This window comes from Schistocerca serialis, chromosome 1, assembly GCF_023864345.2.
Source record: "Schistocerca serialis cubense isolate TAMUIC-IGC-003099 chromosome 1, iqSchSeri2.2, whole genome shotgun sequence".
Classification (NCBI taxonomy): Eukaryota; Metazoa; Arthropoda; class Insecta; order Orthoptera; family Acrididae; genus Schistocerca; species Schistocerca serialis.
The window spans coordinates 874,468,576-874,756,933 of record NC_064638.1 but is presented as its reverse complement, the minus strand read 5'-3'; the positions used below and the strand labels follow the sequence as shown (position 1 = coordinate 874,756,933).

At 40.9% G+C, this 288,358-nt stretch overlaps 1 protein-coding gene, 1 long non-coding RNA gene and 1 pseudogene across 4 annotated transcripts; 2 read left to right on the top strand and 1 right to left on the bottom strand.

The window, feature by feature from the left end:
• The first annotated feature begins 8,986 nt into the window (after positions 1–8,986).
• Positions 8,987–9,106, top strand: LOC126427843 (5S ribosomal RNA; annotated as a pseudogene).
• Positions 9,107–141,202: 132,096 nt separating this feature from the next.
• LOC126486343 (72 kDa type IV collagenase-like) lies at positions 141,203–288,034 on the top strand. Its single transcript, XM_050108942.1, has 11 exons — positions 141,203–141,556; positions 180,564–180,716; positions 181,112–181,224; positions 202,682–202,843; positions 216,111–216,244; positions 217,202–217,360; positions 225,739–226,124; positions 227,592–227,739; positions 238,601–238,742; positions 267,135–267,256; positions 285,307–288,034. The coding sequence occupies exons 1-11, from the start codon at positions 141,434–141,436 to the stop codon at positions 285,420–285,422; spliced, it is 1,758 nt and encodes a 585-aa protein (XP_049964899.1). The 5' UTR covers positions 141,203–141,433; the 3' UTR covers positions 285,423–288,034.
• On the bottom strand, positions 217,272–250,286 carry LOC126486359 (uncharacterized). 3 transcript variants are annotated; one of them, XR_007588090.1, is made up of 3 exons: positions 250,021–250,286; positions 228,771–228,915; positions 217,272–217,353 (listed from the first exon to the last, which is right to left on the bottom strand). It is a non-coding gene; the product is annotated as an uncharacterized LOC126486359 (long non-coding RNA). The 3 variants fall into 3 exon arrangements; XR_007588089.1 differs by having other exon boundaries at positions 228,771–228,903; XR_007588091.1 differs by lacking the exon at positions 217,272–217,353 and adding an exon at positions 228,268–228,499 and having other exon boundaries at positions 228,771–228,903.
• Positions 288,035–288,358: the final 324 nt, after the last annotated feature.

Sequence of the window (288,358 nt, the reverse complement as noted above, 5' to 3'; positions counted from 1 at the left end):
CGTCATTGACATAACTTTCAAAAATACTTCTGTCGTTGAAGTAAAAAAAAAACTTTCCTGAGAAAGAAGGAAGAAAGAAATGAAATCTATCGAAAGAAACAAAGCAACGCCACTCAGTTTTTAAACACAAAGCGAAATCAGTAAACTCACATATCGAAGCACAACAAATTTGCTGTTAGTTTGTTTTCTTGAAGGTAAGACTGCTGCACTTAATTCTGTCATTGACGTAAAGTTCCGAACATATATCTGTCATTTAAAGAAACTAACAGTGTCGTCTATTGGTTCTTTGGTGTACTGTACCATGATGATTGAATATTCGAAGAACTAAGCTGAGTAGAAGTTTTTAGACAACATTTCAAAATAGGATTTTTTTTCCATGATCCGATTTTGACGAAACAAAGCCTATACGTTGCCCCAAGCTGTGCTCAAGATACCTACGGAAACCCCACGAAAATTCATCTAGTAGTCTGAGAGATTAGTGTGTTCAAACAGACATACAGACAAACACACGGGTTTTACGATTTTATGATTAGTATAGATGTGACTGTATGGAGCGATATTCCTCTGTAGTTGCCAGGATCTCTTTTGCTATTTTGCTTATTAACCTGACACGTTCCACATCATTACGAAGTGTCGAATTCATGATCTATGGAACAAGTATTAATCTAATCTAATCTTCCTTTTTTGTTAACTCGGTGGATAACAGCAGAGGTCCAGTGGTCTTGGAATTTCTCGCTTGCCTATTTGTCCAGTATTACTGTGTAAATGTGTCTGTGTGTTTTCTCCAACTAATTTCAACATTTCTGCCACTATTACATTTTCCCCAGAGGCTTTATCGTTGTTTAGGAGATTTATGATCTCTTTGAATCCCTCATATGTGGTTGGAGGAATATTCTTGGAGTTCGGAGTAACGAGTTCTCTAACTGGGAGCCGTTGAGTACGTTCTACATCTACATCTATACTCCGCGAGCCACCTTACGGTGTGTGGCGGAGGGTACTTATTGTACCACTATCTGATCCCCCCTTCCCTGTTCCATTCACGAATTGTGCGTGGGAAGAACGACTGCTTGTAAGTCTCCGTATTTGCTCTAATTTCTCGGATCTTTTCGTTGTGATCATTACGCGAGATATATGTGGGCGGTAGTAATATGTTGCCCATCTCTTCCCGGAATGTGCTCTCTCGTAATTTCGATAATAAACCTCTCCGTATTGCGTAACGCCTTTCTTGAAGTGTCCGCCACTGGAGCTTGTTCAGCATCTCCGTAACGCTCTCGCGCTGACTAAATGTCCCCATGACGAATCGCGCTGCTTTTCGCTGGATCATGTCTATCTCTTCTATTAATCCAACCTGGTAAGGGTCCCATACTGATGAGCAATACTCAAGAATCGGACGAACAAGCGTTTTGTAAGCTACTTCTTTCGTCGATGAGTCACATTTTCTTAGAATTCTTCCTATGAATCTCAACCTGGCGCCTGCTTTTCCCACTATTTGTTTTATGTGATCATTCCACTTCAGATCGCTCCGGATAGTAACTCCTAAGTATTTTATGGTCGTTACCGCTTCCAATGATTTACCACCTATGGCATAATCGTACTGGAATGGATTTCTGCCCCTATGTATGCGCATTATATTACATTTACCTACGTTTAGGGAAAGCTGCCAGCTGTCGCACCATGCATTAATCCTCTGCAGGTCCTCCTGGAGTACGTACGAGTCTTCTGATGTTGCTACTTTCTTGTAGACAACCGTGTCATCTGCAAATAGCCTCACGGAGCTACCGATGTTGTCAACTAAGTCATTTATGTATATTGTAAACAATAAAGGTCCTATCACGCTTCCCTGCGGTACTCCCGAAATTACCTCTACATCTGCAGATTTTGAACCGTTAAGAATGACATGTTGTGTTCTTTCTTCTAGGAAATCCTGAATCCAATCACAAACCTGGTCCGATATTCCGTAAGCTCGTATTTTTTTCACTAAACGTAAATGCGGAACCGTATCAAATGCCTTCCTGAAGTCCAGGAATACGGCATCAATCTGCTCGCCAGTGTCTACGGCACTGTGAATTTCTTGGGCAAATAGGGCGAGCTGAGTTTCACATGATCTCTGTTTGCGGAATCCATGTTGGTTATGATGAAGGAGATTTGTATTATCTAAGAACGTCATAATACGAGAACACAAAACATGTTCCATTATTCTACAACAGATTGACGTAAGCGAAATAGGCCTATAATTATTCGCATCTGATTTATGACCCTTCTTGAAAATGGGAACGACCTGCGCTTTCTTCCAGTCGCTAGGTACTTTACGTTCTTCCAGCGATCTACGATAAATTGCTGATAGAAAGGGGGCAAGTTCTTTAGCATAATCACTGTAGAATCTTAAGGGTATCTCGTCTGGTCCGGATGCTTTTCCGCTACTAAGTGATAGCAGTTGTTTTTCAATTCCGATATCGTTTATTTCAATATTTTCCATTTTGGCGTCCGTGCGACGGCTGAAGTCAGGGACCGTGTTACGATTTTCCGCAGTGAAACAGTTTCGGAACACTGAATTCAGTATTTCTGCCTTTCTTCGGTCGTCCTCTGTTTCGGTTCCATCGTGGTCAACGAGTGACTGAATAGGGGATTTAGATCCGCTTACCGATTTTACATATGACCAAAACTTTTTAGGGTTCTTGTTTAGATTGTTTGCCAATGTTTTATGTTCGAATTCGTTGAATGCTTCTCTCATTGCTCTCTTTACGCTCTTTTTCGCTTCGTTCAGCTTTTCCTTATCAGCTATGATTCGACTACTCTTAAACCTATGATGAAGCTTTCTTTGTTTCCGTAGTACCTTTCGTACATGATTGTTATACCACGGTGGATCTTTCCCCTCGCTTTGGACATTAGTCGGTACGAACTTATCTAAGGCGTACTGGACGATGTTTCTGAATTTTTTCCATTTTTGTTCCACATCCTCTTCCTCAGAAATGAACGTTTGATGGTGGTCACTCAGATATTCTGCGATTTGTGCCCTATCACTCTTGTTAAGCAAATATATTTTCCTTCCTTTCTTGGCATTTCTTATTACACTTGTAGTCATTGATGCAACCACTGACTTATGATCACTGATACCCTCTTCTACATTCACGGAGTCGAAAAGTTCCGGTCTATTTGTTGCTATGAGGTCTAAAACGTTAGCTTCACGAGTTGGTTCTCTAACTATCTGCTCGAAGTAATTCTCGGACAAGGCAGTCAGGATAATGTCACAAGAGTCTCTGTCCCTGGCTCCAGTTCTGATTGTGTGACTATCCCATTCTATACCTGGTAGATTGAAGTCTCCCCCTATTACAATAGTATGATCACGAAACTTCTTCACGACGTTCTGCAGGTTCTCTCTGAGGCGCTCAACTACTACGGTTGCTGATGCAGGTGGTCTATAGAAGCATCCGACTATCATATCTGACCCACCTTTGATACTTAACTTAACCCAGATTATTTCACATTCGCATTCGCTAATAACTTCACTGGATATTATTGAATTCTTTACTGCTATAAATACTCCTCCACCATTGGCGTTTATCCTATCCTTGCGGTATATATTCCATTCTGTGTCTAGGATTTCGTTACTGTTCACTTCCGGTTTTAACCAACTTTCCGTTCCTAATACTATATGCGCACTATTTCCTTCAATAAGAGATACTAATTCAGGAACCTTGCCCTGGATACTCCTGCAGTTTACCAATATTACGTTAACTTTTCCTGTTTTTGGTCTCTGAGGACGGACATTCTTTATCAACGATGATAATGTCCTCTCTGGTAAGCCGTCAGGTATTTTATCGTTTCGCCCAAGGGGGGGTCCCTCTAACCTAAAAACCCCCGTGTGCATGCCACACGTACTCTGCTACCCTAGTAGCTGCTTCCGGTGTGTAGTGCACGCCTGACCTGTCTAGGGGGGCCCTACAGTTCTCCACCCAATAACGGAGGTCGATGAATTTGCAACCATTATAGTCGCAGAGTCGTCTGAGCCTCTGGTTTAGACCCTCCACACGGCTCCAAACCAGAGGACCGCGATCGACTCTGGGCACTATGCTGCAGATATTAAGCTCAGCTTGCACTCCGCGTGCGATGCTGGTTGTCTTCACCAAATCAGCCAGCCGCCGGAAGGAACCAAGGATGGCCTCAGAACCCAAGCGGCAGGCGTCATTCGTTCCGACATGTGCTACTATCTGCAGCCGGTCACACCCAGTGCGTTCAATAGCTGCCGGAAGGGCCTCCTCCACATTACGGACGAGACCCCCCGGCAAGCACACCGAGTGCACACTGGCATTCTTCCCCGACCTACCCGCTATTTTCCTGAGGGGCTCCATAACCCGCCTAACGTTGGAGCTCCCTATAACTAATAGGCCCGCCCTCTGTGACTGTCGGGACCTTGCCGGAGAATCGGCCACTGGCCCAACAGGCGAGGCACCCTGTGGTGGCTCGGAAACGATGTCATCACTACTAGGAAGCACCCCGTACCTGTTGGAAAGGGGTAAGGCAGCTGCCACGCGGCCAGATCCCACCTTCGCCTTTCGGCCAGGCACGCGCGAGCCCACCACTGTCCGCCATTCACCCTGGAGTGATGGCTGACCGGTAAGATGCTCACTGCCGGAAGACGCAGCGACATCAGGGGTTCCATGTGATTCCAAGGCCACCGAAGTAGGCATAGGTCTCACCACAGTTGCCCCAACGCCACTACGAGCCGACGCCTGCGCCTCGAGCTCGATGAGCCTAACAGACAAAGCCTCCACCTGCCCCCGAAGAGTGGCCAATTCTCCTTGCGTCCGCTCACAACAACCACAGCCCCTACACATGACTATGTTTACCCTACTCTATACGGTGACAAATTCCCAAGATAATCTTCTGATGAGCTACTCTGATAATCAAGAAACACTCACTGAAATACGAGACCCGAAAACTACGCTAGGTTTTCCCAGAAAAACTATTTAAAAGCTAAGCGCAGCAAATAAGTACAAAAACGCTTTATACAAACAGTACTCGCTGCTGCTGGTGCTGTCGCTCTGGCTGTCACGTTCTTTCGCATTTGGAAGCTTCTGGAAATGATCGGCTAGAGTTTTAGTGCATTCGCTGTCACTGAGGCACACTGATCCATCTACTCGTCGGAAATGTACAGCAGGAGGCGTGAGCCGGGATGTCCGTTGTTTTAGATCTTTGTATTGGTCTCTTGAGTTGTTTTGTTTGATGCCTTTTTGTAGGTCTCTAGAGTTTTTCTTTTTAAAGTTCTCCTTTGTCTGCTGAATGAGATGTTTGTTGTACTTCCTCTTCATCACTCTTATGGGACTGCATGTGATCTTCTTTTGTTTGAAAAAGGTTTGTAGGTTGTCATTAGTGTTGCGCTGGTTCCATTTGATTCTAGTCAGTCAGCTGACCTCTAGAGCACCATCCAAATCGCTGGACCACTGAAGTTCCTCACTCCCCTTAGCTCTACTGGTGATTGTTCCCTGAGCTGTTGCTACAATAGCATCCCTAAGTTGATTTCAGTTTCTAGAGATGATCATTCTTCTGGTATGCTAGCTCCGTTGTTAGCTAGTACTACCGTTTTTAAGTTTCTTGATATTAGATCTAGGTAGGTTCTCATTCTTCACTGGCAATAGTATTGGCCCTTTTTAGTGGCTTTAGATTCATCTTGATCAGTGAAGGTAGTGAATGGAAACTATGTTAGCTCCTCTAAGCATCCTGACATTCATAATGTTGCAGTGATTCCGCCTGTGTATTGCTACGTGGTCGATCTGGAGCTCACCGAGCACGCTCTTCAGGCTGCACTGCGCCTTGACCTTCCTCGGTAGGTGTTTAAATATCGTGGGCAGCAGCAGTAGTCCATATTTGGTTGTTGATTGACCGTTCGCGGTTCTTGTTGGTTCTCTTATGAGCGGGATGAATTCCAACAGTCTTATTTATGAATGTGTTATCACAGTTTAGATTCCTTTTACCTGTTTGTAATCTAGAATTCCTGCAGGACTCGTTGCCTCTAGTGTCACTTGTTCCTCTTTGACGCACGTACGCGAGCTCGCACACCAAGCTACTGACGACGCTAGTACCTTCTCTTTCAAATTTTTATCCGTAAACGATATGCACTGTACAACGAAATTTGTTTCACTCTGACTTACTTTTACACCAGAAAAAAACGGAGATAACACTTTCATGTTGTCAGATTGTCACTTCACACTCTTCAGGAACTGTATTCTCGATAGGAAGCCCGTGGGAACAACACCAAAGAGTGTGGTTTTCCGCCACGTCACTAGTGGTCACTCCAAGGTCAAATCTGATTCGTAGTCACGTAGTTCCCAAGTGCCTGTAACGTAGCATGGCAGCCGGCTATTAGTTGATTCATCAAGTCACAATGATTGGTAAAACAAAATGAGTACCTTGTAGCTGTAAGGACCACCTATGGCGAAATACACTGATGGCTAGTCTCCTCGAAGAAGCAGAAACGACCGTTCACCTCTGCGAGCTACCGCAGTCAATTCTGCCCTACCATTGAAGATATTAAGTGATTGGCGGCGAAATATCCAGTAATTATTTCTACGTTCTACCTCGTTTATATCTCATATATAAACAATTGTAAGCGAAAAATTTCAGACCCACAGGTAAATGAAAATAACTGACTTGTGGCAGTATACAGAAAAAAAATGTTGTGTCCACTTTAGGTATGTATAGATCGTTTTTATTCTGTTTTTAGACAGAAATGATCCCTTGTCGATATGCAGCTTCCAATATTTCCACTCCCATCTTATCTCAGAATCCAGATATTGATTGTATGATCCGGTCAGGTTCTCTCTAATTTCACGAATAAGGGAGAACCCTATTTTTGTGAAAATTCGTAAAAATCTAAACAGCTAACTAGCAGTGCGTCTGTCAATTCGTGAGATGTCTTCTGTCATTCTCGTTTAATAAGGACCCCGTAAGCTGGAGCGATACTCTAAAACTCGTTGTTACAGCGTCCAGTAACCGATTTTTCTTTATAGATGTATCGCACTTTCCCAAAATCATTCAACAAATTTAAGACTGCCATTTATTTTTGTTACTAACTGTTTTACATACTTGTCCCATTTCACATCGGGTCATAGCCTTACCCCTAGATCATTAAACGGGGTAACGGATTCCAGATAATATGAGAATATTAGCTGTCCTGTACGTACCCTTGGAATACACCAGCCGTTACTTTCGCATCTGTTGAATCTTTTCCGACCAATATAACCTACTTAATGGTATTAGTCAAAGGTTCTCCAAACCAATCATATATCTGTGAAGATAGTGTGTGCGATCAATGCTTGGTTATCAGTCTACAATGTTGTATAGTGTCGATCTACTTTCACAACTCTTAGAGGATCGAATGTAACTGTACAGTTGTATCTAGTATTTACATGATATCTTATTTGAAAACTCCTATCTGTGTTATTTCGAAGTGCTTTCAGGCTTTTCATACAAATATCCAAAAAATGCGTTGCATGCGGAAAAGAAATAAACTGATCCCCGTAATTTTTTTTATGCAAAAGGTAAGTATATCCCGCCCCCCCCCCCCCCCCCACACACACACATTTTGCAAAGAAAAGAACGTAACATGAACCACAACCGAGGTCCCTTCGTTGATGGGTGTACTGTCTCGTAACCTTCGGAGAAGAAAGAACAATCATAATTTTCTTTTCTTTTTGTAATATCTTATCTGTCTAGTGTCAGTTCAAACAAGATTGCAATTTCTCCTCCATTAACGAAAGTTGCTCTCCGTGCACCAGATGTTTCATCGTAATCCCTGTCGCTGTGAATAACAAGATATTTAGCTCTCAGCCATATTCGTCTACTTGCAACGTTTGTCGTGAAGTGCTGAGGTGGCACGACAACGTACCAGCACTCCCCTTTCTATGACGTGCACTCTCCATCTTTGAATAAGGACGCCTTCATATCGCTCATAAGGTCTGGTACGGTACATCAATGAACACCACTTTGCATATATTTGCATCTACACCCATACTCTCTAAACTGCTGTTAAGTGCATGGTACAGGATATGCCCTATTGTACCAGTCATTGGGGCTTTCCGCGTTCTGTTCATGTATGGAGCTTGGGAAGAATGACTAAATTTCTCTGTGCATGCTGTAATTAATCTAATCTTTGTTTAAATTCCTCTGTGCGTGCTATAATTAATGTAATCTTTGTTTCAGTTCCTCTGTGCGTGTTGCAATTTATGTAATCTTTCCCTCGCTATAGCGACAGGAACAATATATAGGCGGTCGTAGTATATTCCTACAGTCATCATTTAAAGCCGATTCTTGATAATTTATAAGTAGGCTTTCTCAGGATAGAATTTGCAAGTTCAGTCGTTTAGCACCTCGGTGACACTCTCCTGCGGACCAAACAAATCTGTGACCATTCGTGCTGCCCTTCTCTGTATACGTTCAATATTCCCTGTTAGTACTATATGGGTCGAGTCCCACACACTTGAGCAGTGTTGTAGGATTGGTCGCACGAGTGGTTTATAAGCAATCTCCTTTGTGCACTGATTGCACTTCCTCAGTATTCTAACCATAAAATGAAGTCTGCTACCTGCTCTACCCACAACTGAGCCTATGTGAACGTTCCATTTCATAATCCTACTGTTATTCCCAGATATTTGTATGAGTTCACCGATTCCAATTGTGACTCACTGATATTACAGTAACAGGATGCAACTTTTTTTTTTCATTGTGTGAAGTGTACAGTTTTGCATTTCTGAGTTTCCAGTCTTTGGACGACTTAGAAATATTATCAAGATCTGACTCAATATTTGCGCAACTTCTTTCAGACTGTACTTCATTAGAGGCAATTGCATCATTTGCGAAAAGTCTCAGGTTACAATTAATATTGCCCGCAAGCTCATTAATATGCTATATGAACAGCAAGGGACCCAACACACTTCGCTGGGACAACCCCAAAATTACTTCTTTATCTGTTGATGACTCTCCAACCAGACCCAACGGCCTTGCCACGTTGGTAGTACCGGTTCCCGTCCTATCACCGAAGTTAAGCAACATGAGGACTGGCTAGTACTTGGATGGGTGACCTTCTGGTGGAAACCGGGTGCCGTTGGGTTTAAGGGCTCGCAAGCTGCCGAAGTGGCGTTCAGTTTAAAAGACTTGCACCAGGACGTGGGGCCACGCGGCGCTCCATCCAAAACAACTTGCTGCGTCCTCCCTATCAAATAATACTAAATCCAAACACAATTTTCGCTTGATACCCCTTATCGTCGTACATTTCATAATAATCGTGGGTGTGGCACTGAATTAAATGTTTTTCGGAAATCGAGAAAGACTCCATCTACCTGACTGCCACGACCCATGGTTTTCAGTATGTCCTGTGAGAAAAATGCGAGTTGGATTTCGCATCATCGATGTTTTCGGAGTCTTTGCTGGTTGGCGTGGAGGAGATCATTCTTTCAAAGATAGCCCATTACGTTTGAGCTCAGAATACCTTCTAGGACTCTTCAACAAGTGCATGTTAGGGATATTGAAAGTAGTTTTGTGGATCACTTCCGCTACCCTTCTTGTAGATGGATGCGATGTTTGCTTTCTTCCAACTACTGCGCACGGCTTTTTGTTCGAGGGATCTTTAGCAGATAACAGTTAACAAAGGGCTAACTCAGTCCCAAATCCAGTATAGGATCTAATAAGGATTCCATCTGGCACTGTGGCTTGTGATTTTAACGATTTCAGCTGTTTCTCAATGCTACTGCCACTAATGTCTATTGCACTCACCTTTTCAGTGATACGAGGTTTAAATTAGGGCAGTACTCCTAGGTTTTCCTTAGTAAATCAACACTGTAAAACAGAGTTACGCATTTATGCTTTTGCTTTGCTACCCTTAATTTCATTCGCTAGGAACAGGACACTAAGTTTGGTGTCACTAACAGCATTTTACGAGAATTTCATTGGGTTTTGTGAAAGATCTTTCAACAATACTCTCCTGTGGTTGTCATTGAAGACTTCACGCATTGCTCTCTTGACACCCAAACTTGTTTCATTCAGCTTTTCTCTACCTATAGCCCTATACTTCCTTTCATGCCTACCATGCAGTAGTCTCTGTTTTATTCGAAGTTTCTGTAGAGCGATTGTATACAGTGGAGGATCTCTGCCATTATGAACTGTCTTGCTGGGTGCATATCTATCCAGTGGATGATCAACTATTCCTTTAAAGATGAGTCATAGTTCCTCTACATGCTCCTGTCCTCTGCTAAATGTTTCAGGTTCCTCACTGACATCAAACCCTACTGTTTTTTTTCTACTTTTCTACTTGTATTAGTTACCCTTTGTAGTTTGGCATTCATTGTTGCTATTACTGCCTCATGGTCACTGATATCAGTTTCGATGTGAACACCCGCAAAGAGATCAATTCGTTGTTAGTATATCTACTACATAAGACATTTAGCAATGTTTCATATGTGGTCTTGTCACGCCCATCACTAGCAAAATGTAATTAATCGAACTCTTCTCCAAAATTTTCAGTGTTATTAAGGAACTTACGTACAAGAAAACTGAGGTTTCTCTAAAATTTTCGGTTACACCAGAAATCGAGTCTGGTGGTCCATACAAGGATCCAATTATAGTCTTATACTCACCCTTGATACTGAACCTTGTCCAAACAATATCGCATGTAGCTTCAATTTCTGTCTTACCAGATTTGAGTTTCTTGTCCACTGCAACAAATATACTACCTCTATTTCCCACTAACCTATCTTTTCGGTGTACGATTAAATTTTCATTAAAAATTTCACCGCTGCTAACTTCAGGTTTTAGCCACCTTTCGCCGGCCGCGGTGGCCGAGCGGTTCTAGTCGCGTTAGTCCGGAACCGCGCGACTGCTACGGCCGCAGGTTCGAATCCTGCCTCGGGCATGGATGTGTGTGATGTCCTTAGGTTAATTAGATTTAAGTAATTCTAAGTTCTAGGGGACTGATGACCTCCGATGTTAAGTCCCATAGTGCTCAGAGCCATTTGAACCATTTTTTTTTTAGCCATCTTTCTGTACCTAGTATTATGTGAGTTTCACTAATTTTATGGAGGGCTTCAAACTCTGGCGCTGTGCTGCGAATGCTTCGGTACTTAACTACGAGAACTTTAATCCTCTCACCGGTGGGGAACTTTCGTTGGATCTTATACTGATGCTTCAGGGTCTGATAAAGCTGTTGTTATCTGGAATGGATGGAGAGTTGCCTACTCTAAAAAAACATTGTGTATATCCCACACAGGCAGCTACCTAGGTATCAGCCTCTTGTGTGTAGTGCATACCTGACCAATGTAGGGGGAGCGTACACTTGTCAACCCTATGACGCAAGTCAAGGAAATCCAGCCTATAGCTTATCACAAGACACTTGCAGTCTCTGGTTTTGCCTCCTACTCTACTCAGAATCAAGGAGTACGATTTGTTCTAGGGAAAATGGTGCAGATCATGAGCAAGGCTGGTATTCTCAACTTCCTCTACCAGTCGGTGGAATAATCCAAATATGACTTCGGAGCCCAGACGACAGGCATCGTTTGCGCCACAATCTGTAGTTGGTTGAACCCTGTTCCCTCAACGGCTGCCGCTATAGCCTCTTCAACATGTGTAATGAGAACTCCTGTCATACACGCTGAGTGCACGTGATGTTCCTTCCCGTCCCCTTCTGCCACTTCTCTGAAGGTTGCTAATGTTCGCAATACGTTTGTGCAGCCTATGTTTAACTGACGCCTACCCATTTGTATTTGCCTCTTCTTGACATAGTACACGGCTTGTTCCCCAACGGGTGAAGTGAGTCTCACTGGCCCGGTTTCAGTTCCAGTGGAACTTGTTAGTTAGTGGAACGGGTGTCCTCCCCAGTCCCTGTCTCCCCTGTAAAAGGTGCTTAGACGTCTCATAGATATGCCTTTCACAGTAAAGGGGACGAGTAGTAAGGATCCTGTATTTCCTGTAGAACAGACAGTATACACAGAAGAGGATGGTATATGTGCAGGAGGACGGTACTCGACGTACCTTTGGTATCTTTAGTACGTGACTCTTGGTAGCCCTCCGAACAAACACAATCACTTGATAGCACTCTGGGAGATTTACAGCTGCTTAACTAAACGTCCGGTTCCTGAAGGGACAACAGTCGGTATGACTGCCTGATATGACCTTTTAACGTCAGCCAATATGGCCTTACTGGTGCTCTGAACAGCTCAAAGTAAGGATAAACTACAGCTGTAATTTTTCCAATGCCATGCAGGTCTACTGTACGGTAAAACGGTGATGACATTCTCTTGGGTAAAGTATTCTGAGGGTAAACTAGTCCCCCATTTGGATATCTGGGCAGGAACTACTCAGGAGGGCCGGACGGGGTGACCGAGCGGTTCTAGGCGCTATAGTTTGGAATCGCGCGACCGCTACGGTCGCAGGTTCGAATCCTGCCTCGGACATGGATGTGTGTGATGTCCTTAGGTTAGTTAGTTCTAAGTTCTAGGGGACTGATGACCTCAGAAGTTGAGTCCCATAGTGCTCAGAGCCATTTGAGCCATTTTACTCAGAAGGACGTCGTCATCAGGAGAAACAAAACTGGCATTCTACAGGTCAGAGCGTGGTATGTTAGACCCATTAATCGAACAGGCGAGTTCGAAAATTTGAAAAGGAAAATGAATAAGATGAAGTTAGGTGCATTTGGAATTAGAGAAGTGCGGTGGCAGGGCGAATAGGACTTGTGGTCGGGCGAGTACAGAGTTATAAACCAAACCAAATAAGGGTAACGCTGGAGTAGATCTGATAATGAATAAGAAAATAGAAATGCGGGTAAGCTACTATGAACAGCCTACTGAGTGCATTATAGTAGCCAAGACGGAAACAAACCTAACACTCACCACAGGAATGCAAGTTTCCACAGCAGTGCAAGCTTCACAGATGATGAACAGATTGAAGAAATGTATGGCGAGAAAGAAAAAATTCAGATTGTTATGGAGACGAAAATTGATTTGTGATGGGCGACTAGAATACGACAGTAGGAAAACGAAGAGAAAGAAAAAACAGAAGGTTAATATTGACTTGTGGGAAGGAATGAAAGAGAAAGCCGACTGGTATAAATAGGGTAGCAGGAAGAGAATGGGAATAGCAAAGTCAACCCTTTCCAGTTTCATATTACAGCTGATGCAGTAGCACATATCACATTAAGCGTCACTCCTGTAACAACTAAAACGGCTTTTGACACCAAATGTAACAGTTGTGTTACTAAATGTGACACTTCTGTCACTCAATGTAACTGGGTTTTCTCTTTTGATGCTGTCAATTGTCAGGATGAGCATTCTAAAGCATTCTGTCAGGGTGAAAATATTAAATAAATTAACTTTTCTCTCTTAACAACATGTGGGCAGGGTGAGTTCTTCCTTGGCTCGGGTATGAGGTCGAATGAAACATCATTTTTACATAAGATAACTTTTATTGATGATTTGTACAACTGTATCTTACGGGATGTTCTGGTTCGGAGAGCGGCAGCTGTGTCGTTTGTGAAGTCTTCTGCTGCGGCAGCGGCGGCGGCGGCGGCTGCGGCGTGTGATTACGCGTAGCGGTGTGTATCTCGTGTCGCCGTCTCGCCCAGTTGACTGGAGACGCGCAGCGCGAGGTGGCCCGTTTAATTATTGCGAGCGAAGTCGTGCATCGGATGGTGATACCTTGGATGTGGCGTCCCAGTGTTTCTCTTCTCTAAGCGGCCGCGTGTGTTGTGCATCGACCAGCGGAGTGGCGCGGCGGGGCAAGGCCAGTGTCCCGAACTCGAACCACGGACTCCCGCTTGCCTGTCTTCAGCTGTCAGGTCTTCATCCCAGCTCACAGGTGACTGCTGAGGTGAGGCCGTCTCCTTCCCGTCCTCACGAGTCACCCGGGTACGTAAAAATCAGACTTCAAATACATTTTAACTTCTGTCTTCTGGCGCCGCGGCTGCTGCTTGCTATTCCATTACAGCGGCGGACTTGGTGCGTCTGTGCATGATGCAGTCTCTTCTTGCATGACGGTCTTCAGCACCGAAACTGACTGAAAACTACTGCTACTCTTCTTTACTTCCTTCGTCTCTTGTCTTCGTCTCCGTCCCCGTCTCCGTCTTCGTCTTCGTCCCCGTCTTCATCTGTCTTCATCTGTCGGGCCCACCGCATCTCGCGTATTTATTCACTTCAGTTCAATGGAGGTGAACGACTTCACGGCCATTGCCTCTTCTGTCACGTTGAAAAGCTTCTCGAAGAATCTTCTTAGCGTCAGTCATTGGCTCTTGGAATGTAGGCGGGGGCCTCTGATCGCATGTGACGACTGAGAAACACGTGAGCCGGTCATTGCCTCTTCTGTCACGTTGAAAAGCTTCTCGAAGAGTCTTCTTAACGTCGGTCATTGGCTCTTGGGATGTAGGCGAGGGCCTTTGCTCGCATGCGACAACTGAGAAACACGTGAGCCGGTCGGGCGATGCCCTGACGGCTGAATCGACAGCGCCCGCTTATGTGGAACTTGCTGACTTCACGGTCATTGTCTCTTCTGTTCTGCTGTTCTGCCCGCTGAATGCGAGTATGTAACTCTCTAAACTAAACCAAGTTTTCCATTTATATTCTAATTTCTAGTTCACTTTAATTTCACTAAATTATTTACTTAAGTACCACTCAACACTCCCTCCCCTCCCCTCCCCTCCCCTCCCGTCCCCTGCCTTCTTCCTGTTGCTCTCTGCAAATAGGAGTCATTCGATGTCTGTACACAGTAGTGAAAGTACATCACGAAGTGCTATCAGCAGACATTGACCAAAACGCAGAAGAAGATTAAAATATGTATTTATCCATCAGTTAATAATAATATTATTGATATTATTATTATCAATACATTAAACTATAATTATTTTTTCGAGCAGTGAAACAGGCCCTAGCTGAAATGCAGCACACACCCACAGATGGCCACCAGATCTATTGGACCTGCAGTCGTTCGACTGTCCTGTTCACCCACTGGAACTTCCTCAACTCTTTGAGTATCAGTTAAGCCCAACAAGATTACTGCTATTCGCCAACACATATAATTTGATTGCTAGTGGCTCTAAACGCATGAATGCAAGCTAGTACCGACCAGTGATTTGAAGTGTGACTGATGTAGAAGACGTTCAGCGTGTTGGTGCTAAAGTGCAATATTCATGGTATGATTGGGATTATCTGTGCAGCATGAGGAAGTACATAGAGAAAAACATGATGACAGATTACAATCCATCTCATGTACCAATTGTCGTTCAGATGTTTGGAAGGAAGATTTCAATGCTGCATATGTTCGAAGAAGCTGTACTTGAATTAACGTCAGCAGGTACATGCATTTACAGAAATTATTTGCTTGTTGTGAGTTTGAATGATATATAATGTGCGTTAATGATTGCTACAGACAGACTGACAAGCTGTCGTGTGTATGTAAGAGGCACATACCACGATTTTGTAAACTGAGAACAGCACAATGATGAAATAATTACATCAGTGCTTAAATGCATATACACTCCTGGAAATTGAAATAAGAACACCGTGAATTCATTGTCCCAGGAAGGGGAAACTTTATTGACACATTCCTGGGGTCAGATACATCACATGATCACACTGACAGAACCACAGGCACATAGACACAGGCAACAGAGCATGCACAATGTCGGCACTAGTACAGTGTATATCCACCTTTCGCAGCAATGCAGGCTGCTATTCTCCCATGGAGACGATCGTAGAGATGCTGGATGTAGTCCTGTGGAACGGCTTGCCATTCCATTTCCACCTGGCGCCTCAGTTGGACCAGCGTTCGTGCTGGACGTGCAGACCGCGTGAGACGACGCTTCATCCAGTCCCAAACATGCTCAATGGGGGACAGATCCGGAGATCTTGCTGGCCAGGGTAGTTGACTTACACCTTCTAGAGCACGTTGGGTGGCACGGGATACATGCGGACGTGCATTGTCCTGTTGGAACAGCAAGTTTCCTTGCCGGTCTAGGAATGGTAGAACGATGGGTTCGATGACGGTTTGGATGTACCGTGCACTATTCAGTGTCCCCTCGACGATCACCAGTGGTGTACGGCCAGTGTAGGAGATCGCTCCCCACACCATGATGCCGGGTGTTGGCCCTGTGTGCCTCGGTCGTATGCAGTCCTGATTGTGGCGCTCACCTGCACGGCGCCAAACACGCATACGACCATCATTGGCACCAAGGCAGAAGCGACTCTCATCGCTGAAGACGACACGTCTCCATTCGTCCCTCCATTCACGCCTGTCGCGACACCACTGGAGGCGGGCTGCACGATGTTGGGGCGTGAGCGGAAGACGGCCTAACGGTGTGCGGGACCGTAGCCCAGCTTCATGGAGACGGTTGCGAATGGTCCTCGCCGATACCCCAGGAGCAACAGTGTCCCTAATTTGCTGGGAAGTAGCGGTGCGGTCCCCTACGGCACTGCGTAGGATCCTACGGTCTTGGCGTGCATCCGTGCCTCGCTGCGGTCCGGTCCCAGGTCGACGGGCACGGGCACCTTCCGCCGACCACTGGCGACAACATCGATGTACTGTGGAGACCTCACGCCCCACGTGTTGAGCAACTCGGCGGTACGTCCACCCGGCCTCCCGCATGCCCACTATACGCCCTCGCTCAAAGTCCGTCAACTGCACATAAGGTTCACGTCCACGCTGTCGCGGCATGCTACCAGTGTTAAAGACTGCGATGGAGCTCCGTATGCCACGGCAAACTGGCTGACACTGACGGCGGCGGTGCACAAATGCTGCGCAGCTAGCGCCATTCGACGGCCAACACCGCGGTTCCTGGTGTGTCCGCTGTGCCGTGCATGTGATCATTGCTTGTACAGCCCTCTCGCAGTGTCCGCAGCAAGTATGGTGGGTCTGACACACCGGTGTCAATGTGTTCTTTTTTCCATTTCCAGGAGTGTATGATGGTGTTCCTATTGTAGGCTGCGGGGTGATTGATGGGGCCAAAGTCTTAAGTGGATCACTTTTGACAGTTAAGAACGACTTTTATTGGCTTCAATACGTAATTTTATGAGGCAACCAAGCCCCTCTCTGTTGTCTCTGTTCGACGCTGGCGTATGGGCGGCGGCTTCTGCCTTGGCTGCTCAGCAGGCGCCTTGCGATGCAGGCGATAGACCTACAGAAGACTGGGTGTTGGCGTCACTGGAATGCTACTTTCCTAAGTATTGTGTGGCGTGCACGACCCCTTAGTCCATTTGCATTGCTGCAGTGACACATGGAGATGACTGTGTGCAGGGTTTGTCTTGCTGCCCTTTGGCAGGTGTCAGACAGCAGCTAGCGCTGTGGCACCAAGTTCCACTAGGAATCCAGTGTTGGCGGCAGCATGTTCAGACAGCAAGCCGGACTGAAGGACTTCGGACTGGCAGCAGTCGCAGTACAGTCTCATACCCATGGCTGCTGCTGGCAGTGTCTGGTCGTCTTGCTGTCTGGTGTAACTCTGACAATGTAATGGTGCTGGCAGATTCTGGCGAGAAGAATTGATTCCTGTCTCAAAATCCAGACTTATTTATAAGCCTGTGGAGTGCATTTTTGTTTTACAAAAAACCAGCAACTAGTCACGTCGTCCATAACAAGAGACTTGCCTTGGTGTGTGATGTCACCTTACTGTCTACATGGTTATTGTTATGCGGTATAGTTTACTTCTGCACTCAGATATCCTGGCATCACAATCCACTTATGGATCAGTTATTGTGACCTACATGTCACCACACTGGAAGCTACTGACTTTCAGCTATTAGCACTATGCTCCACAGTGGCCTCCACACTACAGTTCATTACTTTTGCTAAAGACTTGTAATTCTTATTGAAAGACAAGGTAACGGCACTACACTGCCCCCCTCCACATAGAAGACCAGTCGTTCAGTTCTTGCCCGTCCTGGTTCTCTATTGAAATCACTTCTACCCTTTAATCTGTAAAACAAAATCATAATGCTAAATCGGTACTCTTAACTACTACACAAATTACCACATTAATCTCTGATTCTGTAAATCTATCTTTCATCCCTCGTTTGAGGGATCCAGTCTATTGGAATTTTAATTGCCCTTGAATCAGATTCTCACACAGCTTGTTGTTTCGGATACATAAGAGTTAGGCAGAGCAAATTCACCATGGCGCTAGGAATTGTGACACTGAGTCACATTTATCTAACGTCTTCTATCCCAGTACTATTCCACATGCTGCGGCAATTACTCTGCAGTGTTCCACCCCTCCTGTGTTGCTATCATCCGACTTCATGAACAATCCAGGTTCGGTTCCTTGGTGTCATTATGGAAGGTAAGGTTTTGTTTGGGCAACATTTCTGGAAGTTCATCCGGCCAAACAGCTATGGCTGTGTTAAATTCAACAGAGTAACTCCTACTACAGTAGCTGATAAATGTAATGTGGGTCCTGTAATTTTAGATATTGTCCTGTTGATTAACAGTCCACTACGTCACAATTCTAAATGCCTGCCGCCATGAGTGCCCTTGCTCTTAGCAACTATCAACCACCACCACATTGTACATTGAAAATATCTAGTGAAAACCCACTCTCTAAAAGTATGGCTCTGGTTTGACCTCATCCTCCTGGCAAAGTTGTCCCTACTTTTTATCCCTCAAGAGCTGCATGACGCATGTGCTCACATTTGCCGCAATCTCACTAGTAGGGCATATGGTGACTACCCTACTCTGACATTGCTGGAGCTCATCCTTGGTCAACACCATGTGTCGATCCCCGTCTTACGCTAATACGCTAATAGTAGCATCCCTTTCTCTCTCATTTGCACAAATTTCTCAAATTCCCTGGATAAGTGTGCACTGTGGAACATCTAAACGCAGCATGCTTGTCCGTCACCGGTAACTTCACCATTACATATAACCGTTTACCACCCATCGTTACACTTGCCGTAGCTCCATGGTAGTAGAATGACAAATTCTGGCTGCTTGGCTCCACTACTAGCTGCAATACCAACCGTAGTTCTTCTTGCACCTTCCTCAAACCTTTCAGGTACTGCTCAGGTGACGACTAGACTTAACTTCCAATGTAGCACCTGATGCCTACCTGCAAATTCGTTAATTCCACTCATGTGTCCCAGATACCATTCCCTAGTGACCGCAGTAGTCTTGCATCTAGTACTTACACATCTGCTTTTACCATTTGCAAAAACCAGTCCAGAGTGGTAGCTGAGGCCCTGGCATAATCCATGACTTCCTTAGTGAGCTGTTGAAGGATGCATGTGTCGTTTAACATGACACTGTACAAGTTCACAGTCTGTGTGTAATGCCAGTCTATAGTTACTTTATTTGTCCATGCCATTTCACTCACTTAGTTTTCGTCGCTTCCATCTGCTGTCCCAAATATGGTTTTCAGTATTCTACCCTCAGCGTCTGTTCACTAATTTTCCACTCTGTTGGATTCGTACGGCACCACTGTGATCACTTCCTGCGTCCAGTCCTTCAGTCGTGCATATGCCCGAAAAATTTCCTGTGCTCCTTTGATAGCTCTCTCAGCCTCCTGCTACTAACAGCTAACTGTTATATCCATGAAAACGCTTTTTACAGTCTCCTAATTTCGTTCCGCAACACCCACACATTAAACACTGAACGTAATGACCATCTGTGACTGGATAATACCATGTCTGATTGCCTGGAAAATGAAACTCCTCGGTCTAGGTGACGACCATGCAGCGTCTCCACTCCACCTCTAAGAGATACAGCACTATCAAAACTAGCATTCTCCTTTTCCGGTGGTTCTTCCACACAGCAACCTGGGGACAGAGATCAATATCACCTTCCCTCCTCTCAGAACACACTAATGATAAAACCTACCCTAAAACAAACACATAATCTTATCTAAAAACATGTTAATGTCCTATAATATACACAAAAGAAAAATATTCGAATATTACACCAATACACATCAATTACTTCATTGGCCTCAATGCGTACCTAGTATGAAGTACTTGTATTTCTCTCTCCTGTTGATCATTCTTTCGCTTCCTCCTCTTGGCTCTTACCTCACCCTCTCTCTCTTTCATGGAACTGCCTCTGTCACACCCTTAAATAATCGTATACGTCCAACATGAACAGTCGTTGTCCTTGTCAGCAGCTGCAGCTTCATATTTGCTGATTATGTAGTTTCAGTAACTAGGTATGGACCCTGGTACCATGGTACAAATGTATATGGGCTCGAAAACATCACCCACTGACCTACTCTTTACTGAGGTAATGTTCCTAGTCTCTTCACTGCCTTCTCCTGTTTCTCTGGTGCCTTAGTATTTGCCCATTGGACCTTTCTCCACACTTCCCTCAGCATTCCTGCAAACTCCTGGACTGCCTCTCCATTCCTTCCTCCTTTCTGGCTAATAATGTCGAATCGCAACAGCATTTTTTTCCGCAAACCACCTCAAATGGCAACAATTCTGTGTTCTTTGGAGCTGTAAGCACTCACTACGAAGGATAGACACGTGCCCCAGTCTGAATAGTGTGAATTCCCGTAATAATTAAACATCTTTCCAATTGTGCAATAAACTCATTTTGTTCCTTCGTTATCATGTGAATCAAATGGACTAGTTTCCAGTTTCCTTGCTTCCAGCAACCGACACAACTCTTTCATCAGGTCTGACATGAAATTCCCTATTAAGTAATGCCTGCGCGACTGTTATTGCCTGCTGGCCTGGTAGCTGCCGGCCGGTGTGGCCGTGCGGTTCTAGGCGCTTCAGTCTGGAACCGCGTGACCGCTACGGTCGCAGGTTCGAATCCTGCCCCGGGCATGGATGTGTGTGATGTCCTTAGATTAGTTAGGTTTAAGTAGTTCTAAGTTCTAGGGGACTGATGACCACAGATGTGAAGTCCCATAGTGCTCAGAGCCATTTGAATCATTTGAACCTGTAGCGGCATCGTCTCTATGTTATGATAAAAATGGTCTACTGTGATCAGCACAAAAGGATTACCTCATGATGTTTGGTTAAATGGGCCAAAAATGTTCATCCCAAATGAAACTGACCTCTTCTGTTGGTTCTGTAAATCTCTGTGACAGTACCTACTTCCCATTTAAAACTGCCAGCTGTGGAACAGTCCACACTATTTCTGACGTTCTGGCCAACTCACTTTTCCTTTCGTTCCACGAGTACTTCTTCCACCAGTACTTCTCCACCACTCTCCCATTCGTCGCCCTGTATCCCCCATGGCCACATAAGATGTGATCATGCATTTAACATAATTTTTCTAGCTTCAGCTCGGTTGGTACCACCACCCGTGGTCCTAATTTTGTTTCTCTACATAATAACCCGTCATGCATGCTAAACCGATGTTGTCTACACTCCTCATTGACGCCCTGTGGTGTTTGCCATTCCTCAAGGTCCTGACCTAGTGTTTGTCTGTGCAAAGTGACATTTTTCCGTGCTGTGTCAAACGAGCTGTTCATATTTTCTTGAACACCCCCTCAGACGTTGTCTGTGATCTTGTATATCCCTTGAAGAGACGATTATGTCATCGAGGTACATTAGATGTTGACGCACTTTCAATCCTTACAGCATTCTCTTCAACAGCATTTAGAATGTGCCGGTGCACTGTTCAACCCAAAAGCCACCTTACTGTGTTGGTAGTATCCCCAGGGTGCAGGAAACGCTGTTTTTGGTCTAGCCTCTGGAGCCACTTCCAACTGATGGTAAACATTCCTTAAGTCCATTGTCGAGAAGTACTGGTACTGCTCTAAGTTATGTATCATCTCTGTGATCTTTGGACTGGGTAAGCATCTGTTACAGTCTTTGTTATTCAAGAGGCGGCAGCCGCAACAAAAGCGATACTTCTTTGAGCTATCCGTGGACTTTCTGGGCATGATCGTAGTTGCCGCCCTCCAGAGGCTACTGCTCTTTGCTATTATTCCATCAGCCAATTGTTGATTTTTAAAGCCAAAACTGTTTGTAGCGATCGTGGTATTCTGTGCTGCCTTTGATACACCAATGCTCCATTCCCTGTTAGAATCCTGTGTTGCATTACTGGCATAGCAGGCAACGGCCTAAGCGGAAAAAACAGATCCTGAAATCAGCAACAAGTCCTCCATCTGTGCTTGTCCGCATCCTTGAAATGATTCAATTTCTCACGAAATGCAGTCCTAGCAACACACTATGACCTCTTACAGCGACACCGTCCGTGTGGGAATCCTCCTCATCCGGAGTCTCTAGTGCAGCTAATAACGTTCCCTTCAACAAATTATCCACATTGATGGTTACTATTTTGCCTCTGTCCCTTTCTTGTACATGCACAATACAACGCTTCACCAAAACAACTTGCTGTATCCCATACTTCATTCTCTTCCATCTGTTCTACCACAAATAATGTATCAACTTGTAAGTCAGGGTCCACATTCACTCATAAGATTTTCCGGTGCCTCCCGACACACAGTCGTGCGAATCAAGCCTTAACGTCACTGCTCGCGATTTAACTGGATTATCCTTTGCAGTAGGTCAACATTGACAATAGTTTTCCCTAGGCAGACTGTCTTCCCACTACATGTCGACGAAGGTCAGTTATGGCATGATGTTGATGCAGAAAGTCTAGCCCTAGGATCATGCTGTAGCCCTCGCTTACGTGAGACACCACCTCCATTCATTGCTTAAACTTGTTTGTCTACAATGAATTACTACTGGCCGCAGTGGCAATATATCACCATTGCTTACCTCACCCAAATTATAATACTGCCTCCCTTGAGGCCGCCGACACATGCTTGCCAGTGTCAAGCAAAACTTTATATTCCCTACCATTTATCACTCCCACTATGACATAATCCGCCCCTGTATTCGTTTTTACTGCATCCACTTTTACTGAGAACTGCTAGGATTCCCTCATAGAGGGGTACTCCTTATCACCCAGACTACCTCTCTCATTACCCCTATATCCCTGCCGCTGGTCCATATCAGCCCTATTATCATTTCCATTAAATAGTTTGGAGTCCACGCCATCTCTATCACCCCTTTGTGACTCGTAATATTGTCTTTGCATGTGTCCTCCTCGATCGCAATTGAAACATCATACATTCGACGCAAACATGCTTCATTGATTGATCACTACACCCGTGGAAACATCACTCCCGTCATACTCCAATAGCAACCTAACCACTGCATAGAGATCTTTCGGCGCCCCAGTGCGAACCCTCCTAGATATCTCCGGTGCCAAACCTCTCAGGAAAGCGTCAAGCTCACGGTGGTCAGCTTCTTGTAACGATACTTTTGTCATCTCGTCACTCTGCATTAACTCATAAGTATGTACGTTCAGTTTCTTGATCCTATCCGCAAAATCCTCGACCGTTTCGTTATGTCTCTTGGAAACCGGACTCATCTACTTACGGAAAAACCGTGCACTGTTCTGCTTCTTGTATCTTAATTGTAGCTCCTGACTTAGTTCGTGAAAAGCCTGCGCATTGCGTAGCGCCTCTGTACACGGCACAAAGAACTTCGCTTCCACTGTTAAACGTAACTTTGCTATCTGTAACTAGTGTTAATCAGACCAACACCTTATGTTATCGGTGACCTGAGATCATTCACAAACACCAAGACATCCTCAGACGCCCTACCAGAGAAGGGAGAAACATGTTTAGCAACCACCTGATCCACTCCGGATCCTTCTCCACCAGTTTATTGCCTGCGACCACTTTATCTGACCTTAAATGAGCCATGTGATTCACCAACGACTGAATAACCTCCTCACTGGTGACATCTTATGTGTCCGATTTAGCCATTACCACCGCCTTACTCATCTTTATGACTCAAAAATAATATCTCAGAACAACACAAAACAATAATCTACAAACAGAATGAACAGGTAGTTGTAGAGCATTCTACTACTTCTTATGCCTAATCATGAGCCATCTGGACTCTCTACATTGCCTGCCATGCACCTAAAATGATTACACATAAAGCAAACAACTGCTACAGACTCGGCACAAAAGGCAGATTGCCCAAGCAAACTGCACTGTGTTCAATGCACAATACTAACCACTTACCTCTACAAATCACCTTAAACTGCCATAGGTCACCTGGTCCCTCTGGTTCATAAAGTTAACCCTCATATAGTCACACTGCCTAAACTTCGGTCCCATGATTATCACTACACAAGAACAAGATCAGTCTCACTCATACCTAAATGAATACTATGTAGGCTGTGGCTCGGACGTGACGCTGCTGATTATGGTGACGTTGACACCCCTGGCACCACTTCGTAGGGTGTGGGGTGAACGGTAGGACAACGCCCCTTTTGGAAACATTGTTAAAAGTTAAAATTACTTTTTTGACATAATAAGGCAACTACACTTCTCTCTGTTGTCCCTGGCCGATGCTGATGCATAGACAGCGGCCTCCACCCTGGCTGCTTAGCTGGCACTCTGTGATGCTGACGAAAGGCCCAGGGCAAGCCGATAACCCTTAGCCATTGACATCGGCATTGCACAACTTTCCTCAGTATCGCATCACTGCAGTATTGTTTGGAGGCGGTTATGTGTGGCGTTCAACTCGCTACTCTCTGGCAAAAGTCAGACGATAGTTGGCCCTGCGGTGCTAAGTCCCACTAGGAACTAAGTGCCAGCAGCAGCAGACTCAGACGGCAGGTTGGCAGGGCTGTGGCACCATGCCCTGTGAAGGACTTGGTGCTGACAACAATTACAGCCCAGTCTCAAACTCACGGCTGCTGCTTGTGGTACCTTGTCGTCTTGCTGTCTGGCTTTGCTCTGGCATTACGGCGATACTGCTGCTTTCTGACGACGAGAACTGATCCCTGTCTCAAAATATAAAATTAACTATGTGCCACTGGCGCGCATTATAGTCACTAAAACCTACCACCTAATCACATCACCCATAACGAGAGTCCTACCCTTTAATGGTCGCACAACCCCGTTGGTTACACAGTTACTGCTCTGCGGTACAGTTTACTGCTGCACAAGACTATCCATGCTTCGAAATCATCCACTTGTGTGTCTATTATTGTGACCCACCAGTCACCACACTGTTGGTCACTGACTTTTGGCTGCTAACCCAATGCGCCATGGAGGCTTCCGTACTACTTCTCATTACTTACTCTTAAGACTTATAATTATTACTCAGACACTAGGTAATGGCACTATACTATATATGTTGTAGCGTACATTGCACAGAATTCCTTTATAGGCTGAATTTCAGGATTGCAGAAAGCAATTGGTTGGAAAATATTGCCCGAGTGCCAAATGTATATATGTAAAAGAATTAAAAAAGTATATTTATTGCCGCAGCACATCTCTGTCCTTATCAGTCAAATGAGAAGTCAGGGCCTACTCGCAGGTCTCACTGTTGCGGTGCAAGTAGCCACTGTGCGAAGTCAGTTGAGTAACACAAAAGACTCAGCGCCACAGCACTGCTGTCACGGGCCCCTACCTCCCGCAACTCACAGCTGGTCCCTATCCACCTGCCAGCCGGTCATCATGTAGCAATGGCTGGTGACACTTTGCCCCCACACCCCCCACCCCGCCCCTCCTCGCTCCAGCTTCGACAGCTGAGAATATAAGTGAGAGACGAAACAGTGGCAGTGGGGTACAGTGCAAATCAATGTGAGAAAAAGAAGACAGCTGGAGAGAGACATATACAAGATGCATCACCTAAAACTTGCACTGCAGATAACGCAGAAATGAAAAGTGCTATTGATGTACGGTTTTCAAGAATGGTTTGGTAGTCAGGGTTTCGTATTGTTAGCCAATAAACAGATTGTAATAATACTTGGAAAGGGTATTTTTTGTACAAACACACACTTTGTTAAATAACACGATGTCTATTGACACTAACGAACTACAAGTAGGTAAATTAGAATGTCAATAGTGTTTGTTGCAAGCCTCTAGTGCGAGTAATTTACGAGAAATCGTATTTTGAAAAGTTACCACACCGACACTTGAACATTAAACATGGTAGAACATACTAAATAACTAAGAACAACACAAGTGTATACCCTATTTATGTGGATTCTGACCAATAACGAGACAAATCACCATCGCAGGTTGTGTTCGAAATGACCACCGGCAACGAAAATACAAGCTTCCAGTCTGGCGTGAAACGACTGCTGCAAACATACTAGCATTTTGTCGGAGATTGTTGCGAAACAATGCGAGCGAGTGTGCCAGTTCACTGCTAACAGCGCCACGTCATCACAACGTGTCTGTGCGTAGCACACAAATACTGCACCATAATTTAAGAATGGAATTAAAAGTTAAAGTTGCTTTTCCAAACTTTGTTAGCATGTGCTTTAGTATATTAATTTGTAAACTGTCAAATCTCAGAATGATCAGGTCAATATTTTTCCAGATTCGTTTTAAGAAAAAAATAAGTGGCGCTAAATAATAAAGCTAGAAACCCAAATATTGGTCATAATGTTCAGATGGATGTCAAAATTAACTGATACAAGTCTCAATGTGATTAAACAAATATTTTAGTCAGAATCCGCGTTTTTAAGAAAAATTGAAAGCACCAAATAATAGACTTAGAAATTGAAAATCTGTATGAACCTTCAGTTCAATGTAAAAACATTAATTACGTAACTCCACTGAACTACCTCTAATAGTGTTCGAGTAATGTGAAGAAAACTAAAATTGGAACTAAAACATCCTTATTTGTAGTAGATTAAGTATTTGCATTATTAATGCTAGGAACTTTTGGTTACAGCACATGATGAAACGTATTAAATAATAGAGCTATAACAAGTTTCAAGGCCTGGATGTAAATAATAACAAATACAAGGTCTGTTAAAGTTGGAGTCCAGAGGTCAGGTTCTACTGTCAGTTCCGTTCTGAAAATTCTAGACGGAAAAGTTTACGTGCAGGCGAGCTAAAACTTTTTCTGTGATTTTAACCACCTTAACCACATGCGTACAAAAATTACGGAGATTCTAAATTAATACACAGCAGTGTTATAAAATATTATGTGTCGTTGAAAGCGGGCGTTTAGAGGCTGCTACCGTGGGCATGGAGTGGATGACAGAAGGTGTTCCCTTGGCCGTCCGCTGCGCCACATATATAAATACAGCCGAAGAGGCAAGACTAGGCTTCACTTCACACCCACCCACTGTACGATCCGCGTCAGTCAAACGCCAGAGTGCACGCTGCCTCGGATGGCCTCAGAAACAGGCTGTTACTAAATGCATATTTTCAGTAACAATAGAAAGTGAACTCACGAGGACTGTACACCGACCTGGATCACTTATTTTGCAGAAGTAACTGTTAGTGTGCTGCCCATAATGTTAACAAATCTGCGTGGCAAGTGATGACAATTATTTTCCACTTTTGTGGCGAGCAATTATTTTGATTATCAGAAGTCAGGGCGAAAGACAATTTAGTAGGAACTTACTGTAGAGTTGCTCTGAACTGCCCATGCTGCTGTTGAGGATAGAGAGATTTATTGTCAGTATTAACACAATAAATATTACAATGTAGAGTGTGTGAAACTTTACCAAATATATCTATTAATCAGACATCAAAATCTTCATTTATAGTCATAGTCCTGATCCTGCTGATCAAATAGAGAATAGAAACATTTCTTTCAGTGGGCTGGAGAAGAATGCCGACTCGCAGGCTGGGAACTAGAGTCAGTATGTTCTCCATCGCTCTCTGGCTTGCCACAGAAATAGTTTCCAGGCTCTCGTACAAGATGGCGAACAAAATTCCAATATTTACAGCAATTCAGCAATATTCGAATGTTTAGAATATTTTCTCCTATTACGTGTGACTTATGAATTATTAATCATTGTTACTATTAACCCGCTGCCCCACAAGATGTCCGAGTAGGCTGCAGTAATGTGTCTTACGATATCACTGGGTGTAGCTGATATGCTCATGTAGATAGCTTCTTTCAGCTTTCCCCACAGAAAAATGTCTACAGGCGTCAAATATCGGAAATGGGCCAGCCAAGGTACAGTTACTCTGCGTACAATCTAATGATTTGGAAACAATCCACGAAGACATGCTGTAGCACTTCGGGCACTATGTGCTGTACAGTCATCATGTTGGTACCACAGGTTCCTCTTAATCTGCAGAGGAACGTCTTCTAGCATCCATAGAAGACAAGTCTGTTAGGAAGCTGCGATACTTGTACATGTTCAGTGTTTTATCCATGAAGCACAGACCTATGAGCTGATAGTTCACTATTCCACATCACAGGTTTGCATGGACGCCGCTGTTCCACTTGACAAAGCCAACGGTGTCAGCAGACCAATAGCGCATCTTGCAGCAGTTCACATGCCATGATTGGTAAATGTGGCTGCATCACTGAACAAGATACATAATCTATCTGGAGTAGCCTCTCTTAATGCCCACGTGCATAAGGTAACACTTTTCTCACAATCGCTTCCATGCAACTCTTAATGGAAAGAGATGCGATATGTCAATGAAGAATGCGCAGGACACTTGCATGACTAATGCCACTTCCTCGTGCGATTGGGCGAGAATTAACGTGCGGATCAACTGCAACAGCAGCAAGAACAATAATTTACCCTCTTGTGTTGTCATTTGTTCCCTTCTGTTACGTAGTCCAGGTGTTACACTACCACTTTCACGTCAGTTGGTTGATAAATAATTGCCGATACTGTTGTATCTATTGGGATATCTTGCTCCGTACACTACACAAGAACGAACTGCATTCTTCGTACACTCTTCATACACCATGATCGTGTCGGCTTTTTCTGCGTTGGTAAATCCCATCGCCCACTCACGACCTACTGCTAGGACTGTCTCACACTAACCAACTAGCAAGTTGCAGTGCACTCAACGAACACACAAGCAAACTGCAAGCAAACATAACAACATCATACCTCGAACTGCACAGGTTGAATGGTACAAACAAGTGTTAGCATGCGAACTTTCCAGAATATGAAATCTCGTAAATGACTCTCACTTGATACTCTAACAAACACCATGACATTCCAATTTACCCTACTTTTAGTTTGTTGATGTCAGTAGGCGTTGTTCCATGTTTATTTCCTAACAATACGAGCCCCTGACTACCAATTCATTCTGTGAAAACCGCACATCAATAGTACTTTCCATTTCCATAATATTTGGGGTGTAAGTTTTATATGATTCACCCTTTATCGAACGTGGCAACGAAAAGAAGTTGCAGAGTATGGAGGCTTAACCACAAAGAGAAATTGGGCAAAAGCGTTTAGAATGTTCTACACTAAGAGATCACCAGTATGTATGCATGACAATGTTTTTGGTGAGGAAGGCAGAATTAGGAGTAATGTACTCGTAGTTGGTTCCCCACTCTTCCTGTCAGAGGTTTTTTTTAAAGAGGAACGTATTCGCCTTTTTTCGTGCTCCAACAGCGACATTTTTCCACTGGTGTATATTCTCTTGAAAACTCTCTCAGCAAGTTTCTGAAAAGATGTATGGAGGAATCTTAATGAACATAGGAAGTAGAGCATTATTCTTGACGTGATTCACTTCAAGAATGAAATGTAGTCTTTTACATTATCAGGTATGACATTAGCCCTATCATTTTTCAACCTGAAATCGTCAAAATACTTCACAAGAAAGTGAGCATCATACCCTCTAAAATTATGGATGAAGACAGGTACGTGCCATGGCAGTCAGTATTTCAAGTTCCATGCATTAGAGCTGCACCGCGGAACTTCCTCATTAGATGATAATGATCTCTGAGTGGAGTTCCACTTTCCCGTCCAACGGCAGCCCATGAATGTAACAGTCAACTGCCTGCTTGTATAAGGCCTCTCTGCGATTTATTCATAGGGATTTTGTTGCTATTAAGAGCATAAAGTTTTTCGATCTCAGAGAGCAACTTGCAGGGTTATCCCTGACGTATGCTTCGAAATAACAGAAAAGCATACAACTTCATATGCTTCCTCATATGGTAAGTTCTGCTGTGTGAAAGTGGTGTGAGAGGCTGTGGGATCATCTTTACAATGCACCACAGGTACTAGTAAGCACTCAGAGTCAGCAGATACAATGAAGGGATGGCATTTCTGGTGATGGGCGTTCACCGGTTCCTGGCTTGAGCAGTCAGTCAGATGCCTTTCTAAAAACACACTCTTAGTGAAAGAGTTGACACATCTTCGGTAAAAACGCCATACCCTGTCTTTTTTATGACTTGGTGGAAAATAAGTGGAGCATGTTTTAGATGCACACATAGTGATGCTTCTCACCCTTGGAGAATAGCAGCAAATTTATGTGTTTGGGACGCTGACCACTTACCTTGGAAAAATAAATGGGCCCAACTATTTTATGCTTTAGTTCTTTCTGAACAGTGTACTCTTCGTCAACTTCCGGATTTCTTTCTTATCTTCCTACATACCATACATATAAACTGAGTTGTCAGGGTTCAGCCTCCCGAATTTTGGTAGGTCTTGAGTTCTGGTGGGGAATGAGATGCCTTCTAAGTTATAATGCCTTCATAAATCACCTATTTGGTATATATCTGTATGATGTGTATTTTTTGGGTAATTTCCATTGCAAGCCAGAAGCGACCATGTAGAGCAATACTTATCCCCCTCAGCAGTATTCTGGACATTAATACATACTTACTTCTTGACAATATCCTCTGGAAGAGGGATGAAGCTGGACCCCTCACCCCCTTCCCATTAAGTGGATCAAAAATATGCGAGCACACATCGAGGTCGAGTAAACGGCTAAGCCCTTTACCAGACCCTCTTTCCTGTACATCAGAAAATGGATTAGCGTCATACCCTGTGCAAGAGTTCCATACCACCCTGCAGTTGACTTGACTCACAACATCACGCCAACTGCACCCCCAAACTGTGAGAACGCTTTTCTTCACGCCATTACTACTTTCTTTAGTTGGGAGAAGGAGAGGGGGGGGGGGGGGGGAGTTGTAAGCTCACTGTGCAGAATTGCTTTGCTCCTAACAGCGGGATACTGAAGGTCATAGACAGTGAATCATTTTTCTGTTTAATGATAAGAGATCCTGATTGGTGTAATGTTTAATGCACCATGTCTTGGCTCTGTGAGCTATACATTAATATGCACATAAAGTTAAACAAACGAGCACTCTGACTAAATTCTTGACATAATTGTGTGTTATGTGTTATTGATTGTGTCTGTACTGAATCATGACGTGAAAGACTAAGAGAATATTTAACCTCTGCCAAATGTCATCAACAGAGATATACTTAAAAGAGAAATGAATTCTACAGTGACTTTATAACTTTATGTGTATAACGATTGTGTGGATATTTTAATTTAATGAAATTAGATGGATGAAACAAGTAGGGATAAGTGTTGTACCAAAGTACACTTTTCAGACTTTCGCCCCTGATAGAAGCTTAATATATTTTCTTATTGCATTTTTAAATGGTGCCAGGGACTGTGGTCATTACCTTGTAACTTGACCATTACTGTCCCCGAAAGGTAATAGTGGTTATATTGCAAACTGATCATCGTCGACCCCAAAGGGTAACGATGATCACCTTGTAAATTGACCATCATTTTTTGCCCCTAGAGTAATAGTCACTTTGTAGTTTTAAATTGACCTTCATTGCCCCTGGGGTAACGGTGATCACCTGTTAATTTACCATCATTGCTGACCAGCCCTCCAGTATAATGGTAGTCTTTCTGTAGATTGACCAGCATTGTCACACTGGCACACAATGTACGAAGTTATTTTGTTACACTACTGCTATACCATGCCGATGGATTGGGCAGTTTGTTACAATTTTGCTTGAACAAGGGGCGATTTGTTACACTTCTTCTGTGGTATGGAAGGTAATTTTTTACTGATTTACCACAACATGGGCAAATGTATTGCATTGTTCCTGTAATATGGCGATGTATGGGGTAAAGTGCCACGTTGTCTCCATGGTGTGACAGCAGAAGATGACAAATAGGCTTTTATGTGATGACTATAATGTTTGGCTGGCTTTGATACTGGTTTTAGCCAAATTAAATTTTCTAGTGTGGTTAGGAGCAATAACGCAGTTTCTAAGGAGCTTAATCCTGCCTCCAACTACTGATCCTCTAATAGAAGCTGAAGTCTTTCTTAGAGACCTAAAGTGAATAGAGAAAAGATAACTTGCTCCATGGGATCAGATTTTTGTTGAGTTGTCAACTGAACCAAGACTGACTATGAGCCAGCCGAGGTGGCAGAGCGGTTCTAGGCGCTACAGTCTGGAACCGCGCGACCGTTGCGGTCGCAGGTTCGAATCCTGCCTCGGGCGTGGACGTGTGTGATGTCCTTAGGTTAGTTAGGTTTAAGTAGTTCTAAGTTCTATGGGACTGGTGACCTCAGCAGCTAAGTCCCATAGTGCTCAGAGCCATTTTTGAACTGGCTATGATAATAATGACACAATAGCAACCTTGGCCGCCAACATTTCCAGCTTAAGATGCTGTCAATGCCAATGTCAGGAAAATAGCGTTGTTTACTTAGGTAATTCTCGTTGGCAAGTATGCTTTAGGCTGGAGTTAGAACAGCAGTATTGTGTTTTGTAATGTTACACAACAAAATTTTATGTATTTTCACAAATTTAATTTCTTAGTACAAAGACAAAATTAAACTCACTGACTAACATATAACTAATTCAGTAGCGCCAATAAGTATACTTTGTATATTTTGATACGTAATGCAGATAACTTAGATAGGGAAATATTTAATTTGAGGTCCATTGTGCTTGCAAAGTGTCATATGAGTATCGAACTCTGGTAGTAAACAAGTGTTGCTTAACCTGTAAGACAGTAGAGCCAGTATGTAAGACATGTGTATTTTTTGGAACGCCACATAACAATTAAGTTACGACATTAGTGCAATGTGCGTTTTCCACTTCAAATGTTACACTTTTTGTGAAATAGTTTTAGTTTAGTGTAGAGCTCAAATTTTTGTTGACGATCATAGTTCTGTAATTTTGTAATTTGACTAGTGCATTACGATAAGCAACCTCTCTCTGTCTCTCTCCGTCTTTTTTTTGTACGCGCGCGTGCGCGCGCGCCTGTGTGTGTGTGTGTGTGTGTGTGTGTGTGTGTGTGTGTGTGTGTGTACACTTGTACCTGAAATCCTTACTTACTTTGATTACATTTTTGACATATCAACCAATCCTGTCCTACCATCGTCTTTAGTCGTCTTCTTTCATTCTGTCTTGTTCCACTATTATTTATGACCATGATGTACATTGATGTCCAAAAGCCGGCCGCGGTGGTCTAGCGGTTCTAGGCGCTCAGTCCGGAACCACGCGACTGCTACGGTCGCAGGTTCGAATCCTGCCTCGGGCATGGATGTGTGTGATGTCCTTAGGTTAGTTAGGTTTAAGTAGTTCTAAGTTCTAGGGGTCTGATGACCACATATGTTAAGTCCCATAGTGCTCAGAGTCATTTTTGATGTCCAAAATTAAAACAACAAGCGGAAATTTTGCAAGGTTGCGTTTATTTTGCCACAAGACAGTGTAAACAGGTTATAGTAAAGTGGAAACAATATAAAGAACGCAGAAGGTAAACAACTGCAACAAGCATTACAGTAGACAAAAATGTTCTTCGTTTTTTCCTACTTAACGGATCTGCACACACATTCCGACAATTGGTTAATGCGCTTACCATGGGCCATTACCAACTCTGGCAGCAATACAGGCCTGACAAAGATAACACCAACCTTCCTGCAGAGCTGCTCGCAAGTCTTGAGAGTGGTTGGTGGATGCTGACGTGATGCAACCTGTCTCCCTAGCGCATCCCAGACATACTCTATGGAATTCAAATCGGGAGAGCGAGCACTCTACACCATACTTGCAGTATCCTGCGTTTCCAAGAAAACATCAACCATCCGTACTCTATGAGGTCGAGCATTATCGTCCATCAGTACAATGTCTTGGCCCACACCATCTCGCAACAACCGCACATGAAGTCTCAAGATCTCGTCGCGATACTGACAACAGAAAACCTTGCCGGTTCACCTTTTTAACAATAAGAAAGAGTAATGAACTAGAAACAGCCAAATATTATAAAAACTACTGTGCTACATTAAGAAAGGTTCTTAAAAAGTCCAGAAGCATGTGCATGATGTCTGAGATTAATATCTCTGACAACAAAAAAGAATTTGGAATATTATTACAAAGGAAACAGGGCAATCAAGAGTACAGGTTGACGGCATTGCCATCAAAGCGAAAGGTAACTTTACTAACAACAAGCCGTAAGTCGAAAACGTTTTGAATAATCATTTTCTAAATGTTGTAGAGAAAATAAGATCTAAATTTTCATTAGAAGAAGCAAGGCAGTTAATGGAAGAGGCCTTACCCACACAATTTGTTACAAGTGAAATTCCACCTACCTCTCCTTCTGAAATTAGGAAGATAATAAACTCTCTCAAGAATAAAAGCTCACATGGAATTGATGGCATTTCCAGCAGGGTGACAAAAGCTTGTTCCCAAGAGATAAGTGGGATTCTTAGCCACATACGTAATAGCTCTATGAAGCAGGGTATTTTCCCAGATACACTGAAGTATGCCATTGTTAAACCACTGCATAAAACAGGGGATATATCTAATGTCAACAACTACCGCCCAACCTCTCTTCTGACTGCCTTATCCAAAATTCTTGAAAAAGCAATGTATTGTAGAGTAGCTTCACACCTTTGCAAAAATAAAGTTTTAACAAAATGTCAGTTTGGTTTCCAGGAAGGTTTTTCAACGGAAAATGCTATATATACTTTCACTAATGAAATATTAAATGCTCTGAGTAGCCGGAAGTCACCGCGATTTTTTGTGATCTCTAAAAGGCTTTTGATTCTGTAAATCATGGAATACTTCTAGATAAGCTCAAGTACTGCGATATGAATGGGACAGCGCTCAAATGGTTTAAATCACACCTAACTGGAAGAGTGCAGAAAGTTGAAATAAACAGTTTACATAATATGTAAAAACCTGGTGGTTTCTCAAACTGGGGAACAATCAAGAAGGGAGTGCTGCAAGGTTCAGTCTTGGGTCCTCTGCTGTTCTTAATATATAGTAATGACTTGTCATTCTATATTCAAGAAGACGGAAAGCTGGTACTCTTTGCCGATGATACAGGTATAGCTATCACACCCAAAAGACAAGAATTAAGTGATGAAATTGTAAACAATGTTTTTCAGAAAATCATTAAGTGGTTCTCTGTAAATGGGCTCTCATGAAGCTTTGACAAAACACAGTATATGCAGTAAATGGGATGATACCGTTAATAAATATATACTTCGATCATAAATCGGTAGCTAAGGTAGAATATTCAAATTTCTAGGTGTATGCATTGATGAGGTGTTGAACTGGAAAAACACACTGAAGATCTGCAGAAACTTTTGAGTTCAGCTACTTATGATATTAGAGTCATTGCAAATTTTGGCGATATACATCTTAGTAAATTAGCTTACCACGCCTATTTTCATTCTCTGCTTTCGTATGGCAGGGGACTGATGACCATAGCTGTTAAGTCCCATAGCGCTCAGAGCCATTTGAACCATTTTTTTTTTTTTCGTATGGCATCATATTCTGGGGTAACTACTCATCATAGTAAAAGAGCGTTCATTGCACAAAAGCGTGTAATCAGAATAATTGCTGGAGCTCATCCAAGATCATCCTGCAGACACATATTTAAAGAGCTAGGGATCTTGACTGCAGCCTCACAATAGATATATTCACTTACTAAATTTGTTATTAACAATCCGAACGAATTCAAAAGTAATAGCAATGTACATAGCTGCAACACTAGGAGAAAGGATGATCTTCACTATTGAAGGTTAAATCTAACTCTGACTCGGAAGGGGGTAAATTATGCTGCCACAAAAGTCTCTGGTCACTTACCTAATAGCATCAAAAGTCTGACAGATAGCCATACAGCATTTAAAAGGAAATTAAAAGAATTTCTGAATGGCAACTCATTCTACTCATTAGAGGAATTTTTGGATATAGTAAGTGGGTAATTTCCCCACCCCCACCCAAAAAAAGAAAAAATTGTCATGTAATATTTTGTGTAATGTAATATCTTGTATAGACACCTTTTATTAACCTGACACGTTCCACATCATTACGAAGTGTCGTATTCATGATCTGTGGAACAAGTACTAATCTAATCTAATCTGTATAATTTCACGAAGAGGTGTTCGAGTGGTCAACATACTCGTAATCCCTGCCCATAACATTAAGCATCTTCCTAGATATCCGTCTCATTCCACAATGTTTGGATTCCGAAATCGTATTCCACGTTTCCACCAGATGCGACTGCGTTGAGAATCACTCTCCAGACCAAATCGGAACTCGTCTGCAAAAATAACATCGGCCCACTGTTCGACCGTCTATGTGGCATGTTGATGACTCCACTCTAGACGTTCTCTTCTGTCAAGACGTATCAGAGGTACACATAGAGAAGGTCTCCAACAATAAAGGCTACTCTGCCGAAGCCTCGTGTACACAGTTTGTCTCGATACAATACGTCCAGTGGATGCTGCGAGGTCAGATGCCAGTTGCTGTTCAGTACTAAGACGGTACCGTCGTGCCCTTAGGCCAAATAGTGGTCGTCTCCTTTTGATATAACACGTGGTCGGCCCTGCCCTGGTCTTCCGGACACTGTTTCAGTCTCTATAAATTGTCGCCACACCCGATAAACAAGAGAACGATTCACATTAGGCCTTCGGACGAAGTCAGTTTGTGACTGTTCTGCTTCCGTTCTTTTTATTCCTCTCCACTACAGAGAGTCTGGCAGGTGCCTTCTTTGTGCCATGCTGCACCGTCTGTGACTGTGTACACAGTTTGTGTACAAAACACAACTCTGTTTGATAGGTGCACTGACGTCACCGTTGACATGGTTGTCCATTGAGCAGAATGCCATCTTCCGTGCAGAACGCAATTGTACAGACGTCTGTTGACATTTTGTATGATTAGATCATGAATTAGACACAACGCGGGAAAATAGGGGTTTGTGCTTAAATTTTGGGCACCAGTGAACGCAAAGATTTCTTACTCCATGAAGTATAAGCTCTATGTGTTGTAACCTCCCCACCGTAATTTATAATGTATGACAATATTATTTAAGGAATGCCAATGGACATTGCGCTAAGTGTAACCTCTCCACTGAAATTTTAAGACAGAAATAATAAATGAATGGGAGCCAAACGTAACCTCCCTGCAACTAAATTTAATGACAATAAAAGTGAGAATCGCAATCTGACTAAGGTATAAGTTCTTCATAAAAAATTAAAGTCCATTCAGTGATAAGAAAATCTCAGTGATAATAATGATTCAATTAAACCGAAATATCGGTCTTTGGCCCTGTGCAAAAATCAAAATTAAATTCTTACCTCATTGCAACACCTAGTCAAATTTCTGCTCTTGTTGTTGCGCACCGTTTGGAGGAACTGCATTGCAAGTAATAATATTCCCCTTTTTTTTTTGTAATCTAATTGAAAACTGAAACTTTTGTTTAAGGGAAGTGGAACGAAATAGTTACTTCAATCAAATGAAAATTTTATGTAAAATTGCTTTTGAAATCAAAGTTATTATTGGGGGCACTTGTTGAAAATTAGTTACAATAGTTAAACTTTACATTATCCGATGATTATCTTAATTGACAGTATACCTCATTCAGCATCTTGACCAGTGTTGTCGCCAGACCACATCACGCAACCCCACTGGGCTGCTACCACTGACCGACCGCTCTGCATGACGACTACTGGCGTACTGCACGCCACTGAACAGAGCTACTGCTCGCGACGACTACTGACAGAGTACTGCCCTCAACTAGACAGAGCTACAGACTCGCAACGACTACTGACAGACTGAGAACCGCTCGCAACACTCGCGCGGTCAAGCGCATACTCTCTGGTCACAGATGCTACAATGCCTCGCCATCGCTGCTATGTTACATACGTATTTCATAACCCTCCACTGGGGGGGCAAAAATTTGGCAGCGATGGTGAGTCATTTGGACTTGCCAAGCGCGGCAAAATTTTTCTTTAATTAACAAAATTCTACAACTTACAGAATATTTAAATGTTGTGCACACGCACTAAGTACAAAATATATCAGACAAAGACAAAATGTGAGTACAAAACATAGTAGCAAATCAGAAAAATGTATATACAAATTATTTGACAGATAACAAAGTGCACAGGCACTGAAAAAAAATTCTTTAGCATATTCAGAACAAATAAACAGACTGGCAAAATATTATGTTGACAAGTGACATGAGTGCACATGCACTGCAGTTGAGAACGTATCAGTAATTGATAAAATGTATGTACAATTAGTAACAAATGACGTAAGTGCATACGCATTAAAGTATTGAATATACAGAGTAGTAGAAATCATATTGAAAAATGAGAAAAGTGTACAGGCACTGAAGTTCAGTAGAAAACATATTAACACCTAACAGAAGTGCTCATGCACTGTAGTTCAGAAAATAAAAAATGTATATACAATATAAAAAACTAAAGTGCACATATACTGTACTTCAGAACAAATCAAAAAAAAATGTCTTTAGCATTTTGGCAATAAATAACATAATAGCAAAAAAAAATCATGTCGACCAGTGACATAAGTGTACTCGCACTGGAGTTTAGCGAATTGAAAAAATGTATAGCCATGAACATAAATAATGTTAGCAAAAATGATTTTCACTATGTGACAAGAATTAGGATAGGAAAGGGAAGGATTGCATCATGGTTGTAGCACTTTAGATTGCACACAGCTGTTTTGAAAGTCCATATCTTTCCACAGAAGTACAACACCAAGTGACACAACTTGAAGTTCTTTTCCCCTCAGAATTTATCAGCGTAGCCAAGACACTGAACTGTCGTAGTAATATTCCATTTTTTTTTTTATTTTGGCAGTATATTAGGTACACCAAACAGTGGGACCATAATAACGTCTTCATCGCTCACGGTGGTGGACAGCATGTCGTGTCAACACCACGCTCTTACACGGCACATCAACGTAGAATTAGTGCAAAACCAAATATAGTGCTCCATGATCACTAGGATAAACAGGACAAATGGACATTGCAGTAATTCAGGGTAGTTAGCTCATGAGGTGAAGGACATTAAGTCACATAATATTGTCAATTACAGTAGTAGTTTGCGGCATTCATAGCCCAGTTATTGAACATTTCTGTACCATGTATGTAGTATTACAGAAAAATGTTCATTAATTGTTTTACATAGAATCAGTAATCTTCTTTTCCTAGTTACAAAGCATTATTAAATAACCGCATTCTTTTCCAGTTACAAAGTATGGCATAGTTAATTAATCATTTGTCATTTCAATATAGTATTAATCATTAACCTTCTCCTAATTACAAAGCATTATTAAACAGTCACATTCATTTCCAATTATAAAGCATAGTTAATTAATCATTTGTCATTTCAATATAATATTAATTATTAACCTTCTCCTAATTACAAAGCATCATGAAACAATCGCATTCTTTTCCAGTTACAAAGTATGGCATAGTTAATTAATCATTTGTCATTTCAATAGTAATAATCATTAGCTTTTTCCTAATTACAAAGCATTATTAAACAGTCACATTCTTTCCCAATTATAAAGCATAGCATAATTAATTAATCATTTGTCATTCCAATAGTAATAATCATTAGCTTTATCCTAATTACAAAGCATTATTAAACAATAATTAAACAGTCGCATTCTTTTCCAATTATAAAGCATAGCATAATTAATTAATCATTTGTCTTCCAATAGTAATAATCATTAGCTTTTTCCTAACCACAAAGCATTATGAAACAATAGCATAGTTAATTAATTATGTGTCATTCCAATCTAGTAAGAATCATTAGCCTTCTTCTAATTACAAAGCATTATTAAACAGTCACATTCATTTCCAATTACAAAGTATGAACATTGAAAACAAGAGCTAATTAATGGCATAATTAATAACAATTCATTAAGTGACACTAATTATTGGCACTCAGTGGCCATCAGGTATCGAATAGTATAAAGCATTGTTCCTCATTCAGTATTATTCAGATCATTACGAAGTCATTATTAAAAATCAGTTAATTATAGTCATAGCATTAATAATCATGGGGATTATAAGTAGTCTCATTACAATAACAGTGGCAATTACTAGCCAGTTACTAAGCATTATTTTATATATATGTGTATTTTTGTTGTCTCATTAAGAAGTCATTACTCAAGTGACATACTATTCAGAGCTAATCAGTATTATTCAGAATTTTCTCAAACTGGTATCACTATTTGGGACTGTTAATACATTTTTTTGTTAGCAATGCATTGCGTTGGGATCGATAATTAATTGCTGAGGCATAACACTTTTTGCCTTTGACCTATTGCTGCAAATGAGGATAGGTAACGTCATTCGTCATGAGTCAGCTGTAGCAAGGTTATGTAACAAGGCAGTATATGTGATTACATTTATAAATGATAGACACAAATGGGTAAAAAAAAAATGCAAGTACTAGAACAGGTATAATAAGTAACAGTTTTAGTAAGTAGCATGACAAGCATCTCCTGGAAAAAATACAAAATGGATTATTGACCTGAAAGAAGAAACGCACACTATACTGAAAAGTAGTGAACTTCGAATTAACAAGTAGTGAAATGTGTATAAAATGTGTTCCATAGCTGTCCTTTCCAAAACTTTCCGTCATCCTACTATGCAATATAACACCTGCTGTCAAAACAAACTGCAACAAATACTTAAATAACTACATAGCATAAATATAAAACTCCAACATTATCCTCATCTGTAAAGAAAAAAACTTCATTATCAATCACTTCATTATCCATATTATCATAACTTCATTATTATCATCACCTGTAAAGAAAAACTTCATTATTCATAATACCATATCCTTCATCATTATTCATCAGTATTCATTATCATCTGCAAAAAATCACTTCATTACTCATTATACAACTATTCCTTATCTCTAGCATATTTCATCACTAAAACTAAGATGTGTAGTTCAGTCTAACAGCCTGCATCAATCACCTTGTATTCTGAAAGAAATAATTAGTTAAGACTGCTATTCTACGATGAGTATAGTATATTCTTGTTAATGCTTGTTAATCCTGATCCATTTACTCTTCCTCATAAAGTTATTGCATCTTCTTTCGGTTATTCCGTAGGTGAAATTCCCATTTCTGTTGAATTTATTTCTTATACGCACCATTTCTTACTGAAATTGATGAACAAAGATTAATGTCCTGCATTTAAATCATATACCCACTAAATAATGACTGGTTTATGGTAACATAATTAACCATACAGCATAACATGACAGAAAACGTAATATGTCAAAGACATTGACAGTGTTCAGATGCAAAATGTACAGATAATATCACAATGCAGCAGCAAAAATGTAAAACAGTCACGATGTTGAGATGTCATAAGGCAAAAAAAAATGTCAAAGTCAACTGGTGTGTGTTATATCTTAACTATTTCACAGTGCATATAAACAAAACTGGAATACAATCATATACACAAAAAAAAGTGGAAAATGTGCACGGTCTGATGTGTAACGACAAGAAAAGCGACCTGCTAACCTTACCTTGCCGGGCACTTGCCAAGAAAAAATGCGATAATCATCAGTAATTAGTCAAGTGAAATAATTGCATTAATAAATGACATCATAGTGTGTTGAATCATAAAGTGTCTTCATTCAATAAACGGTTTAATGTTTGAGATATGGTGGTTGCCTTTCGATTTTCTAGTTCTCAAAGTTTCGACGTGTACAACATTGGGGTGAGGGATGCTGCGAATCCGATATGGACCTGCGTATAGAAGTTCAAATTTACTGCACTTACCTTTTAATTTACTGGATAAATAGTGTGTATGCACTAATATTTTCTGTCCAATGTGAAAGTCTCGGCGTCTACAAACCTGTTTTTACTGTCTTCTCCGGCGCTCTGCGGCACGTTTGATGTTGTTCAGCGCAATGTCAATTATTTCGTGGTGTCTTAGTCGACGACATTTAGGGAAGTTTACTAATTCTTTAATTTTGTTTGGTGGTTCAACGTTTTTCAGTATAATAGACGGAGATAGCATAGTGGATTCATTTGGAATGGAATTAATTACGTCTTGGAATGAGAGTATGTGTGTATCCCAATCAATATGTCTTCTGTGGCAGTATACTCTACACAGTTTACCAATTTCTTTCATTAATCTTTCACAGGGGTTCGAAGAAGCGTGGTACTTGCATATATAAATCGGAGAAATGTTTCTGGCTCGTAACATGCGTGTCCATACGCTACTACGAAATTGAGATCCATTGTCAGAAATTACTTTCATCACATGCCCTACATGAAATAGAAAATGTTTTACAAATGCTTTCGAAACAGTTTTAGCAGTAGCTTTGCGTAATGGAGTGAAAGTAACAAATTTTGAAGTGAGCTCAACAGCGACAAAGATGTAGCATAAACCTCTGTTAGTTATCGGAATCGGACCAAAAATATCTACTGCGGCCATGTGTCTTAATTTAACAGGTATAATGGGATATAATGGAGGAATATGTGAAGTGGTGTCTGATTTAGCTTTCTGGCAAATTTTACAAGACGCTAAAACTCGTCGTATACGTTTCTCCATGTTAGTAAAATAAGAGTTCTGTCTCAGTATAAGAAAACATTTTCGTGCTCCGTAATGTGCGTAACTTAAATGAGTGTACCAGATTAATTTGTTAACCAGTTCGTCAGGAATGCATAATAACCAATTGTTGCTGTCAGGACGAGAGCGGCGAAACAGAATGTCATTGCGTACAGTGTAGTGGTTCCTAATCGTAACATTTTTCCTATCTTGCCAAAGGTGTTTAATTTCTTTCCACACATTGTCCTTATTTTGCTCTTGCGCTATGTCCTGTAGTGACGATGAAATAAAGTTTTCAAATGCGACTTGCTGAATGTACATGACACTGAAATTTGTTTTGCAGAAGTTGGTTGCTACGTCTTGCTGATTGTTGCCGAGAGAACGCGATAGTGCGTCTGCTATAACATTTTGTGTGCCGGGAATGTGAACAATCGTAAAATTAAATTCTTGCAAATAAAGTTTCCATCTGCTTAATCTGTCGTGAGTAAATTTAGCTGAAAGTAAAAATTGTATTGCTCTGTGGTCTGTGTAGACGGTGGTATGTCTGCCGTAAAGAAAATGCCGAAATCTCGTAAAAGCCCATACAACACATAATGTTTCAAGTTCCGTGACGGAATAATTTCGTTCAGCAGGTGACAGAATGCGACTTGCAAATGCGATGTTTTTAATTACTGTAGAACCATCTTCTTCAATTTCCTGGAAAATGTGTACGCCTAAAGCGGTGTTGGAACTGTCAGTGGCAATGGAAAAATTTCTAGTAAGATCTGGGTACGATAAAAGTGGTGCATTCAACAAAGCATGTTTCAAATAACATTCTCGTGAACAAAATTCTGCGTGTCAAAAGTAATGTTTACGTTACTGTAATATGCAATCTGTGCTGTATCTGGTTAAATTCTATCGTATGTGTTATTATTTACGGGAGAATGTTGTGGCATATCCACTATATGAACTGTTCTGTTATTTCTTACTGACGTGTTACGCTATGGATGACACCTATTGTCTGTTTCATTCATGATTATTTGTTGTTGCTGATGTTGCTGCTCATAAGATCGACTGTTATTAAATGTACGCCGAGAATTGTGCTCATTATTTTTACGTCTGTCATGATAGTCATTCCTATACGGTGTATTGCGATACGAGTTGAAATAGAGTGTTGTCTGTACGTAGTTATTTCTTTGCTGCCATGCGTTACCATTTGTTGGAGCTGGGACTATACGTGCACGCGGCGTAACATTAAAGCCTGGTTGACCTTGTAGACTGCATTGTTGGTTAGGTATACTAAGCGGTTGACTTTCATGCTATTGTGGTGAAAAACGTCTATTGTTACAAAAAATGCGTTTGCTGTTAATTTTACACATACTGATGATTACGATTTTATCTGTTATTAAAGTTCTCGTGATTCTGGAGTGCCTAATGAAAATTGTCACAGTCGGTAAAAGTTTGTCACATCGGGTTTTCTTTACAACGTTTCTTAATCCTAGATAGAGCAATAGTTAAAGAGCTATTTTGATAGATATAAAGGATAGTAGAAGAAAAGGCAGCAGTGCAGAAAACTAATGATGAAATAGCACTACTACAGCTCTGGGCCCTATGCTCGCTACGGTACATATTCATTAAAGCGTAATGAATCCCCTGAGGTCAATTACGCACTGCAAATACATTTTAGCTTTTGTGTTATACGCAATGGCGCTACAAATTCAGAAATAAATTGCTGTCTGCATGCTAATTCTAGTTTCTTCATTATAGGCAATGCTGTTGTAAATACAAAAATAAATTGTCGCATCTGGTTCAAAGCTAGCTTCTGCATTACAGGCAATAGCGGTGAATGTACAAAGATAAATTGTCGTATACAGTGCAAATCGTGTACCTGTACGCTGTCATTATTAAATTCCTTACATTTTCTTACAAATGCAAATTGCTCGAAATCTACGTTCTCGTCACTCAGTTTGATAACACGTTCAGGTTTGTGTGTGAATCTGTTCGTCTGTGTCATTTCGGATTTCAAGTTGCTTAGCTTTTCAGATTTTAAGTCGCGTGGCTTTTCGGATTTTAAGTCGCGTAGTCTCTGTAAATTGTTCACATTATACACGCTGCGTGACTCTGACAAATGCTCGCAACGTGGCGTCTGCTGTATGTTATTAACCGAAGTGTTTTTCATCTCTGTTACTTCTTGTTGTAAATTTGACAACTTCCTACGTAACGTGTTGTTAGATGAATCGATCTCATTAATTGTCTGCTGTAAATTTTGAAATTCAGGTGTTTGGATAAATGAAACCGGTGCAGTATCGTCTGATTTATTGTCATTAGTATTTTCGATAACATCAATACGACTGGCCAATTCATCACATTTTTCAGTCAGTATTTTAACCTGATCATCGGTTCTAGAATCAGACGCATTAATCTGTTTTTGCAACTTGCGCGTAGTTTCGCTCAGTTTTTTAACATCAGCTTTGATGACATCGCAATCCTGTGTTAGATCTAATTGTTCGAATCTGTCTGTCACTGTTTGAATATTTACTGTGTGTGTATCCGTTTTTGATTTAAGATCAGAAATTTCATCCTGTAATTCCGCGTTCAACTGTTCTATGGTATTAATTTTGTCGGACACTGTAGTAATATTATTGTCTACATACGTTTTTGCCTTCGCAAACATTTTACGTTTGTCTTCCTGTCTCTGTGCTGTGATTGTTTCCATTACTTGTCGTTTTACTTTGTTTTGATCCTGAATAAATTTACGGAAACGCGTATCACTGTTCTGTATGTGCTGATTAAAGCGCTCGTTAATCTGAGTGTTTTGCTGTTCGAATTTCGCGTCTATCTTTGCGTCCATAGTGCGCGAAAGTTCTACCGTCATTGCTTTAAACTCGTCCCGTAATTGTGTAGCTTTTTCAGAGCATTGTTTAGCGACTCCGCTAATTTCGTCTCTGAGTGTTTCTGTGGCGGCTGTTTGCAATTCCCTTAATTCCTGAGCAACAGACTTAATTTCTTCGCTACCTTTTTTTGAACAAGCTTCAATTTCCGAGCGCAACTGTTCCTTAGTGTCATGACACTGCGCGGCAACAGCTTTAATTTGTTCACTAAGCTGCCTCGAATTGTCGTCAAATTTTTCATTTTGTTGTCTGACCTGTTCACTAAGTTGCTTGAGGTTTTCATTCTGTTGTTTGTTATCTTCCCTAAGTTGTCTGAAATCTTCACTCTGTTGTTTGACCTGCTCATTAATTTGTTTGAGATTTTCGTCATTATTGTCAAGTTTCTCATTAATTTTATTAAATTTTTTGTCCTGTTCACTAAGTTGTTTGGAATTGTTATCAAATCTTTCATTAAACTGCTTAGTCATTTGTATCAACAATGCCATAATTGGATTCGACTCAAAGTCAGCATTTCTATTCTCAGTGCTGTTTAATGGTGGATCTGGAATTGTTTCACTTTCTGTAACCATTTGGTCATTTTGAGATTTACAAAAAGGTTTGTCAGTCAAATGTATACTATCAGTCATTGTTTCGGAATTAAATAAATCTGTCCTACTTTGTGTGATCTGTTCATTTTCATTAGACAAATTTGTCTGCTCGTCACGTGAATTTAGTAAATCGGTTGTGTTAAGCAGGGCAGCGCTCATTACAATAGTGTGCCCCGCGTCATCAATTGTCGTCAAATCAACACAAGACACAATCGAGTTCGTTTGTTCATCATTAAGGTCTACATCATTACTAATTGTTAGAACGCACTGATTGTCAGTGAACGCAGGATTGTCATCATTACACTGCGTGTCACAATTACTATCGGTCACGCTGTTTAAGTCGGTAATTTCATTCAAAATACCTCGCGATACACTATTCACAGTCTTTCGCGGCATTTTTACAATAGTCACAATTTTTCACAAAATAAATAAGCACAATGCAAAAGCAACACACAAATACAACAGAGCAACGAGTTGCCGTTGACCTGTAGAAAGAAAGTCACAAGTTAATAAAAGCGTAGCGCCAAATCCTAATTATATCTAAGCAAATAAGAGCAGATATCTGACTGTTGCTCAAAAGACTCTCAACGAAATACGATCCTGGACTGGGTGTCGCCAAGTGTAACCTCCCCACCGTAATTTATAATGTATGACAATATTATTTAAGGAATGCCAATGGACATTGCGCTAAGTGTAACCTCTCCACTGAAATTTTAAGACAGAAATAATAAATGAATGGGAGCCAAACGTAACCTCCCTGCAACTAAATTTAATGACAATAAAAGTGAGAATCGCAATCTGACTAAGGTATAAGTTCTTCATAAAAAATTAAAGTCCATTCAGTGATAAGAAAATCTCAGTGATAATAATGATTCAATTAAACCGAAATATCGGTCTTTGGCCCTGTGCAAAAATCAAAATTAAATTCTTACCTCATTGCAACACCTAGTCAAATTTCTGCTCTTGTTGTTGCGCACCGTTTGGAGGAACTGCATTGCAAATAATAATATTCCCCTTTTTTTTTTGTAATCTAATTGAAAACTGAAACTTTTGTTTAAGGGAAGTGGAACGAAATAGTTACTTCAATCAAATGAAAATTTTATGTAAAATTGCTTTTGAAATCAAAGTTATTATTGGGGGCACTTGTTGAAAATTAGTTACAATAGTTAAACTTTACATTATCCGATGATTATCTTAATTGACAGTATACCTCATTCAGCATCTTGACCAGTGTTGTCGCCAGACCACATCACGCAACCCCACTGGGCTGCTACCACTGACCGACCGCTCTGCATGACGACTACTGGCGTACTGCACGCCACTGAACAGAGCTACTGCTCGCGACGACTACTGACAGAGTACTGCCCTCAACTAGACAGAGCTACAGACTCGCAACGACTACTGACAGACTGAGAACCGCTCGCAACACTCGCGCGGTCAAGCGCATACTCTCTGGTCACAGATGCTACAATGCCTCGCCATCGCTGCTATGTTACATACGTATTTCAGTGTGTATTACAAAACAGTGTGTCTGGGTGATACATTACAAAAAAGATCTCGCCAAAACATCTTCTTCCCGTCCTAAAATGGAACAAGATTATCTGTGGCTACGTTGTGCATTTTTACATCACGTATTTTGGAGAATTATGATTAGATTTTGGTATTGTTTCGTATTATGTAAAACGGTTAAGGTAGACTTGCCCCCATAGTTCCAATTGCTAAATGTTGCAGCCTTCCTCAGAAGTTTGTATTTGTACAATGAGAGGTAGAAAGATTGCCCTGTCCGAATAATTTAGGGTCTAAGAACAGAGCATTGCGCCGTGCTAAATTTAAAAAGTGCCAGTGTTCACAGCTCTAGCTGTCTATGGAGCTTCAACTTGGTGTTTGCATCGTCGAACAGAAACAATATAATAATTAGGATCCAGTATATGTGGGGATTCACTGCACTTTAACCCATCGTATCATTTCTTTTGAAAATCATTATTGGAGCACATAGAAACGGTTGAAATATAAGAGCTCCACATCGACAGAATTACTACAACGACGAGTGTTTCATGTGTATAGGAATGGCTCAGTGGCCGCCGGACGTACTCGGTCAGAGGACTGGCTGTCCTCTGTAATAAAAAAAGCGAATGAGAGGACCAACGATGAACTTGAACGGGTGTCATGCGACGCCTACTCCTACCAAACACAACGAACAGTAGCGAACAAAATGGAAAAAAGTGGATAGGCTGACGGCTTACGAAGGTAAAGGATGAGCGTTCCAATCTAACTGGTGACGGTGCGTTTCTTTTTTTTTTTTTTTAATTTAGACCTGTGTAAGTAATATGAGTACTTTAAACCTTAATTCGCTGCAAACTGTGCAATTGTAGTCTTTTCTAGGTTCCACATTCTTTCAAAACATTCCATTTTATAATAGTCTAATCTTCAAACAAACAGACAAATGGTCATAGTAAAAATATTGAAAATGGATGTATTTATTTTTAATTACTTCGACCGCCACCACCACCAGTTCAACTAAGAGAAACTTATCAGCTGATTGATATATTTTACAAAGTCTTTACTCTAGGTTTATACCAGCGAGTGGATGTGTCTTCCAGTGTCTGTTGTTTCCAGTTTAATATTCGTTCTTCAACTACGGTAGGCTCATTCGAACATTACACTAAGAAGAAGAAATCGATAGCTCCTTCGTAGCGCGTCAGCCTACTGTACTCATATCGTTAGCTGTAGTATACGTCTGACTGAATTCCACTGCAGCCATCTTTTTTTTTATCGCGCCAAAAATGTTTCATGCTTTATTTACTTTTAGTTATTAAATTCTATTTTCTTTTTTTACTTTTTTCAATATTTCCTTCAGTAAATAACCAATTATGGTTTGTGGATTTGATGTCTAAACATAATCTTCCGTGGAAGATAATATTTATCTGACCTCCCATAACGATAAAAATAGTCATCCTTGGAAGGTGATATTCATCTGACCTCCCATAAAAAAACAAATAATATAGTAGCAAGTAGATTTGTATTTTCCAATCATTATTGTTGGCCTAACAGCTATGTAGGCCTTTTGCAGAAAAATGAAATAAAATAAAATGAAGAGTAGGCTACGTATAGTTTCAGTATTTCACCCACATGTCATTGGCATCAAGAATAGTTTGGATCTTTTGAGGAATAGAATTGAAAAGTCTATGGAAACCCATGAACCATGGTCCTTGCCGTCGGTGGGGTGGCTTGCACGCCTCAGCGATACAGATAGCCGTACCGAAGGCAGAACCACAACGGAGGTGTATATGTTGAGAGGCCAGAGAAACGTGTGTTTCCTGACAAGCCTTTTCAGCAGTTGTAGGGCAGCAGTCTGAGTGATTGACCAAACCGGCCTTGCTGCAAACGGCTAAAATCAAGAAGAAACTACAGCCATAATTTTTCCCGAGGACATGCAGAGCTACTATTATGATGGCGTCCTCTTAGGTAAAATATTCCTGAGTCAAAACAGTTCCTCCCTCATTCGGATCTTCGGGCGGGGACTACTCAAGAGGATGTCATCAGGAGAAACAAAACTCGCATTCTATGGATCAGAGCGTGGAATGTTAGATCCCTTAATCGGGTGGGTAGGTTAGAAAATTAAAAAGGAAAATGGACAGGTTCAAGTTAGAAATAATCGGAATTAGTGAAGTGCTGTGGCAGGAGGAACAGGACTTCCGGTCAGGTGAGTACAAGGTTATAAATACAACATCAAATAGGGGTAATGAAGGAGTGTGTTTGGTAATGAATAAGAAAACAGGATGCAGCTAAGCTACTGTCAACAGCGTAGTGAACACATTATCGTTGCCGAGATAGACATGAATCCCACGCCTACCACAGTGGTATAAGTTTCCAGATCAACTAACTCCGCAGACGATGAAGAGATTGAGGAAATGTATGATAAAATAAAATAAATTATTCAGATAATTAAAGGAGACGAAAATTTAATCGTGTTGGGGGACTGGAATTCGATAATAGGAAAAGGAAGAAAAGGAAAAATAGTAGGTGAATCTGGACTGGCGGAAAGGAATGAAAGAGGAAGCCACCTGGAAGAATTTTACACGGAATATAATTTTATCATCGCCAATAATTAGTTTACGAATCATAAAAGAACGTTGTATACCGAAAGAAACATGGAGACACCGGAAGATTTCAGACTGAATATATAATGGTTAGACAGAAATTTAGGAACCAAATTTTAAATTGTATTGTGTTTCCTGGAGCATATGTGGACTCTGACACAGTTTATTGGTTATGAACAGTAGATTAAAATTGAAGAACTCAGAAAAGGGTAGGAAATTACGGAGATGATACCTGGATAAGTTGAAAGAACCAGAGGCTGTTGGGAGCATCAGAGGGAGCATTAGGCAACAATTGACTAGAACAGCGGAAAGGAATATAGTAGAAGACGAATGGATAGCTTTAAGAGATGAAACAGTAAAGGCAGCGGAGGATGAAAGATGTAAACGGACAAGGCCTGGTAGGAATCCTTGGATAACATAAGAACATTGAATTTAACTGATGAAAGGAAAAATTTAAGAATACAGTAAATGAACCAGGCGAAAGGGAATAAACCGTCTTAAAAATGAGATTGACAAGAAGTGAAAAATCGCTAAGCAGGAATCGCTAGAGAACAAATATAGAGAGTTAGAAGCATATTTCACTCCTACAGAAAAACTAGAGGCCTTCGGGGAAAGGAGAAGCAGCTGAATGAATACCAAGAGCTCAGATGGAAAGAAGATGAGATGGGAGATATGATGCTGCAAGAAGAGTTTGACAAAGCTCTGAAAGATCCAAGTCGAAAAAAGGCCCCGGCAGTTGATGATATTCCGTCAGAACTACTGATGGCCTTGGAAGAAAGTCTTCCAAATGATGCGCAAGCTTTAAGGGACAGGCAACATTCCCTCAGACTTCAAGAAGAATGTAGTAATTCCAAAGCAAGCAGATGCTGTCAGGTGTGAAAACTACCGAACAATCAGTTTAATAATTCACGGCTTCAAAACACGAATTCTTTACAGAAGAGTGGAAAAACTGGTAGAAGCCGACCTCAGGAAAGATCAGTTTGGATTCCGGAGAAATATAGGAACTCGTGAGGCAATACTGACCCTACGACTTATCTTAGGAGACAGGTTAAGGAAGGGAAACCCTACATTTATAGCATTTGTGAACTTAGAAAAAGCTTTTGACAATGTTGAGTGGAATACTCTCTTTGAAATTTTGAAGGTAGCAGGGGTAAAGTACAGAGAGTGAAACGCTATTTGCAACTTGTACAGAAACCAGACGGCAATTATAAGAGTCGAGGGGCATGAAAGGGAAGCGGTGGTTGAGAAGGTGGTGAGACAGGGTTGCAGCCCATCCTCGATGTTATTCAATATGTACATTGAACAAGCAGTAAAGGAAACCAAAGAATAATTTGGAGTGGGAATAAAAATTCAGGGAGAAAAATAAAAACTTTAAGGTTTGCCGATGACACTGTAATTGTGTCAGAGACAGCAAACAACTTAGAAGAGCAGTTGAACGGAATAGACATTTTCTTGAAAGGAGGAAATAAGATGAACAGAAAGAAAAGCTAAACAAATGTAATAGTATGTACTTGAATTAAATCAGGTGATGCCAAGGGAATAAGATTAGGAAACGAGACACTTAAAGTAGTAGATGAGTTCTGTTATTTGGGCGCCAAAATAACTGATGATGGCCGAAGTGGAGAGGATATAAGAGGTAGACTGGCAATGACAAAAAGAACATTTCTGAAGAAGAGAAATTTGTTTACATCGAATACAGACTTAAGTGTTAGGAAGTTTTTTTGGTGAAGATATTTCTCTGGAGTGTAGACATGTACGGAAGTGAAACATGGGCGATAAAGAGTTTAGATAAAAAGAGAATAGAAGCCTTTGAAATGTGGTCTACAGAAGAATTCTGAAGATTATATGGGTCGATCACGTAACTAATGAGGAGGGACTGAATAGAATTGGGGAGACAGTGAGTTTGTGGCAAAATCTGATCAAACGAAGGGATCGGTTGATAGGACACATTCTGAGACATCAAAGGATCATCACTTTAATATTTAGATCATAGAGGGAGACCAAGAGATGAATACAGTAAGCAAATTTAGAAAGATGTAGGTTACGGTAGTTATTCGGAGATGAAGAGGCTTGCACAAGTTAGAGTAGCATGGACAGTTGCATCAATCAGTCTCTGGAATGAAGAAAATAGCATCAACAACATGGAAAAAGTCCTCGTCCATGGCAGTTCTCCCCCATGAAGAATTAACCAAGTTCTATAGGGCGTTGACAGTTCCTCGAGGAGAGTCTGGCCAAGTGGCTCTATGCGATTGAGATCATGTGACCTTGGAGACCGCGGAAGACACTGAATAATATTCCCCCTCCTTTGAAACCAGCTCTGAATCCTAATGCTAGTGTGTGATGGATGATTATCATGTTGCTAAGTGAGACGTTCTTCGCGGTACTAAAGTCGAACTCCAGGGATGATTACACTTTCAAGGAAATGGTCATAGTATGCTGAACTGAACTTGTCTTTGATACGTTCTAAAGTGTCCGCACCCTTGTAAGACAACCAGCCCCAACGTTTCACACTTATGCATCCTCTCCCTACGCGAGTGACGAACAAAGCAGTTCTCGACGAGCCCAATAAATGTGAAGCTCTCCTTAGTTCCCGGATGAGTCACAAAGGAGTATTCTGGGCCGCCCTTACAAATTCTTCATCTTGTCTCCCTGCAGAAACTCGTGGTCTTCCAAGTACTGGACGTTTCGCTACCTCACCATTATCTCTAACTCATCTAATCCATCTTCTTGCCGTGGAAGCACCAAAACCACAACGAGTTGTCTTGTGACAGCCAGAGCGAGAGCACCAGCAGCAGCGAGTACTGTTTGTATAAAGCGTTTATTTTGCATTTTGTTTACGACCTTCCACTAAGGAAGGGATTCTATTTGTGTTTATCTGCTCTGCATAGTAACTAACAGTTCTTGATAAAACTTTACGTAGTTTTCGTGTTAGATTTCTTAGTGTTTTCTTGATCGTTTAGAACAGAAAGCGCCCTAAAACCGTCTTTTGTTTGTTTCGCGGCCGTTAGCCACTAGTCACTTGAATCAGCAGTTGTCTTGTGACAGCCAGAGCGAGAGCACCAGCAGCAGCGAGTACTGTTTGTATAAAGCGTCTATTTTGCATTTTGTTTACGACCTTCCACTAAGGAAGGGATTCTATTGTGTTTATCGGCTCTGCATAGTAACTAACAGTTCTTGATAAAACTTTACGTAGTTTTCGTGTTAGATTTCTTAGTGTTTTCCTGATCGTTTAGAACAGAAAGCGCCCTAAAACCGTCTTTTGTTTGTTTCGCGGCCGTTAGCCACTAGTCACTTGAATCAGCAGTTGTCTTGTGACAGCCAGAGCGAGAGCACCAGCAGCAGCGAGTACTGTTTGTATTAAGCGTTTATTTTGCATTTTGTTTACGACCTTCCACTAAGGAAGGGATTCTATTTGTGTTTATCTGCTCTGCATAGTAACTAACAGTTCTTGATAAAACTTTACGTAGTTTTCGTGTTAGATTTCTTAGTGTTTTCTTGATCGTTTAGAACAGAAAGCGCCCTAAAACCGTCTTTTGTTTGTTTCGCGGCCGTTAGCCACTAGTCACTTGAATCAGCAGTTGTCTTGTGACAGCCAGAGCGAGAGCACCAGCAGCAGCGAGTACTGTTTGTATAAAGCGTTTTTGTACTTATTTGCTGCGCTTAGCTTTTAAATAGTTTTTCTGGGAAAACCTAGCGTAGTTTTCGCGTCTCGTATTTCAGTGAGTGTTTCTTGATTATTAGAGTAGCTCATCAGAAGATTATATTGGGAATTTGTCACCGTATAGACTAGGGTAAACATAGTCATGTGTAGGGACTGTGGTTGTTGTGAGCGGACGCAAGGAGAATTGGCCACTCTTCGGGGGCAGGTGGAGGCTTTGTCTGTTAGGCTCATCGAGCTCGAGGCGCAGGCGTCGGCTCGTAGTGGCGTTGGGGCAACTGTGGTGAGACCTATGCCTACTTCGGTGGCCTTGGAATCACATGGAACCCCTGATGTCGCTGCGTCTTCCGGCAGTGAGCATCTTACCGGTCAGCCATCACTCCAGGGTGAATGGCGGACAGTGGTGGGCTCGCGCGTGCCTGGCCGAAAGGCGAAGGTGGGATCTGGCCGCGTGGCAGCTGCCTTACCCCTTTCCAACAGGTACGGGGTGCTTCCTAGTGGTGATGACATCGTTTCCGAGCCACCACAGGATGCCTCGCCTGTTGGGCCAGTGGCCGATTCTCCGGCAAGGTCCCGACAGTCACAGAGGGCGGGCCTATTAGTTATAGGGAGCTCCAACGTTAGGCGGGTTATGGAGCCCCTCAGGAAAATAGCGGGTAGGTCGGGGAAGAATGCCAGTGTGCACTCGGTGTGCTTGCCGGGGGGTCTCGTCCGTAATGTGGAGGAGGCCCTTCCGGCAGCTATTGAACGCACTGGGTGTGACCGGCTGCAGATAGTAGCACATGTCGGAACGAATGACGCCTGCCGCTTGGGTTCTGAGGCCATCCTTGGTTCCTTCCGGCGGCTGGCTGATTTGGTGAAGACAACCAGCATCGCACGCGGAGTGCAAGCTGAGCTTAATATCTGCAGCATAGTGCCCAGAGTCGATCGCGGTCCTCTGGTTTGGAGCCGTGTGGAGGGCCTAAACCAGAGGCTCAGACGACTCTGCGACTATAATGGTTGCAAATTCATCGACCTCCGTTATTGGGTGGAGAACTGTAGGGCCCCCCTAGACAGGTCAGGCGTGCACTACACACCGGAAGCAGCTACTAGGGTAGCAGAGTACGTGTGGCGTGCACACAGGGGTTTTTTAGGTTAGAGGGACCCCCCCTTGGGCGAAACGATAAAATACCTGACGGCTTACCAGAGAGGACATTATCATCGTTGATAAGGAACGTCCGTCCTCAGAGACCAAAAACAGGAAAAGTTAACGTAATATTGGTAAACTGCAGGAGTGTCCAGGGCAAGGTTCCTGAATTAGTATCTCTTATTGAAGGAAATAGTGCGCATGTAGTATTAGGAACGGAAAGTTGGTTAAAACCGGAAGTGAACAGTAACGAAATCCTAGACACAGAATGGAATATATACCGCAAGGATAGGATAAACGCCAATGGTGGAGGAGTATTTATAGCAGTAAAGAATTCAATAATATCCAGTGAAATTATTAGCGAATGCGAATGTGAAATAATCTGGGTTAAGTTAAGTATCAAAGGTGGGTCAGATATGATAGTCGGATGCTTCTATAGACCACCTGCATCAGCAACCGTAGTAGTTGAGCGCCTCAGAGAGAACCTGCAGAACGTCGTGAAGAAGTTTCGTGATCATACTATTGTAATAGGGGGAGACTTCAATCTACCAGGTATAGAATGGGATAGTCACACAATCAGAACTGGAGCCAGGGACAGAGACTCTTGTGACATTATCCTGACTGCCTTGTCCGAGAATTACTTCGAGCAGATAGTTAGAGAACCAACTCGTGAAGCTAACGTTTTAGACCTCATAGCAACAAATAGACCGGAACTTTTCGACTCCGTGAATGTAGAAGAGGGTATCAGTGATCATAAGTCAGTGGTTGCATCAATGACTACAAGTGTAATAAGAAATGCCAAGAAAGGAAGGAAAATATATTTGCTTAACAAGAGTGATAGGGCACAAATCGCAGAATATCTGAGTGACCACCATCAAACGTTCATTTCTGAGGAAGAGGATGTGGAACAAAAATGGAAAAAATTCAGAAACATCGTCCAGTACGCCTTAGATAAGTTCGTACCGACTAAGGTCCAAAGCGAGGGGAAAGATCCACCGTGGTATAACAATCATGTACGAAAGGTACTACGGAAACAAAGAAAGCTTCATCATAGGTTTAAGAGTAGTCGAATCATAGCTGATAAGGAAAAGCTGAACGAAGCGAAAAAGAGCGTAAAGAGAGCAATGAGAGAAGCATTCAACGAATTCGAACATAAAACATTGGCAAACAATCTAAACAAGAACCCTAAAAAGTTTTGGTCATATGTAAAATCGGTAAGCGGATCTAAATCCCCTATTCAGTCACTCGTTGACCACGATGGCACCGAAACAGAGGACGACCGAAGAAAGGCAGAAATACTGAATTCAGTGTTCCGAAACTGTTTCACTGCGGAAAATCGTAACACGGTCCCTGACTTCAGCCGTCGCACGGACGCCAAAATGGAAAATATTGAAATAAACGATATCGGAATTGAAAAACAACTGCTATCACTTAGTAGCGGAAAAGCATCCGGACCAGACGAGATACCCTTAAGATTCTACAGTGATTATGCTAAAGAACTTGCCCCCTTTCTATCAGCAATTTATCGTAGATCGCTGGAAGAACGTAAAGTACCTAGCGACTGGAAGAAAGCGCAGGTCGTTCCCATTTTCAAGAAGGGTCATAAATCAGATGCGAACAATTATAGGCCTATTTCGCTTACGTCAATCTGTTGTAGAATAATGGAACATGTTTTGTGTTCTCGTATTATGACGTTCTTAGATAATACAAATCTCCTTCATCATAACCAACATGGATTCCGCAAACAGAGATCATGTGAAACTCAGCTCGCCCTATTTGCCCAAGAAATTCACAGTGCCGTAGACACTGGCGAGCAGATTGATGCCGTATTCCTGGACTTCAGGAAGGCATTTGATACGGTTCCGCACTTACGTTTAGTGAAAAAAATACGAGCTTACGGAATATCGGACCAGGTTTGTGATTGGATTCAGGATTTCCTAGAAGAAAGAACACAACATGTCATTCTTAACGGTTCAAAATCTGCAGATGTAGAGGTAATTTCGGGAGTACCGCAGGGAAGCGTGATAGGACCTTTATTGTTTACAATATACATAAATGACTTAGTTGACAACATCGGTAGCTCCGTGAGGCTATTTGCAGATGACACGGTTGTCTACAAGAAAGTAGCAACATCAGAAGACTCGTACGTACTCCAGGAGGACCTGCAGAGGATTAATGCATGGTGCGACAGCTGGCAGCTTTCCCTAAACGTAGATAAATGTAATATAATGCGCATACATAGGGGCAGAAATCCATTCCAGTACGATTATGCCATAGGTGGTAAATCATTGGAAGCGGTAACGACCGTAAAATACTTAGGAGTTACTATCCGGAGCGATCTGAAGTGGAATGATCACATAAAACAAATAGTGGGAAAAGCAGGTGCCAGGTTGAGATTCATAGGAAGAATTCTAAGAAAATGTGACTCATCGACGAAAGAAGTAGCTTACAAAACGCTTGTTCGTCCGATTCTTGAGTATTGCTCATCAGTATGGGACCCTTACCAGGTTGGATTAATAGAAGAGATAGACATGATCCAGCGAAGAGCAGCGCGATTCGTCATGGGGACATTTAGTCAGCGCGAGAGCGTTACGGAGATGCTGAACAAGCTCCAGTGGCGGACACTTCAAGAAAGGCGTTACGCAATACGGAGAGGTTTATTATCGAAATTACGAGAGAGCACATTCCGGGAAGAGATGGGCAACATATTACTACCGCCCACATATATCTCGCGTAATGATCACAACGAAAAGATCCGAGAAATTAGAGCAAATACGGAGACTTACAAGCAGTCGTTCTTCCCACGCACAATTCGTGAATGGAACAGGGAAGGGGGGATCAGATAGTGGTACAATAAGTACCCTCCGCCACACACCGTAAGGTGGCTCGCGGAGTATAGATGTAGTAGATGTAGATGTAGACGTCCTGCCTCAGATTCACAAACACTGTTTTCAAAGAGAACAATTATTCACTCGCGAATACTCACGTCAGCCAATCTGAAGCAGACCTATAATGTATGACAATCAGCTGATACGTTTTTATTAGCTGAGAACTATACAGACACTAGGTGACGGTCGAAGTAATTACAAATAAATAGATCCATTATCAATATTTTTACTATGACCATTTGTCTGTTTGTTTAAAGATTAGACTATTATAAAACGGAATCTTTTGAAAGAATGTGGAACCTAGAAAAGCCTACAACTACAAAATTTGTAGCCATTTGAGGTTCAAAATATTACCTGCACAGGTCTAAATAATAAAAAAAGAAAAGTCCAGTAACATTGAAACGCTCGTCCTTTACGTTCGTAAACCATCAGCCTATTCACTCAGCCATTGACACTCTACCGACAGCGAATTCTTAAATTTCAATCGTTTCTTCACGCTCGAATAATGATTTTCAAAAGAAATGATACGATGAGTTAAACTGCAGCGAGTTTCGACATAAACTGTATCCTAACTATTTCGTTGCTTCTATTTGACGATGTAAACACCAAGCTGAAGCTCCACAGGCCGCTAGAGTTGTGAATACTGGCACTTCTGAACTTGGGCAAGCGCAATGCTCTGTTCTTGGAATCATTATTCGGGCCGGGCAAAGTTTTTCCTTCTCATTGTACATTCTTTCAATTATGTCTAGTTCAGATGTAATAAAAAGTAATAACAACCTGTCGATACCATCGGTTAATTTTTCTAGTGTAGAACCTGAGGCAAAATACTAGGCTCTGATTGGAGGAGTTATTAGGCGAAGGAGAGAGGTAGGGGAGATGGATGTGAGGGGGCATGTTTACGTATTGTGGTCAACGTTACTGCCCCTGCCCCTAATTTTTACGAAGTGATAATTTTTTTGACTAGCTGCACCGGAGTCGCCATAGATATGCTGCTCATATTATTGTTAGCTGAAATAAGTATTGCCCAGGCACGTGCCTACGCAGGTCCAGATTGTCTATGATACGAATGATACAACTCGATTCAGCATCAACAAAACGATACCAAGATACGATGGGCGACAACAAAATCTACGTGGCTTTAGTCACAATACCAGCATTCGCATGCAGCCTACATATTCGACGGTTCGGACGATTACTCGTCGGATTACGACCAAGGGAAATATTGACTCAGATATGAGGTGATGGATACAGCAACTCCAATGGAGGAGTATCTGCAACATGATTACGTGTCTAGAGTGCCCATGTTGCGCTATGAATTTAAATTCGATTGTGCATGCATGGAGGACCTTGATCTGGATATTAGCATCCAAACAATTTAGCCACTGCTCACCGTTGACTTTCAGCCGTTGGTTGCTCAATAATGGAAGACAATATCGCAAGCCACGGTGGATTTTCTGGTCCACAACATAGTGAATCGTTATGCATTCTGTGTTGGCATATCAGGCACGCCATTCTGTGGGGAGGTACAGCACACTCTAAGTGCCGTTCATGGACTATTAATAACGTTTAACTTCCATACACATTGCTGCGACACGTGTCACAGTGTTATCTAAAGAGTCTATTGGAGAACACATTGTCTCGTGGCTCCCGTTATTTCGTAGACTCGGAGATCCTCTACCTGCGGACATTATCGTAAGTAGCTACTAATCTAACATTCCCAGAGTGGTGGAAATGGCCAAAAACTCATATGTTTATTGGCTGGTGCGGTAAATCAACGTTCGTTAATACGAAGCGCAGATTCTATTTGAGAGTGGCAACACATTCTCACAATCTAGTGCTCCACGCACTGTACCAAGCTGATTTTTTTATTACTTTACAAAAATTTTATGTTCGTTGGTACTGTCATCGTATTTGCGCACAGCCAACGTGGGCTTCACGAGGATGCAGAAAAATCGTCATTGGATTATCTTGTAACTGTGCTTTAGGTAAACCATGGGACAGGAACAGGATACTGACGTAACAGCTTCCGAAAATAGACACAGCACTTTGCTAGCGTGTCACTGCTTCTATATCTTATCAAGTTCGATGGACGCTACTTCGCATCTTCCTTCTCTGAAGATGACGCTCAAGAGACTTATTGATGTGACTTGTGTAACAAGCAAACTAAAAAGATAAAAATGTTCCGAGAACTTTGAAGCATTTACTGAGCGGAAACGGTATGGAATTCCTACCTGACACTTCAGAAAGCTTTCCATTTTGAAGAGGAATATCTATATTTGGATAACAGTAAGTCCTTTTGAAATGTAACACGATAGACGTCACCGTTATCGGATAAGAAGAGATCAATACGAATTTGTGAGTAAGTGTCGTGCACCATCTATAGCAAACTGATAAACATTCTCATCTCGTTCACGAGTAGTGTTACAGCGATATACAGTAAGTATTGGTTCTAAAAAAAATTAATGACATTAAATAAGGGGGGGGGGGAGTAAGAGAGAAAAGAAACGAGAATGTGAGGCTCCGTTGCAGTGATTTGTAAAGTAGATAACTAATACAGATATACATATATAATAATAATGAATGGCATATTCACGTCTAAGAGTCCGTAGTTGTTAAACTTAGATATCCTCTTCTCCTCTCCTAGTTTCAGAGCTTACGAAGAAAAAAACATGGAATTAAATGTTTCGTTGACATCGAGGTTAACAGAGAGACCTAGCTTAATTGGAGGAGTCTGGGACAAAGGAATGGCTACGACGAAAGGAACTGACGCGTTTGAAGTGATTTAGGTGACCACAGAAAACTTAAAACAGCACACTCATAAACGAATTTAAACTCCACTCCCTCCGAAATAGATAAGATTGTGATGCAGAGTAATACTTCCGTTGACAGTAGATGAAAGAAATGCCGATGTTGTCAGCTCAGTGTCCGTTAATGTGCCACCTGCACACTGTGGAAGTACAGTACGTTTGTCTCAATAGAGCGGCTGGCACATCTGCGACTGACACACAGTACATACACCATGAGTTACTGGTAACCTGATATTTAACAACAGATGTCATACGAAAGTAAATCAGCGTGAGCTGGACCAGTGACACTGATACCGGCAGACCCTACGTCAGAAGAGAAATGTCGTTTGCACCGCTAACCAAGGGACCAAGTAGAGTGAAAGTTAGAACAAATTAAGGTACACTGCAACATGCGTCCAGCGCGTCACCGATTTTGCACTCTTATTGTCACAGGCAAAATGGATTACATTCTTTTCTATGGAAGATGTTATTAATTTTCCTCCCAAAGCTGTAGTTTGTTTTCAGCCAAAACTTAAGGTTTCATAATTTTCGACGTATCGTTGAAAGTGGGGTACTGGATTCTTACCTGAAAAATCTTGAATTTGAAGCACTTTCTTTCGCAGGAACACCTACTTTATTCTGTTTTAACTTATAGGAAGACCAGTTCAAAACATAAAACATCATTTTAAAGCTGCACTCTTCTGGCCACTATGATCTGTAACAAATAGTAAATAAAGTCGCTGTTGTATACACAAAACAATTCAAAGTTTTCTCACATTTGCTATTTTTAATAGACTGCTCGACAGTTCAGCACTGTAAAAACAGAAGAAAATATGAATGAACGCTATGCAATGTTCAAAAACATTCTATGCAGCCAAAATTTGCCGTCTACGTGCGTAAACTTGCTCACGATAGGCTCGTCTAATGCCCCACCAATAATCAGCCAGAATATGCTTGTCCTGTAGTCTTTGGTAACGCTGTATCATAATACATCTACATAAATAGCCAGCAATTCACACTTAAGCGCGTGCCAGAGGGCTCATCGAATAACTTTCTCACTATTTCTCTACAGTTCCACTCTGGAACAGCGTGCGGGAAAAACGAACAGTTAAATCTTTCCGTGGGAGCTCCGATTTCTCTTAAATTATTACAATGATCATTTCTCCCAACGTAGATGGGTGTCAACAAAATAGTTTAACATTCAGAGGAGACTGTTGGAAACTAAAATTTCGTGAAACGATCTTGCCGCAACGAAAAACTCTTTTATTTTAATAATTGAAACCCCATCTCTAGTGTCATATCCGTCACACTCTCCCCAATTTCGCGCTAATACAAAACGAGATGATCTTCTTTAAACTTTATAGATGTCCTCCCATGTCGTAAGGATCCCACACTGCACAGCATTGTTGTAGCAGAGGACGGACAAGCGTAGTGCAGGCAGTCTGTTTAGTAGATCTGTTCCAGCTTCTAAGTGTTCTGCCAGTTAAACGCAGTCTGTGGTTTGCCTTCCCCACAAGATTATCTACGTGATCTTTCCAAGTTAAGTCGTCCGTAACTGTAATTCCTAGATATTTAGTTGAATTGACAGTCTTTAGATTTGTGTAATTTATCATGTAACACAAATCTAATGGATCCGTTTTGGTACTCATGTGGATGACCTCACACTTTTCATTATTTGCGGTCGATTGCTACCATACAGATAGAAATACGCAACTGTTGATGGAATGGCTTTTCTACTGCATCACTAACAGGCCCAAAGTCCTCAGAGAACTAATACAGTACTCTTGGTTGTAGAGAAAATACATATTCATACTCATACAGCAAGACTGTGGAAAGGCAACAACGTCCTTCCTGTCGGATCCGCGTAGTTGCCGGCCTTTTTGTCACTTATAAAGTTTTTCGTAATTTCCTAAAAAAAGGTCACATTGCCTACACACTGTTATTCATCTTCTTGATGCATCCTTCGTCACGTACAAGGACACGAATGTCGTTTCCACTAAATACTTCTACTTTGATCATCTGACAAAGGACGAGATAGGCGGCGAAGGAAGGGGAGGGGGGAGGGGATGGAGAGCCGCGGAACATCTATCAAAAATAATCGCTAGCATAATTCAGTTCTCTGACGAACAGCGTCGTTAGAGAAATCTTTCGGTGGAAACATTGATCCTGTCGCTGCTAACGAGTGGATTGTTAGCTGTGAGTGATATGCTTGCTTCAAGACGGTCCACTCTGCAATATTCAGTGCTTCTCTCGAGCTATGCTATCCATATTCACAAGTAACAGCGATATCCGGAAAGACTCTTTTTTTGCAAAGCAGGAATTTGTCCAATTTCAGAACCACATAACTGATCCAGTTATGCTTGTGAAATTTACACAAATCAATATTTAATTTTGTTGTAATATTATTCTCTCAAATTCACCGCGTGACCATCTGGAACCAATTTATAAGCTTTCTTATTGTGCAAGACAACATAATTGTAATACCGATTGGAAGTAAAGAGAAACACACACCATTCATTTACACTATAATAAGCTATCCCTAGGTAGATAAGGATACCTTGAATGTCACTGCAGTACAGAAAATACTTCTTTTTGGAAGAAGTCTATGATGGCTGCAAAGTCTTTCGCGAAGTAATTCTTGGATAAAAGGTTCTCGGTTAACTTGTAGTGCCGTATTCGGTTAACATTCATGATTACCTTCATCATCATCGTTCGTCAGGAGCCAATCATCGCAAGCTTGGGGTTTTATCCGAACTTGACGCCGCAAGTCGACCGAGAACTTTTTATCCAAGTTTGAGATATATTGCCATTTCCTAAAACATGAAACTTTAGCAGAGTTATGGGGTAAATGTTTTAGTTTTGTAAAACTGGCTCAAAGGGCTCTGAGCACTATGGGAATTAACTTCTGAGGTGATCAGTCCCCTAGAACTTAGAACTACTTAAACCTAACTAACCTAGGGACAACACACACATCCATGCCCGAGGCAGGATTCGAACCTACGGACCGTAGCGGTCGCGCGGTTCCAGACTGTAGTGCCTAGAACCGCTCGGCCACCCCGGCCGGCTTAGTTTTGTAGCCTCGAGGCTAATGTCTGAGGGGCTTGTGAATGAACGATGTCAAACTGTCGTCTTTAACCAAAGAAACCATTAAAATTTGGAAAGTGGTTCATCATGGATCTTACTCCACAAGGAATTCTGTGGTCAAACATGGGATTGCGATTTTTCCCGTCGACACGTATCAGTAAAGAGCAGGGCCAGTTTTAAGCTGCGCAGTGCACGTAGAACTTTGTTCAGCTAGACGTAATCGTATTTTTAAGCTTATTATCACTTACTGATGGTCATCCGTCTCGAGCTGACTGCAATTTAACTAAAGAGAATTGCACCAGACGCGTTTCATTTTATTTATAAATCATCTTCCGTGGTTATTTTGCATATTGGATACATATTTTTGTACATTTTTGATTTTTGTAGGTTAAAAACGACATTTTGTTTACAATGCTGGTGTGCAAGTTACTTACCGTGTTTCTTTACATATTCTGCTTCTTCCCTCCTTGCTAGCAGCGGTTAACATCGAAAGACTTCGATTCAAATATGCACTTGGCAGTTTTTCCCATTCTGCACTATTTCTTGCGCTGTATTATTTACAATTCGCTTTTGTAAACTGTTCCTCATTCTGCACAATAACACTGTTTGTCTGTTTATTTGTTTTCGTTCACTTTGTGTTTCCAACCTGTGAAACTACTTTTGTGTGTGTCTGTGAGTTAGTCTATATTAGTCACATTGTCTTGTATGTTAGAGATGTGAGAGGAGATGGGAGGGGAGGGTTGATTGCAATTTTTTTGGGGGGCGGTGATGGGCTGGGATGGTGATTATAGGACAGAATTTGGGAGGAAATGGTAATGGTAAATGGAGCCTGTACGTGAATATTTAATGATATACTAAGTGGTCAGTCAGTCTAAAAATGTGTGGTTTGCCAAACTGTTCGGATCATTTATGAGTTGTTTCTTTTCTGTTACGGTTTTTTGTTGTTTATCCTTATGATTTCCATGTCTGTGTCTCTGGTTGTAATTTTATGTCGATGTTGGTGTAAGTGTTCTGCAAAAGTTGAATGATTTGTCTTATACTTCCATGTTCTTTGTATCTGGTCTAAAATGTCCTCTTGGTTTGACCTATGTATCATCCAACACACGTATTGCATTTCAGTTGGTATATTACTGATTTCTGATACAGACCAGTTTTTCCTATTGTTTTTGGGAAATGTTTCTGAATTGAGTGGTTGGTTTGGTGGGCTATTTTTGTCTTGTTTTTTGAAATTATTGGATATTCTGTGTGTGTATTTGTGGTTGTATGTCATTGTGTACCATCTTTTATTTGTTTATTTCACACTTTGTGTTGCTTCTGTTCTTGTGTTTTGTGTGTTTTGTTTCTGTGTGATTTTGCCCTTGTTTTGGTAACAGTTGGGTGTTTGTTCTTTTCTGTTTCTTGATTTTCTTGTTCAGCTTTTTAACTAAGTCCTCTTTGTAGCCATTGTTTGCGACAGTCTGTCTTATGGTATTCATTTCTTTTTTGTGATTGTCTGTATCTAATGGTACTATGTTTAATCTGTGGAACATGTATCTGAGTGGTTCAAATGGCTCTGAGCACTATGCGACTTAACTTCTGAGGTCATAAGTCACCGAGAACTTAGAACTAATTAAACCTAACTAACCTAAGGACAGCACACACATCCATGCCCGAAGCAGGATTGGAACCTGCGACCGTAGCGGTCGCTCGGTTCCAGACCGGAGCGCCTAGAACCGCACGGCCACTCAGGCCGGCTGTATCTGAGTGCTGTCTGTTTTTGAGAACTTGGGTGTTGCAGTGTCTCATGTATAATTTTGTTGTCGTTGTAGGTTTTTGGTATATGTCAAATGTGTGTTGGTTGTTTTGTATCTATATGGTGATGTCCAAGAAATTAAATGTCTATTTTGCTCGTTCTCTGTTGTAAAATGTATCTTCTTTCGCATCTCTATCCAACATAAAAGACAATTTCACTAATATACTCTAACTCACACATACACAAAAATGTAGTTTCACAGGTTGGAAACACTCATAATTATAAACACAACGTGAACGAAAACAAACAAACAGGCATACATGGTATTATTGTGCAGAATGACAAATAGTTTACAAAAGTGAATTGTAAATAATGCAGCGCAAGAAATACTGCAGAATGGCAAAAACTGCCAAGTGCATATTTGAATCGAAGGCTTTCGACGTCAACCGTTTGGTAGGAAGGAGGGAAAGAAGCAGAATATGTAAAGAAACACCGCAAGTTACATGCACACCAACTTTATAAACAAAACGTTATTTTTAACCTAAAACAACCAAAAATATACAAACTTATGTATCCAATTTGCAAAATAACCACGGAAGATGCTTTATAATTAAAAGTAAAACGCATCTGGTGTAATTCTCTTTGATTAAATTGCAATCAGGTCAAGACGGATAACCAATAGCAACTGATTTAACAGCTACAGCGGAAGATGGCGATGCAAACAAACGTATTAAGCGTACTACATTACTTTCATGTAAATGTGAACATTGCACCTATTACAATGTCATTTCACTAACCTAAGCTTTAGTTAAAGCTGTGTACCTCGTTTTTGAACAATTATCTCACCAACGTATTTAATTACTCAAGACGCTGAAGGTAACTGTCACGTTTAATTTTTAATTAGTAGCTTTCACGTAACAGGGTAAAACCATTTTTTGGCGATGTAAATGCTTAAATGTCATCCCGTGTTTTGTGTCTCACCCCCCCCCCCCCCCTCTCCTCCTGTGTCGTGACATTTCAAGACAGATCGAGGAAGCGAGTATTGTCTCTGTTCGACTCTATGTCAGTTCTGCTCATCTGCTCTGTTGTGTTTCCAGGCGGTTGCCCTCACCCAGGTAGACAATGGTGTGCTGAGTAACTGGTTTCACCTCAGAACCGCTTTATATAAGTAGGAAGAATACGATAACAAGCTAATACGCAGAGGGATTTCGATACTCTATAACCGTTGTAGATTTAACCGTTAGTTATCTCTTTGATATAAAACACGTGCAGAAGGATATTAATACAAAAAACTCCATCGTTTTAATAATATTGCCAATATTAAGATTTTCATTTACGGTGTACAACATGTTGTTGTAAATACCGAAGAAAACTACAATTTTCAACCACTATCGCTGTCAGAAGTCTAAAAAGTTTATTCAGCTCGTCAGGTTGCCTCCCACAAAAAAGTAACAACTTGAGCTGTAAACAGTGAAGGTGAGTAAGTGGCCAGGATGCTCTTATTCCTGTTTTCCGCCAGAGTAAGGTAACCACCGTCCCGCTTCTTTAACCACCGCACGAATCATCGACAAGTGAAACTGACAGTTCCCCCCTCCCCTTTATGACTGTTGGCTTTTGTGTCGAAACTTGTTATAAGTTATTCAAGATTATTTTTTAAGAAATAAAATGCGTCGTATTACGAGCTTATCAAGTTAAATCCTCTGCATATAACAAATTACACGAGAAACTCCTTAAGACTGTTCTATGCCAAGCAGTAAATGGTAGGGAAGCCTGATCTAAACTGCGCTTAACAGCAGAAGCTAGAAACCTAACACTTCGATAATCGGCTGGAGGGGATGGGTATCTGAAGTGGTTAAACGTTAAACTATGCATGACAACTTCACAGTAACGCATTGGCACATGATAGAACATTATGTAAAAGCATTCTGTTAATGATATTAAAATTACTGGAAGGGACATAAGACATAACGATAAAAGCAGCGCCATCTGAGCTGCAGAAGCACTAACATTAAATCTGAACGATAGTTGTCGGTCTTCCTCTGGTTGTCAGTTAGCCTATGTAGTTTGGTGTGAGGGTATATCAACAATTTAATTACTTTTAGGTTAGTATTAGGAACAAAGTAAAGCAAATAGATGCTGTCTGCAATTTTCTGTTACAAGTTTGTAATAATGCACAGCAGACCAGTGTAGAACAGAACATGTGACAAAACTGTTATATCAATTTTTAATGTGTCAAATGTGGTTAACATAAGAGGATAGTGAGGAATATATTCCTCAAATCTTCCTCAATTCCCTCAATTTTTATGTAAGTGCTCTACATTGTTTGACAAAAAAGTAAAGCACCCAGAATGAGAGGAGGAAACAAAATGAAACTTCACCGGTTGAGAGGGTACATGATGCTATTTCAGTGATTACGAACCAGAGTCAAATTCAGACAACAAAGAACTTGGCTATAAGATTCCACCTATTACTATAAAGTTGCAACCCATCTGGCCTAGATGCATGAACTGATTCGGTTGGGCAGGACATTATAAAGCCACTATATACTCTCCTGATGCAAGCTGGCCCACACTGTCGTAACTGGTTCTTGATATTCTGGATATTGGCACTGGTAATGAGCTGGCGTCCGCGTTGGTCCCACACATATTCTATTGGGGACAAATCTCCGGGTCTTGCAGGCCATAATAATACTTCAACATGAATCAGACAGTTCATAGAGACACGTGCCATGTGTGGATGAGCATTTTCCTGTTGAAAAATGACATCACTATAATGTCCAAGAGAGGTAACACATGAGGAGCAGAATGTCTTAGAAGTACCGTTGCGCCGTCAGAGTTGCCTCAGCCACTGCCAGCAGTGCTCTAATGACTCACCACCCATGACGCCAGGAATAACACTGCTGCATCCCTCAAAAACATTGGAAGAATGAGACCTCTCCCCAGGTCACCGTCATGCTCACCGACGATGGGCATCCAGAGTAGTGGAATCCGCGATTCACCACTGAAAGGAATGCGATGACATTGATCAGGTTCACGCATCCTCGTCACCGTTCCACTCCCAGCGCAGCCGTTTGTTTTGTGGGGTCATTGGCAGCCAACGCATGGTGTGGTAATTCCCTAACCTGGCTGCTGCTAGTCTCCGATCAGTGGAGCGGCGTGACACAGGATGTTCCAGGAAACCTATCACTTGTCCTCGGATGGCAGGTGCAGGTGTGAACGAGTTAGAAATGTGCCTGGTGCGCAATATCGCGATCCTCCCTTGTGGTGATCGAGTGGTCGACCAGGACCTTCACGACGAATACGCCTTCCTTCGCGACCCCATGCAGTGCAACATTGGGCCACTGTGACATCCGAATACCCCACAAGTCTGGATGTCCCATGATTCGCTCAACCAGCCAAATGAAGAGAAAAAATGAGATCCATTTCAAACTCCGTGAAATGCTGAGAATGCAGCACTAGAAAATATCCCGAAAAAAGGCCGCGTTGGCGAATAAATATGCACAAGATGGAAACAGTGTTAATTGACATTAGGCATCCCTAATAAGAGTGGTCAAGATGTATGAAACAGACGAAATACCATCAGACTTCAAGAAGAATATAATAATTCCAATCCCAAAGAAAGCAGGTGTTGACAGATGTGAAAATTACCGAACTATCAGTTTAATAAGTCTCAGCTGCAAAATAGTAACACGAATTCTTTACAGACGAATGGAAAAACTAGTAGAAGCCAACCTCGGGGAACATCAGTTTGGATTCCGTAGAAACAATGGAACACGTGACGCAACACTGACCTTACGACTTATCTTAGAAGAAAGATTAAGGAAAGGCAAACCTACGTTTCTAGCATTTGTAGACTTGGAGAAAGCTTTTGACAATGTTGACTGGAATACTCTCTTTCAAATTCTAAAGGTGGCAGGGGTAAAATACAGGGAGCGAAAGGCTATTTACAATTTGTACAGAAACCAGATGGCAGTTATAAGAGTCGAGGGACATGAAGGGGAAGCAGTGGTTGGGAAGGGAGTAAGACAGGGTTGTAGCCTCTCCCCGATGTTGTTCAATCTGTATATTGAGCAAGCAGTAAAGGAAACAAAAGAAAAATTCGGAGTAGGTATTAAAGTCCATGGAGAAGAAATAAAAACGTTGAAGTTCGCCGATGACATTGTAATTCTGTCAGAGACAGCAAAAGACTTGGAAGAGCAGTTGAACGGAATGGACAGTGTCTTGAAAGGAGGGTATAAGATGAACATCAACAAAAGCAAAACGAAGATAATGGAATGTAGTCGAATTAAGTCGGCTGATGCTGAGGGAATTAGATTAGGAAATGAGACACTTAAAGTAGTAAAGGAGTTTTGCTATTTGGGAAGCAAAATAACTGATGATGGTCGAAGTAGAGGGGATATAAAATGTAGACTGGCAATGGCAAGGAAAGCGTTTCTGAAGAAGAGAAATTTGTTAACATCGAGTATAGATTTAAGTGTCAGGAAGTCATTTCTGAAAGTATTTGTATGGAGTGTAGCCCTGTATGGAAGTGAAACATGGACGATAAATAGTTTGGACAAGAAGAGAATAGAAGCTTTCGAAATGTGGTGCTACAGAAGAATGCTGAAGATTAGATGGGTAGATCACATAACTAATGAGGAACTATTGAATAGGATTGGGTGAAAGAGAAGTTTGTGGCACAACTTGACCTGAAGAAGGGATCGGTTGGTAGGACATGTTCTGAGGCATCAAGGGATCACCAATTTAGTATTGGAGGGCAGCGTGGAGGGTAAAAATCGTAGAGGGAGACCAAGAGATGAATACACTAAGCAGATTCAGAAGGATGTTGGTTGCAGTAGGTACTGGGAGATGAAGAAGCTTGCACAGGATAGAGTAGCATGGAGAGCTGCATCAAACCAGTCTCAGGACTGAAGACCACAACAACAGCAATAAGAGTTAAATGAGTTAGCCATGGTTTCTGGATTCTGATAAATTTTTTAAGAAGAAAATACTACAAAATTTTAGAGATATTTTCAGTTTTTCGCTTATAGCTCGATAACGATGCATCCTACAGTAAATTTCGAAACATATAAATTAAGTAGCATACAATTTCACGTAGCATGACCTACTTAAAACCTCAACTCTGTCAAGCCGTTTAGCCTGAATCGATCGTCAAAGATTGCCAGTTTTTACCAACCTGGCGGAAAAGTGAGTCATGTACATGTTCCAACGCCTGTAACTTGAAAATGGCTACTCCAAATGAAAAATGGCACGGAATAAAGTTGCAGAGCATTAGTTCTGGGTAAAAAGAGTTCCTTAAGTTTAAAATCCACTCGTACGAGAACGTGAAAGTATTCCTGATCAAACTTTTTCGTGAAGTCAAATTACGGTTTAACGCCAATTCATCCACATTCGTATAAATATTCAAATTAGTTAAGTACCTACCTACCTAGATAGTTAGCTCTATGTATTAATATTAGCCGGCCGAAGTGGCCGTGCGGTTCTGGCGCTGCAGTCTGGAACCGCGAGACCGCTACGGTAGCAGGTTCGAATCCTGCCTCGGGCATGGATGTGTGTGATGTCCTTAGATTAGTTAGGTTTAACTAGTTCTAAGTTCTAGGGGACTAATGACCTCAGCAGTTGAGTCCCATAGTGCTCAGAGCCATTTGCACCATTTTATTAATATTAATTAATTACTGTGCCAGTCCAAGATGATAACAAACACGCCTAAAAATAAAAAAAACCATATCAAATGAAAGGTTTTATTAAGGATACAGAGTACTTTTTCGGCTCAATATTATGTAAAAATCAACACCTATTTCTTTCAGGCACTGTTTATAATGTATATGTTTTACAGATTTTTTGTTGATATCAGGTAATGCAGCACACTCTCTAAACAAATTAGATGTATTTAAATATTTTTGAACTGGCTTAGGGTTATTAAAAAAAATTACAAAAAATTGATGCAATTTTTTTCCAAAATGATTCCTCAAATTGAGGTACCATTTAATTCAATGTTATACATTTGGAGAAGACCAAATTTTTACCAGATATGCATGACATGATGGCTGAGGTACTAGACCTATTTAATTCCACCTATTATATATATTACGAGGACAAAAAATATCGCATCTTACATTTTAATTTTTATAGTTTTTTTCCTAACAAAAATGTTTTTTCTATAACTTAGATGACTCGGCAATAAAGTTTAGGTCTACTACATAAGTATGGACTATTGTCAGTTACAGAAAAAAATTAGAGCAATGCTTTATAAACTATAGAAAATATTTGTACTTGAATTCTGAAAAATACAACTTGTGGGAAATTGCGAATGAAGATGTGATTCCAATTAAACTGTGCCTCAGAACATTCCTGAAGCATAGTCTTCATCCTGCAGCATTTCTTCATCTTCAAGCTTCCTCTTGGCATTCCTTTAAGCACCTCTTGCTTCTTTGGTAACTTGAAGAACGAATCTTTCAGCTTCATGCACCCGTTGTCTATCACACGTAAGCAATTGATCTTCCATATTAGAGCCACATTTTATACCTAAATTTCTCAAGACTTCCAACCTTCCTATCATTCCATCATTGAAACATATCACTGTATCAATTACACCAACTTTTAATGTATTTGGTCCTACAAAAACATTCTTGGGCAATCTTTCCCACATGCAACGGTTGAAACTTTCATTAGTATTCTGAGTGCCCCCATGAAGACATTTACTAAGCAAAACAGGGTCAGTCAGGTCTCTCAAAATTGGTTTTATTTCATTCATAACAGGCTCAGGAAGAGAATGCTTATGATGGTATATTTGACCACTTTCTTTTGCTTTTTGGTAACCACACCAAGAGTCTGCTCCTTTAGGGAAAAGTCCGTGAACACGGTAGACATCTGTGGACAACCTATGAAAGTAAGTGGCCCATGCAGCGTTTCTCATTGCTGTAACATCATTCAGAGGTGCAGTTCGTCTAATGGTCAGTTCATAATAACTCTGAAGAAGGTCTATTTCAGTTTCTGTTAATTGCCTCTGCCAGACAGAGCTTTTCCCTCAGATAGAAACTTTCCTTTCATTTCTCTTCGTAGCTTCCTCAATCTAGCACCCATCCTCTTTTTCACATGTACACAACACTCCAATTTTGTTACCAAGGTATCACTAGAAACGTTGTACTCATTAATTTTATTGAAAGCTTTAGTGTTCCCATCGCGTAGGTCCTTCATATGTCTAACGTTATAAATGGGCACCGACTTCTGAAATATTTTTAGAGCTCCATCACACTCCATACCTCCACTGTAGCCATCATAATTCTTAGAACACTGATGTTCAATATGTCCTTCAGTGTTACCATGGCAGGTGTGCCAATACTTAAATAAGCGCTCAACATCAACAGCTTTTCCATTCTCCAGAGAAGTAGCACTTATAACACCATTCAAGGACCAATGTCCTCGACGTTGTTATGTCCCATCAAGTGCAACAGCAATGTCCCTAATATATACAGTTTCGTCTACTGCATGTTTCATAGATGCTTTAGATACAATCGTCAAGGCACCTAAACGTATTTTTATGTACTTGCTAAATCTACTAGGAGGAGGAGGACTGTCCATAAAACCACAAAACGTTTCAGCAGCCTTTTTACATTTTCCTATTGCACGCATTGCGTGCACTAACTTCAAATTCACATCATATGCATTATGCTCGATATTCGAAGTCATTTTCGAGGTAGATTTATTGCAGGATGTACACAGAACAACTAATTTTGACACTAAACCCTTCCTGTTGTTCAGTTATTTCCAGACATCCTACACCATCACATTGTTTACATTTCGCCACTTCTTTTCTCAAGGAAGATAAGATGCCCACATCAACAACAACAAATCCACTACAAACAGCGTCATCGTTAACACAAAAATTTGAATCACCAAGAGGCATGCCATGTGGGAGTTTCTTCCCTGAAGAACTGATATATAGGTTACTTTCAACAGTGTGGCTAACTTTGTTTGTGAATTGGTTACCACGGAATTTCCTTTTATTGAATTTCTTGATGCATGGAATAGTTCGTATTTATTGCACACTAAAGTATATGTACTTCCACAAATATATGTAGCACTTGGGCTACAAACATTCAGAAACACATGAACAAACTGCTTCAGCGAAACAAAAGTAAATGCTAGCAAAGATAATCATTTACAGACACTAGAAACCTGCGCTGTTACCAGCATATACAATGAATCATACGTATAATCGCTGGAAACAGAAAGTTTGCAGTTCTTTTCGAAATAATATTGGTTTCTGTAACAGAAATAAAGGGGGCATGGCGGCACACATGACTGTAACTTTAAAATTTGATATATAACGGTCATTTTTCATTTGAAATCCTATAATGTATATATCGATATAATCAGGAAAGACTATAGAATTTAATAATATCATAAAAAGTTCCAGTTTTCCACGATTTATAAATACCCTGTATCCTTAAGGGAAAAATACTTCAGTTACAACTGATGAGAAATAATAAATTTTACAAAAACATTATTTAAGCAGTTGTCGTTTTGTGTTTACATTCATTTACAATTTATTGTTTTATGTTCTTTTTGCGTTTCGGAGAAGATGGTCCCGTGAAGCAGATGTCATCGTCCAAATCTTCGTCTTCTTCTGGTAGGGGATCTAAATCGATTATCTCATCGTCGATTTGCGTCGTATTAAGGAAGTTGTTCTTTTCTGCTAGAGAATTAAGGCATGAAAGGCCCCCCAATCGCTGCATAGACGAGGACTTTATAGACACTTTTCCTGTAAGAACAAGCTGCTTGGTATTCCATCTTGTACGTGTAGGATACTGTGCGGAGCAGTTCCTTGGGCACTAGCGATTGGTTGGTTGTAAGGGGAACAGACCGTTTTTTGTAGTCTTCTACCCACGTTTCAGGGAAGCCAGCTGATTCTTCCTTCAGATCCGAACCTGCAATTAGACTCTGAGGAAGCGGCGGTTCGGTGGGAGGAAAACAGGCCAAAGTGAAGTTATCATTTATCGATGAAGTCTCTGGAACAACTGCAGACGAATTACATTCAAAGGTCTGGAGATGACACCCGTGTAAAAACACACGATGAACTCAACTTCTGCCTCAGCAACATTAACAGAAGTGGCATTGTTATCCATGAAGTCTGAGGCGACGTGTTGGAGGTTTGCGTTCTTTTGAAATATGTTTATAAATTTGATTTTGCCTTGACGAAAAATGTAGAGGTGGTGTCACAGCCACAGATGGCATGAAGAAATACTAGATGTTTTTTGACTTCTTCAGAGAACTTAGAACTGTTGGGGATGAAAATGAATGCGTCTTTGTTGCCTTTTCCAGGTTTCATAAGGAGGATACTGGTGACGGTTTGTCCTGCCCACTATTGTCAATTATGTGGTAGGTCAACGAGTCGGTATCTTTCCCTACATTGAAGACGTTTCCTCCCTGTTTCGACTTTTCTACAGCTGTGCCAACAATCAAGAGGTCTGCGTCCTCAATGGCCTGCTTAAGGTGATACCATTCCCCAAATAATATGTCTGTCAACGCTGAGATAGTTCATTTCTTATTAAAATCGTTTAGCGAGAAACATACTTTTAGCATAGTTGGTGACACTGTCTCATTAAATAAAACAGAAGCGGATGACATAGCGCTGTATTTTCAGGTACATTAGTAGGCTTTATCTTACTTCTGCTCCTTTCTCAGGATATCCATCAAACGCTATGGTGCGCTTAGACCCAAAGTGTTATTTGACTTAGTCCACGTGCTTCGAAGGATGGAGAAAAATACTTAACAAGTATTCCATACAACTCCGTGTAAGAAAATCCCACCATCAAGGATGAAGTCTGTGTTGCTTGTGATTCTAACACTGACTGGATTGAGCAGTTTAAAGAGGTCCGATTTTCTTGTCTTGCGCATTATTCCGTCGGCATCAAAAATAGATAATGGATATTGGGCTAACTCAAAGGCGTAGTATGACTCGAACTGTTATAGCGACTTCGTATGGAGGCGGATTTTGTTGTACCGTGACTGGCAGGGACAGGTTCACCATTCATCTTGACCGTATACTTCACGGCTCCTTGTAGGAGCGCTGCTGGGTTCTTCCTCAGGGACTGCCCTTCCTTAAAGTTCTCTTGTTGAATATTTTCCGTCTGTTTTCCCTTTTGTTAGGTACTCCTTGTATCGTTACCATAAACACAAGTAATTAACACAGAACACTTTCGATTACCTACTTGAAAAATTAAATTACGATATAGAGCTAACTGCCTAACTCAGTTGCCCCTAAATTTGAATATTTGGACGAATGTGGATGATTTGACGATCAAAAGTAATTTAATTTCACAAAAAAGTCGTAGTAGGAATATAGCGCTACGAATACTGCTCCGTTTTGATTTGCGTGTTTGCAAATGAGTGAGTTAGTTTTGAACTTTAGGAGCTCTTTTACCTCAGGATTTGATGTCCTACAACTTTCATCCATATCATGTTTCATTTGGAGTACTCATTTTTGAGGTACAGGCGTTGGAACATGCGTATAACTCACTTTTCCGCCAAGTTGGTAAAAACTGCCAACCTTTGACGGTCCTTGAGGGTGTCTTCGCTTTGTCGTTGCAACTACAAAAATATGTGTTCTTTTTTTTTTTTTTTTTCGCCAGACGGGTTTCGCTTTATTGAGGTAAAGAATTATCAACTACAGACAAAATGGCCACACAAATGAAGAATTTAATGTCGTCTTTGACTATCGATAGTTGCTAAACGCCTTGACCGATTTTAGCTTTTAAGCACATCATTCTACGCGAAATTGTATACTATTTAATTTGGGTCTTTTTTAAATTTTTGTAAATTTTCTGCAGAATATATCGTTTTCGGGCTATAAGCGGAAAACTGAAAAAATTCCTTAAATTTCTTAGTTTTTCGGTTCTCGAAAACTTAGCAGAAGGAAGAATCCGTCGCAAACTCATTTAACTCTTATTTGGGATGCCTAACGTCGATTAACGTTATTTCTACCTTGTGATACTTTTTGGCCAGCAGAAGTCTATTCTGCCTACACTAACGCTGTTTCACCCAAGTACGCGGCCTCTCCGTGTCCTTGACAGTGTTCACTCAATATCTGACACTGCTCACGCCCTTTATATACTCTACCAAGCCAGGTAACAGCTCTAACACTAAGCACAAACGTCACAAATGCACTCACCACCATCGCGAGATGTGTAACTCTAGTCATTCAAATACATGCCGTTGCTATGTACATGTACGAAATGACATTGGCATCGGACCACATCTTCTCGGTCCTTCACGCTCTCGGTCAGCAGTGTATTATAAAATGGTGCATAGTCACGACCACAGAAGCCTAAACAGTATTATTATTTTCTGTTCAAAACTGCACGTTTAGTTTTACCCCGGAAAGCTGCGCAGTCCAGTGCGACACCCCTGACAGCACGTGACTTGTAGCATGTGCTACACGTACTTCATTATTAAACAACTTCTGCTAAACAGCTTCAGGTAACAGGTCAAAAATAAGTCTCATACTGACCAAAGATTCTCTTCAAACAATGGAAACTGTAAAATATCTACGCTCAGTGTTCCTTTTGTCCAGTCGTGAAACTTTTCTTTACAGTTACTAAACACATTATGTAGAGCCACTTTATTGTCATATCAGCTAGAGGAAATTTAAAAAAAAATTATTGTCACACTTCATAAATTGTGCTGCATTTCCCTTTCTGACGTACTATATATCAGCCAAGCATACAACCTAAAAAACGGACTTATTTATTGTAATTTATGCGTGAAGAAGTAATAATCCTAACTGGGGGGAAAACAGAAAAGAGGTGTTTGCTTTAATCTTTTTCTACATTGCGCTTCCAAACCAAATTAGTGAAGGAAAATGGAAAATGACATATGACGACAAACAAAGGATGTAGCTCCTAATTTTTTTTCTGGTGCGGCTTTTCCATCTTTACTCTTCACTGGTGTTCAGCCAAATGCTAGAGCCTGGCTGGCTCAATACTTTGGTGACCTACCTCGTTGTCATTACCAGGTGTTCCTTATACACTGAAGAACTAAAGACACTGGTACACCTGCCTAATGTCGTGTGGATACCCCGCGACCATGCAGAAGTGCCACAACACTACGTGGCATGGACTCGACTAACGTCTCAAGTAATGCTGGAGGGAATTGACACTATGAATCCTGCTGCAGGGCTGTCAATAAATCCGTAAGAGTACGAGGGCGTGGAGAACTCTTCTCAACAGCACGTTGTAAGGCATGCCAGATATGCTCAATAATGTTCATGTCTGGGAAGTTTGGTGGCCACCGAAAGTGTGACCCTGGAGCCAGTCTGTAGCAATTCTGGACGTGTGGGGTGTCGCATTGTCCTGTTAGAATTGCCCAAGTCCGTCGAAATGCACAATGGACATGAGTGGATGCAGATGACCAGACAGGATGCTTAAGTATGTGTCGCCTGTCAGAGTCGTATGTAGACGTATCAGGGGTCCCATATCACTCTAACTGCACACGTCCCACACCATTTCAGTCTCCGCCAGCTTGAACAGTCCCCTGCTGACATACACGGTCCATGGTTTCATGATGTCTCGATACTTGTACATCCGCTCAATACAATTTGAAACGAGACTCGTCCGACCAGGCAAAATGTTTCCAGTCATCAACAGTCCAACGTCGGCGTTGACGGGCCCAGGCGAGGCGTAAAGCTTTGTGCAGTGCAGTCATCAAGGGTACATATAGTTGATGTTCCGTTGAATGGTTCGCACACTGACACTTTTTGATGGCTCAGCATTGAAATCTGCAGCAGTTTGCGGAAGGATTGCACCTCTGTCACATTGAACGATTCTCTTCAGCTGTCGTTGGTCCCATTCTTGCAGGATCTTTTTCCGGCCGCGGCGATATCGGAGATTTGATGTTTTACCGGATTCCTCATATTCACGATATACTCGTGAAATGGTCGTACGGGAAAATCCCCACTTCATCGCTATCTCGAAGATGCTGTGTCCCATCGCTCGTGCGCCGACTATAACACCACGTTCAAACTCACTTAAATGTTGATAACCTGTCATTGTAGCAACAGTGACCGATCTAACAACTGCGCCAGACACGTGTTGTCTTACATAGGCGTTGTCGACCGCACCGCCGTATTCTGCATGTTGTCATATCTCTGTATTTGAATATGCATGCCCATACCAGGGCGTTTAGGTATATAACACTGACAAGGGAACTTCCCCATCGCACCCCCCTCAGATTTAGTTATAAGTTGGCACAGTGGACAGGCCTTGAAAAACTGAACACAGATCAATCGAGAAAACTGGAAGAAGTTGTGTGAACTATGAAAAAATAAGCAAAATATACAAACTGAGTAGTCCATGTGCAAGATAAGCAACATCAAGGATAATGTAAACCGAGGAGCGCCGTGGTCCCGTGGTTGGCGTGAGTAGTTGCGGAACGGGGGGTCCTTGGTTCAAGTCTTCCAATTGTCAAAATTCAGCACTCACACATAATCAACTTCGCTCTCCAAAATTTCAGGACATGTTCAGATTTGCTTGGACATTGCAGGATTTGACGGTCTACACGCGGAAAAATTTGAAAACGTTAAAAACATATGTTTTGACAGAGCACAGGGAAAACTGTGCGACTGTGAAACTGTTGCATTCATTTGTTGCAGTTTATGTGACAAACTCTTATGTTTTCATCACTTTTTTGGGAGTGATTATCACATCCACAAGAAAACCTAAATCGGGCAAGATAGAAGAATTTTTTTACCCATTCGCCAAGTGTACAAGTTAGGTGGGTCGACAACACAGTCCTGTCATGTGGCGCACATGCCGTCACCAGTGTCGTATAGAATATATCAGACGTGTATTCCTGTGGAGGAATCGGTTGACCTATGACCTTGCGATCAAATGTTTTCGGTTCCCATTGGAGAGGCACGTCCTTTGGTCTACTAATCGCACGGTTTTACGGTGCGGTTGCAAAACACAGACACTAAACTTATTACAGTGAACAGAGACGTCAATGAACGAACGGACAGATCATAACTTTGCGAAAATAAAGAAAGTAAACTTTTCACTCGACGGACGACTTGAACTAGGGACCACACGTTTCGCACCTGCTCACGCTAACCACTGGACCACGGCGTTCCTGAGCTCAGACTTTCCTTAATGTTGCCTATGTTGGGCATGGACTACTCAGTTTGTATACGTTGCTAATTTTTTTCATAGTTCCATACAACTTCCTCCTGTTTTCTCGACTGATCTGAGTTCAGTATTTCAAGGCCTATCCACTGTGCCAACTTATAACTAAACCTGAGGGGGGTGCGATGAGGAGGTTCCCTTGAGAGGTATTCATCAGCCAGACACTACAACCTTGCCGAATTGTAAGTAGGCTGTTTATGTTTTCTTATTGGCAACGTTACGTAGCGCTCTGTATGGAAATCACTGGCTGTGCTGTGTGCAGTCTGTGGCTAGTTTGCATTGTTGTCTGCCATTGTAGTGTTGGGCAGCGGCAGCTGGATGTGAACAGCGCGTAGCGTTGCGTAGTTGGAGGTGAGCCGCCAGCAGAGAATGGGGAGAGAAATGGCGGAGTTTGGAAATTTTTAAGACTGGATGTCATGACCTCCTATATATATTATGACTATTAAGGTAAATACATTGTTTGTTCTCTATTAAAATCTTTCATTTGCTAACTATGCCTATCAGTAGTTAGTGTCTTCAGTAGTTTGAATCTTTTATTTAGCTGACAGTAGTGGCGCTCGCTGTATTGCAGTAGCTTGAATAACAAAGATTTTTGTGAGGTAAGTGATTTGTGAAAGGTATAGGTTAATGTTAGTCAGGGCCATACTTTAGTAGGGATTTTTGAAAGTCAGATTGCGTTGCGCTAAAAATATTGTGTGTCAGTTTAAGCACAGGCTTGTATAATTGTTCTAAAGTGGACGTTTCAGAATGTCTGAGATTACAGTCAGTTTGAAGGTGAATGACATAAGTATTATGCAGCAGAGCGAATGCAAAATAACGTGGCATACGTGCAGAAATGCAAAGCGCTGGACGAGTGCATCTATATATTCTGAAGGGGCAGCCACTCAATCTGACTGCCGCCTGCCTGCGTGCACACTTCGAGCGTTCTCGATTACTGCGGAGCGTGGCATTGCAGTCTCGGCGCTCCTTAAGTGTGTGGAGAGTTCTTCACAATCAGGCATGTGTTATTATATGCAATGCCATTAAATTTACGTCGGAAAAGACAAACGGTAAACAAAAAAACTCATTAAAAAGCGTGATTCAGAGACTTGCAGGAATCGCTGGCTATTCCACTTGTAGAATAAAAAATATTAAAGCAAGAGAAAGGAAACATAGCTACAAGTACTTGCCAAGCCGTCTGTAATCCAGGAAAGACAAGAAAAAAAGGAGAAGGAAATGCTGTATTAGAGTAATATAGAAAAACAGGTGATCAGGGGACTGATACATAATTTCCATGTGACGCACACCGAGGTGACAAAAGTCATGGACAACCTCATAATATCGTGTAGGGCCTCCTTTTACCTGGTGTAGTGCGGCAACTCGACATGGCGTGGACTCAACAAGCTGTTGGAAGTCCCCTGCGGAAACTATTGACTCATGCTGGCTCTATAGCCGCCCGTAACGGCGGAAATATTGGGCGTATAGAGTTTTGTGCATGAAGTGACCTCTCGATCATATCCCTTAAAGATTCGATGGGATTCATGTCAGACGATCTAGGTAGCAAAATCATTCGCTCGAATTGTCAAGAATATTTTTCAAACCAACCGTGAACAATTAAGGCCCAATGACATGGCGCATTGTCATCAATAAAAATTCTGTAGTTGTTTGAGAACCTGAAGTCCATGAATGGCTGCAAGTCGTTTCCAAGTAGCCGAACACAGCTATTTCCAGAGAATGATCGGTTCAGTTGGACCAGAGAACCCAGTCTATCCCATGTAAGCCCACACCATGATGGAGCCACCACCAGTTTGCAGAGTGCCTTGTAGACAACTTGGGTTCCTTGGCTTCGTGGGGTTTGCGTTACACTGGGACCGTACATCAGCTCTTATCAACTGAAATCGGGACTCATCTGACCACGGTTTCTTCCAGTTGTCTAGAGTACAAAAATGGTTCTGAGCACTATGGGACTTAACATCTGAGGTCATCAGTCCCCTAGAATTTAGAACTATTTAAACCTAACTAACCTAAGGACATCACACACATCCATGCCCGAGGCAGGATTCGAACCTGCGACCGTAGCAGTCGCGCGGATCCAGACTGAAGAGCCTAGAACTGCTCGGTCACGCCGGCCGGCTGTCTAGGGTCCAACCAGTATGGTCACGAGCACAGGAGAAGAGCTGCAGGCGATATTATGCTGTTAACAACGGCACTCGCGTCGGTCGTCTGCTGCCATCGCTATCCCATGACTTCTGTCACCTCAGAGTATGTTCTTCATTTTACAGTGTCGATGTCGTAGTAAACGATTTATCCGCAACATTTTTTACTCCTTTTTGTTCTATGGGATTTCCTTCTGGCTGCATATGATGGGTACGTTTATTAGGGTCATTGCAAATTTTGGCGATATACATCTGAGTAAATTAGCTTACCATGCCTATTTTCATTCTCTGCTTTCGTTGTTGTTGTTGTTGTTGTGGTCTTCAGTCCTGAGACTGGTTTGATGCAGCTCTCCATGCTACTCTATCCTGTGCAAGCTTTTTCATCTCCCAGTACCTACTGCAACCTACATCCTTCTGAATCTGCTTAGTGTATTCATCTCTTGGTCTCCCTCTACGATTTTTACCCTCCACGCTGCCCTCCAATACTAAATTGGTGATCCCTTGATGCTCGTATGGCATCATATTATGGGGTAACTCATCATTGAGTAAAAAGAGTGTTCATTCCACAAAAGCGTGTAATTAGAATAATTGCTGGAGCTCATCCAAGATCCTCCTGCAGACACTTATTTAAAGAGCTAGAGATCTTCACTGTAGCCTCACAATATATGTATTCACTTATGAAATTTGTTATTAACAATCCGAACGAATTCAAAAGTAATAGCAGTGTACATGGCTACAACACTAGGAGAAAGGATGATCTTCACTATTCAAGGTTAAATCTAACTTTGGCCCAGAAGGGGGTAAATTATGCTGCCACGAAAGTCTATGGCCACTTACTTAAAAGCATCAAACGTCTGACAGATAGCCATATAACACTTAAAAGGAAATTAAAAGAATTTCTTAATGGCAACTCCTTCTACTCATTAGATGAATTTTTGGATATAGTAAGTGGGTAATTTCCCCACCTCCCACCCAAAAAAAAAAAATTGTCATGTAATATTTTGTGTAATGTAATATCTTGTATAGACACCTTTTATTAACCTGACACATTCCACATCATTCCGAAGTGTCGTATACATGATCTATGGAACAAGTACTAATCTAACCTCTCTAATCTAATCTAATCTATTTCTTTTTCAGTACTCTAGTGAGAAGCTATTGACTCTGAATAAAAATGGCTCTAAGCAGTATGGTTCAAATGGCTCAGAGCACTACGGGACTTAACTTCTAAGGTCATCAGTCCCCTAGAACTTAGAACTACTTAAACCTAACTAACCTAAGGACATCACACACATTCATGCCCGAGGCAGGATTCGAACCTGCAACCATCGCGGTCGCGCGGTTCCAGACTGTAGCTCCTAGAACCGCTTGGCCACCCCAGCCGGCTAAGCAGTATGGGACTTAACATCTGAGGTCATCAGTCCCCTAGATTTAGCATTACTTAAACCTAACTAACCCAAGGACATCACACACATCTATGCCCAAAGCAGGATTCAAACCTGCGACCGTAGCAGCAGTGTGGTTCCGGAGTGAAGCGCCTAGAGCCGCTTGACCACAGGACTTTGAATATCTACAGGGTGACTCAGGAGGAAAGGTACATGCGTTGAGGGGTGATAACATTGTGATTTTGAGCAAACAGCTTCAGATGAACATATGCGCTTTTGTTAACCGTATCCGATGTACAACTATTTGAAAATCATGGGCGGCAATCTTAATGAAGTACGATATCTTGATTTCCTTCAAAATGTGTTAGCAGAATATTTTGAGGATATTCCATTGACAACACGACGTCGTATGTACTTTCAGCACGACGGAGCTCTGCACATTTCATACAGCCAGTACCTCAGTGAAACGCATAGGTATAAATTTTTTGGCCACCGAGGTCACACGATCTTACTCCATTAGATTACTATTTGTGGGATTGGCTTCAGAGGAAAGTCTACAAGCGAAAAATGTGGACGCAAAGAAGGAGCTTAAGGCTCGTATTTTACCTGCATGTGCTCAAGTAAAAGACTGTTCGAATCAGCTCAGATGAGCAATATAGCAGTTGCGTACAAGAGTTTCAAAATGCATTGCAGTTAACACTGGACTGTTTGAACTTCTTTTGTGAGGAAATTAAACAATTAAACAGGATGTTAGATCACAATGTTTCACTTACTATCATCTGCATTCGTCCTGTTCCCCACTGCTTTCATTAGTTTCCTCGAAAACTGTTACGAACGAGACATACGTTCAGATGACGTTTTTTGTTCAGAATCTCTACTACCACCGGCAAAGCATATACAGGCTCGCTAACTGTAGCTTACAAGTAGCTTACAAGTTATATAAGATGTACAGGTGTTAACTGCAGCTGCCGAATTGCACCGCACAGCAGCTGTCTGTTCACGGGGGACCCCCACCCCCCCCCCCTCCCCCCACCCACAACTAACATGACCACTCCCCTACTACGGTGTCTTTTAGCTAGCAGGCCAAGTTATAATGTGCATATTTCTTTTTCTGGTTAATATGGCTAACTCTTTGTACCACTGCGTTATGTGTTAAAGAATTAAAACAAATAACAGCGTGCCTTCTAGAACAATAAACTTTGTGTAGGTACACTTTGTGTAGATACATGATGAAAGACCCCCAGGATATCGTAAAGTTAAAATTGGGTGACAACGATCGAGCATAATCTTGGCAAAGACGTTAATTATGAATGTGCGGTAAGGTGCAGACAAGTGAAAAAACCATCATTCATTTTTTTGTGCATGATTTTGTTTCTGACTCTCTTGTATGTAGAATGTCTGTTACGAAGTGCAGTTCGGAGGACGACGGGCTACGAGTGTTTTGTATCATATATGTTTCGAAATAATAAAAAATTTGATACCAGTATTAAGTATTTTTTTATTCAAGTGAAGTGAAACCAAGTAAGGAGGACGACAGAAATCGGTGCAGTACCCACACAGTGCAACTAACTGAAATTACTCCAGGTAATGAATTACGTCAAACTACGCCGAGGGAAAACACCAACTGGTCGTAGTTAAACCCCAGGCTACTGACTTCGTCTCAGGGGCTATGGGCATGCTTGCTCCAGATGCGAGAAGAAGAAGGTAAAGAAGTACCGAAGGTCATCAGATTCGCACGTTATCAGAAGCAGAAAGATCTTACTCTGTGTCGGAATTCGAAAGTTTAGCGGTAGTATGGGCATTTAAAACGTTTGAACATTTTTTGTGGGGTAAGAATACCAAAGTTTACTGTGACCATAGTCACTGTCATTTCTTTTAACATCTAAACTATTGCATCGTAGATTATCTAGGTGGTGTTTATATTTACAAGAATTCAATTTCAAGATCATCTACATCTACATCTACATCCATACTCCGCAAGCCACCTGACGGTGTGTGGCGGAGGGTACTCTGAGTACCTCTATCGGTTCTCCCTTCTATTCCAGCCTCGTATTGTTCGTGGAAAGAAGGATTGCGGTATGCTTCTATGTGGGCTCTGATCTCTCTGATTTTACCCTCATGGTCTCGTCGCAAGATATACGTAGGAGGGAGCAATATACTGCTTGACTCCTCGGTGAAGGTATGTTCTCGAAACTTTTAACAAAAGCCCGTACCGAGCTACTGAGCGTCTCTCCTGCAGAGTCTTCCACAGGAGTTTATCTATCATCTCCTTAACGCTTTCACGATTACTAAATGATCCTGTAACGAAGCGCGCTGCTCTCCGTTGGATCTTCTCTATCTCTTCTATCAACCCTATGTGGTACGGATCCCATACTGCTGAGCAGTATTCAAGCAGTGGGCGAACAAGCGTACTGTAACCTACTTCCTTTGTTTTCGGATTGCATTTCCTTAGGATTCTTCCAATGAATCTCAATCTGGCATCTGCTTTACCGACGATCAACTTTATATGATCATTCCATTTTAAATCACTCCTAATGCGTACTCCCAGATAATTTATGGAATTAACTGTTTCCAGTTGCTGACCTGCTATTTTGTAGCTAAATGATAAGGAATCTATTTTTCTATGTATTCGCAGCACATTACACTTGTCTACATTGAGATTCAATTGCCATTCCCTGCACCATGCGTCAATTCGCTGCAGATCCTCCTGCATTTCAGTACAATTTTCCATTGTTACAACCTCTCGATACACCACAGCATCATCTGCAAAAAGCCTCAGTGAACTTACGATGTCATCCACAAGGTCATTTATGTATATGGTGAATAGCAACGGTCCTATGACACTCCCCCGCGGCACACCTGAAATCACTCTTACTTCGGAAGACTTCTCTCCATTGAGAATGACATGCTGCGTTCTGTTATCTAGGAACTCTTCAATCCAATCACACAATTGCTCTGATAGTCCATATGCTCTTATTTTGTTCATTAAACGACTGTGGGGAACAGTATCGAACGCCTTACGGAAGTCAAGAAACACGGCATCTACCTGTGAACCCGTGTCTATGGCCCTCTGAGTCTCGTGGACGAATAGCGCGCGCTAAGTTTCACACGACCGTCTTTTTCGAAACCCATGCTGATTCCTACAGAGTAGATTTCTAGTCTCCAGAAAAGTCATTATACTCGAACATAATACGTGTTCCAAAATTCTACAACTGATAGACGTTAGAGATATAGGTCTATAGTTCTGCACATCTGTTCGACGTCCCTTCTTGAAAACGGGGATGACCTGTGCCCTTTTCCAATCCTTTGGAACGCTACGCTCTTCTAGAGGCCTACGGTACACCGCTGCAAGAAGGGGGGCAAGTTCCTTCGCGTACTTGTGTAAAATCGAACTGGTATCCCATCAGGTCCAGGGGCCTTTCCTCTTTTGAGCGATTTTAATTGCTTCTCTATCCCTCTGTCGTCTATTTCGATATCTACCATTTTGTCATATGTGCGACAATCTAGAGAAGGAACTACAGTGCAGTCTTCTTCTCTGAAACAGCGTTAGAAAAAGACATTTAGTATTTCGGCCTTTAGTCTGTCATCCTCTGTTTCAGTACCATTTTGGTCACAGAGTGTCTGGACATTTTGTTTTGATCCACCTACCGCTTTGACATAAGACCAAAATTTCTTAGGATTTTCTGCCAAGTCAGTACATAGAACTTTACTTTCGAATTCATTGAACGCCTCTCGCATAGCCCTCCTCACAGTAGATTTCGCTTCGCGTAATTTTTGTTTGTCTGCAAGGCTTTGGCTATGTTTATGTTTGCTGTGAAGTTCCCTTTGCTTCCGCAGCAGTTTTCTAACTCGGTTGTTGTACCATGGTGGCTCTTTTCCATCTCTTACGATCTTGCTTGGCACATACTCATCTAACGCATATTGTACGATGGTTTTGAACTTCGTCCACTGATCCTCAGCACTATCTGTACTTGAGACAAGATTTTTGTGTTGAGCCGTCAGGTACTCTATAATCTGCTTTTTTTCACTTTCGCTAAACAGAAAAATCTTCCTACCTTTTTTACTATTTCTATTTACGGCTGAAATCATCGATGCAGTAACCACTTTATGAGCGCTGATTCCCTGTTCTGCGTTAACTGTTTCAAATAGTTCGGGTCTGTTTGTCACCAGAAGGTCTAATATGTTATCGCCACGAGTCGGTTCTCTGTTTAACTGCTCAAGGTAGTTTTCAGATAAAGCACTTAAAAAAAATTCACTGGATTCTTTGTCCCTACCACCCGTTATGAACGTTTGAGTCTCCCAGTCTATATCCGGCAAATTAAAATCTCCACCCAGAACTATAACATGGTGGGGAAATCTACTCGAAATATTTTCCAAATTATCCTTCAGGTGCTCAGCCACAACAGCTGCAGAGCCAGGAGGCCTATAGAGATATCCAGTTACCATGTTTGAGCCTGCTTTAACCGTGACCTTCACCCAAATTATTTCACATTTCGGATCTCCGTCAATTTCCTTCGATAATATTGCACTTCTTATCGCTATAAACACGCCTCCCCCTTCACTGTCCAGCCTGTCTCTGCGGTATACATTCCAATCTGAGTTTAGGATTTAATTACTGTTTAAGTCTGGTTTCAGCCAACTTTCTGTCCCTAGTACTATATGGGCGTTGAGACCGTTTATTAAAGTAAAGGAAGCCAGAAAGTTATTGCAGATGTCTTGTCTAGGTTACCACAAGGCTTAGAGGAATTTGGTGAATTAACAGAGCAAGATGCAGAAATCAAAACGTTATTAATGCAAGGTAGAACACAACAGTCTGATTTCCATAAGTTTTGGACGCAAATGAAAATTATGCGACAGCAAGATCGCAGATGGAGTAAAGTCCTGCAAAACCTTAAGCAGGATGAAGGTGGGAAGGTATGTAAATGGTATCAGGAGTACAAAGGCGTATTGTTTCATAGGAAACATGAAAAATCTGATCAGTGGCGTGTATCTATTCCTGAAGATTATGTCGACGAATTTATAAGACACACACATGAAGTATGGAGACATTATGGAGTATGCAAATGTACTGAAAATTTGCAACACTTTGTTGTTTTCCAAATTTAAACAGTCCAGTCCTACAAGTATTAAGAAAATGTGCAATATGTCAAAAATCAAAACTGTCCACTGTATCAAAATATGCTGAGCTACACCTAATACAAAAAAACCTCTAGATATAGTATCCCTGGACATAGCTGGTCCATATCCAAGAAGTAAAGGGTAAGATACACAGTAGCACTATACAATCTTTTCTCGAAACATATCGAAATGTATGCCATTAAAAATGCAACAACCACGAATATCACAAAACGAATTGAGGGAGACTATTTGAGAAGAGTAGGTAAACCAAAGGTACTACTAACTGATAATGCTTCATATTCCGTTGGGAAAAAGTGGAAACAATTTATAACCTCACAGGGCATAAAGCGCTTACTAATAACCTCTTTTCACCCAGCAGCAAGCCCAGTAGAACGAGTCTTTAAAGAATTTAACCGTCTTGTCAGGACATAGACCCCTCACAAATACACTCCTTTCATACAAATTGTCAATAACCTTCCACATTCTTCAACAGGTTTCACACCTAACGAACTGATGTTCCGGACAAAACAAACGAATGAGTGGGAGTCGCCCATACCAAAGGTACCCACTATAGAAATGACACTACAAGACAAAATGAAACAAGCCATGGTTACACTAGAAAACAGGGCTGAGTATAGAAAGAAATTTTATAAAAAGAAACTGAAACGTGTTACACAATTTTTGAAGGACAACGAGTTCTCTGTCTGCATCCGTTGTTTGAAGTAATATAACTTCCAAGTGCTGAACATGTTCCAAAATCTGATCTTCAGTTATAATTTTTATTCATATTGATCGTTAGCAGACAAAATTTAAACCCTGAAGAACTAAGAAGTTGCAAAGAGTGTAGTAGGTAAACAAAAGGTGAGTGACATTGTGTCATAAACAAGCTAAAAAGAAGGGAAACTAAGTGCAATAGAATGTCAGAGACAAAGAAAAAGTACGTTAAGCCCCGAGCGGGCCCGTCTATTTACAAAATGTGCCAACCACAATTAATATTGTCTTCTACCGTTCCATTGTAATTTTACAAATGTGAGCCCATACCTATTCATTATTTCAACAGATAAGACAGTAATAAGTTGTGTTGTCATATATCCAAGTGGGCAGCAATAAATAAAATAAACAGCAAGCTAAGCGAGATAAATTTAAGATCTGTGTGAGAAAATGACCAGATTACGAGCTAGCAGCGTGATCCAATAATGAGGCATTCGTCTGCAAAATATTTAATAATTGAATAAGTGGTTAGCTAAAATCTTAAGCAACTGTCTTCTAACACTTCAATGCGCAAAAGGATGACAAAATAAACTTCCATTTTATTATTGTTTAATTAAACAGTGCTTTAGCTCATGTAATGTAAGTTAATTTTATCATTGTTGAATTAAGCTAACATTAAACTGCAATTTTGCGCATACACGTTTACCTTGGTAATATAAAGGCAGCTACTCTTTAAATTCATAGATAGGTCACGGCATGCCTGTTCTTGTTATGAAAAACAGCACCCCCACATGAGGGTTAAACAGAAGAGAAATAAAAACCAGACAAGCGCAAGTAGGACTCACTCTGAGGGCTCTGTACAAACTTCATTATGTATATAGACAGTTCATCTATAGGTTTTGATTAGCAAGTTTGATTCTATTGACTTAGAAACTAAAATTTTTTACAACACCAAGGGATCATAAACCTCAGTATTTGATATAAATTTCAACTTGATTCCTCTACCCACTCCTCAGAAAGAGAAGAATTAACAGATAGATGAACATACAGACAGACAACACAGTGATCATATAAGGATTCAGTTTCCATAGACAAAATTTAGCAAACTGAATAAGAAGTGGCAATTACTCTGTTCGGGGCAATATATAAGTTCCAAAATAAAATACCCTGGGATGTACAGGTTAGTCTATGAGAAAACAGGGGGAGATAAGGGTCTCCAACCTCGCTTTCTATCACAAGATACTTGTGCAAGGTGTACATAACTCTAAGTGTAATTTTTCTTCTGGAATGTATTTTAAGATAAATTAATGTATATATGCATAAGTAATTCTTTTGACTTGTACACGTATGCAAAAAATTAACAGTAGTGGGAAGTAATACGCCGCTTAATGCGAAGCGAAGGTATAAAAAAAAATTAGCTTATGGCTCAGCTGTTCACGCTCAACAATACGTGCTGACGTCAGTGGTAGGAGAGGAACCATTGACTTGTGCACATGCTCAACAGACTGGCAAAAGCGCATCCAAACAGGTAGGCAATAGGTACAAGTACCTACCTTAAATACAAAGTAAGCGGAAATACTACGCCAATACATCTACTGTCTAAGAACTAAGGAACCTATTGATTAGGTACACAGAGATTTAATTAAATACTAAGCTGTATAGAACATATTTGCATGCAAAAGGAAGCATTATGAAAAAATATACGAGACGTGTAAGCTAAGGAGCAACGAGAAAATACCGTAAGAGATGTCAAATAATTTTCTTTGCATAGTAAATGACTATAATGGGTAACGGAATAAACGAATGTCTATTAATTTAAACAAAGTATCGAAATATCTGTGGATGTATGCAATGACTAAATGTATCAGTGGCCACCGAGCTACATAATGCAATTAGTTTTAAGTTAGTGTTAAGTTCTTTTTTTCTTCCAGCGAGCAGTGCATCGTCACGGCGCAGAAGAAGAGAATTACGTCGAGAGTAGCAGGTACCAAATGAAGAAACGGGCCGCACTCGAGTAAACAATTTCGTTATAAGGATATTTATACAAAGGTCATAAGGCAAATTAAAAACGAAATATGCATCGTCGCAGTGTATCTCCGTGACAATTATCAGTACCTATTCGCTGCAGAGTCCACATAAACATTTAAGCATGAGATTTTGCAATAACCAATTAATGTTTATTGTGTCACATGAAAGCTTGAATAATGACATTTCCGGGTACTCGAGAAAGATAAATCTACGATGGTTAAAACGTCATATTTCACACTAAACTACATGTGAATTGAAGTAAACAGCAGTAGCACATGAGGAAACAACATTATACTACGTGAATGATTAGTCAGTACAAAGTATTTCCATGAAACAAAAGTTCCTTGGCAGCTAGTCCATGACTGTACGAGTAACTTTTCCTCATAAATCCTTGAAACAGTAGATGAGTATTTCCTTTCTTCACTCTCAAACAAAGGAGGTGTGGCCAAGCGTAGATAGGCCAGCAATGTGTAATGTTTTAGTCCTCTTTCTAATGTTTTTGTCCCTCCTCTACCTAAGGAATAAATGCGCTCCCACAAGTGATAAAACCCTATCTATAAAATGAAGTATAAATGTATCATATGCTTGTATTGTATCACGATAATGTCTATGTAATTAATTTGTATATGTGATGTGAACGAAGAAAAGTTCAAGCTAAGAAACAAACGGTAGTAACAGAACCCAGTTAACGAAAATTTTATGGCTTTTAAAACTTAAGAAATCTATGTTCGTGGTATAAGCGATGGATGGAATGTCAGCCATAGATATAAGCTATCATGTATTTTGTTGTAACTCAAAAATTGTATGAATTTTCATTGGAAACCAAACTCCATATGAAGAAATGAACAGTAAAGACAAGCAATTTATACTATGTTTTGGACTGATATATGTGTCTTTCAACAAGTGGATGGTCAAGTGGGGTGACATGAATTTGCGTGTGCAACGAAATAATTTCTAAGTATCGTGTCTCACAACGCTAGACACATTAATAAGTGAACTATAGTTGTTCGAGCCGGTACTTACCTCATAGACGGATGCTGTTGATCGGGGTCCTCTCCGCTGAAAATGCGAGTACGAAGGGTAATAACGACACCCGGGCCGTAAAAATGGAGAGCTTTTGCTACAGCGTCGGATTTTGAACAATAAGCATACACCCTTTACAGCCAGAACGAAGACAAACGCCACGGAAATTCTTCAATATGTGGTACTCAGGTGAAAGTGTGACACTCAATGTGAAATCATTACTAAGAAAACGAGTGCACGCACGTGCGACGGTAGCAGCTGACATGTTGATCATTAGCGTCTAGTTATTTGCCGTCTAATCTGCCAGTGCGCAAGCGCGAAACCCGGCAGCGAGAATGAAGCAAACAACATTACATGTTAGCGCGCTAGATTCAAATATGTAATGGGCTATCATATTGTATTATGTACATAATCTTTTAATTTCTTGTATAACTCTAAGATACATAGGATAAGCTGACATATTCATTCCATTAAATAAAAGACAAGTCGACAAATAAAGGGCATCTACCCCTACCGGCAAATGTAAACATGTACAAGCAAAAAAACACTGTCCGTCTCCATACCATGTCAACGTACAGTGCGCGGGCAATTGTGTATATACATGATGAAAGACCCCCAGTATATCGTAAAGTTAAAATTTATTAAAAACAAAAATGAAACACCGATCGAGCATAAGGGTTGGCAAAGACTATAATTATGAATGCGCGGTAAGGCGCAGACAAATGAAAAAATTCATCATTCGTTTTTTTGTATATGATTTTGTTTCTGTATCCGCCCCGATATCTGAGTGGTCTGTCACGCCAAGGGGCCCGGGTTCGATTCCCGGTTGGGTCGGAGATTTTCTCCGCTCAGGGACTGGGTGATTTGTTGTCCTCCTTATTTCATCATCATAAGTGGAAGGCAACGAGAAACTCCCACTGGAATCACTTCCCTAGACGCTCATGCGGTGGACCTCCCTGATGAGCTTGTATGTAGAAGTTCTGTTAAGAAGCGCCATTCGGAGAATGACGGGCTACGAATGTTTTGTATCATGTTTCGGAATAAGAAAAAACTTGACACCAGTATTAAGTATTTTTTTATTCAAGTGAAGTGAAACCAAGTAAGGAGGATTTTCTTACTTATGACACGCACTGGTGTACTTGAAGTCCGCTGCCTGCATCTACAATTGAAATGTGGGAGTCCAATAGCCTAAAAATTCGTACAAGCACAGAGCATTTCCAATAACGCAATTGTATTATCCCTTTAAATGTTTTTCATATGAATAATTGAATATTTGATATTGAATATTGAATAATTTATTTTTTATTTTTTTATTACAAAACAACTAACAGATATTTGGGAGAATGATGATGATACTGTAGAAACAGGCCCGTGCAGAGCCAAAGTAGGCGATAAAGAAGCTCTCGTCGAAGCTTCTCACTTTACTATAGGAAGTATTCGTACCTTTCATAGTTTTCTGGAGGCCTGTAAGTCAGTAAGACGTAACAATTTAGACAACAGAATGTTTTATATAATTGATCAAAAGCAGTTTAGATCACAACGATTATTTTATTTCGGTCTAGTCTTAGGCCATCTTCAGAGCGGCACTGTGAAGGATATAAATCGTGCTAGTTACATAAAGAAGTCAGTGACTTATAATAAAATAATTTATACTTACTAAAATCGAAGAGTCGTTACGAATCAGCTGAAGATAACGGTGTTCAGAACAGTCAGTAGCCTCAGTCACTGAACTGCAGCTGTTGGCTAGGCAGCATTGCGTTACGGTATATAGATACAATACTGGCGTGTTGGTGCCGTATGACGTGAACGTCAGTCAATGAGGAAAGATTTACATAAATTACGCATCATTTGAAAATACAGTTTAGCTAAAAGTGAATAATTATAAAGAAGTAGTGCCTAAAGGACAGAACAGATCGATAAAAATAGTGAGTAACTGGAATAAGATTATTTAAAAATTATTTCACTTGTTTCTTCTAGTACTATCTGGCGGAAACTATTTATTTCAAAATGGTTCAAATGGCTCTGAGCACTATGGGACTTAACATCTGAGGTCATCTGCCCCTAGAACTTAGAACTACCTAAACCTAACTAACCTAAGGACATCACACATCCATGCCCGTGGCAGGATTCGAACCTGCGACCGTAGCGGTCGCACGGTTGCAGACTGAAGCGCCTAGAACCGCTCGGTTACAGCGGCCGGCTAACAATTTATTTAACTAGTATAATACATCCATAGCATCGGCAATTTAATCAATAGAATTTGTGTGAAGAATAAGCAAACGGGATTATGTAAAATAATGTCATCTACGACAATTATACAGTAATTACACTGTGTTCTGAATAATACGAAATGTAGTAGAACATTGGCGCACTAGCTTGTTTATTCTATACATAAATTCTATTGATAAAACAGCCGATGCTGTGGATGTGTTATACTGGTTAAAGAAATTATTTCCGGTAGATAGTACTACAAGAAATAAGAGAAATAATTTTTAAATAATCTTATTCCAGTTACTCACTTTTTTTAACAATCTGTTCTGTCCTATAGACACTACTTTTTTATAATTCTTCACTTTTAGATAAACTGTACTTTCAAATGATAGGTAATTTATGTAAATCTTTCCTCATTGGCAGACGGTGACGTCATACATCAAAAACACACCCTCACCAGATCTATGTAACGCAATGGTGCATAACCAGGCAGCAGCAGTTTCAGCGACCGATGTCTACTGACTGCTGGATTTAGTTAACTTCAGTTGATGGGTTATGACTCTTCGATTTTAATAAGCATAAATTACTTTAAGTCACTGACTTCTTTATGTAACTAGCACGATTTGTATCTGCCCAGTGCTTTTCCGAAGATGGACTAAGACTAAGCCGAAACCGGTCGTTTTAAATAAAGTAATCATTGTGATCTAGACTGTTTTTGATTACTTTTATATAGCGTACAATATACCAAAAATTTTTATCAGAATGTTTTATTACAAAATACAGCATTTGAGCATAATAATATGTGCACAGAAAACAACTATCACATCACACGAATGATGATGTAGGGCCTACACTACATTAGATATTGTGATTCAGAAATATAAAAATGTTCATATGTTTTAATACATAAAATACTATTCTACAGTGCTTTAAAATAAGGTAACAGTCGTAAACATAACAGACCATTATAGCTCTCCTTTTTTTAATTTTATTTGGTTACCCCTACTGCCACGATACACCTTATTGCCAACTAGTCGATAATATATCGAAGAAGACAATGAAGATAGTCGGCATGGCACAAACAGCAACTTTTTCCACTGCTCCGCGGTACCGAATCGAGCTCAGTTGCATGAAAGAAGAACGGTTCACAAACGAAAGAAACCCCCGTTCCACATTATAGTGTCGCACTATCCTTTCTCGGTACTTTCTAACAGAGCGTATATCTCAAGATAAATTAAAATTTCTGTAAATTAAACTAGCCTTTCTTATAGTCACAGTTCATAAAAATGTTTAATAATTGCGTCAAATGGGTCCCTAACTTGAAGAGCGGATCCCTTGAAAAAGTCCAGGCCCCGTAGGATAGCCCCATGTCCCTCCCGCCAAGCTGGGCTTGTTCGCAGGTCAGCAAGAAACAGTTACTGGCCACGATAGAGCGTTTTCTACGGCAACCGAGAGATTACAGTTGCACCATAATCACACTTTGTAGTGAAAACCGCTTAGACATTTGAAAGAGGCACTTGACAAGTTTTATGGCGTTAGTTCACTTTTGTACCTTTGCTAACTTATTGCACTAGGGCCTTAGGTAACAGTACCACGGTTCGAATTATGTTACTTGGCTTTAGGAAGGTGTTTAATATAATTCCAGAATGTATCTTCGTAATACGAGCTAAAGAGTATAGAACCAGTTATGTGGGTGGATTCAGAACTTCTTAGCAGAATTGGAATTATTATATTCTTCTTGAAGTCTGAGGGTATTTCACCTGTCTCATACATCTTGCTCACAAGATGGTAGAATTTTGTCAGGACTGGCTCTCCCAAGGCTGTCAGTAGTTCAAATAGAATGTTGTCTACTCCCGGGGCCTTGTTTCGACTCAGGTCTTTCAGTGCTCTGTCAAACTCTTTATTGCGGTATGCTGATAATTTTCGGCAGTCTTGGGTAAAATATTCCGGAGGTAAAATAGTCCACCATTCGGATCTCCAGGCGGGGACTACTCAAGAGACGTCGTTATCAGAAGAAAGAAAACTGGCGTTCTACGGATCGGAGCGTGGAATTTCAGATCCCTTAATCGGGCGGGTAGGTTAGAAAATTTAAAAACGGAAATGGATAGGTTAAAGTTAAATATAGTGGGAATTAGTGAAGTTCGGTAGCAGGAGGAACACGACTTTTGGTCAGGTGAATACAGGGTTATAAATACAAAATCAAATAGGGGTAATGCAGGAGTAGGTTTAATAATGAATAAAAAATAAGAGTACGGGTGAGCTACTACAAACAGCATAGTGAACGCATCATTGTGGCCAAGATAGACACGAAGCCTACGCCTACTACAGTAGTACAAGTCTATATGCCAACTAGCTCTGCAGATGACGAAGAAATTGATGAAATGTATGATGAGATAAAAGAAATTATTCAGGTAGTGAAGGGAGACGAAAATTTAATTGTCATGGGTGACTGGAATTCGAGAGTAGGAAAAGGGAGAAAAGGAAACGTAACAGGTGAATATGGATTGGGGCTAAGAAATGAAAGAGGAAGCCGTCTGGTAGAATTTTGTGAAGAGCATAACTTAATCATAGCTAACACTTGGTTCAAGAATCATGAAAGAAGGTTGTATACATGGAGAAACCCTGGAGATACTAAAAGGTATCAGATAGATTATATAATGGTAAAACAGAGATTTAGGAACCAGGTTTTAAATTGTAAGACATTTTCAGGGGCAGATGTGAACTCTGACCACAATCTATTGGTTATGAACTGTAGATTAAAACTGAAGAAACTGCAAAAAGGTGGGAATTTAAGGAGATGGGACCTGGATAAACTGAAAGAACCAGAGGTTGTACAGAGTTTCAGGGACAGCATCAGGGAACAATTGACAGGAATGGGGGAAGGAAATACAGTAGAAGAAGAATGGGTAGCTCTGAGGTATGAAATAGTGAAGGCAGCAGAGGATGAAATACGTAAAAAACAAGGGCTAGTATAAACCCTTGGGTAACAGAAGAAATATTGAATTTAATTGATGAAAGGAGAAAATATAAAAATACAGTTAATGAAGCAGGCAAAAAGGAATACAAACGTCTCAAAACTGAGATCGACAGGAAGTGAAAAATGGCTAAGCATGGGTGGCTAGAAGACAAATGTAAGGATGTAGAGGCTTATCTCACTAGGGGTAAGATAGATCCTGCCTACAGGAAAATTAAAGAGACCTTTGGAGAAAGGAGAACCACTTGCATGAATATCAAGAGCTTTGATGGAAACCCAGTTCTAAGCGAAAAAGGGAAAGCAGAAAGGTGGAAGGAGTATATAGAGGGTCTATACAAGGGCGATGTAGTTGAGGACAATATTATGGAAATGGAAGAGGATGTAGATGAAGATGAAATGGAGATATGATGCTGCGTGAAGAGTTTGACAGAGCACTGAAAGACCTGAGTCAAAACAAGGCACCCGGAGTAGACAACATTCCATTAGAACTACTGACAGCCTTGGGAGAGCCAGTCCTGACAAAATTCTACCATCTGGTGAGCAAGATGTATGAGATAGGCGAAATACCCTCAGACTTCAAGAAGAATATAATAATTCCAATCCCAAGGACAGCCGGTGTTGACAGATGTGAAAATTACCGAACTATCAGTTTAATAAGTCTCAGCTGCAAAATACTAACGCGAATTCTTTACAGACGAATGGAAAAACTGATAGAAGCCGACCTCGGGGAAGATCAGTTTGGATTCCGTAAAATTTTGGAACACGTGAGGCAATACTGACCCTACGATTTATCTTAGAAGCTAGATTAAGGAAAGGCAAATCTACGTTTCTAGCATTTGTAGACTTAGAAAAAGCTTTTGACAATGTTGATTGGAATACTCTCTTTCAAATTCTAAAGGTGACAGGGGTAAAATACAGGAAGCGAAAGGCTATTTACAATTTGTACAGAAACCAGATGTCAGTTATAAGAGTCGAGGGACATGAAAGGGAAGCAGTGGTTGGGAAGGGAGTGAGACAGGGTTGCAGCCTCTCCCCAATGTTATTCAATCTGTATATTGAGCAAGCAGTGAAGGAAACAAAAGAAAAATTTGGAGTAGGAATTAAAATCCATGGAGAAGAAATAAAAAACTTTGAGGTTCGCCGATGACACTGTAATTCTGTCAGATACAGCAAAGGACCTGGTAGAGCAGTTGAACGGAATGGACAGTGTCTTGAAAGGAGGGTATAGGATGAACATCAACAAAAGCAAAACGAGGATAATGGAATGTAGTCGAATTAAGTCGGGTGATGCTGAGGGAATTAGATTAGAGACACTTAAAGTGGTAAAGGGGTTTTGCTATTTGGGGAGCAAAATAACTGATGATGGTCAAAGTAGAGAAGATATAAAATGTAGACTGGCAATGGCAAGGAAAGTGTTTCTGAAGAAGAAAATTTTGTTAACATTGAGTATAGATTTAAATGTCCGGAAGTCGTTTCTGAAAGAATTTGTATGGAATGTAGCCATGTGTGGAAGTGAAACGTGGACGATAAACAGTTTAGACAAGAAGAGAATAGAAGCTTTCGAAATGTGGTGCTACAGAAGAATGCTGAAGATTAGATGGGTAGATCACGTAACTAATGAGGAGGTATTGAATAGAATTGGGGAGAAGAGGAGCTTGTGGCACAACTTGACGAGAAGAAGGGATCGGTTGGTAGGACATGTTCTAAGACATCGAGGGATCACCAATTTAGTATTGGAGGGCAGCGTGGAGCGTAAAAATCGTAGAGGGAGACCAAGAGATGAATACATTAAGCATATTCAGAAGGATGTAGGCTGCAGTAAGTACTGGGAGATGAAGAAGCTTGCACAGGTAGAGTAGCACGGAGAGCTGCATCAAACCAGTCTCAGGACTGAAGACCACAACAACAACAACAATTACAACTGAATGAAACACAATTTTTGTGCCATACACGTTTCGCTTTTATTCTTAGCAGGGCATCTTCAGTGACGTGGACTATGTACATTTTTTGTTTAGACGATGCAGTTTACATCTGGAACATTGTATATATAATCTCTGTTGGTCCATCACGGCCAGGAGACATCGGCTGGTAAGTACTTTTCAGAGTCAATAAACGTCACCATCAGCCGTATACTATATTTTATTTTATTCTGAAAGCAACTAGGTTCGACAATTTATTTTGCCGTCTTCAGTGCCATAAAACACTGGATATCGTGCATTCCAATCGTTATACGACTGACTTGCTGTCACCTCTTCGAATGAAGCATTTGTATAACGATTGGAATTCACGATATCCAGTGTTTTATGACACTATACGATAAGTTCGCTTATTTGGATAAAAGCGTATGGTGCCTGAAGATGGCAAAATGAATTGCCGAAACTGGTTGTTCTCAGAATAAAATAAAATATCTTAAAGTATACCACTGTTAGTCAAGTTTATTGACATTGAAAAGTTGTATATATAGGTTATAATCAGTTCTGGCAACTTGCTTTTGTATGCTATAGTAATAATTTAAAATTCTACGTACAGGTTCGTGGATGTTGTACTACATTTTGTGTTTTTGTTCGATTGTTAGCATTGTAATTCTTGTTATAACTACCATTTGAAACCTTGTTTTCAGACTTCACGGCGCTAGGAACTGAACACTTGTTTTAATGTTATGTTTTGGCTGGTGTTGCCAACTGTCAAATTGTATTGCTAACGGTCGAATGTTATTGCCAACTATTTTATGTGTTTCTGTGATATCTGTAATATGATTGTGTGTTTATGTATGTGTATGTGTGTGTATGTGTGGGCGTGGGTGTGAATATATGTGTGCGCATGAAATGTTACTTGTTTTGGTATGATTAAAATGTATCACAGTTTACCAATCTACCATTCATGTAAATATGACGTTATTAAAAACATAACGTAATACTGAATGTCTTGTACTATCACACAGTGCTGGTGCCTGAGAAAATGTAACCTGTTGACTATTAATGTCGTATGGCTTAACGGCCTGATGCAAGTCTTCTTGGATACCACTTCAGCGACTTGTGTACCCCTGAGCTACCAGTCCCCTGTGTTCCCAGGGAGTCACCCAGTATAGTACTAACCGGGTGCCACGTTGCACAGCTTCGGTGATGCGGCGAGAACAGCTGTACCCAACGTGGCAAGACCCGGCCACTTGCCAGAGTTGACATTAAACAACTGGAAACTCAAGGATAACGCACACCGATCACTCGGTCAACCGTCTTCAGTTGAAGGTTTGGGTGGGTACGTTGTACACGAATGAGAAGAAAAAAAAAAAAAAAACAGTAACACAGCAACGCCGTGGTCCACCTCTGGCCCTTATACAAGCAGTTATTCGGCTTAGCATTAATCGGTAAGAGTTGCTGGATGTCCTCCAGAGGGGTGTCGTGCCAAATTCTAACTGGCGAGCTGGATCGTCAAAAATGGGTCTAAGCACATCTGAGGTCATCAGCCCCCTAGACTTAGAACTACTTGAACCTAACTAACCTAAGAACATCACACACATCCATCCCCGAGGCAGGATTCGAACTTGTGACCGTAGCAGCAGCGCGGTTCCGGACGGAAGCGCCTAGAACCGCTGAGTCACAGTGGCCGGCTGGATCGTCAAAATCCGAGTTTGCTGGAGCGCCCTGCCCATGACGCTAAAAAAGTTCTCAATTAGGGAGATATCCGGCGTCCTTGCTTGCCAAGGAAGGGTTTGGCAAGCACCAAGACATGAAGTAGAAACTCTTGCCACGTGTGGGCGGGCGTTCTCTTGCTAAAATAGAAGCCCAGGATGGCATGGCATGAAGGGCAACAAAACGGGGCGCAGAATATCGTCGACGTACCGCTATGATGTAAGAGTGCTGCTGGTGACAACTGTGGTGTCACCGCCAGACACCACGCTTGCTAGGTGGTAGCCTTTAAATCGGCCGCGGTCCATTAGTATACGTCGGACCCGCGTGTCGCCACTGTCAGTGATTGCAGACCGAGCGCCGCCACACGGCAGGTCTAGAGACTTCCTAGCACTCGACCCAGTTGTACAACCGACTTTGCTAGCGATGGTTCACTGACAAAATGTCTGCCCCGGTAGCTGAGTGGTCAGCGTGACAGACTGTCAATCCTAAGGGTCCGGGTTCGATTCCCGGCTGGGTCGGAAATTTTCTCTGCTCAGGGACTGGGTGTTGTGTTGTCCTAATTATCATCATTTCATCCCCATCGACACGCAGGTCGCCGAAGTGGCGTCAAATCGAAAGACCTGCACCAAGCGAACGGTCTAACCGACGGGAGGCCCTAGCCACACGACATTTCCATTTCCAACTAACAAAATACGCTCTCATTTGCCGAGACGATAGTTAGTCATTTGCTACGAACTAGCAAGGCGCCAGTACCAGTTACTATTGATACTGTAATAATGTACCGTAAAAGAGCGACGTTCACCATTAATGGATTAAAGTTAAGTATTCCACCAGCTACGTCCGTTTTTTCTAAATTCTAATTTCCTTGTCCTGTTCCAGACCTCACGCCAGCCTGCGTGAGCTAAAACGCGTGCCTTTCGGCTTCCTCTTGTAACCCGGTGTTGGCTCTCCTGCCAACCCACAACAACAACAACAAAAAGTCCTGCTATTAAAAGAACCAGCACCACAGACCATCACTGGTGCTTGTCGTGCCGTACGCCGAGAGACAGTCAGGTTGGTATCCCACTGTTGTCCGGGGCGTTTCCAGAAACATCTTCGCTTGTCATCGGGCCTCATCACTGAAGACAATTCCACTCCAGTAAATGGGATTCTAGGCCGCTTCATTCGACTAATTCCTTCTTTCTCGTTCCTTTCCTTTTTTTCTTATGCTCTATATGATGAATATTAATAAGCAGAATACTAACGTTTAAAAGCACTACAGCGCTGTACTTCGCGTGTCCATATTACAGATATGAAAATGTGATTGCAGTTACTGCTATGCTAGCTTTTCTACCTTCCCTTCGTTGGTGCGGTCGATTAACAATTTTATTATTAGGAACAGACACAAAATACAGTGAGATATTTAACAGTTTACATCTACATCTACATCTACATTCATACTCCGCAAGCCACCCAAAGGTGTGTGGCGGAGGGCATTTTACGTGCCACTGTCATTACCTCCCTTTCCTGTTCCAGTCGCGTATGGTTCGCGGGAAGAACGACTGTCTGAAAGCCTCCGTGCGCGCTCTAATCTCTCTAATTTTACATTCGTGATCTCCTCGGGAGGTATAAGTAGGGGGAAGCAATATATTAGATACCTCATCCAGAAACGCACCCTCTCGAAACCTGGCGAGCAATCTACACCGCGATGCAGAGCGCCTCTCTTGCAGAGTCTGCCACTTGAGCTTATTAAACATCTCCGTAACGCTATCACGGTTACCAGATAACCCTGTGACGAAACGCGCCGCTCTTCTTTGGATCTTCTCTATCTCCTCCGTCAAACCGATCTGGTACGGATCCCACACTGATGAGCAATACCCAAGTATAGGTCGAACGAGAGTTTTGTAAGCCACCTCCTTTGTTGATGGACTACATTTTCTAAGCACTCTCCCAATGAATCTCAACCTGGTACCTGCCTTACCAACAATTAATTTTATATGATCATTCCACTTCAAATCGTTCCGCACGCATATTCCCAGATATTTTACAGAAGTAACTGCTACCAGTGTTTGTTCCGCTATCATATAATCATACAATAAAGGATCCTTCTTTCTATGTATTCGCAATACATTACATTTGTCTATGTTAAGGGACAGTTGCCACTCCCTGCACCAAGTGCCTATCCGCTGCAGATCTTCCTGCATTTCGCTACAATTTTCTAATGCTGCAACTTCTCTGTATACTACAGCATCATCCGCGAAAAGCCGCATGGAACTTCCGACACTATCTACTAGGTCATTTATATATATTGTGAAAAGCAATGGTCCCATAACACTCCCCTGTGGCACGCCAGAGGTTACTTTAACGTCTGTAGACGTCTCTCCATTGATAACAACACGCTGTGTTCTGTTTGCTAAAAACTCTTCAATCCAGCCACACAGCTGGTCTGTTATTCCGTAGGCTCTTACTTTGTTTATCAGGCGACAGTGCGGAACTGTATCGAACGCCTTCCGGAAGTCAAGAAAAATAGCATCTACCTGGGAGCCTGTATCTAATATTTTCTGGGTCTCATGAACAAATAAAGCGAGTTGGGTCTCACACGATCGCTGTTTCCGGAATCCATGTTGATTCCTACATAGTAGATTCTGGGTTTCCAGAAACGACATGATACTCGAGCAAAAAACATGTTCTAAAATTCTACAACAGATCGACGTCAGAGATATAGGTCTATAGTTTTGCGCAACTGCTCGACGACCCTTCTTGAAGACTGGGACTACCTGTGCTCTTTTCCAATCATTTGGAACCCTCCGTTCCTCTAGAGACTTGCGGTACACGGCTGTTAGAAGGGGGGCAAGTTCTTTCGCGTACTCTGTGTAGAATCGAATTGGTATCCCGTCAGGTCCAGTGGACTTTCCTCTATTGAGTGATTCCAGTTGCTTTTCTATTCCTTGGACACTTATTTCGATGTCAGCCATTTTTTCGTTTGTGCGAGGATTTAGAGAAGGAATTGCAGTGCGGTCTTCCTCTGTGAAACAGCTTTGGAAAAAGGTGTTTAGTATTTCAGCTTTACGCGTGTCATCCTCTGTTTCAATGCCATCATCATCCCGGAGTGTCTGGATATGCTGTTTCGAGCCACTTACTGATTTAACGTAAGACCAGAACTTCCTAGGATTTTCTGTCAAGTCGGTACATAGAATTTTACTTTCGAATTCACTGAACGCTTCACGCATAGCCCTCCTTACGCTAACTTTGACATCGTTTAGCTTCTGTTTGTCTGAGATGTTTTGGCTGCGTTTAAACTTGAAGATAAGCTCTCTTTGCTTTCGCAGTAGTTTCCTAACTTTGTTGTTGTACCACGGTGGGTTTTTCCCGTCCCTCACAGTTTTACTCGGCACGTACCTGTCTAAAACGCATTTTACGATTGCCTTGAACTTTTTCCATAAACACTCAACATTGTCAGTGTCGGAACAGAAATTTTCGTTTTGATCTGTTAGGTAGTCTGAAATCTGCCTTCTATTACTCTTGCTAAACAGATAAACCTTCCTCCCTTTTTTTATATTCCTGTTAACTTCCATATTCAGGGATGCTGCAACGGCCTTATGATCACTGATTCCCTGTTCTGCACTTAAAGAGTCGAAAAGTTCGGGTCTGTTTGTTATCAGTAGGTCCAAGATGTTATCTCCACGAGTCGGTTCTCTGTTAAATTGCTGGAGGTAATTTTCGGATAGTGCACTCAGTATAATGTCACTCGATGCTCTGTCCCTACCACCCATCCTAAACATCTGAGTGTCCCAGTCTATATCTGGTAAAATGAAATCTCCACCTAAGACTATAACATGCTGAGAAAATTTATGTGAAATGTATTCCAAATTTTCTCTCAGTTTTCTGCCACTAATGCTGCTGAGTCGGGAGGGCGGTAAAAGGAGCCAATTATTAACCTCGCTCGGTTGTTGAGTGTAGCCTCCACCCATAATAATTCACAGGAACTATCCACTTCTACTTCACTACAGGATAAACTACTACTAACAGCGACGAACACTCCACCACCGTTTGCATGCAATCTATCCTTTCTAAACACCGTCTGTACCTTTGTAAAAAGGTCTAAGCAGTACTTATTCTTACTATGTGAATAGAGCTAATAAAAACGACTGTGACAGGTAGTTTCGGTATCTTCACTGATGTTAATTATCCTGCTCAATAACTGAAAAATCAAATCGTGTATCATCCGTTAGTGCATAAATTTGCGAAATACGTTACATTCACATATTATACGAATGTAAAATATTGAAAATTTGAGAGGTGGCTTGAGCCCCCTCTCATATTTCTATCTTACTGTGAGTAATTCGATTTTCCTCTCTAATTGAATGCGGTGAAAAGTTGCTATTCCTTCACACGCGGACTTCCCACACAGCGTCTCTCGTCACCGGGTGGTCCTGTGACAGGCGAGTTCAGCTGAGCTTGAAAGGGTTAAGTTGACGGGTGTGAGGGGGTCGAGTGGATGCTTTCCAGACGCCGATATTGTCATAAGAGCGGGAGCGACACGCCCAGATGGGCCGCAAGGGGCGGCTGGGCTAGAGATTCCGTTACTTCGCAGAAACTTAGTGAAAACCGTTTCTGGCGGACTACCAGCGAGGAGTGGGAATGACTTGTGTTTCCAGGCAGTCTTGGCGGGCAAATTCCCGCGTGTTCTGCAAAATCGTAACTGTGATTGGCTTGCTCAGGGCATAGCTCCGTGACGTAGCAAAATTGGCGCAGAAATTGGCGCCAAGAATCTCCATTGGTGGAATGGTAGTGCTTCGGCAATAGAGTGGAATTTTCCGTCGTTTTTCGAGTTGCTGATTGGAACGTTTAACCACGGCCACTGTCGTGGGGGAGAATGTTCTGTGTCCGGTTTGTACGTGTGCTCTTGAAGGGGTCGGCTCTCGCCTGTCGGTCGGAGTAGGTTACAAGACTGAGCTCTCGCTGCTCTGGACATCTTGCCTTCCGTTGACTGTCTAATATACTTTTATTTAATTGTAACTTTTTGACGAAGTTGCTTAAGTTTCGATTTCAACATAACTTTCCGAGTACAGTTGGCAGTTGAGCGTTCTGCGTACAAGCGGCTTATGTTGTCTCTCTTGAGCAGTTTTGGCTAAAGTTGACTATATCAGAGTTACTATGTCACTTCGCTTGTTAAAATCAATCACTGTACCGTCAGTGATTGTGTGGCAAGCCTTCTTCGTCTCCCTCAGAGGCGCATTTGTATTGTTAGGAAGTCTTTAGTCTGGAAGAACCAGACCAGGATAATTTGTTTCGGGCTATACTCACGACATTATCACCACCACGACGGGACGTCGAAGCTACCTGCCATCGCCTCCGGTACGCCAGATCGTGTTCTTGCAGTTAAGAAGACAGCTTGGTAATATATGTCCGCAGCACTGGCAGATTAGGGATTTTCCTAGGTGATAATCAGAGCTCAGCAGAGCGCGCCTGTTCGTCTTTTTCTAACTTTGTTCTGTCTTGGGTGTTCATTGTCTGAGTTCTTACTACTGCAGCAGCAATTAATGTTGGGTCGGCTGTGTGTTTCTCTTAAGATTTGAGTTGCAAGGAATTGGCTCCACATCCCACTTCGTCATAAATGTCACAATCTAGTTTAGGGACAACTTCACTTTCACATCATTTATTTGAGTATACAATTTGAGCCAATTTGATTTATTGTAAATGTTTCATGTGTTTTGTTTATTATTTTGAGTTTAGTCATAATAAATCATATTGTTATTTTGGACAGAACTTTCATTCTGTTAATCCGTAGAGCAACCCTTTCATTTCTGACTCTTTTCTACTCCACTTGCAGGGTCGATTTCAGTCAGTTCGCGTTTCTTTTTAATCCATGTGCAACAGCAAAAGTCAGAGTTAGAATAGGGGGGGGGGGGTTAGAGCACAATTTATATATGAAGATTCTAGAAGAATTTAGTGTTAAATACACTGCTAGCGCCGGCACCTCGCAAATTAATACCTGTTGAACAACGACTCCCCAGTTCTTTGGTGTCAAGGGCTCCGTGCAGCCTTAAACCAACCCTCACGTAGAGCATTTCAAACTACAACTTCTTGCGAAAACTTCGAGAAAGTGCACAACATGGCAGTCGATGTTCACGATTATAGGTGCAGGAAATAGGTGACGACATAAAAATACCGTAATAAAGAGTATAAACAAAACTATTTTGAAGATCAAGTTGGCACCTGATATACAGTACGTATCTGACAAAGTGTACCATCCCAAAACATTTGTTATTATTAACAATGAAAAAGCTTGCGTTGTATGCTGACAAAAGCCAGTGCGAAAATAAATGGTTCAAAAATGGTTCAAATGGCTCTGAGCACTATGGGACTCAACTGCTGATATCATTAGTCCCCTAGAACATAGAACTAGTTAAACGTAACTAACCTAGGGACATCACACACATCATTGCCCGAGGCAGGATTCGAACCTGCGACCGTAGCGGTCTCGCGGTTCCAGACTGCAGCGCCAGAACCGCGCGGCCACTTCGGCCGGCGAAAATACAAATCTACATCGTTTTAGGAGAAAGGTAGCTGAAATTGTAGAACGAAAAACGGGGACATCTGAAAGACTTCGACGAAATTACGTTCACCGCTGTAACTTGCAGACTGAATTTGACTATCAACACTCTGAAAAGCTTTTGTGAACTTACGTTGTTGCCATAAGGTGTAAGTTCTTTATGTCAATAAAAATCTAAATATTCGTTCGTCGGCAGTCACCGGAATTCGTCACAATCGTGTGTCTTCGAGTAACTGTCAGGAGTCATCTAAGGTGAATTACTACAAAATTCTAGCTATTAGTCAGGCAGTTGCAAGAGTGAGCGTTGTAGGGAGAATCGTAGGGAAGTGTGATTCACCCATGAAGGAAAGAGCACAGGAACTGCCGCATTCCAATCCATTCGCAATTTAGGGACTTCACTGTTGTGAATACAAATTTCGGCTTGCTGTCGGTCGTTCGGTCAGTGAATGCCGCGATATTTCGACTGAGCACCTGCTGGTCATTCTCATGTGAGCAATCGTACACTGACAAAGACGCACTGTCCAACTGGTAGCCGTTATCACGGTTCATCAGATTTTTCGTCCGGGGTATTCGCAAGGATTCTTTAATAGTGGAGTTCCAAAAAGATGTTGCTCTGGTCAGCGTCATTGTTTTATCGTACGGTACTATATTGAATGTCCAGTGGAAATACGATGTTCGGCAATAGGGGACTTGCTTGATTGCAAAGATCGAGTGCAATGTTCTTTCATAGTGTGTGTGGTCTGACCTACGTAAGCCCTACCACAGTGGCAAGGTATTTTGTAAATTCCGGCCTTCCGCAACAACAAATCGTACATTCACTTACAACAGAAGGTCTGCAATCTTAGATGATGGACGAAAAACCACTTTCACCTGGAATTTACGAAGGATTCTTGCTGTCTTAAACGAAACGTTGCCCACAAAAGAAAGAAAAACTAAAGATTTTGCCGGCGTGTTTTTCTTTTTATCCATTTCATAGTTCTTGGTTTTAATTGGTAGTGCCCTGTTAATCAGCCGGATAGAATATCCATTTTTCCTGAACACTGTCTTTAGGTGGTTGAGCTCTTTAGACAAACTATATAGAACTAAGACTGTGTGAGCACTATGTACCAGTGTTTTAACCATGCTTATAGTTGCGCTGGGTGATAACACATCGACGCTTGTAAATATAAATCAACATGAGTAGTCTTACGATAAAATGACTGCCCCAGAGGGTTATCACTATTCAGTCTAACCTGGTCATCCATGAAAGGCAGGCAACCACCCTTTTCTAATTTCAAAGTGAATTGAATGTTGTTACGAATGGAGTAGGACTGATGAGGGACCTCCGTTAATTTATTTTCTCCGTGAAGCCACAATATGAAAGTATCGTCCACGTGTCTTCAAAATACATTTGGTTAAAGGGCAAGTGATTCAAGTGCTGTTTTCTCGAAATTCTTCAGAAACAGGTTCGCCACCAAGGGAAGCAGCGGGCTGCCCATGACGACATCGTCAGTCGGTTCAAAATGTTCTTGCTTGAATATAAAATAGGTTGAGGAAAGAGAATTGCTGAAACAATGTAGTTATATCCACCTGAAACTTATTCCCAATTAGAGCCAAGGAATGTGCGATAGGGATCTTTGTAAAAAGAGATACCACATTAAAGTTAACTATACGGGCCGAACTGGTTAGACGGAGAGACCCCAGTCTATTGTTAAAGTCAGCGGTTACTTGTCTGATGTGAAGCATTTGCCCACCAATGGTATTAGCAAAGATGCTTCCTGCACCAGTAGTTCGACATGCAAGGATGGCAAGTTTTCCTGCAAATTTCCTTGATCGTTAGTGACTTTTCACACAGATATGTGAAAAGTATTTACTGCCGCAGTAGGAGTGTTCACGTGAGCTCACCTTCTTGGTGTTGCAACGCACATTGTAGCGGCAGACTTCTAAGGTGTGCCGGTAAATTGTGAATTAATGCGTGTTACAACACACCGTCTGGCAAACGCTCTGGCCTCCCACACGAGCTCATTTGCATTCTGTGCAAGCTTATCCTTTGTCGCTGATCTGTAAGCTAATGACGAGCCCCTTGAGTGCGAGGTCGCAAAAGACCAACGATGTTTATGGCATTCGACGCCCCCATATTGTCTACCATGCAATTACAATACTGGCTGTTAATGACCACAGAGGGCGAGACTGGAGGTATACAATGGCGAGCACAACATAAGGCTGCGTAGCGTAGTTGAACTGCTCGGTCGATGAGTAACTCACAACAGTGCCACAGAGCCAGTGGTGTTGATACGAAACAGAGCAATGCCAACGATAAACAAAGTAAGTATCGCGTTATATCAACAACAGACGTTGCCGACGTTGATATTTGGTCGGAAAGGAACACAAGGAACTTCTCAGAGTGAGAAAGAAGTGGCAGAAAAAATATTAACGTTTCTGTAAGATGAGTCACTGGAATATGTGATGTCGTATACGCTCGACTGTGCGGAGAATGTACATGAGGAGTACAATGATGACGATACATGCTTAATAAGTGAAACTGATGTTGAAATAGATGTCAAGCCATGAAGTTCATCATCCTTGTCGGACATGGAATAATAAGTTCCATCTCCAGTGAAACGTAGTAAAGGAACAAGTATTAAACAAAATGCTGCACAGTAAAAAACTTTTATGGGCACATTTCGAATAAATCCGCAGCAATAAGACAGTGTCGAACATAAGAAAGATTACGGATATTCGAGGGAGGACAAGAAGTACTTGTTACAAAAACTGATGTTTGCACGTTTCGAGACTCTCGAGACAATTTACAGGCTGTGCACGAGTGACCTGCTACATTATGGCTATCAAATTGCGCGCGATATACACTATGTGATCAAAAGTATCAGGACACCCCCAAAAGCATACGTTTTTCATATTAGGTGCATTTTGCTCTCACCTACTGCCAGGTACTCCATATCAGCGACCTCAGTAATCATTAGACATCGTGAGAGAGCAGAATGGCGCGCTCCGCGGAGCGGAACTCACGAACTTGGAACGTGATCAGGTAAATAAATGTCGTGTGGCTAGGGCCTCCCGTCGGGTAGACCGTTCGCCGGGTGCAAGTATTTCGATTTGACGCCACTTCGGCGAATTGCGCGTCGAAACGTGGTCAGGTGATTGGATGTCACTTGTGACATACGTCTGTACGCGAGATTACCACACTCCTAAACATCCCTAGGTCCACTGTTTCCGATGTGATAGTGAAGCGGAAACTTGAAGGGACGTGTACAGCACAAAAGCGTACAGGCCGACCTCGTCTGTTGACTGACAGAGACCGCCAACAGCTGAAGAGTGTCGTAATGTGTAATAGGCAGACATTTATCCAGACCATCACACAGGAATTCCAAACTGCATCAGGATCCACTGCAAGTACTATGACAGTTAGGCGGGAGGTGAGAAAACTTGGATTTCATAGTCGAGCGGCTGCTCGTAAGCCGCACATCACGCCGGTAAATGCCAAACGGCACCTCGCTTGGTGTAACGAGCGAAAACATTGCACGATTGAACAGTGGGAAAACGTTGTGTGGAGTGACGAATCACGGTACACAATGTGGCGATCAGATGGCAGGATATGGGTATGGCAAATGCCCGGTGAAAGTCATCTGCCAGCGTGTGTAGTGCCAACAGTAAAATTCGGAGGTGGTGGTATTATGGTGTGGTCGTGTTTTTCATGGAGGGGGCTTGCACCCCTTGTTGTTTTGCGTGGCACTATAACAGCACAGGCCTACACTGATATTTTAAGCACTTTCTTGCTTCCCACTATTGAAGAGAAATTCGGGGATGGCGATTGCATCTTTCAACACGATCGAGCACCTGTTCATAATGCACGGTCTGTGGCGGAGTGGTTACACGACAATAACACCCCTGTAATGGACTGGCCTGCACAGAGTCCTGACCTGAATCCAATAGAACACCTTTAGGATGTTTTGAAATGCCGACTTCGTGCCAGGCCTCACCGACCGACATCGATACCTCTCTTCAGTGCAGCACTCCGTGAAGAATGGGCTGCCATTACCTAAGAAACCATTCCCTAAGAAACATGATTGAACCTATGCCAGCGAGAGTGGAAGCTTCATCAAGGCTAAGGGTGGGCCAATATCATACAGAATTCCAGAACTACCGATGGAGGGCACCACGAATTTTGTAATTCATTTTCAGCCAGGTGTCCGGATACTTTTGATCACATAGTGTAGATATGGTGATTTTAAACGAAGCAGTGGATGGTTGCATAACTTGAGACATTGTTACAGAATTGGAAGACGTAAGCTAACGAAATTTCAATCAAACCATCATTTTATCGATTCACAGCAAACTACGAAATCGGCCAGAAAATTTGTAGATGAGGTAAACAAACTTATGCCGTTGTTCAATAAGGATTTTTTTTTTCAGTTACTACCGATCGGGATTTGAAGAAGAAATTCACACGAAAGGAAACCTGCAAATTAGAGGTACCAAAACAATTGTATCAAGATCAAATAACATCAATGTCTTAACGCATTCGTATACAATTATGCCGACTGTTAATTTGGCTGGTAAACTGGCTATGAAGTTATTTCTTGTGCAGCGAGAAGTTGGAAATGCTCTGCCCCCTACGATTTTTTCTCGTCTGCATGATCTTGCAAGGGCAGTAGGGAACATTAACGTCACAACAAGCAAGAGTGGTAAAATGGGCGTAAGAGAACTACAATTCTGATACGAGCACTGTTTTTGGCTAATAAGTGGTCAAAATAACTTGGTTTTGCTTGATTCCTGGTCTGTGTATAAAAATCATCCGCCTCTAGAACAAACTATCCCTCCTGAAAAGTGTTCATACCACCTGGAATCACTGAATAAATTCAGCCTCTGAATATTTGTTTTTTTTTCGTGTCTTAAAACGTATTGTCACACTATCTGCAGCTACGCCAGAGAATAGACATTTTCACGATAATCTCCACGACAGATTGTTTCGCATTCGGTTGGGTACATCCCATAAAAGGTTGATTTCTGCACCTCCCGGACAGTCATTTTCTGTGGACCCCTTCTGATGCACATGATGAGTCAGCAGCAGCTAATTTTTTTCTGTCATAGATATTAACACAACACTTTCAAATGAGCGTTACTAAAGATTGAACTTGCGACGTCGCGCTCAAGGTGTTCCTTGTAAGAAGTGCGTCATCTCTTCTAATGGTCAGTGTTACGCAGATTCTCTAGTCTGTTCAGAGTAGTACTCAGGTTATGAACGGTTACCAGCACATAATTTGTATTGCAAATTGTTTTATTGCTGGACCACAGGAATGATGTCTGTTTAGTATTTATGTTAGATGAAAAAATTCTCAGAATGTTAAGATTCTAAGATTCATACATTTCATAAGAGTCACACTAGCTTCTTGAGGAACTTTTGCTGCAACTAATGCAAGTTAGTAGTCTTTGACGGCCAGTGTCAATTAGAAAAAACTCATCTGAGGCATTACGGCGCGTAGTTATGAGATTTAAACATAAAATGCCGATACTTCGAACGACTTTGCAGCGATCTTCTTCGGGGCGTCTAACTGCTGGATTCTGAAAACCATCTTCCCCTACATAGTCCATTTCGGTTATCAGGTGGCTACTGACGCCACGTTCTAGGGTACCAAATGTGTGTGAAATCTTATGGGACTTAACTGCTAAGGTCATCAATCCCTAAGCTTACACACTACTTACCCTAAATTATCCTAAGGACAAACACACACACCCATGCCCGAGGGAGGACTCGAACCTCCGCCGGGATCAGCCGCACAGTCCATGGCTGCAGCGCCTAAGACCGCTCGGCTAATCCAAGGGAGAAGCTAGAGGTAGCTATGGGGTGGTGGCTTTACAGTAGGTTACTGCCTGCACTACCTTGGCAGGCGATTGTTAAGCAGTAGCAAATCGGCATCTCCTATACAGGGATAGCGTTTTCCTGCAACAAGATGTTTCCACACGGCAATTCACTGATGAGTTCTAGCTTATTGTGTTAAGACCGGGCCAGTCAGAGTGGCCGAGCGGTTCTAGGCGCTTCAGTCTGGAACCGAGCGACCGCTACGGTCGCAGGTTCGAATCCTGTCTCGGGCATGGATGTGTGTGATGTCCTTAGGTTAGTTAGGTTTAAGTAGTTCTAATTCTAGGGGACTGATGACCTCAGATGTTAAGTCCCATAGTGCTCAGAGCCATTTGAACCATTTTCGTTTAAACCGGGTCATATAGACCTGTTGACGCGAACACACGCGGCCCGATGAACTAACATCGTTTGCAGTCAGGTCAGCGGTAATTCGTAGCCATACTCCCCGTCGATTGCTGTTAGGGCGTTTAATTACTTCAATAGCCGTGGTCTTTCTTATTTTTCGCTGTTGCACCCACGGCTGCCGATCAAGCACACGAGCTTCTTGAAGATTAATGGGCCTGCCACAGTGCTGGTAGTGTTCAAATATAGCTAATTTGCAGTGATGACCTAGATGTACATAGCGTTTATACTACGACTGGCGAGTCCTAATCAGACCCGCTGTTTCACCAACGCAGACTTCGTCGCCGCCACATCGAAGTTCGTAGACGCCTTGCAGTGTAGACAGCATCTACAGAGTCTTTCGTGGGCGTGAAGAGATCTCGAACATTCCGGCCACTTTGGAGTATTGGTTTAGTTTCTCCACGGCGCAACACCTTGTCTACATCGCTATTGATTCCTCTCGCGTAAGATAAGCAATAACAACAACAAGAGGTTCTTCTGTTCCTTTGTCTGTTCTACCTTCACTATGTCTCATAGTTCGTTGTACCTTCTTGTTGCTATATCCATTCGCACGAAATGTGCGGACCTCTTTCAATCCCATGGGCTCGGGCTGTCATCGTATGTAGTGCAGCGTCCTTTTGTGCTGGATTCTACTGCGACTCCACATCCAGATATCTGTTGGTGCGCGTCTTTTTCCTGTACACTTTACGTTCTACTTTTCCGCTAAATATGTTGCACATAAAAGGAATCGTTCCGTTATTCTCTATTTCTAACGTGAACTGTATTTTTTTATGCAAGCTGTTGAAGTTGTGATGAAATCTACGTAGTTCTGCTTCCCCATGTGGTTGTGTGATGAACGTGACCTTTATGTACCTTAGCTAACAAAGTCGGCACAGCGGCGCGCATCTTAATGCTCTCCGTTGGATATAGGAACAAGAACACACAACGGGCTATGACGTACAGTGAAGGTACAACAGACAAAGGAACAGCAGAATCTTTTCCTGTTGTTCACTTACCTTCCGTGAGAGCCGTCAGTGACGGTGTAAGCAAACTACTGCACAGTGCTGGCATTAAACAGGTACTACATAGCGTCTCCGAGATCTGTTGACGGCCACGAAAGATTCCGTACACGCTGTCCGTACTGCGGGCGCCAACGAACTTCGATGTGGTGGCGCCGAAGGCTACGTTAATGAAACCAAAAGACCGATCAGCACTCGTGTGTCAGAGCAACACACCAGATCGTCTATAAATGAACACCAACAGGACTGTGGTGCACCTATTAATTTTCAAAAACCTCGCTTCTTTTGCGGCTCCTATGGTTGCAGTAGCGAAAAATAATAGAGGTTATTGAACTAATTAAAACAAGGAGGATTGCTACAGTTTATCATCGGCCCGGTTGCCAGGAATCCCAGTACATCGGACCGCGTGTGTTCGCCAGCCAGAAACTCCGCACGAACTGGGTTCAATAGCAAAAGCAAGGGGCCACTAGAGAACTGCTGTACTGCATCAACGTCTCGTAGCAGGAAAACCCGTAGAAATCTTCACTTCGCATTGTTCAATAGCATTCCAGAATGTGACATGGGTAGCTATCTGACAACCAAAATTGGCAGTATGTAGAGGAAGACCATCTCCAGAATCCAGCAGTTTGTCGACCTGAAGAGAATAGTTGCAAAGTCGTTTGAAACATCGGTATTTTAGTTGATTATGCTTCACAATGACGCAGCTTAACACACAAAGCGATTTATTCTTTTGCTCTTATTGTTTTCAACATTTCTTTCAAACCATAGGTATCATTATAGTTGCAGCGTTTCAAAATATTAGTCAGCCAGAAAAAATCTTTGTTGCTAATAATGGATTGCTACAGGATTCTCAACCCAAGTTGTGAGTCCAGGAATTTGAATCTATTTAATATCTATTTATTTATTTATTTGTGAGCGCGTGGCTAGGGCCTCCCGTCAGGTAGACCAGTCATCTGCTACTAGTTTTTTTAGTTGGCTCCACTTCGGTGCCTTGTATGTCGATGAGGAGGAAATGATCATGAAAACAGCACAACGTCCAATACGAATCCGGGCTGTTTCTTTTTAATTGTTTCCATTCTTTCTTTTGTTGTTTCGGCATTTCTTGTTCCTCTGTTTGCTTCCTACCCACAGCTAATAAATCATCTTTTATTTCCTTCTATCAACCACTGAAGAGCCAAAGAAACTGGTACACCTGTCTAATATCGTGTACGGCCCCCGCGAGCACGCAGAAGTGCTGCAACACGACGTGACATGGATGCGGCTAATGTCTGAAGTAGTGCTGGAGGGAACTGACACCATGAATCCTGCAGGGCTGTCCATAAATCCGTAAGACGGTGGAGATCTCATCTGAACAGCACATTGGAAGGCATCACAGATACGCTCAATAATGTTCATGTCTGGGGAGTTTGGTGGCCAGCGGAAGTGTTTAAACTCAGAAGAGTGTTCCTGGAGCCACTCTATAGCAATTCTGCATCTGTGGGGTGTCGCATTGTTCTGCTGGAATTTCCTAAGTCCGCCAGAAAGCACAATCGACACGAATGGATGCAGATCATCAGACAAGATGTTTACGTACGTGTCATCTGTCAGAGTCGTATCGCCGGCCGGGGTGGCCGGGCGGTTCTAGGCGACACAGTCTGGAACCGCGCAACCGCTACGGTTGCAGGTTCGAATCCTGCCTCGGGCATGGATGTGTGTAATGTTCTTAGGTTAGTTAGGTTTAAGTAGTTCTAAGTTCTGGGGGATTGATGATCTCAGAAGTTAAGTCCCATAGTGCTCAGAGCCATTTGAACCAAGAGTCGTATCTGGACGTATCAGGAGTCCCATATCACTCCAACTGCACACGCCCCACACCATTACAGACCCTACACCAGCTTGAACAGTCCCCTGCTGAAATGCAGGGTCTATGTATTAGTGAGGTTGTCTCCACACCCGTACACGTCGATCCGCTCGGTACAATTTGCAACGAGACTCGTCCGATTGGACAACATGTTCCAGTCATCAACAGTCCAATGTCGGCTTTGACGGGCCAAGGCTAGGTGTAAAGCTGTGTGACGTGCAGTCATCAAGGGTACACGAGTTGGCCTTCGGCTCCGAGAGCCCATGTCGATGATGTTTTTGAATGGATCACACGCCGACACTTGTCGACGGCCCAGCACTGAAATCTGCCTCAATTTGCGGAAGGTTGCACTTCTGTCAAGTTGAACGATTCTCTTCAATCGTCGTTGGTCCCGTTCTTGCAGATCCTTTTCCGGCCGCAGCAATGTCGGAGATTTGATGTTTTACCGGATTCCTGATATTCCCGGTGCACTCGTGAAATGGTCGGACGGGAAAACCCCTACTTCATCGCTACCTCTGAGATGCTGTGTCCCATCGCTCGTGCGCCGACTATAGCACCACGTTCAAACTCACTTAAATCTTGTTAACCTGCCATTGTAGCAGCAGTAAGCGATCTAACAACTGCACCAGACACTCGCCTTATATAGGCGTTGCCTGTTTACATATGTCTGTATTTGAATAGGCATGCCTATACCAGTTCCTTTGGCGCTTCGGTGTGTATCTTCTTTACTACGCAATCATTTGTCTGTCACATCCCCTGCTTCATTACATCGTATCTTCGTTTCCTGCTTATCTGTATCTTTTGTTCTCGACGCGCCAACTCAGACGGAGTGAGGCGGCGCATTAGTTGAAGATGGACTCGCAGTCTGAAATGGGCGCAAATCTACCGTCCTGTTTGAGAGTTCTGTGGTTTCCCGAAACTGTTCAAATCGAATTCCGGGGCGGTTTCTTTGGAAATCGCGTGGCTGATATCCTACTCCGTCCTTATCCGATACAATTTTGCACTCTGTCGGTACTTACCTTATCTTCGATAGGAATTTAAAGATTCTTTCTTTCTGCCACGCGTTGGTTCGCCGAGTCCATTAGAGTTGGTTGTCCCAGAACAATCCGAAACAAAGTCAGTGTGTCTCGCAGGAAGGAACTGGCTGTCACTGAAAATTTCATTTCAAAGAATTTCTGGATGGTGATTTAGGAATATTCGTCAGCCCTCGGCATCCTATGGACCAGCCTCTAAAGAATCTGTGTAAACAAAAGCAGACCAACGACAGCACGCATAGAAGCGTAATCATTCTTATTTATCTCAATCCGCTCACGAATGGAAGGGGAGAAACCTGTAGTACACAGCACAAAAAGTACCTCCCGTTGTGCAGTAATACGCAGACTTAGATGTAAACGAAGATAATGAACTTCTTCCAGACTACGAACGTATTATAACAAACTACGCGGTCACTGCCGACAGTCACAACGCGTCAATGAAGCCAGAGCCGCCAGCCACCACTTCACCACACTTCAGCTGTTCTCATTTTACTTACCGAGCGATGTGACGGTATTAATACTCTGACCTCACGTTCTGGAGATCTCCAGTTGAAATTCTTGTCCGGTCGTCCTGATTCAGGTTTTCCCAGGCTTCCCTGAATCACTTAAGACAAATTCCAGGACTGTTCCGTTGAAAAATACAGGCCTGATTTTTCTCCTCATCGTCCCGCAATCACAATCAGAACCTGCGGTCCGTCTCAATGACTTCGTTGTCGACGCAATATTAAATCACAGTCTTCTACTCTTTTACCCTTTTTACCTTGCAGTATCGAAGGTTTTAATTTCCATAGACGTGCTTTCCACAGTGACGTGATTGCCTCGCCAGCGTGGCGAAAGGAAATATTCGCGTGGGTGCAACCAGTGAAAATCGTGGCAGCCCACATCAGAGCGAGAGAACATGCTGTAAATTCCATGATCTTTGCAGCCCTTGGGGCTTTTCTTGTAAATAGCAGCACTCGCCTTTTGAGGATAACAGCATATCAAGTATTGCTCATTAGTCACAGTACCTGCGACTGTTCCCGTACCCTATCTACGAGTGACCTTCCAAAAGATTGCAAGAATGATCGTATAAAGTACATTCGTCATTCTAGCTCGCAGTTAACGAAATTATATAGATGACAGAAACAAAGGTGTCTGCAATAATTCAACTTGTAAAAAGTTGTATCTGCCACGCATGGCAGTATCCATATTGCCACTGGCATTAGGCTACCACCTCTTTTAGGTCAAATTCAGTTTCAGTCTCTCATTGGAAAAGGATTATGCTTCTTGGTCTCACCTGCTATCAGCTTCGTCTTGTGCGTGCCACTTCCTATAAACTACACTACTGGCCATTAAAATTGCTACACCACGAAGATGACGTGCTACAGACGCGAAATTTAACCGACAGGAAGAAGATGCTGTGATATGCAAATGATTAGCTTTTCAGAGCATTCACACAAGGTTGGCGCCGGTGGCGGCACCTAAAACGTGCTGACATGAGGAAAGTTTCCAACCGATTTCTCATACACAAACGGCAGTTGACCGTCGTTGCCTGGTGAAACGTTGTTGTCATGCCTCGTGTAAGGAGGAGAAATGCGTACCATCACGTTTCCGACTTTGATAAAGGTCGGATTGTAGCCTATCGCGATTGCGGTTTATCGTATCGCAACATTGCTAACATGACTGTTAGCAGAATATGGTATCGGTGGCTTCAGGAGGGTAATACGGAACGCCGTGCTGGATCCCAACGGCCTCGTATCACTAGCAGTCGAGATGACAGGCATCTTATCCGCATGACGTAACGGATCGTGCAGCCACGTCTCGATCCCTGAGTCAACAGATGGGGACATTTACAAGACCACAACCATCTGCACGAACAGTTCGACGACGTTTGCAGCAGCAAGGACTATCAGCTCGGAGACCATGGCTACGGTTACCCTTGACGCTGCATCACAGACAGGAGCGCCTGCGATGGTGCACTCAACGACGAACCTGAGTGCACGAATGGCAAAACGTCATTTTTTCGGATGAATCCGGGTTCTGTTTACAGCATCATGATGGTCGCATCCGTATTTGGCGACATCGCGGTGAACGCACATTGGAAGCGTGTATTGCCGGCCATGGTGACCGATCGGTTCTAGGCGCTACAGTCTGGAACCGCGCGACCGCTACGGTCACAGGTTCGAATCCTGCCTCGGGCATGGATGTGTGTGATGTCCTTAGGTTGGTTAGCTTTAAGTAGTTCTAAGTTCTAGGGAACTGGTGACCTCAGAAGTTAAGTCCCATAGTGCTGAGGGCCATTTGAACCATTTGAAGCGCGTATTCGTCATCGCCATACTTGCGTATCACTCGGCGTGATGGTATGAGGTGCCATTGGTTGCACGTCTCGGTCACCTCTTGTTCGCATTGACGGGACTTTGAACAGTGGGCACAACATTTCAGACGTGTTACGGCCCGTGGCGCTACCCATCATTCGATCCCTGCGAAACCCTACATTTCAGCAGGATAATGCACGACCGCATGTTTCACGTCCTGTACGGGCCTGTCTGGATACAGAAAATGTTTGACTGCTGCACTGGTCAGCACATTCTCCAGATCTCTCACCAATTGAAAACGTCTGGTCAATGGTGGCCGAGCAACTGGCTCGTCACAATACGCCAGTCACTACTCTTGATGAACTGTGGTATCGTGTTGAAGCTGCAGGGGCTGTACCTGTACACGCCATCGAAGCTCAGTTTGACTCAATGCCCACGCGTATCAAGGCCGTTATTACGGTCAAAGGTGGTTGTTCTGGGTACTGATTTCTCAGGATCTATGCACCCAAATTGCGTGAAATTGTAATCACATGTCAGTTCTAGTATAATATATTTGTCCAATGAACACCTGTTTATCATCTGCATTTCTTCTTGGTGTAGCAATTTTAAAGGCCTGTAGTGTATAATGTTTGCTGTCACTAAGGGATATGGCCTCTAACACGTATTTCTACTGTAGATTGTGCCGGGAGCATACGCTTAGAGCATGGGGATTTCCCTGAACTGACATTCTTTTCTTATAACCAAACTCGCCCTGGGCGATGGCTTCTGACAAGCGGGTTGAAATATCCGTGTGTGGTGTAGCAATGTAAAAAGGGATCTTGTTAACCCTTTAACACTGGTTCCGTTATTACGATCTTGCATTGGATATTCAATGGAAATATACGAATAACGTATCTGTCATCCATAAAAATATCATCTTTGTTGGAACACGAAGTTCATGAACGGCTGCAAATGGTCTCAAGGTAGACGAACATAACCATTTCCAGTATCAGTGATCGGTTCAGATGGACCCAGTCCATACCATGTAAGTACAGCCCACGCCATTATGGACCGACCACTAGCTTGCACAGTAGTTTGTTGACAACGTGGCTTCGTGGGATCTGCGCCACACTCGAACCCTACTATCAGCTCTTATCAATTGAAATCGGGACCCATCTGACCAGACCATGGTTTTCCAGTCATCTGGGGTCCAACTGATACGGTCACGAGCCCAGAAGAGGCGCTGCAGACGATGTCGTGCTGTTAGCAAGGGCACTCGCGTCGGTCGTCTGCTACCAGATCCCATTAACGTCAAATTTCGCCACTCTGTCCTAACGGATACGTACGTCGTACGTCCCGCATTAATTTCTTCTGTATTTCATGCAATGTTGCTTATCTATTAGCTGTCGGTCGTTAATTGAAGGCCTTCGGCCACTGCGTCGCCCGTGATGAAAGGTAACACATGAAGTTTGGTATTCTCTACACACTACTGGCGCTGTGGATCGTGGAATATTGAATTTCCTAACGATTTCCGAAATGTAATGTCCCACGCTTCTAGCTCCAACTACTGATCCGCGTTAAAAGTCTGTTAATTCCCGTCTTGCGGCCATAATCACGTCGGAAAACTTTTCACATGAGTCGCCTCAGTACAAATGATAGCCCCGCCAATGTACTGTTCGTTTATACGCTGTGTACGCGATACTACCGCCATCTGTATGTGTGCTTATTGCTATCGCATGACTTTTGTCGCTTCAGTTTCTATCGCAAAAAACATTTTTTGCTGATTCCTTCGTTTTCGTACAAAGGTTTGCATTGTTTCTTTATGTATTAACACTTTCACATGTATGGGAAAACCACAGTAAGGTAGGAAGACAATGTTACATATGTAAATTATCTTAATTATGTAGAGCTGCCTCTAGAAACAGAGGTAGCTACTGTAAAAACGCTAGTTATTATACGCATGTTTAAACTATGTAATAAGAACAGATAAATTTGCTGCACGCAAATACGGATGATATACTGATTTTGAAAAAAATGAGATGAGGTCCTATAGCTCTGACTACTCCACTTATTTAAGGCTTTCGTATTTCTGAAGTTTTAGGCAGTTTCCCAAACACATGTTATCAACCACAAATTATAGACAGAAAATTTTTGTTCATGAACACGAAGACGACAAAATTAGTCAAATTTGATACGTTCCATTCAACCTAGAAACACTGATATCTCTGTCAAACACATCATTTTTATTCACGAACGAAAGTTTCCTGAAATAATTCAGTTTCGAAGCGAGTTCAGTTTATGGTTTAATTGCAAAAGTTACTTGCTGGTTATTATAAACGTTGTTATGTCTGTAAAATATGTGATTATTACTAGGTGTTAACCATCTCACAATTCCCATTATGCTATATGTCTTTAATGCGTTTTTTTTTTCAGAACGTATTTAGACTAAGCGAATTGCTCACGATAACTGATCAGCAGAGAAAACGATATCTAGCAAAGAACATGCATGACCTGTTGCTAAAGTATCCAGTACCTACTAACTGTGCAGGTAAGCCTCACGGCTACCTTTGCAAGTAACTTTGGAACAGTAATACCATGAACTGAAGTATTTGGTAAAACAAAATACCCCATTTATGAAGAAACAATATAAAAGTCAGATATTTTGTATTGCTGGTTAATAACGTGCTACCGCATCTGCTTGCAGGATGGTAGGCGCTAGCAGGCTAACAAAAGCAGTATGGAGGTATCAAGGTACGGAATGATGAAGACGGATTAAATGTGTTGCAGTGCGTGGTGCTTGTTTTGTGCAGTAGCGAGGAACCGTCCCGAGTGTAGACGGAGCTGCCGGCGGCCACCGACCCGGCGGCACGGCTGCCCCCGCCGAGTTCCCGCGAAGCAGCGCTAGCCGCGGTGCGTCACTCAGCGCGCCGGTTTACCTTGCGAAAGCCCGGCGTCCCCCCCCCCCCCCCCCCCCCCCCCACTCCATCACTCGGGAGTGCCGGAGATGACTGGCAGTTCGAATTCCGGGTTCCGGCGCCATAGCCTGCGGAAAACACACATCCTACCGACAGCTCAGCTAGCGGTGTCTGCTGCTCAGCTGTTGTTAAACAGATGATCCTCTCGGTTCTGTCAATCCTGGCCCAGATAATGGCTCGAAATGGACGCCTCTGAAGCAATAGCAATTGTTCAACGGTCATAAAGGTCACAGTCCGTATTAAACGGAAAGTCATCGAGTGAAACAGAAGTGACATCTGGCGTTCCCCTAGGAAGCGTTTTAGGCCTTCTTGTGTTCCGGATCTATATAAACAACTAGCGGAGAAACCCGGCGTCATCCAGGCATTTATTTATAGCTATGCGTCCACACCCGTATCACGCATTGTCTGATCTTGTGCTTAATGTTTATGACGTCACATCGTCTGATCTGTGTATCATACGAGAAGTAATGTTGTACATTGTGCGATATAGGTGGTTCAAAAAAAAAAATGGTTCAAATGGCTCTGAGCACTATGGGACTTAACAACATCTATGGTCATCAGTCCCCTAGAACTTAGAACTACTTAAACCTAACTAACCTAAGCCGGCCGCGGTGGTCTCGCGGTTAAGGCGCTCAGTCCGGAACCGCGCGACTGCTACGGTCGCAGGTTCGAATCCTGCCTCGGGCATGGATGTGTGTGCTGTCCTTAGGTTAGTTAGGTTTAAGTAGTTCTAAGTTCTAGGGGACTGATGACCACAGAAGTTAAGTCCCATAGTGCTCAGAGCCATTTGAACCATTTGAACTAACCTAAGGACATCACACAACACCCAGTCATCACGAGGCAGACAACATCCCTGACCCCTAGGTGGATACTGTACGAATTTTATTGCAAATGAAATTGGTAGCAATGAAGTAATAAATTTAAACGTTATGCATGATGCGGCAGTTGCTCACGCATCCCATTGTTTATGACGTAATATCTTCTGAACTATGTGTCGTACAATGATATAATTTTGCACTTACATTCAATGGTCTATGTGAATCTGTCTGCAAAATCAGTCGGGATTGCCGACCAGAGTGGCCGTGCGGTTCTAGGCGCTACAGTCTGGAGCCGAGCGACCGCTACGGTCGCAGGTTCGAATCCTGCCTAGGGCATGGATGTGTGTGATGTCCTTAGGTTAGTTAGGTTTAATTAGTTCTAAGTTCTAGGCGACTGATGACCTCAGAAGTTAAGTCGCATAGTGCTCAGTGCCATTTGAACCATTTTTTTCAGTCGGGATTACAATAAAAACTAAAGATGTACTAAATTATAACGTCATGCCTCATATGGGAATTCTACTGCATGAACAGCGGGAAAGTTATTTAAAGAGCTTGAGATCTTCACTGTAGCCTCTCAATATATATATTCACTTATGAAATTTGTTATTAACAATCCGAACGAATTCAAAAGTAATAGCAGTGTACATGGCTACAACACTAGGAGAAAGGATCATCTTCACTGCTCAAGGTTAAATATAACTTTGGCTCAGAAGGGGGTAAATTATGCTGCCACAAAAGTCTTTGGTCACTTAAATAAAAGTATCAAAAGTCTGACAGATAGTCATATAACGTTTAAAAGGAAATTAAAAGAATTTATTAATGGCAATTCCTTCTACTCATTAGATAAATTTTTGGATATAGTAAGTGGGTAATTTCCCCAATCTCCACAAAAAAATTAAAAATATTAAGTGTCATGTAATATTTTGTGTAATGAAATATCTTATATAGACACCTTTTACTAACCTGAAACGTTCCAGATCATTACGAAGTGTCGTATTCATGATCTATGGAACAAGTACTAATCTAATCTAATCTCATAAGTGATAACCATTTTTCATCATTTTGTAGAGGTTGCTAACGAGAAAAAATTTCTTAAGGGTTTGAAATCATGCGTATTGTTCGTTGCAAGTCGCTAAGTGTTCTCATTCTCAAATAGAGGATCAATAAAGCCCTCCCCCCCCTCCCGCCCTCCACACACACACACACACACACACACACACACACACACATCCATTTTTATAAAATTTATGGGTTTAGGAGGCGATATGAGCAGCCTTCTTACATTGTTTTCAAATGATACTGTCATTTACCGCTTAGTAAAGTAATCATAAGATCAAAATCAATTGCAAAATTACGTAGGTAATAAATCTGTGTAGTGAGAAAAGTGGCAGTTGACTCTAAATAACGAAAAATGTGGAGTCACCCGCATAGTACTAAAAAGAATCCGTTAAATTTCGGTTACACGATGAAGTTGTCAGTTCAACTAAATACTTACGGATTACAGTTACTAATAATTAAAACTGGAACAATCACATAGGTAACGTTGTGGGAAAAGTGAACCGAAGACCACGTTTTATTGGCAGAACACTTAGAAGATGCAAAGTAGCAGGCACTTAAGAGTGAACTGCGGAGTAGATATGTAAATGTAGTTAAATAAATTTTTATTCGTTTATTATACCATGTATAAACGGATTACGTATGCAAAATTTTAGAGCGTGTAGAAGAGATAAACTGAAACACTTTTTTATGGAGCAAAAATGTCGCAAGTGCTCCAAGGGGTCCATGAAAGTTCTGGCGCCAGTGATGTTCAGAGACTGTTCAAACTGCCGTGTAATGAATATTGTTTTAGACATGTTGTCTCATTCTTACGGATTTCTTTTTTGTGAAGAGAGGAACTGTTTGGGGTACGAGACACCGAGAGACACTCCACAAGAGCTGGTTGCGGATTTGGCTGAAGCTACAGCCATTATTCGTTTTGATCGTGTAAGGCAGTCATTCACAGGTAGATGCCAGTTATGAATTAATGTCAGCTGACAATATTTTCAGAATCATCTCTAAAACAACTTTCACCACACCGCGGTTTGAGCACTGCCATTGAACATCACTAACGTCAAAACTTTGCTGGACCCATAGTGGGTAAACGGTACACCTGTGACATTTCTGTCACATAAAAAGGTGTTTCTTTTAGAGTCTCCAAATACTCTAAAATTTCGAAAACGTAGGTTTTTTAGACTCTATATTGGTTGAACATCGTTTTGGGTTCAATCGTAGCGGCATATAACTATGGCCAAAAATGTCAGTACTTGCATGGCCTACTCTAGCAGCAGTGCAGTATTCGTGTTGCTTAAAATGCTCATCAGTTGTTGCTGGTAATACAAACAAGACGAAAAGCAGTTATAACATATTCTACTCATGATCAACGGGTGTTCTGTTACTTCAAAAGCAACACGCTTTTAATTTGTGGGACAATCATCCAAATGCACAAAAATATTGGAGTTCTATTATTGCACAAACGGTAATTCTAATCTACAGAAAGTCCGGTCTGCTTTATTGCATAGGTTGGACACAGTTCGTATGAAGAATCTGTAGTCTTTTTTTAATTTTGTTTCAGCGCCCAACTAGGGTCGTGGCTGGTAGAGGACATAACCGCTCTTCAGCCAAAGATTCCGCTTGTGTAAGAAAAGTTTTGAATTTGTGAAAAACATGAAGTAAACGCTGTTTTCAAAAATATACATTTTTACAATTTTTAAATGTTTTAAATTATTAAACACAACAGTTAAAATGTAATCAGATGCTGATGATAATGTCGCTACGACATAATGGCGCTCCATGATAATGATCCATGTTCATGATGGAGATAAAATGATGAGTACTACAGTGGACCATGCGCGACTGCGTGAGTTATCGAGGGGAGAGGAAATCGGAGGATAGGGTGAGGTAGGACGTTGTTGACTAGGTGTGAAAAGTAGGGAGTACCTGAGGACGAATTTGATTTTTCGGTAGTGGCGGTTTACATTCCACCAATTCGTTGAGGCATGAAGGTGCATACTACGTGGGTGTGGATGATGTCGTGCGGCAGGGTTCCTGGATTGGCGAGTAATGGTAGGACATTGGATGTTAACACAGGTTTTCCGATTAATGTATTGGGTTCGAAAGTGCTCCAGGAAAATAAAGAGATTTAGGAAATGTATGGTGTAGGATGTGAGATGGGGGAGGTAGGTGAATGTAGAAAGAGAGGCAGAACGCATGTTTTCTTACGATTTCAAGAAATTTGTAGACTTTAGTGAAGGCAAAAAAAAATTAGTAAAGTTAGGATGCGGCGGATGAGGAATTAGAAGGTGAGGATTAGGGTGCGGCAGGTTACTGCTCTTGGTAGTTTTAGTCAATTTCGGGCTTTGTGCCGGATGGTAAAGGCGTGTGCATTCCATATTAATCCGATGTAGTTGCGTAGCTAGGTTGCTTAGAACACAGCCTAATATGTATTCGCTGCCGTTTCAAATGAACGCTATCACAACCCATAGCTCAGTTCCAGCCCGGCGTAACTTACAGGAGTCACAGTAACGGCTAAATAGGTTCAAAAATGGTTCAAATGGCTCTGAGCGCTATGGGACTTAACATCTGAGGTCATCAGTCCCCTAGAACTATTTAAACCTAACTAATCTAAGGACATCACAGACGTCCATGTCCGTGGCAGGATTCGAACCTGCGACCGTAGTGGGTCGCGCGGTTCCAGACTGAAGTGCCTAGAACCGCTCGGCCACAACGGCCGGCGCTGAATAGGTAATCAGGATATTGAATGAAGTGGTGTACAGAACTGCGCCTCGGGTATCAGCTGTTACGTTAATTCGAGCCATGAAGTCGTGCAGGATAGCCAGGTGACATTTTGTGAGACCGTTGGGCTATAAATAAAATACTGGAAATGTTAAAAAAAATTGAAATATTACATTTACTACTTTTCTGCACAACCACCATTCGGATTTAAGCATTGTTCATATCTCTTAAAAAACTGACAAATTCCCGCTGCACATATCCTGCCGCCCGAGATGTCGCTGATAGACTAGCCGCTGTTGATCACATATTTTGCGATCGACAGCCAGCTAGGCACACTGCACATATCGAGCAAGACATCGACTGCATCTCCACATTTATACAAACACTAGGCCTCAATATTTTGTCTGGAATATTCTGTCTCACTATTAAACAAAGTCCCGAAACTCTCCCACGCCCCTCCCCTACCGCAGTTCTGACCGAAGTTTTCGGGAGGTTTCCCAACGTTATAAGGCAAATACCGGAATTTGAAATCCCTTTCCAAACATTCAGAACTGGGACTTCCTCTGCCCACCAGCTCACCTGGTATTTCGTTGGAAAGATCGTGACTCAACAGTGGGTCAGAGCTCAATCAGATTACCCTGCTTCTTACTCCAGTCAACGAAGGAAAATTCGTGTTGCAATTTTTCGTACAATGATAGGAGAGATTGTCGTGAACAACATACTAAAAATCCTCACTGGTTGGGTGTTAGCATGGGCGTGGAGGGAGTTTAAAGGCCACATTTTTGTTTTTCTTGAATAACTTGAAAATCACGGCTTCTAAAAATGTTTCCCACTACAAAATTAAACTTCATTCAATTTCATACCAAAGAGGTCATATTCATTTTTCTGTAAGATTAATAGTGTCCGCATTGCAGGGAATGGAAAAACCAGAAATTCTTAAAAATTATGTTTTAATGGCGTAAAATTAATATTTATTATTAGATAATATGGGTTAAGAACAGATATTTACTAGTAAATGTGTATTAGAGTCATATTAAGAGGTACATTGTGTTTGCAGGCTGTGATGGGTGGGCAGTCGATGGAGAAGGCTAGAAGGGTGTTTCACAAACCTACTCCGACCCACCACAGTGTGCCTTATGAGTCACGGGCGACTTAATGCGCAGCCTTGCACGTGCGGTATCTATTTTCCACAAAGTGCGCTTACGCTCCATGGAATACAGATATACTCTAAGTTATTAATAATACTAATGCAAGAAACGCATATAGACGGGATCTTCATAAATCTCTGCACAATGTTCTACACTGCTAAAAGGGGAAATTGATTCTTAGTCATTCTGTATGGCAGCTATAGCATTCTTCCGAGGAAGGCAACTTCTCCCATCATGAATAGTGTTCACTATACCTCCCCAGCATTTCCTGTCTTGATCTCTTATGTGAACATGGAAAATAACTTCAGTTAGTTCGTGCTTATATAGTGGAATTATTTTCAGTTTAATAAATGAGTATTTATTTGCAGTTGTTAAATGAGCTACTATTTAAAAATATTCAACAGTTGGAGCTGTCAGATGTCTGTCTCACTGAAGAGCCTGCCCCGAGTGTAACATGGTGTCAGTATGTATTCTACAATGTCGATTTCATTGTTTCCTTTATCAGTGGTTGGAATACTTTTCACAGCGTGAGGGGCACCAAATACAACACCTACAGCCTCAGCATTCCCAATATCTCAAGAGACCCAGAGGCTTAAATTGTCTCCCTCTGCAACAGAAGTATGTCACCTAGGTGTTATTGAACTTCAGATATTTCAACATAATTCATACAACGCATTACAGAAGATAACTATTCTAAACTTCAACATGACCTCTCCAATTCCATCAGACATATTCACACTCCCCTTGGAAGATATACCGTGGATGTGCAGTAAGTTCCTCCACTCAGTGCAACCCATTCTGTAAGTTCCAGCTGTTCCCGAATGGAAGAGATTTGTGCAGTCTGCCAGGAACACAATTAATGGTGAAATAAATTCATTAACTTTCTAGTCATTCATTAATTCATCACTAAATGACTGCAATATAAATACACAGCTTGACAATGCGCTATCAACGATGGACAGCAGCAAGGTGCGAAATTTACCAATCCAATCCCCTTCCCATTAGCACTGACAACACCACACGTACAAATCATTCACTTCTCAGCTACTGTTTATAGGCACGTATTTTACATGAAAGATCACTTAACAACTGCAACTAAGTACTCATTTAGTAAACTGAAAATAGCTCCACTGTATAAACACGAGCTCAGCGAAATTTTTTATCTGCTCACGTAAGAAAACAGAACAGGAAATACTAGGGAAGCATAGTCTCTGTCAACAAAATGAAAAGCAAAAGCGAGCAACACTCGCGGTAGGGAAGTTGTCTTTCCCAGAAGAACGCTACAACTGCCGTACAGGATGACTAAGAATCAATTTCCTCTCTAACAGCATAGAACAGTGGGGAGAGATTTATGTAGAATCTGTCCATATACGCTTCTTGCGTTGTTATTATTAGTAACTCATATCTGTATTCCATGTGGTGTTAGTGCAATTTTGTGAAAAATAAACGATCTCTACTCATGTCTGCGTATGTACGGTGTCACTAGTGATTCACAAGACGAATTGTGGAGCGTCGATGTACCTTTGTTGAACACCCTGTTGTTGCTTCTTGTGACGTAGTGGGATAGAAAGAAAGGGGAACCCCCTGCTCGCTCTTCAGTTTGCAGACCTATGAAGAAGGGACGTGTATGGCCACAATCCAGCGACCTAGCTTCCCTTACACTTCTAGCTTACACCCCTCTCCTTCCACCCTCTTACACACAAATCCAGAACACAGTTTATTTCTTAATACGATACATGGTACACAAATTTAATACTTGTTCTTAGCCCACTTCATTTAAAGATAAACATTTATACCATTACAGCACTATTTTTAATAATCTGCCATTTTTCCATCCCCTCCATTGCGGAAACTATTAGTGTCAGAGAAAATAAACAGGATCTTTTTGTAGGGAATTTCATATAATTCAATTTTGTACTGGAAAACAATTTCGCTAGAAGCCGCAGTTTTCTAGTTATTCAAAAGTAACATTAAAAAGTGATCTTTAAACGCCCAGCCTCTCCCCCACCCCATTCACATGCTCACACCTCACCTGTGGGGACCTTTCAGCTGCACATTTTTGTGCCCTGTTCGACCTTTTTTGGTCTAGTTGATAGGGCTATTTAGTTCGCACAGCTCGCCTCGTCCCCCGGCTTCTGTGGACGCTGAGCCTGTTTCTGGTACCTAGGGTACTTATCCAGTCTGTAGATGCCGAGTCGATCTTTCTATAATCCTTGTAAATGGGATGTAGTCTGGAGATTGCTTTGCTGCCCAAAAGGCGAGAGCTCTTTCCAGATGGCTCATGTTCTCCAGCACCTGTCAGAAATAGACTCTCGAAAGCCCTCGCAGGAAGCATCTCTTTTCTGAATAGTATTATTAGTGGGAGGAAGAAATGACCAAGAAATGATTTGAGATTCGGAAACTGATAGGCAGAAAGGACTCAGTCTTAAAACAATTTCCTGGAGAGGTTTGAAGCTCCCGAATGGCCGACAGTCTTCGTGAGGTGTAGGAGGTAAGTCAAATGCCTTCTGGAACGGAGGTGGTTTTCCGGAAGTGTACCGTCCAAGTTGGTAGTCAGTGGTCCTTCAAGATCAAACAAGTTATTTTTTCAAATGTGAAAATCCTCCGAGAATTCAAAAGTGCATTCCCATGTGCGCCCAAGAAATCTTGATTGAAACATTTCCGGTTTTCTGAGAGCGAGACGTGCGTAGTAGGCAGACGCCACGTATCTGATTGTGAAGCATGTCACTAGCTGGCGATAGTGTTAGAAAAAAGTGACTGACTTGACGAGGTTTGATTAAAACCAATAAATTGCGCATGATTCTGAGCAAACTTAAAATGTGGTTAACCCGTTAAGTTTGAAAATCTTGTTTGGTATTTGTGGCGATTATTGGGAGCAGTGTCTCTAGTGATCAAATATGAATCTCCCTTTTGTTTATGGTGGTGAAATCGACGCCAAGGAGTATGCAGATAATGTTGTGAAAGATCACCTTAAGCAGTGAAACCCACAGATTTCGATTGACGGGAGGCTTAATGCTTGCCAGTATCTGACAAAAATGGCAAACCCTGTTATCATGAACAGGGTTCGAAACTGCATGTTCCAGCAGGATAATGCAAGATCCCATGGCGCAATTCACAGCACAAACGTCTTGAGGAATTTATAGATCCTTCACCTGTCTGCCCAGCCCACTGATTTGTCACAAATAGAGCATGTTTTGAATGTGGTGGAAAGACATAAACTTCCACACAAGCCACCAGCCAACAATCTTCATGAAATGACACTGCATGTGTTTCAGGCATGGCACGAAATTCGTCAAGATGGTAGTCGGAGGCTGTCTGCTTCGTTGCCATAACGAATACAAGAGCATAATACCTCATACTGATGTTGATAGACATCAGTTTCGAATGGAATGGAAGTTCAGTATGCACTGAGGTGCTTATCTTTTAATATCGTGTCGGACCTTCTTTTGCCCGGCATAATGCAGCAACTCTACGTGGCATGGACTCAACAAGTCGTTGGAAGCTCCTGCAGAAATACTGAGCCATGCTGCCTTTATAGTCGTCCATAATTGCGAGAGTGTTGCCAGTGCAAGATTTTGTGCACCAGCTGACCTCTCGATTAAGTCCTATAAATGTTCCATGGGATTCATGTCGGACAATCAGGGTGACCAAATCGTTCGCTCGAACTGCACAGAATGTTCTTCAAACCATTCGCGAACGATAGTGGCCTGGTGACATGGCTCATTGTCATCCACAAAAATTCCATCGTTGTTTAGGAACATGAGGTTCCTGAATGGCTGGAAGTGGTCCCCTAGTAGCCGAACATAACCATATCCAGTCAATGATCGGTTCAGTTGGACCAGAGGACCAAGTCCATTCCATGTAAACACAGCCCTCACCATCAGGACTCATCTGACAAGGCCACGGTTTTCCAGTAGCCTAGGGTGCAACCGATATGGTCACGAGCCCAGAAGAGGAGCTTCAGGCGATGTCGTGGTGTTGGATGCGTCTGCTGTCATAGCCCATTAACGCCAAATTTCGCCGCGCTATCCTAACGGATACGTACGACTACGTCCCACATTGATTTCTGCGGTTGTTTCAAACAATGTTGATTGTCTGTTAGCAATGACTACGCAAACGCCACTTTTCTCGGTCATTAAGTGAAGGCCGTCGGACACACCGTTTCCCATGGTGAGAGATAATACCTGAAATTTAGCATTCTCAGCACACGTTTGACACTGCGGATCTCGGAATATTGAATTCCCTAACGATTTCCGAAATGAAATGTCCCATGCGTCTAGCTCCAATCACCATTCTGCGTTCAAAGTCTGTGTTGCGGCCTTAATCACGTCGGAAACCTTTTCCGTGGATCAGCTGAGTACAAATGACAGCTCCACCAATGCACTGCCCTTTTACACCTTATGTAAGCGATACTGCCGCCGTTTGTAGAAGTGCATAATGCTATCCCCTGACTTTTCTCTCCTCAGTGTAAATGACTGCAGCCAACTCGGGCTAGCATATTGAGGTTCTTTGTCGGAGTCAAAGCGTTGGGAGCCGATTTGTTCTTGTGAAAATCACTTGGAGTTAGGCTGCAGAACGAGTATCCGAAATCGTCCCAGTTAAACTGGCATAGCCATTCCTGTGCATTGGGGACAGAGTGCGACCGAACACGGTAGTACAAAAACGCGGCACCTGTAAGCGAGCAATGGCGTCATTTATTTTGAGTGGCTGTTCTCAGGTTTTAGTGTCTGTCATTAGCACAGTAGATTTCAGAATGGTTTGCCCTTCCACGCTGCATAAAATTCAAAGTCAAGATTTTCCTAACGTACCACAAAAAATGGTACTGTAGCTATAATCTTTCTTGAAGACAGAGTTCGCTTGCTGGATGAGGAAGTATTGTCCCATAGCACTGACTGCTATTTTGTGTCTCACGTTAGCATAGTAAACTTACCTCTCGTCACTGGTTACGATTCTCTTCGGTATGCCTTCTCCTCCTCAACCTGAGTTTCGTGGGTCTCAGGAAGGAAGTTCTGCAACTCTAAGAGTGCAGAACATGTCGTGCCCTAACTGTTTAGGCGTAACCCTATGCCAAACACTCCGGAGAGGTCGTCCCACAGGTCAGACAGCGTGAAAAGTAGTTTTTCACGAACTGTTTCGTCGATTTTCCGTATCAATTCGTTACTGACTACAGCCTGCCTGTCAACTTTTGTCATCGTTATGAACAACCGCCCTTCCGCTCTAAAACGAGTGACACTATGGACGTACAACACCTTAACTCGTTAATTTCGATCCATAAACAGCACACATTTCGCAATGAATGCCAACAGCTTTGAGACTTCTTGCCACTAGAAACAACCTTACCGGGCGGATTACACATTCGACGGGTTTTCTGTTGCTAAGTTCCTTTTGAGTGGCTACTGCAGGCGAACGAAAAGCGGTGTGACTGTCGCAGTTGCAGTTCCATTGTAAGCACATTAACCTACTGCATGAGTCACCGCAGCGACTGTTCCGTTCCCGCCGCTACTTCCTGTTATCCATGAAAAAGGAGTTTACTTTACGGATAGCCTTCTTAGTCGGCACCTTGTCCCGTGTTTGCCGCCAGACGCCTCGCCTCCTTCCCAGGTAGATAATAAGAACTCACGCTGGTTTACCGTCACTGGATTAGGAGGACGCTATACAAATGCACAGAGTGTTCCGGAAGGCCCATCCGATTTCACAAGACTGTATCTTCTACATGAGTGAAAATACACTACCTGACTATAAAGCAAAGAACCCAGAAGGGGAGGGGAAAATATAGTGGAACCGCAGACCTACAGAGGGGATATGGTGTTATTTCAGTGATAACAATTTCGAGTCAGATTCAGAAAGAACAGTATGTCCCCATTTATCAGCACGATGTTGAAGCCCCCTCTGGCCTATATGCATGCACTGACTCGATTGGGAAGGATGTTATAAATTCGTTGTACTTTCTCCTGCGACAAGCTGGCGCAATGTTGTCCGAGCTGGTCTCAGACTTGTTCTATTGGCGGGCAGTCCGCCTGCTCAGCTGGGTGGTAACGTGTTTGCCACTCATGCACTGGACCCGGATTCGATTCCTGGACGCTTTGGAGATTTTCTTCGCTCGTGGACTGGATGTTGTGTTATCCTCATCATCATTTCATCCTCATCACCGGCCGCAAGTTGCCCAATGTGGAACCAACTGAAATATGACTTGGACTTGGCGGCCAAAGCCGAATGGGATCATTTAATTTTTATTGGCCACAGATGTGAGAATCTTGGTGGCCATGGGAGTATCTCAACATCACGCAGACAGTTCACAGCGATACACACCATGTGTGGAAGAACACTGTCCTCCTTAAAATTGGCACCACTGTGCTGTCGTAGGAGAATAACGTTAGCCTACGGATGGGACGGTAATCCCTTAGCCAGGCTGCTGCTGGTCTCCGACCAATGGTGCGAGATAATACAAAATGTTGCAGGGAGCCCATTAGTCTTTCTCGGATGGCAGGCGCAGATGTGAAGGGGTTACAACACGTCGACCCTCCCTTGTGGGACGTAGGCTTGGTGGAGTGTAACCTTGACGCTGAGTATGCTGCCTTCACGTCCCAGTGCTGTCCAACTACAGGTTACTTACACAACCGAATATATATTATAATTGTTTATTATTTTTCACTGTTCCATTTAAGAGGGCGACTGAACTTCCCAAATTCTCTTCATATGCTAATTGTGTTCTCTCTTGTGTTCTTCCGGCTATGTATTTCCTATGTTTGTTTTTGTAAGTGTTCCTTTAAGATGTTTCTGCATTGTTCTCGAATGTTTATGATGCCTTGTGTGATTCCCAGTTCTTTAATATCTACTTCTGTTCCAGTGATCAATTTTGTCTGCCATCTCAAAGATTTGCCTTGTGAGTCTGTTCTTTTTCCTCCTGCTGATATGTCCATAAAATTTCATCCTCCTCTTTCTAAAGGTGTCCGTTATCCTTTCTATCTGGTTGTAAACATCTCTTGAAGACCTATTTGTCCAAATTTCTTAACGGCGTTTCCTTTCCTGCTTTTCACTTTTTCAAAGTGTGACCATGAATCGCTGTAGTTTCTGTAGAGTAGAATGCTTCTGGTAGAACTGGGTGCTGTATTGCCTCAGTTTTGCGTTCACAAGAATAGATTCTTATGGTAGTGATTCCAAGAGAGATTACATGCTTTTTGTAATTTGGAGATTCTTTCTCGATTGGCTGTTACGTCCAGTGCTGATGATAGGATGATCTCTCCTACATATTTTAAGTGCGTAACTTGTGCCACTTTCCAGTACCGAGTTGTTATGGGTAGATTATCTACAGAATTGCTTTTCATTTATTGAGTTTCTCGTAGGAAATTTGTATGTCAGTTTTCTGTGAGATTACGTGAGGCGTATCCAGTGCAAGTTTGCCTTCTTCTCAATTGCTGGTCAGAATGGAAAATCGTCCGCGAAAGCCAGACACTTCACATTGATTCTCAGCTTTTTTTAAATCCCGAACTGAATTGCATTTATTTCCTTTTCCCGTACACTTACAATTTCTTCCAGAATCATGTTAAATACCTAACGAAATGTGTCGCACGGCCCTTAAATAGTCGAAGAGACCCGTCAGTATACAACTATGTTATTGGTGATAAACCACGGGACACGGTGTCAGTCGAATGGTACGTAGAGTAGCTGTCTGGGCCGGCCGGATGACCGAGCTGTTCTAGGCGCTACAGTCTGGAACCGCGCGACCGCTGCGGTCGCAGGTTCGAATCCTGCTCGGGCATGGATGTGTGTGATGTCCTCAAGTTAGTTAGGTTTAAGTAGTTCTAAGTTCTAGGGGACTGATGACTTCAGATGTTAAGTCCCTTAGTGCTCAGAACCATTTGAACCATTCTTTTTTTTTTTTTTTAGTTGACTGTCTGTTATATTTCTGGACGATATAAATATTTAAATAGTATTCATTACATATAGTATTACAATTTATCGATTTTTTTCCTTATTTTATAGCACTTGATGATGGGATGATGTAGCCCCAAAACATTTTTGGTAAATATCGGGTGCTTGTAATTAAAATGCAGCTACTCACAGAGGTCCAGCCTAGGCCGTAATTATCGTATGGCAGCGAAACTCGCTAAATATTCTAATATGTTAATGTGTCTGACTATAAAGCAAAGAACCCAGAAGGGGAGGGGAAAATATAGTGGAACCGCAGACCTACAGAGGGGATATGGTGCCGATTTACACTGAAAAAAAGTTGGTTCCAATTTTGGCCATCGGTGCAAATCTAGCGCTGCGAGTGGAAGTGTTCTCATATGTAAAAGGGTAGGAACGTGACCTTGGCAGAAAATTTCAAATTGATTTTATTATTAACAGGCGCTTATACAGTGTGTTCAATATGAACACTAGAGATGTTGACGCGATACTGTACAGTGCCGGATTTGCACCAGGTGGCCAAAATTGGAACTAATTTTTTTCTCCAGCTTGAATCGGTTCGGCGTTAACGCATCAGCAGATCTATGAAGTTTCCCTGCCATATGATGATTTCAGCCCACACTGGAACCGAGAGAAGCTGCATTTTGATTATAACCACCCAGTGATATCAATCGTTTGAAAACTAGCGCATAACATTCTCTGTACTGACGTGTGATTGTAGGTTCAGGCATCAGAACGCGTTAACTACGTCCCTATGTGCTTCTCTAACGCTACGTTTTTCAAGCTGCGGAAATTTATCGCAGCGTGCTCGGGGTACGCTTCCGTCTTCCGCTGTCGGATTCAGGCCGTAGGACGATGCGTGAAACATTTCCCTAGGCGCGGGGCTGTGCGCGTCAGAACGTAAAAAAAGGGAAGTGGTGTTTCTTGTAACTTGACAATTGTGCCTGACAGACTGAGATGAGGAGTGCCCTCTGACGCCCTTTTTTAATTCAATGAAAAGTTTGTGCTACTCAAATAGAGAAATATTTAAACTTTTAAGAAAAGTTGATTTTTCGCGCTACTCAGTATTTACCGCGCCATATGTGTTGTACACCAACATAATCTTATAGTTTCCTTCAGCAGTATATGTCGATAACATCCGCAAACTTTCTGGCCAACAGAATCAGTAAACGTGAAGTTAGAACCTCGCTACTGACGCGGAATTTTTACCAGACCAACATCAGAAACGTAGTAAGTGACAAACTTGTTCCCTTTACGTTTTTTGTGGCGGTTGAAAGCGAGAGGAAAGGTTTGAATTTATTTTTACAGTTTACTGCATGTCTGTGGGCGCTACAGTTTCTCGTAGACGAGAGCAGTACTGTGTGATTCATTGGCGCGACGTGAGGAACATTTTGCTGTTACAGGCGCGCTGCAGTGTCGCGTGCCAGCTGTAGCGGAGGCAGCGAAGGCCAAATATGCAGAGAAGCGCTCGGTCTAAAAATCTGTTAATTTTGGCACTCCGAAAAGTATATGGAAGTTAGGGAGCAGGAGGAAGAATATATATTATTGGGAAGAGTACTCAGGAAGCGGTAAGTAGTCAGATAAATGTTCTTACATCGTGAAGAAGAAGCAGAGTATTACATTCTAGGCGCTTGAGTCCGGAACCACGCTGCTGCTACGGTCGCAGGTTCGAATCCTGCCTCGGGCATGGATGTGTGTGATGTCCTTAGGTTAGGTTTTAGCAGTTCTAAGTCTAGGGGACTGATGATCTCAGATGTTAAGTCCCTTAGTGCCTAGCGTCTTTTGAACATTTCAGTAACAACACATTTGCTCGACGGTACGGAGGTATGCCAGTTCCCACTGCTTCACAACGCAGATTTATCAGTAATTAACAAACTGCCCAAGGAACACGCTTGATAAGAGTCTGCTGCTACGCCAAAGCCGAGGGATTCGTTGTGAAGGGTGGATTCACTGATTACTTCAACGGGGCGACTTTCAATCGTCGTTCGCAGTACTGATCACAATAACACCATCCAACTCATTGTAAGTTTGGTTAACGGCTCGGTAAAAATATAGTTACAGATGTATTACTTTCGAGTGACAGGACGATTAAAACTGTGCGCCGGACCGAGACTCGAACTCGGGACCTTTGCCTTTCGCGGTCAAGTGCTCTACCAACTTTTTTTTTTTTTTGGGTCGTTGAATTCGTTCGTGGCGGACGTCCGATGACACTCGTTCAGGTTGTTCGTTCATCCATTTACTCAGTTTTTTATTACAGAGGGGGTAGCTAAACCCTCTGACCGAACACGCTGAGCTACCGTGCCGGCTATGACTGAGCTACCCAAGTACGACGTCTTGCGACGTCCGCAACAACCAAACACAACGATCAAAAAAAAAAAAAAAAAAAAAAAAAAGGTTGGAAGAGCAAAGGTCCTGAGTTCTCTAATCTTGGTCCGGCACACAGTTTTAATCTGCCAGGAAGTTTCATATCAGCGCACACTCCGCTGCAGAGTGAAAATCTCATTCTGAAAGTCATTTCTTCTTACTTGTTTCATTAATTTTTCTTCCGATTTTTGTCCAAAATAACCCATTTTCATTTGGTTTCTCAACTCGGCGCCAGCGATGTTCCACAAAATACGCTGTTCGGATACCAGCTCGATAAGCCGCTCGTCCTCTGAGGCACTGAAGCGCTCTGCTGACAGTTCTTAGGCTCGCAAGGGATTCCCGCAGCTAGAGCCCGAAGTGGCACTGCGTTGTCCGCGCCATAGGAAAACGGTGTGGCATGTTTGCACTGTGCACGCGTTTTACGCAGCACGTTGCAAGAAATTCTAGCAGCTAGGAAAACGTGGCTTTACATACTAACACGAATTCTTTACAGACGAATGGAAAAACTGGTAGAAGCCGACCTTGGAGAAGATCAGTTCGGATTTCGTACAAGTGTTGGAACACGTGAGGCAATACTGACGCTACGACTTATCTTAGAAAATAGATTAAGGATAGGCAAACCTACGTTTCTAGCATTTGTAGACTTAGAGAAAGCTTTTGACAACGTTAACTGGAATACTCTCTTTCAGATTCTGAAAGTGGCAAGGGTAAAATAAAGAAACAAGATGGCAGTTATAAGAGTCGAGGGACATGAAAAGGTTCAAATGGTTCAAATGGCTCTGAGCACTATGCGACTTAACTTCGCCGGCCGAAGTGGCCGTGCGGTTAAAGGCGCTGCAGTCTGGAACCGCAAGACCGCTAAGGTCGCAGGTTCGAATCCTGCCTCGGGCATGGATGTTTGTGATGTCCTTAGGTTAGTTAGGTTTAACTAGTTCTAAGTTCTAGGGGACTAATGACCTCAGCAGTTGAGTCCCATAGTGCTCAGAGCCATTTGAACCATTTCTGAACTTAACTTCAGAGGTCATCAGTCGCCTAGAACTTAGAACTAATTAAACCTAACTAACCTAAGGACATCACACACATCCATGCCCGAGGCAGGATTCGAACCTGCGACTGTAGCGGTCGCTCGGTTCCAGACTGTAGCACCTAGAACCGCACGGCCACTCCGGCCGGCGACATGAAAGGGAAGCAGTGGTTGGGAAGGGAGTGAGACGGGGTTGTAGCCTCTCCCCGATGTTATTCAATCTGTATATTGATCAAGCAATAAAGGAAAGAAAAGAAAAATTCGGAGTAGGTATTAAAATCCATGGAGAAGAAATAAAAACTTCGAGGTTCGCCGATGACGTGGTAATTCTGTCAGAGGTAGCAAAGGACCTGGACGAGCAGTTGAACGGAATGGACAATGCTTGAAAGGAGGATATAAGATGAACATCAACAAAAGCAAAACGAGGATAATGGAATGTAGTAGAATTAAGTCGGGTGATGCTGAGGGATTTAGATTAGGAAATGAGACACTTAAAGTAGTAAAGCAGTTTTGCTATTTGGGGAGCAAAATAACTGATGATGGTAGAAGTAGAGAGGATATAAAATATAGACTGGCAACGGCAAGGAACGCTTTTCTGAAGAAGAGAAACTTGTTAACATCGAGTATAGATTTATGTGTCAGGAAGTCGTTTCTGAAAGTGGCTCTGAGCACTATGGGACTCAACTTCTGAGGTCATTAGTCCCCTAGAACTTAGAACTAATTAAACCTAACTAACCTAAGGACATCACAAACATCCATGTCCGAGGCAGGATTCGAACCTGCGACCGTAGCGGTCTTGCGGTTCCAGACTGCAGCGCCTTTAACCGCACGGCGTTTCTGAAAGTATTTGTATTGAGTGTGACCATAAGTGGAAGTGAAACGTGGACGATAAATGGTTTGGACAAGAAGAGAATAGAAGCTTTCGAAATGTGGTGCTACAGAAGACTGCTGAAGATCAGATGGGTAGATCACATAACTAATGAAGAGGTATTGAATAGAATTGGGGAGAAGAGGAGCTTGTGGTACAACTTGACTAGAAGAAGGGATCGGTTGTTAGGACATGTTCTGAGACATCGAGGGATCAGCAATTTAGTATTGGAGGGCAGCGTGAGGGTAAAAATCGTAGAGGGAGACCAAGAGATGAATACACTAAGCAGATTTAGAAGGATGTTGGTTGCAGTAGGTACTGGGAGATGAAGAAGCTTGCACAGGATAGAGTAGCACGGAGAGCTGCATCAAACCAGTCTCAGGACTGAAGACCGCAACAACAACAACAAACGTCGACGAATATCAGTGCTGCCCAGTTGACCGAGTCTGTCTGCGCTGCAAAGTGTTTTAAGTGGTGAGGCGGCCCGCGGTACACCGGTGGCGGGAGGCGGTGCGGCGCGGCCTCGTGAACGCGAGTGAGTGGCGGGGTCCGGCCGGCGCGGGGGGCCAAGTACCGCCGATTGGCGGCCGTGAGCGCCAGTTGCCGTCGCGCCGCCGCGCTCGCCCCAGCTGGTCCCGTGCCTCCTGTGCCGCTGACTCACGCCGTCTGCTCCGCGTCTCCTCCTACTCCTCCTGCAGCTCGCCCCCTCCCACGCACCCTTCCGCCGCGGTCCCGGGGAATTTCTTTGTGGCGTCTGCAGCTGTGCACGGTCGCGTATATAAGGCCACGGGGCGATCTTTTTGCCAGCCAAGGCCGCGGCCCGTGCAGTGAACGCTGGGACCTCGCCATGTGGAGGAGCGCACCCTTGACCGCGCCGGCGCTGCTGCTGCTGCTGGCCGCCGGATGGCCGCAGTCGCTGGCCGCCCCGGTCGCTGCCGACGACGTCGACGCAGTGCCGCCCGCGTTCGCGGTGAGTCCAAACACCACACGACACCAAAATATCGGAAGTGGAAGGCTCGAGGCCAATGTTAAGGCCCCTGCTAAACGAGCAAACTTGTTTTTCAAACGGGTCCTTGTCTAGGCGCGGATTTCTCAAACAAGCCCGTACAGGTACAAACCACTTCGAAATTACATGTGGTGTCCCACAAGGATCCATCTTAGGGCCATTGCTTTTTCTTGTGTACGTTAATGATCTCTCATCAGTTAGACTGCCAGAAGCAGAGTTCGTTTTATTTGCAGATGACACAAGTATTGCAATACATAGTATGTCGAGTGTAGTTCTAGAAAGATCTGCTAATGATATTTTCATGGATATTAATAAATGGTTTAAAGCCAACTCACTGACATTAAACTTCGAAAAGACTCACTATATGCAATTCTGAACCTGTAAGAGGTTTCCACCCAGCTGCCCCCCCCCCTCCCCCCCTCCAGAAGATATTTGAACTCGTTCACGCAATCCGGGAGTAATTTTTTCGTCTTCAGCACGTTACTGTTGGCAAATCCTAGAAGATTATTACTGAATTAAAAAGTTGTATTTTTAAACAAGTGCATTCTTATATTTAAAATGTTTATTGAAAGCAGTTTTTCACTAGTTTACTGTTTTATTTAATAATAAGTGCTGTATGTTGTCTCGAGTCCTTGTTTACTGAGACTAGTATGACCTGCCCCCCCCCCCCCCCCCCCCCTCCTGTTCAGATCCTGGGTACGCCCTTGATTGACAGTCTCAATTTCCTGGGATTACAACTTGATAATAAATTCAGTTGGGAGGAGCACGCCACAGAACTGTAGAAACGCTGTAACAAATCTGTATTTGCAATTCGAGTGTTAGCTGACATAGGCGACATGAAAATGAAAAAGCTTGCATACTTTGCCTACTTTCATTCCATAATGTTATATGGCATAATATTTTGTGTTAACTCTTCAAGTCAAACAAAAGTTTTCAGAGTCCAAAAGCGTGTAATACGTATTATCCGTGGAGTAAATTCACGGACGTCCTGTAGAAACCTCTTCAAAGAACTGGGTATTCTAACTACTGCCTCTCAGTGTATTTACTCCTTAATGAGATTTGTCCTAAATAATATATCTCTGTTTCCAACAAACAGCTCAGTTCATTCATACAATATCAGGAACAAAAATGATCTGCACAAGGACTTAAAAGCACTTACTTTAGTTCAAAAAGGAGTCCACACTCATCTTCAATAATTTGCCAGCAAACATAAAATACTTAGTTACAAATAAAGATCAGTTTAAAAGGAGCCTGAAAGACTTACTAGTGGCCAACTCCTTCTACCCCATTGACGATTTTTTTAATAGAAACAAATGATGTATTGTATATACTCATACTATTAGTATTGTTATTTCAGCTTTAAAAAATTTAAAAAATTGACATGTTCCACATCCACGAGGATCTCCTCAGCAGGGATCTATGGAACGAAAAACCAAAAAAAAAACCAAGTTTGTCAATTTATCCTCACTTTGGAGTAATGTTTTGAGAGCAGTGAGAATGGCCACAAATGCAGACGAAGCAGTCCTCACACTGACTTTGGCACTGTGTTCAGCCCTCGAGTGGACCCGCCATTTTTATATAACACAAGGGGCGCATGGCATTTGATTACTAATTGTCTCATAGATAACACCCTCGTTATGAGAGTGCACTGTTTGTTTGGCATCTGGGTTATTTTTTACACCGATTTCTTCTTACCTAGCCTGCTGTCTATTTTGCATTACTGCAGCTCACTTGGACGTATGTTAACCACGCGCCGACTACATGGGTGTACCGAGGCTCTAGCACCCACATACATAATCTCGTGGGTGTTCTGCATGCACGAAATTTTTAGTTTGACAAAAACAAAATAAAATAAATATTTCTCACTCGCCTTTATCAAAAAGTAAAAAACTATTGGAACACTGAGATGGGAGTTAAAATTTCTGACCTCTAAAACGTATCCGTTTGTTTCCGATGTCTTTGTGCAAAGACAACCAAGCAACACACTCCCAAGTCAAAGGCACTCCCCAGAATAACAGTCGCACTATACTGAGAAAGAAATACCGTATTCTTGTCATACTTTCCTGTTTTTTTTACAAGTGACACCCTACAATACGCCCACTCCATTCGTCAACAATTGTTTGAAAATAATCCGAGTACAAGGAAGCCAGTTCCTACAGACGACCTCAATAGTTATTTTTTTAACGTAGCAGCGGTATGTTTTAAGATTTCAGTCAAATTGTTTTCACGTAATCTGGGGATTGTTATCGTTTTCTTTGTTGAGATAACGGCTTTCAAGGACGCGCGAGCTTATATTGTAGACTGAAGGGGTGTTACCGCATTAATAGCTGGTATAAAGAAGAGGGTCTACTGACGGGATGCGAGGAGCAAAAGCTCTTCCGCGGGCAAAGATTTCGCGCAGTTTTCAAACGTCGCGTACGTTAGACCTATGGGTCATTTGGTTAGGAAAAAAAAAATGGATCAAAGGGCTCTGTGCGCTGTGGGACTTAACATCTGAGGTCATCAGTCCCCTAGAACGTAGAACTACTTAAACCTAAGTACATCACACACATCCATGCCCGAGGCAGGATTCGAAGCTGCGACCGTAGCAGCAGCGTGGTTCCGGACTGAAGCGCCTAGAACCGCTCAGCCACAACGGCCGGTTCATTGGGTTTGTCCAAATACATGTTAACCCGAGTTTGGTCTGTTTTCTGTTGCTTTTAAGTCAGCTGTATTCCCGACTGAGCTGTGGCAGTGTCAACCTACGCTTATAGTACCGGTATATTTTACTTTATCACTGCACAGATCTTTATGACACAGGGAGCGTTCATAAAATATTACAGGTAGTCATTTAAAAAAAATTGTCAAGCGTCTCCAGAAAACATGTTTTATTCCTCCACTGATGTGAACCAACAGAAATATCGAAAGGTCGGCGCCCTTGATGTCAACACAACTTATTACTGTGTTAGCTGAATCAATAATGAAGGAATAGGTACGGGCTCGCAATCCGTAAACAACAATGGACTGGTGTAAAACCATGTTATTTGGGATTGGCACACTTTAAACACAAGCACGCCCACTCGAGGGTTAAAGGAGGAGAAGAAAAGAAGACGCTGGTCTATAGAATGCCTTAAAATTAGAGATTTGCCCTTGAAAAACTGCTAAAGGAAATATTACTCGCAGTACCCAATGATTGCTTCAACTTTCTTCGAGTGGACAATGAAACTTCCAAAAACTTCTTAAGGCCCTCGTACATGTACGTACCAAGGAAGTTTGTGAATTTAATCTTACTTCTGAAGCAGACACTTTTCGTGTAAGATTTATTTTGGCACTATTTTGGAATGGCTAAAATGCAGATAAAGCATTTCTAAGGTTGACTCTGGCACTGTATTTAAGGAAGAACAGGAAGAATAATATACTATGCTTGGCCAGGGTATTGTTCAAAAAGAGAAATATACACATAAAAATCGTTTAATGGAAATGTTACACTCAGAACCTTAAGATTACATCAACCTTCTGCAGACGGACAACGGAACGTATGGTAACATGTTTAGAGTCACTTCGCCCTCACATTGAAAAGAAGAAACAAGTATGCGAAAATTTATTCGCTTCTCCTTGACAGTTCATTCAACGTAATTAGTCACCATCGTCTGTAGAAGAACCGCAGAATTTCGATTTCTTTTTATTTCATTGCACTCCTGCATGTTTGTTGTAGCCTCATCTTTCGTAATATATGGCTGGGAAAGATGTGGTACCTCTACCATTTTGGTAATTCCCAGCGCTATTTCGTTTTTATTATTGATCGTAGTTTCCGTAGTTGTAGAAACTTGCTAACTAAGTTGCCTTCTGACGGAAACAGGAAGTACACCGACACTGGATTTCACCCTCTCCTCTCTCATTTGTATTGCCAGTAATGGAAATACAGATGCCTCTGAATGCCTTGTCATCTGGAGTTTTTTGAAAATTTTGAAATAATTTTCTTTATATTGCATCCCACAGACGCGAAGAATTTGTTGAAAATTTAAATCATGATTACGCTGGGACTGTAAAATTTTCCTCAAAGTGAAATTTGGCGTTTAAGCTATTGCTAATTGATACTTATGTATGTTTCTGTCAACAACATTTCTGTACTGACAACATTTTTTTCATTTTTTATCTTATTTAGGCAGACATATGCATCAATGAACACGTTACCACATGTAGATTATCTTAGTCGAGATGTTCGTAGAGAAGCAGTTACCTCAATGACAGTCTAAACTTCGACAACAGTATACGCTGTGAACGAGCTGACTTGCGATCGGTATCCATCAATACAAGTTTTGACCCGACACTTGACCTCTCTATTGCGCAGTTCATATGTTAACTCGTTCATAATTCATACCATTGACGAAGTCAGTGTAGAAATCGTCCCTTGACGCAAACTTCCGCTAATAAACATAGTGAATGTGTTTCGGTTCGCCAACTTGAAAGAGTGACTCTGTCCATAAATGTCGTTGACGCACATGCAAAAATCACTTGTCAGTGGCCTTAAGTGAATGTCAATGACTTTTTTATTTTAACGAAAAGTCTACAGCTACAGTAGAATCATGTTTTTAACATTCAATAAATAGTGAAAGTCTTCTAGTCGACGCTGAACGAATTTTTGAAATCTTTAATCCATTAATGTTATATAGTATTGATTGATGCAAAAGGCGCAATCGCGCTTGCAGTGACCAAATAGATTGCATATGATTTCAGGACGAAAGTGCTGCATTGGTTACGAAATTTATATTTCTTCTGTATTACACCTGTATATGAATGATTGCACCTTATCTCCATTTTTCAAGTGTCGACTGAAGATACAACGCCACCATCTCATCTAGTAAATCTGGGTGCTCCAGAGGTGACTGATAAAAACCTGATACTGATCGCACCAACATCGACCAAGTTCACCAGAATTGCACCCCTGGACAACTTGCGTTGTTCGTGAAACGCTTACCTCGAGACGATCGGTGATTTCCCAGGCACGAGGAAATAAAATATCGGAAATAAACATCTAAAATCTCGAGAGGCAGAAAAAATTCAATACTTTAAGTGCTGTTCGACTTTAACTCCCTACAGTGATGTCATTTATACAAACGCATGAACGAACTTTCTGTTTTCTTTTCTTTTTTTTGCGCGCGATTCTTTTAGTCGCATATGCATCTCTGACGTCCAAATTCGTTGTAATGGAAGACAGTGCATTTCTGCCTGCAGCTTCCTTCTGTGAGTTCTGAGAAACGGAGCGTATCTAGCACGTCACTGCGCTCGCGATATGGAGTTCTTTCGCCAATCAGTCAGTTCTGTCTTTTCTTTCCTTCAGCTGACAACTCTTGCTTCAGTAACAACGACTCTCATACGAGGACAGAACTCACTTACTGAGAAATTATCTTTTTTTTCAGAACTGAGTTTTGTGAATACTACTGTAGTTGCCGGATAGTTTATTGTTAGTGGGAAATGTGAGCTGCTATTACAAACCGAACCTGGGGCCCTATTCTGTATCGTTCATATCGATCGGTGTAGTTGGTTCGTTTCGATAGTTACGTCATTTTCGGTTCTTTATCGAAATATCCTATTCAGTAAGCTTCTGATACCTGTTACTGAACGGTCCTCCCACCGAATTTACGACAATTGTACCGAGAGGTTTTGGATTTCGGTCTGACCCTGTCGATCGGTGAGCTGTGGTTTATGTACACCTATAATTTGTTATTTTAAACATATTTAGCGGTTTTAGCTTTGGATTTAGTGATTGTGTTACTAAAGAATCACCCGAGGACGCATCCGGTTGGAAAGTGAGTCCATAATAGACTATTTTCTTTTGTTAGAAATATGTTTAGGTTAGGTTGTTACTGTTAATGATTACATCCAAACAGAAACGTTTTCGGTCAATATTCCCTCAAAATACGTGTTATTTTAATGCAAATAAGAGTTTAAGTTTCGTTAATTAGCAAGACATAGGCTCTGCTTACGTATATTACATGAGTGTGAACTGACGTTACTAGTGCCTTTGTGTACGTTTTCCCACAAATGGTTTAGTTAGTAATTATCGAAACATGTTTACAACTTTCAAGTAACAATGGAAAGCAATTATGTGAAGCCTGATATTAGAAATCTTCCAAACTATTACGCATTTCTGACTTACGCAGCATCGTTTGGCAACGAAGTCAGCCTACGTTCCTCCGCAATAGTATAAGAATGCAGCCACGCGTAGTTGCTGTTTAGCGTGGCCAAAATAACAAGGCAGTGAAGGATTTTGCGATGTCGCTGTTCGGGCCTACTCTTCTGTCCACGTAATTTACCCTGGAAGGAACACACATCAAGGATTTACTGAATGATTAATTTGGGTCTGGGAAATGATGATGAGGAACCTCAGGCTGCAGAAGAAGAAAATGTTCATGCTGAACTGCCACCAGTTGAAGGTGACAGTGAAGGTGCAGAATTGTGCTACTGCTAAAGACTGAATATGATTCCTCATTCTTTGAATGCTGTAATTTATGACTGCAATTATCTGTCACCTTATTTATGTCATTTAATTGTAGCCATTTTTGTTATTGTTTTTGTGGAATAAAAAAAGTGGTTAAAAAATTGTGTTCGTGGTGCTGCAGTGCAAATGTGCGGATGAGCGGCCGCTTGCTTTTGATTGGCTTGTGTGACGCGAACCGACAACAGCGCTTCAGTTCTCTAGATCCGAACGGTATCGCTAGCGAAATTCATACTGAATAATGATGGGTCTCTAATTCGAGTGCTCTTGAATACCGAAACGATCGGCGCAATGGCGGAAAGATACAGAATAGGGCCCCTGGCAGGTGCTAGTCATGTAGAACGGTCTGCCAGTCAAGTTCATCTTTCTTTGGCCTCTGTGGTAACACCACATCAAGGAGGGGAGTGAAATGCAAACACAGAAATTAGTAAGCAAATAATACAGATAAGTAAAAGGCCGTTAATGAGCTGCGAAAGTCAAAAACATTTAGATAAATTCTACCTCTTCGGTAGGCATGCATTAGATACTGACGTGTAACTTTACAAGGTGAAGTGTAGCAAGCTGATATTACAGATTAAAATCGTTTTTCCAGATACCAGTCAGCCACGCTGACCACTCAACAACGAAGTCGAGCCCTATCGGTGAAGTCAATATGTAATTTGCAGTCTTAACCAAGCTTCAGCGCAGATTTCTTTATCTTAAGATCCTTGACACTTACTGGAACAGAAACAAATTTATCCATCTACCATGACATTTAGAGTTGATCTACAACTGTGCCCACAAACCACTAATATCCGTCTGACCCAGACCACTGATATCGGTCTCTTTCTCACCCATACGTACTCCAAATCACCACTCGCATGCTATCAGTAACGTGGGCTGTGTGTAGCTAATGTCCTGGAAGCCCTTGACCCAGCGGCACATCAGCCGATACCCGAAACTGAACAAAGCTCCAGGGCCCAATGGAATCCCTGTCAGATTCTATACTGAATTTGCGACTGGGTTACCCTCTCTTCTAATTATAATCTATCGTAGATCCCTCGAACAAAACACCATGCCCAGTTCCTGGAAAAAGGCACGGTTCACACCCATCTACGAGAAGGGTAGTAGAAGTGATCCACAAAACTGCTGTCCAATGTCCTTGACATCGATTTGTTGTAGAATTCTAGAACATATTCTGAGCTCAAACATAATGAGATAACACGAACAGAATGACGTCATCAATGCCCACCAGAATGGATTTTGAAAACATCGATCATGAGAAACCCAAGTCGCACTTTTCTCACATGACGTACTCAAGCTTTGGATCAAGGCAATCAGGTAGATGCAGCATTTCTTGATTTCCAAAAAGCATTTGACTCAGTAACAAACAAACGCTTATTGTCAAAAGTATGATCATATGGGGCATCAAGTGCAATTTGTGACTGGATGGAGGACTTTTTGGTAGGGAAGACACTGCATGTTATCTTGAATGGAGAGACATCGTCAGAAATAGAAGTAACTTCGAGTCTGCCCCAGAAAAGAGTGTTGGGACCCTTGCTGTTCATGTCGTATAGTAACGATCTTGCAGACGATATTAATAGTAAAATCAAGCTTTTTGCAGATGAAGTAGTTATCTATAATGAAGTACAGACTGAAAGAAGCTGATAAATATTTAGTCAGATCTTGATAAGATTTTAAAATGATGCAAAGATTGGCAGCTTGCCGTTAATGTTTAGAAATGTAACATTGTGCACGCCACAAACCGAAAGGAACGTAGTATCCTGTAACTATAATATCAATGAGTCACTGTTGGAATCGGCCAGCTCATACAAATACCTGGGGTGTAACACTTTGTGGGGATAGGGAATGGAACGATCACGGAAGTTAAGTTGTGGGAAAGCAGGTAGTAGTTTAGGTTTATTGGCAGAAAACTGAGGTGGTGCAACCAATCTACACATGAGATTGCTTACAAGTCACTCGTGCGACCGGTTCTAGAATATTGCTCAAGTGTGTTGGACCCTTACCAGATAGGATTAACAGAGGATATTGGACTTATACAGAGATGGGCAGCATGAATGGTCACAGGTTTGTTTAAGCCGTGGGAAAGTGTCACAGAGATGAGAAGCAACTGAACTGGAAGACGTGGGACGTATCGATTGGCATGCACCTCACGGTGGTTTGCAGAGTATTGATGTAGATGATGTAGATATAGATACAGAACGTGTATTCACGCGATCCTGGCTTGTGCAGCACTAAACATTGGGTGTATCAACGAAAATGCTTTGTTCCTAATGTCTCGTATCAAAGCAGTGTGAACCATTCGTCTAAACAGAAGACTTTGAGGCAAAACACGGAAGACGGTAACTTACAGTTTAAGCGCAACAAAATCGGGTGTGAATAACATATTTCCTCTTCTTTGAGGACAAATACAAATAATTCATTTTCCTACAAAATTTTAAACATACAAGGAGAAGTTTCTAAATGAACATCATCTTCATTGGTAGACATTTCTTGTCGTCAACTGGAAATCATGGATGTAGACCCACAGAGTGTACGAGTTAATAGGAGATGACCAGCGTACTACCTAACGAATTCTCTCCACAATTGATTTGAATAAGTACTTTTGGGTTGTGAGGAAGAACCATCAACTAACAGCTCTGTTGTTCGTGACACATGTGTCTCGTAATTTTAAGAAAAATCTGAGACGCCATTACCATTAATTCATTATCATTAACTTTACTGACCCAAGGGCTTTTTACGACTGGAGAAGGTGTGTAACAGTGATGACCAAATAATGTGTCGGCCAATTCTGTAAACTATCCTATACCGCATGGAAAAACAGATAACGCCCATACTGAAAGGATCCTTTAACAGCGCGTCTTACATAAAGTTACAGTTAGAAACCAGTATAGGAAGGAAAAGGAGAACATTTTATTTACAGTTTTAATCGGCGCGGTGATGGCTAATTGATTTTGGAATGGCTTCTAACAAATTTCTCAGCCTAGGCCTATTTGTGCATAAAACATATATATTCCCAAGAATAATTCGGGAATGTGTTCACTGCGAGGGCAGTTTCTACCATTAGGCAAGACTGGGCGGCCTCTTATGGCGCAAAATTTTAGGAGCGGCAAAGGCGGAAAAAATTAATTTCAAGTGAAACAGCGAAAAAACTGAGCAAATGAGGAGAAAAACTGAAAAAGAGGAAAAATTACTGAAATTTCATTGTGATTTTGTACCAGAAACAGACTTAAGCTAAAAATTTACTGTGCGGAAGAAGGTAAATTCCGAGTCCAGTAACTTTGCTTAAAGAAACAGTTTAAAAAATGTACTACACAAAAACCCTTTTTTTACTTATTGTTTAACGACCACTTTGAGCAACTCAGTGAATTATAAGCAGTCTCGTCCCCAGTTTTGGGCCGCTCACTCCAGAGAAGGGAAAGAGCCAGTGTCTTTAGACAAGCACAACATCCATGCTTCACTGGGAATCGAACCTAGATCCATATCGAACGAATGATAAGAAGCCATTCAATGGATCACTGCGCCACTGGGCAGCTAATAAAAGTTATAGGACTCCCAATAGAAAACGCAAACAAGGCGACACTTATCTATTAATTCGCAAGAAAGTGGATGCTGAAAAAGATCAGATTTATTCCTTGGTGTAAAAATATTTCTAGTACAACAGAAACGAAATAACCACGATTATCCAGACGACGTAGTCTGATGCTTCGGTATGTCTCCCATCAGTACAGAATGATTTCTAAATTCAAGGAAAAATTCATTCACACTGGAAAATAGTTACACGCCTTTATTATTCAATTTTCCTGAAATAAAATAAAATAAGTAAGCGATGCACTGCTGTATTCTGTTGAGTTCTATAAAATGTTCGCCGCACGGGGTAGCCGCGCGCTCTAAGGCGCCTTGCCAAGGTCCGTGCGGCTCCCCACGTCAGAGGTTCGAGTCCTCCGACCCTCGGGCATGGGTGTGTGTGTCTCGTCCTTAGCGTAAGTTAGTTTAAGTTAGATTAAGTAGTGTGTAGGCTTAGTGACCGATGACCTCAGCAGCTTGGTCCCATAAGACCTTACCACAAATTTTCAAATATAAAATGTTCAGGACATTCTTCCTATTTCAATCAGTCTGGGAAATTTCAAAAATTGAGAAAAAAGTAGGAAACTGAGGACATTTATTGTCCTCAATCAATTTTAAAAGAATTGAGAACACAACATGAAGACTGAGGACTGTCCACAGAAAATGAGGACATCCGGTCACCTTAGTTCAATGATTAAAGGTATAATAGGAGATTTGCATTGTTGTGCCGTTAGATGGTGGTGGTGGTAGAGTGGAGGGGGGGCAGTGTTACTGAGAGACCAATGTTAGTGGCAAAGGTGAGGGGGGGGGGGGAGGAGGGGTCATTTTTTATTTCTCGCCTAGGGCGCCAAAACACCTAGAATGGCTTTGTTCCCTGCCTTACAAATATGTAGGTGAAGAACATGAAAAATTAAGAGAAATTCTTGCGATGAAGATGGCTGAAAAGGAAATCTGAAACTAAAGATAGAGCGTTTGGTGCATTTATTTATTTGTTATGCATTTATTCAGTGCTGTTTTTTCTGGGGGAACGCTGGGGGATGCGTATCCCTAAACTTTTTCGTCGACAAAGTAATTTTTGTACGGTGTTGAGAACTTGGAAAAAGGCCAGAGATTTATTTCACGGACATAATTTTTTTATTTCACTTTTTCGTGTTGGTAATTGCAATACGAATGATACTAGTTCAGTTTTTGGTGGGAAAACCGATGTCATTGACTGTTTCAAGCATTTCGAAGCTGCGGCAACCGTTCTCGACAATTGAATCGCTGGCAGCCAGTTCGACAAGCGTGAGTGCCCTCGCCCGCTAATAGTGGGCGATGGTAGTGCTACACGGATATGCGTACGCTCAAATCGCATGCTTCGTTTGAGGTGATGTAAACTGAAATGTTCGATACCACATTCTCTTGTATGTTTGTGTGTTTCTCGGTATCGCCTGCTTCATTTGAGCAAAGTCAACTGAAGAGTCCGATACTTTTTTTTTTTAGCTAGACATATTGATGGCGTCATGGCTAAAAGCTGACTGGTGGTATCCCATGCTTCAGTTATAACTAATTTTCGCTGCATTATATCCCATGTCGGAATACCCTCACACTTTTTTTAGAAAAAAAACCACTGCATTTATTTATCCTGATAAGACCTCTTTTGCACATAATAGGCATCCTTAAAGTTTCTCTGTAATGTTGAAATTGTAAAACGCATAGCAGATAAGCTACACTTAATGATGATAGTAGTAATAATGAAAATACAAGTTAATGTCAGTCCATTTAACACTGTGGTAAGACCGCTACGGTCGCAGGTTCGAATCCTGCCTCGGGCATGGCTGTTTGTGATGTCCTTAGGTTAGTTAGGTTTAACTAGTTCTAAGTTCTAGGGGACTAATGACCTCAGCAGTTGAGTCCCATAGCGCTCAGAGCCATTTGAACACTGTGGTAAGTACAATACTCACAACAGAACGTCCCTATCAAATCGTAGTAAGGAACAGCTACAAACGGAAAGGCATGGCAGCCGTGCTGAAAGAATTAAATCAACAGAAGAAATTAATTTTTACGGGAAAGAGCGAGAAATAACAGAGGAAAATAGAATAGTTAATTAAAAAATCAATAGATATTGAAGAAAAGCAGAGGCAGAAAGAGATATGGATGTCGAAAAAAATCAATAGAGATTGAAGAAAAGCAGAAGCAGAAATACACTCCTGGAAATTGAAATAAGAACACCGTGAATTCATTGTCCCAGGAAGGGGAAACTTTATTGACACATTCCTGGGGTCAGATACATCACATGATCACACTGACAGAACCACAGGCACATAGACACAGGCAACAGAGCATGCACAATGTCGGCACTAGTACAGTGTATATCCACCTTTCGCAGCAATGCAGGCTGCTATTCTCCCATGGAGACGATCGTAGAGATGCTGGATGTAGTCCTGTGGAACGGCTTGCCATGCCATTTCCACCTGGCGCCTCAGTTGGACCAGCGTTCGTGCTGGACGTGCAGACCGCGTGAGACGACGCTTCATCCAGTCCCAAACATGCTCAATGGGGGACAGATCCGGAGATCTTGCTGGCCACGGTAGTTGACTTACACCTTCTAGAGCACGTTGGGTGGCACGGGATACATGCGGACGTGCATTGTCCTGTTGGAACAGCAAGTTCCCTTGCCGGTCTAGGAATGGTAGAACGATGGGTTCGATGACGGTTTGGATGTACCGTGCACTATTCAGTGTCCCCTCGACGATCACCAGTGGTGTACGGCCAGTGTAGGAGATCGCTCCCCACACCATGATGCCGGGTGTTGGCCCTGTGTGCCTCGGTCGTATGCAGTCCTGATTGTGGCGCTCACCTGCACGGCGCCAAACACGCATACGACCATCATTGGCACCAAGGCAGAAGCGACTCTCATCGCTGAAGACGACACGTCTCCATTCGTCCCTCCATTCACGCCTGTCGCGACACCACTGGAGGCGGGCTGCACGATGTTGGGGCGTGAGCGGAAGACGGCCTAACGGTGTGCGGGACCGTAGCCCAGCTTCATGGAGACGGTTGCGAATGGTCCTCGCCGATACCCCAGGAGCAACAGTGTCCCTAATTTGCTGGGAAGTGGCGGTGCAGTCCCCTACGGCACTGCGTAGGATCCTACGGTCTTGGCGTGCATCCGTGCGTCGCTGCGGTCCGGTCCCAGGTCGACGGACACGTGCACCTTCCGCCGACCACTGGCGACAACATCGATGTACTGTGGAGACCTCACGCCCCACGTGTTGAGCAATTCGGCGGTACGTCCACCCGGCCTCCCGCATGCCCACTATACGCCCTCGCTCAAAGTCCGTCAACTGCACATACGGTTCACGTCCACGCTGTCGCGGCATGCTACCAGTGTTAAAGACTGCGATGGAGCTCCGTATGCCACGGCAAACTGGCTGACACTGACGGTGGCGGTGCACAAATGCTGCGCAGCTAGCGCCATTCGACGGCCAACACCGCGGTTCGTGGTGTGTCCGCTGTGCCGTGCGTTTGATCATTGCTTGTACTGCCCTCTCGCAGTGTCCGGAGCAAGTATGGTGGGTCTGACACACCGGTGTCAATGTGTTCTTTTTTCCATTTCCAGGAGTGTAGATATGGATGTCGAGAGGTGAGAGTGTTGACAGTGGGGCAGAAGTATGGAATACAGTATCATTGAATCATTTTCATGTTACTGGGACACAAAAAAATTGCTGAAATGAAGGAGGTGAAGACAGATTTAAAATAATACAGAGACACAAACAAATTGCTAGACATTAAGGGTGCTTATACGATAGTTTGTAGGGGAAGGATGGGGGAGACTAGATCTGGAGGTATGGAGTATTTTTAATATTTTGGAAGATGAATTGCGACTTTTAAGTAGTCATAAAAGAGCTCGAGTTCTAAACCTATTAAAAACCTGCTAACACGAACCTCTAAATCATTTCCTTGAAAGAAGAAAAACCACCTGACCACACCATATTTTTGCCTTTTCCTGAGAACTGTGGGGAGGGGGGAGGGGAGGGGCTAGCGTCCCTTGGCCCCGGGTATGGGCGCTTTTGCTGTACTGTATCTGCTGATAGGTGACTGGTATGCGAAGAAATGAATTGAGGAGTCAGGTCATTAACAAATCGATGAAGAGCATACAGCGCGTGAATGTCACATTTTCTATCTCCGAATGAACATAATAATGATATGCTCAAAGAACCGAATGGTTCACACTTATAATCCTCAAGCATAAATAACAGGCTCAAGTCGTCTGGAGTTTCGCCATCTGTGCCAAACTGCCCAGCCTTACAATAGTTATCCTGCATGTGCATAAGGAAAAGTTCAAAGACAAGGATATCGTTAGGAGTGCCCCAGGGTAGTGTGACAGGACAGCTCTCATCCTCTATATTCATAAATGATATGGCTGACAAGTTCGTCGCCGGCCACTGTGACCGAGCCGTTCTAGGCGCTTCAGTCTGAAACCGCGGTGCTGCTGCAGTTGCAGGTTCGAATCCTGCCTCTGGCATGGATGTTTGTGATGTCCTTAGGTTAGTTAGGTTTATGTAGTTCTAAGTCTAGGGGACTGATGACCTCAGATGTTAAGTCCCATAGTGCTTAGAGCCATTTGAACCATTTGAACAAGTTTAGCAGTAATCTGCGATTGTACGCTAATGATGCTACGGTGTACGGTAAGGTGTCGAATTTGAGTGACTGTAGGAGGATGCAAGTGACTTAAGACCAAAATTGTAGTTGGTGTGATGAATGGCAGCTAACCCTAAATGTAGCAAAATATAAGATAATGCAGATGAGTAAGAAAAACAAACACGTAATGTTCAGATACATTGTTAGCAGTGTTCTACTTGTACGTCGCTTAAATATTTGGGCATAACGTTGCAAAGCGATATGAAATGCAACAAGAGTGTGAGGACTATGGCAGTGATGACGAATGGCCAACTTCGGCTAATTGGGAGAATTTTAGGAAAGCGTGGTTCATGTAAAGGAGACCAAATAAAGGACGCTAGTGCGACGTATTCTCGAGTATTGCTCGAGTGTTTGGGACCCGTACCAGGTCGGGTTAAAGGTGGACATCGAAGCAATTCAGAGGTGGACTGTTAGATTTGGTACCTGTAGGTTCGAACAACACTCAACTGTTATGGAGAACTAAAATGGGAATCCCTGAGGGAAAAAGACGTTCTTTTCGAGGAACACTATCGAGAAAATTTAGAGAAAGGCATTTGAAGCTGACTGCAGAACGATTCTACTACCACCAACATACATTGCGCGTAAGGAGCACGAAGATAAGATTAGAGAAATTAGGGCTCATACGGAGGCGTATAGACAGTCGTTTTTCTCTCGCTCCATTTGCGAGTGGAACAGGAAAGGCAATGACCGGTAGTGACACAGGATACCCTCCGGCAAACGCCGTAACGTGGCTTATGGAGTATCTATGTAGATCTAGATGCAGAATGGTGTAGCAATCGCAACCGTGTAAAACGGCGTTAAAAAAGTGTTCGCAAAAATATCCTCACTGAGAAGGAGCTGGAGACGTGCATCCCATGTCAACGACAATATGTTTCAAGTGTGACAGGATTTGTTGTGGCGGCGAATGCAGGTCCATTTGTACCAGTTTCCGAGCGAAAACTGCAAAGGGAAATGCATCCAATGGACATCTGAAATCAGGTACCTCACAAACGGCCGTTGCTCAAGACAGCAAATAAAGCTGTCTTCAAGGTTTATAATTTATATAAAAAACAGCTACCAGCCACATGTATGGTTTAAAAAGGTTTATTCTCTTCAGACCATGACCGGTTTCGGATTTTTCTTTACAAATCCATCTTCAGATGGCAGATTACAAGCATTCTTGGTTGGACCTAGTTTTGTTTGTGTTATTCGTTTGCTGCAGAGCTGTGTAGTTCTGTCTGACGAAATATTCGTGCGTTTATGTTTTCGATCGCCAACTTAATACATTTTTCAATATGCACTATGTAAGTGCTATTCCAGTCAATGGATGTCACTTTAAACCTCATCATCTTAATTACACACGCAGCACACACGAATAACGTTTACAAAACGTGGCCCAGCTTCACATTACAAACGAAAACAATATGTTTTCGTTTGTAATGTGAAGCTGGGCCACGTTTTGTAAACGTTATTCGTGTGTGCTGCGTGTGTAATTAAGATGATGAGGTTCAAAGTGACATCCATTGACTGGAATAGCACTTACATAGTGCATATTGAAAGATGTATTAAGCTGGCGATCGAAAACATAAACGCACGAATATTTCGTCAGACATAACTACACAGCTCTGCAGCAAACGAATAACACAAACAAAACTAGGTCCAACCAAGAATGCTTGTAATCTGCCATCTGAAGATGGATTTGTAAAGAAAAATCCGAAACCGGTCATGGTCTGAAGAGAATAAACCTTTTTAAACCATACATGTGGCTGGTAGCTGTTTTTTATATAAATTATAAACCTTAAGTACAACAGCCACGTTTCTCAACATGTCGACTTTCGACAAAATAGCGTAAAGCTGTCTTCGATGGGCCAAATCACGGAAACAGGGCAGTAACTGACTGTATGTCTGTAGTATGGTTCGACGAGTCGTTATTTTGCTATTTTCAGGTGATGGAAGGCATTGGAGAGCGCCGATAGCCGCAAGAGGCTTTTAACTTATAGTGTGTCGAGAGTTTAATTCAGGCCCGAAATGGGTCTATGATGTTTTAGGGGTGTTTTTGCGCCATAACTGGGACCCACTTTTTTCAGGTTACAGTGAGCATTATCCAGGACGAGTATTTCAACATTTTCGGTGACCAAGCATTGACCTTTTTTCTACATCTTCATGATGAGTATGCTGTGGACATTCCTGCCTTCCATGATGGTAACATCCGTATTCACAGGGCTGCACGCGCGTGTTTCTGGTTTGTCGAACAGACAGACACTCGATCGTATCTCGACTGGCCCGCTTATCGCACAAAATAGTTTGGGACTATTTGGATCAGCAGGGTGAAACTTAACATTCAACAACCCCTCAATCTGGTGTTTCTACGGTTCTAATCGTCAATCAGTTGCTTCAGCTGCAGATGACGTAGATGATACTAGTCGGCTCTCTGCCTTGCCGAACAGAGGCCGTTATCAATTTTAAGGCCGGTTTAGCACTGATTAAAGTCATGCCTCCCGAAGGTGAACAATTTTTCGTCCACCATGCTTAGCTCATATAAACAAACAGTTCAAGTTACTGAATTACGTTTTAGGTGTTGTTTGTTTTTACAAGTAATCTGGAGTGATTAGAATTGGTTGAAGCCTCTAGTAGCTGTACATAAATGTATTGCCAGTATAACTGTAAGATAAGTGATTGTGTAAGTGTTGAAACTTCACAGTGTTCTATGCTAACTGTGGCTAAAATATCTAATATTCCGGAGGATTCCGGGGCCTCCTGGGAAGTGCAGATAAATGTTAACACCTGGGACGGTGCGTCGTTCACTGCTGTCGCAGTGGGCGTCAGTCCTACTCTGTGCGCAATGCGAGGCCACCACGCCTGTCTATTAACGAGGCGTCGTGCCCGTGTGAATCACCGCGAGAGGTGGGGAGTCTCTACAAGCGGTCAACATACACTCCTGGAAATGGAAAAAAGAACACATTGACACCGGTGTGTCAGACCCACCATACTTGCTCCGGACACTGCGAGAGGGCTGTACAAGGAATGATCACACGCACGGCACAGCGGACACACCAGGAACCGCAGTGTTGGCCGTCGAATGGCGCTAGCTGCGCAGCATTTGTGCACCGCCGCCGTCAGTGTCAGCCAGTTTGCCGTGGCATACGGAGCTCCATCGCAGTCTTTAACACTGGTAGCATGCCGCGACAGCGTGGACGTGAACCGTATGTGCAGTTGACGGACTTTGAGCGAGGGCGTATAGTGGGCATGCGGGAGGCCGGGTGGACGTACTGCTGAATTGCTCAACACGTGGGACTTGAGGTCTCCACAGTACATCGATGTTGTCGCCAGTGGTCGGCGGAAGGTGCACGTGCCCGTCGACCTGAGACCGGACCGCAGCGACGCACGGATGCACGCCAAGACCGTAGGATCCTACGCAGTGCCGTAGGGGACCGCACCGCCACTTCCCAGCAAATTAGGGACACTGTTGCTCCTGGGGTATCGGCGAGGACCATTCGCAACCATGAAGCTGGGCTACGGTCCCGCACACCGTTAGGCCGTCTTCCGCTCACGCCCCAACATCGTGCAGCCCGCCTCCAGTGGTGTCGCGACAGGCATGAATGGAGAGACGAATGGAGACGTGTCGTCTTCAGCGATGAGAGTCGCTTCTGCCTTGGTGCCAATGATGGTCGTATGCGTGTTTGGCGCCGTGCAGGTGAGCGCCACAATCAGGACTGCATACGACCGAGGCACACAGGGCCAACACCCGGCATCATGGTGTGGGGAGCGATCTCCTACACTGGCCGTACACCACTGGTGATCGTCGAGGGGACACTGAATAGTGCACGGTACATCCAAACCATCATCGAACCCATCGTTCTACCATTCCTAGACCGGCAAGGGAACTTGCTGTTCCAACAGGACAATGCACGTCCGCATGTATCCCGTGCCACCCAACGTGCTCTAGAAGGTTTAAGTCAACTACCCTGGCCAGCAAGATCTCTGGATCTGTCCCCCATTGAGCATGTTTGGGACTGGATGAAGCGTCGTCTCATGCGGTCTGCACGTCCAGCACGAACGCTGGTCCAACTGAGGCGCCAGGTGGAAATGGCATGGCAAGCCGTTCCACAGGACTACATTCAGCTTCTCTACGATCGTCTCCATGGGAGAATAGCAGCCTGCATTGCTGCGAAAGGTGGATATACACTGTACTAGTGCCGACATTGTGCATGCTCTGTTGCCTGTGTCTATGTGCGTGTGGTTCTGTCAGTGTGATCATGTGATGTATCTGACCCCAGGAATGTGTCAATAAAGTTTCCCCTTCGTGGGACAATGAATTCACGGTGTTCTTATTTCAATTTCCAGGAGTGTATCTTTCCTCATTTATCGAATCGCACACGCACAGACATGCGCAACTTGGATTCCCTCCTGGCGCCACTGTGCTTGCATTCCACATGTTTTCTCGCCACGTATGAGCGAGGCGCGGTGCGTGTTGTTTCTATTGATACAGTGTAGGTCATCTGTTTTTTTTTTTAGACCAAAAGGGTTTTTCGGGTACTATGCTGGCATTAGACAGCTGATGCAGATGCCTATGAGGGGGAGAAACAACTGAAATAATTTATGCCGGGGAGAGAAATAATAGTGAATTCCAGGTATTCAGATCCACTAATCATGCAAACAGCTGTTCTTCTTAAATGCCCTACTATGTCTGTATTTTAGCACCTCAGTGGGTACTTGCATAGAGTTCTGTGAAAGTAAACATCTGTAAGTACCTAATAATTATTCTAACTAAATTGGACCTAAAAACATGTTTTCTGTTGTGACCATCATTTTCAAGCATGTTGGGTTCTGTAGAACAGTCTTTACATTATTGTACACCGGTAACTTAACGTCTGCGACTAAACGACTTTATTGTGATAATCCATACACATTATAAAAATGCGTGTACCGGTACGTATGTACACTATGTGATCAAAAGTATCCAGACACCTGGCTGAAAATGACTTACAAGTTCGGGGTGCCCTCCATCGGTAATGCTGGAATCCAATATGGTGTTGGCCCATCCTTAGCCTTGAGGACACCTTCCACTCTCGCAGGCATACGTTCAGTCAGGTGCTGGAAGGATCCTTGGGGAATGGCACTCCAGTCTTCACGGAGTGCTGTACTGAGGAGAGGTATCGATGTTGGTCGGTGAAGCCTGGCACGAAGTTGGCATTCCAAAACATCCCAAAGGTGTTCTATAGGAATCAGGTCAGGACTCTGTGCAGGCTAGTCCATTACAGGGATGTTACTGTCGTGTAACCACTATGCCACAGGCCGCGCATTATGAACAGGTGCTCGATCGTGTTGAAAGATGCAATCGCCATCCCCGAATTGTTCTTCAATAGTGGGAAGCAAGAAGGTGCTTAAGACATCAATGTAAATCTGTGCTGTGATAGTGCCACGCAAAACAACAAGGGGTGCAAGCCCCCTCCATGAAAAACACAACCACACCATAACACCACCGTCTCCGAATTTTACTGTTGGCACTACACACGCTGGACATTCACCGGGAATTCGCCATACCCACACAGTGCCATCGGATCGCCACATTGTGTCCGTGATTTGTTTTCCCATACACCGTTCACCACACAACGTTTTTCAACAGTTCAATCGTCCAATGTTTACGTTCCTTACACCTAGCGAGGCATCGTTTGGCATTTACCAGCGTGATGTGTGGCTTATGAGCAGCTGCTCGACCATGAAATCCAAGTTTTCTCACTTGCCTCCTAACTCTCATAGTACTTGCAGTGTATCCTGATACAGTCCGGAATTCCTATGTTATGGTCTGGATAGATGTCTGCCTATTACACATTATGAGCCTCTTCAACTGTTGGCGGTCACCGTCTGTCAATAGTCAGACGAGGTCGGCCTGTACACTGGGTGTGTCCCCTCACGTTTCCATTTCACTATAACATCGGAAACGTGGACCTAGGGATGTTTAGGAGTGTGGAAATCCCGCGTACACATGTATGATACAAGTGACACTCAACCACCTGATCACGTTCGAAGTCTGTGAGTTCGGCGGAGCGCCCCATCTGCTCTCTCACCATGTCTAATGACTACTGTGGTTGGTGGTATGGAGTACCTGACAGTAGGTGACAGCACAATACACCTAATTTGAAAAACGCATGTTTTTGGGGATGTCCGGATACTTTTCGCCACATAGTGTATGTTTCACATCTCCTCCTAAACCAGAGGATAATGTCGTCCTGGATAATGCTCACTGTAACCTGAAAACGTGGGTCCAAGTTATGGTGTAAAAAACACCCCTAAAACATCATAGACCCATTCCAGGCCTGAACTACACTATCCACACATTATAAGCTAAAAGCCTCTTGCGGCTATCGACGCTGTCTAATGCCTTCCATCATCTGAAAATAGCAAAATCGCGACTCATCAAACCATACTACAAACGTACAGTCATTTACTGCCCTGTTTCCATGATCTGGCCCGTCGAAAGCAGCTTTATTTGCCGTCTTGAGCAACGGCCGTTTGCGAGGTACCTGATTTCAAATGTCCATTGGATGCATTTTCCTGTGCAGTTTTCGCTCGGAAACTGGTACAAATGTACCTACATTCTCTTGCCACAACAAATCCTGTCAGACGTGAAACCTACTGTCGGTGACATGGGATGCACTAGTCTTCAGTTCCTTGTCAGTTAGGATATTTTTGCAAACACTTTTAAACCGCCATTTTACACGGTTGCGATTGCTACACCATTCTACATCTACATCTACATAGATACTCCATAAGCCACGGTACTGCGTTTGGCGGAGGGTATCCTGTGTCACTACTGGTCATTTCCTTTCCCGATCCAATCGCAAATGGAGTGAGAGAAAAACGACTGTCTATATGCCTTCGCATGAGCCCAAATTTCTCTGATCTTATCTTCGTGGTCCTTACACCCAATGTATGTTGGTGGTAGTAGAATCGTTCCACACTCAGCTTCAAATGCCGTTCTCTAAATTTTCTCAGTAGTGTTCCTCGAAAAGAATGTCTTCTTCCCTCAGAGATTCCCATTTTAGTTCTTCATAACTACCGATACCAAATCTAAGAGTCCACCTCTGAATTGCTTCGACGTCCCTCTGTAACCCGACCTGGTACGGGTCTCAAACACTCGAAAAGTACTCGGGAATACGTCACACTAGCGTCCTTTATTTGGCCTCCTTTACACATGAATCACGCTTTCCTAAAATTCTCCCAATGAGACGAAGTTGGCCATTCACTACCATAGTCCTCACATTCTTGTTGCATTTCATATCACTTTGCTATGTTATGCCCAAATATTTAAGCAACATACAAGCAGGACACTGCTAACAATGTATCTGAACATTACGTGTTTGATTTTCTTACTCATCCACATTATTTTACATTTTTCTACATTTAGGGTACCGGTACTAAGTAACTTCAATCCTTACATTAAGTTTCTCGTTGTTTTCGTTTCTTCTATTTCTCATTAGCCTCATCTTTCTTTGATTTACTCCCAGCCCATATTATGTACTCATTAGACTGTTCATTCCATTCAGCATATTATGTAATCCTTCTTCACTTTCACTCAGGATAGCAATGTCATCAAGAATTCGTATCTTTGATATCTTTCCACATTGAATTTTAATCTCACTTCTGAATATTTCTTTTATTTCAAGCATTGCTTTTTTAATTCACAGACTGAACAGTAAGGCTGAAAGATGGCTTCCCTGTCTTACACCTTTTTTAATCCAATCGCTTTGTTCTTGGTCATCCGCTCTTATTATTCCTACTTGGCTCATGTACATGTTGTGTATTATCCGTGTCTCCCTATAGCTCACCCCTATTTCGCTCAGAATTTCAAACAACTTGCGACACTTTACATCGTTGAATGCTTTTTCCGGGTCAACAAATCCTATGAACATGTCTTGGTTGTCCTTAGTCGTGCTTCCATTATCAACCTCAACATCAGAATTGCTTCTGTGGTGCCTTTACCTTTCCTAAAACCAAACTGATCATCATCTAACACATCCTCAATTCGTCTCTGGACTTCTCACCACCAGTGCCAAACTGCCCAGCGTTACAGTAGCTGTCCAGTGTGTCTCTAACGAAAGGTTCAGAGATAAGGCTATCATCAGGAGTGTGACAGGACCACTCTTATTCTCTATATTCATATTCATGAATGGTATGGCTGATAAGTTTGGCAGCAATCTGCAATTGTTTGCTAATGATGCTACGGTGTACGGAAAGGTGTCGAATTTGAGTGACTGTAGGAGGATGCAAGATAATGCAGACCAAAGTTGTAGTTGATGTGGTGAATGGCAGCTCTTCTGTATGTAATTCATGTTAACAACTTGGATGCATGAGCTGTTAAGCTGATTGTGTGGTAAGTCTGACACTTGTCAGCTCTTGCATCTTCAGAATTTTTCCAAAAGTCAGACTCATACATTCTTTACGCCAGTGTGAATGGTTTTTTGTCACCACTTTTCCAATGATTTTAAAAATTCTGGTGGAATGTTATCTATCCCTTCTGCCTTATTTGAACTTAAGTCCTCCAGAGCTCTTTTAAATTATGATTCTAATAGTGTATCTCCTATCTCTTCTAAATTGACTCATGTTTCTTCTTCTATTACATCAGACAAATCTTCCCCCTTATAATAGCCTTCAGTGTTCTCTTTCCACCTATCTGCTCTCTCCTTTGCATTTATCAATGGAATTCTCATTGCACTTGAATCTTTCCCACCCTTGCTTTTAAAGTCACCGAAGGTTGTTTTGACTTTCCTATATGCTGAGTCAGTCCTTCCAACAATCACATCTTCTTAATTTCCTCATGTTTTTCATGCAGCCATTTCATCTTAGCTTACCTGTACTTTCTATTTATGTTATTTCTCAGCAACTTGTGTTTCTGTGTTCCTGAATTTCCCTGAATATTTTTGTACTTCTTTCTTCCATTGATTAACTGAAGTATTTTTTCTGTTACTCATGGTTTCTTCACAGTTAGCTTCTTTGTACCTATGTATTCTTTCCAACTTCTGTGATTGCCCTTTTTAGAGATGTCCATTCCTCTTCAACTGTACTGCCTGCTGAGGTATTCCTTATTGCTGTTTCTATAGCCTTAGAGAACTTCAAGTGTATCTCATTGTTCCTTAGTACTTCCATATCCTATTTCTTTGCACATTGATTCTTCTTGACTAGTCTCTTAAACTTCAGACTACTCTTTACCACTAGTACATTGTGATCTTATTCTACATCTGCTTCTGAGTATGCCTTACAATTCAGTATTTGATTTTGGAATTTCTGTATGACCATTGTGTAGTGTCACTGAAATCTTCCCACTTATCCTGGCATCTTCATAGTATACCTCCTCCTCTTGTGATTCTTGGACAGAACATTCGCTGTTACTATCTGAAATTTATTACAGAACTCTCAATTAGTCTTTCTTCTGTCTCATTCCTTGTCCCAAGCCTATATTCTCCTGCAACCATTTCTTCTACTCCTTTCCTTGCAACGGCATTCCAGTCCCTCTTGACTATTAGATCTTCATCTCCCTTCTTGTACTGCATTACCCATTCAATATCCTTATATACTTTCTCTATCTCTTCATCTTCAGCTTGCAATGTTGACATATACACCTTAACTATCATTGTGGCTGTTGGTTTGCTGTCAGTTCTGGTAAGAATAACCCTATCACTGAACTGTTCACAGCAACACACTCCTTGCCCTGCCTTCCTAATCATAGTGAATCCTACTGACATTATATCATTTTCTGATGCTGTTGATATTACCCTATACTCATCTGATCAGAAATCTTGTCTTCTTTTCATTTCACTTGACTGACTCCTACTATATCTAAATTTAGCCTTTGCATTTCCATTTTCAGATATTCTAGCTTTCTTACCATGCTCAAGTTTCTGACATTTCATGCCTCAACTCATAGAATGTTATCTTTTGGTTGGTCATTCAATCTATTTCTCATGGTCATCTCCCTATGGCAGTCTCCTCATGAAGATCTGAATGGGGGCTGTTCCAGAATCTTTTGCCAATGGGGAGGTCATTATGACACTTTTTCAATTACAGGCCATGTATCCTGTGGATACATATTATGTGTCTTTAAAGCAGTGGTTTCCATTGCTCTCTGCATCTTCATGCTGTTGATCATTGCTGAATCATCCACCTTTAGGGGCAGTTTCCTATACCAAGGACAAGAAAGTGCTTTGAATCTCTGTCTGCTCCTCCTCCCTCTTTGATGAGGTGGTTGGCAGAATGAGGGTGACTTCTTATGCTGTAATTCTTCACTGATTATTAAATATATTAAATTTCATCAAACAATGGAAACACCTTGTAGGAATTTCAACAGTGTAGGAAAATATACATTGCTACTTACCATAAAAAAGACACGTCAAGTTGTGGATAGGTACAATTAAAAGACACTCACTTGAAGCTTTCGGCCACAGCCTTCATCATTAAAGAGAAACACACACACACACACACACACACACATAATTGCCAACTCCAGCATCTCAGACTGGAATGCAACGTAATTTAGGAGAGCAGGCAGCTATATGCAGGGGCAGAGAAGGGGAAAGGGATAGTAGTGTACAGGTGAGGAGTGAGACAAATGCCATCTGGTGGAGTGTGCAGAGAGTAGACTGTCAAAAGGTGCATGAGGAGGTTGTGGGGCAGAGATGTGTGGAAAAAAGTGAGCAAAACAGGAGAGGAATGGGGAAAGACAGACAGATGCCTTGGCACAGGGCTGCAAATAAACAGTGTGGGAGATGCGAATGGGGAGGAAATGATAGGAAAGAGGGGTTGGAAGCCGTTGGGAAGAGGGATTACTCTAGGTTGAGGCTTGGATAAGTCCGGGATTGGTGAATGTGTTGTAAGGATCAATCCCATCTGCACAGTTTAGGAAAGCTGGTGGTGGTGGCAAGGATTGAGATGGCTCGGGTAGTGAAGTAGCCATTGATCAGCTGCATATTGTGCCACAGGACGGTCTACTTTGCCCTTGGCCACAGTTTGGTGGTGGCTGTTCATCCTGGTGGACAGATGGTTGGTAGTCATACCAATATAGGAAGCTGTGCAATGATTGCAGCAGAGCCCGGCTCCTGATGGGGTAGTATAAACCTGTGACAGGACTGGAATAGGAAGTGCTGGGTGGATGGATTGGACAGGTTTTTCACGTGGGTCTTCCACAAGGATATGATCCTTGTGGCAAAGGATCAAATGAGGAGCACCATATTGTGGATGAAACAAATCGTAACAGCACCTGCCATTCATGAACAAGTAATGGACCTCTTGCAACATTATGTGTCATCCCACACCATTGTTCAGGGACTAGTAGCAACAGGACTAAGGAATTGTATGAATGGAGTTGCATTGGGTTCAGTGATGAATATTGGTTTGCACTACCTCAGATGGTTGTCATTAGTAGAATGGTGGTGTCTTGAGGAGAGGCCCCACTCTTCCCATGCTTTAGAGAGGCACAGCAGTGTTACTCCTGGTGGTGTGGTATGGAGAGCCTTCCGATATGGCTTCATGTTACATCTGGTTGTGACTGAGGGAACTCTGATGGCACGGGGCTTGCATTCTCATGTTTTATCTCCTATGTGACTGTATCATTGTGTTATTTTTCAACAGTACAACACATGTCTACATGTAGCACATGCCTATATCAGTTGTCTGTGTCATGATGAAGTACTCCTGTGTCCAAAGGATCCAAGGATCTGATTTCAACAGAACAGATGCCGGACCAGCTTGGATATCAACTCTGTCCTTGTGCTCATATCCGGGATATCAACGACCAGTTACAACAGTTGTGGGCCAGGTTACCTTAAGGAGGAGATACAATGGTTTTGTGAAATCCTGCCCAACCAAATACATGCATCCAGGCCAGAAGGTCTGCAATGAGGTTTGCAATGTCATACTGATAAGTGGGCCTACACTTCCAAGTATACGTAAATTTAAGAAAGGTCTTTAATCACTGACGTAATGTGATATACCCCCTTAATCCACGAAGTTTCAGTTTATTTCCTCCTTCCTTTTCTTGATGCTTCACGTTTTTTGTCAGGCAGTTCGTATTTCTCGCCCAGAGTGACAGATCCCCAGCAGGATGACTCAGTTTCTCCTTGGATTTTCTCTGTTGTGTTATCTTCTGTTGCCTTGTGGTCTGATATTTACTCCTTTTGTTTTCAGATTCTCTGTTTATACTTCTATTCCTCTCACTGCAGTGAAAATTTCTTCTGTTTCCTCCTATTCCATATTTATTTCTGCAATTTTTTATATTCCTTGTACCACAATTTTTCCAGTTCCAATTATGGTTCCATTCCCCATGCTGATAACCACCAAAACCACCCATGATTAAAATTCTTCCTCCCATTTTTTTCTAATTCTCTGTCCATCTTGTCAGCATGTTCCAAGAATTAATCAGTAGAGTTATCAGGTCCATAAACAAGTCACTAGTGTACTTTCACTGAAAACACTCTTAAAAGAAGAGAGCTCTAGGGTTTGTTTATGGACCTGATGACTTTACTGAGTAATTCTTGAAATATGTTGTCAAGATGGACAGAGCATTAGAGAAAAATAGGAGGCAGAATTTTAATCATTGGTGGTTTTGGTGGTTATCAGCATGGGGTATGAAACCAGTACTGCAATTGGAAAACTTGTGGAAGATGGAACATAGAAAATTACAGAAATAAATGTAGGATAGAAGGAAATAGAAAAAAATTTCACTGTAGTGATAGGAACAGAAGTGTAAATAGAGAATTTGAAAACAAAGGTAGGCCATAGGGAGAAAATATGAGACCACAAGACAACAGAAGACAACATAACAAGGAAAAAGCAGGGAGAAACTGAGAGTTGTCCTATTGGGGACCTGTCAGTTTGGGGTGAGAAATATGCACTCCCTGACAAGAAATGTGCATTGAGAGGGTATCTCATGTTACTTCAGTGATTAGAAAATCGACTTAAATTTACTTGGCACTGTAAGTCCACTTATCAGCATGACATTGCACTCTTTCTGGCCTGAATGCATGAATTTAGTTGGGCAGAAGCTTTGTGAACCAGGAAAATCAAATTTTGAAGCAAGAAATAGCTCAAACTAAACACAATTTTGAAGAGAAATAAATGCTCTCATTAGTGTTGTGACTCGCTGATCTTTCAAAGTGCCACCACGCAATTACGCGCGTCCTCTACATGCGGCGCTGTCAGCCAGCCATGCAGCAGCAGTGCCACCTAAGCGGCCAGCCAGCCAGTGGCCGCTAGACTTGGACTCAGTTATGATTTGACTGTTAAAGTGTACACACATCTTACTCTGATTACTTAATCTGTGACTTTCATGTATTACGTCTTCCTTGAAATATATTTGTTCAACTTGAAGTTATTACAATTGGCTTCTTTGAAAGATCCTGCGTCTTCGTCCTTTGCTGAAATGTGCTCACTTCTGTCCGTCTATTTTCAAAAGCAAACGCATGTGGTAGCCTCTCGTGTTGCCTTTTATTGTTGTCAAAAACAACCAAATCAATCCTATCATGCTTGGGCTGCTGAACTTCACAGCCTCAGTAGAAAGTGTCAATTTGTTACTGAAGTTCACAAAGAATCCTACGCCGATTCCATGGTATGGGATGCTATTATCCGATCGGCGCCCGACAAAGAAGTTAGGCAACGTGCTCTTCAGTTGGCAAATCCGACTCTAGATGAAGCCCTATCCATCACTCAGTCTTTTGAAATTTCTCGCACCGCTGGAGCACAAATAGAGGCTTGGGGCAACGTTGGGGAAATACAACCTCTGTGCGATGTTGACGAAGCGTGTGGCGTGTCCCTGCCGGACGATGTGGCCGTAGTACGCTCCCAAGCGCAGCCTCGGACTAACTGTAAACAAACCTCTAAGCAACTGCAGCAAAACCCACGGCACTTCCCTTCATGTCCACGGTGTTTTACGAAACATTCATGAGAAGATTGTCCACAACGTTGGGCCGTGTGTCACAAATGCAAAAAAAGGGGTCATGTGTCATCCATTTGCAAATCCGACCGCATACATGATGTTCATGAACATGCTGCTGATTCTGATTCTGTGTTGTCTGTCAATTGTACTTCTTCCCTTTCAGGGAAGTTATTCCTCACTGTCCAAATACTTGGTCGAGATGTTCGCATGCAGGTGGATACTGGTTCTGCTGCCACTATCATCAATTCTCAGATGTATCTGCAGTTGGGTTCTCCAATCCTGTCACCTGTCACTAGGCAATTATGGACTTACAATAAACAGAAGATTTCTCTCTGGGGACAATTTGTTGCAGAGGTATCTTACAAATCTGTCGTTCGCACTGTTCCCATATTTGTGGTCGACCATAGTAACGTGGAGAATCTTTTTGGTTCTGATGCCTTTCCTGTTTTTGGGTTCTCCATAGATGACTCTGTCAATATTGTCTCTGATGCTATTCCTTATGCTCAATTGGATTCCTTATCGACGACATTTTCGTCCCTTTTTTCTCCTGGGTTAGGCCGTGCAAACGACTTTGAAGCTCATATCATGCTCAAACCCACTGCTCGGCCTAAGTTTTTTCGGGCTCAACCCATTCCTGTGGCACTTCGTGTTCAGGTCAAATGGGAGCTGGACCATCACACTGCTTCAGCTGTCTTGCTTCCTGTCACTTCCAGTGAGTGGTCCTCTCCTGTCGTTGTCGTTGCTAAGTCAAATGGTGACATTCATCTCTGTGGCAATTTCAGAGCCACTGTAAATGCTCAATGCCTTATCGACATTTACCCTATGCCTCGATCTGAAGAATTGTTCACTAAACTTGCTGGAGGCTAGTATTTTTCTAAACTTGACCTGTCTGAAGCTTATCATCAACTTCCTCTTGACACTGCTTCCCGGCAGTTTTTGGTCCTTAACATGCCTTTCGGCCTCTATCAATACCAACAATTGCCATTCATGGTTGCCAGCACCCCTGCTCTCTTTAAGTGATTCTTGGAAAAATTATTGCTCACTGTCCCTGGGTGTATAAATTACCAGGACGACATTGTTGTCACTGGCCTCCACCACTGACGAACATCTTCAAAATCTGCGCACACTTTTTCATGTCTTACAGACTGCCGGTCTTAAGTGTAATCCTCAGAAATCAAAATTTTTTCAGGCATCTATCACGTATTTGGGGTTTCAACTCTCTCGGGATGGTATTCGTCCACTTCAGCAAACTGTTGCTGTGATCGATGCCCTTCCTCACCCTACATCTGTTAAGGAACTGCCGGCCTTCTTGGGGAAAATAGCATACTATCACAAGTTTTTACCGCCTGCTGCTTCAGTGGCTCAGCCGTTGCATTGCCTGTTGCATAAAAACATGCCTTTTCACTGGTCTGTGTCATGCAATGCGGCTTTCCAGAAATTGAAGACTATGCTGAAACAGGCCCCGTGCCTGGCTACTTATCAACCTGGCCAACATCTTGTTATTGCCACAGACGCCTCTCAATACGGTGTTGGTGCAGTCCTTGCACAATGTTTTACTGATGGTTCTGAACAACCCATTGCTTATGCCTCCAAAACGCTCATGGATGCCCAATAAAAGTATTCTCAAATTGAAAAAGAAGCTTTGGCCATTATTTATGCTCTTCATAAGTTTGATGTTTTCCTCTATCGCTCCAAATTTCATCTTGTTATGGATCACAAACCACTTGTTTCCTTGTTTCATCCATCAACATCACTTCCCGACAAGGCTGCACACCACCTCCAATGGTGGGCTCTTTACTTGTCTCATTTCAATTATGAGATTCATTTCCAGCTGATGGCTCAACACGCAAAAGCTGATGCACTGTCTCACCTTCCCATGGGTCCTGATCTGGCATTCGATAGGGATGAACTTTTGTGTTTCCACCTGGATATTGCCGAGCAGCTGGTTGTGGACGGGTTCCCCATCACCAGGGACCGGCTGGCGGCTGCTACAGGTTCTGACCCTACCCTCTCCCAGGTTTTATGCTGTATTCAGAAGGGTTGGCCAGATCATCCATCCACTAAGACTTCTGATCCGTTGCAGAACTACTACGCCATGCAGGAACCAGATGACCATCATCTGTCGGAGCAACTCTACTCGCCTCCTTCTCCTACGGACGCGGACACATCGCCCATGTCTCCTTTTATAACAACCGGACTTGCTGCAATGGGCAGATTGGTGCATGGGGCCCCAGCAGATTCAACCCCCACGTCTCCTGTCATCTCGACCCATTATCATCGGGGACACTTCCGTTTGTATGGGAAGCCTCCTCCTCAAGACTTTATGAACAGTCAAACAACACCTTTTGACGTTAGCAATCTACAGGCCACCTCCATCAAGACCTGTGCAAAAAATTCAAAGGGGGGAAAAGTGTTGTGACTCGCCAATCTTTCAAAGTGCCACCGCGCAGTTATGCGCGTCCTCTACATGCGGCGCTGTCTGCCAGCCATGCAGAAGCAGTGCCACCTAAGCGGCCAGCCAGCCAGTGGCCACTAGACTTGGACTCAGTTATGATTTGACTGTTAAAGTGTACACACATCTTACTCTGTTTACTTGATCTGTGACTTTCATGTATTGTGTCTTCCTTGAAATATATTTGTTCAACTTGAAGTTATTACAATTAGTACCAAGCTTGTAGACACAAAAAAATTTAATGAACAGTACTGGAATTGTTGAGGCATTCAGAAGTAATGTGTCTGCCATTAGCAGAAAACTTGCTGAATTACAAGAAAATTTGGCTTCAAAGAGTTTTGTCAGTAGCTGTAGTGATAATTAGGTTAATGTAACTATTAAAAGCTTTCCTGAAGTAGGTAGAATCCATCCTGGTGGCTTTGTTTACCACTGTTATGGTAATTTTATTCCTGAAATGAGTGATGAATTTAAAATTAAATTTGTAAAGAAGTTTCTGGATGGAAAAATACTGTCATGGGAAAACCAGGGTACTAATTTGTCTTACAGCAAATCTGAGAAAATTTTTTGAAACAAATACTGGTCAGAATCAGAACAAGCCAAGATCAAAAGTGAATTTTTGAGTGGGCTAACTATAGTGGAAAGTGAGAGTGTGAAAGGATTTTAGGAGTAGCAGACCCTTTGTATTAAATACATAAAGTGCATCAGTCATGACAGACATATTACAAAGGAGACTGAACTCAAGACAAAACACTGACTGAACTACACACATACTTCACTGTAAAATTGCTACTGAAAAAGTGTCCCTAAGGTGGTCTCTGCCACTGTTTTGTAAACAAGTTTTTGACAATCACAACTGCACATACTATTGTTTTAATATGTATATAATTAAACTTATAATAAAAATTGTGCTTTTATATAGATACAGATACAGAAATATGATCTACAAAATATGAAAATACACTTAACTTATTAAGTTGATCCATTGTTAAACATGTTTCTCAATATGGAATTCTGCCAGGAGTGTGACCTTAATGATCAATTTCAGCTAACATTGCTTCGATTTTTAATTATAAAAGGTCTTCCATTGCTAATATTTGGTTTGAATCTTGCTTTATTAATGAACATTATACATCTGATGTTTGTGAAATAGAGAGCTTGAGAATGTGAATTGAGCAGCTGATGCAAAACCAGCAGTCTGGAAATTTCTCTCAAAATAGAATTACACAAAATAATGATAATCTGAAAGCTGGAAATGCGCCTGAGTCTAAAGGTAATTATTAAATTGTACAGTAGTGGAGACAAGTAGTATTTAGGGAGTCACCTACAAAATACTTGTTCTACATGTGACATATGTATCAGAATATGCATCAACCCTGGCATCGATATCTTCATTTTGTTGGTTCCTGGCCTGCTACATTACAGGGCGTTAATACGTCTGTTTATGGTTTCAATATATTCTTGCCTACAACTATATGCAATTTTGTATACCCATGTGTCTGCAAACAATGTATGTATTTTACCATTCTTAACCATTATTTTATCTGATTCGTGGGTCTAAAATTGTTTGAACCTCATACTTGGCCAACACTTTCCTGCCTCTATGAGGAGGACATGTGAAAATTGGTTTTACGACTGGATGGATTGCACAAGAAGAAAGCGCAACAACTGGGTATGCTCACTTTCCTGTTACATTGCCAGGATACTTCAACAGTTCTAAAATTTCTGAAGTTGATTAGGAGTACAGTTTTCCCAGAACAAGCTCATCACATTTGCAGCCACATAGAACTAGCAGTGTTACAAGAGCAGATCCATTAGACATTGAGAGAACTGGTGGGAACTAGCAGTAAGTGGCGGGAGCTAGCAGTAAGCTTTTTCACCTCCATTTATATATCAGTAATGGCATGCAGTGTTGTGATTAGGAAAAGGTTAATGGGCTAACATTCAGAGCCACGGAACTCAGTGCACAGGTGTTGATTAATAGATAGAACAGCAAGGTTGATAACTTACAGAAGAACAAATGAGAAGTTTTAATTGCTGACAATTCTTGAATGATTATTAACTTGTCTGGTAGTGAATTAACTGAAGGTGCTAGTCCAGTTCTATCTAAAGGAAGTAATTTTGCCGTGACATCACAAGGTTTCCACAGAGGACATTAGAGCAAATACCTAGGCAGGAATCCATATGTTATCCCACAGCCCGCTAATGAAATTAGGATACAAACGGCTAGAGTACTACATAAACCTAAGCCACCTACCATAATTTGTCACAAATTGAAAGGAAAACGCTGTTGGATATAACATTCTGGTGCTTACTGCTGACGTGGGTAGCACCACAGCTGTGATGGAGAGTGAAGAACATCACAAGAATATTAATGACCTTCCAGTTCTGACAGCTTATAAGAAGCTTCAGAAAGTTCATGGAATAAAAGTCTTAAGAAGTACCAATCAACTGGTATAAGTGTCTTTGTCCTTGGACAGTAAGAAACAACAATGTAGGACAGATGATTACCTGCCCATACTGTAAGGCTTACCATGACAATACATGTCAGAGGTTCCTTTGAGACTGATTGTGAGTGCGTTGAGTCTCCCACTTGCAAGATAATCAGATATTTAGTGACATTGCTACAGGTGTACATTGGTAGAACTGATAGTTGTGTTAAGAACTCAGCACATTTTCCTGAAAAATTAAAAGCTTCTTGTCAGTTTTTGTATTGTATTCCTATTTATGATAATTCCTGTGAATGAAGCTAGAGGGTGGTCAACGATTAATGCAACTGCATTCACGGTGTGCGAGGAGTTGGTGAAGGCAGCTGCTGTACCTGTGGCATGGGTGACAGGAGGCCCATGGTAAATATAGTATGATTTGTCATGTTAGTTATTTTTAACATATTTAACATAAACACTTTAAGAGAATGTACACTAAGCAAGGAGGTGCTGGAACTGCCTCCCCTCATTGCTTAAGCATTTCTGTCTGAAACATGCTTAGGAAGTTGCTTATTATGGTGTGCTGTTCCCTCTGAGAAATGGCACCATGTTCTTAATGATTTTTAGTATTAAATTCATATAAAGTGTGTGAGTTTGATGTGTACAATCTCTCTTTTAATGCAACCCCCCCCCCCCCCCCCCCCACACACACACACACACAGACACAAATCACAGGGGGTTAAATCACGGAACTGAGGAGGCCATATGCTGTTAGTGATAACTCTATCTTCAAACATGTCATTAATTTCCTGTAATGGGAAGTTTGCTGTGTGTGCTGTCACAGAGTCCTGCAAAACCACATCCTCTCTCAGTTAACTGACCAAAAAAGGACATGAAATATTTTCCATCTACCTCTCTCTGTTAACTGTTTCCTGGAAGAAAATTCTCTCTCCACTAATAGCAAATCACACTTATATTTTTTTATCATGTGGGGGTGTGTGGTGTATTATGATAGGCTTTTCAGAACTCCAGTAATGGTTATTTTGTGAATTAATGTTTCCGCTTAGGTGGAACCATGATTCGTCTGAAAAGAAAGTTAGGTGAGGATCAATTTATCTGTCACAGACCTTTTTCAAAATACATTCATAGAACTGGAAACTTTTTGCAGGCTTACCCAGTTTAAGTTCTTGCACTGCAGTTGTTTTATAGGACTGTAATGCCAGTAATTTTGTAGCAACTTGAACAGAGCCATAAGAATTCCGTATTTGCTGAGAAAGATGTCAAATTGATTTTCTAAAAGACCTTTCCAGAGCATGCACAGTGTTATCAAGAGTTCATTCTGTGAGTACTATATGTGCTTTTGTATGTTTCCTGTCAAGAATACTTCTTGTTTTGGAAAATTTATTCATCAGTCAATGAACTGTATTCTAATTAGGACCTTGAACATCAGGGAATTTCTCTTGAAAACTGCTGATTCTGTACACACTCTTTAGTGAATAGAATACTTGTATTTTGACATTTCATTTGAAATAGTTTCACTCAATACACTGTATTATGTTGCCTAACAAACACATGCTACTTGAATAAATAAAGGCCTCATAGGCCAGCCAGCATCGCCACCAGCTGGCAGCTGGCCGGGCAGAAAAATCCCTGCCAGGTGTTTGCATTAGGGATTGATCAGACTGTGTTTAATATGTTGCAGATATTTTTCTGATTGACTTAGTAGCTTTATTTAGACACTGTCTCAGTACAAGGTATTTCCAGTACAGCGGTCTTCAAGCAAATCAACAGGGTGGCTTTGGACAGCCCACTTACTCCAGTTGCTGGTAATTTGTTTGTGGAGATTTTCATACAATGAGCACTGCAGGTAGCCAGTAAAAGACTAACTAAGTGGTACTACTTTGTAGATTACACACTTGTGGTATGGACATATAGTAAAGAAGACATGGATTTCTTCTTTGTATACCTCAGTAGTATTAACCTAAAAGTTCAAGTTTTATTGGAGAATGAGAGCAATGGGCAACTCACCTTTCTCCATGTATCTATGGTCAAAAATGTGGATGGTACTTTGGGCCGTAAGATGTACAGGAAACCTACCAACATTGTTTGACATTTCCACAAGAAATCCAACCTCACCCAAGACAAAAAATGTCATTAAAACCTAGGTGGACAGGGCTAAGAAAATTTGTGTGCTGGTTTATTTACAACCTGTGCTGAATTGCCTACAGTTGACTTCAAGAACAATAGCTACTCCAGTAAGTAGGTGGCCTGAGCAGTCCATGCAAGAAGAGATAAAGTCAGGACTAATAAGGAAAAATGACTTATTCTTTTGTATTAACAAGGTATCAGATGGGGAAAGTTTTGGCCAAGTATGGAATTGAAACAATCTTTAACCCACCAAGAAGATAAAAGAATGCTTATGAATGGCAAAAAATGCACAGCATTCACCAGCGCCACCTAGGTATACAAAATTCCCTGAAGTTGTGGGCAAGTATGTGTTGGTAATACAGAAAGAAGTACCGACACTCACTTAGCTGAACGTAAGAGGAACTGAAATTTGGGACATAGTGACAAATCACAAATCAGCCATAGCTAAACATGTCTCTCAAGATGGAAATCATGAAATAAAATTCAGTGAGATGAGCATTTTAACAATGACAATGTATTTTTACATCTGTAGAGAAACCATAAAAATATGTGAAGATCATAATAATTTTAACAGAAAAGGAGGAGGTTGAGATTTTAAGTTAGATAAAATATGGATGTCAATTTTGTACCTACAGAAAGACAATTGATTACTTCTGTTTGAGAATGATGGTGCAACCAGAGATAAGCATGCAACCAGCACCACATGACAAATGGTGGTGCTCTTTACGCACTGCATGAATTTGGTGGCCCTTGGGCCAGTATTGCAATTGTTGGGTTTCCTCTGAAGATGTCTATCACAGCTGGGAATGAAACATCAAGGAATGGTTTTAGATATTGACCAGGTCTCTCAGGCCAGGAGTTTTATGAAGTAAACACCAACTGTTAAAGCTTATATCATGTTACTTCACTTGTTAATGCTATTTGTAATATCTAAACATTATTGGTGTATATACTAACTCTTTCAACTTTTCTGAAATTTCATCTTTTATGGAATCCAATGAATGGCCAAAATGTGATTAACCACACACTTGCTGAGCATCCTGCTGAGCACAACATGCTTCACTACCTGACACCTGAATCCTCCAATACCAATACCAACTTCTTTGAATTGTGTAGATGGCAGTTGTTCTAATGCTTTGTTCCTGTAATCCTTCTGGTCTCAAACTCATTTAACCCCCGTTTCACACTCATCCCTATCCTTCTCCCATGTCTCCCATTCTATGTAATCTGCAACCACACAGTGGAAGTCTCAATCTTCTTCCTTTCCCCTTAACCCACTCTTCCATTTCAATGAGTGCCACACACAGACTGCCCTCCTGCACCAGGGCAGGCACACAGGTGCCACATTACTATTCTACTGCCGTGCTGCCTCTCCTCTCCAGCCATTACCCTTCCCTTCCTCCATCCCTATTCCGCCCCCACCCCACTGTGTTTTGTTCCTATTACCCACTGTACTCAACATAATATCTCACACCATTAAACATGCTACATAGGGTATTACCTAATGCTCATTTAATATTGTTGTTCTTGATCTTACTTTCTTGGAGCATTTCCTTCAATGTGACAATGAAGTACTTCATTACCTCATTGTCCTCTGCTTGTTGCAACAAAATGCAACATTGCAACTTCTACTTTCCTTGAATAAATATGCAGACACCTCTTGTATATCTAATCCATGTATTGCCCCTAATTTATAGAATATCCTCTAGGTAGCATTAGTTGTCAAATCAGAATGCCCAGCACAAAGCCTCCATATATATTCCTTCAAGAATGTTGCACTTCTTCACTGTAGGCTGGCGATGCTAAGAGTTTATATATTATTGTCAGTGCAGGTACTTCCTCTCACTGAATTACTGTGAGTGCTGTCCTGTGTTGAACACATCTGCTACCCCTTGGCATGGTTCTCCACATGCAAATAAAATATCAAATGTGCACTATATGTGTGTCCTCTATAACAACTTGTCTTATAGTTCTTATTCATATCTTTCACAAGTAAGAAGCCTAGAGGGACACACTACTTCTCCAGAATGCTGTATAACATTACAGGGTACAATGTGTTAAAATGTGTAAGTATTTTTGTTGGTCTATTATTCCCAAAGAAGAACGTTGTCCAAAAGCTTATCAATGATTTCGGTCTTACTTATGTTCCTATTCACCTCTCAATGCCTATCTACATCTACATCTACACATACACTCCACTAGCCACCAATCAGTGTGTGGCGGAGGGCACTATTTGCACCAAAGTCATATTTCTCCCCCTCTGTTCCACTCGAAGATCGCGTGAGGGAAAAACCACTGTCTGAATGCTCAGTACGAGCTCTAATTTCCCTTATCTTTGAATGGTGATCATTGCACAATTTGAAAGTTGGTGGTAATAATATATGCGCTGCATCTTTGGCGAAGATCAGATTTTGGAATTTAGTGAGCAGCCTCTTCCATTTAGCATGGTGTCTATCTGCAAGTGTGTCCCACTTCAAACTTTCTATGAGATTTGTAACGCTCTCATGATGGCTAAATGTACCAGTCATGAATCTTGCCACTCTTCTTTGGACCTTCTCAATCTCTTGAATCAGACCCAACTGGTAAGGGTCCCATGCAGACGGACAAAACTCTAAGACTGGATGAACTAAAGTATTGTAAGCAATTTACTTTGTTGAAGGATTCTACCAATAAACTGCAATGTAGAGTTTGCCTTACCCGTTTCTTGTGTAATCTGATTGTTCCGTTTAAGATTGTTTCGAATAGTCGCTAAAGTATACAGTGAATGATTACCTTTACTACTTCTATTATTAACATGTGTTTTTGTAAGATTAAGGTTTAGAATTTAATGTTTCTTTTGTTATCTTGCCAGTTCCTGCTATAAAAGAGTTCAGGTCTTTAATTAATATTTCTATGCTGTAACAAAAAATCTTGTTTTAGAACAGCCAAAACTGTTTTTCATTTTGTATTTATGAAGATAATTTATAAAGATCAACAAAATATGCACACTGGATACTGAATAAACATATTTGCTATGCTTTCATTTTATGTTCAGTTTTGTTCATCCAGTTTAGTCTTATCCCATAAACGTCTACATTTTGCTACTGAGATAATTATCTTTAATGCAAGAAGAATATAATTAATGCCATAATAATATTTTAGTTTTCATTTCAACTGTCAGTAAAATGTTTCATTAAATCAGTAAACATCATTTTGTGTTTCGAATTTCATAATGACTTTCAGTAACATTTTTTCTTTAAATGATACAAGTTGAGGCAACTATTTGAACTACTACTTATTCTTCTTCCTTTATCTAATCCCAATATTGTTTTCAGCTAGATTTCATGAAGCAGTATGGTTATCTGGATCCAAGCTCACAAGTATCTGAGTCTCTGTACAAAAATGAAGACATGGTTGAAGTCATCAAACAGGTGCAGAGATTTGGGGCTATTAACCAAACAGGCATTCTTGACAATGCAACACTTCAGGTACAGTTGCTTACTGTATTACTGTGATAAAAATAACTAAATTTCATCAGTATGTTGTCTCAAGAATAAATGAACCACCACGATAAAATTAGAAATTTATTTACCAACTTTTATAATAATTTTATCTTACAGACAGCAAAGAATTAAAATAGACCTAAGGACTATGGTATCTGAAAATTAAAAAAAAACCTATGCTATACTGCTAACAACAAAAGCAGATGAAGTATATGTTCTGACCAAATATCTGGTTTTATGCAATTCATAACATCCTATTCACATTTTCTCGTTGACTTTGAAAATATGAAATTAACCTTCAGTCATTATGGGTCACATACAGATACTGCTTTCATTCTGTCACTTAGTCTTATGCTAACTGTAGTGTTGTATTTTATCAGTTAATGAAATCCCCAAGATGTGGAGTTCCTGACATCAAGCATACCAACAGGACAAGGAGCAAGAGATATATTGTGGGATCTGATGGCTGGAAGAAAAGACATATTACCTACTTGTAAGTCTTCTTGTTTTTCCCTCAGATGTATTTGTTGTATTTCTTTTTCATTTATATTTTGTAACAGTGTATGGGAAGAAGGCATATCTCACAATATGATCCCTGTGGAAGATCCAGGTGCAAAACCTGATCAGTCCATCCACCCAGCACTTCATACTCCAATCCTGCCACAGGCTTATCCCTCCTGGCCTGAAACTCCATTAAACCACTGTTCCAACACCCTGTACCAAACAGTTCCCCCTTCCTCTGTCCTGTTACTCCTTCCCAGTCTACATCACCATATCACCTTCACCATCTGGCGCACCCCAACAGTTCTAGTACTCATGTATCACATGCCTAGCCTGTGCATCTGCTACCCATCCTCCCTGCATTCCTAGCCAGCAAACCTGACACCTCCCTCCAAGCCACTAGCTACTCACCCCCAACCCTCTTCTGCCTCCTGCCTCTCTCTTTCCTACTCACCTGCCCCACAAAACGCCCACTTCACCCTAGTCCATCTGCCATATTGCAATCCAGCCAGCAAAATGCAGGTTTCTTAAAAATTTAATTTTATTTTATTTATTTACTTTTTTTAGTGTATATTTTACTCAAATGAAATGAAGAGTGTCTAATACCAGGGCAATGTATCCTCTACCATGCATTGTTAAGTGAATTATGCACATTTATGTAGGTGCAGAATCACAGTGCAAGGTGCAAAAATATTTTGTTTGTAGATTTTGCCTTCAGGTGTGACTTTTGTTGTCACTTTTTATATTCTGGCACAAAAGTCTTCGACAAATTATGACCATACAATAAAGAAATAGCCACAACTACAGAACAGATGTGAAACATTGCATAGGAGTATAGACAGATGCCTAATGCAACACACTTGAATGTCAAAATGGCAATATACGAAGCCATCAGTGACTACCATAGGAAGGAAGGAAAAAATGATTAGGATTTAAGGTCCCCTGTGGTCATTAGAGATGGAGCACCAATGCAAAGAGTTATCTCTGTGGCTCTGAGAAACAGCTGTAATCATTACAACTGAACATAGCTCCATGATGCAATGGAATCTCTAGCAGAATCTGATATAGCTGAGTTAGTCACTCTTTTAGCCTTAATATACCCTAGATACCTCAAACAAAAACTGTACCCAATAGCTGGAGGAAGGCATATTTACACCCAACTACAAGGCTGATCCCAGAAGTTACCCACAAAACTATCATTCAGTATCTTTGACATCCATATCTTGTAGAATATTTGAACATTTATGAGCTTACACACAGTTAGATACATTGAAAAAACTGATCTCCAACCCAACCAGCAAGGATTCTGAAAACACTGGTCACATACAACCCAACTTGCAATTCTGTCAGTTGACATCCTGAAAGCCATTGATCAAGATGGTTGGGTAGATGTAGTAGTTTTTGACTTTTGATAAGTGTCTGATATTTTACTCAGTATCAAACTTGTAACATAGGGTAGGTGGGAGTAAAGCAGTTTTTCTAATAGTGTGGTCAATAAGGGGTAGATTTTCCTGCAGTTTCAAATTGAAGTCATTGCCCCAGCTACCCTAACCACATAGTTGATTCTATAGAAAATTATCTGATTTACTAAAAAAATGTTAATTATAGTTTGATTATCAAGTGATTTAACTGGCACATCAACCAAGACATATTGCAACATGCCTTCAGTTACCTGTATATCATTAGAAAAAAAAAAACATTTCTACATATCTCCCATGTAGAAATCAAAGGTCCTTGATACTTAATCATAAAATAATAACCTGAGAATATTTGTACATATCTTTCAATTTAGTGCTTCGAGATGCAGTAAATAATTTCACAATTTCCTTACAATTACCGATTCCATTTAGCTGGTAACTTCAAATCCAGTCTTTCACAGTGTGAAATACAACAAATATCTAAACCATAACCATACTGACAATAATCCTATGTATTAACTGCTTTGCCTCCCCTTATGTAAAAAAAAGTAACAATCTGCAATACTGTTAAACAAATTGATCATTACAGTCAGTTCTGTCAAGAGCTTTGTGAAGCGATGGTCAATACCTTTACAAATTAGTACAGTATGTGACTATTTCATAGGTTTTCTGCATAATATCGTATATATTTTATTAGTTTTGATTTTTATTGATACCAAAAATCAAGTTGTATGTGGATATGTGATAGATTTAGAAAGAAAGCAGTTGCCATTCTTCAAGCACAAGAATTATCAGTTTACTTGTAATAATAAATAATAACAATTTATTTGTTGAACTTCAGATAAATTTTATTGTTTTCTGAATAAGCACAAGAAAACTGTAACATTTGGCACATATCATCAACAAAATAAAAGATAATAGCACAGTGTTGCCATCAAAAAGGAAAAGAAACATACTGGAAAAAAAGCAGTTCATTTGAGATATTTGAATTGCAGCCCTCAACAGTCCTTCTCAATTTAAACAACTCTCAACCCACCCTGACAACATTTAATTGATCTCACAACTTTTCAAATTTTTCACTGGGTTATGGCTAAGTCAAAATGTCAACCAGCTGCTCTTTTGTATTTATGTAACATATACCAATAGTTCCTTTGCTCACATAGTCTCTTATCAGATTTCATTTAATATCAATGTGTTTCATTGTTCAACACTCCCATCTTTCAAGCAAATGAATGTAAGGTTGACCGTCTTCAAGAATTCTCATTAGGTAGTTGAGATCTATGTATGTCAACAGCTGAACTAACCATAGACGTTCACTTTGTGCTGTGGCCATGGCTATATATTCAGTTTTAGTTGAAGATAAGGAGACTCAGCTTTAACAGTTTGTAGTCCAACAGACTGTATTTCCATACACTTGCAGAATGAATCCTGATGAAGGCTTATTATCTTCTCAACTGCCAAAATCTGCATCTATGTGGCAAAGAATCACTTCAGCTCCCACTCTCCCATACTCTTCTAAGTACCTTCCAATTGATCTCAGTTGGTTTGGTTTGGTTTCTGCTGAAATAATGTACTAATGTATCCATACATCAAATTACCTATCAACTAACAAAACAGTTTAGATTCACATAAGTAATCTTGATCATTATTTAGCTCTAGTCTGCTTTCCACTGTGAGTTTGGTCTTCTTTAGTGTCTTAAGTGGGTTACAACCATTCAAGTAAAAATGTTCCAGTAGTTTTTGCAAATATGTAGTTTGAGTCATTATCATTCCATCATTTAATTGTTTGAAATCAATGACAAAAAGAATTTAAATTCTCCCATATCTTGCATGAAAAACTGATTTTCCAAATATCTTTTGATCTTGTAAGTACACTCTACCAGCTTCCAAATTACCATTGTACAAACAGATGTCAACATTTGACTGTCTAAGTCCAATACTTTTGACGAAACTATCAAGTGCTCCATTCTGCATGTGAGGAACCTGCTTCAGTCCATAAAAAGCCTTCTTTTAATTTTAAGATTTGATTCTTATGACCTGCAACACCTTGAGGTATCTTCAAAGGCCTTTTTGACATCCATTTGGCACAAAACATTGTATGTTTCATCATAATCATAATCCTTCCTCTGAGCACAGTGTTTGACTATAAGTCTTGCCTTATATCTCTCAATGTCTCTATCTGCAGGCAAATTTAAACTCAACATTTTATTTTTAATGACACTTGGTGTGGCGTACATCTAACACAGTAAAAGAAAAAATAATGTTTGATTAATCAAAAGCAGCATTAATGATACGAGGTGCATTCAAGTTCTAATGCCTCCGATTTTTTTCTACAGACTGGAAAGAGATAGAAACATGCGCATTGTTTTAAAATGAGGCTGCGTTCATTGTCAATCCATCCCAGAGATGGCAGTACCATACGGCAGATGGAATTTTACCAGCAGCGGCGAGAATGAGATCTGTTTTAAATACTTAAAATGGCGACATTTTCCTTACTTGAACAGCATGCAATCATTCGTTTTCTGAATTTGCGTGGTGTGAAACCAATTGAAATTCATCAACAGTTGAAGGAGACATGTGGTGATGGAGTTATGGATGTGTCGAAAGTGCGTTCGTGGGTGCGACAGTTTAATGAAGGCAGAACATCGTGTGACAACAAACCGAAACAACCTCAGGCTCGCACAAGCCGGTCTGACGACATGATCGAGAAAGTGGAGAGAATTGTTTTGGGGGATCGCCAAATGACTTGAACAGATCGCCTACAGAGTTGGCATTTCTTTGGGTTCTGTGCACACAATCCTGCATGACGACCTGAAAATGCGAAAAGTGTCACCCCGGTGGGTGCGACGAATGCTGATGGATGACCACATGGCTGCCCGTGTGGCATGTTGCCAAGCAATGTTGACGCGCAACGATAGCATGAATGGGACTTTCTTTTCATTGGTTGTGACAATGGATGAGACGTGGATGCCATTTTTCAATCCAGAAACAAAGCGCCAGTCAGCTCAATGGAAGCACACAGATTCACCGCCACCAAAAAAATTTCGGGTAACCGCCAGTGCTGAAAAAATTATGGTGTCCATGTTCTGGGACAGCAAGGGCGTAATCCTTACCCATTGCATTCCAAAGGGCACTACGGTAACAGGTGCATCCTACGAAAATGCTTTGAAGAACAAATTCCTTCCTGCACTGCAACAAAAACATCCGGGAAGGGCTGCGCATGTGCTGTTTCACCAAGACAATGCACCCGCACATTGAGCTAACGTTACGCAACAGTTTCTTCGTGATAACAACTTTGAAGTGATTCCTCATGCTCCCTACTCACCTGCCCTGGCTCCTAGTGACTTTTGGCTTTTTCCAACAATGAAAGACACTCTCTGTGGCTGCACATTCACCAGCCATGCTGCTATTGCCTCAGCGATTTTCCAGTGGTCAAAACAGACTCCTAAAGAAGCCTTCGGCGCTGCCATGGAATCATGGCATCAGCGTTGTGAAAAATGTGTACATCTGCAGGGCGATTACGTCGAGAATTAACGCCAGTTTCATTGATTTTGGGTGAGTAGTTAATTAGAAAAAAAATTGGAGGCCTTAGAACTTGAATGCACCTCATAGAGTCTCCATCAACATCTCAGCAAAAGTAAATATGTAAGAAGCAAAGATGTCCGTGTCTCAACAAAGAGCAGTCAATTGCCAGCACCCCTTGTGGCTGGTGCACCAACTCAGCTGACATTTTGCAATCAGCTGATCTCTAGCTGTCAGGCATGAGCCAGTCACGACCTCCTGCAGTTTCTACACAGCCCCCCATGGGAGAGCAGAGTGTCGTCCTATGCATTGCCCTAGGAATTGTCCACGTACTTAGCTGGGGAGCACACACTGTGACCGGAGCACGTCTTGTGAGCAGATATCATTGTTGCGGGTTTGGAGTTCGCTGCTCTGCAACAGACAAGGGGTGTGGCTTGGGAGGACAAGAGTGGATACCAACAGGTTCATCTACAACAAACGCAGGCTTAACACAGTCAATTTAGATGGTATTTCATTTTCCATGACCATGATCTCGAATGTTTTGTCACATCTCATGACAGATCAGTGAGGGCCTGCATACAGAGGTGTTAACGCTAGTTTAACTCCAGCCCTACATAGCATCAAATGTGTACATCTATTTAATTCATTGTGTACAAAAGTCTGGTGCTTACCATGTTGGGATGCTGGTTGTGGGTGGATATGTGAGATTCTCTCTCTTATTTCATCAATGAAATGTGGAGAGTCTGTGCTGCCTTTTGGTGTAGCACTCAAATCAACAAATTCACCCAGCAGGTTTAAGGTTTCACCATATTCTAATACAGTTGGTGACACACCTAGTTCTGGCTTGCACATTGTCCAAAGCTCCAGCAGAACTAGTGGCAAGGCTGACGTCCAGTTTGTCTCATGGCACATTATAGCCTCCTTAAGGGACCAGTGCTACCATTCTGCTATGGCATTGCAGGCACAGTGGTAGTTTGCAGTAGAAAGGTCAATTGTTCCACAGAAGCTGCTCAGTTTGATAAAAAAAATCAGATTCAAATTGCTGTCCATTGTCCATAGTTATATTTAGCAAGCATCTAAAACATGCAACCCACTGTGACACAAATGCAGTCGCTAGAGTTTCATTGGAGGTATTATCAGCAGGAATTGCCTCTAGCTAACATGTAAATCTGTCCACAATGTTTAGAAAGAACATTTCCCTTCAGAGGGAGGCAGTGGCCCAATGACATCAATGTGTATATGTCCAAATCTTTCTGTCATATCAGAGAAGCTGCCTACTGATGAGTGCACATGTCATGCTGTTTTACTACACTGACATTGTGTACACACTTGAGCACACTGTCGACAGTTCTTCTCCAGTCCTGGCCAGATGTAATGGCTGTAGACTAGTTTCACCATCACCTTAACTCCTGGATGGCATAGACCATGCAGAGTTTGAATGGCCTAAAAAGCCTGGTTTTGCCTTTAGATACATCACAATAAACTCTAGTATCTGAGGCTGGAAATTCAACAAGCTTGAGCTGTAAGTGTCACCCAGGAAATCATGAAGCTCTCTGTGAGATTCTTGAGCTATGGCCAGGTGTGTCAAGTCAACTGTCTGTGTAAGAGTGCTGACGTAGGACAAACACTCTGCGACCACATTATTCAGGCCTGAAATGTGCTGGATGTCCAAAGAAAACTGTGAGATAAACTCTGGCTGGTTACAACATCATGGAGAACACTTATTCTTCCAGTATGCAGATGTTAGAGGCTTATTGCCCACATATATTCTAAAGTCTCTGACCTGAGCTGCATACAAAAGTATTTTATAGCAGCATGAATGGCTAACACTTCTCTATTCCACACACTCTATTGCTGCTGCATTGCCATCAGCTTCCAGGAGAAAAAGGCAAGTAGCTCGTAAGCATCATTCACATATTGTTGAAGTGTGTCACTGATAGCTGATTGGCTCACATGAACAACATGTGTGAGAGGGGCATCCTTTACAGGATGTGCTTCTGCTACACTTCATTTGACCACCCCAAAAGTGTCTAACATTGCTTGGGTCAACTGCATGGGCATTTTTCCTTTAGTTTTGTGACCTTCTTGTGCTGCTGTCAGAGGTTCTCAAAGCTCTGCTGCATAAAGTAAGTGGCATCGGTAAAAGTTAAAGGCCCCTAAGAATTGATGTAGTTCCTGGGCCACTTCTGGTCAAGGTACACTGAGGATAGCTTCAACCTTTTCTAAAAGCGGGTGTGACCCCTTGGACAAATTAAGATGTCCCAAGAATGTAATTTCTGCCTTGCTGAATACGCTCTTGACTGTATTCAAAATGATTCCAAACTCGTTGAGTTGTTTTAACACTTCTAACAGGTGACACACATGCTCTTCCAGAGTGGCTGAATAGGTAAAGATGTCATCATGGTAGGCAAAACTGCAGTAATGCAGTCTACTCAACATGCTTTATTGCAATCTAATACACTAAAAACTTTTTTGCTGGACAGAGCATGATTAAAATCTTTTACCTGGTGGAATGGATCCCTATCTAGGATTGTACATGCATTCAGGGCATGGTAATCCCCACATGATCACCACACAGCATTCTTTTTAGAAATGAAATGTAATAGTGATGACCACGGCCCACTTGAGGGATGGATGACGCCTTCCTGCAACATTGTAGATTAGAGATTAGATTAGAATGATTAATGGAAAATCTCATATAAAGATGTGAAACAAATACTAACAAAGAGATAGAGGGGCTGGCCAGTACTTACCTCAGCTCAGTACAGCCGATAGATACACAAAAAGCAGAACCGAAAATTTACGTTCCTAGCTTTCGGAACAAATGTTGCTCCATCAGGGGGGAGAGAGGGGAAAGAAAGGGAAGAAGGGAAAGTTGATTCAGTTACTCACAACCCAGGTTATGAAGCAACAGGGAAGGAAAACAGGGAGGGTAGTAAGAATGGAGGCATGGTTGTCAGAGGGAAGCCAAAGATATTCTACTGTAAGTACTGTGCCAGCTTCAAACCAAAGAGGATGCAACAGAAGTAAAGTGATGAATCCCTCAACAATTACACCAATCACCTGACCAGTGCTATCCTCTCCCGCAACTATCCTGCAGACCTTGTCCACAAACAGATCTCCCGAGAAATACATTCCTCCCCGTCCAACACCAATGTTCCTACCCCCAGACCACACAGAAGCATCCCCCTTGTCACCCAATATTATCCTGGCCTCGAATACATCAACAAACTACTCCGTCAGGGATATGACTTTCTCAAGTCAACCCCTGAAATTAGATCATCCCTTGACAAAATTCTCCCCACACCACCCAGAGTTGCCTTTCATCGCCCCCCTAACCTCCGTAACATCCTTGTTAAACCCTACAATATTCCCAGACTACCTTCTCTACCCAGCGGTTCCTACCCCTGTAACCGACCCCGCTGCAAAACCTGCCCCATGCATCCCCCGACAACCACCTACTCCAGCCCCGCTACTGGTAAAACATACACAATTCAAGGCAGGGCCACGTGTGAAACTACACATGTCATTTATCAGCTGACATGCCTGCACTGCACAGCCTTTTACATCGGTATGACAACAACTAAACTGGCTGAGTGCTTGAACGGACACAGACGAACTGTCCGCCTAGGAGATGTCCAATACCCAGTAGCGGAGCATGCTCTCCAGCATAATTCTAGGGACCTAGGAACCTGCTACACCGTATGTGCCATTTGGCTTCTCCCACCCAACACCAGTCCCTCTGAACTGCGGAGATGGGAACTTGCTCTCCAACACATCCTTTCATCCCGCCATCCCCCAGGACTGAACCTACGTTAAACAACCTCACTCTCATTTACTCTTCCGTCTTCTCCTGTTTCCCTTTCCTCTTTAGCCATTCACGCATCTATTCATCCTACATAGTTGTGTTTATCTTTATACTGTATACCTCTTTACTTCTGTTGCATCCTCTTTGGTTTGAAGCTGGCACAGTACTTACAGTAGAATATCTTTGGCTTCCCTCTGACAACCATGCCTTCATCTTTGCTACCCTCCCTGTTTTCCTTCCCTGTTGCTTCATAACCTGGGTTGTGAGTAACTGAATCCACTTTCCCTTCTTCCCTTTCTTTCCCCTCTCTCCTCCCTGATGAGGGAACATTTGTGCCGAAAGCTAGGAACGTAAATTTTCGGTTCTGTTTTTTGTGTATCTATCGGCTGTACTGAGCTGAGGTAAGTACTGGCCAGCCCCTCTATCTCTTTGTTAGTATTTGTTTCACATCTTTGTATGAGATTTTCCATTAATCATTAAGATCACATATATGGTCCACATCCTTCAATGTTTTGTCCCTTTTGTTAGCTATCACTTACATCTGTCATCTAAACACTTCCTCTTCTTCAGTGTTTTATATATACATAAATAAATAGTTTCGTCACCAACTGTGCTAGTTTCATTTTCCTCCTATTATCTTGTTCCATTTATAGTCCACTTCTCCTTTTTTATTTATTGATTTATTTATTTAACATTCCACAGTTTTAACGTTCATTATTCGCTGTTCTCCAGCCAACAATCACTGCCAACATTCTCTTCCACACCTACCAGTATCATTCATTTCCGTCGATTTCGTGTTGCTGGCGATAATTTTGTGTCATTAGCTATCTTTCTCTGCCACAGGAAAATTTTTTTCGGACATTTCTGTACCACCCGCGAACTTTTTGCGGCACGCGCGATCTTTTTTGCGGCACGCGCGATCTTTTTTTGCGGCACGAGCGATTTTTTTTGCTGCATGCGCGATCTTTTTTACTCGCCACTCGTTATTTCAGTTTTTGAGCAACGTGTGTTCTTTTCCCCTGATCTGGACATACTTGCTTGGTCTGGTCAACTTTTTCTGTATTTTTCTTATTTAGTGGTCTTCCTTTGGTATTGAACTTACCAACACAATTTCTTGCTTTCTCGTCCTTCCCTCCGTGTTTTATTCCTTCTTATGATTACTATTTTAACTTTAGTTATTTAATTTCCCTACCCACCAGTTACCACATTATTTACATTCATTCCGGAAACATGCATTCACTGTAGCCAAACTGCAATCCCACATACTTTTCCTCCGGTCCTGCTTAACCTTTGGAATTACCCCTCAAGGACTTACCTTAAAAGTTCCCATCTCTGGGTGCAATTCTTCCTTCCACCAGTCTCTCCTGGACTTCCAGAACCTTCAATCCTTAGCCCTTACCCAACGTGTCCTGAATCTCTACACTACTTCATGTAACCACCACTCACAACAGCTCCTATCTCTCTTCAAAGTCCTCCACCTCTCAAACCCTTGCTTGGAGAGCACACTCATGAACGTCATCCTAGAAGTCAGCTGCAAACTTGAGTTCCATGCCACACACCACCTGAAAAAACTATCCACAGTGCTAGTGCAACACCTAAGAAGTGGGGTCCCTCTCCCTGTCCCTCACAAACACCAGCCACAACAGAACCTTCAACAAACCCCCCTCATAGCCAACAAACCTAGCCTAGCCACCCTACTCAATCTCCCCATCCCAGCACATACCCCACACAGACCAAATCTCAACTATAACCACAGTCAAATGCCACATATCACCAGTCCCAATTCAGTTCTAAACCTCTCATCCAGATCCCTCTCTCCTCCAGAGACATCTGTTCTATCAAAAGGCTTAACCTATAGCCCCACGCCTAAATTCAACCACACTGCCCTGGTTAAAGATCTCCTCTCATTCACCCGGAACCTCAACTGGAAATATCACTTCACTACCCAATAACAGCCCCCAAATACTAGACCCAGTGTTGAACCCTGTCTGGAACAGTTCCGACCGCCTTCTCAAAGGGATCCTCCTCCCCTCCCCCAAAACCATCCCTTGCAGACATTTCAGGAATTCCTCACATCCAGTGTTGCCTCCCAGTCCTTCTTGAAGAACATCCCGACAACCCCCAACATCACCCCAGCTGAATCCCGTGCCATTAAGGAGCTGAAAACAGACCGCTCTATTGTCATCCTCCTGGTGGATAAAGGCTCCACAACTGTGGTACTTGACCGTGTGGAGTATGTGGCAGAAGGACTGCGTCAACTCTCCGGCACCTCACCCAGGATCCCATTCCCTCCATCCAGACTGAGCTGCAGAAAATCCTAAAAATCCAAGGTCCCTCACAAGGCCTCACAACGGCTTCCATAGACTTACTCACTCCACCTGAGCCCCGTACTCTTACCTTCTACCTATTACCCAAAATCCACGAAGAGAACCATCCTGGCCGTCCCATTGTAGCAGGCTTCAAAGCCCCAAGAGAACGTATCTCAACTCTGGAAGACCAACGCCTCCAATCTATTACCCGCACACTCCCATCCTACATCAAAGACACAAACCACTTCCTAGAACGCCTCAAATCCATTCCCACTCCTCTCCCACCTGAAACCTTTCTTGTCACCATAGATGCTACATCCCTTTACACAAACATCCCACATACCCATGGTCTCTCTGCCCTTGAGCACTATCTCTCCCAACGCCCACCCGAAGATCTTCCAAAAACCTCATTCCTTATCACACTTACCAACTTCATCCTAACCCATAATTACTTCACCTTTGAAGTCCAGACCTACAAACAAATCAGGGGAATGGCCATGGGAACCAGGATGGCTCCATCCTATGCTAAGCTCTTCATGGGCCGCATGGAGGAGGCTTTCCTGAAGACCCAACAGCTGCTTCCCCTGGCCTGGTATAGGTTTATAGATGACATCTTTGTGGTCTGGACTCATGGTGAAGAAACACTCCTTAATTTCCTCCATAACCTCAACTCCTTTTCGAATCTGAATTTCACCTGGTCCTTCTCCAAAACCCAAGCCACCTTTCTGGATGTTGACCTTCATCTTGTTGAAGCTCACATCCACACCTCTGTCCATATCAAACCCACAAACAAACAACAGTACCTTCACTTTGATAGCTGCCATCCATTCCACATCAAACGTTCCCTTCCCTACAGCCTATGTATTCGTGGTAAACGTATCTGCTCCAGTGATGAATCCCTCAACAATTACACCAATAACCTGACCAGTGCTTTCCTCTCCCACAACTATCCTGCAGACCTTGTCCACAAACAGATCTCCCAAGCAATAAATTCCTCCCCGTCCAACAACAATGTTCCTACCCCCAGACCACACAGAAGCATCCCCCTTCTCACACACTATTATCCTCGCCTCGAATACATCAACAAATTACTCCGCCAGGGATATGACTTTCTCAAGTCAACCCCTGAAATGAGATCATCCCTTGACAAAATTCTCCCCACACCACCCAGAGTTGCCTTTCGTCATCCCCCTAACCTCCGTAACATCGTTGTTAACCCCTGCAACTAAACTGGCTGATCGCATGAACGGACACAGACGAACTGTCCGCCTAGGAGATGTCCAATACCCAGTAGTGGAGCATGCCCTCCAGTATAATTCTAGGGACCTAGGAACCTGCTACACCGTATGTGCCATTTGGCTGCTCCCACCCAACACCAGTCCCTCTGAACTGCGGAGATGGGAAATTGCACTCCAACACATCCTTTCGTCCTGCCATCCCCCAGGACCGAACCTACGTTAAACTACCTCACTCTCATTTACTCTTCAGTCTTCTCCTGTTTCCCTTTCCTCTTTAGCCATTCATGCATCTATTCATCCTACATAGTTGTGTTTATCTTTATACTGCATACCTCTTTACTTCTGTTGCATCCTCTTTGGTTTGAAGCTGGCACAGTACTTACAGTAGAATATCTTTGGCTTCCCTCTGACAACCATGCCTCCATCTTTGCTACCCTCCCTGTTTTCCTTCCCTGTTGCTTCATAACCTGGGTTGTGAGTAACTGAATCCACTTTCCCTTCTTCCCTTTCCTTCCCCTCTCTCCTTCCTGATGAGGGAACATTTGTGCCGAAAGCTAGGAACGTAAATTTTCGGTTCTGTTTTTTGTGTATCTATCGGCTGTACTGAGCTGAGGTAAGTACTGGCCAGCCCCTCTATCCTTTGTTAGTATTTGTTTCACATCTTTATATGAGATTTTCCATTAATCATTTAGATCACCTATATGGTCCACATCCTTCATTGTTTTGTCCCTTTTGTTAGCTATCACTTACATCTGTCATCTAAACACTTTCTCTTCTTCAGTGTTTTATATATACATAAATAAATAGTTTCATCACCAACTGTGCTAGTTTCATTTTCCTCCTATTATCTTGTTCCATTTATAGTCCACTTCTCCTTTTTTATTTATTGATTGATTTATTTAACATTCCACAGTTTTAATGTTCGTTATTCGCTGTTCTCCAGCCAACAATCACTGCCAACAATCTCTTCCACACCTACCAGTATCATCTATTTCCGTCGATTTCCTGTTGCTGGCGATAATTTTGTGTCATTAGCTATCTTTCTCTGCCACAGGAAAATTTTTTTGGGACATTTCTGTACCACCCGCGAACTTTTTGCGACACGCGCGATCTTTTTTGCGGCACGCACGATCTTTTTTTGCGGCACGCGCGATCTTTTTTGCTGCATGCGCGATCTTTTTTACTCGCCACTCGCTATTTCAGTTTTTGAGCAACGTGTGTTCTTTTCCCCTGATCTGGACATACTTGCTTGGTCTGGTCAACTTTTTCCGTATTTTTCTTATTTAGTGGTCTTCCTTTGGTATTGAACATTACCAACACAATTTCTTTCTTTCTCGTCCTTCCCTCCGTGTTTTATTCCTTCTTATGATTACTATTTTAACTTTAGTTATTTAATTTCCCTACCCATCAGTTACCCACTATGTACCCTAATCCTATACCACATTATTTACATTCATTCCGGAAACATGCATTCACTGTAGCCAAACTGCAATCCCACATACTTTTCCTCCGGTTCTGCTTAACCTTTGGAATTACCCCTCAAGGACTTACCTTAAAAGTTCCCATCTCTGGGTGCAATTCTTCCTTCCACCAGTCTCTCCTGGACTTCTAGAACCTTCAATCCTTAGCCCTTACCCAACCTGTCCTGAATCTCTACACTACTTCATGTAACCATCACTCACAACAGCTCCTATCTCTCTTCAAAGTCCTCCACCTCTCAAACCCTTGCTTGGAGAACACACTCATGAACATCATCCTAGAAGCCAGCTGCAAACTTGAGTTCCATGCCACACACCACCTGAAAAAACTATCCACAGTGCTAGTGCAACACCTAAGAAGTGGGGTCCCTCTCCCTGTCCCTCACAAACACCAACCACAACAGAACCTTCAACAAACCCCCCTCATAGCCAACAAACCTAGCCTAGCCACCCTACTCAATCTCCCCATCCCAGCACATACCCCACACAGACCAAATCTCAACTATAACCACAGTCAAATGCCACATATCACCAGTCCCAATTCAGTTCTAAACCTCTCATCCAGATCCCTCTCTCCTCCAGAGACATCTGTTCTATCAAAAGGCTTAACCTTTAGCCCCACGCCTAAATTCAACCACACTGCCCTGGTTAAAGATCTCCTCTCATTCACCCGGAACCTCAACTGGAAATATCACTTCACTACCCAATAACAGCCCCCAAATACTAGACCCAGTGTTGAACCCTGTCTGGAACAGTTCCGAATGCCTTCTCAAAGGGATCCTCCTCCCCTCCCCCAAAACCATCCCTTGCAGACATTTCAGGAATTCCTCACATCCAGTGTTGCCTCCCAGTCCTTCTTGAAGAACATCCCGACAACCCCCAACATCACCCCAGCTGAATCCCGTGCCATTAAGGAGCTGAAAACAGACCGCTCTATTGTCATCCTCCTGGCGGATAAAGGCTCCACAACTGTGGTACTTGACCGTGTGGAGTATGTGGCAGAAGGACTGCGTCAACTCTCCGGCACCTCACCCAGGATCCCATTCCCTCCATCCAGACTGAGCTACAGAAAATCCTAAAAATCCAAGGTCCCTCACAAGGCCTCACAACGGCTTCCATAGACTTACTCACTCCACCTGAGCCCCGTACTCCTACCTTCTACCTATTACCCAAAATCCACGAAGAGAACCATCCTGGCCGTCCCATTGTAGCAGGCTTCAAAGCCCCAAGAGAACGTATCTCAACTCTGGTAGACCAACACCTCCAACCTATCACCCGCACACTCCCATCCTACATCAAAGACACAAACCACTTCCTAGAACGCCTCAAATCCATTCCCACTCCTCTCCCACCTGAAACCTTTCTTGTCACCATAGATGCTACATCCCTTTACACAAACATCCCACATACCCATGGTCTCTCTGCCCTTGAGCACTATCTCTCCCAACGCCCACCCGAAGATCTTCCAAAAACCTCATTCCTTATCACACTTACCAACTTCATCCTAACCCATAATTACTTCACCTTTGAAGTCCAGACCTACAAACAAATCAGGGGAACGGCCATGGGAACCAGGATGGCTCCGTCCTATGAAGCTCTTCATGGGCCGCATGGAGGAGGCTTTCCTGAAGACCCAACAGCTGCTTCCCCTGGCCTGGTATAGGTTTATAGATGACATCTTTGTGGTCTGGACTCATGGTGAAGAAACACTCCTTAATTTCCTCCATAACCTCAACTCCTTTTCGAATCTGAATTTCACCTGGTCCTTCTCCAAAACCCAAGCCACCTTTCTGGATGTTGACCTTCATCTTGTTGAAGCTCACATCCACACCTCTGTCCATATCAAACCCACAAACAAACAACAGTACCTTCACTTTGATAGCTGCCATCCATTCCACATCAAACGTTCCCTTCCCTACAGCCTATGTATTCGTGGCAAACCTATCTGCTCCAGTGATGAACCCCTCAACAATTACACCAATAACCTGACCAGTGCTTTCCTCTCCCACAACTATCCTGCAGACCTTGTCCACAAACAGATCTCCCAAGCAATAAATTCCTCCCCCAGACCACACAGAAGCATCCCCCTTCTCACCCACTATTATCCTCGCCTCGAATACATCAACAACTTACTCCGTCAGGGATATGACTTTCTCAAGTCAACCCCTGAAATTAGATCATCCCTTGACAAAATTCTCCCCACACCACCCAGAGTTGCCTTTCGTCATCCCCCTAACCTCCGTAACATCCTTGTTAAACCCTACAATATTCCCAGACTACCTTCTCTACCCAGCGGTTCGTACCCCTGTAACCGACCCCGCTGCAAAACCTGCCCCATGCATCCCCCAACAACCACCTACTCCAGCCCCGCTACTGGTAAAACATACACAATTCAAGGCAGGGCCACGTGTGAAACTACACATGTCATTTATCAGCTGACATGCCTGCACTGCACAGCCTTTTACATCGGTATGACAACAACTAAACTGGCTGAGTGCTTGAACGGACACAGACGAACTGTCCGCCTAGGAGATGTCCAATACCCAGTAGCGGAGCATGCTCTCCAGCATAATTCTAGGGACCTAGGAACCTGCTACACCGTATGTGCCATTTGGCTTCTCCCACCCAACACCAGTCCCTCTGAACTGCGGAGATGGGAACTTGCTCTCCAACACATCCTTTCATCCCGCCATCCCCCAGGACTGAACCTACGTTAAACAACCTCACTCTCATTTACTCTTCAGTCTTCTCCTGTTTCCCTTTCCTCTTTAGCCATTCACGCATCTATTCATCCTACATAGTTGTGTTTATCTTTATACTTTATACCTCTTTACTTCTGTTGCATCCTCTTTGGTTTGAAGCTGGCACAGTACTTACAGTAGAATATCTTTGGCTTCCCTCTGACAACCATGCCTCCATCCTTGCTACCCTCCCTGTTTTCCTTCCCTGTTGCTTCATAATCTGGGTTGTGAGTAACTGAATCCACTTTCCCTTCTTCCCTTTCTTTCCCCTCTCTCCTCCCTGATGAAGGAACATTTGTTCCTAAAGCAAGGAACGTAAATTTTTGGTTCTGTTTTTTGTGTATCTATCGGCTGTACTGAGCTGAGGTAAGTACTTACCAGCCCCTCTATCTCTTTGTTAGAGATTAGATTAGATTAGTTTTTTGTTCCATAGATCCGTACTGAGGAGATCTTGGTGGATGTGGAACATGTCACTTTTTTTTAAAGCTGAAATAACAATACTAATAGGATGAGTATATACGATACATCATTTTTAAGCTGAAATAACAATACTGATAGTATGAGTATATACAATACAGCATTTGTTTCTATTAACAAATTTGTCAATGGAGTAGAAGGAGTTGGCCACTAGTAAGTCTTTCAGGCTTCTTTTAGACTGATCTTTATTTGTAACTAATTTTTTTTATGTTTTCTGGCAAATTATTGAAGATGAGTGTTCCTGAGTAGTGGACCCCTTTTTGAACTAAAGTAAGTGCTTTTAAGTCCTTGTGCAGATCATTTTTGTTCCTGGTATTCTATGTATGAACTGAGCTGTTTGTTGAAAAAAGAGATATATTATTTAGGAAAAATTTCATTAAGGGGTAAATATACTGAGAGGCAGTAGTTAGTATACCCAGTTCTTTGAAGAGGTTTCTACAGGATGTCCGTGAATTTACTCCACAAATAATACGTATTACATGCTTTTGGACTCTGAAAACTTTTGGCTTGAAGAGTTACCCCAAAATATTATACCATATGACATTATGGAATGAAAGTAGGCAAAGTATGCAAGCTTTTTCATTTTTATGTTGCCTATGTCAGCTAACACTCGAGTTACAAATGCAGATCTGTTAAGGCGTTTCTGCAGTTCTGTGGTGTGCTCCTCCCAACTGAATTTATTATCAAGTTGTAATCCCAGGAGTTTAAGACTATCAACCTCCTCTATCTGCTATTCTTCATACTTTATGCATATGCTGGGTGGAAAACTCTTACAGGTTCTGAATTGCATAAATGTGTCACATTCTGATCTAGCTATGACATACTGGTCTGGTTCAAGCCACCTGGGTTGACAGAAAACAGGCGGGCCAGCAGTAGTAATAATATAATGTGGTATCCCTTCTGTGGAGCCCCAGGGCGCCATGTGAGTGATGGAAACTGCTCAAGTAGGTGTGCATATCCATCTGCAGTAGATTAGATGCCTCTGGAATTGAACGTGGCCACATATTGTTGAAAGCTGGTCTTAGACAGTCCAGTGATGGTATGCAGCAGGCAGGAACGTGTGACATCAGGTAATAGTAGGTAATAATGAACTAGAAGGTCACCACCAGTGATCAGTTGCATCACGATAGCCACTGTAAAAATTCCAGGCCAGGGCTTGACGCAGTCCTAAACCCTATTTCATATGATGTGATCCATACATAGCGATAGTGGAATTATTGGCTGCCAAGAAGTTGTACATGGTGGTTGGTTGATTTTTATGATGCTCATGTCACAGCAAAATACTGAGGTCCAAGCTGGTGTCAACAAGAAATTTGCTCCAGTCAGTTAGAAAAAGATGTGCAGATGGGTGCCCAGGAGCTTCCACCTGTGACTGATTCAGGGATTCAGTTTTTCTCAGCAGGCTCTTGTAATCCAGCTTGGCTTGCATTATAGTGCTACTGCACATCTCGGTTGTGTCTGGACAGAAGGCAGGCACAATTGTGACTTTGTATGTGATCCACTGTATGATTTATTGGCTTTGTAAATGACCTTGTTGAGAATTTTTGTATACACTGTGAAGTAATCATGAAGTAACTTACAGTCTGTAGTTCTACTGCAAGCAAGGAAGTGGTTTTTAGTTTTGCAAGTAATTTCTATTTCTAAAGTTAACCATTTCTTACTAGATATTTGCATTGATGTAGTGCAGATGCCAACCTGATTGGCAATGCTACATCACATCAATACTACAGAGTATCCATCAATTCATCTACCTTACTCTCAATATCAAAAGGCACTATAAACATCCCTCCATTGAGCTTTATGGAGAAAATTTGTGAAACTTTCTCCATTGTGTCCATTGCCCAGTAATGCTTGTTTTCATACATGTTGTAATGTTTATGTTTATTTAACTATGTCTATCAGTATACCAAACATTTATTACTGGATACCCCATTAAAATTATTGTTTGGTGTGCTTCATGATGATATGTTGATATTAACAAAAGAGCTATCAAGTAGATGTTATTCTTGTTAGTCGATGATTCACGTTTTCCATGTTGTAGCATTTTAAAGTATTCACTAGTTTTTGCTGAGCAGAAGACTGTTTTCAAATATTTATGTTTATGTTACCACATAGCAAATTATTAGGATACTTTGAGCTATAAAGCTGTAACACTGTGTCCAGATTTGAAATGAATACTGGCATGCTTCCATCAGTCGGTCATTAGAAGCATATATCTGATAACTTCATGAATTTAATCTCTAATGCCATGTTCAACATTTTTTGTTTATAGATCCGTCATTTGATTTTAAGCATGGGACTACATTCTCTGTCTCTGGCAAGAATTAGACAGCGATGTCCCTTTGCATTAGTTCAACAGAAATGACCAATGTAACGTAACCTGCAAGGGAAAAACAAGCAACTTCTTTGTTTTTAAAACAATTCTCAGCTACACAAAGCAGATCAAGAGCTTATGAGTGGTTTTGTAAGGCTATTTGTGGGCATAAACTTAAGTCTCATATCTTTGTAGATTTCTGAAAAAAAAAAACTCCAATTTTTTAAAGTATTTGTATGGATGCACTGCTTTTAGTCAATGTTTCTCCTGCCTGCAGACACTTTTAATGGGGAATAGGTTGCTTGCAAGTTTTAAATCTTTGGAAGAGGAACTGGTTCATTCTCTTACATGAGCTAAATTTGAATTATTGTTAACGAAGGGTACTAAAAATCCTTAATACCTGTGGCTTTTCTGATTTAGTGTGCCTTCTGTTAACTTCTACTGTTGTTCTTGCAGACTGTAGTGTGTCTACTGGTGTTGATGGATCTGTCTCTGTTCATTGAGTAGCATCTGTTGTGTGTGGTTGTGATTTTTAGCTCCTCTGTTTGTAGTCTTACAACTTCCACTTTGTGTGATAGTTATACTTTACTTGAAGAATTCTCATTTTTCTTGACTTTGTCTAAAAAATTATTTGGATGATGAAGAGGTGTGGATTTATTCTCATTCATTTAGCTATCCACTGTTGTTTCCAATGACATCTTACTTTTTTTGGCCATTTCTATAACTAGTGAATTTTTGGTTAGCACTGATTCTCATGCTATTGCTTCTACTTCTTTTAATAGTGTTCTTGTTTTTCCCCTGGTGATGAAGTTGCTACTTCTTCTTTTCATTTTAATCATCTGAGGGCCATATTAATTCAGATCCACTTTGTTTCTTCTGGTCTTTATGCTTGTCCAGTATTCTTTCATTCTCACACTTCACAATTTCCTTTGCTCTTCTTTCCATAATGATTTTGTCCTAGGTCTAATTCTACCCTGAAAACAGTGACAGCTTGAATTTATTATCTGTAAATCAATCTGTTGTAAATCTCTTGAATCCCATATTCCCATATCTCCCAAGTCATTTTGTACCTCTTGGAGCCGGTATATTTTGGATCTCTTGTTCTCAGGAAACTGTATTTCATATCTGATGTGTCCACAGACCATGCTCCTTTTTTTGATAGTATCCGAGATTCTGTCTATATAGGTATGCAGTTCTTGATTCACCTGTCCTGTATACTGATCATCTCCTGTTGTTTGGCGTCCCAATATCCTCCTGAGATTCCTTCATTCTACAAGTTCTTGCCACGTAAGTACTCCTATTGTTACTAGATCCAGAATTTCTGCTGTGTATATGGCTTCAGGATAGAACAAGGTCTGGAAATGTCTCAGTTTTACATTGGCTGAAATATTCTTTTTATTGTAGATATTCATAACAAGTTTGTATGCTAAATTCATTCTGTTTATTGATACTCATACAGCTTCTATTTCTGTCACACCAGTTTCTATCAATTCTGTTAGGTACCTCAGTCTCTCCACCTTCTTAATTTTCTCTCCTTTTGTTGTTATCCATCTAGGAGCTGCTTTGATGTTCATCATAAAAGACTGTGTGTTCTTGATAAAGATCTGTATGCTTTTTTTAGTTCTTAATCTTCAGAGTTGCATCATTTGGTTAACCACCTCTTCTAATGGTTCCAACAATATCATAGTATCACCTGTGAATGCTAAGACAGTCTACCAATATTGCTTTTTTCTTGCATCCCAGTCATATTCCACCCGCTCCCTTCATTTCTTGTCACCATTTCCTGTTCAGGTAGACATTTAAAGAGAGTGGGAGAGGATCCACCTTTATTGTCACTATTGTTTTTGATTTGAAATTAGTTTGGTGTTTTCATATTTCATTGATTATCAGGCTTCTCACACATTCTTCCCCCAAGCTGCTCAGGTGTAGTGATAACTACATATAAACAGAACCGAAATGAGGTAGGGTGAAAGAAAGTACTGACACATTTCAAATGTATGGTTTGTATATCACACATGTTTGAGGGAAAACTCCTGCTTGAAGATTTTTAATTTATGGTAATTTCTAAGTTTTAATATGTTATATTGAAAAAGTAATTTATTTTATAACACGAAAGCTTATTTCACTCTTTTATTTCCAAATAGTATAGCCAACTGGTCTCCTAAGATTGGTGAAGAAGCAGTTGTTGAACAAGTTCAGCGAGCATTTAGCACATGGGCAGGATATGCAAGACTAAACTTCTCACTCATAGCAGATCCTGCAGCTGATATTATCATTGCTTTTGGTCGAGGACCTCATGGTGATCCGTAAGTAATAAGTATATAATTTTGTTTGCACGAGTGTAAAGAGAAAAATGCTGCTAAATACTATATGCATGACTGGAGATTTGTTCATTTGAACCAGGAGGACTATTTAGGGTAAAGCATAAGACAATGGGAAAAATATACTGTCAGTAAGTCTTGGTATGATCTACTTATTACCTGAAAAATTTATTTTAGCTTTCAGTAGAGCAGACTATAAGAATTGTCAGTTTCTGCCATATATTTCAGTCACTCATTACTGAACCATCATGTTTACATAAGATGAAGGTACATTTTGCACAACACTAAACAACTGTAGAAATTTCAGTGGAAACTAAGTACTACTTTTGTTGTGTCTTACATATTAACAGAAACTTTCATTTGGTGCCCTTAAAAATTTAACATACTTTTTATTAATGTTAATGAAAGATCAGAAATGAGTTAACCACTACTCTGAAAGAGACAGATTTCAATTACCTTGAAAGTATGAAGGTAATGATGATGTTTGGAAAAGCTAAACAGAATGGCTAGGTCGCTTACATAACAGAGGGCATGAATACTGTTAATCTACATTTTATTAGTAGGCAGAGATACATCATAGAACTTGTGCACACCATAGAAGCTCAGAATGGACAACTCAGAGATTGTCCTGTGGCAGAACCTTAGTGCTGTTCAAGGAATTTTTCTCATACTCCACATGTGATAACTGCTAGGTCACTACAGAGCTCCTTCCTGGTAGTGCAGAGCACAGGGGTTTGGATGGTGCTGGTGCAAACTACAGATGCATGTGACATCCCATGCTCTGGCTGGCTGCTTACACAGGAGCACAGCTGGACTGTTTCTCAGTGTAATGAGTATGTGGAGCATGCTTGATTGGTAGCAGGGTGCAGGGTGAGATGGTAGCCAGTGATGTCATCCAAAACAGATATGAAGTCCAGAGTAAGGGAGGTGATAGTGCTGTAGCAGTGCATGTATCTTGCTCCAGTGGCGAATGCTGGAGCTGAGCATGTTTTTTTTAGCAGCCATGAGCTTGACAACATTGAGTGCTGTAATTTTGATTTGATGGAATCCAGATCTGTTTCATCAGGAGAATGTTCATTGGAGTGTGCCATCCTGGATATGTTGCTCATTGTGTTATCCTTCCACAACAAGGAGGTCATCGATTAGTTTGACTGAGATCTCCTCAGGTCAGAACTGGTGCACGCTGTAATTACATTGTCATCCAGGTCGATGTGCAGAAGTTCATCTATATGGTTAATATTACCTGCAAGATTGTCAACAGCATCAAGCAGGGTCTACACTGGTTTAAGTCTGTTGACTGTAATAGTAATCAGTTTGGTGTGTAGTAAAATGTCAAACGTGTTGTCTTTCTGTCTAATCACTTATGTGAGCCTGAGTAGGGCAGGTGTAATACCCATCAGACAGCATCGCCTCACAGCAAGACTTGGTCATAGTCCTGCAGAGATTTATGTGTGAAGTTTTTCTGGGAACCATGTCCCTGCTGGAATGGTATTTTGAGGTGTGCAATGTGTTCCTTGGTTTTCCAGATGAGCTGTGGCAGTCCTTTGTTTGTAGGCAGTTGGGATGGCTTTGCAAAGTCCACTGGAAGAATGAGCAGGTCTCCATAAAGGAGTTCTGCCAGAGACATGCAGAAGCCTTCTTTATAAGCTGAACATACATCTAGAAGAACCCACAGGGGGGTGTCTGTCCATTCCCCTCCATGACATATAAAAGCTGTTTGCTTTACTGTTTCATTACCATGTAGTTGATAAACTGTTATTCAGAAGTGCTGAACCCATGAAAGTGACAGAGTTGGGTAAAAGTGCTGACTCAAACCATCTGTCTTAGTCTGTCATTATTTTGATAAGCAGCCAAGATGGAAGTTCATAGATTGTCACATACTTGGACAGTGGTCTCATCAGTGTATAGCCTTGACCTTGTGTATTACTCTGTCAGTTGCTTAAAGAATATATCAATATGCATTTGAATCGGGGAGGGGCCCAAGGAGGTCTAAGTGGACAGGCTGAAAATGGTGCTTGAGGATAGAATAACTGCTGCATTGTGGTTGTGCCTGCCATCCTATTTTAAAACATTGGCAGGCAGTATATGCCTGTGTCCAAGAAATGCAGTCTTTCTTGACTTTTGGTCATATGAAGTAACCTGTGACAATCTTTGTTGTAGGTCATATCCCAAGGCATGTAATTTATCAAAAATAGCTCACCTCATGGTGAGTGATACTGGAGGACAAAGATGTTTTTGTAGGACATTGCATAGTACTTGTATTGAGCCAGGAATATCGCGCTATTTGATGCACAGTCCTGTTATGTTGTCATGTAGTAGTTTGCATAATTGTGTGTCTTGAAGCTATGCTGTTGCAAGTGTTTAAAATCAATACCTGCTGAGAGGGCACTGATCCATGAAAGGAAATTGGCCACAACATTGTTGGTGCCATGAAGATGTTGGGCATCTATTGTAAGTTGCTCAATGTAGTCCATATGTTGTGAGCAACAATCTTTTACTGGGTTGCAAACAGAATCTGCTAGGTGGTGATAATTTGTACAAACTGTCAAAGGTCTGCCCTAAATGTCATCTTTAAAGTACCATTTTACTTCATACACTGCCAACAGTTCTCTGTTATAGGGCAGCCACTGCTGGGAGTCCATCAACTTTTTGGAAAAGAAACATAGTAACTTTTGTACACATACTACTGACTGCTAGAGAACAGGACCTATCACAAAATCACTAGTATCAGAGGTGATTATCAGGTGTGCTGTGGGTAGTGGGTGTGCCAGAGTTGTAGCATGAGAAAAACAGTATTTAGTATTCTCAAATGCTTGTTGCATCTGTCATACCCAGTTCGAAACCTTGGCCTTCTCATTACCTTTCTTGTTTTCAAGTATCAGTGGGCATCAACACTGAGTCTCCACATTAAAGTGACTGTAAATCTCATGAACCACAATTTTATGAATAATTTCAGGAATAGTTGAATACTTGGTATTATACAGTTACTTATTTACCTGTCTTCCAGCAGACAGGAAAAGGAACACAACTAGCAACTTTTATCCACAAGTTTTTAATGGTACAGAACAGCTTACAAATTATAAGCAAAATATTTACCAAATTCATCTTAATGTGAATTTAATAGAAAACTGGATTATGAACTTTTTTCTGTTTCTCCTGTAGATAATTTTTTTGCGTGAACTCACTTTTCACCAAGCAACAAAAAGTTGTCCACTGGAGAACTATGTTATACAATACTCAATAAGACTGTTTGTGTAAGTATCGTTCATGATTCAGCATTGAGTCTCACTACAGATTGCAATCTCTTGCTGTTCAAAGTAGATTCAGTCTGATAGGAAGAGAGCACTCAACATAATTCATAGAACAAGCTGTAGTTAAGAGTTGAAACTCAATCACCACTAGCATTGCAAAATTCTCCAGTATTTTATTTAAAAAATGTGAAATTCACCATCCTGAGAATATGGCAAAAACAATTTTGAACATTACTAAAAAGGAAATAAATCAATGGTGCCTGCTGTGTAAGAGCACAAAAGCACATGAACACTCAAACTTTTGAGACATTGTGGGTTTATTGATTATTTTCCTTTGGATGCTGTTAAACCCAACATAGATGCTGCAATCAGAAAGATATGGTTCTTAAATGTAGAGTGCTACTGCTTCTCTGGACTCCATGAAACTTGCAACAGGATCGCAAGCACACCTTCAGTTGTAAACATTTTAAGGAGTTTTTGTGCATGCCCAACTCGCATGATGTAATTTCATTATGGGCCAAATACATACAGATTTGATAATCAACATGCATGGCTTAGATGTGCACAACTAGCTCTTGCCTCTCAACTAGAAGCCTACGTCAGTGCCACCAGGTGGCAGCACACTGCAGCAAACTTTTACCCCCATTCGCTCGGCATACATCCTGCTAGATGATAGCACGCTCTTCAGAATATGCAAATTCACTCACTATAGACTGTAGTAAAATTAGATCAGATGTCAGTATATGTTAAAGTTGTACTGAAAGTAAACCTTTTTTATGGGTTGCTGAATGAGTTATAGTACATTAAGCTATGAATTTTATTATACAGAAATCTATTTGAGGCACTGACAAGGGAAACCCATTCCCCCTCCCCCTCAGATTTAGTGGTAAGATGACCCAGTGGATAGCCCGTCAAAGACTGAACACAGATCAAGCATGAAAATGGGAAGAAGGTGTACTGAACTGTAAAAAAGAAGCAAAATAGGAACAATGAATGATCCAGGCTTAAGAAGAACAACATCGAATGTACTGGAACAGCCACGGTGTTGTAATTAAGTGGTCACAGTGTTATAGTACAAAGTGGATGAGCAGTGTTCAAAACTCACTCACACTAGTTTTTTATTTACTTTTTTCACAAAATTATCAACTGTCTGTCCAGTCATTGGATTGTTTGTTCTCTTTCTGTAGTTTTGGCAAATGTCATCCTACACATTGGTTGTAGAAAATGAGTCATGTGGTAAGAATACACTAATTCGTAAGTAAATATGATGAATAGTGAGAGCAGGTGAGATACAACATATAGACATCTCACAGAAATGAAAACAACAAATAAATAGATGTGTATGATGTTACAACAAAGGAATTCAAGAGTCAAAACTTCCAAAACAGATCAACAAAAATGTTAAAAAGAAATGTTTTGATAGGGCACAGGGAAAACTGTTGTGAAACTGTTACATGCATTTGTTGCAGCTTATGTGGTGAACCATTATGTTTTCATCATTTCTTTGGGAATAATCATCTTCACATTCATATTAACACCAAAATCAGACAAAGAGGCATATCTCACTCAGTCATCAGGCATACAAGTTAGGTGCGTCAGTAAGAGATTCCCATCATATGACGCACCTACTGACATTAATGCTGTGTATGACACACCAGATGTTTTTTTCTAGTGGAGGATTCAGTTGACTGTCACCTTATTGTCAAACATTTGTGGTTCCCCTTTGAAGGCCACTTCCTTTCAGCTGCTAAACAGAGTACTTGTACAGAATCAACTTTAATTACAGGTCTCTTCCTAACACCTTGTTATTGCAAACGGATGTTACACCACAACACAGACATAAATTTGAATATAATGAACAGAAACATCAGTGACCGGATGGACAGTTCATAATTCAGTGGAAAAAAAAGGGCATGATGGAGCTCTGAACACAGGCTCATCCACTTTTCAGTCCAACACCATCACTGCCTAACCACAATGCCATGGCTCTTTGTCCATGCTTGATGTTGTACTTCCCGAGCTAGGATCATTTATTGTTTCTATTTTGCTTTTTTTTTCACTATTCAACACACCTTCTTCCAGGTTTCATGCTTGATGTGTATTCAATTTTTGACGGGCTGTCCACTGGACCCTCTTGCCACTAAATCCATAGGGTGTGATGGGGAGTTCCCCTTGTGATCATCTCACTGGTTTTCTACAGGGTGCCTGCAGCAACACCAACTGTCACACAATAAACAACTACCTCTGGGCAGACTGTATGTAGTGAACTCATCAGTGACACATAAAGACCTAAAGCATATCACCATCGATTGTGAGACTGTAGCATTTATTCATGCTTCTGAAATCTGTTGATCTTATTGTGAGGCAGGTTTATCTGTGCTATAGGTCCACATCGTATATGTGAAAATTCACTAAAAGATGCAGCACTGGTTCCTCTAACACTTACTTAAGTGTTGGATCGACGGCGATGTGCTTTAGGCCTTTATGGGTCTCAGGCCCTCATTTATATTCTAGTTAAGTGACCATGTTGGTAGACATTACTGCTTGAATTTAATCATTTCCACAAATGGTACTTTGTGTTTGGAGTTGGTTGTTTATTGTGCAAGAATCAGCTATCGTGTGCAATGTAAATATGAACTACGTTGAATCTATTTTAAATGCTAACAGAAAAGTAAAGCTATGAGGATGGGTCATGAGTCGTAATTGGGTAGCTCAGTTGGTAGAGCACTTGCTCACAAAAGGCAATGCCCCGAGTTCGAGTCTCGGTCTGTCACACAGCTTTAATCTGCCAAGAAGTTTCATACAAGCGCACACTCCGCTGCAGAGTGAGAATCTCATTCTGGGAACAGAAAAGTAAATTAAAAGCAAAAGTGAGCCGCAAGGGAACTAGAGCCTCTGAGAACAGATCCTTTGATTGAGAGAGTAACAAAATCAAATAAGCATGATTAAAAATGAACATTTAACAAGGAAGTGTACAGTTAGCACAAGTTATTATGTGGCTGCACTGTAAGAGTGTCTTATTTGCAACCCAGAAAAGCATGAAAACTCCCACTTCTGCAAAAATACGAAACAGAGAATTGTGAAAGCTTACTCACTATTTCATTGTTGTCCTAAACTGTACTTAATTATGTACAAAGCAATAAAATTCCACAAAAAGAACTCTTTCTTTTGTCAGATAAATTATACAGCTAATCATTATTATTACTGTTGTTATTATTATTGGCAGTGGCCGTAGTTGCATAAACTTGTTGATAAGCGTAACTGTTATACAGCATATGCTGTTAATTTCACACTCATGAATTTTTCTGAATCTAAAAATTTGTGAACACCCAGATCATATACTCGTGAGCCGCCACTGAAACAGACAAAAATAACAACTGAAATTGTTGCAGAATTATGAAGTTCAACCAATACCGTTTCATTTGTGGACAGTTTATTCACATGATACCAACTATTCAGAAAAGAATGTATTACAAAAAGTTTTTATAAAATTCAGGGATATTTTAAGAGTACCACTGAGTAACAGTTTACACTGAACCCTTACACTTTTTCCATTTTTTACAACACTTCCTCCAAAAGGAAAAATCAAGCAAGTGAACAAATGAATAATTACTGTTTCACTGCCGACCGGAGTGGCCGAGCAGTTCTAGGCGCTACAGTCTGGAACTGCGCGACCTCTACAGTTGCAGGTTCAAATCCTGCCTCGGGCATGGATGTGTGTGATGTCCTTAGGTTAGATAGGTTTAAGTAGTTCTAAGTTCTAGGGGACTGATGACTGCAGCAGTTAAATCCCATACTGCTCAGAGCCATTTGAACCATTTGAACTGTTTCACTTCCTGAAATTAAACTGAACTCATTGTAGATCAGCCAACTGGTTCCTTTCATTGATTTGTTCCAACGTAGTACTTTTCTACAATGCCAGTTGTTGAACACCTTGTCAGCTTTTCGCCAGTGAAATCACCATCACTGTAAATTACTAAATCTTCTTCTCTATCATAAATGCTCCATCTTAATTTTTTTTGTTTTTATGCAAAGAAAACTATCAAGGGTGTCTGTTTTTATATAAAATTCATACTGTGAAGTACTCAGAAAAGCAGTAGTTTTTTCCTAGTCACTGCCAACAGTTAAGCCATCATTGACATGAAGTGCTACATAAAACATATTTTCATTCCATTTGCAATAAAACAGAAAAGGACCTGCAGCACTGTTCCAAACACCCATTTTCTTCATAACTTCAATCACCTGAAACTTTCTGATGCAGAACCCAGTGATTCTACAATACTTTGTCATTTGTGGGACATTCATCTAACATCCACATATTGTGTCTCTTAAGCAATTCTACTTCTTCATTAAAAGCTTGCATCCTTTTTCCCTTTGTAGAGATGTTTGCTCAAATATGGTAGAGCAATGTCTTCATTGCCTGTTACAGTGGGGGATCGTGCTGGTGGTAGTCAGCCCAGGTGTGGTCATCAGCACTGTGCTCGAGTGATGCTGTATGTTGTGCAGTGGGAGGTACTGGCATGGTGTCCTTTCTCACTTCTGGACCCAAGTGTGCTGACTTCAGTCGTTCCACAGAAACCATTTCATATCTCCCGTTACATTGAAGTTTAAAAGTGTGAGGTCCATGCTGTGACCTTGTATTGGCCACAGTATGGTGGTATGACAGGTGGTTTGACTGAGTCATCCCTTAGCCAGACAAAGGGCACATTGTATAGGTCCTTGTGCATGAAGACTTTCTGGTGTCCATGAGATTTTGAGGTGGAGGGCCGTATTTGAGCCATTGTGTCCCACAGGGGGTGGCTGAACTGTGTGATGAAGGCTGCAGGAGGAATGTCAGAGGACTTGCCAGTAATTAGCTCTGCTAGTTGGTGTAGCTCTTTGCTCTACATAAGCTGTGCTGGTGAATGCTGCTGATCTTCTTTGATTGCCAATCACAGGCTTAAGAGGATGAGCGGCACCACACAACAGTGACACCTTCAAGGTGCAAGGCAGCCTCTTCACCATACCATTGCTGGATGGAGGATAGCTGGTGGTGTGTACATGGGAACAGCTGCATAGACTTAGGGTTTCCTAGAACAAGGACGACATAAACTTTCTGCTCCTGTTGGTCATGATGGTGTACGGTGTGTTGAACCTTGCAATACAGCCACCTAGAATGCTCTTTGCCACTATAGCTGCCATGACATCTGCAACTGAGATTGCCTTTGGTCATTAAGTAAAGCAGTCCACAAAGTTTACAAGGTACCAAAGTCCACTGGGATAAGAATGGGACCCACAACATCCACATGTACATGCACAAATCTGGCCAAAGGTATAATGAATGATCCTTGAAGGCCAAGGGTGTGACAGCCAGTTTTACTCTGATGATACTTGGCACACTGCTTTGCGTACTTGCAGCAATGACTGCCAACCCTGGGCCACACTACCTTACTCTTCACCAGTTTCACTGTAGCTCATACTCCAGGATGCAGAGTCATGGAAAGCCGAAAAGACAGTTCTATGGAATTCGTGTTACCATGTGACACGTTGCACAACAGAGTGACATTTGGCTTTGCTGATTTTACTCATCATAATTGTAGGCTTGAACTTCATTGTTCCCGTAGCATATCTAATTCCTTGTCCAGCACATTTTTGTAGGTAGTCTCTATTTAGTAGTTTTTCCATAGAAAAGGAGGACAATCTGTTGGATCAATTACATGCCTCTCTATGACTGCATGAAATGTGTGTCCAAGAATCCACAGGGTAGCAGCCTTTTTTGAATTAGAGAAGGGGCACAAGCAAGGAATAAGCACCATGTGTGGCAAAATGTGTGTCTCATTCATCCAGTTCATGAGTGCTGTCATTCTGTGGCTGCTGTTCCTAGTGTCTGCTGTTTTCTGATAATTAAAACAATGCTCCAACATGTCAGCAGAGTGACATTCCTCACCCATCTGCTAGTTGTTGATTTGTGACTTATGTCCCATTGATGTCTTTATACAGGTGGAACTGACATCAGAAGACATGGTATGGCTGTGGATATTTAGCTAAATAAATTTCCAGTTGTGACTGGTAAATGTGAATTCAGTTTTGTTTCTGGATAGTGTCCTATGCATTTCTTTGGATAAAGTTCTAGCTGTTCTTTTCATGTTTTTAGTCACCATGTGAAGGGCATAGCTTCATTCCCAGTAGTATTTCCCCAAATATGCAAATTTATAAGGAATGTCCAAGATTTTGATTGTGATGCTTCTGACTGTGGAACATTCATTCTTGACAGGGTGACTGTTGTACTATCTAGGTCTGTCTCTATAATTCTCACAGTCTGGTGAATGAGAGAGGTACATTTACTTGGAAAATTGATGAGACCAAGGTCTCCTTCACTGAAATGCATACTGATTATGACAGAACCTGTTTTCCAAACATTGCCATATATTATAGAACTTGCATTGGCTAAAATATTATGGAATATGGTCTTTAAAAATTGTTCAATCCCAGTTTATGCAAAAATTGCTTTAGTTATTCATGACTAATGCTGTCAAAAGCCTGATGGTTGTTGAGCAAAAGAACTGCTGCTGGCACATGTGCTATTGCTGCATTTGCTATCACATCTCTGTATGTACAAGTGGTTTCAAGTATGTTATTTTGTGGAAATCTGTGTTTTTGTTGGTGACTAATACACTTATGCATAATAGGTTTTAATTTTGTAATGATGAAAATAATCATTTTTTGACAATATAATGTAACTGAATAGATAAATAATCCACTCACCAAGCAGCAGCAGGAGAAAACACACACACCTTGCTTATGTAAGCTTTCGCAATCAGTGACTCCTGCTCCTGGCAGGAGGGTTGAAGGAGAAGGAAGAAGGGTGAAAGGAAAGGACTGGAGAGGTTTAGCAAAAGGGGTAAAGTTCTGAAAAGTCACCTAGAATCTCTGGTCAGGGGGGACTTACCAGATGGTATGAGAAGGAAAGTCTCCTTTTCCTTCACCCCTCTTCCTTCCCCTTCAGCCCTCCTGCCAGAAGAAGGAGCCACTGACTCTGAAAGCTTACGTCCGTAAAACCCTTTTCTAGATGTGTGTTCACCTGCAGCTGCATAGTGAGCAGATTTCTTACCTGGCCAATTACTTTATAGGTTTTAATTTTGATGTGACACATTTTGAAACAAGTTTATAATCTGAATTTAGGAAAATTATTGGGTGGAGATTTCTCAATCTGTGAATAGATGTTTTCCTTGGCAGGAGAGCAATCCTCCCTTTGAGGAATTTTGCAGGAATTTGGATGCATCAACACTAACTTTATTCACCAGTTCTGTAATAGCAGGTCAAATAATGACCCAATATCTCTGATAAAACTTGATGGGGTTACCACCAACATCTGAGGATTTATTTTTGATACTGTCTTTCAGAATTACTTTGATGTCATCACTGTCATCCCGTCAAGTAGGTCTTCTAAATACTCCCTGTGTTCTGAAGTGAGTGAGATTTGCACTTCAAGAAATAAAAATGACATTGAAGAAGGGTCAGTTGGTCTATATGCAAAGAGATCCACAAAGAATGAGTAGGTGAAGAATGAGTAGGTGTGTTTAGTAATGGTGCTTTTCATTGTTAAACTATCACTATTCTTATGCTGAACATATGAGAGTGATTTACTTTGCATTCTATGCTTTTCATACTGGAAGTGGTACAATGTCAAGTTTTCATACAGAAAATTCTATGCTGGTCGTCCACGAATAACGGGCTCACCTGCTTTGTTTCATGTGCATTTATCCTGCTTTTATCTGTTTTACCTGCAAATAGGTACTCTTGTTTTGATTAACAGAAGGAGCAAGTTTGGCTTTTAAGGACTGATTGTAATATTCAGTTGTGTTGTAATTCTTTAGACATTCTTGGCAATCTGTTGACATCTTGAGGTATTGGGTATTGTGGTGGGTATCAGCAACATTCTTGCATGATATTTCAACTGTGTAACTTGTTATCTCCATCAAGTGCTTCCACAAATAATTGTGTTCTTCATCCAAAAAGTTGCCTCAGAAATAATGCATAACAGCTTTTTGTATAATAGGGTTGGTTAACTCATACACCAATCAATGACTGAGTTAAAATTTTGACATTTTTGTTGATGTGGTTCTCAGTTTTCAATGATTTCAGAGTGCAGGATTTGAGAACGAAGATAATTAACACTGAATGTCTACTTCTGACAGTATTTAGCAATTTTAAGGAACACTAGAAGCCACAGTGTTCCATAAAACAAACAGACAAAATTACAGCATGAAGCAAATGACTGGTCAGAACACATGAAACATAAATGCAGTGTATTCTGTTCACACCACTGGGATAAAACGTGTAAATTCATTTTGATCTTTACAGAAAATGTGCCAGACATCAGTTAAATGATAATCACTGATTATTTGTTGCAATTCTGTGCTCTTCTTTGGGTATAACAGGTATTTTTCAGAAGGCTTGGGACATCCTTATTAAAAAATCTAACTGTGCTTGTCCAACATTAGTGCTGCACAGTACATAAGTATTTAAAAGAAATGTCTCAGCAACAATACATGCAATTGTGAAAGTTGAACATTTTTTACTGTAAAGCTATCCCTTAAGAGAATAGCCATTCCACAATTGCTTTCTGCGCTGACATTGATAATATATTGAAAGCCTGGTAATGTCAGTTGCTGTCATAGAGGCTTCCTGTAAAAATATTACACCAAACATGCCATGTTGCATAAAATCATTAAACACACTGGTTTCAATAGAAGTTGTCAAGGAAATAATATATAGCATTAGCATGCATTAGATAGACATCAAATAGATGTTATCTGCTGTGACCTGATTTGGTAACTGTTTGGAAAGTGAAGAAGTATTTACATAAATGCTGCATAATTCTCTTTAATTTTTTTGTGCTTCACTGAGAGGCAACCATCCTGGTGTTGTACATGTCAGAGACCATGGGCAAATAAAACAGTTCCACCATTTACCTGATATGATCTCTAAGATGTGAAATATCAATTTAACAATACGAGAGAAGGAAAGTTGCTACTCACCATGTAGTGGAGTTGCTGAGTTGTGATAGGCACAATAAAAAGATTCACACAATCATAGCTTTCGGCCATTAAGGCCTTTGTCAGCAGAAGACACACATACACACTCACACACACATACACACTCTCGCATGCGCAACTTGCAAGTTGCACTTGCGTGAATGTGTGTGTGTGTGTGTATGTGTGTCTACTGCTGACAAAGGCCTTAATGGCTGAAAGCTATGATTGTGTGAATCTTTTTAATGTGCCTATCATGACTCAGCACCTCTGCTGTATGGTGAGTAGCAACTTTTCTTCTCTCGTGTTGTTACATTCCATCCTGGATTTTCCATTATTTGAAATATCAATTTAATTACATCTTGGTTTTTGTTCTGTGGTTCCTAATAATCAACCACTGAGTTATTTACAAATGTGAAATTCCATTGAAAATGGTGGGCATGTTTGCTGTCATAAGGCTGTCAGAGAGGGGTGTGAGGAACTGAGGATATTAACACCATGAAAAATGAACTGACACAGGGAAACATGCCAAGCATGGTAATTAAAGAGCACCATTATCACGGCAGTCTCACCCACATATAGGAACTGTCTCATTTTTCAGTCAGAGCAGCTATCAGTTTATAACTGGACTTCAGAAGTAATAAATAAATAAATATATCTTGTAAGACATAACTGGAAATACAACTTTCAACATTGGTGGTGAAAAGACTACTTCTATGTCCCTACCTATTTTGTTTTCAAAAGTTGACAAAATCCACTGTATGTATACAGGATGCTTGAACACTTATGTCTTCCACTGGTTTTGAGCTAGGGGGTCCAGAGCTAAGGATAAAGTGAACAAATAATGGGTCACAGTTTACACTAAAGACATAGTAATTTATGGTGTATTTTTATTCAGACGGAAGTAATTTTGGGCTTAGAATGATTTCATAAAAATTTTTTTATTGTTTAGCAGTACTTAAAAATAAAAATTTCTTTTAATTATAGATTTCCTTTTGATGGGCCAGGCAGTATACTGGCTCATGCCTATTATCCATATGAAATGGATCAGTATGGTGGAGATGTCCATTTCGATGAAGATGAAAACTGGAAAGTAAAGTTAGATGGACCTTATGATGATGGTAAGATCACATAAATTCACAAATTTTCTCTTTTATTTTTTAATACTTATTTATAGCATAGCTTTGTAAAGTTCAGTATATTATTTAAGTTCCTCAAGAAATTCAAATTTCCTTCTTCAGATTTTTATACACACTCTGTCACCTGAAGTATTCAGACACATACTTGAAGCTATACTCCAAGTTTTTTTAATGCATTCATCCTCTTTAGTGGTGTTATTTACCTTTTGTGTTTTATTATTGCAACATTCACTGGCATACTAGTGAGTAGTGGCAGAAGTTTTCTGGGTAACATAATACTACCCTTTAATAAAAAGCAGCTCATAAATAATATAAAATTATTCTTCCACAAACCATGTGGCACTTAAACTCTCTGTATTGTAGAAAAACAGAGTGCTCCTTCTCAAACTGATGGCAAATGACAATTATGTTATCAGATACCCATATACATCTGTGGTATATCATTTCCATGAAGAGCAACAACATTTTCTGATGATAAAATAAGAGTACACTTTATTTTCTCTATAAATTTCACTAGTGGTGCTATGCAGGCTGTGAGATAACATTTATGCAAGAGTTCTCCAGACATGCATGAATCCATTGCAGTTTTGCAGGCAACTGTAGTATTTATAGTAAACTAATCAAAACCTGAATAATAAACATTTTCTCTTAATATCTCCTGTATAGATGCAAAAGAAATGTCTTGTCCAGACTAATTACATCTTTGCAGGTGGTATATAAGGTTCATTTAAAGTTGTAAGACAACTCACACCTCTAGTGAAATTATCATTCTTTGGTAGTTTGATAATCTGTAACAATTTTCTTTCTTAGCCACATATTTATTAGTACATAGTTCTCAATAACACATACTACATATTGATACATATGAGAAGTACAGAAACACCCTTAACAGGTATTTCATACTCTGTTGTATAATAATATATATCCTTTATTTTTCAGGGGTGGATTTCTTCACAGTTGCTGTACATGAGCTTGGTCATAGCCTGGGATTGGCTCACTCCGATGTGCCCTCCTCGATTATGTTTCCATACTACAAAGGCTTTCAGGAATCATTTCAGCTTGGTTATGATGATATTCTTGCTATGTATGACCTATACAGTAAGTTTTCAGACCTCAGACAAAATCTGGATAATGATTACCACATTATTTTTTTAATGAATATTATTATAATAAAATATGAAAATATTTTTTATGAATAAGAGTACAGAGTTTCTCAACAGTAGTAATCACATTTTCATACTGTAATGAACCTTTTAAGTGTATCATATTTGGCAGCCATAGGGCTCAATTATAGTTTTAAATAAAAGTTCAGAAATAAGAACACCTGACAATGAAGGCAGTAATTCTAAGAACAACAGACCATTACAGCTATTTTGGTTTTTTAATAACTGTTAGAATTATCATAGTAATGGAATCCACTGACACATCCGATGCTGGTTAGAGGAACTGATAGGAACATTAGAACATTATGTCCCATCAATGATGAGATGATTGGTGATAGACCACAAGCTCCAACAGAATGAGTATCAAGGAAGGAAATTGCACATGAATAAATGAATCATGCTGCCATAATAATCTATTTAGGGAAACCACAAAAGATTTACATTTAAATGTGTGAGTGTGAGTTTGAGACCTGCTCCCCGAGTGAGTAAGTTCAGTGCCTGAAACACTGTTTCTCCTCATTTGTAAACATTGAGATTAGTATGTAAACTGAAGAGAAGAGTAATAAAACCAACACCTGCCCATAAAGCTTATTGGTTTAATTGTGCTATTCAGACAACATTTCTTTAACATGTCTATCATAGTGAAATCTTGATTGTCAACTAGTTACCAAGATCCATCTTCATCCATCTATTTTTCAGTATTGAAATCAAGCCACAGGTTAATAGGCATCTTCAAACACACTGAGATGTTGCTTGCTCATTAATAAAACACATTGTTTTTGACATTTTTCCTGGTGAAACATAACATTGTTACGAAAACTTTGACACTTCCAGCAATATTTCTTTGTTGATGTCATTGTACCCAAATCTGTTGTTCATGTTTGCCTAATATATCCAATTAAGCATCTCTATATTCCTTAGACAGAACACTATCAGCTGTCTGTATACTGTTTAGTATAAAACGAAAATTTACATACAAATATTTTAATAAATTATAGATGGAATGGCTACTTAGTTAATTTTTTTATTTAGTTTTGAATGTTTTGGGATTTACAATTTCCTGCTTGATATTTGCCAACAAAATATCAAAGAGTTTTGCACAAGAATGTAAAACTTACTTGAACCAAAGACAGGAGCGCAGTGCAGCTGCAGTTTATTCTCATTTCTAATGTTGTGGTTGTGAAATGCGCAATTCATCCTAAATTCACTCTAATTATTAATAATAATTGCCATGAAGGAATAAATATATTGGCACACAATGTAAAAATCCCAAGGTCCCTGAACAGGTTTCTGGTATCAGCTTTATGTAATATTCTTACTGCATGCTTGAGGAAATTAAGTCACATGATAGTAATGAATGAAAATATTAAAACTAAGCTAGAAATCCTGTCTGCAGATTAGCACAGTGGAAGTAATTTGTAGGAATCAAGCTTCATGATGCTGTAGAAACAGCTCCCAATAATATGTGACACAGTTAATGTAACTCACTTTATTCAGAACAGTAACTATAAAACAGGTACATAATGGTCTTTAAAAATGCACTGTCTTTCTTTTCTCTCTCTCCAAAGATCTTCTATTCCCACTGGCCAGAGATGTTTGGGTCTCAGGGAGCTCAGTATTCCTACAAAGTCCTCCACCAGAAGTATAGGGTACTGTGGGATATGGTGGTCACACATGTTGGCATGTACAGATGCATGTGACCAGTTGTGCTGTGATTGGCACTGCACAGGGCATGACCACATCATTTCTTGTGGTGGTATGTGATGTGCTTAGGGCTGGTTCTGTGCCAGATGTTGTGGACGGAGCCTGAGATGGCCATATTGTGACTCAGATGGTGCAATGAATGGAGGAGGAGGCAGTGGATGCTCACCAAAGTCCTGGCCAGCTCGCGTCAAATACAAGTGCATAGGTTTGCCACATGCTAGAATGTCAAATGTCTGTGAACCACTTTGAGCACCCTGTATGGATCTGAATAAAGGAGCTGCAAAGCTAATCGTATGGTGTCTTCTCACAACATGACTAAGTCAAAAGAGGTGAGGTTCTTGTGTATAAACACTTTTAGGGTTAAATGAATTGAGGGGCACAGAATGTGCATGTTCTGAATATGTTCCTGAACATGATGCACTACTGTTAGTAAGTCTACCTGTTTTGTGTCAGTCATAGGCTGGATGAAGTACGCAGGCAGGACAGGCAGTTCACCATAGACCACCTCAGCCAGAGACACCTGTAGGTCATCTTTGTATGCTGAATGGATGCTGAACAGGATCCATGGGAGTGCCTCAGTCCAGGAACTGCCACACCACATCAGGGCCACCTGCATGGTCCTGTACCATCTCTCAATCAGGCTGTTACTCTGTGGGTGGTATGTGGTGGTTCACATGTGGGTGATCCCACAGAGGTGACAAAGGGCATTGAAGAGGACCAATTCAGACTGACAGCTGTGATTAGTGGTAACCATTTGTGGAGTGTCAAAGTGGGTGGTCTACTTCTCGACAAACAGTTGGGGTTGTTTTGGCTGTAATGCCATGCATGGGCAATGCTTCTAGCCATCGTGATACCCTGTTAGTCATGGATAGGAGGTATCAAAATCCTTCCAACTCTGAGTGGGGTCCAATGATCTCAAGGTAGACAGGCCAGAACTGAGTCTTTTGGATGGGGGAGTGTCCAAGTTGAGGTTGAACATGTGGCCTATCTTACTAAATTGGCTTGTAAGACAGCTTGGTGCCCAGCAGTCACACTCTCATTTGATGTTCACCTCTATGAATCCATCTGTCAGTAGGCAGATGGTCGCCTTGGTGCTGAGGTGATTCAGGTTGTGTAACTGCTCAAATATTTCACACACAGCATAAGAGGCACTAGTGGTCATGACCCATTTTGCAAAATGTCGCAGAGCAGGATTGTGTGAGTCATGGGAAGATACTAACATTTGATGCAAAGGTTTGTGTCGTGGTTGTTGAGGAGGTCATTCACTTGTTCAGCTGCCACATGCTCATAGTTGTATTGGAGAGAAATTCTGCCGATCCTTGAAAGGCATTCCATAATGATATTGCCCACATCAAGGATGTGATGTATGCTTGTGGTATATTGTGCTATAAGGTCTAAATGTCTGATCTGTCATAGACTAGCATCCTGAAATGGGCTCCTGATAGCATCCATCAGAGGTTTGTGATCTGTGTACTTGGTCACTTGACAGCCTTCAGTATCCTCATGGAAGTACTTGACCACCATATGTACCACAAGAAGCTCACTGTGGAAAACTGACCACTTTTCTGAGAGGGGGTAGTTTCCTTGAGAAGAACCAAATCAGTTGGGGCACCCCATTGGTCACCTTGCTCGCAACAGCCATGAGAGTGACCTGTGCTTCGGTGTTAGGGTGTATCAAAGTAACAGTTTGTGCTAGACAGTACTATCTCCTGTGGCATGCTTCTGTCATCTTGACAGATGACACAACTTTCTTTGTGCCTTGTTTATTATTGCCTGCTAAGGCATTCATGAGAGAAGACCACACTGTGGGTGTATGAGAAAGGTGTCACCAGTAGAAGTTAAGAATAAATGTACCAATGTTTGGTGTGATAAGTAAGATGGCTGCCAGTTGTTTGTGATACACCACTGGTTGTGATGATGTGGTAAGTGGCTGCTCATATCTGTTTCATGGTGCAGAAGGCACAAAAGACACAAAAGTGGCATTATGATTATGTTGCAGTCTTTGCTGGTTAAGAGCACTGTCTATGTTAGCATTCTCCACAGAGCACAAGTTCAGATTTGTTTTGCCCACCACTGTTAAGCATGGTTAGAATGGTGTTGTCCGTCCATAGGTATGAGGTGAGAATTGTCGATGCACTTGGGTTTCACCGCTGTATTTACACAATGATGACACTGCACATCCTGCACTGTAGTCCTGTTGGTACTGTAAATAGGTTTGACATGATGGGTGATGTGTTATGTAAGGACCACATTGTTGTGACACAATACACCAGACCAGGTTTAGGTAGAGTGGAAAATTTAACACACATTTCACAATAGATGTGGGGTCACCAATGTAGGAAGCAAGGTTTAGAATGCAGAAGGGACAGCCTCCAATAATATTTGGCATGGTTAATGTAACACATTTTATTCAGAAGAGTAACTGATCTACATCAAACATTTGTCAAGAAAGCACTGCCTTCCTTCTCCCTCTCTCCAAAGATCCTCCTCTCTTGCTGGCCAGAGACATTCGGATGTCACATGGAGGCTGATATCCCCACAGATTTCAACATGCAAAACAGGCAGAACTTAGCTTTGTGGTTAACTTATCTATGTGTGGGTGTCACCTCAATATGTATCCTTCAGGATGCCTAGAAATTTGCCTCACAGACTTTCATTAAGTGTTACACTGTTCTTTGTGAATTTGTTACAAGCCTCTTCCACTATTATCTTGTATGTGTCTGGTATGTATGTATTTCGACCTTTTACTAAGATACATTTATCATCACAAACCCATACAGTTTTTCGGGTGTTTTCCAGTGGCTTTGGTAAGTCATTTATGTAAGTGAGAAACAGAATTAGATCAAATAGCAAATTATAACCATATACATAAGCTAAATTAACTAAGAAAAGTGGATAACTTTTTACTTTTTTATTTCATCCTTCTCAGTTGCATTGATATAAAATTCAGCTGTAGATGTTAATAGTTTCTAACCACACACTTTGCTATTAACCATTATTATTCATACAAGATGGTCCAAAGGCACAGCCAACTATATCGTGGGCAACAAGTACCCACGTTGATCCTAGCCCATGTGTCCATTGCTACTGATTGACACAAACAGGGTGCAGGGTACTATACATTTCTATGCCTTTGGCACATTATTGTAAGAATAATTATGATTAATGTCAAGCTGCATGGTTTGAAAATGGGCATGTCAGCCTGAAACCAATAACCAATACAACTGAATTATATATCAATGCAACTGAGAGGGAGAAAATAAAAGTAGTTTCCAATTTTGTCAGTACTAAACACTTGTGGACCTACCATTCCATGGCAGCATGCCTTGAGTGAACTAAATTAACTGGTTGTAAACATTTTACATGAAAAAAATGTCAGCAGTCTTCACACTGTCAACCATCTGTCAATGCATTACAACAATTTCTGCTCTTGTTAATTTTCACAATATTTATTTAATCTAGATAGATTGTTTAATTTTAGCTGTTTGATAAACAATTATGATTACATGACTTGTTGCTGTTTTTTTCTTTTTCAAGAATGACCAGCTTATGATACTTATTTCATGAGAGAAACCTGTGTTTGTCATTTATAAAAATTATAAATATTAAATAAAAGAATAGATTGCTACTCACTGTAAAGGTTTTTAACTGCAGACAGGTGAAACAAAAAGACTGTTACACATTGAGGTTTTGTCCAAAGCCTTCTTCAGAAAAGAAAACACACACACACACACACACACACACACACACACACATACACACACACACACACACACACACACACACACATTCATACAAGCAGGCACACCTTATGCACACATGACTGCTATCTCCAGCTGCTGTGGTCAGAATGCAATAAACTAAAGCAGTAATCCAGAATGGGGCAAGGAAGAGGGTTGGATAGCGGGGTACGCGTTGGGGGAGAGAAGATCGGTGTCTGGTGGAACATGCAGGGGCTGGATGGCATCAGGACAAGACAGTCAGATGCGGCATTGGAAGCTGTGTAGAAGGGAAAGAGTGGATTGAGGGAGGGGAGCGAGAGAGAGGGTGGAAAATGACAAGAGCAAAGAACGAGAAAAATTATGTAGTTAACAAAATATTAGTCTACTAACAGTTCTCGTTGAAAGATGTGTTCTGTATCTAGCCTATGTGACTAACACTAAAAGAGATACTGAGATTAGGTTAAGCAGCATTCGCCATACAAGTATAATGGTAATAGGAACTTTGAAATAAAGTATGATAGTATTATGAAAAGGATAGATTGCTACTCACCATTTAGTGGATATGCTGAGTCGCAGACAGGTACAACAAAAAGACTGCTAGACAAGTAAGCTTTTAGCTAAAATATCTTCTTCTGAATTAGACAGCACACACCCATTCTCACAAATTTAACTCACACACACATGACCACTGTCTCTGGCTGCCGTGGTGAGACTGTGAGCAACTGCTCGTGGCGGGAGAGACAACCTGGGCAGTGGGGGTAAGGAGGAGGATGTGGCAGGGAGGAGGAGGGATGGCAGAGTAGGGGTGGGGTATGGCAAAGTGGTGCTTGTGGGATTGTGGGAGCATGAAGAGCAGGAAGATAATGGGGGGGGGGGGGGGGGGATGAGGGTAATGCAGCTAGGTGCAGTTGTGACGGTAGATGGAGGGGTTGGGAGGGAGCAGCAGAAAAGGAGAGTAAGTCGAAAGACTGGGCACATTGGTGGAATAGAAGTCTGTGTAGTGCTGGAGGGTGAACAGGAAAGGGGATATGCAGATGAAAGACAGAGGCTAACAAGGGTTGAAGTCAGGAGGGTTATGAGGAATGTAGGATATATTGTAGGGAGAGTTCTCATTTGCGCAATTCTGAAAAGCTGGTGTTGGTAGGAAGGATAAACATGGCACAGGCTGTGAAGCAGTCATTGACATGAAGAGTGTTGCATTGGGCAGTGTGCTCACAGGGTGGTCCAGTTGTTTCTTGGCCACAGTTTGTCAGTGGCCATTCATGCAGACAGACAGTTTGTTGATTATCATGCCCATGCAGAATGCAGCACAGTAGATGCAGATTAGCTTGTAGATCACATAAGTAGTTCACAGGTAAGCCTGCCTTTGATGGGGTAGGTGATGCTTGTGACCAGACTGGAGTAGGTCATGGTGGAAGGTTGCATGTGACAGACCTTGCAACTGGGTCTGTTACAAGGATATGAGCCCTGAGGCAAGGTATTGGGAGCAAGGCTTGAGTAGGGATGGATTGGGATATTGTGTAGGGCTGGTAGGTGGCAGAATACCCCTGTGAGAAGAGTGGGAAGGATAATGGGTATGACAGTTCTCATTTCAGGGCATGACCACCCCTCCTCCCAACCCCTTGCCTCATGGCTCATATTCCCATAACAGATATAGAGGCAAGACATGTCCCAGCCATGCTTACACCACCGTCAACTCCAGTTCGGTCACAAGCATCACCCATCCCATCAAAGGCAGGGCTACCTGTAAATCAGCCATGTGATCTACAAGCTAAGCTGCAACCACTATGCTACATTCTACACGGGCTTGAGAACCAACAAATGTCTATCCACAAAATGGCCACCAGCAAACTGTGGCTAAGAAACAACTGGAGCATCCAATTGTTGAGCATGCTACTCAACACAACACTCTTCATTTCAGTAACTGCTTCACAGTCTGTATCATCTTGATCCTTCCTGCCAACAGCGGCTTATATAAATTGCACAGATGGGAACTTTCCCTGCAATATTTCCTATATTGCTGTAGTCCTCCTGGTCTCAACCTTTGTTAGTCACTGTCCTTCACTCACCTACCCTTTCCCTATTCACACTCCAGCATTACACAGGCTTCTATTCCTCCAACACACCAAAAGTATTTTTAATTCTCCCCTTTTCTGCCTTCCGCCCCACTCTCCGCACTCCGTCTATTCTCCCGACTGCACCTACCTGCCCTGCCCTCTCTCCACATCTTCCCTATATACTCCTGCAAGTAGCATTTTACAGTTCCCTACCCATACCTTACTATCCCTCCTCACCCCACCTCCTCCTTACCCAAACCACTCAGATTGCTTCTCCCATCATACACTGTTGCTCACAGTCTGGCCTCAGCACCCAGAGACAGTGGTCATATGTGAGTTGCATTTGTATGATTGTGTGTATGTGTATGTTGTCTAATTCAGAAGACGGTCTTTTGGTTGAAACCTTATTTCTCTAGTAGACCTTTTGTTGTCCCTGTATGTGACTCAACATCTCTACTGTGTGGTGAATAGCAATCCATTCTTCTGATAATATTGCCATTATTCTGTTCTGGATTTTCCATTGTTTTGTATCGTTTCAACATTAGCTATTCTGTATCCTGTAAATCATAAGCAGCAACTGTACTTGATGTTACAGCATAAGCAAACTTAGTGCTCATGTTTCTGTAGCAATAATTTAACACAGGAAGGCTGTTCATGCCATTTTTTTTAATTATTTAGTACTGTCCATTACATTCCCTTGGATAAATTCTACAGAAAATATTGAATGTGTATGCTGACCCTTCCTACAGTTTGCAGTACATGCAACAAATCACATTGTTTAGTATTAACTTCCAAGTAAGACACCAAAAAATTATTGTTATATGTTGCAGTTTCTCGTAGTCTGGAAGATGACAATGAAATTAATCCTGGGGTTGTACCTAGTGGTACTGATGACAGTGACAGTGAAACTCAGGACAGAGATGAGGATAGCAACCATGTCCCAGATGTGCCAAGCACAGATGAAAATAGTTCTGAAGGAGGTGATGAAACTCATCATCCTGTAACTCCCACAGCAGGTAAACCACAGCCAAGGCAGCCAGATTATCCCACAAGTACTGGTGTGACATTTGAAGATGATTATGAGACTGTTGATGAGCATCGTGAGCATGAACGACATCAGACAACTGAGGCTCCACTTGACAAATCTGATCCTTGCCTTGGTAACTATGATGCAGTATCAGTACTTAGAGGTGAACTCTTCTTCTTTAAGGGAGAGGTAAGAAAACTGAGAGCAATGTATATTTATATAACTCTTCTGCTGATAGACCTTGTTTTTGCTTAAACAAAGTTTTTCATTTTCTGTTATTATAATCCCAGTTTTTAATTATTATTGCCTCATATATCTTAAGTAAACTTCCACACATTTTACTAACAGAACTTCACATGATGACTGGCAAACTTCCTTGTCCTATATTCTTCAATGAGTGTCACATCACATTCATTAGTGAACTACTGCAAGTAGCTCTCAGAACAACACAACATCAGAGACATACAAATGCAGTGAGAGATAAAGTAAGAATTAAACACAACCAGGGTTCAAATTTTGACTATTAATAATGAGCTACATGGAATTGAAATAGCAAAGACTAAACATAAACTAAAAATAAATAAATGATCACCCATGTAAGCCACATCCAACTGAAGAGCAAGAGCAATCCATTTACTCTTTTCTTAGCACATGACTGGTTTTGAGATATTTAATTTCATTTTCAAATGTGAACCATTGTTTGTTTATTGTAACCAAGAGAGTGTGTTAAATACTCAGTAATTGATCTTTCAGAAACTTATGCAAATAAACTACACCCTCAACATATATTATGATATGAGTTACTCCTACATTTACAATAATATTCTGGCTGTAAAAAAATGCAGCTAATGAAGAGGCAGTAAATATTTTCACAGTATTTATTATGTAGTTGTATCACTGTAACACCAATTACCTGTCACATTTTGACTTGTTGCCTTTTCTGTCTCTTTTTTTTCCTTTGTTCTTCACATATTTCCCCTCTACTGCCTCTACAATTCTGATTATTGGCTGTCTTATTTTATGGAGTTAATTATTAACTTTTCTGTTTGTTTTTTATCTTCCTTTCGCCTTCTCATAACCATTTCAAGCCTTTCTTAAACTTATTTTACCCTTAGTTTCTGATAAATCATTTAACAATTGTCGTCATTATTTTAGAAAGTACCAACAGCAAACTGCTGTTACAGCTGCAGATGTAAACATACTGAAGATATTTCAAAATAAATGATGAGTTAATTAATTCTTCAGTAATTGATGCATTAAAATAAGCAATAGAATGAGTAGACACAGTTGTAGCAAAACAATGAGCAGTGGTTTGGACATGCACAAAGCTGTACTCTCCAGGCCATAATGTGAGAACAGTGACTGAAGATGAACATTAATTTTAAAGCTGAGTGAGAATACTCAGTTTCTTGTTTCTGTATTATCCACTGCTCACTGCCTTTAGTACATTGTGAGTGGCTGTCTTTACTCACTCTGTATCTTATATTCCAACCAGAATTGCTGTATTTAAAAAATAAATAAATAAAAGTGAGATATTCTGCCTTCATACAGAAATACTAATACTGATGTGGCAGTTCTCCCTGCTTTTATTTTAGTTGGTTTAATTTTGAAATTTGCTTTTCTTTGCGGTTGGACTAAAAATTACCTTATTTTCAGATGATGTGGAGAATGTCAGGTCGAGGTTTAATTCAGCCAGGATATCCTGTGAATTTTCGGCATATGTTCTGGAGATTCCCAAACACTGTTACAAAAATAGATGCTGTGTATCAGAGGGATACAGACAGCAGCATAGTTTTCTTCACAGGTATATAGCAAACAATGCACGTGCAGCACTGTTATTAAACATGCCTAAAAGTAGTATTTCAAAATACTTTTGTATTTTTTATGAATTTCAAAACATCTCTTTGTCCTTTTACATTCATTCAGTCTGTAAGAATATATTAATCTCTTAGTAGGGCTCTTGCTTAATAGTCCCTATCCCCTAACAGAGCCATATCCTCATTCGTTGTTCATTTCCCTTGTTCCCACTACAACAATCCACAAACCTACATTTATGTTGTGCATTACCTCCTTATCCGTACACTGAAGCTTATGTCTTTGATAGGTTGCCAATAATCACAGGCACTATGAACATAGAAAAAATATTTATAAGAATTTTCCTTAACATCTTTTATAAGTTTTTTTGTTCCTGGTATTTCAGACCTCCTTTATTAGCAGATGAAATAATGTGCCATGAAATACATGCCTTCAGTTTCACATTACATAGCTAATTACCTACATCTGAGAAGTAGTTGGACAGTGAATGGCTGGTATAACCACAGAACTAGCACCTGATATGCAAGTACCAGCTAATATAAGCATTGGGTGAGATGTCCATCTGCATCCATTTTTAGTACAAGTAGAATATAAGTAATGCCCTTGATATAATTAAATAAGCAGAGAGCTACTGATAAGCCCTTGTAGGTACTGTGGTTTCAAGCAACAGTTTACTATAGCTGCTCCTCTTCAAAATTGCATTCCTTGAGCCATCTCAGGTTCCCAGCATTTTTCTTTTAATTGAGAATCTATAGATAATTGAGAAAAGAGGAAGTTACACTCTTTGTCAAAAGTATTACTTTATATATGTTACAGTGTGTGATTAATTGCATTTCCTGCTGCCTTGGTTCCAGTTTTGCATAGTACTTTAGAGCCATAATTCCCAGTTTAGAAGTTTACATTCATCATTTATTACCATTATCAACATAAAGTTTAAACAAGCTTTACTCTGTATATAACATCTTACACTGATTGAAATATCACCAAATTTAAATTAATTTCAATCAAAGTCATAGATACCTCATAGCATTTTCTCCTTGTTGACTGTTTGAAAGCCTCTGTCTGATCACCTGGCAGCAGACAGCACCAGCCCACATCTGTTGTCCATACTTGGTAGATGAGTGCCATCAGATCCACACCACTGCTCTGTGAACTGAAGGAAACTCTGAAATTCACAATAGAACAGAATATCTTGGGCCTGTGGATGAACACATGTCAGCTTACCCCCTTTTTTTTTAAGAAATTTATTCCTAGAATAAGGCTGAGAGCCACTTTATCCCAAAACAATTTAGACAGGGTCTAGCTTTATGTAGGAATTTTGAAAGTACTTTGGTACAGTTTCCTTTCTGTAGCCCTAGAAGATGTAATGGAATCCATTTTCAAATATTGCTCTTGCATTACATCTGCTATTTTTGCAGAATGCCTTCTTGTTGTTGTGGTCTTCAGTCTGAAGACTGGTTTGATGCAGCTTTCCGTGCTACCCTACCCTGTGTAGGCCTCTTCATCTCTGAATAACTACTGCAATTTAGATCCTTCTGAACCAGCTTACTGAATTCATCTGTTGGTCTCCTTCGATGATCCCCCCCAAACTGACAACACCCCATAACATCAGATCTACACCACTGTTCTCTGAACTGGAGGAAACTCTGAAATTTACAGTAGCACAGAATCAGTGTTAATAATAACAGCATACTTTGGGCCTGTGGTTCGACACATGTTCAATTTAACCCCCCCCCCCCCCCCCCCTCTTTTTTTAAGAAATTTATTCACAGAATAATTTAGGCAGGTTCCAGCTTTATGTGGGATGTGTGTCCAGTGGCATACGTGCTGTCTGTAGCTGATACCAGAAGGTCAGCTGTAGTAGTGGAGTGTATGGCAACAGCTGTGTCTGTGTCAGTTTGAGTGTGTACTGTCTGAAAGAGCTGGAGGACAGTTCAAGCACCCTAACAATGTGTTTAGGAAATATAAAAAACATGTATGGATCAAGATTAAAGTGGTATATGGTAGGAGTGCACAACAATGTTTTCAGGGAATGCATGAGATGTGTGATGATGCAGAATTGCCATATTGTATAGTGGCAAGATGGGTGTTAGTGTTTTGGGATGACAGGGATGTAAATCAAGACCAGGTCTGGGAATGGAAAAACCCAGCTTCTCCTTGCTCATAGAATGTGCACCATGAACCAGCTCACACCAAAGTGATATCTGTGGGTTAATCCTGCATCACATTGTACCACAGAGGAAGATGGTCACTGCAGCCTACTACTGCAATTTCTTGGAACATCACCTTTGTCCCATGCCAAGAAGAAAGTGATGGCATCTTATGGCAATGCATCCCACCATCCTTCATGAAACCTACTTCTCTATCAAAACTATATAGAGCTGCTGGATTTGTGAATCCCAAATCTCAGAGAGTATCACATGAATTCACAGAGACACTCAGACAAACTATTGACAATTGGCATCCCCTTTTTGGCAGTGAATGTAAACCTGGGCGACTGAAATTCCGTAAAGGTTCTTAGCCACGATAATAGAAGAACCACCAGCTGATTAACCACCTGCACAGAAAGTGCCCAGCAGATTCAGCACAAACTGGAGGACATGGAGAATGCTGAACCAAATGAGGGCAGATGTGGCCCCAGTGAAGACAAATATGATTAGGTGGGGTCTGGGAACCACAGATGATAAGTGTGACTGTGGTGCTGTGCAGGATATGGAGCATCTGCTCACCTGCCCAAACTGCCCTTATAGGTGCAACCCTGATGATTTATGGCTGAACAAGAAAGAAGCCTTGGATGTGGTCCTATACTGGGCTGAAAGATTGTGACCTGGTTTTTGGACATGGAAAAGTAAGTAATCCTTCATGACAATGCACGATGCCACACAGTGAATTCCAAGCAGGGGCTCCTGCATGCATGGAGGTGCAAGTTATTGGAACAAGCACAGTATTCACCTGATATGAGTCCATGCAAATATGACCTGTTCACCAAAATAAAAGAACATCTTCATGGCATATGGTACAGCACAAGAGAAGATGTCATCCATGACATAGGGCAATCCTTGCAAGACATCAACAGAGATGAATGGCCTGATAGTGTACAATACCTTCCATCTGTGTGGGGGATGGTGATCAAGATGTAAGGCAATTATATTGAGGACATGCAATACAGTGAATGTTTGTCAGTAAAGTCTGGTATGAATTATATCAGTCTTGCCACTACTTTTTATCCAACCCATGTACATTGACGATCCCTTGTCTCTGAGTGTGTCCTATCAATCAATTGCTTCTTCTAGTCAGATTGTGCCAAACATTTCTTTTCTCACCAGTTCTGTTCAGTAACTCCTCATTAGTTATGTGATATAGGTACCCATCTAATCTTCAACATTCTTCTGTAGCACCACACTTCAAAAACTTATGTTCTCTTCTTGATTGAACCACTGATCATCCATGTTTCACTTCCATCCAAGGCTACTCTGCGTACAAATACTTCCAGAAAAGATTTCCTAACACTTAAATCTACATTCAACATTAACAAATTTATATTCTTCAGAAACACTTTTCTTGTCATTGCCAGTCTACTTTTTATATCCTCTCTACTTGGGCAATAATCGAGTATTTCATTGCCCAAATAAAAATACTCATGTACCACTTTAAGTGTCTCATTTTCTAATCTAATTCACTCAGCCTTATCTGATTTAATTTGGCTGCATTCCATTATCCTTGTTTTGCTATTATTGGTGTTCATCTTATATCCTTCTTTGCAGACACTGTACATTCTGTTCAATTACTCTTCCAAGTCCCTTGCTGTCTCTGAAAGAATACAATGTCATCAGCAAACATCACAATTTTTATTTATTCCTCTAACCCAACTTTTTCTTTGGTTTCCTTCACTGCTTGCTCAATGTACAGATTAAATAACATTGAGGATAGTTTATAAGACTGTCTGACTCCCTTCTCAACCAATGCTTCCCTTTCATGCCCCTCAACTCTTATAACTGCTGTCTGGTTTCTGTACAAGGTGCAAATAATTTTTCACTCCCTGTGTTTTACCCCTGCTATCTTCAGAATTTTAAAAAGAGTATTCCATCCAACATATCAAAAGCTTTCTCAAAGTCTATAAATGCTATAAACATAGGCACATCTTTCCTTAACATATCTTCTAAGAGAAGGTGTAGGGTCAGTATTGCCTCACATCTCTGCAATTCAAACTGATCTTCTCCAATGTTGATTTCTATTAGTTTTTCCATTCTTCTGTAAAGAATTCATGGTAGTATTTTGCAACGAAGACTTATTAAACTAATAGTTTGGTAATATTCATACCTGTCAGCACCTAATTTCTTTGGAATTGGAATTATTACATTCTTCTTGAAGTCTCAGGGTATTTTTCCTGTTTCGTCCATCTTGCACATCAAATGGAAGAGTTTAGTCATGGCTGGCTCTCCCAAGGCTATCAGTAGCTCTGACGAATATTGTCAACACCTGGGGTATTGCTTTGACTTACTTCTTTCAGTTCTCTGTCAAATTCTTCTTGCAGTATCACATCTCCTATCTTGTCTTCATCTACATCCTGTTCCATTTCTATAATCTTACCTTCAAGTTCATCTTCATTGTATAGCCCCTCTATATGCTCCTTCCACCTTTTGGCTTTCCGTTCTTTACTTAGGACTGGTTTTCTATCTGAGCTCTTGACATCCATAGGGCTACTTCTCTTTCCTCCAAATGTGACTTTAATTTTTCTGTAGGTGGTATCTATCTTTCCTCTAGTGAAATATGCTTCCAAATCCTTGCATTTGTCCTTTGACCATTCCTGCTTGGCCATTTTGCTTTTTCTGTCACTCTTGTTTTTTCATATGTTTGTATTCTCTTTCACCTGCTTAATTTGAGGCATTTTTATATTTTCTCCTTGCATCTTCTTATGGAAGGGTAAAGCAATGAAAAGTACACTCTGCAATAAACATCACAGTGGTTTGCAGAGTAGTGATGTAGAAGTAGATGCACATAGCTCAAAATGTTGTCCATCTGATTCTGAGTTGTGACAAGGAAATAAAGGAAGTTATGTGAGGAAAATTTCTGAGCTGTATGAAAAAGAAAGGAAGGTTGGAGTTTAATGCTCTGTGGACATTGAGTTTGTTACATATATTTGCTGTGTGTAAATTGCGCCACATTTTCTGTATTGTTTTTCTGTGTATATTGGATATCACTGTCAGCAACATAAAGTAATTCATTGCGATGATATGTGTTTTACAAAGACAGCAGTGGTTCAATTTGGTTTTGTAAAATGTTTCTAACAACCTTCTACAAAAGCCCAACTAAAGTGGCACTGGTAGAAGTCAAATTTAGGAGGTGTTTGGCATTAAACTATTATCTGGTGGATGAAGCATGAATTTGCTATTATTAATAGAACTGTTCTACTTTGCTGTTGGTAAACAGGATGATTTACAGACTGGGCCTGTGAGTTCAAATATAATGTTGTATGAATGGAGTTTCTATCCACCATCATCAACCCTTAGACATCCACTGCTGAACCGAGGCTGCCTCTACACTTTTAGGCAGTTTCTAGCTATATGCATCCATTGTTCCTGAATACAGTTTCTAATGTTTTCCAACCATTGTGCAAACATTCATCATCTCAATCTTTTCTTATCCCATGAAATTCAACATGGAACTTCCATTGTCCATCTGCCATCAACTTACTTGGTTACATGCCCCATCTACTAGCATTTTATTTGTGTTACAGACTTAATTTTATCTTTTTATCCAGTCTCTGTCTCTCTGTCTCTCTCTCTCTCTCTCTCACACACACACACACACACACACACACACACACACACACACACACACACACACACACACACAGTCAGTCATAAAAAAACAACGAAAACTGCTGCTGGTGAGTAGATTTTTTATCTAGCCAATCTACTCAGTAAAAATGCTGCTGAAACTGCTTTAATGTTGAAAACAGTTTACCAAGCTGACACTAAGGGAAAAACACAAATGTACGAGTGGTTTGCTCAATTTAAAAATGGTGACATTTTGATTAATGGCAGACCTTGTTCTGGGCATCCATCTACTGGCTAAATCAACGAAAATATTAAAAAAATTTGAGATGAGTTAAGACAGGGGCAGGGGTGGAGACGAGTGTGTGTTAGACATTAGTGGATACTGAGGAGAGAAGAATTATTAGCTTGAAAGGTATGGTACAATTCCCCTTTATGTAATTCAGGGAATTAGCAACATATGGCACAGTAGTATATGGTGTAAATTATGAAGCAATCTGTTCCACCATTGGATAGTCAATACTGCTCTGGGCTGCAGTTTGGGTGTCCACATAAAATGATGTGCAGAAGTTGTAGCAGAGCTGGTATGTGATATGAGTGCATTCAAATTTGGTGCTGCTTCTTATAGGAAGGGATATGCTTGTTACAGGATTGGTGGTATGTACTGTGTGAGTGTATCAGTTAGGTCTTGCACCTAGGTCATCTGCAAGTTGTGACCCATGTGGCAATAATTTGAGAGAAGATGTAGCTTAAAGATGGACTAGGATATTTCATAGATTGATTAGGAGGTGGTGTACCACTTTGGAGGGATGGTAAGGATTGTGAGTAAAATGTTCCTCATTTCTGTGTGTGATGATAAGCAGTTGAAGGCCGGGGGAGGGATATGGTTAAATTGTTCCTATCAGGGGTGCTTTTGGGTGATGAGGGGATACTTGATACAGCTGGATCATTCGGGGGCAGAGGGGGGAGAGAGAATTTAGAGATTTGGGGCAACATATAGATTGCTCAACACTGCAGGTGCATCATCTACAGATGGCTAGACTGTATGGGAGAGATGTCTTAGTTTGGAATGCAAATACTGTGTATGTGTAGTGGGCTTGGCATCAATGGAGCTTTGACTGGGACCATCAGAGAGGTGGAGGTCAATATAAAGAAAGCTGGCATACCATGCTGGGGCGGATGAGCAGACAGGGAGGGGAGAACAGTCCTTGAGACTGTGAATGAATGAGGATATTTTGTCTTGGTCCTGGGTCCACACCCTGAAGATATTGTCAATGACCCTGAAGCAGGCTAGGGGTTTGACTAAGAAGATTTCCTTTAGACAGCCCATAAGAAGTTTTTATTTATTTATACCAGGAATAACGGATTTCTCATGGAACTCTGAGGCAGTCTGTAGCTTTTTTTTTTAAACACATTCCTTACCTTCATGACATATTTATGCGCTCCATTGTCTATCAGAGAGCTAGCACTTGAAGCAACTGTACACCAATCCCTTATTCCATCACAGTCTATTTCCATTAGCAGTAATGGATGGTTGATTAGACCAGACACCTTGGATAAGTCTAAGCTTAGTTCATGCCTACCTGCTGCTTCTGTTGATCTGTCCTTCCTAAATCCATGCTGAGCATTAGTCACTAATTTATTTATTTTTATTCAGAAAATCAGCTAGCTTTTAATAAATTGCTCATTTGACAAATATAGAGAGACCTGTCAATAGTGACACTGGTGTATAACTATTTAGGTAATATGTGCTATGCTTTTGTAGAGTGTGTCTTTGTTATTGATAGTTTTAGTTTTAATGAAATCAGTTCTGTCTGGAAAGAAGTATTAATGATGTGAATAAGCTAAGAATCTGTAGCAGTGTAACTACTGTTTGATTACCTTGTTTGGAATTCTACCAACACCACTACACTTTTTATTTTGTAACTTAATAATAGCATTTCTCATTTCAGATTCTGTTACTGAATATAGAAACATTGTCATTTCACTAATTGTCACTTTTATCATTTTGTTATTTGTACTGCACATATTTTAACCAGGCAATGTGTTATATTTTTGTAATGCTCATTCTATGTTGTTGTTGTGGTCTTCAGTCCAGAGACTGATTTGATGCAGCTCTCCATGCTACTCTATCCTGTGCAAGCTTCTTCATCTCCCAGTACCTACTGCAACCTACATCCTTCCGTATCTGTTTAGTGTATTCATCTCTTGGTCTCCCTCTACAATTTTTGCCCTCCACACTGCCCTCCAATACTAAATTGATGATCCCTTGATGCCTCAGAACATGTCCTACCAACCGATCCCTTCTTCTAGTCAAGTTGTGCCACAAACTTCTCCCCAATCCTATTCAATACGTCCTCATTAGTTATATGATCTACCCAGATAATCTTCAGCATTCTTCTGTAGCACCACATTTTGAAAGCTTCTATTCTCTTCTTGTTCAAACTAGTTATTGTCCATGTTTCACTTCCATACATAGCGGCACTCCATACAAATACTTTCAGAAATGACTTCCTGACACTTAAATCTATACTCGATATTAACAAATTTCTCTTCTTCAGAAATGCTTTCCTTGCCATTGCCAGTCTACATTTTATATCCTCTCTACTTCGACCATCATCAGTTATTTTGCTCCCCAAATAGCAAAACTCCTTTACTACTTTAAGTGTCTCATTTCCTAATCTAATTCCCTCAGCATCACCCGATTTTATTCGACTACATTCCATTATCCTCATTTTGCTTTTGTTTATATTTTCATTATATATATTTTCATTATATATATGGGCTAAATGTTAAGCATCTTTTAGTACTTTATCCTCAGTTTTAATTATGAAGTACAGGTTTTCCCAAGATATTATTTGTAACCTTCAAAATCAGTTTTGTTTCCTTGATTTCCCTGTTGATATACAAATAATTTATGTTCCCAATAAAATTTTCCTAGAGGCTCTGATGTATTTTCTGAGGTGCAGTTTTATTGTTGTATTCATTTTGGCTTGTCTGCTTGGGTTTCTAAATGTGACTACTGATTTTTTTGTTCCTTGTGTTATGGATGTGTTACCAGTGTGTTTGATTTCTCATTGACTTTAATACTTTTTTTATGGCTATTCTACACCATAACAATATAAACAATGAAAATAGATTTCATATTCCTTGTCAGTGTAATCATTTTGGTTTTTCTCCCATTGTGCTCATTCAGTGTACTATTAAACATTCTTGTACTGACAGACCAGTATCTTTTGCTTAAATATTATGCTCCCAGTACTTACTGTTTGTTAGTAAACATATGATCAAGCATTGCTTCAGACCCATATCCTTTTCTGGCAGTTTCATCCACAACTGGCTGCACTTGTTATGAGCTGTATATATTTCACAACTGCTCCTTTTTCTGATTACCCTTGTTACAACCGATATTAAAGCCACCAAGCACTTTTAAGCATTTTGACTTATTTCTTAATTCATTTGCATAAAGTTCTATATTATGTAAAAGTAATGTAAAGGCAATTGTTCAAGACCTGTAGATGCTTGTAATGATAGTGCCACATCTGCCACATACAATATCCAGAATCTTTTTCAGCATAAAGTTTTATCTCTCTAGATTTAATGCCACTCCTAACACTTATAAGTGTCCCTGCAAAAGCTGCCTGTCAGGTCAAACTCTATAATGTAATATTGTGCTGGCTGTTGTGGTCGAGCAGTTCTAGATGCTTCAGTCCAGAACCATGCTGCTGCTACGGTCACAGGTTTGAATCCTGCCTCGGGCAAGGTGTGTGTGATGTCCTTAGGTTAGTCAGATTTAAGTAGTTCTAAGTCTAGGGGACTGATGACCTCAGATGTTAAGTCCCATAGTGCTTAGAGCCATTTGAACCATTTTTTGTAATAGTTCAAAAACATTGGGGCAGACTGTTTAAATGGAAAGATAAAGAAGAGTATCTATGATTCTACGTGAAATTCAAGTTACCATTAAATAATATCTTAAACTGAAGTACTGAAACTTTCTTAATTAAGTAAAAGATTTTAAACCTTAAATTTAATGTTCACTAAATGTGCAATAAGCTTTATACAGGGTGTTAAAAAAAGTGTTCCATATTTTAAGAGGTGGTAGTATGGACAAAAACAAGACAAAAATGCCCTGTAAGCATAGCCTGTAAAGTGCATAACTTAAGAGCTGTGAGTACTTGTTCATCTTCACTACTGTGAAACACATATTTTCTACTGCAAGCTCTTTTCTATTTTGAAGAACCTAAAGAATAAAGTAAAAAATGAGTAAACAAATGAGAACACATTATTCAATTAATGTAAAGGAGTAGAGCTTCTAATGTAATCAGCTTAAAACTGCATATGATCTGCACTTGAGGGGTATCACTAAAGGAAGTGCCTAGTATGGTGTCCATTCATAGTTAGGCATGCTTTCATCCAGTGTCATAGGGAATCACATACTTTCTGAAAAAGATTGCTGGATAATTATGCAGATGAATTTTTAATGTATTTCAGCATACAGGACAAGGGCTCGATGGTTGCTTTCATTTGCCAGTCCATAACAGAGAGTAATTTCCTATGTGGATAATATGCTTCCATTATGCTGGTAAGTGCCAAAATAAAACTGCAATGTAGAAGCACTTCACAAATGTATAAAAATGGGAAATGGTTCCATTATAACTAATCTATGGGCTACACTTAGCCAGAACTGTGTAATAACACTAACAAATTTTTACTGCATGCTGTATCCATGGACAGTAACAGAGGAATGTGCCCTCATTTGTTACCTGCATTCAGTATGGCACTAACAATAGCAAACAGGTTGCAGTAGAGGAGATGTGTTTCACAGCAGCAAAGATGAACAAGTGCTCATAGCTCTTAAGGTATGCATTTTTGAGCCCAGGTTTACTTAACAGTTTTGGCTTGTTTCAGTCCATACTACCACCTCTCAAAATATGGAATGCTTTTTTTTTTTTAATGCCCTGCACATTTATACCACGAGACAGCTAAGCGGTTTGGCATCTAAAAAGAATAATTTAACAGATGATTTGAAATGATACAAACAATATGTAATACCAATACTTAACTTTGTTGTAGGAAATAAATTTTGGGTGTTCAATGGTGAAACATTCATTGAAGGAAGTCCTCAGCCCATTACAACACTTGGCTTACCTGCATCTCTTACACATTTAGATGCAGCCATGGTATGGGGTAAAAATGGAAAAACATTCTTTTATAGGTAAGTTTTGCTTGAACTGCATCCTTCATTTCTTTATCACTTATAAAATTTCATTTTTGTAAAAGTATGTTGTATAGAAAGAAAACTTTTCCAGTTTAATCATAACACAGATGTTAACAGAACTTCTGCAGCTTAAGAGACCCATTAACCCTTTTTATATTTTGGATTGTAGTAGCATAGATGAAAAATATTGAATGGTCTATATAAAATAATATTACAATAAAGTAACTACGAGTGAGAATGAAACATTGCCTCTTATTGCCATTAGAAAAGTAATCCCAGAAAAACTCATCTAACAAAATGAGATCCACGTGGAGAGTTATAAAGAAAGAAACTTGTAGTTCAGTGCCAAAGAAAAAGAATGTATCATTAACACTAGAAGGCTCAAAAGTCACAGACCCAAATTCAGTTGTGGAAAAATTCAATGAATACTTCACCTCACTAGCTGAAGACCTCATTCAAGTACACTGTCAAGAACCAGTCCCAAGTTTCTCCAGCAAGTCAGTGACCTTCAATGCTTCTATGTATGTGTATGAAACAAACCCCAATGAAATTATAAGTAAAATTAAATCATTAAGCAATAAAATGTCAAGTGGTCTTGATGAAGTACCTGATTTCATATTAAAAGCATGTGCTCACCACATAGCAAACCCCTTGGCAAAAATTTTCAACCTCTCTTTAAAAACTGGTGTATTCCCAGATATTTTTAAAATAGCAAAAGTTTCACTACTGCTAAAAAAAGGTTCTTCTAAAAAAATATCAAACTACTGACCCATGTCACAGTTAAGTTCCTTCTCAAAAATTCTAGAAAAACTCTTCTTTGACAGGCTTTTAAGTTTCATAAATAAATATGCACCTCTTACAGTACAACAACTTGATTTTAGAAAGTCTAAATCTACACAGACAGCAATTTTCGAATTCATAGACAGCATTTTAAAATCCCTTGATCAACATAAATTAGCTGCAGGTATTTTTCTAGATCCATCAAAAGCCTTCGACGTCCTGGACCATAACATTCTGCTCAAAAATTAGAAAGACAAGGAGTAAGAGGTGTAGCACATAGCTGGTTGTGCTCATACCTAAAAAACTGCAGGCAGAAGGTATCACTTCAGTATGAATTCAAAAAAATGAATAAAACAAGAAACAACTCCTTTCTTTCTAGGGAATTACCAATAAAATATGGTGTACCGCAGGGCTCAATCTTAGCTCCACTACTCTTCTTGATTTATGTGGACGACTTAGTTGAATATATGAGTCCCACAAAAACTATCCTGTTTGCCAATGACACCAGCATATTGCTCACTGTATCCAGTCCAGAAACTTTGTGGTCCACAGCAGAAAGTTCTATGAAAAGACTTTCTGAGTGGTTCATAAAAAACAAACTCATTATAAATACTGAAAAAACTGTGTGTGTCGATTTTCATTTAATTCCTGCAACTAATCAAATGTCTGTTCAAGCCCAATTAAAAAATGATCCCCTAGAAAATGTAAGTGTCACAGAAGTCTTGGGTCTTTGGGTTCAGCAAGACTTAAAGTGGGACACACATATAAATAACTTGTGTAGAAAACTATCATCTGTGTGCTATGGCCTAAGAATTTTAAAGGCTACAACAAGCAAAACAACAGTACTGCAGGCATACTACGCACAGCTCCACTCACTAATCCGATATGGGATCATTTTCTGGGGATACTCAACTCACAGTGTAAAGGTTTTTAGAATGCAAAAAAGAGCTTTAAGAATAATTTGTGCCCTTAAAAAGATGGAGTCCTGTAAATCCCATTTTACTGAGCTTGGTGTTCTAAATGTTCCAAGTTTATTCATTTATGAAACTATGTTGTTCACTAGGGACTACCTCCTGAAAACAGGCAAACTGCTAGAGAACAAAAGTGTACACAACTATAGTACCAGAAGGGAATCAAATATACATCAAAAATATCACAGAACAACCACCTATCAGAGGAACATAATTAACATTGGTGTAATACTACACAATAAGATACCAGAGGAAATAAAAAATACTACTCATCCAATATTTAAAGCTAAACTAAAGGCATTTTTAATAAAGCACTGTTTCTATTCTGTCAGAGAATTTCTGAATAAGTAACAAAATTAATTGTAGTAGGTACCTAATTTTAATTGCTAATACTATGTATTATAGTAACTTATCTTTGACCTGTCCAATATCAATTGTACAATTTGTGCTATATGATAAAACTGGACCAATAAAAAATCAAATATGACACCTATCAAAGCACTCTACAGAACAGAAAAGGTTAGATGAGACATACTAGGCAAATGAGAAAAATACAATGGAAGCAATAAAGAATAATAATTGACATTTAATATTGTATCTATCCTCACCAACTGTAGTTGTGTAAAACAAAATAATAAGCAACCTATTGCATAAAAGAAATCTAATTTCTTTATTGGTTTTTGGCACTTAATGTCCTTCTTCATAAAGTTATACCTATCACATTATTTGCAAGCGTCAACAATAAAGCACATACAGCAATATCCCATGGTCATGTAGTTCATGATGAACCAGATGACCACGGCATTTTACTTATCCATCTTATGGTTGTCTCTCACAGATAATACAATCATTCTCTGAAGAAGAGCATTGAGTGCCTGAAACCAGATGGAGAAATTAAATTTGTTTTATTTAACTTGTTGCTTGTTGTTTCATTATATATTGACATTTAAGTTCAAGAGTAGTTGGCAACTTATTATAGACATCTAATGTTCAAGTGTCAGGCAATTTGCAGCGAAGACAACTGTAATAAAACAAAACATCTTATATAATTTTTTAATTAAAATACAAATCAAAGAATTAAGGATGGTACAGGAACTAGAATTGAGGGTATCAAAGCAAAATAAGAAATTCAGTACTAAAATCTTAAATATTTCTTTATGGAGGGAGGTCCAAAAGTTCTGCCTCAGTTTAATTCTTGCACTGATGCGAAGATGAATGATACAGATATTAGTGTTAGTGGCAGTGAGAAACAACTAAAATCAATCAAATTAAATAAAGCTCAAGGGCCTGATGGATCTACTATGTGATTCTACACACAATTTACAACTGACTAGCCCTCTTTTATATGTAATATACTGTAGGACCAACAAATAAAAAATTGTGCCCAGGAACTGGAAGAAGCACAAGACAACCTTGACTACAAGAAGGGTAGCAGAAATGATCCACAGTACTAATTCAGTATCATTATCATCTATCTGCAGAAGAAGCTTAGAACACATTCTGATGTATCTTGAACAGAATGAACTCCTCCATCTCAAGCAGCATGTATTTCCAAGAACATCAGTTGTACAAAATCTCGCATTTACTTTTCTTATATGGCATTCTGAAAGTCTTGGACCATGGCAATCAGAAGGGTGTAGTATTTCTTGGCTTCCAAAAAGTGCCTGACCCAATTTCATGCAATATCATGACAACTCTTATTAACAAAAGTATGATAATTTGGGATGACAAATGAAATTTATGATGATTGAGTATTTCTTGGTAGGGACAATGCAGCACTTTATCTGGGATTTAGAATAATTGATGTTGAAATAACTTCAGACATGCCACAGGGAAGAATGTGGGCCCATTCCTGTTCATATTTGATATTAATGGTGCGATAGACAGTGTTACGATTAACTTCAGAATTTGCAAAGTCAGATTCTGATAATATTTTAAAGTGGTACAAATATTGGCCACCTGCTTTAAATGTTCAGAAATGTGAAATTGTACATTTCACAAAATACAAAAATGTAATACCTTACAACTACAATATCAATTGGAATCAGTCAACAGGTACTAATATCTAGGTGTACCAACCTGTGGAAATATGAAATAGTTTGGTTACATAGATAAAGTAGGTGGCAGTCATCAGTTCATTGTTAGAGTACTGGGATAGTGGAATCAGTCTAAAAAGGATATGGCTTACAAAATATCAGTGTTGTATTTTACTGTTATGTAATCCATAGGGACCCTTCTGATGTCTGTATTTGATGTAGGTTGTTAAAAGTATAGTTAGTTTCTCTGTTTTGGTGGTCTATGCTGGTTCTCTTCTTTCAGTCAGTCTTATTACCTAATGTGACTGTATACTCTACTCCAAGAATAGTTATGGGCCCAGGAGTGATAATAAAAAGATAGAAAATGGCATTAGTGTCAATTAGCTCTTCTAGAACTCACCTGCACCGCATAAACAAAACATTTGCCGATACTGACGAGGTACTTTTGAGGAATGCATCTGGAAAACATTAACTGTGTTTGTGAATTCCAATGACAGAAAATTTGTTCTTTTAACAACACTTAGACAATTTATGAACTGTGTAGAGATTATGGGAACAAACACAGCATTGAGAAACTAAGTGGAGAGAATTGTGCTTACTGGTCAACCACATGAAAATTATTTTTCAGATGTTTATAAGAATATTTTAGTTGAAAACATAACTTTAACTGATGGCAGAAAAACAGAAATCTGTGGGGAAACGTACATTAAGGGCAAAACTAATTGACAATGAAGGTACGGCTAAAGAATCTGTAGTTAAAAATTTATTATTGTTGCCTCAGATCAACCATACAATCTTCCACATCTGCAAATACTGCGAGGTGCATGGCAGAGGGTACATCCCATTGTACCAGTTATTGGGGTTTCCTCCTATTCCATTCACGTATGGAGCTTGGGAATAGTGATTGTTTGAATGCCTCTGTGTTTGCGGTAATTTTTCTAATCTTTTACTCTAATCCCTATGTGAGTGATGCATAGGGGGTTGCAATACATTCCTAGAGTAATCATTTAAAGATGGTTCCTGAAACTTTGTTAACAGACTTTCTCAGAATAGTTTACTTCTATCTTCCAGGGTCACTGTAACACTCTCCCACATAGTACATGAACCTACAACCATTCATGCTGACCTTCTCTGTATACATTCAATATTCTCTGTTAGTCCTACCTGGTACAGGTCCCACACACTTGAGTTATTTTTAAACAATCTCCTTCATAGATTGATTGCACTTCCCCAGTATTCTACCAATAAACCAAAGTTTAACCACATGCCTTACCAACAGCTGAACCTATGTGATCATTCCATCTCATACCCCTACAGTGTGTTCTTACATCCAGGTATTTGTATGAGTTGTACTATTCAAACAATGGCTCATTGCTGTTATAGTCACAGGTTACCACTTTTTTTCATTTTGTAAAGTAGTCAATTTTACATTTCTGAACATTTAAAGCAACTTTACAATCTCTGCACCGCTTCAAAATCTTATCCAGATAAGACTGAATATTTATGTAGCCTCTTTCAGATATCCACTATAAATAATTGCATCACTTCCAAAAAGCCTGATTTTACTATTAGTATTATCTTCAAGGTCAATAATATACAACATGAACAGAAAGGGTAACAACCCACTTCCCTGGTGCACTCCCACAGTTACTTCTACCTCTGATGATGACTGTCCACCCCAGGTAACATGCTGCATCTTCCCAACCAAAAAGCCCTCTATCTAGTCACAAATTTCACTTGAAACCCCATATGATCATATGTTTGACAATAATGTGTGGCACTGAATAATATGCTTCTCAGATATCAAGAAATACTACATTACTGTCTTGATCCAAAGCTTCCAGTATGTCTTGTGTGAAAAGTGTGATTTGAGTTTTTACACAATTCATGCTTTCAAAATCCGTGCATTGAGGAGGTCATTCTCTTCAAGATGCCTCATTATGTTTCAGCTAAGAATATGTTCTAAGATTCTACAACAAATTGATATCAAGGATATTAGATGGTAGTCTTGTGATTAATTTCTTCCTTGTCCCTTGCTGCCATTTCCCTAAGGGTACCATCATTCACCATATATTTGAACTGCTGATGATCAATGGACCTCTACTCTTATGTGTTTGCCTTCCCCTGCCACCAGGCAAAACAGGTTTCCCCAAAACAGGTGAAGTGAGACCCACTGGCTCAGTTTCAGTTTCAGTGAAAGACAGCACCTCAGACTTGTTCATTAGGGGGATTGATACAACACCCTTAGCCCTCTCTTGTCACTGTCCACCTTGTACAGAACACCTAGATCTACCATTGACATGCCACTAAGTCAAGTGGATGAGTTATGACAAATTCTGTACTTTCTGTAGAGGAGACAGGATCCATGGGAGAAGATAGTACTTAAGGTACCTTAGGTTTAGGTATCACAGGTACATGACTCTCGGGAGCTCCTCCAATACATTGATTCCTAGCAGCTGCCAATCATTTAACAGTACTCAGGGCAATTTCCAGCTACTTACAAACATCGACCAACTCATCCTGTGTGTGAGAACAGCATTCATTGTAATGCTGCATTTTGGTTGGTGCAGTGTACTACAAGGCAGTGAACAAATTACTTTAAATTAAGCCTGCTCATTATCTTTTAGCCTGTTTATCTAAAAAGTTCCTAATTCCTATTAAGAATTGAAGAAAATACACAAAATGAGATTTCTAAGGCAACGCAAAAACCTGTGGTAAAAACTGCTAGTTTCCTAAAATCTTTTGTGCTAATTATAGTTGTTAGCAAACTCGAAAACAGAGTTGCAGATAATATATAGAGCTATACCTCTTTATAGCAAAACTATATGTAACAAAATATGTTAGAAAATCTACTACAGTAACTAAATCACAAACACTGATTTGCTACAAATTGCTTGTAGATTTTGCAAAGGCCAATGATAGCTTCTGAAAATTCTCAAAAATGCATGTTTATTTGCATTGATATACAATAAAGTTCAGTGGTGGTCTATTCTTTGGCACAAATGTGAACCACAAACGCTGATTTCCTACAAAGTAAATTACATATCCAAAACATTTGTACTGGTAACTTACAAAAATATGGTTCAGTAATCATCCAAAAATTCTCAAAATAACCTATTCCTCAGATAATTATACAATGAAATTAGAGAATGATTGTGCTGAATGAGCATAGGACTACTGTTCTCACAAATTTTAAAAGAGCACAATTAAGTTTTAGCCTACAAATAATGATAACCACAATAATAATAATTTTATCATTCAGCCATTTCACCAGTAGACAATGTCACACATATAATAAAATACAACCGATAATTTAAAAGAAACAAAAGGCTTGTTATTAGTGTCATAATATTATATTATAGCAGAAATACTCATTTACATCATAGAATGGGTGGGTAACTAACCAATCATACATTATTTGTTTGAATGCTTGTTCAGGTAATTCTTGTACAGGTTGTGCAATCTTACTAAATAATTTGTGCCCTTTAAGTTCACAGCTGTTCAGTGATTTTGACAATCTGTGGTATGAAGTGTAAATGCAACTCTTCCCTCTTGTATTGTAACAATGTACATTTTCTTATGGTTATAATAGAGGGAAACATTCCACGTAGGAAATATATATCTAAAAACAAAGATGATTTGACTTACCAAATGAAAGTGCTGGCAGGTCAACAGACACACACACAACCACAAACATACACACAAAATTCAAGCTTTCGCAACAAACTGTTGCCTCATCAGGAAAGAGGGAAGGAGAGGGAAAGACGAAAGGAAGTGGGTTTTAAGGGACAGGGTAAGGAGTCATTCCAATCCCGGGAGCGGAAAGACTTACCTTAGGGGGAAAAAAGGACGGGTACACACTCACACACACACACATATCCATCCACACATATAGAGACACAAGCAGACATATTTAAAGACAAAGAGTTTGGGCAGAGATGTCAGTCAAGGCAGAAGTGCAGAGGCAAAGATGTTGTCGAATGACAGGTGAGGTATGAGTGGCGGCAACTTGAAATTAGCGGAGATTGAGGCCCGGTGGATAACGGGAAGAGAGGATATATTGAAGAGCAAGTTCCCATCTCCGGAGTTTGGATAGGTTGGTGTTAGTGGGAAGTATCCAGATAACCCGGACGGTGTAACACTGTGCCAAGATGTACTGGCCGTGCACCAAGGCATGTTTAACCACAGGGTGATCCTCATTACCAACAAACACTGTCTGCCTGTGTCCATTCATGTGAATGGACAGTTTGTTGCTGGTCATTCCCACAGAGAATGCATCACAGTGTAGGCAGGTCAGTTGGTAGATCACGTGGGTGCTTTCACACGTGGCTCTGCCTTTGATCGTGTACACCTTCCGGGTTACAGGACTGGAGTAGATGGTGGTGGGAGGGTGCACGGGACAGGTTTTACACTGGGGGCGGTTACAAGGGTAGGAGCCAGAGGGTAGGGAAGGTGGTTTGGGGATTTCATAGGGATGAACTAACAGGTTATGAAGGTTAGGTGAACGGCGGAAAGACACTCTTGGTGGAGTGGGGAGGATTTCATGAAGGATGGATCTCATTTCAGGGCAGGATTTGAGGAAGTCGTATCCCTGCTGGAGAGCCACATTCAGAATCTGATCCAATCCCGGAAAGTATCCTGTCACAAGTGGGGCACTTTTGTGGTTCTTCTGTGGGAGGTTCTGGGTTTGAGAGGATGAGGAAGTGGCTCTGGTTATTTGCTTCTGTACCAGGTCGGGAGGGTAGTTGCGGGATGCGAAAGCTGTTGTCAGGTTGTTGGTGTAATGCTTCAGGGATTCCGGACTGGAGCAGATTCGTTTGCCACGAAGACCTAGGCTGTAGGGAAGGGACCGTTTGATGTGGAATGGGTGGCAGCTGTCGTAATGGAGGTACTGTTGCTTGTTGGTGGGTTTGATGTGGACGGACGTGTGAAGCTGGCCATTGGACAGGTGGAGGTCAACATCAAGGAAAGTGGCATGGGATTTGGAGTACGACCAGGTGAATCTGATGGAACCAAAGGAGTTGAGGTTGGAGAGGAAATTCTGGAGTTCTTCTTCACTGTGAGTCCAGATCATGAAGATGTCATCAATAAATCTGTACCAAACTTTGGGTTGGCAGGCCTGGGTAACCAAGAAGGCTTCCTCTAAGCGACCCATGAATAGGTTGGCATACGAAGGGGCCATCCTGGTACCCATGGCTGTTCCCTTTAATTGTTGGTATGTCTGGCCTTCAAAAGTGAAGAAGTTGTGGGTCAGGATGGAGCTGGCTAAGGTAATGAGGAAAGAGGTTTTAGGTAGGGTGGCAGGTGATCGGCGTGAAAGGAAGTACTCCATCGCAGCGAGGCCCTGGACGTGTGGGATATTTGTGTATAAGGAAGTGGCATCAATGGTTACAAGGATGGTTCTGGGGGTAACGGATTGGGTAAGGATTCCAGGCGTTCGAGAAAGTGGTTGGTGTCTTTGATGAAGGATGGGAGACTGCACGTAATGGGTTGAAGGTGTTGATCTACATAGGCAGAGATACGTTCTGTGGGGGCTTGGTAACCAGCTACAATGGGGCGGCCGGGATGATTGGGTTTGTGAATTTTAGGAAGAAGGTAGAAGGTAGGGGTGCGGGGTGTCGGTGGGGTCAGGAGGTTGATGGAGTCAGGTGAAAGGTTTTGTAGGGGCCCTAAGGTTCTGAGGATTCCTTGAAGCTCCGCCTGGACATCAGGAATGGGATTACCTTGGCAAACTTTGTATGTGGTGTTGTCTGAAAGCTGACGCAGTCCCTCAGTCACATACTCCCGACGATCAAGTACCACGGTCGTGGAACCCTTGTCCGCCGGAAGAATGACGATGGACCGGTCAGCCTTCAGATCACGGATAGCCTGGGCTTCAGCAGTGGTGATGTTGGGAGTAGGATTAAGGTTTTTTAAGAAGGACTGAGAGGCAAGGCTGGAAGTCAGAAATTCCTGGAAGGTTTGGAGAGGGTGATTTTGAGGAAGAGGAGGTGGGTCCCGCTGTGACGGAGGACGGAGCTGTTCCAGGCAGGGTTCAATTTGGATAGTGTCTTGGGGAGTTGGATCATTAGGGGTAGGATTAGGATCATTTTTCTTCATGGCAAAGTGATACTTCCAGCAGAGAGTACGAGTGTAGGACAGTAAATCTTTGACGAGGGCTGTTTGGTTGAATCTGGGAGTGGGGCTGAAGGTGAGGCCTTTGGATAGGACAGAGGATTCGGATTGGGAGAGAGGTTTGGAGGAAAGGTTAACTACTGAATTAGGGTGTTGTGGTGCCAGATTGTGTTGCTTGGAATTTTGAGGTTTTGGAGGGAGTGGAGCTGGAAGTGGGAGACTGAGTAGATGGGAGAGACTGGGTTTGTGTGCAATGAGAGGTGGTTGAGGTTTGCTGGAAAGGTTGTGAAGGGTGAGTGAGTTGCCTTTCCGGAGGTGGGAAACCAGGAGATTGGATAGTTTTTTGAGGTGAAGGGTGGCATGCTGTTCTAATTTGCGGTTGGCCTGTGGGAGGATGCTCTGAATAGCCGGTGTGGATGTGGGAGAGGAAAGATTGAGGACTTTTATTAAGGATAGGAGTTGACGGGTGTGTTCATTGGCTGAGTTGATGTGTAGGTGAAGGATTAGGTGGGTGAGGGCAATGGATTGTTCAGTTTGGAACTGGTATAGGGACTGATGGAAAGAAGGGTTGCAGCCAGAGATGGGAACTTTAAGTGTGAGGCCTTTGGGGGTTATGCCAAATGTCAGACAAGCCTGAGAAAATAAAATATGCGAGTGTAATCTGGCTAGGGTGAAGGCATGTTTGCGGAGGGAATGTAAATAAAACTTAATGGGGTCGTTGTGGGGGTGTTGTGAGGGTGACATGGTATTAGAAGGTGGAAAGTGTAACATGAGGTTGAAATGAAAATGAAAGATAAAAATATATGGGGAGAGATAAAGGTGAACTAGAAAGTAACAGGAGATCTGGTATGAAAAAAGGGGAAAAAGTGTTGGTTAAGTTGATCCTGTGGTGAACTTGGGTTGGTAGACAGCGATGTGCATGAAGGTTAGGTGGTTGTGTTGCCGCTAAAACACGTTAAGGGGAGTTGGAATGCCCTATCTCGCCAATGTTAAATTTGCTAACTTTGTGTACCTTTTTCTTTGGAACTATTATCTTCAGAACTTTGAAATTCTGGCAGAGGTTTTCAGCATATATTGTGAGCCCACTGAACTAGAACCAATGTTTTCTTTTTGTTGGTATAGTATTTATGAATTTTTTACCATTAAGCCATTTTTTATTGGAAAAAGTATAACATAAACTTCCCTAGTTCAGAGAATAAGCCAGTTCTTGTCATGATTCTAGTTCAGTGGCCTCTTTGAACTGTTTTGCAGCATTTCTGAAAATTTGAATGTTGTTGGTTGAGTGGTTTATGAGATAAAGGTACATGTAACACTAAAAATGTCAAATGCCAGAAAATGCGATTAAAGTAATTTATTATGAAAATTCACAAATACCTTTTATTCTATTATCAAAAGTGTCCAGCAGAGTAATCAGGGTCATCTTCTAGTTCTTCTTCTTCACCTAGAAGCTTTCTTCTCCTTGCTGCCCTTGCTTTTTTTGTATTAAATTCAGCTGCATACTGAGCCTTCCTTACTCGCACGCTGTCCAGAAGCTGAAGACCTCTGATGGTGTTGATACCAGGAGCAATGCCGAGCCCTTTAGCCTACCCATATGACCATCATTGAATGAAATAACAGCATCACTGACTCCCCATTTCAATGTTTTTATCCCAACAAATACATTCTTAGGTACACGAGTCCAAATGAGGTTGTTGAACGACTCGTTTTGATTCTGGGTACAACCATGAAGACATTTTCGCAGAAGATCAGGATGCCCCAAGTCTCTATATATTGGTTTAATTACTTCCATAACAGCCAATGGAATATAATTTTTATGGTGATAAGGATCCCCAGTAGCTTGAGATTTTCTATAATTGCACCATGACTGAGGACCATCTGGACAAGCAAAATGTTGAGGATTATCATCAGTTGATGATCGATGTAAATATGTGGCCCATACAGCTTGTCTCATTTCCTGCAAATTATTTGCATTATTTCTTATTGCCATACCATAGTATTGTTGTAATTCATTTATAATTTTATCTGACAGGCGACCTCTAATGGTTTTACCATCTGACAAAATTTTGTCCTTCAGATTCTGTTTCAGTTTCCTTAGACGAGTGCCCATTCGTTTCTGAACATGACCGACACATTCTAGTTTAGTTATTGTCTTATTGACATATGGCATGGATTCTGTAACACTTTTGTATGCCTTGGAGTCCCCATCTCCAAGGAATTTTGTGTAAAATACTCCCCGTTCTTTTTCTGATCTGCTAAACATTTTCACAGCAGCGGCAGCCTCCATGCCTCCACTCGTACCTTCATAATTCTTGCTACATATGTGAGCTGCTTCTATCTTACCAGATGCACAATGGTAACAATGTTTAGTGAGCACTTCATAGTCCAAAACTTTACCGCTGTCCACACTAGTAACAGTAGCAACAGCATTTTTGGATGTGTGACCCCTTTTCTGCCAGGTTCCATCAAAAGCAACAGGGATATCTGGGTTTCCTTCATTTATATATTTTGCTTCACTGGCAGCAGCTTTCATTGATAAATCTGCTACAGACTGAACAGCATCTCCTATCACTTCAGTGTAATTGTCAATTTTAGCAGGTGGAGGTGGAAGATTCATTATGGCACAAAATGTTTGAGCAGCAGTATGTCCTTTACCAATTGCTCTCATTGCATACATTAGCCTGATATTACTCTCAAACAAATTGCTACTGCATGTTTTAGAGCTCCAAAAACAGGTCTCATTTTCACAACTGGCACAAACTATAGCAATTTTGCAGGAAAGTCCTATAGATTTTGTTATGTTCATATCAAAAGAACCTCCACAAAGATTACAACACAAACATTTCTTCATAAACTCAGTAAAAACAGGAAAGTCGACTAAAACATATTGTTCATTAGAAGCTTCATCTGTAATTTCACTTGCACAGTTTGATAACTTCTTTTTTGATGCACTGGTGGGCGTGTCTCCTTCACACATCTCAGCTGTACAAACGTCAGAACTTTCACCAGCATCAACAGGTGCTGAAGCAGAATCACTTGAACAAACGTTATTTGTAAATCTATTACCGCGAAACTTTCGCTTTTTAAATAATGATGCACTCCTAGGCATCGTAGAAACTACGCACTCACCACTGAAAGTCAAAACAAGACAGATAACAAACTCCAAATGAGCGACAAACTAAACTCGAGGCTCAAAACAAACACTCACAGATCAAAAACTGAACAATAAACACAGCTAGTCGTAAAAACAATGGTACCTATGGAAGGATCAAAGATTCTACAACTGAAGAGTGAAATCCACAGCCTTCTATATGTAATGTTTTCGGAAATGCGAAGATTTAAATGTGTACAAATCACAAGATGGGTAACTTTGCTGGGCGCACATGTAATTTTGAAAAATTAAATAAAAATACTTCCAATTGGAATTTCTTAACAAATTTTGCACCATTTTAAGCAGAAAATTTCAAATTAAGTTATAAGGTTAAAAACTGAAAATGTGAATTTTTTCCATTTTCCGGCATTCCAACTCCCCTTAAAGGACGGAGAAATTCGGGAAAATTTCGAAAAAACGTGTAAATGTATTAAAAGGAGTGGTGTTGTGGTTCATTAATCATTAAAAAAAAAAGGTCCCAGTATGGTTCCTTGTGGAACACCTACCTTAACTTGTTCTATATTTGACATTTCATTGCCAACACAGTAAACTTCCTATGGTTCTGTAGATATGATTTTAATAGTTTAAGGCAGTTTCATTCAATGCCATGGAATTACACAGTCAAAAGCTTTACTTACTGTTCACAAAAAGTGACTTGAACAAAACCCTTATCCTCAAATACTTGTGTGTATTTGACTACAGGGTCTATAGCAGCAACAGTTGACAACCATTTCCTAAGACCATACTATGATTCACTAATTATTCCTAGATTTTCAAAGTAAACAGATAACTGTTGATAAATTACACATTCCAGAACTTTATAAAAAGACTGCAACTATGGAAATTGGGTTGTAACTTGATGATGAGTTAGTATCTCCTTTTTTTATATACTGGATCTATCCTAGACACTTTCAGCTCATCAGGAAAATGTACCTCAGATATACACTTGTTTACACAGTATGTCAAAGAACACACAATACAATTTAGTACTTTCTTTAATATGTTGCAACATATGTCATATATATCTACACTGTCTGATGGTTTTAGTTGTTTTATTATTCTTAGGACGAGGCTAAGGAAGGCCACAGATAAGGCACATACCTCATTAGCCGGTGGTTTACAGACATTTTTTGAAACACTCTCTAATAAATTAATATCAGATTTGACAATAGCATTCCCTACTTCTTAACTGATTCAATAAAATATTCATTGAATTTTTGGAGAGATATATTAATTTTATGAGTTTATCACGGCACTTGTAAATGTTCAAAATTTTGCAATATATCACAGTACAAATGAGTACTGATACAACCAATGAAAGACTGCACAGAAATTATATAAACAGTAAAATATGCGACTCTATAACATTAAATTGGCACATGATCTTGTACATATGGTCTCACATGAAGGATAATTCCTAAGTTAGATTTTATATATAAATAAATGTGCATATTGCATGGATTTTTCACTTAGGAGATTCTGTACACAATTCCCACACTTTCACATTGGCATGCCAAAGAAGAACACTGCTCCATGAGCTTATCTCAATCAAAATTCCTAAAATGTTCAGCACCAACAAACAGGGTGTATACGACCCGGGACAACCGGGAGATCCGGGAAAAACCCGGGAATTTTTTCATTCGGGAGAAAACCGGGAAAAACCCGGCATTTTTTTAGAATTCCGGGAATTTTTCATTGTTTTAGTTTTCAGTTAAATTTTTGCAATTTTGACTGGTAATAACCGACACTCTAACAAAGGATATTACTGTACTCCGCTACTACAGAATAACACTTCAACAATAAAACAAACGAGAGAAAAAACGAAAATAACTTAAATTGCAAAGGAAATGCGCCATACACAACGACAAACAGTGCTCATGCAAACGTCTGCCAACTGCAAAATGTGTCAAAGGCTTTAGGAAGACTATGTAATGCTTCATAACAACAAATTGTCTCCAATGAGCGTGAAGTCACAACCGTTTACGTTAGATTCGTTTTAGCAGTCGAGCGGACTCATGCGCATGCGCAGTTGAGTCACGTTTGAGTAGTAGATTCTCCCTTCTGGCTACAGGAATGTGGCTGTTGGCTGTGTAAGCAGTCACAGCAAGCAGCTAGATACTACCGGCAAAAGGGGGCGCCAAATTCATATTCTTGAGGAAAAAAAACTTGTTTTACAAAGCGCCTAGCATCCAGCGTGCGTTCGTCTATCGATTATTCATATGATTTTGAAACACTTCCCTGTTGGTTTTTGAACCCATTTTAATTTTATTTCCGCAGACAAAAGGGGACTGGGCTATAAGAGTTGAGCGGAGTAAAACCGAAAGGATGAATGCCAATCGTTGTCTGATTATGTGGTTGGTTGGGTTTGCGAATGATCAGCATTGTTATAAGTACTAGCGAAATCCATAGATTCAGACTACCAGAATGGAAATAAACGACTGACAGGAATAACAGGTGAGAAATATTACGTATTATCTTCTCGGTGTATACAAGTAAATGAAATTTTGACAGAAAATTTTTGACCAGATCGCTACAGTAGTAAGGACCAACAATACAGTCCCCGGCTAGCAGCCGGTTAAGTTCTATTCTGGAAGTAACGTGGAAAACGTGTTGTACGAACACGTAATAACGCCAAACAGGAAAATAACCGCGGGATAACTAAACCTGTGATTCTGGCAGATTTAGTGAAATTAATCGGCGAACCAAGTTTGACAATGTCAGGAATAGCTACAGAATTGGTGATGACAAGATTGTTTGTCAGGACGAGGAAGGGGAAGAAACGGCTACATCACACAAATTATGGAAGAATAAGACGATTCCAAATTGATATAAAAATTTCGTAATACTACTTTTCGATCTCATGCTTGAGAAACTGGTGCATATGAATGAAATGTGAAACTATTTCCTAACATAAAGCTTTTTGCTTGTAGTAGGCCTAATAGGCATTTGATATTGGTACTTCGTGAATTATATTCTGTCGTGTTACAAAAATGACCATTTGTGCCAATACAGTCTCTTTTATTTGGTGTGTGTTACAAAATTGCTGCCATATTAGAAAGGCCTATTTTGTTTTATCTAGCAGACAGTGACAAAATATACGTAATCAGATTGAGAAACCACACCAGCCTTGGGTAGTATTTGTGTTAACAGCTTTTTCAGTTTTAGATAATGACATTTCGATTTTTCATGTAGCAACGCGTTTGACGAACTTTGATGAGATAATAGATTCTTTCGCAGAAAGAAAAGCACGCCATTGTAAAGCTGTAGCAAGATTAGTGAGAAAAAATGCTAGGAGCTAAGGATTGAAGCAGTGTGTAATTTATTGCTTATCTTTTGTCTTTATTGGTTTTATGTATCCTATATTTAATTTTATGTCACACAAAACAGCAAGTTAATAGCTAATAGGCAATAAAGAGTTCAAATTTTCTGAGGAGTTCTTCTTCTTCCGATTACAAATTTGCAAATAATCCCATATATAAGAGGGACAGGCTGTCAAACCGGTCGACTGAGAGCAGGAGAGGCACCACAGGACATTTCAGTTTCCACTCTCCTGAATATAGTTTGGTGGCAACCATTACAAAATATACATTTTTCAATTCCACAGAGCGAAATACAGTGACATGCGGTAGAAGACTGCTTTATGAAGAGGCGTGGCACTGCACTTCGGCATACTTAAGGCCAAATAATATGTCTTACATTTCCTCGAAGACATATGTTTCAGACTCTTCAGAAAGATGTGCGCCCCAAGATGAACATATTTTTGAAAATTCGATTTTTTTTAGTGTTGACCCAGTTCACATATATTGTAGATCCGGGGCTGATGCACTGAGCAGTCTGAGTTATAGTGGGTAGTCTCCACGTGACCCGTGTTTACATTTAGTGATTAGGTTTCCCCTTCTTTTACTCGCACGTCAAATGAAAACAAAGCGGATATCTGTGGCCGGGAGCTATCAAGTGAACTAAAATACATTCACATAATTACGTAAGGCTAAAATATATTATTAGTTTCATATTTTATTTTATTTCTACCTTTCTGACAGTCAAGCATTAATCGCCTTGCAGAACAATGAAGTTATTTTTTGTCTTTTTGCTAAAGAAATTTGACTTTTATTAACCTTTTCGGCAGAGGCAGTCAATGTATTTGAAACGGAATGTTTTATTCCCCAGTACTGGCTAGTTTCAACTGTTCGCTGCATTTCAAGTGCACGTTTTCATTTTCTAGCACGTATGACATTATGCCATAATAAAGAACCAAACATGAGATCATGCAGCACTGGTGCTCCAAGAATATTTACATCCCGAAAACCACACTGAAAACCTTAATATCAGGTCGAGGTTTATTTCATCCGGACGTATGAATGTGCACTATGCACTTTAAATGAGCACATTTTAATATGGTTCACGAAATTCTGATGCTTTTGGAGTATCCTCTGATGTCTTGTTTCTTTTACGTCATAATGTATGATCTTTCAATGTTTTACACGTACGTACATACGGGCTTTTTTCATCATGAAAGCTGTGCATGTCACCTGTTATCTGCGCTCTCTGGCAACTGCTGAAACGAACCTATTTCTAACAGGTCGCGGGAAAATATTGCGAATAGTGATAGTAGTTTGAAAAGCGTTATGTTTAAAGTAAAAATCCTTTTACGTAAGTTGAACTATGTGCAAGAATGTACCATGTATCTCAGAGCATTTGACTCTTATTTAAAAATCAACTCTTTGATGACAAGCCATTTAGAAGAATTTCGAGCCTTGAAGATCAGACATTTATGTAATTGCTAAAAATTTTACTGGCATATTTGTGTGATATATTTTAAAGTGTAACATGCGCAAAAAAGATCAACATTATATGTGAAACCATAGCTTCTCTTGCAGCTTGAGACCAATATTATATGTGAAAACTTTGCTTTCTTTGTAGGAACACTATTAATTTAAACTATTAACTTTCCCTTTTTGTGTGTTCGTGCTACGTAACAGTGATGTTGCTGTTGGCTGACTACCCAAAAATTCTCTATAGTGCTCTTCCCTTAAAAATAAAAAGGATTCAGCAGCTGAGCAGTTTTAAAAGTGAACTCAAAAGAATGTTAGTCAGTAATAGTTTTTACAGTGTTAGTGAATATATGAATTCTTCAGAAAGATAGCGTACCTTCACCTATCTTATAAGTTACTCATATACAAACTTGTGTTGTGGGGTAGACTCTTTTATGTACACACAAAAATTAATTAATCTGTCAATATAGAGTGTTATAATCATTGTTTCTTGTTGCTGTCCAATATACACAGAATATATGTAACTTATTTGTGTCCTATATTGTTACAAATTTATATCATGTAAGCTATAATTGTTTTGCCCATATATTTAATTCAGATTGTTCACTGATAGTTTTTACATAATATGTTGTTATTCATATTTTTTCTGTATGTAACATATGACAAATCCCATATCATTGTACATGATAAAACGGGTGCTCAATAAACAAACAAACAAACAAACATCACGTGTCCTATGCTCTGAATATCCGCTGCCATCGGCTGGCGAGATCACGTGACCTGATCTATGACTGACTAACAAAAGCGCATTGCAATCTCGATTTCAATGATTCGGAAAGTAACATGTGGTGTTTGGTGGAATTCCAGTGTATACTTTCGTAATACAAAAATACGCAGCGAACAGGTTGCTGCACATCAAAGATATTTCCAAAACGTGTCTTTTTCCCTGAGTTTCGTGTCTTTTTCCCTGAGTTTCGTTTTCTAAAGTGGCAGGAAATTCTACTCCCATGTATAATACCATAACCATTTAAAGTTTGATAAGGGAAAATATACTGTCACTTAACATGGAAAAGGCGTGTTTTCACCCAGGAGAAAGTGTATTTTCAACCGGGAATTCCGGGAAAAACCCGGGAATTTTTTTTTCCTTGTCCACGTATACACCCTGACAAAGCACATCTTCTGCCTGTTGTAACTAACAATGCAATCTTATCTGTGAGGCAGCCCATTAAAATGATAGAAAAGCTATTTTCTAAAATGAAGGTTGTGAGATCTATGACAAATCTGGAAGACTGCAGATTAAAACTCAACAGAAATGTAAAGCTATATGCAGATGACAGAATACTGATAAACATATTGAGAAATAATGAATTTAACTCAAAATCACTTGACTTGTGGGATTGTTGAATGATGTATGTCAATAAGAGTACAGTTAACAGCATGATAACAAATGAAATAGTCCTGGCATTAGACTGTGAAAAAGGTGACATAAACCCATGTGATGACAGGTGGAAATGAAACCAGGTTTCCTGACGAGAAGTGTTATGGTGAAGATAAAATTCTTCTCTATCACAAGTTTATTGGTGGATGCCTTACCTTTCATAGAGGATTTGACCAGTGGAAAAGATGTCACAATATCATCAAAATTTAATGCGGATCATCGGAATGAAGGAAACAGGCCTTTTTAAACTCAAATATTATCCCATTTGTCAAATACTTGAAGCATTCACTGATGCTGTCTGGGCTACTTGTATAGATGATTGTAAAAATATTACCAGATATGTGATAATATTGGCAAGATCTTTAATGTAATGGCAAAGATTGAAACATACTGCAACTGCATTAACAACAGTGGAAACAGAATATGTGTCAGTGGTAGCCTGTCGAAGGGTAGTGGTACGGATGAGAGAATGATTAAAGAGCTTAGATCTTAAATAAATGAAATGCAATAAATAAGTCAACATGTGTGTATGTTGTCATAATCAAGCAGCATTATACACTCCAAGAATCATACAGATAAAATGAGAACAACATATTGCTGTAAAACACCATTTCACCATGTAGAAAGTAATGGATGGAATGATTGACATTTGATACATTTCAATAGGTAAAAGTCAAGCAGACTTCTTAACAAAGCCACTGAATCAGAATATTAATGGACGTCATTATAGGAATATTTTACATAATGAGAATAATTCATAGTGATATACATGATTAGGGTTGATTTTTAGACACCATTTTGAGGGTGGAGTGTTGAGAATTAAACAGGTGAATAACAGCTCCTTTATTTGTTTTATTTTTGTGACTGGATTATCTTTGACATTACTGTTGTTTAAAAAGACAATAAAGAATGAGAAAGCTGTGTTCATGTTAAATAGTGTAGATAGTTATTCTGTTTTAGTGGTGATTGCTGTCTTCTTTCAACAAATATTATGTATTTAATACAACTGTTCATTCTGCTCGAATGTAAGCAGTTGATTAGTGTAAGTGGAAGTGCAGTAGACTTTTTCATATTAGCTGCTTTTCTGCTAATCCTGAATTATCCTATGTTATTGGTGCTTACATGTGAACAAAATGGCTACTGAACAGCTTGTTATCAATTTAGCCAAAATGGCAAAAACATGTGGATGACCATAAATTCAGAAACCTGGCAGGTAACATATAAAAACAGTAGCTCCAAGGTAATCAGATGGAACAGTTATACACAAATAAACCCAGAAACTATAGGCAAAGCATTTAATGGCTATGCAATTAAATGTACTGTACACAGAAATATTAACAAAGGATATATCAATTGTAACAGAAAGTGCTATAAATGTTTTACTAGAGAAAAGATGTCCACCAAATAATTCCATGTACCTGTTTCCAGCAACTAAGGAAGAAGTAACAAGAATCATAGATAAGTTGAAAAACATGAAGACCATGGACATCTATGGTATCTCAAATAGGATTATCAGACTGTCATCTAAATTTATTGTTAAACACCTGATCAATATGATTATGAAGCCATCTCAGAACGACTGTATCCTGAGAGTTCAAAAAGTATGAGGCTGTTACCATTGAATAGAAAGGATAACTCTACAAAACCTTGAAACTACTGACCATGTTACAATGTTCCCTTATTTCTTCATTGATTGTTGTCAGTGTTGACATCCTGCTTTGCTACATTGGCTGAAAAATGGGTTGTGGAAATACAACACTGACTACTTTAAATGATTTAGCTGACAGGTACATATTTGCATTTCACAGTACTTTACTTTCACTGTTCACAAACCCCCAATAATACACAGTTATGTGGCCAGTGCACTATTGTTTAACTTTTGATAAGTCTCATTAGTAGATTGCAGTCAAACATCCACATACTGCTACAATAGTTTCCTGTTGAACATCTACAAGCAGTAAAAGCCTAACCACATAGTTCACATTTCTTGAAGAATAAAAAGGTACATATGGAACACACACTGTCATTGTTTTAACTCACAGCCTAATTGTATAACTCTTTTTTCACAGTTAAGTTGAAGCATTGTTGTTGTTCTAATCAGCACAGGTTTCTCGTCTGAAACTGAGCCATGGACTGACTGTCTCAGGACCAAAAATTGGGCCCTTATATATCCTCACAATAATAGGTGGCAAAATTACGTATTGTTTGAAGTTAAATTTATAGAAATTACAATTGAAACTTAACCCATTAAATTAACTGAATACATTGAAAAATTGGTTCTTTTTAACAGTTTCTTCTACTACAAGGGTTAGGCCGAATTATTTGTTTAAATCATGAAATTAACAAATATAGTTATGCAAACAATACTTTTGACAAAACTGTTAATTACTTTGGAATTAATTAAGGGATGGCTTTACTAACATGTTTTTGAATAGAGTCAAATAGATCCTTTAAGAATACTATTAGTTTTTCCTCCAAATGTTTACAATTAGTACAGAATTTATATTTGTTTATACATCAACAATAGATTTTAAGTTACAAATCAATCACTTATTTCACTCTATAATGAAAGTATTAACTAGGAAAAGTCAAAATAAATTAGGAAATCAATTACATACATAAAACTAAGCAAATAATTAGAACTTGTGTTATATTCCTTAAAACTGAGGGCCAACCTTTCTCTTTGATGAAAATGCAGATTACCCTCACATATGTTAACAGTAATCAGTTAAAATTGAAAAAATGAATTTAAGGAGACAGATGGCAAAACAAGAGGGGAAGTAAAAGTATCCCTAATTGCTTTGTCACAAACTGTTTATACTCTGCCATTCATATAAAAAGTCTTTGATCGCTTTCTGCATAACATTAATAAACTTCATTACACTACAGATCATCCAATACAGAAGTCAAAATGGACTCCATAAAAATAAATCCACTACTTCAGTAGCACAAGAATTTGTTGATTATGTACTACAGGCACATGACAGGAAAGAATCAGCCATTGGCATATTCTGCAACCTATCAAAAGTTTTTGATTTAGTTAATCACAAGCTACTTCCGGAAAATGTAAAATTCTGTGGGGTAAGAGGTGCTGCATCTGATCTGATAAAACTGTACTAAATGAACTATCAAAAAGTAAAAATATTAGATGAGAATAATAATAAATACTACTCATACATGAGGGAATTCCTACAATGTATGCATAAATGCACAATATTAAATGATAATTAATCGAAACCCTCAGCTGTTAACAGGTGTTGTTGGTATTTCTCGATGGGGACAGTTGAAAATGTGTGCCCCGGCTGGGACTCAAACCCAGGATCTCCTGCTTATGTGGCAGGCACTCTATCCATCTGAGCCACCAAGGACACAGATGAATAGCGCGACTGCAGGCACTTATCCCTTGCGCGCTTCGCATGAGACCCACATTCCCAACTGTCCACAATCTACATATGTAATGTACCTAACAGATATTTGCCCATCCACTCATTACTTGCGTACACTAAGGTGACGATTCCCATAAGGGTTCCTGCAACCTGTGCGCAATTTGCACAGATGCAGGTCACTGGCTGGGTAGGCTTTAACTATATATGAAGATAGTAACTGCTCTCGAAAGAACAGATACCATTGATGACCGTGCAGCTTCTCTAGAATAAATGATTTTTTCTTTAATAAAACTGCAGCCAAATAACCATATACAATTACTTTGCTTAACATTTTACATTTACATTTTTGCATATTCATTTATAGATTTCACTCTTTTACTGCACAGTTCTATGTGATATTGTTCACAGGCTTCATTACACAGTTCACATACACATGTTGCGGTTGGATTGTGATAAGTTTTGTTTTTGCAGATTAGATGATGAAAGCCGTGAATAGAAAGTCTAGTTACGACATGTCACTGTTCAAAGTTTGGTGCTGTCCATGAGCGGTTCGTCATTGCTTCGGTGCCATAAAACTCCGGCCATATTTTTCTCGTTTGTCCTCCACGATCTTCAGTTGCTTTCTGGAAGCCCTGGTGTGTGGCATCATATATCGAAGTGTGATGTCTTCAATTAGGAATGTCTCTCTCGCTAGCAGGTACACTAATCTAGATCTTGTTGTCTTTGAGAGACATAGTGCTCTTTTTAGATCGGTCGATTTTACCTTTTCTAGTGTTTCTAGATTTTTTTCTGTCAGGTGGTCCCATATAACCTCCATCCCATAGGCCAGGATTGGCAAGATTTTTGTGTTGAATAATTTCATGGCTACATCTTGGGTTGTCGGGTGTTCTGCCGGATATCAGCATTGTACTTGCATGATATTTCGGTCATGAAGCTCGTAACCTTCATCAGGTGCAACCTGAGACTGCTCCTCGAGTGGACCTGGTCCAGTATTTATGCCTATGGCCTTCCCCCTCCACCAACGGCCGCAGGTGCTTCCTCTGTGGTCCGCGCCCATTCCCTGCGACCTGCTGGAGCGTTGCTGCTCCGTTTTCTGTCCGCTGTGGTTCTAGGTGTTCCCTCTGCGGTCTGCGCCCACCAAACCCGCTCCTGGGGGTTTCATCTATGGTCTGGGGTACCAAGCGTTCCCCCTGCAGTCCGCGCCCGCTCACCACGACCTGTTGGAGCATTGCCGCTCTGTTTTTCATCCGCTGCGGCTCTGGATGTTCCCTCTGCGGTCTGCGCCCACCAGTCCCACTTCTGGGTGTTCCATCTTCGGTCTGGTGCGCCTGGCAGTCCGTCAGGGGCTCGTTTTCCATCTCCATGTCTCTGGTTCTTCTGTTTGTGTAGTGTTGCAGCTGGCCCCATTGCTCCTTTAACAATTCCAGAGCCAGATCCCAGGCTCTGCTTAGCTGGTACCCTGTGTCATGGTTCATAAGATCGTCAGCCATTTTAATTTCTATCGGCTCTCTTATAACACTGTACCAAAATCTGGGTGTTTGTGCTAGAATCTTGGTATCCTCATACTTCATGGCATGATCTAGTTCTAGACAGTGTTCAGCAATGGCTGACTTAGTCACCTGTCTTAATCTAGTGTGCCTCTGGTGTTCTTTGCACTCATCTCCACAGTTCTTGTCGTCTGGCCAATGTAGGACATGCCACATTGACAAGGTATATTGTAAATCCCTGGTTTTCGTAACCCCAGGTCGTCTTTACAAAAACCAGCTGGGGCCAGCTGCAACACTACACAAACAGAAGAACCAGAGACATGGAGATGGAAAACGAGCCCCTGACGGACTGCCAGGCACACCAGACCAAAGTGGGACTGGTGGGTGCGGACCGCAGAGGGAACATCCAGAGCCACAGCGGACGAAAAATGGAGCGGCAACGCTCCAACAGGTCGTGGTGAGTGGGCGCGGACCGCAGGGGGAACGCTTGGTACCCCAGACCATAGATTAAACCCCCAGGAGCGGGTTTGGTGGGTGCGGACCGCAGAGGGAACACCTAGAACCACAGCGGATGGAAAACGGAGCAGCAACGCTCCAGCAGGTCTCAGGGATTGGGCGCGGACCACAGAGGAAGCGCCTGCAGCTGTTGGTGGAGGGGGGAAGGCCATAGGCATAAATACTGGACCAGGTCCACTCGAGGAGCAGGCTCAGGTTGCACCTGATGAAGGTTACGAGCTACGTGACTGAAATATTGTGCAAGTACGATGCTGATATTCGGCAGAACACCCAACAACCCAAGATGTCATTAGATCGCCGGGAAAGCTTGAAGAGTTACAATTTCATGGTTGTTTCTAGACTGAGTAGGCGGATGTTTTTGATGTCCTGTATTGCTATTATTGCTTGGGCTGCACGTTCTGTTGTATGTTTTGTGAAGCATTTGGCTGTTGGTTGCAATGTCACTCTTAGGTATTTAAAGTCTGATGAGATTTTTATTTTTTGTCCTCTGATACTGATTTCCGCATTCTTGGGTGTTTTGCCTCCTTTTCTGGAAATTACCATTTCTGTATTTGTTATGTTTATGTGTAGTTTGTGTTCACTGCACCATCTGTCTATTTATTTGCTCAATGATTCTCTGCATATCTGTATATCTATTGAACCTACGGCTATGTCATCAGCGTATGCATATACATACACATCTTCTTCATTTTCTCCAATTCGGAGTACTTCTTCCATGGCAAGAAAGTACAGCAGAGGGCTCATTTGGTCACCCTGTAAGACTCCGTTCGATTGCAGAATGGGATTCGAAAAAGAGAGGTTGTCTGATATTGTAATTAAGTTGTATTCGAGGATTGACTTGATTATTCTTGCCCGTATGCTATCTTCTCCCATTGTGTTTTCCAGTTTTCGGACTATGAGCTCTCTTTCCAATAGGTCAAAGGCTTTGGTAAAGTCTATGAACACCTAGTAGAACATTTGTTTCTTTTGTAGCGCATCATCGATGTTGTTTAGAAGAAGCCTGACTGCCGCAAGTGTTGATCTTCCAGATCTGAAACCCATTTGTCGTTCTGGGAGATGACTGTCCACAGAGGCTTGGATTTTTTGTGTTATTATCTTTGAAAACATCTTGAATTGAGTATTTTCCAGGGCTATGCCTCTGTACTTGTTTGGGTCCATTGGGTCTCCTCTACCTTTGTAGAGAACTTTTATTGTCGAGTGTCTCCATTGTGTCGGAATTCTTCCAAGTTCCAGGCATTTGTTAAACAGTTTGGTCCATATGTGTTGGAGGGCCTCTTTTGCATCTTTTATATGTTCATTATATATGTTATCAGGTCCTGCTGCTTTCTTGTTCTTCAGTGCTTTTATTACTTCTTTCATGTCATCTTCATTTAGGGGTTCCCATGTATTGTCTTTTTCCTTAGTTTGATGTTGTTTCTCTTTATTTGGGGGTGTTTTGAGTCCTCGTTTGTTCAGTATCTTACTGAAGTGGTCTTCCCATTCCTTCAGGTCTACATTTGGTGTATCAGCAATTTTTCTTGGTCTTGCTGCTACGTATGGGTCTTTCTCTGCTTCATCTGCTTCTCTTTTTGCCTCCCTTTCTATGTATTCTTTTTTCTTCTCTTCTATTAGTTTTTTGTAGATTCTCCTCTCTTCTGCATACAGTTTGTATGTTTCCTCGTCATGCTGGTTTCTTAGTTTGTGGAGGGTTCTTAGGACAGTGTTCCTTTTGCTGTAGCATTCAGCATCAAATTCAGCATCAAACCACCTTTTGGCCGTCCTTGGTTTGGGGATTGTTTGTATCACTGAATTTTTTAGGAGGTCTTCAATTTGGTCTGTTGCTTTTTCAAGTTCTCCTTCCTCTATGAAAGTTTATATTTGTGTTAATTGTTATTGCTGGTTTGTTAATTTTTCTATATCAGTTTTTCTTTGTGTGATTTGGTGGGTCTTTCTTGCTGGTGGTGACGTGACTATATTTATTTTTATCTTCATTGGAATGTGCTTTCGTATAAGAGTAATGGAGTCATGCCATATTGGTTGAATACTTCCTTCTATGTCTCCTCTTGTTAATGCGATATCAATGGTGCTCTTCCCATTGTGGCATATGTATCTGTCTATCCTTAAGTAGGGTGAAACCATCTTCTTCTAGGGTGTCAACGACTAGTTTTGTTTTATAGTTTTCTGTGTCTATTCTGCAGTTGAGATCGCCTGCAATAATGGTGGGTTTGCTGTCGCATTGTTTGATGAGTGTGACTATTTCGTCAATTATTTCTACAGCATTTGTGTGCGGTTTAAAATAGGCTGCAATTATATTTATGTTTGCTGCTTCTATTAGCATACTATTTTCTTGTTTTATGATTTTTTTTGGTGGGCGTCATCCAGGGTTTCAGTAGGATAGATATTCCTCCCATGGGTCATCCTCTTTCTTCCTTCTTTGCCATTAGGTGATAATTATAGAAATCTTTATGTTGCCAGCTGTCTATCAGGAAGGTTTCTGTTAGAATTGCAAGATCTGAGTTTTGCAGAATGTCTGTTGGTGTTAGGTTAAGAGCACTTTTTACTCCTTCTGTATTCCACAAGACTGCTTTTATTTCTTGCTCTTCTGGTTTTCTTCTTAGTTTAGTTGAGCTCTGCTCCCTCTTCCATTGATGGTCTTGGGAAATGAAATCGACGTACTTTTATGTTTTCTGGCCAGAATTCCGGTTCTAGAATAAATGATAATTAATTGAAACCCTCAGCTGCCAACAGGTGTTACAAAAATTTGTACTGAAAAATGCTCTCTGATTCAAACTGGTTAAACAATTTAAAATAAATTATACAGCAGCTTCACAAGTTAGAAAATGTAATTTCAAAGATTTATCAAAGCTGCAGAACACAGTCAACATAAACTATAATGAGTTAATGTTAAAAATCAATGAGAACAAACTTAAGCAAATAGCTTGTGTAAAATTTCTGCTTTTCCACCTCCATGATAGCTAAAAATGCACAGCACACATCTGTAACATAAGTAGTAAATTAAATTTAAATCTGCTGTGCATTAGAGAAGTAGGCCAGATTTGTTTATACTGAACTCCTTAAAATGCTTTACTTTGCACTCCCTAAACAGTTATGTCATATGGAATGAAAGTATGGGGATGCTCAGTAAATATAAAGAAGGTACTTAGCATACAGAAAAGGGTCTTCTGTATAATGACCAATGAGAAAGTCCAAACTATATCTGCCGGCCAAAATTTGAACAATAAAAAAATTGTAAAAACTAAATTGTAGAGTACACTTCATAAATGACATTTTACTGGTAAAAAGACAAGGCATATATGCAGTAATACAAAATGTGTCAATTGTAAGACATCTAATGGCTGAATAAATAAAGAAATTCATTACAGCACAGATCATCCTATACAGAAGTCAAAATGGGCTCCAGAAAAATAAATCCACTACTTCAGTAGCACAAGAATTTGTTGATTATGTACTACAGGCACATGACAGCAAAGTGGCTGCTTGTGCCATTTGGTGTATAATATGGCTCACTTCACATCTCTGAAGGCTCTCCTTCATAGAACATGATACATAAATGTATGAATAGTGCTGTAACTGGTACTACACTGCTATGCCATACAAGTCACAGTTCCTTATTGCCCTGCCAAAGTTATTGTCCATACCATGTTACCAGAACCAACATTTTCTTTGTGTTTTGAAGATCATTAGAGTATTGAGATGAATGTAGTTCATTAACAAGACTGAACACCTTACTTTGTATTTCAGTGGCAATCAGTACTGGAGGTTCAATGAAACTATCAAACTGATGGATCCAGGCTATCCTAAGAACATCAGCAGATGGAGGGGAGTTCCCCAGAACTTAGATGCTGCTATGACATGGACAGATGGTAAGCTCAATATTAACTGAAGGTATTTTTTTTAATTGACAAGGCAAATTGAAGTCCCAGCTAGGACAGTACTTACACCCCAGAAAGAGAGAGGTAGATCAAGACAGTAAACCTGTATACTCTGATATTCTTGCAAATAAAGTGGTACCACATGCTAAACATTGAGCAGCAACTAAATATTGATCATCACTTTCATTCAACAATTCTCTACACACACTTTCTATGCAAGCATTTATTCACAGTATATTGTGTGCTAATCAGTTTGTCTGAATAAACCACTAGCCATTTGAATCTCAGTGCTTCAGTGTCATATTTCATTATGTTACTCATCCAATCAATGTTTATATATTAGAGGGTATGTAATTTGGTTATAGCCATTGAGCATACATGAGTATTTAAACACATATGTGACATGAGAACACGCATACACATTGCATCATCCCTGCTCAAAATATTGTCACGACAATAAATAATAATAAAATTTAGTCATTTGAGGTTATTCATTTGCAAGTGCTTCAGGGGAAGACAAAGCTCATTTGTAAGTCTGATTTCGATTTTAGAACCACAAATGTCACATTATAATCAATGACCTTTATTGTGAAGTTGTTGAAAACTGCCATCATTCACCTCTGCTCACTACAAAAAGGTTCTAAACTCTTTCTGCTGGAGTACACTGCAATATGCGAATGGAAAATCTTTAAATAAAATTTGAACTTCACATATAAGTTTACTTGTATATTCTTCTAAATTCTTTACTGGTGCTGCACAAAATTAACTTCCATACATTATATCAGATCTCAGTGAAAACTAAGTTAATCAATAACTCCCATGCAAACAAGCTGCTGAAGTATGTAAATTGTTTTAACAAATTTAACAAATACAAGTATTATTGATGGTAGTAACAATGTGGAAAGGATAGATTGTTACTCACCACATCTGGTGATAGACATAATTAGAAGAATACTAGAAATATTTAAACTTTTGGACAACATTCTTCCTCAGAAGTAAAGCTCTAACACAGTCATACATTGGCAACAACAACAACAACAACTACTACTACTACTACTACTACTACTCACACACTCATAGCTAATGTCTCCGGGCACCAACACCTGACTATGACTGTGTCTGACATGAACAGCAATATGCTGGCTTGGGTGGTGGGGTAAGGAGGAGACGTGGGGTGTGAGAGTAGGGTAGGTGTAGAGAAAGAAGTTACTGCTACCTTGAGAGAATGCAGGAATATGTTGGGGACAGGATAGAGCTTCTAGGTGTAGCATCAGGAGGCTGTGCAAGGGATGGAAGTGGGAAAGGGAGGGGAGAGCTGTAGAGAGGATGAAATGACTTTTAAGTACATTGGTGGGATAGAAGGTATGTGTGTATACTGTAGTGGGAGTAGGGGAAGGGGCAGGTAGATGGAGGACAGACACTAGTGAATGTTGAAGCCAAAGGTGCTACGGGAACAAAGCATTTGTTGCAAGGAGAGCTCCCTCACATGCAAACCAGGAAAGCTGCTGTTAGTATGAAGAATCCAGTGGCACAGGCTCTGAAGTAGTCCTGAGTGGTACTGACTCGTGAGGGGAGTGCTCCTTTGTGGTAAGACTGTAGGTAGGGGGGGGGGGGGATGGTAGGTGATTGGGGAGACAAGCAGGGTTGCCACAAGTTCTGGAAATCAGGAAATATCATGGAATTTCAAATGTGTCAGGGAAATCAGGGAAATTTGAAAAAAAAAAAACACTGGAAAAATCTCATTTTTGTCTCAGTAGATGAAACAGTTTGTTTACTGATGCTGGGCACAACTGAGTACATGTACTGCTTCCCTACTCCCTCATTTTTACTGCTTCTTCCCTTCCTATCATGTCCCTCAGCTTCCAGTCGGTGCAGCCACCACTTTTTGCCACTAGCCTATAAGATGCCAAGGAGAGGCAGGGAGCCATGAGGAGTGGTTTGTTTGGATCTGATTCTCAGAGACTGTTGACACAGCAGCTGGTCACGGTGGTCACATGTGCATGAGTTATGTCTGAGTGACTGTGTGAATGTGTGTATGCTCTTGTTTTCTGACACAGGCTATGGCCAAAAATATAGTTGAGAGAGTGTGATTGTCTTTTCTGTGTGTCTGTCTGTGTCTCAGCAATCATCTTTATGGTGATTTGCTACCTATATTCATTAGTATTGATTCCCAGAGTATCTGCGCAAGTTATTTGTTGCATCATTTGATCACCATGGTCTCACTTCATCAACATGGTGTCTGTGACAAATGAATAGCTGGCCACATGAGTGGACCTCCATGACAGGCCAAAATCACAGGCCATTTCTGTGGGTATCTCTAACAGATCGTGCCCGCCTATCTGAAGCCCATTGTTTCCCACTAATGTGGAAGCTCTGCCCACTGGATCACCAACCTGCCTGCAGGTAAAGTCTGTTTGTATGTGGCATAATGCAGCGGATTTCTCAACTTAAGTCTTTACTTACCCTTGAGATCTCAGAAATTGTCAGGGAAAATGCTAAAACTTGTCCAGAAATGAGGCAAATGTCAGGGAATTTCACCTTTGGAAATTTGTGGCAACTGTGACAAGACACCAAGCTCTGTTTCTGGAAAATGGTGGAAGGATGATTTTGGTCTGCAAAGGACTCAGTGAGACACTTGGTATGTTTGGAGAGGGATTGTTCATCACTGCAGATGCGATGACTATGGGTGGCTAGGCCATATTGAAGGGACTTGTTAGTGTGAAATTGGGCAATGGATCCCTTTTGATGTCTTATAAATAGGTTAGCACAGGATGGTGCCATTTGAGTCCCCAGTGTTGTACCACAGATTTGTTTACAGGTAATCCCGTCAAAGGAGAAGTAATTAGGGGTGAGGACATAATTGATCATAGTGTCCAGAAAGGTGGTTATAAGCTTAGAGTTAGTCAAGTGTTGGGAAAGGTAGTGTTCAGTAGTGACAAGACCATGGGCACTTGGGATATTAGTGTAGAGGGCGGTGGTACTGACAGTGCTGAGCAGGGCACCGGATGGTAAAGGAACAGGAACTGTGGAGAATCATTGAGGAAATGGTTGCTGTCTTCTACACAGATGGTTAGATTATGAGTAGAGTAATAGGCTGAAGGTGTGTTGGTCCACAATGGCAGAGATTTTTCTCAGTGGGGGCAGTATAGCCAGCCACAAAGGGGCATCCTGGGTAGATTTTAGGAAACATGTGGAAGGTAGGCATGCAGGAAATGGTGGGATGAGGTCCTAGGATGGACCTATGGTTTTGAGGAGAGACTGGAGATCCTGGTGTATTTTTGTGATGACCTGAATGTGGCATGGTTTGAAGGCAGACATGTTTGACAGCTTGTGGAATCCTTCTGCCAGATAATTCCTGTGGTTCATAACTGCAGTCATGGAGCTTTTGTAAGCAGGTATATTTATTAGGGTAGATTAGTTTTTAAGTGGTGGATTGTAGTTTTTCTGCAGATGTGATGTTGGTTTCCATTTTGGGGAATTTGGGGAATTATGGTGAGGCAAGGTTTCAGGTAAGGAAATTCTGGAAAGTTAGCACTGGGTACATTTGGGGGTAGTGGGTGTGGATCACAGTTGGATGGAGGAGTAAATTGAGTGAGTCACAGTTTGATAGTGGTTTTGGATTGAGTCTGATTGATAGGCATAGTTTTGAAAATATGTTTCCACTGTAGGGACAGGGAGAAGGAAAGGAGATCTTTAACAAGCCCGGCATGATTGAATTTAGAAGTGGGGCTCTAGGTAAGGTCTTTGGAAAAGACTGACACTTTAGTGGGACTGAGCTTTTTTGAGGACAGGTTCAAGACTGAGTTGCACATCTGTTTAGACTCTGGGTTCCACAGGATGGTGGGAGGGAGTTTCTGAGGGTGTAGTAAATGCAGTGGTTCTGCAAGGCTGAGTTTGGCAGCTGTGAAGGGATGCAGGAGAGGTCTGTGGAGGCTCTTGTATCAGTGGTGGATAGTGGTAGTCCCATGCACTAAGATGAACATATTGGACAGTTTTCTGAGGTGGCATTGTACATTCTGTTCTTGTTACTGAAGGGCAAGGGTTTCAGTCTCAAAAATGGGTTGCAGGAATTTTGGACTGTAGAGCAGGAGAATCTTACAGGTAGAGAGTAAGTAGTGTGATAAGGTTTGGGCATGATTGATATGATTTTGCAGATCTATGTTGGTGAGGGCTATGGGCAGAAATTGAACAGAGAGAGGTCATTTTAGAAGGAGAGGCTGCAGCCAGAAATGGGTAATTTGATGGTCAGGTCACTTGGAAAGCCACTTGTGAAAGTAACCATGTAGACTATAAATTTAGCTGCAACAGTTGTGCAGCATTCTAAAAAGGTGTGACTACTAACAAGTTGTCTATCTGCATAAAGGGCCGTTGCCAAACTGTGGCCAATGAACAGCTGTACCGTCCAGTTGCTCAACACACTGTCCAACATGATGTACTTCACATTAATGACTGCTTCTTATCCTGTGGCATGTGGATTCCTCCCACCAAAACCAGGTTTTGAATTGTGCAGGTTGGAACTCACCCTACAATGTATCCTCATTCCTGTAAACCCCCTGGCATCAGTTTTCACTGGTTCCTGTCCTCCACCTGCCTATCCCTTCCCTGCTTGTATCTCCTCCATGTCCATACACTCTACTATCTTCTTTCTCCAACATCCCTACCCAGTTATCTCTCACCTTCCCCGCTCCATGCATCTTCTTTACCCCCTCTAACTCTGCCAAACAGATTGCTGCTCACATTAGATGCAGCTGTGCCTTATCACCCAGAGACAGTAGCTGTGTGTGTATGAGTTGTTGTGTGAATGTGTGAGAGCTGTATTTCACAGGAAGGACTTTGTCGAAAAGCTTATATATTTCTAGTATTCTTTTCATGGTGACTGTCTGTGACTCAATCCCTCCTCTATCTGGTGTGTAGCAATTTTTCCTTCCTATACAGTTGTTATTCAGCTCTGGACTTTCCATTGATTCATTACTGAAGATAAAATTTTAATTGGTTTTCAGTTACAAATAGTATTTATGAAATTACGTAAGCACACCATCATAAAATACAATTGTAGTCCCTATTGTAAGATTTATTAAATTCACATATTTTCCAAATAAAAATTCATGTTATTAATGTTAATTATGTAACAAACAGTTAATTTTGATATAATTATGTTGCCCTCTATCTTGCCTTCATGTGTGCCAGTACATTTAAACATGTCATGTTATTCAAGTTCAGTTTGTATACAAGAACAAAAGTACCTGTTTATGTGTCAAACAGCTTTATACATGATTTTATAAAAATTAAGTAAAGATACTACTCAGAAAATTTCCATATAGTGCATTGAATAATAATTAGTGTCAGTAAAACATAAAATGTTGGGTTTGTCTGTAAATAACTTTTCTGCTATCAGTCACAATTTTTTTTATTTATATTTTGCATGACACATTTCAGAGAATGAATCCCATTTTCAAGTGGGATTTTCCCTGTGTATTATGTTACTCTTTGTAATGTGTTTGATGTGTGAGGTTCTGTATTGTTCTTTAGCTCTTTTTTATATATAAAATAGAGGGAAACATTCCATGTGGGAAAAATATATCTAAAAACAAAGATGATGTGACTTACCAAACGAAAGCACTGGCAGGTCAATAGACACACAAACAAACACAAACATACACACAAAATTCAAGCTTTTGCAACCAACGGTTGCTTCGTCAGGAAAGAGGGAAGGAGAGGGAAAGACGAAAGGATGTGGGTTTTAAGGGAGATGGGTGTGTGTGCGAGTGTATACCTGTCCTTTTTTCCCCCTAAGGTAAGTCTTTCCTCTCCCGGGATTGGAATGACTCCTTACCCTCTCCCTTAAAACCCACATCCTTTCATCTTTCCGTCTCCTTCCTGATAAAGCAACCGCTGGTTGCGAAAGCTTGAATTTTGTGTGTATGTTTGTGTTTGTTTGTGTGTCTATCGACCTGCCAGCACTTTCGTTTGGTAAGTCACATCATCTTTGTTTTTATATATATATGATGTAACTTACCAAACGAAAGTGTTGGTATGTTGATAGAGACAATAAAAAACACAAACACACACACAAATTTCAAACTTTTGCAACCCAAGGTTACTTCATCAGGAAAGAGGGAAGGAGAGGGAAAGACGAAAGGATATGGGTTTTAAGGGAGAGGGTAAGGAGTCATTCCAATCTCGGGAGCAAAAAGACCTACCGTAAGGGGAAAAAAGAACAGGTATACACTCGCACACACACACAGACAGAGAGAGAGAGAAAGAGAGAGAGAGAGAGAGAGAGAGAGAGAGAGAGAGAGAGAGAGAGAGTTGCATTTGTGTGAATGTGTTTGTATGTTGTCTATTTCAGGAAAAGGCCTTCTGGCCTAAAGCTTACATGTTTAGTTGCCTTTTTGTTGTGCCTCTCAGCAACTAGCTATTGGTGAGTAGTAATCTAACCTCTTCATAATACTATCATTATTTCATCCTGCATTTTCCATTGTTTGATCAAGACAGAGATATATAGTTTGCTTTAGTGACTGATATAAATCACAATGAAATTAACAGAGACAAAGTACTACATAACTCAAATCAAATTATAGCATGACACTAACACAATGGGGAGGTACCACAAAGTGTGGAAGACTGTATGGAATAAGTGCAATTAGATTTGTTCCTCCAGGTAGCTCACAAAATCAAAGTTAATGTTGCAACAATAAGCCACAAATTGTAACCAAATTAAGCAGCACAAGCTGTGTGCCCAAGTAACAAAGTAACAAGCTGCACAGGACATGGATCGCACTATCACAGTTGCAACACCTACATTCCCTAAACAGCCAACTTGTGCCAATCAGCACCAGATGATGGCTGGAGATGACACCCTCTCTGCAATGACCAGTACCAGTATACCCACAATCTCAGTTCACATCCCTCAACTCTACACATCTGGAAAACTCTGCATGGTATTGCCAGTGTGATGGGTGAGAATTGTTGCTAAATTCATGGAAAAATTAGGGACTCAATTTCCTTCCTTTCACATACAAGATACATATTTTTAAACATGAGGTTGATATTGGGCTGAAGCAGTATCTTCATAATTGGTAAACTGTACATGCCTAGAACACTGTGATGCAATACTATTGACTAAACCAAGTATTCAGGGTAAATGCAATTGACCCTTCCGGATGATGCCACAGAATGTGGCTGCTTGAAGTACCTAACAAATTTCTAGGTTAGAAGTACAAGATTTTGGGAGGATTTGTTTGTTCAGTCATGTAGCATTCCCATCAAAGGTCTGTTATGAATCAAAAATTTTAATAAGTTAAATCATGTGTTACACCAGAATATAACTCCCCCCTAAAGAATGCTATGGAATTGGGAAAATGCAGCAATTTGAATAGTGTGAAAACTTGCTTCGTAGGAAACTAAATGTAGGCTGTAATATATCTTATGCTTCTATGCGTACACAATTTGAAATCTGAAGTAGAAGATCTAAAATATTTGTTTCCAGTTAGCACACAATTCCAATAGAGTTTATTGTTGTGCTGCTGTTGCATGCATTGCCCTTGAAACAGAAATGTAGGATTTTTTTATCAATGATCAGCCATTTTGTTGGTCAGTAGCTTCATTTACAGTGGTTTGTAGTTGACATTTCTTGTATGTAGGATGCTAGAGTCATCTACAAGCAACATGTTTATTTGTGACTTAATGTCCAGATATAGGTCACTGTGAACAAGAGGAGAATGATTGGTCTAACAATGGATCCTTCTACATCTACATACGTGCTGTACAATGTGTCTGTAAAAAGATCAATGGGCAAGTCATACAACAACTTCCAAAGTCATACCTTAGCAAGAGATCATGCCAAGAACTCTAGAAAATTCTCACCTTACATAAAATCACTAAACAGGTTGCAGGCTTCTGTCAAATCACTTGTTGACCAGTCTGGTGTGGCAATAGAAGACAGCATAACCAACACTGAAGTTTTAAATTTCACATTTAAAAATTCAAAGATTTAAAAATCATTTTGTTGGCAACAGGAAATAAATTGAGATTTTCCACTGACACTGGGTGTCATATGAAAGTTGTGGAGAACAAGTATTTTTTGAGCCAACACCAGCAACATATTGCAAAAATAAAACTGCAATTACTTGCCGAAACACCAGAGAAAATGCACACGATGAGTGTTAGGCGGGATACCTGGTATATAACTGCAGTTAACTCTGAATCTAAATATACATCCAGTACCTTACTAAAATTATTTTCAAATTTAAATGAAGTATTAAATGTGAGTAGTGAATAATGTATAAGCACTAGAACACTTGTGGACAATCTCCAGTTGACCAGTACAGTATATGATTCTGTGTGTTATATTATTAAATAATTCATGTGTAGTTAAGTCTAGCATTAACTGTTCTAGAGACGTATATATGTCCATGCCATTTTATATATCTAACTCCCCTGAAATAACTTGCCATAATGGCGACCAGCAACAATCCTACTGGCAACGATGCTTGTGATAGATATGTTAACATTGCAAAGCCATAATATAATTCCTATAACAAAAGGCTTCCACAGTCATGACAGCCAACTGCAGATGATGTATATCAGGATGCAAGGCAAATAAAAAGAACCAATTAGTTACAAGAGTAATAACTGAAAAAGGAATGGAGAAACTGAAATAGAATTTGCGAAATATAGATAGGAGAGATGCAGAAAACATTCTAAAATCCTACCTCCAAGGCAGAAAGCAGAAGGCAGTTTGTGTGGGATTAGCCGAGCGGTCTAAGGTGCTGCAGTCATGGACCGTATGGCTGGTCCTGGCAGAGGTTCGAGTCCTCCCTCGGGCATGGGTGTGTCTGTTTGTCCTTAGGGTAATTAAGGTTAAGTAGTGTGTAAGCTTAGGGACTGATGACCTTAGCAGTTAAGTCCCATAACATTTCACACAAAGCAGAAGGCAGATCTGGGTTAGAGCAGCAAAGTGGGTGAATGTGCATGGATGGAATCTGACTTGAGCACATACTGATGGAGTCCCTCAAGTATCTGTCCTTCGACCATTGCAGTTTCTCACATAAACCTACAAATGAATTACCTATGTTGTACAAATCATGCAGGTCCATAGTGAATCTTGGAGTTCATATTTGTCTGGTGATAAATTGTATGAATCACATAACTTCACCTGTATAGATTACTATTTTTAACAGATAAATATTTTGGAGCTAACTGGGAATGAAATGTCATATGTTGACATATATGCTGAAGGTCCAGCAGAGAAGAAATTAATTAAACATACATATTGTTAATAATATTTAGTTCAGCTCTGATCAGAAAAACCTACAAGCAATACCTATTATACTTAATGAAGAGGGAATACAAAGGGTGTAGTGCTCCAAATACTTAGACAGCAAGCTTTCCTGGTAACACTATGTCCTCCAGACAATAAGAGAGTTCTCCTTGGTTACTTTGGGACTGGACACATCAGAGTCACTTTGGGAACTTCCACTCTATTATGTGTTATGGAATGTCTTCTGGGACTTCACTCACACCAGAGGCAATTTTCCTCTCTGCAGAAAAAGGTTGTCCACATTACACACAGAGATTTCCTAAGAACTTACTGCTGTAATCTTTTTAAGAAACTTATGTCAGTTACCACCACTTCCCAATGTATGTATTTAGTCATGAGTTTCATAGCTGAAAAACCTGTGCACTATGAAACCAATGAAATTTATCATGTTCACAATACAAGAAGGAAGTGTGACTGCCTTTGTGACTTCAGAAATCTAGCCCATGTACAAAAAGGTGTACAGTATTCCAGTACTAAAATAGTTAACTCATTATAAAATAACATCAAAAGTTTGTGCAGTGCATTATTTAAAAGTAAAATGTAGATGAACTTACTTGATAAGAGATTTTATTCATTAAATGATTTTTTAATAGATATATAGACTGTTTTTGTATATATTGTGATTGTTTGTTTCTTATGTATTACTGTACAACATGTGCTAATCCATGGATTATAACAGCACTGCTGGAAAAAAAATCACTACATGAAGAAGAAATTGTGTGATATAAATGATAGTTGGTAGGTGCATTTCTACATCTAAAAGATGATGTCTGTTCCAGTTTCATACTTGTTGCATAAGAGTGGTGCTAGTAGCACCAATATGAGGATGCAAATCAGGTTTGCTTTAAATACACATTGTTATGGTTGTGAGAGCTAGTTATCTTTGCTATTGGATGTGGTGAGTTGATGTTAGTTAAGAATGCCTTTAAGGTGACAAAGACACCATTATCAACACCTCACTGAGTTTGAACGAGGTCGTGTGATAGGGCTATGAGAAGCTGGATGTTCCTTCTGCAATATTCCAGAAAGACTTGGCAGGAAAGCAGCTGCTGTACATGATTGCTGGCAGCGGTGGTGATGGAAATGTACAGTTCCAAGAAGACTGGGCTCCAGGCAGCCACGTGGAATTACCGAGAGGGTAGTCCATTGTGTTCAGCGTATGGCTCTCATGCATTGTACCACATCTGCAGCAACAATTTAAATAGCAGTTGACACCACAGTGACACAATGAACTGTTACACATTGGTTACTACAAGGACAGCTCCAAGCCAGCATGCATTCCACTGACTCCAAACCAATGTTGTTTGCATCTTCAGTGGTGTCAAGCAAGAGTTCATTGGAGAGCAGGGTGGAGGTCTGTTGTGTTTTCTGATGAAAGTTGGTTCTGCCTTGGTGCCAATGATGGCCATGTGTTGATTAGAATGAAACCAACCTGTCTGTATACTAGACACACTGGGTGTACACTTATAATTATGGTCTGGCATGCAATTTCATATGAGAGCAGGAGCACTCTCATGATTATCCAATGCGTACATTGTATGTCAGTCTGGTTATTTGACCTGTTGCACTGCCATTCATGAATATCATTCCAGGGTGTATTTTGCAACAGGACAACTCTCACCTGCATACTGCTGTTATAACCCAGCATGCTCTACAGTGTGTCAACATGTTGCCTTTACCTACTCGATCACCAGATGTCTCCAATTGAGCGCATACGGGACGTTATTGGACAACAACTCAAGCATCATTCATGAACAGCATTAATGACTCTTGTATTGACCGACCAAGTTTAACAGACATGGAGCATTGTCCCACAAACTGATATCTAGCACTTGTACAACACAATGCATGTATGCTTGCATGGTTGCTTGCAACATTCTGGCAGTTACATTGGTTGTTAATACACCAGCATTTCTCTATTGCAGTGGCCTTTCTCACACTTACGTTAACCTGTGATCTTACAATGTTAATAGCTTAAATATATTATATGTAAATTTAAGGTGTAGGAAGATGGGGGATTGGGGGGGGGGGGGGGAGGGGGAGGAGAAAGGAAGGAAAATGGAAGGGTTTACTGATGTCAGCTGCATCGAGAGACATTATGCAGACTCAGTGGTGATGAGTGAAAATGTGTGTCGGACTGAGATTCAAACCCGGGATCTCGTGCTTACTAGGTAGTTGCATTAACCAATGCACCATCCGGGACACAGTGTTATCGCAACTGCAACCGCACATTTCATGGCTGACCCACATTCCCACCGAGCACCACCTATCTGTAGACCCTGTCCATTTCCTCCATGCTTACCACTATGAGATTCCCGCAGAATGTCAGATGCACTTGTGCATCCTCACTGGAGAAGGTGTATCCATTGCCCATCCAGGCAAATCAATTATATGAATGTGAGGCATCTGTTCTTTTGGATAAGTCCAAAAGAACAGACACCTCACATTCATATAACTTACACATGTTACAAATATATTCCTGAAATTTCATTACTCTACAGTAATTATTTTTTGATGTTTCATTTTCTTTCCCATCAGTTAATTTTGATGTCTTTTTTTGTTTTGCTTTTGTTTCTTTCTAGTGCCGGCCGCGGTGGTCTAGCGGTTCTAGGCGCTCAGTCCGGAACCGCGTGACTGCTACGGTTGCAGGTTCGAATCCTGCTTCAGGCATGGATGTGTGTGATGTCCTTAGGTTAGTTAGGTTTAAGTAGTTCTAAGTTCTAGGGGACTAATGACCAAAGATGTTAAGTCCCATAGTGCTCAGAGCCATTTTTTCTTTCTAGTTTTATGTTTCTAATTTCTCTACAGCTGTTTTTGTTAATGGACTGTACTTTCCCTGAGAGACATTGTCACATTATCATCATCCACATCTACTGTTTCGAGCCCCTGACCAGATGTATTTAGATCAAAGCCTCTTCATGGTTTCCTGTCTTCCAGCTATGTTTCTCTCACCACTCTGTCCCAGTCTTCTCCTCTCGTCATCACACATTCCTTTCCTACAGCAATTTATCTGTCTTCCAATTATCCTGTACATCTCTTCCCATCATGGGCCTGCCTTTTAACCTGCCCACACCATCTTAATCTCATCCTTTCTGTGGTCTCATGCATGGGAACACTACCTCATTCCTTACTCTGTCCGTCCATTATAGTAAGCCAATCCTATTCTGCTTCTTTGAAACAAGCTTGTATCCTGTTCTGTTGCCTTGCCATCGTTACCCATATTTCTGATGCATATGTGTGTACTGCATGCTTGGCGTAACATTTGCTTACTTCTTGGTGGCACATCCTTGCTCCAGACCAGGCTTCTTACACTCTGCAGGGACCCATGGGCTTGAAAGGGGGTTTCATTAATCTCTTAATCATCCCCCCCCCCCCCCCCCCCAACTATCTCCCAAGGTACTTGAAACTTTTCACTTTCTTTAGTACTTGCCCTCTATATCCAGCAACTTAATTCCACTGGAACAGGATATGAAGGTCCAATGATACCGACTGGCCACCATGTCATCCTCAGTCTACAAGCGTCATTGGATGCAGATGTGGAGGGGCATGTGGTCAGCACACCGTTCTCCCAGCCATATGTCACTTTATGTGACCGCTCTATATCTAACACTACTCTCCTTTTATTCCTTCTTGTCACCATCATTTCACACTTCTTGCATTAAATTTCAATCCATGCTTGTTACATATTCTATGTAATTTAAATTTATATAATTTTTGCCTCATTCTACATTGCAGCAAATCACACGCATAAAAGTATCAATGAATATTTGCACTAATCTCTATATATAAAAGGCAATGCCCTGACTGACGACTGATTCATTATTTCCCAGCCCAAACTGCTGTAGGTGTCATTTAAAAGAGGACTTTTTGACATTTCAACCCTAAGGGGGTGAAAGAGGGGATGAAGGTCTTTTTTTTAAAAAAAAGAAAAAACGTTGCTATTAACGCAATTTTGCTTTCTTTAGTGTATCATAAAGAACTACTAAGGTATTTTTAAAGCTAAATCTAGGGACATTGGCATTTGACATCATGGTTACAAATTAAAAAAAAAAAAAATTAAAAAAAAAAACGTGTTCCAGTGCTTTTGGAAATTGTGGATTTAAGGGGTGAAATAGGGGATGAGATTTTTTTATGAAACTATTTTATTATGAAAGCGTTTTTAAAGCCAAAACTATGAAAATTTAAATTTGGCTTCCCAGTTACAAAAAAAAAAAAAAAGTAAGGAAAAAAGTACACGTATCACTGTTTTTGTAAATTCTACACTATGGAGATGAAATGGTGAATGTAAGTTTTTATGTAAATACTTCATTGTGTAACCATTTTTTATGCTAAATCTAATAAAATTTGTGTTGGGCTTCTCTGTTAGAAGAGAAACATATGCATGCCACTGTTTTTGGAAATTCAATCTCTAAAGATGTAAAATAGGGGATGAAATGTTTTATGAAAATATTTTATTGTGAAAGTATTTTTAAAGCTAAATCTTTGAAAATTTGTGTTTGATTTCTTGGTTAGAGATGAAAATTTATGTGTTTTACTGTTTTTGGAAATTCAACCCCTGAGAGGGTGAAATAGGGTCAGACTGATTCACTGACTCATCATTGCCCAGCCCAAACTGCTAATTACATAAATATGAAGTTTGAAGGGTATGTCGATCTCATACTGTAGGTATCATTTAAGAAGGGATTGTCTGACATTCGACACTTAAGGGGGTGAAATAACATATGCAATCCTTTTTGAAAGTATGGTATTTCACTACTAAGGGAATTTTGAAGATAGAACCATGAAAAGGGGCGCTTGATTTCTTAGTCAGAAAGTAAAAAATATGTGTTTCAACATTTTTGGAAATTCAACCACTAAGCAGGTAAAACAGTGGGTGAAAGATTTTTGGAGAATAAATAGTTACTAAGGAACTACTAAAGAAGTTTTAAAGTTACATCTATGACAATTGGTATTTGACTTCTCCATTACAAATAAAAAATATGTATTTTAATGTTTCTGGAAATTCAACCCCTAAGGGAGTGCAATATGGAATGAAATTTTTTAAGAAAAATATTTCATTACATTAAAAAAGTTTCAAAGTTAGATTTATGAAAATTCGTGTTTCACTTCTGGGTTAGATATAAAGAAATATTTGTTAGGGGGTGAAAGTTGCTATGGAAATATCTCGACAAGATTGAAAAATTCATGATTAACAAAAACTTTGGACTCCAGCTACCAGAATTACTTTTTGGTCAGAAGTAAATTCGAAACAGCCCATGCTTATATGGACTTAAGTAACATGGAAAGCTTAGAAGCTGTTGCAATTTGTAAACAACATACAAATCTGTTTAAATAAAAACAAAACAAAAATCTCTACAGGTCATACAGTCTACTTGGGTGAAGCAGCAGGCACTAAGCTAGTGAAAAATAAAAGTCTCAAAACAGGTTTTGCTGCACCTGCTGTGATGTTTCCTTGCTTCTTTATCATAACATTAATTGGTGAAGTAGCATTTGTTTGAAATCTATGATTTCCTATTATTTATTTTGTTCACGTTATTATTTCTTCATACTTGTCAGTGTTTTCTGATTGGACTTCATTTCTTGAAGTGCTGCAGTTATTACTGGAAGTTAAGAGTACAGTCCAATATCCAAATTCTCAAAATAGACAAGAGGATTCCCATAAACAATATGTTATACATTGCACTCTTGTTCATAGTGACCATGCATAACAAGATTAGCTTGTTGTTTGGAACATCACAAATACATTAAAACAGACTGTGTGGCAAACGTTCTGCCTCGGTTAAAAGATTCAAATTGAAGTTGCTTGTCTCTGTGGCATCATTGGCATTGTCACAGCCATTCTTGTTGCATGACTCACATCAAATCTCCAAAGCAGGATCCGACAACATGGAATTAAATGCCCAACCAGCAGGTGTTGTGAACATGATATGATTTCTATCATGGTCTTGGATTGCAGATATGCTGCATCCACCCATTCCAGAATGCTTACATGTAAATAAAACACACATACAAACAGCCAACTATACTAACTTATTACTTAAATAAACCTTTTGATGGTAACAATCATCAAAGAGATGTATTACACTGCAGATTCCTCCCTGTAGGTGAATGACGTCATCACTAATATGAAACCCTAACAAACAATGAACAGTTTAAGTTAAAAACTAGTTTTAATCTTTTTAACTAAAAGTATTGACAGCTTGTGTCTATTTGATGCATAATCACAGTTATAATCAGATTTCATTTGTAATAAAAATACTTATTCATTTTCATAAAATGTGGAGTGCTCCACAATGAATTATAAACCATTAATCATAGGCATTTTTTTGCCTTAAATTCACTTTGATTAAGTCTCTTTACACCTCACCAGGCAATCATTCTCCTGCTGTGAACGTGAAACCCCTGATAACAAACATTTATTATCAATATGGATCATTAAACAGTTTTACAATATCTCTTTATTTTCATAAAATGTGGAGTGCTCCACAATGAATTATAAACCATTAATCATAGGCATTTTTTTGCCTTAAATTCGCTTTGATTAAGTCTCTTTACACCTCACCAGGCAATGATTCTCCTGCTGTGAACGTGAAACCCCTGATAACAAACATTTATTATCAATATGGATCATTAAACAGTTTTACAATATCTCTTTATTTTATCCCATGAAATCTTCATTACTAGGAGCTATAGTCCAGTAGCCCTTTTAGCCTAATTGTCCATATTCCATTTAACCAACTATATTTCTTCAGGCCTTACTAGTCACACTCACAACACTTTTGGAAGTCACTAGGTTGTGCTACACCTCTGTAAATCCAACATTCAAAATAACCCAATTTTGTGGACTAAATTACCCAAACCTCACATAGAAAAATTTATACAAACACAACCGTGTCACTTCTCAAAACAAAAAAATAAAGCTTTCCCTAGAAATAGTTTATTGACTGGTGCAAGTTGTTATAGGAAACACAACTTCCCTTGTTATGTGGCCAGTTTCCTCATCAGACACTTTCAGAATTTGTTAGACTCCCACTGAACCAGAGCAGTCACTTGTTTTGGACAATTAACAACCATATGTTGTTGGGCATTCTACAGTCAGCTACTTATCTTTCCAATCCTGAAGAATAGCATACAAAACTAGACATTTGCCACTTTATTATTTGATCTTTAAGTTAGTATATGGAACAGATTAACAAACTCAAGTAAATTCATCTATTTGGCTTTTTGGGGGAAACTTGAAAGTAATGCTATCTATTTATGTATCAACCATCAAGAGACACCTATTTCCATGGAAAGACTATCTCTACACCACAGTTAACTCCCCACAGAGAAAGTGTCCCTATTCATGTATCCTCCTCTCTTTCTCAAGTATAAGTCATCATTTTTCTATAGGTTCCCCTGTCCTTTCCAACACACCATACAACAAACATACATACAGATGAAGGTACAATATCCTGTTAACACCACTTACAACTCTACCTTCTCCTTTCATACAAATATATTTAGGTAACATATTCCTGTTGTATCCCATATCTCACCTACCTCCTGTGCTGTTTTCAATGTACTCCCCTGTACATAGTCATTCATTATATGCCTATATACTACTGTAACTCTGAACACCCTCCCGTTAAATGTTTCAGCCATCCTGTCTGGATGATAGCCCATCATATTTACACTTTATAGCTAAGGGTATACACCCTTGATTCCTTTGTCAAAAGTGACAAGAGCTAACAGCCAATACCAGTCAGAAGCAATAATTCATCTAGGTTCTGCAGCCTATCTGCTAGCCAATGTTTGCTAATTTCTGTTGTTTGCCAAATATGAGTGTAATCCTACGTTATTCATTATATATAATTACCTCATTGTGTGTGCATTAGTTTTCATTTGCTTATAAAGTATGGGATACTTAAATGTAATTACAGTTTTAAAGAAGGTAGGTAAAACAGTAAGAGAATTCTATACTGAAATCTAAAGCTGAAGATATACAGCAGAAACTCAGTACCTAGCAGGCATCAATCTGCTAAATTCACAAAGAATGTGAAATTATCTTCTTACAACATATCTTGTGATCATGTCTATATATAGTTTTTTTTTTCTTTTCCACTTGAAGGGTCTATTAATAAAATAGTGTTTGGATGTGGGAGCCCTATAATTTTGTACAGAACTTCATAACAATGGAAAAACTTGTTCATTTCTTTCATTAATTGTGAACTAGAATGAAAGATTTCTACTATCACTACATCATTGAGTCTAAAATTTTGAAGCACGTGCTTTTAGATTATGTTCTTGCACTCAACATTGTGCTTATTGTTTTAAATTCCCTTCTACCTTTTCTTGTAAATCATTATTTGTTACCTCTTTTTATATTTAACAACAATAAACCACTTGGGTAGTAGGCAGCCACACCAAATATGAAAAATTGGTATGCCATTATAATGCACAGATCATCTGTTGATAACTTGGAATACTGGTGGATCAAATCTTTGGACGAGAATGGTGACTATGTTGAAGGGTACTGATTATGGATGTTATTCTACAACATATTAGTATAACTTCCTATGCAATAAAGGTAGCCCATGAGAGTACACAGTTTCATTATTTTTTCATCACTCACATATATTTCATCCTGGCATAAAATACATTCTGGTGGTAAAGTTAACATTCTTGCTCTGTTACTTCTACTGAATATTTATTAATCCAAATTCAATTGGTTCTACAGGTCTTACTTACTTCTTCAAGGACAAACTATTCTGGAGATTCAACAACATGCTAATTAAGACTGATGACCAGTACCCACTGCCTGCTCCAACAACGTGGTTCGGTTGTCCACCATAACCATTATTTAAATATGATTTAAATGCAGCTTAATATATTTTGTTGTATGTAGGAACTAGAACCACTAGTTTCCTCACACTGTTTATAAGGATATGTGTAGTCAGATTACATTTTGAAGTATTACACATATTTCTTACACGCAGCTATATGTTTGACAGAAGAAAAATTTCCCAGTAGCTTCTTGTTGTAATAGTAAGACTCATATAATTCTCATTGTTAAGATACATATCATACAAAAGACTGAACTTCTAGATGTATAATTGATGATACTGTCAGTAAAGAATTAAGGACTGTATTTGCTTACAGGCAGTTTTGTGTATAGCATTTTGGCATTATATGAATGTAAATGATGAAGTAGATGCTTAGCCATTTTCAGTGTTGTTATTCCAAACACTTCATGAGAATTCTGAAGTGTGTGTCAAAAATTTGAAGGCATCATTCATGAAGAATGTGCTAATTCAAAAGATATATTTCAGCATCCTGGTCCTTATCTCTCTTTATGGATAACTGCAAGAAACAAACACAAGTAAAGTTGGAACATTAGAGGTGAGACAGTGCTGGAGATTATTTCTGAAGTTCATATTCAATAGAAAAAATTCACAAGCTCATCTTATTGTAGGGCAGTTTATAAAAAAAAGATTATAATTCTAAAGTGTAAAATTAAAAACACCTTCAACCCTCTATACTATGAATATAATTTGTTTATGCAACCAGTTTTGGTGTTTCATGACACCATCTCTAGGCCCCCTGACCAATGTGTAGGAGGAATCCAACCTCATATGCAGCTGAAATGGGGGCCAATATTAAGTACCTGATATCCATGGATTTCTAGTTTCAACAACATGATACCTTCATTTATCAGTTGAGTCTTCAAGTTGTTTTTAATTTTACATTTTATATTGAACTGTCAAAATCTCTCAGCTATGTTGTACAAAGATGCACTTATCTATTCCCATTCCATATACAAGAAATATAACATAGCATCTAACGAACTAGTCTTGTGGATGAATAGTGACGTATTGTCGTCAAATACTAAATTGTTTGTATTTGTTACAGCATGTAAACAGACCAGTGTAATTCCTAAGGCAACTTTGTTTTGACAAAAAACATTTCTGACAACAGACATGAAACTCATTCAGTGTTATAGAAAATTAGAATCCATTTCCACAAAATATTACAGGAGCTGGATGTGGCTGTTGTTTAATTGTTGTTAAATGTAATGTGAAATGACATTCTTTTCATTGTGTCTCTGGAAAATACAAACTAAAATCAAACAAATATATAGGCGTAGTCAGTATTCCTACATGGTAAGGATTACATTCTAATATCTGTGTTTAGTTGTAAGACAAAAGTCTTAGGAGGAAGTAGTGTAAATGTAAGTGTAGTATAGCAAACATGTCAGCTGTATTGCAGCTAGTTACTGTCCACTGTGTGTGATTGAACTGCAGTATTCTGAAACATTAACTGTATTTGTACTTAGGCAACTACTTTACAGTCATTGTATGATTCACTTTATGGTTTAGGTAATGCTGTGTATCTTAGAGCCATTGTTTTTTTATATCTGATGTAACACTACAGCTAAGTTTGCAAGATATTTGTAAGAAATCAATGTTCTTTTTAAATTATAAATTTACTTATGATCTGACTGAAAAGCATTGAGAAAAATAAATACACAATAGTTTATCAACAGCAATAGATGAACTAGTGGAAGCAGAGAATGACCACACAGTCTTGGACAGCATTAAAGCATATTGATAAACCACTGTGTATTTGTTCTAGACATAGTTGTAAATTAAGTCCTGATTTTATATTATTATTATATTATTATGTGAATTAAGGGATGTGGTGATATTTTCAAATTTATATCAATGGGTGACTGTAGCAAATGAAGATAATTTTAATAAATAAAACTACACATTGATCTTGCCAAAAGCTGAGAAGTGACTTATTCTTCTGTAGCTTCTTCGGGTCTTAAACACAGTATCCTGGCCTCCTCTGGGTGCTCAATACATAATGATGAACATTGATGGCCTTTACATTAATGACCAATCTCTGTCACACACTCCACAAATGATTTATCTTTGAGGATGGGATAAGTGTGCTGATAGCATAAGCAATGTGCAGTCTACCCCTGCTTGTTACTGAGCCTCTGTCTGATGTAACCAACTGCACTGACAATCATGGCACTACATGTGTATTTAGTTGCTACCATTAACATCACCTATCAGTAACTGTTTTGTGTTCCTGCTGTCTGTCATGGTGTGAAATTTGATATTTCTTTGACACATACTGATGTTCATGGGGATCAATATTGGGTTGCTACAGTTGTTGTTCATGTAGATAAAGACAATACCAAAAGTGTTACCACAATGTTGAACTATCCATCTTGAGATGTCATCACCTACAAGATTTTAATGCTATCCGAGACTGTATGATCATTTCCTGTCTCTGCTAGTTCATCTGCTGCTGTTGATAAACCATTGTGTATTTGTTAGATGTAGATGTAGATTAAGACCTGATGAAATGTTATAGATTAAAGAACATGATTATATTGCCAGATTTACAGTAATAAAGGGTTGTACAAATATCAAGAATAAAAATATGAATAATGAGCCATTGTTCTTTCTTATCAGTATTTTAAATTTTGCCACTCTTCTACTTATTTCAACCATATTCCGTGTTATACATTGGCTGAATGTTAAAAACAAAATGAATATAAACATAAACACCTAAACCATCATAATCTGAGTGACAAGGATAGAGTGGAACAAATGTGACTTATGTGACTGTGAAGCTGCATTGTCAGAGAGGTAGCTTTGTTGCAGTATCTGCAACATTGCATTGAGTAGATATTGTTATGAGGAACAGTATAGATAGGAAGTAAGATGAATATCTCAGGCAAATAAGGAAAGTGTCCATGGATATACTTTACTGGG

Bases quoted from the DNA above. Each gene is read 5' to 3' on its own strand.
- LOC126486343 (XM_050108942.1), top strand. From the start codon at position 141,434: ATGTGGAGGAGCGCACCCTTGACCGCGCCGGCGCTGCTGCTGCTGCTG. The intron at 141,557-180,563 runs GTGAGTCCAAAC...TATTGTTTTCAG, and splicing joins CAGTGCCGCCCGCGTTCGCG to CTAGATTTCATGAAGCAGTA. The intron at 238,743-267,134 runs GTAAGTTTTGCT...TTTGTATTTCAG, and splicing joins GGAAAAACATTCTTTTATAG to TGGCAATCAGTACTGGAGGT.